This window comes from Gymnogyps californianus, chromosome 1 (assembly GCF_018139145.2).
Source record: "Gymnogyps californianus isolate 813 chromosome 1, ASM1813914v2, whole genome shotgun sequence".
Lineage (NCBI taxonomy): Eukaryota > Metazoa > Chordata > Aves > Accipitriformes > Cathartidae > Gymnogyps > Gymnogyps californianus.
The window spans coordinates 27,978,146-28,183,051 of NC_059471.1; the positions used below are offsets into that span (position 1 = coordinate 27,978,146).

General features: G+C 40.0%; 1 protein-coding gene across 1 annotated transcript; it reads left to right on the forward strand.

The window, feature by feature from the left end:
- Window positions 1-46,414: 46,414 nt before the first annotated feature.
- On the forward strand, window positions 46,415-187,822 carry FREM2 (FRAS1 related extracellular matrix 2). The gene is made up of 24 exons (XM_050913928.1): window positions 46,415-51,563; window positions 57,410-57,499; window positions 122,229-122,375; window positions 123,808-124,038; window positions 126,786-126,911; window positions 127,831-128,082; window positions 146,088-146,237; window positions 147,914-148,123; window positions 148,392-148,589; window positions 150,541-150,705; window positions 150,782-150,964; window positions 154,316-154,446; window positions 155,365-155,523; window positions 156,392-156,695; window positions 159,376-159,507; window positions 160,136-160,467; window positions 169,814-170,006; window positions 172,373-172,477; window positions 173,644-173,771; window positions 173,871-174,005; window positions 178,797-178,923; window positions 180,331-180,518; window positions 181,442-181,588; window positions 183,887-187,822. Exons 1-24 carry the CDS (start codon window positions 46,415-46,417, stop codon window positions 184,397-184,399), a joined length of 9,495 nt encoding a protein of 3,164 aa, XP_050769885.1. The 3' UTR covers window positions 184,400-187,822.
- The last annotated feature ends 17,084 nt before the right edge of the window (window positions 187,823-204,906 follow it).

The following is a 204,906-nucleotide window of genomic DNA, read 5'->3' on the forward strand; positions in this document are numbered from 1 at the left end:
ATTAGCTCAGATATGGTCTCAGTTTGAGAGAATATTTCTATTCTACATGCATATTCTATTAATTTCTGTGTTAGCTTCCACTATTACAAGGTAGTAGTAGCCACTGACTGACACCAGTAGGCTTGGATGAGCCTTTAAGCCAGTGGTGGCAAAACCTTTCATGTCACATGAAATGTCATGTTCTGCCATGCATGCCAGTTCTGACATACGTGCCACCAGTTTGCCCTCCCTTTGCTCTCTGTGATCTAAAAACTGTGACAGGTTTAAATTAGGTAGAACAGGGTAGACCAGAAGAGGGAAAACTGAATTTGTTGAGGAATGAAGGTAGGGCTTGTGTATCAATTAGGAATATTATACATACGTTTATACAGATTGTTTCCTGCTTCTGTGATGTTTTCTAACTATGTAATGCTAGTCAATGATTTTATTGTTTCAGAACCTATCCTTTCACAATTCAAAATCCAAGTTAAAAAAAAAAAGGTGCTAAACTTTGTAGGTGGAGAGAAAATCTTGACAGTGTGAGAGAATACCCTAAAGGCCTCATAAACAGTGAGCAGACAATACAAATTTAAAATGTTTTAATAAAAAGCTGTTGAGTATTAAATGTATTTTTCAGTTGAGCGCCTCCTTGAAGTGTTTTTGACTGCTTAGGGTTGCCAGTACTGGATACAGTTGCTCTTAGGCTGTTAACTGATTGCACAGCTACTACAGAATGGTTGAGGCCAAAATCTAATTGGTGTTGCAAAAGTGCCTGGATTGGCATGAGTTCCACTATCATCAAAATTATGAATTTGTCTCTCTGTATCTCATGCACTTGTAATTTAGGCAACCTAAGGCATTGTTTTGCCTTGGTTTCTAGAAATCCCATGTCCACAGGAGGCTGGGCCCTGTGTTGTATTCTGTGCTAAAAAACATGGCATAGGGAACAGACCTTGGGGTGTACCAGCACATGGCATATGGCAGGGAAAATGATCCTTTTTTTTTACCTTAGAGCATGGACACGCTCAGTCTAGTCTAGAAGGGAAAGTTCCTCTATCCCGTGAGCCTTGAGGACCCTGGGAGAGAAAGGTGCCAAGCCCACGCTCTCCAATATATAGGTGTTCCTCCAAACAGCAGCCTGGCTCTGCAGTGTTCAGACCAGCAGGGCCAAAGCAGGGCACCCCCATCCCATAAAAGCACTAAGAGTCTCTGAATTCTTGTAGGAAGCTATTTGCATACATTAGTCATGCCTCTACCCCCTGGTAAAATGGCTCCTTTGTGGATAAAGAAACAATTGATATTTTGCATTGCTTTTGTGGCTTTCCCATTCTCTTCAGAGGATGGAATAGGTGAGCAAAAGGCTATCATAGAAGGAGGCAAACAAATTAGAAAGGCAGGCCTAGGTGAAAAGGAGGAAAAAGGAAGGGAGAGCAAAGGCTGAATAGGTAAAGAATATAGCCTCATGTATTTTCTAATTGTCAGATTATTTGAGAGAAAGCAGTGGTTTTGTCCTACCCTCAAACCCTGCCTATGGAAGTTTACCATACAAAGCAAATGTTCTCTCTCTCTTCACATCCCGTCATCAATGAGGTTTTAAGCCAAGGTCCATAAACCTACAATTTCCCTAAATCAACAGGTTTTCCATGCATCCCCAGGAATCTATATTTTTCTCTCTGTTTCCATCTCTATTTCTGTATTCTACTGTGCCTGCATGAGGGAGGTGGGGGAGGATGGGGGGCAGGACCTGTGTGAGTCATGGACTCAGATACTGAGTCTACTTTCAAAGGTTTTCACGAGTCTAAAGAGCTTATATGTAAACTATGCTACATTTGATTCAGATGAATGCAGCAATGGAAAGCATGACAACCAGAGGTGGACTTGCAGCGTACGCAGACATTCTTCAGCTTGCTTTCATTCAGCTCTTATGCTAAATTAATGAAAATCTGGAATCACATAGATTTCAACTTGGACTAACTACTTAAGGAAAGGTCCAGGATACCGAGTTGGATTTTTACAGACTATGCCGCTGTGCATGTTAGCTTGAGGTAAAGCCCTCATGGTTACGATGTACTCTGACTGTCTGTAGTACAGTGGATTTCATGATTCTCTGGGAGTTTTTACCTTTTATGGAAGACTATTAAATTTAGTTTGCTCAAGTACTACTAGTAATGGGGACCAGCAGGTACCTAAGGCTCACAGTACCTTACATACATATAGCTCCTGACTGCTGTACCCACAAGTACAGTCCCATATGCCATCCCATATCCCACAGCTCAGTGCACAGCCTATGCTGTTAGGAGCTTCTTTTTTTCAAATAATAAATATTTAACACAGTTCAGTGAGCTCTGTTCAAAACGTTATCCTGACAAATGGCAGTTTGGGAAGCAGCAAAGCCATTTTTCTAGAATTTAATCTTTACATGAAGTGTCTGAAAATAGACCTAATCCAGAATGTTTACCACCTTCCTCACCTCTGTGCCTGTGTGAAGTGATAACCAAATATAAAATTTTGCCAAAACCAGAAGGATTTTATCACGTGTACTTCAGAGACTGCTTATCATGTACTTCAGAGACTGTGGTGCCTGCATAATCATAGGCAGTTTGGGTGGACAAAGGAAAAATTAAGTGTGTGAGTGGATTTCTAGAGACAGGGAGATTTTTCTTTCTTTCTCTCTGTGGATGCTGGAAAAGTAATATTTCTTAAACCCCCTTTTTTTCTGAAACACTGGAATTTTACTTGAGGAAAAAGCATGCAAAACTGAAAACAAAGAAATGAATCAGTGAGTCTGCTTCAACACATGTCTTCTCATATATTGTCTCCACTTTAAACATGCTTTTTTCTTGCAGAAGAATTTTTTCAGGAGAGATTTATCTGCAAACACAGCCCAGATACATGAATTATGTGATTAAAACTACTGATAGGTTTTGTTTGTGACTTGTCTGCGATTCTACGGAATGTAGGTATTTTACTGAATAAGGCTAATTGTTACGTTTAGGTGCCAACTCTCTGTAATGCAGTGAAAAGCTTTTCAATGTCAAACTGTAACTGAGCTGTCAGATGATAATAACAACATTAAAGTATATTGAAAACTGGGGAGGCAAAGTCTTTCCTTTCTCCTTTGACATGTTCTGAAATGTGGTTGTGGAAGTCATTCAGGTCTGAGCATTCATGCATGCACACTGAGCTCAAGATTCACAATTAATTCCCAATTCCACCTCCCCCACAGCCTGGGCTATCCGTTGTGTTTGTGCAGTTCGACATTAGTTCATAGCCTCGATATTGTTTGGTGCCCTCAGGCTACAGCTGCAGCTGCGTGGCAGATTACTTGACTTACTCAGCAGCCCTGTCTGACATGGCAGGTATGGAGAAGAGGAAAGGGGCTTCAGTGCTGCGCTAGAGCCGGCAGCTCTGAGACGTTGCTTAGCCCCGTGTTCAGAGGACCCCATCAGTTAAGGGTCTCCTGCTCTTCAAAAATGGCACCCAGCCCACAGGCCCTAATGACGACCACAAATGCAGAATGAAGCTGATTGATTGAAAGGCCTTAATGAGAGATCTGTGCCTCGCTCCGGTCAAATCTTGTTTCACAGCAACTCTAAATGACCTATTTTATCTTTATTTGTTGCAGCCTGTTGCTGTCTGTAGTCAAATGAGGAAATATGCCTGAAGTGCCCTGTATTTTCTGACCCACAACCATGCTGTCCTACTTGTCAGAAAGAAGGGACTCATCATCTGATTCACATGCTCTGACTGCTCAGATCTTTGGGAACCCATAAATGTATTAAAACACATTAATACAATCCATACAATGTTAAAAACAATGCAATTATGGCAAACATTTTAAATCAGTTTAGAGACATAAAATCCACATTTGTTTTAGCCCTTAGAAATTTTAAGGAGTTTAGATTGACTTCAAATCATAATTTTTTTCAGTAAAAACAGATCTTCATTTCCTATGATAGTAGAGCTTTTCTTAGGAAGCAAACCACGGAGCAGAGAAGTGTGTGATTTGCAAAGAAGCTATAAAGCAACTTTATTTCCACTCTGAGCTGAGTAAAGTGTTTGGAGTTATGCTATACAGGCTCAGAGTCAAATGCCCAAAGACAGAGCTGAAGCTAATGTAGTTGCACCCATACCCTACACTGTTGAATTTGACCTTCAAACTATGCACAGAAATATCAGCAAAAAATGTCCCCCACAAATAAAACCCTAGCTTTGTGGAAGATTGGAAACTGCCTGATCACGGTAATTACAGACCACACAGCATGTCTTCATTCCCATTCAAAAGCGAGATTTATTAACAAAGCGATCATGTTTCAATAAAGACAGAAAGAAATCCATTTCATGTTTTATGTCCTTCTTTTTGTTTTATGGCCAAAGGTCCTGTGGGGCAGGAATTTTTCATCCAGAAAAATAAAGCTGATGCAAGATAATTTGTCCTTCAGACAGACAGCCTCCTTCGGTCCTCTCTTAGAAACTTATCTGAGTTGCTGAGGCGACAAACACTTTGGTTTGCCATAGGTCACACGTTGTCGTGGTTTAACCCCAGTCAGCAGCCAAGAACCACGCAGCCGCTCCCTCACTTCCCCACCCTCCCCGCTCCCAGTGGGATGGGGAGGAGAATCAGGAAACAAGGTAAAACTCGTGGGTTGAGATAAGAACGGTTTAATAAGTAAAGTGAAATATAGTACTAACAATAATAATAATGAAATATAATAATAATAATAAAGAATATAACAAAAAAAGAAGAGGGGGGAAAAAAGGAAAAAAAAAAGACCAGTGATGCACAATGCAGTTGCTCACCACCTGCTGACTGATGCCAGTGCCGCAATCCACCCCTCCCAGCCAACTCCCCCCTGTTTATATACTGGGCATGACGTTCCATGGTATGGAATATCCCTTCGGCTAGCTCGAGTCAGCTGTCCTGGCTATGCTCCCTCCCAGCTTCTTGCACACCTGCTTGCTGGCAGAGCATGGGAAACTGAAAAATCCTTGACTTAAGATAAGCGCTACTTAGCAACAACTAAAACATCAGCGTGTTATCAACATCATTCTCACACTAAATCCAAAACACAGCACTGCACCAGCTACTAAGAAGAGAATTAACTCTATCCTAGCCAAAACCAGGACACACATACAAACTGGGAATCTCATCCACAGTTGTTTGAAGTTAATAGGATTTCTTCTCCGCTGGATGTTTGCTCAGGCCATGTTCTAGAAGACACTGAGTCTCCAAGAGGGAAATTTATTTCAGACTAGGGGAACTTGACTGGCCTTGCTGTTTCTCATTCTGAGAATCAAGGACACCATCCTGTGACCAGGCAAGTGTCCCCCACTCCCAAGCATGTAGTGACAGTACAACTTAATAATTTATGAATTCCACTCGAGTGAATCAGAGTAACTTCACTCAAGTCAACAAATGCGCATGAGGAGATGGAAACTTTCTGTATTTCTCTTCATATGCTTTGATTAGTGCAATACAAGTGGCTGAGATGGGATTCATGTAATATGACTTTGGCCATCTGCAAGTTAAAGCCTCTGTGGTGGTAATGAGCTCACAGAATAGGATACATAAGTGCCTGCAAGAGGTTAATGTGTCCAAGCTCCCTTACAGGTACCGGAGACCTAGTTGTTATCATCAGTGCAACCTAGAGAGTGATTCAGCTGAGCAGTCACTACTTCGGGATGAATTTACGTGTTCCCAAGGCTTCAGTGACTGTATTGACTAGATTGTCCTTGATTATGATGGGAACTTAGCCTCCTGGCACATGTGGGCAATGATATATAGACACCAAAATACAGGCATTTTGGCTCGTGAGCTGGTCCCATTCATAGTCTTAGCTAGTCTTCCTGGCTTTTTATCTAGTAAATAAAGATAGAGACATTCCTCTTGAGGTTAACTCATTTTTTTCTTAAAACCAGAAGTTTTAAGGGTTTAAAAAAAGGGTTTAAGAAGGGTTTAAAACCAAAACAGAGGTACCATTACTGGTTATAAAGGAAACATAGGCATGGCTTAGCCTAGACAACTGATTTTTGAAAAGCTACAGTTAGGTGAACTGAATCCTAACCCCAAATATTTGTGGAAGTTTTGAAAACTGGACGCTTGGGAGCATGTAGAACTAAGAAAACAATGTCCTAATGACGACAGCCCAGTAATTCCACGGGGCTGCTCTGTTACCAGCATAATATCCACTGTCAGCTGTCAACTTGTCTGCTCACATGAAGCCAAGTTTACTATGGCTCTGTCCCCTACTGTCTGGGAAGCCGCAGGGCAATACAAAATGCTCTGGCATGGGTCAGGCTGGTATGCAGGACAGCTGCCGCATTGCCCCACCCCAGAGCCTAGCAAGGCACTTCGAAGATTTTCTCGCTTTGAAAGAGCCTGGTCTCCATTGCCTCCCACTCATACCCCGCCAGCCGTCTTCTTCCACGCTGCTTTTAGCAGCAGCTGTGATTAGTGTTGTGCGGTCAGCCAAATACAGCACACACGAGCAGGGATCACCCAGGCAAAGCTGGCAGCCCTTGGCATCCAGAAGCCCAGTTACTGGCACACATTTTTTGTTACTCATTTATCAATTTGCTTTCTCTCTCTCGGAGTCTGTGGTGTTTATCTGGACTCTTTATCATGTAAAACAGAAAAAAAAAAATTCCGTATGTTATAATAGTGAAGCTTTCCTCTCTTCTGCTGCATGCTATGAAATAATGCATCTGATTCACAACATTGCTATGCTGTGCTATTTCTGGCACTTTAGGCTAAGTTTGGACAAAGTTACATGTGATCTACAAGCAATAAAGGCAAGAAATAACTTCTGGTTTATATTTGACTTCATCAGTAAATAATGTAGCAAAGATTTTATGGGACTATATAAACAACATGGTAATATTTCTGATAGCAAAGAATTGTCTGGGATTTTAAGCACTGCCAGCAGTACAGAAATATCCAGCAGGTGAATGTTAGGAATGAGTGTTATGCTTGCTCTCAAAGTCATTTTGATGATTGTTAAAAACAGTAAGCAACTTTGAAAGCAAGTACAAAAGCCAGTCCTGATATTCATCTGCTAGATATCCCTGTCATGCCAACACTGTTTAAAACCATAGTGCTCAAACTTGGTTCGTCGGAGTGGTGAAGCTACTGTTGTAAGAGAGAACAGGATTTTGGCTTGCTAAATTTTACACATCTTGGAGAGGTTCTCAGTCTCTCTTATGATAACAAGGATTTACTCATTTCCTTTGATAACTAATATCAAAGGATGTCTGATAACAAATATAAAAGAAAAAACTTTCCTTTTCATAGCATGATGGGACATTAGTAAACTTACTTTTCATAGCTGTGTGTGAAAAGGCTGACTTTACACTCGTGACAATGAAAAATAAGGACTAAGGAATTAAGACATTCAAATGTCTTTTAAAATGACTTAAGGAATGGTTCATCTGTTTAAAAGCTAGCCTTTTCTCACAAAATATACAAATCTTTTTGTCTTCTGAGTCATCCATAACTTTTGCAAGTTATCCATAGTTCTTTTGTATGGATCTTGTTAGAGATGGCTTTGTTGAATGTCAATAATGGGACAATTTAAAATAAGAAGCCAAATTCATCCCATTCCCACTCTGTGCAGCCAGGTTTTACTTGGATACTTCTGTTTCGCACTTCTGCTTTCACGCCTTCCCCTCCACAGCCAATAGTAACAGTAGGAGGACAACTGCAGGCTGGGCTCCCTCAGAGAAGTACCATGAGACACGGCTTGGGATAATGGGCTCCTAATGCCTTGTCTGTCGAAATTATTTCACAGTTGCTGCCATCTATGGAGCATGAACTGTCCTCTTGGGGCATCAGTTCTTATACCAAAACACAGCGTTAGCTGAGCACGGAAGACCTGGTGACTAGCAGGAGCGATGGTGGTTGCCACACGTTACAATGGATGACGTACGCCAGCACACCAATACATACCATGGCACACAGAAGTACAAACAAATTGTGAGCTGAACTGCTTTTGAACTGGTGGTTTGCAGGAGTCCAGCTGAGTGGTAAACAGAGTTTGTCCCTTTCCCCAGAATGGGCTTAGTGGTATGCTTCTGCACTCTCTGTCTCTCTGGGTGGAGGATAGGTGTCCAAATTTACCAGTATTTCTTCTGTCCTTCCTGTGATTTGCCATTTGTGCTTCTGCCCCAGTACTAGGAATAAAAGGTTGCGTGGAAGTGGCTTTTGTGGTGTGTGGCCAGGTCATGCTGTGTGGGTGAGCCCAGGGACCCACAGCCTTCCGAGCCTGAATAATACCCCTTCTCTCCTGGTACTTCCAAGAGCACAAGTATGATCCAACCCATCCTACCCTGAGTACAGAAAAGCCTGTGAAATACTATTTGGTGTTGTATTCCAGTGGGATACACTTCAGATGTGAATGAATCCCATCTCGCTGCTGTGTGAAAAGTACTCTTCAAGAACTTGCCAGGAATCGGCCTTTCATTGCCAAGTTTTCGTTTACACTTTTCAGGAGCAATGTGCATAAATGCCACTACCCTTCACTAGGCAACTTGCAGCTGAGCTGTTAGGAGTAGGAAAATTTAAGTGAAAGCTTGTGTTTTTCTTCAGCTCTTTTAAACAGGATGAAGGCCTGGAGCACAGGGAAAAGCAGTTTCCTATTGATGATGGTAACGATAAGCCATTATTGCTGATGAGCTCAGTGTGGAGCTGGAGCAAAAGGGCCTGGCTGCTCATCAGACTGAAGGTGCAAGGCATTAAAGGGGATTAAACCAGCACAGTCTCTGCCAGCCTAATCCACTTGGCACCAATGAGCTGTAGGGAGGCCTGGATGCTTTGTGCTTATGGCATTTATAAGGAGGCTTAAAGGAAAAGAAGTAGTCAGTTTAGTTGCCATGGAGGCTTTTGGTGGTAATTGACTTTTGTGATCCTTCCTTCCCCCCCCCTTTTTTTTTTGTAATTGTTGATTAGAAACTGTGCTCCACTCCACTTTAATGCCCACGAAACATAGGAAGCCTTTATTTCACAGTGAAAAATCAGAACTTTAGGGCACTACAAGGGCCTGTGAATATGCCATGTATGGTCAGAGCACTCCTACAGCACTACCTTTGCTCTGACTCTGCTAAGGCAGGTCCAGCTTCATTAGGCAATGGGAACACTCCATGAAATTATCTGAGACTGAGATTGGATCCCTATACCCTTTTCCAGTATCCACAATGCAGTATACTATAAACTCGGGAAGGCAGCTTTCAGTGGTGGTAGATGTTCTATAAGGAGGAGGGAGCAGCAAGAGAAAACCATGTCTTCTACAGTGAATTTGTTACTGATGGAGACAATTTCTGTTCTGAATGTGGCTGATCCACTTCAGGTGGCTCCTGATCCCAGTCACATGTTGGAGACAATAATGAAAGGCTGCTTGTGTCCAAAAAGAAAAAAAAAAACACATTATTCTTTATAATCTATGGATAGAGACAGTGTCCTCCCAGAAAAAGTCAGAGGAGGAGCCTAACTTTAGGTGTTCTTAGTTACCCGGGGAAGAACTATCCCTGTCCATTGACTCTGAAATGTGTGCAGAGTTTCTGTTGCAGCCACCAGTAAGGATAAATCCAGCAGTGTCTCCAGGGAGAAATGAAAAAGCAGATTTTTTTCATCTGCAATCAGCAGTGAAAAATACGTAATGTTCTATCTATTGAACAGCCATTGTCTGCAAACAAAAGGATTTTTTTTTTTTTTTTGAGCACTGGATATTTGGTTGTCATTTTTTTCTTTATTACTTCAATACATAAACCCGAAGGAAAACATAGTTCAGACTAACTCCAGCACATATGACATGTGTGTTATTCCCTTAATTAAGCTGTTGCAAAGTACTGAAATTGCAGTGTCCGTAGGGACAGGCCTGGAGCAGTGCAGTATTTCCTAAAAGGTAATTTTTAGGGATTAATGTAACAATGGTACTGAAGACCTTTCCTCTTTTTACTTTTACTTCTGACCTTTTCTGTCTGAACAGAGTTTTCTGATTAAGTTTTTGAAGGGTGTAACACAAAACCAGTACATTACTCCTTTGGAACAAGAAACCTGTTAAAATAAAGCACTGGAGATATTTATTTGTAAGCTGAAGAGAAAAGAGAAAGACAACATAAAAAATCCACTAAACAAACAAAAACCCAGAGGCAGTTTTTTTAGAGGCAAAGCCATTTGAAAGGCTTTCATTTTTCTTTGCTTTTGGAGTAACCACTGTGGATGTGAAGATAAGAGATCATTAGACCTACATCAGTATGTGGCATAAGGGCTGCTCTTCTGTAGCACATCAAGCATGCAATAACCCAACCGAAATTCCCACAGAGGTTAAACAATAGCCTCCTGTTTGTAGCTGCCTCCGGTTCATTTAGTAGAAAATGTATAACCCAAGTTTTATCAGATTCAGCTATAAAGACGAGGTGCTCAATATTTCCTGTGCTAAGTGGAGTTCTTTGATCCATTATCCTGCTAATTACCAACGGGGTTGGCCTCTTCCTGGATTTAACTGCCCTTGCCCATTTTTTTCTGGCTCCCTGTATTTGCTTAATTAGACACAGCCATGAATGCTCCCACAGTTCAAGCCATCTTGAAGCCCTTTGGCTTGTTTGTGTGGATCCTGCACCCTCTGAGTAGACAGTCAGACTTGCTCAAGGACTAGATTCAAAGGCTAGGGAAGTCAAGGGGAGACTCTAAGTCAAATGGCCAGACCCTAGCACGGTAAATAGAACCCAGCATGAGTCCATGGAGTGTAACTGGAGCCAGGCCAATTTGTACAAGCAGAGAATTTGACCCAAAAGTTTACTTTCTAATCTTCAATTCATAGTAGTATTGTTCATGCGATGGACATAAGAAATGCTGAATTTGGTCCTGTGCAAGCACTGTATGCACGACGTGCTAAGGAAGAAAATGTTTCACTGTCTTTGAAAATGTTTCATTGTTTTTGCATGATACATATGTGAAACTTTGTAATAAAAAGCTTATTTTTCAGAATATTTATTGTTGCTTTTTAATTATTTGTAGACTTGTAGACAGCTGATCTGGAAGAGACACTGAAAGGTGTTGTAGTCCTGGCCCCAGCCCCAAGGAACATGCCTGTGTCATTTCTGACATGCATTTATCTACCTTACTTTTAAAACCATGATAGAGACCCCCTTCTCCTTTAGCAATCTATTTCTGTGCTTCCCTGTGCTAACAGTCAGATTTTTTTTCCTCTTATGTCTGTGTCTCCACAGCTGCAATATAGGCCCATTAACTGTTATCTTCCCATTGGACAGGGAGAATGATTTATTCCTTTCTTTTTTTGCAATATACTGTTGTATGTTTGAAAATGGTTATCGTGTCTTCCTATATTCTTCTTTTCCTAGACTAAACAAACTTCTCTGTCATCTTTGTTTCTATCTACCCCGGCAGTGTGGAGGATGAATTTGTAGGATCTCAGTGGAGCAGAGCTTGGGCTAGACCTTACGTTAATGTGAAGGCTCTGTCGTCTATGGGAAGCAGAAGGAGCTGCTCCTCTTCGTAAGTGTTGAATGTCTGCTAAAACCTAGATCCCGCCTGAACAGACCGCTTCCTGGCCAGCTGAATTTCCTGATAGTTCATGGAGGAGCCACACTGCTTTCTCCTCCTAATTTCATTAGGGCCCTGGGCATCCTGAGGGGTATAGGAAGGCAGAATCCCTTGTAGAAATACCATATCAGTTTGCACACTCTTAAACAAGACACATTAATGGGGAGAACTATACAGCAGTGACCCTTTTAATGCTCACCCACACTGAAGGACCAAACAGAGATGGAATCAGGATCTTTCTTCCATGAGGGATGCACCCATGCAGGTCAGTCCCGTGACCAGGAATTGGATGGATTGTGTCATGTTTCACTTTAAAGATGGACCATGAGAAATTCTTCTCCAATTACATTCTGGAAACGAAGACTTGAGATAGACTTGTTATGGCTAAATCTAAGTTTTACAGGCAGAGAGGAGGGAAGCAGAAGGCAGGGAATGGAAGGGGAGGGTAGAAAAAGCAGGATGCCTCTTATGAAATTTTATTTTCTGCATGGTTATGTCCTAGATATGTTTAAATACAGTTGAGTATTTTCCTTTGAGAATGAGGGACAGATTACATGTTATAGAACACGTGGTCTTCCTTTCATTAAAGATGTTATTTTTTCATTATCAGTCTTTCTTGGTGCTTGCAAAATTAGGTGTGAGTATTCAGTCCACCTACAGTTTTGTGTGTGAACTTATGCTAGAGAAGAACTTTTCTGAAAGCTTGGGATGTATCAAAGGCATTGTTTGAGATAGCCACATCACTGAGGGTTAAAAATGGAGTGTTTTAACATCTTCAAAGTACTTCTCTGGTTTATTCTGTCTCAGCAATATCTCAAATGGGAAGCATGGAAACTTAATAGTTGGCCTCAGTCAGGATTTGGATTTTTTTCCTCTGACTACAGTGCAGAGATTATTTCAAATGTGTTATTCAGTTTATTCATATTTTAGGGAATCCATGTGGTTTCTCACATTATGTGGTAGCTATTTCTTTAGAAAACCACGCCTCCTTTTGTGAGCTTTCTGAAATCTGTAAAGAATTGCTGGAAAACAAAAAGCATGTGTATGGTTTTACTGTGTGACAATCAAATGCCGTGAAAGACATGCTAAAACATGGGATTCAGGGGATGACTCACTTCCACAGGCAACTCCTACATACACATCTCTTTTCATCCATAGATCCCAGTGCTTATAAATACAAGATATTCCCTTATAGTTCTTCCTGTTCATTTTTTTCTTAATTTCCACTTCAGAAATGGAGTGTGTGTCATCATCCATGTGTTACCAACAGACAGGCAAATACTAGGCAAATTCCAAAGCTACACAGTGCAAATGTGGGTACGGCCTCTGCGTTCTCCTGTCTCCAGAAACCTTCCTGTCCTGGGGAATTTTAAATCTCAGACATTGACAACCTTCAGAAGATTTCAGAGAGTGTAGCATATGCTTATCATCAAACTCTTAATTAAAGTGTGCTATGGCTCATGGAACAGCTACAGATGCCTTACTGTGGCTCTGTGGGTCACAGGCACCCCATGAAATCACTGAGCCAGATGGCGGTTTCCTCTGCTAGTCATGAGTTGATGAAAACTAGTTGCCTTTACTTCTGAAAAAAAAAAAAAAAGCTATTTTGCGCTTTCAAAGCACAGTTCACCAGAGTGTGTCATTAATGCTTCGGCCAGCTTAGGAAAGAGGTGAAATTCTTACTTTTTCATGGAACAGGAAACTAATATGGAGAGTTGAAAGGGATGGTGACTGGATCCAGGCTACTCAGAGAAATGATGGCACTGCCAAACTGGAGTTCGGGCTTCTGGTACCGTAACTCATACTTGACCAGTATGCAGCAGAGACTGCCTTCTGTCCTGCCGCTGCATTGCCTTCCTTGTGTGAAACAACTGTCAATGCCTACATTGTGCCCCTTGTTTACTGTTACTGTGGACAAACTATAAGTAAAAACATGCTGCAACTAAAATCTGCTCCTTCTAGGAGCACTATGAAGGTGCTAAAGCACACCAAACTCTAGATCGACAGTTTCTAATGAGAGAAAAAGACATTATCTGACTGTAAAATTTATTTTCTGTGTCACCTGTACAGCACACTTCTTTAAATAAGGGTCTACCAGCTGAGCCTTTCTTTGGCAGAGCACCTGTATAGTTTGCACATTAACTGCCCACACTCTCAGCATCAGAATGGTGGGAGGAACATGCAGCATACTTCTTCCTTCCTTCCTTCCGTCCTTCCGTCCTTCTGTCCTTCCTTTCCATAACGTGCTGATGAGATCTTGCATAGTTTGCAGGCAGCCATACTGTTCCTAATCAGGGAAAATCAAGTAATTTTCAACTGGCCATTCTTGAAATGTGCATCCTCCCACATTAAGCTTTTCATAAGCTTTGGCTGCAGGTTGTTAACACTTCTATCACTAAAACAAAAGTAATGTTAGCATACCGGCAAACATCTGAATGTTTTTGTTTCCCAGTTGATAGCAATTTCTTTTGAAAATGATAAATCATAGTTTACTGCTACAGAATTTTATAGAGAATGATAACAATAATGACAGATGTTAGGGACCTGTCTTATCAGGACTGACATTCCTGGCAGCACCGTTGTGTCCCTTCTATTTATCTTCTCATTTACTCTAAATTGTAATTCTCAAAATAGCATATGACAAAAAACACTCGTCAGCTTCCCTATTTAGCTGGGATCATTTGGGCAGCTGGCTCACTTTTTTTTTCCCAGATAGCATCTTTTCTCTTGTGTAGCGTTCAGCGGGGGTGTAACGTGAAAACATATCCATGGTATGAGTTGGCATTCATACGAAGAATTTATATATAGGCCTAACTATTCTTGCCCTAAGCAAGCAAATGCCTTAAAACTAACTATATTCACATGCTTCGAAGTGCTGTACTTACATAGAAAATCTCATTGCTTTACTAAAGGCATATAAGCAAAAAGGTGATTGAGTGTGCTTGCAGGTCTCCACTGGGGAAGGTGTGGGATAGGCCACTGTCATCATCCTGTTCTGATAGCAGAGACCACAGAATCTATCCAAGATTCAGAATGCAACTCTTTTTTTTTTTTTTCCAGAAGATATAATGAGAGTTTCTAATACTGGAAAAAAACTATTACAAACATCAAAATCAAAATCAAAATCAAAATGGGATTCCCTTTTCCTGCTTGCTGGGGAATCTAGGTGATGAAAAAGAAGAACTGAAGTAGCCGAGTTTTGGAAAAAAGTTAATCTTGTTAGTAATACTAGAACATAGCAAGCTTTTCTGTTTATTAGAATGTTACAGTTAGTGTCCAAGATCTGTTTAGGAAAAGATCCAGTGATTAAAATGTGGGAACAGGGATAGCACATCATGTAAAAAGGAAGAATTACCTTTCCTGAGGCAAAGATAGCTGAGGACGAAGTTACCCCAAATCGTTACAGACCACAGTTCTAACAAATGCACAGATGTCTGTAGTCCCATCACGTGCATGCAAGTCAGACAGGAGAACAATCCAACTAATTTTCTGTCGTTGTGATTTTTTTTTGTTTGTTTATTTTGTTGGGTCTTTTTAGCATCTATCTGTCATGGCATTGTGAGGGACTTCAAACTGAAAGGAAATGTTTGAAGGTCCTTATGCTGCTAATATTAAACCAGCCTTGGAATTTTCAAACTGTAGAGACAACAGTCTCCTAATTGCAAAGTCCTAGACCTGAGAAGGGCAAATGCTGAGTGAGAGCTCTTCACAACAGATAAGGAGGCACTGAGCTAACAGTCAGCCACTGCAAGTGAGCACGGCTTGGTTACTTTCAGCTGTGAAAACAATAAAGCCATAATGATTAATACTGCTTACAGAGCTAAGAATGGTCATGAACTGAATGAATGAGGTGTAGGAGTGGGGGAAAAAATAGTACTTGGAAAAAATGTTTACTTTTTATTTGATATTATAAAAACAAGATTTGGAAAAACAAGAAAAAGACAATCTTCTTATTTAAAAAAAACCCAACAGCCAGCCTCAGGGAGAAAATGGTACACAGTTAAAGAGAAGTGGAAATATGAAAATGGAGGGAAAAAGGAAGTTGATAAGCCTGAACATAAATTAGAATCTAGTCATTGTGGGAATGTGCCAAGAAAAGCAAAACCAGGTGAGTATAAAGAGTTTGTCAGTGTACTTATGAACAATGAGAAGGCTTTGAGTTATTTCTAATTATATCTAGAACAAAAGGAACCCTAATGGGGGGGGGGGGGGGCGGTCTGCAATGGAAAGGGTGAAATTATCAGTAAGAGAGAAACAGCAGTTGTGCTCAGAATACATCTGTTTATGTCATCGAAATAAAGCAATCCTGGACAGGCTTTCTTAGAGCTTTCCTTGGCCCTGAGAAGGACTATTAAAACTGATAGATTCTAATTCATCTAACTAGTATGAATTGCATTAGCTTATGAATTTTAACATCTGAAAAGTGATGTTTCAGACATATGAATTATTCTACATGATAAATCAGCTGATCTACATTTGCATGATCAAAGTATTTAAGGACATTGCCATTATTCCCAAATAAAATAGAGGTGTACAATTAACACAAAAATAGTTCAAACAAAATAAAGGCTGCAAATAAGGTAAGGTTTTTAAATTTCTTTACTGAAATTAGAATTTTCCATTTCACTCTAAGACTTGCATAAAGCAGTGTCATTTTTTTAGAATTGTGCAGTCAAGTGAAAAGACCTTTCCAGCTTTGATGGCTAAGCATTGCATGACTGAGCATTTAAGAGATAGGAAATAAAGGCAATAATGTAATGCTGCAAGTCCACACCACATAAATCGAAGGGAAATCTTTGTTCTCTCAATTCTTTCTGCAGGACTGCAGAGCTGCTTTATTTATTCTATTATTGGCATCGCACTTTCAGTTCAGGCTTAAGTGTTATGAAGAAGACTAGATACCTGGGTATGATGCAGACTCAGTAGCACACATAGAGCATACTACTATGAAGTAGCTGCATCTAATCTTCAGTCCATTTATGAAATTGTTGTTGTAGGATCAACTAATAACTGTAAATGCCACATTAAAATGAGAAGAGCTGTAATTGCATTTGATCTCACAATGTCACTCACAGCAGATGTCAAAATAAAATTGCTAAATTTATATTTATTTTCTTATTTTAGTAAAGGAACTTATCTTGCAGAATGAGGCAGCATCCTTTCTAACAAGTGGCAAAACCACAGCAAAGTTTTACCTGATATGCTTTAGGTTCATTATTTTTACCTGTTATGTCTGGAATGTTAACTTATTTGCTGAGAATTAATAGGACCAGTAGCTACACTGCACTGCTTAAAGAAGAATTCGCCCAGGGCATTTCTCTGGCCTGGGAAACATGGTTGTTCAGAGGACACAGGCTGCGATACCAGTAGTATGTCTGCCTTTTTGGCTGAGTACCTCACATTCTAGAAACAGAGTTGCCACTAGAGCAGAGAGCTCAGATGACTGAATCCATCCGTGGTTTTCATTTACTACTAGCCAGCACTGCTCGCGCAAAGCTGCATCTTTGGCATCAGTTTTGGGGAGCAATCACTGAGTGCTGGCTGAGTGGTGCAGATGTCTCATGTCTGCACCACTAAGGGCTAACCCCCTCTACAACAGATTATCCTGGGATGTGCTACACCCCCAGTTTCCTTTATGGTCCCAAGACATCTGCATTCCAATGAACAAGGTCATTGTTATTTTTCTGTTCGAAGCTTCTGCAATACCAGTGCTACACTGCCTGCAGTATGGCTGAAGGGCATGCAAAGGTGTTCACTGGAAGGGCTCCTGGTGCTGAACGACCTCCAAAACCAGGCCCAAGCTCTGCCTTGGAGACATCTACTCTGAGTAGTCCAACACAGAGCCAGAGAGAGCCAACAGCTATGTAGAAGACAAGGCACGACAGTATGCAAGTTCGTGGACCCTTTTATGTTGCTTAGAAGCATAAACTTAAACCAGACCAGTTAGTTTCAAACCATCTCAAGTCTTTTATACCGTCTTGCAGTGACTAATGTGATTGCTCTCTTTCTTTCAGCATTAGGTACTGGTTTACATCCAGTTACTTTTGACTGCCTGGCCAATGGCTAGCAGGAGCCTCTCTACATGAATTATCAATGTTGGAGTTCACTGATATCCCTGCCAAATATTTCAGCTAAGAGAACAAGGACTTACTGACCATTCAGGATGAGCTTCTCCCTTTTTCCTAAAGATGTCTTCTACATCTTCCAAATTAGCATGAAAGAGGGGTGGTAATGTAGGACCAGGTAGACTGTTCTATTCCTGATATGCCCTTCAGTAGAATAAGGTTTGGTCTTTAGAGCTGACATTTTTTTGCATCTTTCTCTGATTGTAGAAAATGCATTTTATAATGTTTTGCCAGAGAGTAATCTTATTTTATCATTCTAATTTCTTTTGAAAGATTGTGCTGGAGTTTGTTTGATTTCTGGCATCACCCTGTGGGCCTGAGAACAGACTGTGTGTGTGTGGTACATGCAGCAAGGCAGCTGAGAAAATGTTTGCTAATCATATCATGTTATGAACTTCTGAAGAGTTCTAAAGTATGCAAGGGCTGTGTTAAGGTTGGGCAGCAATATTATCTGCCCCTCCAGTCTAAAGAAAGCAATTATAAAGATCAAAATAAGAGCTCCAAGTTTCAGAACATTGCATTTTACATTTGCCTATCTCTAACTCTTGGGAATACAATCTTTTGTTCCCACTTAAGGGTATTCTGTTCTCATGCACCCATTTACTGGAAGAGGTCCCCTCCCACCAGTCAGTTCATTTTCTCTCACTTGCACTTCTATTGCATGATATTCCTCAGCATTTGTTGTAGTGCACATACTCCTTTTACCTCTAGAATGATGCTAAAATTAAACAGCAATGGATATTATTTCTAAAGCTGAATCCCTGTAGATAGCAAAAAAGTTGCTCTGAAAGGTTTACAGCAAAATTCAGACAGATTTGTACACTTATGATTGTAGATTTGAGAGTATGGTTGCAAACAAAGAGCAACTGAACAAAGGAAGAAGCCTTAAGCAGGGATTTGAGAGATGTTATGCTAGGAATGAAAGCTGTAAAGACTGCAGTGGGGACCAGAATAGTTGTAAAACATCTACAGGAGGTGCACAGGTGGTGACTTCAAAATGCCACCACATGCAAATAGGTGATAGAACAGGATTTGTGGGTGGGACACATCTCACGTAATGTTGATCATCTAGGAGTTGTACGTGCAGTCTAGGCAGGTTGTCTAGATTCACCTTATCCTAGAACAAGTGTTAAAGGAGGAAGGATAAATTACCCTCTGTGAGTGTCTCTTTCCACTGAGGAAGGCAAGGAGTTTAATATTGTCTAGGTGCTAATTTCTAAACAGCTAAAAATGGGCCAGATGTAGCCTGCCTTCTTTCTATAGATGCAGCTAAACATAGTGGGAAGCTTCCATCTTTCTCTTCCATCAATAATGTATATGTTTGCATATCCATAAAGCATTGATTCAGCAATGTCTTCTGAGAAAGAGAAAGCCCTGGGATAGCACTGCTTATGTAGGACCATGTTTTAAAGACAGCATGCATGGGATCCATCTAACTGATTATGAGTGTCTATATCTGATACATTTAAGTTCCTAATGCAGTCAGTGGAGATCTAACCATTGAAATGAGGTTCATTTACCCAAATGTAGGCTTCTGCTTTAAGAGGAGATGAATCTCACCCTCAGCTTCATTAACTGGCTTCATTTCCTCTGACCATCAAAGGAACTTGCACAACTGGCTTGGATGTGGCTATTTGTGCTGTGGAAATCCACATTTGAACAGGACAGATCAAACCCTTAATGTGTTAGTGCATTTATTTTTGCTACTTATAAAAACATCCCCAATGAAGAGGAACATTTGCTATACCATAAAAACACTTCATTTCTGAGTAGCAATTAACTGTTTCCAGATTCCCAAGTAATTTAATAATTTGTTGGTGAGAGCAGGGAAAAAACTTCTGGGAACAGATGGTTTCATTTTGGGATTAAAATAAGGAAGTCCACAAAAGTAGCCAGTAAAAATAATTTATAGTTTTATTGAAAGATAAAGATCCAGTCCCTCAAAGTGTTATTCCCACTTCTGAGAGGCTCACCACTATCTCATCAGTGAGGATTGTATATGCTGAATCTTTCCCAGAAGACATTTAACTTAAATACTTGTATTCTAGACTGAAAGCATCAAGCTGCCCACAGGCCAGTTATACCAAACTACTAAATCAAATTTGCTTCAATGACTTGGAAACTTTGGATAGGAGTAACATCCTTCTGCCCAGGAAATAGGGCCTCCCAATTTATGACTTTGTTAAATATTTAGTCACGAATTAACAACACGTAATGCCACACTAAAACATTCCATTTGAGATCAGAGACCAGAAAGTTTATCTGAGCCTGCAGTCCTGCTTGACAAGATTTGTAGCATACATTTATAAAGCCAGTTGGTATATTCACAAAGGTACAAAAAGTTCCCCCTCACACAGATATGGATCTCATCCATCTTATGATGCATTTTAACTCTGCTCTTTTCAGAAATATAGAACCTGATGCCAAAACATGCTTAACGTGATCTACTAGAAAACCAGACATAAAGAAAGTAAAAAAGAAGAGGTTTTGTTTGCCATCGCTTTCAGGAAGTGACTTTGGAAAGTGACCAGTATATTTTAAGTATTGAAACACATCTATCAAAGAGCATGGCAGTACCCTTTGGAATTATTGGATTCATCCAGGGATAATTCTGAGGAAAATGGAAGGAAAGAAGAAAAAGAGCTGAAACAGAGAGATCACTTGGGCTGTAAACATTTTATTTATTTCCCCTTGTTATCTTGGATGAATCTGTGATTGGCCTGTATGCAAGGATGTTCTGTGGGAATAAGGGCAGCCTTCCATATGGACCACAGAGGGGCTGGCCACAGCTGTTTGCCACTGGTTAGGGGAACAAGTAAGCTGTGTGCCTTTCAGTACGTGGGCAGGTGGCAAGATCAGCAGAGGTTTCTTCTCCTCTCCTGCTAAAGTAACCTTCATCTTGGCATTTACTTACTCGTGAATGTTTGACTTCGCAGATTTATTCGTCTATTAATCTAGCAGGAGAAGGAGTAAAGGGAGGAGAGAGGGAATGTTAATGGAAAATCTTGGGTTCTTTAAAAAGGAAAATGATCCCCTTCAGGAAATCCATTATGTAGCATTATAGTGACCCACATGGTTCATCATCAGAGTTTAGCTCTTTGGATCCTTTTGAGTTAATAGTAGCACATTTGTCAACTTCTGCATAAATCAAGAGGAAGGAGGAGAGGCATGTTTTGCCAGCAGTGTTTAAAGCTGACAATAGAGGAGGCTCAGGAATCCTGAATCAATTCCAGGCTCCATTTGCTAGAGACCCTTCTGACCACATCCACATTTTGCTTCATTTCCTCCCTTGTTCAGACAGGATGGAAATCTCTGCTCTTTCCACACTACAGTTTTGTTCTATCACCTTCAGGCAATACTTGCTCTCCTCTCAGTCCTCACTGCTTTCTACTTTAGTCACTTTGCTGCTTCTTTTAAGCTAGTAACAAAAGAGAGACAGTCTTTTCATGGCTCTGGTGCCACAAGGGCCCTTAGCAGCCAGGGAATGATTTGTAGAGCAAGCTTGGCTCAGTTCATGGTCTTTAAGAAGACAAATTCCCCCACTCCTTGCCATCCTGTCTCATGTAGGACAGTGCAAGTTCAATGCTTCTTCAGGCAATCTTCAGAAAAATTATCTGTCAGCTTCTGTCAGGGGCCTGAGGGCACCAACAGGTCTGACTTGCCCTGTTAGCCTCATGTGGGACCTCCATCCCTGCACCCTCTGCCCACTGCCCCAGGAGCTCCACAGAGCTCCTACACTATGTTGTAGGTGTGCCTGTCTCTGGTCTTCTCTCATGGATGAACCTTGCACCTATGCTATACATAGTTTGTCTCCTGGATGGACCCATCATATGTATGTTGTAGCTTGTCTCTGGCCCTGACTCCTGTTGCTTCAGACTGGCCTCCCTAGATAGGATCTGCCCCAGTTCGTCATTTGCTTCATACTTGCAGGTATGACAACCTGCACATATCAGAAGCATAGAACCATTTAGGTTGGAAAAGACCTTTAAGATCACCGAGTCCAACTGTTATCCTAACACTACCAAGTCCACCACTAAATCATGTCCCTAAGCACCACGTTTACACATCTTTTAAATACCTCCAGGGATGGTGACTCAACCACTTCCCTGGGCAGCCTGTTCCAGTGCTTGATAACCCTTTCAGTGAAGAAATTTTTCCTCATATCCAGTCTAAACCTCCCCTGGCACAACTTGAGGCCATTTCCTCTTGTCCTATCACTTGTTACTTGGGAGAAGAGACCAACACCCACCTCGCTACAACCTCCCTTCAGGCAGCTGTAGAGAGTGATAAGGTCTCCCCTCAGCCTCCTTTTCTCCACACTAAACAACCCCAGTTCCCTCAACTGCTCCTCATAAGACTTGTTCTCTAGACCCTTCACCAGCTTCATTGCCCTTTTTTGGACACACTCAAGCGCCTCGACGACTTTCCTGTAGTGAGGGGCCCAAAACTGAGCACAGTATTCGAGGTGTGGCCTCACCAGTGCCAAGTACAGGGGGACGATCACTTCCCTAGTCCTGCTGGCCATGCTATTTCTGATACAAGCCAGGATGCTATTGGCTGCCTTGGCCACCTGAGCACACTGCTGGCTCATATTCAGCTGGCTGTCGACCAATACCCCCAGGTCCTTTTCCACCAGGCAGCTTTCCAGCCACTCTTCCCCAAGCCTGTAGCGTTGCATGGGGTTGTTGTGACCCAAGTGCAGGACCCAGCACTTGGCCTTGTTGAACCTCATACAATTGGCCTTGGCCCATCGATCCGGCCTGTCCAGATCTCTCTGTGGAGCCTTCCTACCCTCAAGCAGGTCAACACTCCTGCCCAACTTGGTGTTGTCTGCAAACTTACTGAGGGTGCACTTGATCCCCTCGTCCAGATCATTGATACAGATGTTAAACAGAACTGGCCCCAATAGTGAGCCCTGGGGAACACCACTTGTGACCAGCTGCCAACTGGATTTAACTCCATTCACCACAACTCTTTGGGCCCGGCCACCCAGCCAGTTTTTTACCCAACGAACAGTACACAGTATACGGATGTCATGATTGTGTCACAGCAGGTAGGACGTTGGCAGTGGCCGTTGGTGACATTACCAGCCCAGAATGGGCCTAAAAAGGACTGTGTCAGCCCAGGCTGGCAGATGAGCAGCCAGCTGAGCAAGGGCAAGGAGGGGAGGGCATGGGGGCAGGGGCTGCCCATGGTGATGGAGCGTGGCTGCTTTGTACTACACTTGGATGTCTGGACAAGGAAACAACCAGACCATGGCACACTCCTGCCCTCTCCCTCCTCTGCCACTGGCCTGGAGAGTTGCCAACAGTCTACAGGACAGATAAGATAGCACCAACCCCGACCCCATGATGGTCTTACAGGGAGCTGGAAGCTCCCCAAAGCCATGGGCAAAGGGAGCCCGGTGCCCTTTTTCACTGAGTACCCTGGGGCTGAGCTCCCGGCACTAGCCTTAGTGATGCAGTGGCCATGTCACAGTGGAGAGAATGCTGGTGGTGGCCAGCATGGCTGGCCCAGAATGGATGTCTCCTGGCCATCAGGGAGGCATGGAATAGACAGCCTTGGTGTGAGACTGGGAGAGCCCCTGGCAGGGAGGCAGGGGCTGCCTGTGGCAACAGAGGGTGGCTGCTTCAGTTGGTGGTTCTCCTGTCTTTGACAGCTGCAGCCCCGCACAGGGACATGAGCAGATCATGGCACACTTCTGTCCTCTTCCTCCTCCACCACTCAGCCAAGGAGTGTTGCAACTTTCTACAAGGCTATTGACCTAAGGATAAAGAAACACTTTATCCTGTACTTCTACACCTTATCTCGTATCCTGTAATAGATAGTGCCATGGTCCTACAGGCAGCTGGAAGGTTCCCACAGCCATGGACAAAAGGAGCTCTGGAGCACCCACCTTCTTCTTGTGAAACTTATCACAGAATGAAAAAAGTTTATAAATAAAAACTTTCTGATTCATGAACCCATTGGCTGGTGGTTCTTGTTTGTGCTGTCTTTTCTGGGAAACTTTTTGAGACCTTCCTTACTGCACTTATTTCCTTCTTACATTTAACTTATATATCTTTATATGTGTGTGTGTAAATGCAGTATATACACATATATAAATATACATATCTAAAGTGTATCAATGTATAAATCCGAGAGCTGTACAGACCCACCCGGGTAGGCAGAAGGCACCAGGGCTGGGCTCTGCAGGGTTCCCTGAGAGCCAGCTGCACAGGCCAACAGACAAGCCACATATTTTATATTGGCCCAACTGTTATTTTCCCTTTTAGCAGCACGATTTCTAGCTCACAGCACTGGTGAAATAGCAGAATGGTGCTGGTATGGCTGAGAAGAAAGGTGATATCTGAGGGGGGATACGGCACACACCACTGCACAGGACAAAGGTCCTTGATTTAGCACTGTGGTTTGTATTGATACTTCTTAATTTAAGGGACTTAACACAGGCACCTAAACGGAGAGAATAAACTTAATTTGGTCTCTCCATAAGTAATTAAGAGAGGTAGGCATTTCCAAAGACCAAATCAATGCAGTTAAGATCTGAATTGCTTTCTGTATGCAGTTGTTGCTCTCCACCTTAAAAGACACTGACTCCCTGAATAGGCATGTAGAGAAATCATTGCAATGGTGAAGACAGGCACCTGTCTTATCTTACCTGTAGAAACTTGTCTGAAAATAATTTGAATTCATTTTTATCAAACTTTAGCATTCTAAAAACTTAGATTTCCCATCTAAGCTAGATTCACAGGTTCCTGCACCTATAGAGAAGGATAGATTCTTTTGATAAGCAATTAATCCCATCCTAAGATAAGTATTTAAAACAGGTGGAATGAATTGCCCTCTGGAGGTATCAATCCTCTTTCATTAAGCAGAAAGTTTTTAGGATGATTACATTCTTAATTTAATCACCTCAAGTAAATGGCTAAATTTCAGTGGCATAAATCCTGACCAGAGCATGCTGGCATATAGCACAGAGTACTGTGGACATGCTAGCTCAGCTCCACAAGCACCATTAGTGTTTTACTGTGGCAAGGCAAAATAAAGCTCGCTATCCAGCTGAGAGAATTAACTCTGCCTAATGACAGACAGGACAGTGACCATGAGGACACTACCTTGCTGTGTCAGCTCTTCATGTTGCTTTGTTGCAACGGCACGAGTAACTCTTTATCACTTGCTGCTGCATGCTTTAGATATATACTGAGAATTGTGATACCCTCCCAATTCCTTTGTGGTGCCAGGAACGGGATAAACCGAACTGATGCTGTTCTTGACAGTACATGCCATGCGTGGGCAATGGTGCCACACATCAGAAAGCATCTGCCAGTTCCCCACCTTCTCAGCATGCCCAGGGTAAAGGAAGGAAGCTCTCTACAGAGCAGTTCCACTAGATAGCACATGGTGAGTTGGATCTCTATCTTCCTTTGTGGTGCTGGTCCACTGCAGACAAAATTTGTCTCATGTTAAATGAAATGCATGTAAATTGGATTGCTCCAGGGTTAATGCTTCTGAATTTTAAAATATAATTAACATGCAAATAAGTTACAAACTATCTTATTCAGAAACACTTTGCTAACATGAAAAGACTTGGCAAATTACAAAAGATGAATATATTTGTCTAAAATAACAAGCTTCTCAAGTGCTGAAGCTATATTTTCTGAGAATAATAAATGAAGTATTTTAGAGATTATAAAAAGGCTTGTAATGCCTTTTTAATGCCTATAGGATCACAATTAGATGGCTTTCTGAAGGCTGTCCCCTCTCCAAATGGAATGAAAAACTCTGAAAGCCTATCTCAGTTCACTGTTGTCATTGTCGCTGGATATTTGTGTGTGTGCACGTGAAAACGTCAACATATTTAGGGCTGGCCGCAAGCCAACATGTGTGTGCATATGAGAAAGAACAGAGCTTCACTCTACTATAAAGGCAGTGCTAAGGTTATCAGTCCTTCCACTTGTTCTTATACCTATAAATAGACCATAACTTTTAGTTACTGTACAATCCCAACTATTAAAGAATTTCTGAAGAGGAAAGTCAAGAGTAACTGTGGGCAGGAACAGCCAAACCATTTTGCCAAATTGGTTTAAAGCACTAAACCACAACATTACTAATGCTCACTCTGTCAAATTACAAGTAAAAATAAAGCTCTGTTATCTTTGCTTGGCCTGCAAATGTAAAAGAAAATGCAAGCCCTCAGCTTTAGTGACCAACTGTAATAGCTGCAGTCACCCTTGCATTTAAAAAAAAAAACACAAAAAATCCACCCAAAACAGGCACAATGACTTACTTTTCATTGTAACTGCTATTTTTGAGCCCTCTGCTGGCAAGAGTCTTTCTAAAATATACATTTTTAACTTAACAACAAAAAATGCGGTAGAAACAATCCGAGTATACAAATGATCACTTATGATTCAAATTGTAATCTCATACTGCCAACGCTGCAACTCCTTTTCCAGGCAAAGAGCTATCTTCTCTTAGTTTCCTTGGCCGTTCTTAGCCACTGTTGGGGTTCCCCCCCCCCTTATTTAAAGAACATTCAACATTTCATAGACAAGACTAAGGGAACTGTGAGATGTTAACACTTGGGGTGCCCAACCCTGACTTCCATCCTACCCATCCACCTGCCCTGCTGTTTATCCCTCCACCTCCTGTTTGCTCTGCTCACACAGACCTCAGGCCCTCGTTCCTTGAGAGCAGCAGCAGGCAGTAGGAGAGCAGTAGCTGTCCCTACTGGGTAGCCTCTCCTCACCTCATGCTTGTCTTGCTGCAGCTCTGAAGAAATGACTTTCTTCAGACAATGCTCAGAGCTATGTTTTACAGTCCTTGTTTGGCAGCCTTCAGAAGCCCCATACATCTCCACTGAGCATGCATCTGTGTGATTTATCAAAAGACCATGATCTAGTCAAATCTAAATGAGTTATTTCAACTCTCTCCAGCTGTTTCTAACAAAGTGTCAGGTATCTTTAGTCATTCCTGGCATTATCAAACCCTAGATCCTACTGAAATTACCTACAATACCTCTCTACTATTTCTCTGATATTCATCAGGCCCAAGCAGGCTTATCCTAAAAATGCAGAGTGAATTCCATGTTATATCCTTGGGACTGTTTCCCATGTGGGAAGGGTTCCTTTGTGTCCTCCTGGCATAAGAGCTCAGGTGTCTGACCCCAGGGATCAGCGTCGAGCTGGACTGAGGGTGGAAATGCCTGTGCTGCTCCCTTCTCTGCTTCTTTCAGTTGGTAATGCTTGCAGCTCTTACTGCACTGTGCTAGAGGCATAGCAGAGTAGCTGAAGCCCGTAGTGGTGTAAGAGTGAAGGACAGAAAGAAGGGTAAGACCATGAGAGTAACAAGTACTTACAGCAAGTCAGACACCACGGAAAGGAGATGGAGCCGCAGGGCAAGGTGGCAGCTGAGCTGTTTCTTTGCTTTAACAGTGAAGGGGGTAGTCCTTAGAGTGGGGGTTTTTTAATAAACTGGGGCAGGAGGGATCTGATGATAGTAGCTGATGTTGCTGACTCCTGAATCTGATAGTAGTGAAGAAGAGGAGTTTAGTCCCTGGCCTGAGCTTTCCTAATGAATGTTTGCCACCTGAGAAGGCTGGCATGTGTGTATTTAGGAGGGGGCTGCTAACAGTTGACTTATATTTGACACAGGAAAGGAGGATCTGAGACAACGTGAAGGGTGGGATTCAGGTGCCTAAACATGCCCAGCAGCATTTTTTTACATGCCTTTGTGTATTTTATCTTGCCTCTGCTGCTCCATAAAACTGTAGCTGCTCTTCCATAGGTCCTGTGTCATATTTACTAGCCCAGTGTGATGTCTCAGATACTGTGTGGCACCTAAGATAGTGCTAGACACCTACGCTTAGGCACTTGAATCACTCTCAAGGTCTCTAACCAAAAAGTCTGGGGGAGAGGGGACATGGAGTCAAGATATGAAATGCTAAATAGCTGATTTTCCAGCATTTTTCCTTTATTCCTTTTTTAAAGTACACTAGATTTTATATCAACATTTACTGAGAGGTCATATACTATCAGCATGACATGCTACACAAGTACTATCAACATCTAACGGATAGACCCATTCCTGAGAGATAACTGAGGGTGGTCTGATCAGCCTCGGATATCACCATTCATTCTGTCTGACTGCTTGTTAGGGCAGAATTTATTGCTTGAAGTAAAAGTAGATCAAATTGGCAGAGTGGGGGATGTTACTGTGCGTGTGCCTTTGGGTGAAAGGGAAAAGAGGAAAGGAGTTTAATCAGTTCTCTCCTGAGCCCTGTAGTCTACTGATCATGCTGGCTCTAGCTTATGTGATTCTTCTAGCAACAGTATGTCCTTTTGCTCAAAATCAAGGCAAAAGGAGGAGTTGATTACCAAGTTAGGGTTCAGCAAAGAAAATATTCTTTTTCAGCCATCACCTCTTTCCTGGACACACTATTTTCTTCAACTATGGAGACAAGATGAACTGCATTAGCAATCCTCTTTTCTGAGGACACTAAAATAATCAGTCTTGTGACATGAGCATGTGCATGTTGGGGCTGGTGTGCAACCAGGCAACCCCCCCCCCCCCCCGAATTTACGCCTTTTGGCCATATATTGGGCACATTTTGGATGGTTTACAGGAAAATCAGGCAGTACAGCCCTGGAATGACTCCAGGATAGTCTATGACCCCTCCAGCCAAAAAGCAGGATGTCATTGTTTAGTTGGCATGTAATGCAAGAGTTTAGCAAGGATTGCTAAGATATGCATCTAAGAGCTTTAAACAGCACTTCTGGAATACAGCTTGAACCACATATTTGCACTGAAGCTCAGCAAGATTAGGAAACCTTTGTTTACTCTTCTATCTCTAGTGCTGTTTTTTCAGTGGGAACCACTGACACAGATAAATGTATTTAGAATTTGAAGGAAAAAATAACAAAACTCTGCTTGCTAATGAATCTAACTCCATGCGTGTAGTGGGCCCTGTATATCTACTGCTTAGAAAAGTAATGTTTCATATAAACCAGACTTCATTTCTTATGTGTTCTATTTCTTTTGCATCTTAAGATTCTGTATTTTGCCACTTTTTTTTCTGTGCAAAAGCCCTTTATTAATTCAAGAGACCTGCTTAAAACCACCCAAGGAGCACACTTCTGAACAGAAAGCCAGATTGCCAATTGTCCTGTTTGGAAAGCAATGAGAGTGGGTATGAAATGGAGCAAATGGGAGAACGTACCGATAACTAGAAACAGCAGTAAACAAAAGACAGCAAACCAGTTTAGCTAATGGTAATGCAGATGTATTCTGATTTCTGCAAAGTCCAATTAGAGGCCGACATTGATCCTTCATGCACACATACAAAGCCAGAATATTATAGAAGGAGCCACTCCCAAAGCAGCACATGTTCCATTAACTCTCTTATTTTCAGATGGATCGACTATTTTAAAAGTGAGTGATGGAAAAGAACATTCTTTTTGCCTTGGCTTTGTTTCTTATCTAAAGAAATGTCCTTTAAGAGTTTATGGTAGAAATACATGTTTTAGCATAGGCAGCCTTCTGAATCGCTGGAGTCTCTCCTGTGCCATGTCAGGTGGATCTGTTCCCATCAAAGAGAGTTTAACTGACATCTCAGCCTTTAGACTGTATCATTAAAGATCTTCCGGGATTTAGCTTGTCCTTCCTTGAGTGCACCATGTGTGCATGGTTGCTCGAAGGCAGAGTAAGAGGTTTTGATCTGCATTGTCTCTATTTATGATTGACTAGCAGAGATTGCTTGGCCTCTCCAGGCAATCATCTCCTTTGTTGGATTAGACAAATAGGTATTTGGTCTAGGTTGAGTTAATCCCACCCTGGGGCAGGAAGGTGGACTACTTGACCACCTGACATCCTTTTTAGTCCCATTTTTTCCTACAATTTTCTGATTCTTTCCTGATAAATAGGCTGCTGGGCTTTTCACAAGGTTAGGCACTGGAAAAAGACGAGGACCAAAGACTGAACCTGTAAATGTATTTAGAAGCTTAAACTTCATTTATTTCTGTGGAAGCTGAGATCCTAAATACTTCTGTAGACCACAGACCAAGCCCCAAACTATCACTTTATCCTGGGTAAAATAAAAGAGACATAAAAAGACAAAAAATAACTTAATGGTAGGGTCCTTAACTCCTCTAAGACTTGTGCAAGATTGTCCTGGTTTCAGCTGGGGTATAGTTAATTTTCTTCTTAGTAGCTGGTACAGTGTCTTTTGGATTTAGTGTGAGAATAATGTTGATAACACTCTGAGGTTTTAGTTGTTGCTGAGTAGCGCTTATCCTGTTAAGGACTTTCCAGTTTCCCATGCTCTGCCAGCAAGCAGGTGTACAAGAAGCTGGGAGGGAGCGTAGCCAGGACAGCTGACCCGAACTAGCCAAAGGGATATTCCAAGCCATAGAACGTCATGCTCAGCAGGTGGTGAGCAATTGCATTGTGCATCACTTGTATTTTCTTCAGGTTTATTTCTCTCTTTTTTGTTTTATATTCCTTTTCATTACTATTATTATTATCATTATTATTATGGTTTTTTATTACTAGTTAGTATTATATTTTATTTTACTTTAGTTATTAAACTGCTCTTATCTCAACCCACGAGTTTTACTCTTTTTTTTCATGATCCTCCTCCCCATCCCACTGGGAGAGGGGAGCAGCTGCGTAGTGCTTAGTTGCTGGCTGGGGTTAAACCACGACAAAGATCCTCTTCCTAAAGGTGTCCATCCTTTGCCATGCAATTTTATTTATTGCTTCACATCCTATCAGATCCATCAGTACATAGTCTCTATGTCATGACTGATTCACCTTTTATTGAAACAAAAAAATCAGTTACTACTGAAGTATTCATGCTGCCCAAGTTACACAAACTATCTGTCGTAGATGCCAACCTTAGCCATCGCTACCACATCTCCTGTCTGGGTGGCCCTCAACAGTGGACAGACTAAGTGACATATTACTCCCTTAAGCTTAAGTATCATAAATGCTTGCATTAAATATCTGTATCTTTTCTACTTATAGCTATTAATTCATCCCTACTATTTAGTGTTTTTTCCTTTCTGCAGGTTTAGAATCTAATCCTTTCAATAACCCAAGTAGTGGTCATCACACCCTACATATTGGTAGATTATTTCACAGGAAATATGTCATAGTTAGGACCTTTTCCTTCAGGTTTTCAAACTATATTTATTTTTAATAATTAATCCTTCTTTTTCCCTGATAAACTGCTTACACTCCTCAATGATACTATATTCTGTGTTTTAGCCCACGCTCCCAAAGGTTGTCAAGAGATAAATAATTTGTTCTTTTAGTACTTTCCTATAAATCATTTCATATATCCCATAACTCTAGCTGTCACTATCAGAATTCCCTTTATTTTGTCCTTGTCCTTCTGGTAAAATGATGCCATAACTTGCAAAAGGATGTAGAAAAGTCAATTATCTGAGGTAACGTTGGACCACAAATTGTGCGGAGGTAGACAATCTTTCCTGAATAGTACTTGCAGGCTTCGGCCTCTGAATATTACAGCTGCAGTTTAAGGTGTACATTATAATCTACAAAGCAGAGTTATGTCTGGCAGCAAGCTACCTGAATGATCATATTTCTACAGAATACTATTAAAGGAGTTACAACCCACTGGGTTTCCTTTGCTGTTGATTGAGAAATAGGGAAAGTTTCCTGAAGGACTGATTTCAGATTGAACACCATTGTGTCAAGGAACTAGCATACTTTGGACTGCTGCCAGTCCTTGCAACTGGGCTCTCCCAAGGTCACTTCACACCCACAGTCACACTGGCATGGGAAGAGACCTACCTCATAGGTTCTAAGCTCTGTAAATAAAGTCCTTACCAAAGAAGGTATAATATAAAAAAATGAAAAGTTTTTAGTATGAAGATCTGACCATTTAGAGGGATTCATGTAAATGTTCTACATAATACTTAAACTATTGAAATTCACTATGTCAGAAAGTATATTTCAAGTATTCAGAAAAGTTACAGTGCAATTTTACTGTATATTTACCAATAACTCTTAAATAATTTAACAGTGTCCAGGGCTGTCTCATGCTGAGATCTTTGAGATCTAATTTCTGAGTATTTTCTCCTGTTAAATATTCGTGTGAAATACATGTATAACAAGACTTCCACTTCTTTATTCAAAGTATATGCTTAGGGCTCAAATTTGATCTTATCTACAGGAGTACAAAGCAGACATATTTCCAACACAATAGTGTTATTGGAAAGAATCTTAAAATACTTTTTAAATCGTTTTAAGTAAAATAAGAAATGAGTGCTTTGGGTGGGCTTAAACAGAGTTGCCTTTAGGTGTCTGCAGTGCAGGTACCCACATTCCTAAGTTCTCACTGTAACTAATGAAGAAAAGTGGGTATTTTAAATTCAAAGGACATTTGACCTGTTTTAGATTCAACTCCAGGGTTAAATTAAGCGAATTCTAGGAACATTTATTGCATTGTCTCTGAAGAGAACCCAAAGTGACTCTCAAATGCAGACACCTACATTCAGTTAGATGAATTGTGTTCCTTAATTCACATTCTCAATTAGAGTAAATTATCAGGCCACCCAGATACAGGAAGATGAATAAAGTCTGAAAGAGCAGAAAAAGGGCATTCATGAACTCAGTAACAGCGAGGTTACAGCATGCTCAGTATGCTGGGATCTTACAGGTAAAGAATATGTGTGTATGCAGCACAGCTCCTAAGCCTGGATTCAGGAACTGATTAACCAGGAAGGAAGAAGTTTGCTTTAGCACGACATAACAAGTGTGGTATGTTATTGTATATCATGACATGTTATTCTGACTTTGTATCTCAGAGCCCTTCCCCTTTGTCTTGTGAGTTGGTGTAAACAGATTAAAATCATGTATCTTTTTTTTTAAGACGACGATGACCTGGCTGAAAGTCTCCCAGTGTTAGAGAATGCTGACTTGACCAGATGAAAACGTTACCTGGAGTGAATCACTGCCAGGAAATTTGCCTTTCAAAAACTGTCATCATATTTTGTTAGGCCAACGTCACTGATGAATTGAAGTATTTTAGTAAAGTGTTATTTGCGAATTCATTTTGCTTACAGAATATTCTTATAGAACATTCACATATTAGTTTTCTACAGCACTCTGATACTAAAGAACATATTTATTTCAAGTGGAAATCTTGAGATTTGGCTAGCTCTTTGGAAGGTGCTTTTTAAACTCATCTCTTTACAAACCTATGGATTTAGTTGGTCATGATCTAGCTGTACAATCTTGCAATAACTGAGCTATTTCATCTTCATTTTGACTACATTGCAGCTAGGGTATTACATTAAATTTAAGATGTTCCTTTCTGAACTAGCATCTTCACAGACCCAGACTCTTCCTGAGATTTGTCCAATAATACCAAAAAAAGGGCGGGATCATTTGTTTTCTTGCATCTGCCCCTTCAGTAGGTGTTCATAAGTTAGTCTACGATGTGGTACTTCTTATGGCATTCATGACAACTTTTGCTTTTTTATAATTCTATTGACAAAACGTACCAAAGTATGAAGAAAAGGACACAGATTTCAATAGTAACTGTAAAGATTGTACGGCGCAGTTGTAATGTCCTTTCAGTATTATTCAGTCTGGGGAAGAGGCCTCTGAGGGCTGATGTGATGCTGGGGCAGGAATGAGCAAAAAGCAGGGGTGGAAGAGAGAAAGAGTGCAGTTCACCATGGGTGAAATCATACAAATCCAGTTCACCATGGGTGAAAGACTAGCTCCCAAATGTTTTGGGAAGTGATTCTTCTTGCCTCCATTTCACAATGGTAGTGTGACGACAACTCCCTCTGACGCTTCCTTTTCCCTCCTACCTTTTCCCTCATCGGTTACTCAATTCTTGCTGCAGGGAATACACTCAGGCTACTGAGCCTCGGTGAGATGCTTTTTCTGCAGTTCCTGCTGCCTGTAACTGTGATGCTCAGTCTGTACTGTTGTCTCTGGGTATACCTACATTACTGTCAATGAGATATCATAGAGATTGCCAAACAGCCTATGGTTCCAGTAGCATTATAGCTGTAGCAGCAGGGAGAGATTATTGTCTCAATTACCCAAGAAGCAGGAAAAACTATTTTCTGTCGAGATGCATATTGCTGCATTTTCCAGTATGTAAACTAGCTCCAGTATGGTATAATGCAGATTGCAATGGAGGAATACTTAAAATTATAGAGGAAACTCAAGCTTCTAACAAGTGTCAGGATGCAACCTCGAAGTACTTTCAGTAATAGTGTAGACAAAGATTAGCTGGGGGCATTGTATTTTTATGAATGGTAAGCCAGCCTTTTCACATGTGTCCTGGTTAAACTAGATACCCAGACAGGCTTCAGCTCTGGCCTGTCAGTCATTACGCTGTTTCTGTTTATTAAGTGCATTATTTACAGTTTGTTAGATTTCTTTTCAATATGTTGTTGATCTAAGAGAGATACTATTAATCTTGAGATACTTTCTGTTTCTTTCCTAGCAGTTGAGTAGATCTGTTATGCTAGATGGCTGTGTAAATACCAGAAATCAGGTGACACAATTAACCTGTCCCACTTCCATACAGATTCTTAATTTATTTGGGTAAGCTCTAATAAAATTGTGTATGTGTGTGCATATATATATATAATCCATATGTGTATATATATCTTGGAAAAGTATTTATGACAAGATCCCTGTTGGTAGGGTAGACTGTCCCATTCCATATTAAACATAGTTTATAGGTGGTTGTGCTTTTGTGGTGTGTAATGGGCAAAATTTCAGACACAGTAGCATCTAATCATGAGTGCTGTAGAAAAACAAAATTAAGAACAACAATATGAAATGCACTGTGTTTCACTGTATTTCACCAGTTACTCTCCAAAACCATTTTTGCTTCTCTTAAGAAGTATTTGACTACTGTAATTTCAAGGCACTTCAGAATCTCTAACATATTGTCCCTCTTCAAAGATTAAGTGCTATTATTCCCACTTTGTAGCAGATAGTAGAAAAGATTAATAACCATAGACATGTAAACATTAGGCATCTGATATAAGTGCTGTTTTCAGGTTCCCCGTTGTATACAGTTAGGCACTGATAAAGGACAATTCAGTCCTCACGTCTTCAATGATCCCATCTTTAGAATGGAAACGATGCTCTTTTAGAAGTGCCTGTCTATTTTCATCCCTGTGCTGCATCTGACCTACTCACCCAGGCTTTTCTTGTAGTAAATGGAGATAGAGAGGCTTTCAGAGCATTATTCATCTTATTCTAAAGTAGATATCTAAGGTAGGTCAGATGAATTGCAAATTAAAGCACCTTTTCTTTCCACTGATAACAAAAGGAGCCTGGAGTGATGAGCACAGAAGTACCTTCACTGTAGGCATCAGAAGTCAGGTGTAATGAGATGCTTCCATTCAGTTCAGATTCAGGGCTATCCTGTAGGAGTGCGCTCACTTGAAGGGGATTGATGGTTTTTGTGAAGTACACAGTAAGAAAAGCTCCCAAGAGTATTTCTTTTTTCCTTCCTGTGACTCGTCTAATTTCCAGGGCTGAGGTCAAGGGAGCGGAGTCTTCAGTCATTAGATTGGACAGTAACAGGTTCTTCCTTTCATTGGGCTCTTTGCTAGTCTAGCTTTACTGGGAGGGACAGAAGATGTCTCAAAACTGTTCTGTAGCCTGGCAGTTGAGGTAAAAGGGAGAAACATTTTAAGTCCTCTTTGACTGTCAAAAGGCTAAAATCCACCTCCAATGCTTCCTGAGAAGGTGCTCTAACCACTAGTTTATTTGCACCTATCAAGTAGTTTACCTCTTCCTTAAAACAAACAGACCATAAAGACTCACGATCTTTACGGCATAATACTATCTGTTCCTGACACTTTTATATAAAAACAGTAACAACAATGAAATCACGGTGGATGATCTATGATCTGTGACACTTTATTTTGTAGAGAGATCTGTAGGGATTTAGTTATCTGTGTATATGCTCTGGGAGTTTTTTCAGTAGATATAATATACATATGCTTTTTCTTCATTTGTTTTCAGACTATTTATGTTATTGCTTCCATTGTTTTACAATATTCTGGACTGGCTGGTTTCAGATCTGAGAAAGAAACATACTTGCTTCTCAGCAGAAAACTTCACTGCCGAGGTTGAGAAGTCCTGGTATAGTCATAGAAAAACAGATATATAAGAAAATTCTCAGACAGTTACAGACTTAAGAAATATGATAAGTTAAAGTGATAGAAGAAATTTAACTTCCACAAATCCAAATATTTCATTAGACGAAATAATGTAAACTTTCTGGGGCATTTAAATGGGTTCTGAACTAAGAGTGACCGCTCAGGGCAACATTGTGTTGTGTTCATTACTGACCTCTTATCAGTCTGTAGTAAGGGGCAGAAAAGCAAATCTAAACCTAGACACGTAATGGAGAGTAACACATTACAGAGATTAAGGTTGTTATATAAATGAATGGCCTGGAATACCGCATGCAGAAATGGTGAGTTGCTTTGTGAAGAGTTTGCTTAATTCAAATGATTTGATAGATGAGAGACCCTAAGGAGGGAGAATTCTCCCGTAAATATATATGATGTGTTTACTGCTCATTTGGACCTTCAGTGTAGGATTTAATCCATAATAGGCTCTGAACAGACCGTTTAAAAAAGAAAAAAGTTATGTAGCTTCTTAAGGCATATAAACACATACAAAAGACCAAGGGTTTAAACAGGAACAGGGAAATCTGCCATGTCTGGAAATGGTGCAAAGACACAAAGGTGCTTGTTTGGGTACAGGGTAAGTACAGGCTGTATTTCAAGCAGCCATCCCCCGTAAGGGTCCCAGCATTGTTTAGAGAAATACAGTGAGCATAGAAGGCCCGATGGTGACCCAGCTCAAAAACCTCCGTGAGCTGTGAATCAAGCATGTATACCAACCACATACACCTCATCTTCCAGCTGAGCGTCTTTCAAATAAAGCTGCCAATTTTACTTCCCTGAATATAGTTGGAAATACCATAAATACTGCAAATACTAAGGTTATCTGACTGCAAATACTTATTTAGCTATCTAAGGCAATTGGCAAGATCTCTCTAGATGCTGTTGTGTAGCCCCGGGTGGAGATCTTGATTTACCTGCTTAGCTGCAGATTTACATGCTGTAGCAAGAGTAATCTTTATGGTGGGTCAGATACTGGTGGCCTCTGACCCCATCCCTCATTATTTGGTGAGTGTATGTTTGCTAATTGAGCTGTTAATGGCAGATAGCTTTTTTTAAGGAAAAAAAATTTTATAGCTAACTGCTTGTAAGAGTGGGGAAGGTAGCTGCACATGTTGTGTGTTCTGTCATTAAGTGGGTCCAGAAGCTCTTACTGCAAAATACTATTTGCTCTCTCTCTTTTGTGCCCATCTGGCCAAATATATTCCCATTGAAGCACCTTTGATTTCAGTGGACTTGTCAGGGATGAATTTGGCTTTCCAAGTCATGTAATACAGGGACGTCACAATGGTGGGGAACGTCCTGAAACTGATAGTTAACTATTTTTACTTTCTTGTAAACAAGCCACTCAGAAATCTCAAAGGTCGCAGCACCAGCCTTTGAACATGCTGCAACACCTGCGCTTTGGATTCCATTCCGTTCCATTCCAGAGCACTAAAGAACGCTGCATCACATGCAAGCCCGAGGATGCTTAAGAAAAGATTTGGCTTCTTCAGGAATATGAGTACATGTGAAGCGGCAGAACTTGTGGAAGTGCATTTTAAAATATTTTTTTTAAATAATTGAAAATAGAAGCCCTGGATCCAATAGGCTTAGAACTTCTGAATCTCTGATAACCTGGAGTGGCATTTATCACACCTAATTTTGCAAGTCTAGGAGTTAAGCACCTAGTCTAAGCCAGGAATTTAAGCTTCCCCATAGCAGGGATGGAAGGACACGAGCACTTCTCAAACATCCTTCACAGGATGAGATGCCTTTAACCCCCATCTCCCTTCACTGATTACAGGAGGAGTCTATGGCGTGGTGTCTGTCCAACAGTTGTCAAAATTTCTTCATTTCTAATATCAAGACAGTAATAAGTCATTCAAATCTCCTCCTACTGAGGCTGATATACCCTGGTTTAACATACTGTCAATGGAGGAAGTAAGGTGCAAGGTTTAAGTCAGACACCTAAAATAAATGGCCTGAATACAGTCTTTTTATGTCCAAAGGGGTGACGAATGACACAGAACACTGGTTTCATATCAGGTTACTGAATGAATATTTGAAAGACTGTCTCCTTACTGAAATGCCATAAACTCATTTTACTCCAAAATTTAAGTTAAAAAGGGGAATGGACCAAAGGATCTTTCAGCTTAGGCAGTCATATTCTGCCTCTCGCACTCTGCACATACATATTGAGATGGGAAATCTGAAACTGCCTTGCCCAAGTTTTGGGGTTCTGTTTAAGGGCAGCCAGTTGCCATGTCCCAACTCTGTGGTGAGTACATGGTGCCCCCTTTCTCTGAGAGACTTGTACCCCGGCGGTGCTGCAAGTATCTTTCTCCAAACACAAATCCTAGCTGTTCTCTGACTTCCAGTTAATGTCTATGCCGCTTGAAAGACAAAGTTAGGCACCAGGTACATCTGTGCCTTCAAAAATCTTCCCTCTAAAATGAGCTGTAACCTGAAATTGGGATTCTTACTTGTTAACTGCTGGGTTTTGTCTGTGATGAACACCTTCTGCATTACTGGTAAGGTAAAATCAGTTTAATCCAGAGGTTTTATAGTTGTTGCTCCAGAATAGCTCCTATTTCATAGTATATGTTGACACTAATTGATGGTTCATTTGAATGTGAATAGAAGTCTGGAGAACTGGTTTGAAACAAATTTACAGAAGTGCCTGGAGATCAACTTGTAACATTACAAATGCCTAATCTTAACAGGTATGCAGGTGAAACAGACACCTACATTCACATGACTTGCACATTAACAAAATCCTCACCTGTCATATTTTAAGCTGCCTGTGATTCTTATCTTGGCAAAATTCATTGAAGACAATATGAGGTTTCTTTGAGCGGAAGTCACAGTATCAGACCCAAAAGGTTAAGATGTCTGTGTATTCACCCCAGTTGTGTGCAAAATGGGAGTAAAGTTAACATTGGCTAATTTAGGGAAATCTCTATGAAGAAAGGAAACATAGTAAGTGGTTGACATCACTACCTGGACATGAAAAGGGAGGGGGGATGCTGGTTCTTGTCCTCTTCACAATCTTAAGGCTTAGTTCTCATTTACTTTCCAGCCTGTGGCTGTCTAACATAAAGGCCAGTAGTTTATAGTCACAGGAAAATGTGTATTTGGCAGTCATACTGTTTGAATTATAAAGCGATGAAACTGCCTGTGTGGGTGGTTTTGTTATGACAACTAAAGCTACAAAGATTAGGTAAAATTTCTCTTATAAAGCAGGAGAGAGAAAATTACAGTGAAGGGCAGCTTAAGTGCTTAAACAACAGTTTCTTCAGCCTCTGATAAGCAATTTTAATAGTTATCCAAGGTCAACACAGAGATGGCAGGATCATCCTTCAAAAGAATTTGTTTCATTTTATGATGACACATACCATAGTGTCCTGAATCATTAAAAGCATTTAATTTGGGGATACCTGACAGCTTGTTTGGCTGAAGTTCCGGACCTAGTTTAACAATCTTTGTCGTGGAACATGACTGTATACTATATAAAATGCTCAGTTTGTCATGTTTATAGTATAGGTGTGTATAAAAAATATTTAGTTGATGATAGAAGAGTTCTGTTAATAGGCAAAAATCAACATCTTGGCTCAGATAAATTCAAATAATTCTAAATATTATTACTAAATATAATTCTTTGTCAGCTGCAGAATTACTGCACTGTTATCAACAATTCAACTTACCCACAGACAAACATACTGCCTTCCATAAGACCAGCAGCCATCCAAAACACATAAAAAAGATAGTAACATACATCTAGATATTGCTGCAATTGTTTTGAGAAGAACAACATCATGCTCATGTTATAAAAGCCTCTTGACCACTGAGATCACTCCTCTAGAGAAAAATGGATTGGCTCTTTGAATGAGCTACCTTAATATGATGTAAGTACTTGGTGCGATACAGTCTCTCCCCACCACTGATCATTCAGCTAAACACGAAACGTATGCAGAAAATGATTAACCATTGTAACCCATGATGGAGGAAGATCATCCTCTGAATGAAATTTCAGCATGCACGGCTTCATTCTACAGGAACTGCCCAACTTCTCTCTCAAGTTACTTCACAGACTTATAAGAAAGTTAATTTTGGGCAAATATTCTTAATTCTCTGGTTCTATGGCAGGCCAGGAGATAAGAGAGGCTTATGTGGTCAAAGGCTTTTCTATTTTTTTCCCAGTAACTTCTATTAAATATATTAAAAGATATTACTTTTATGTACAAGTCTTCCTTTGCTTATTTAAGGGGGTAACACTTAAATCATAATAGCCAGAACACCGCCACTACCAGTCAAAGATACTAAACTGTAGTCAATAGAGAGGAATGGACTACTCCAAAAAGTTTCTCTTCAGCCACCTTTAATATCTGTGCTAGAATGAAACGAATTTGAACTCCTACTTTTTAAACTCATAGTTCTTAATATAGAAATCAAACGTGGACTCAAACAACTCTGTCATGAAAACTAGAATTTGATTCTCTCTCACTTTCTATCCAGTTGAGAACATTGCACCATCAGCTGAATAACCTTAACTCTAACACCAACCAAGTGATCCCTGCTCTTTCAGCCATCAATGTTTTCCGCAGGTTACACTAATAAAATGCTTCTGTTGCAAATGTCAAAATGCACACAAGCCACAGCGCAAAACAGCTTTACTGAGAAGCCATTATTCATCCTTTCTGAAAGTATAAGAACAGGGAGCGAGAGGAAGGGAAATAAATCTCTGTTGCAATTTTTTATAACAGGCATGTGTTACCAGAAAAAAAAAACCCTACATTGTATGTGTCCTAGCAAGAAAATATGTATTTGTAGGGCATTTGTGGGACAGAAGGAGTTAAATAACTTAGCCTGGATTTGATCTCTTATCCACTAAGTAGCTTCCATTCTGTTTTCTTTTTCAAATAAAGTGGTGTCAGGAATGTTTCCCTACTTATTTCATTAATAAATATATAAGCACTTGACTGTACTGGAATTTCAGTGATCTGTAATTAAAACATGGCAATATGAATTAGAGTAGATAACCAGGACAGACACAGTTTAAAGTTTAAAAAAAGAAAATAAAATTTAAAAATTGGCACTTCAGATAAATGTATAAACATGGAAGATTTGACTGTGTTGATCTCCACCAGCTATTAAGTATTTACCTATAAGTAATAAATGTCTTACCAATAATTCCTTGTTGATACATGATTTCAGTTACAATTATAATTTACATATAAATATAGTCTAACACAATACATACCCATACCAACGTGTACCTATTCTGGATTGCATGTTGGGATGAACTTGTCACTGTCATTCATTGGTGACAGCATTTGGCCAGTTCCTGTCAAGAACACTTCCAACCACTCACCAATTTCATCCAGGGGAAATTTGAGAAAGGACTCAAAAAGTCTAGGTCTTTATATATTTTTTGAAAACAGCTATGTTGCTTATAATGTCTTTATTGTTGCCTTCATTACACGTCAAAGAACATGTGTGTGTGTGTGTCAGTGCACATTTAAAAGTAACTGTATAAATTCCATAATCACAGTAAAAAAACTTGAAAGAGTCCAAACACAAGACATAAACCATGGGTAAGGAAGCTTGATGGAACTACTTATTTACTCTAGTAAATTACCAAGGCTTTTCTCATTGGTAATAGATCAAGAAGTTGTATTTTGGCTTTGAAACAAAAAGAGTAAGAGTGATCAAAAGGCAGAGAGAAAAAATGTCAAGGAAAACACATTGCTTATGATGAGATCTAAAGTGGGAAGGAGCTTGAAGAAGGTTGACTTGAAAAGTAGGTTTTGAAAGAGCCAAGGTTGAAGGAAAAATAGCGCCAGAGACATGGAGGGTGGGCAGGGCGCCAGTGCTAGGCAGGTGAAAACAATTACCGGGGCAGCAGCAGAAGAAACATCAGCAGGTACTAAGACAAAAGTCTAAGAAGAGCTTTAGAAAATGGAGGGTGATTTTGGATTGGGTTTTGGAGTGAATGTTGGCTGGGTCACGTGGTCACATTTACTGTAGGTACATGGAATGTAGAAACCAGCATTATAGTCATCCCAGCATCAACGGAAAACAATTCTGAGAACAGACTGTCTAAGAGTTTCTCTAGTCAAGGAATGAAACCTTATCCTGACAGAAGCCAGTGAAGTGTCTTCACGCTGCAAGGGAAACAAGTACCTGAGGCAAACGGAAATAAAACTATGGATGCAAGATTTAGTGGTGTTGGACTTTTCAGGAACACCTCTGCCTGCAGGGCAACAGATATTTGGACCGAAACAGAAGTCATGAAAGAAATGGAGAACAAGTTCAAGACAATGCCACATTTACAGAGTGTGATGGTAAAAAAGACATCTCAGGAAGAAGAGAGAGGATTCTTGAGTCAGCTATCTGTCTCTTGAGATACTTGGCGGAAAAAGGATGACTGAAAGTTACAGTTCAGCAATACTCTTGCATATACCCAGGCAAAAAACTACGCCCGATAATTTATAGCCACTTGCGTGATAATTCATTAATGAAATAAGAGAAGAAAAAGTGAGTATGGAAGCAACAGAAAGGTTGTTGGTTAAGTACAGCTACACACAGGGGACTGAGACACTCACTCATCTGCCTGATTTAACATTTTCAAATTTTTACTCTGTTTCAGCAGACCGTTTATATAGGATTCTTCTTTGGTCTTTGTACACCAAATCACCTGTCATATTGTGAATGATGAAAATTTTCTCTGTGCCACAGTAGGTACTGTACACCTTGCTTTTACATGGCCTTCAGAGCTGAATTGTAATAGCAAAACTACTTACACAACCGATAAGTGTCCAAATGCTCCCATAAATCTCATTTGCTGTTTCCATCCTCTCCCCCCGCTCTCCTAATTTCCCTGGCAAGATAGTTAATAGACATTGGCAAGAGATGGCACATCTTTTTGCACTTGTAAGTTATGAAATACTCATGCTATCTATTTGGAAAATGTTAAAAACCCTTCATATTTGTATGTCATATTTAGTCTCCTTTCCCAGTATTTAATCATCAAAATTATTTCATTTTTACTGATTTATTTGAAGAGCACCTCTGGAATTAATTCTATCATGAAGTACAAAACTCCTACAAAAAGTAATGTAATTACAAAAATCAGGCTTCACTACCGTTAAGATGTTAAGATTATACCATATCAACAGAGGGCAGTCTTTGATAACTATAAATTTATATGCAGACTTGGTGAACAGTAAACTTCTGTTTGTCTTACACAGGAACTGTAAGTTGTGTAGGTTTCAATAGGGAATATAAATCTGTGATCCATCATCAAAAGCAGAAGCCAGATGCCCTCAGAAAGGGTTGCATTTAAAATAAGAATAGACTTGCATTCATTTTTAAATAAACAAATGTCTTAAAATAGAGATTTATCCTGCTGAAACTTACAGGTAATTTATTTCAGAAGAAATATTCATCACTAGATTCCCATGAGCACACTTTTATTTATTAATAGTCTGTTAAATGAGCAGGTCTTCTTTGTCTTAAAGCTTTCTGTTTCTGTTTAGACTCAGAAATATAGTGTAGTAGTGTAGCAGAGCTGCAAGCTTTCATGCAAGGATATGTAGACTCTTTTTTCCCCTGGTCAAATACCAGTCACTTTATTCACCAAAAATTTATTTTAAAAGATCAATGGACTTGTTATTGGGCCCAATTCTGATTTGTTACACTGACTTCAGAGACAATTAGCAGGAAAATGCTTTGGATTTACAGCTATGTCATTAGATCAGAACTTAGCCAAGATGAATTTTCTTCAAGTACGATTTGAACACAAATATTGGCACAACCCAATCAGTCAGCAAGCCAAGGAAAATCCTTTCAAAATTCTTATCATCAACTCTCTAATCTGGAGCACTTTTTATTTTACGTTGTGCTGTGAAAAGGAAAAAAAAAACACGTCTTGCACTTTGTACTTGGACTGTGGCACAAGAGCTCCTTGACTTCTTTGACAAGACAGCAACTGCTAAAAATAAAGAGGACATCTGCTGTTTGTACATGGCGATTTACTACTTGATGATGGAGATAATAGAGATCAAAGAACCTGATCCTGTATCCACTGAAAATAAGAAATTTCTGTATCAGAGATGGGTCAATCCCATCCCTTCACTACTTTTCTCTTGAAATTTTTTTTTCAGTTAAGAAGCTAAATCTCTCAAGAATTTATTTGTTGGAATGACCTTCTCCATTCACTTTCAACACAAGTATTTCAAAAGCTATTCCTTCATCTGCCAGATTTCTCTAACTCTCTTTACCAATAGAAAAGAGATGTCCCAGATATGATCCCTTGACAAACATCACAACAAATATTGGACTGACTTTAACAGAGAAGAGATTGCTCTGTTACAAACATGGTTCAAAGCACATCATCATTAAAGAGAAAATATTTTAAAGATACATGTTTACCTGCTATCCCTAACAGTCCAAGAATATTAAAAACAGAAAAAAATAGATTTATTACCCTTTTTCACAAAGTCCCTCTACACACACGCATACATGCACATATACACATGGTTTGAGTGGCAAACTCTGCTACCTCAAATCTCTGTGCTGGGTCATGTGGTTTTGGTTGTTGGGGTTTTTTAAATTTATTTATTTATTTGTTTTAAAACTTGACACTAGACCATTACATTTGGGTAATTCCAATCACTCCATCCTGAATATTGTCATCTCTGATAAGAAGAGATACTAACACCATGTTTGTGAAACTATGGGAGACCCTTGGTCCTGGGAGTCAACTTTTTCTACTGAATTATCTTCCTTTGAGGCTCAGAAATAAGACATTAACTTGCTGAAATCCAGGGTGAATGCCTCATAAGGGAAGAGAAATGGTATTAGTGTTGCTTAACTTACTAGATACCTAACTACTAGAATTACTACCTGCTGCAACAGCATCCAAGTCCATAATTCAGTATAGACTTCTTTAACAAAACAGCTTTCTGCAGTTTTGCACAGGTACGTCAATAATAGAATAAAAAAGTATTTTACAAATTACAATAATCCAGTGTTGTAGAACAGATGTCCACTGATGTCCCCCTATCCCAAACCAAGCTGAATTATTTGTTGGAATGAATACTTATACGTAAACGTGGCTGACTGTGCCCACACCTGAAATTCCAAATTCAAGTTTTCCATACAGAAAATAAGATCACATGCCATAATGTTGCTCCACCACTGAAGGATAACTTCAAAGATTATTTTAAAAGAAGGCATCACAAATTTACACAAAGTCTTTTTCAAACAGCCTTGGGTCGTCTCTGCCCCTCCTTAGTATTTTTTGCTTTTCTATTGTTAGAAACCTTTTTTAAAACGGACTGTGGATCACATTTCATTAACAAGAGAATTTTAGCAGCTGTGAGAGAAGATGAATAAAAAGTCAGAGCCTGCCATTAGGAATTTTAAAAGGTAAATAACTTCTGCAAGCTCCAGCTCTTACTAATATGCTTTTAACTGCAGACACAAGATGGCAGAAATACTGTGAAGCTTTTATTCACCCACTGCTGTGACTAGTCACCTCCGAGGAACGAAACTGGATATTAACTAAGGTGTTTTGCCCCGGAGGTATTTATCCGTTTTCTTTCTGGCGCAAAGAAAGGCGGTGCCGGCAGGCAGGTCTCCACACCCCCACCCCGCAGCCGCCCGCCGCTCCGGCGGCAGCCCCGGGGCGCTTCTCCTCGCGCGATCCGCCCCGGTTTCCCTCAGGCACCGTTCTCTCCCCCCGTCCCCCGTTAACCTGGCTCGGCTCTCGGGCAGCCCCGCTCCTGCCGCCGCCGGGAACCGGGCGGCACCGCCCCGCCGCGAGGGGCGGCCGTTACCCGCCGCCGCTGCCGCCGCCCCGCGCTCACCTGTCGCCCCGTACCCTGAGGGGAAGGGAAACCCCGAGCCCTCCCCCGGCGGCGACTCGGGGACAGCCCCGCTCTAATTCTACCCCAGGGAGCCAGGATTTAAGGCTCCGTGCAGGGGAGGCGGGGAGCGGCGGTGCGCTCCCGCTGCCTCCCGGGGCTGGCAGAAGTGCGCTCCTCCGCGGTGGGCAAGCAGCGCCGGCCTCCCCCCCCGACATGAGGGCTCCGGGCGGTCCGCGGCGCCTTTTCCGCGGTGGCTGCCGGCAAGGCGACCCGCGCCGGCAGCGTGATCCGTGCTCCCCGCCTCCCCCTTCCTCCCGGTTCCCGCACGGCCAGGGCTCGGTCCGCCGCGGTCTCGGCGCCTTCTTCTCAACAACCTGTTGAGGGGCCGGGGGAGGGAGGGGGAGGCTGTCCCCCCTGTAGCTTGCAAGATTGGCAAACCGCTCTGTCCAATTGCGCCAGACGGCCTCGCCCCCCGCGGGTGTCTATTGGCCGCTCGGAGGCGCAGGGCGGGGCTTCGCAGCTCGCGGGGCTCCCCTCCGGAGCGGGGCGCGCTCCCCTCAGAGCGCAGCGTGTGCGTGGGGCGAGCGGGTCCGGACGGGCCGCGCCGGCGGCAGGAGCGGGGCCGCGACTCGGCTCCTGCGGAGCGCAGACGCCGCTGCCGGGGGCTCCCGGCGCTTCGCTCCGCCGCCAAGGACGATGCAGGCTCTCCCCGCCGCGCCGCGGCGGCTGCTGGCCGGCTTGCTGCTGCTGGCCGGCTGCGTCTGGGTGGGGGCGCCGGAGCCGCCGCCAGGCAGCGCCGCGGTCTCCTCGCCGTGGGCGCCGGAGGCGGCCCCCGTCGTGGTGGCCAACCGCGGGCTGCGGGTGCCCCTCGGCCGCTCCGCCTGGCTGGACCCCGCGCGGGACCTGGTGCTGCAGGTGCAGCCGGGGGACCGGTGCCACCTCACCGTGCTGGACGAGGACCCGCTGTGGCAGCGCCCGGGCCGCCTGAGCCCCCGGCGCTTCCCCTGCGATTTCGGGGCCCGCGAGGTGCGGTACTCCCACCTGGGCGGCCGCAGCCCCGCGCGGGACCGCGTCCGCCTGCAGCTGCGCTACGACTCCCCGAGCCGCGCCCTGGTGCTGCCCCTGGTGCTGGAGGTGGAGGTGCTCTTCACGCAGCTGGAGATCGTCACCCGCAACCTGCCCCTCACCGTGGAGCGCCTGCGGGGCACCAGCAACCCGCTGGACGCCCGCAGCCTGGAGTTCGCCTTCGAGCCGGGCCGGCAGCGCTGCCGGGTGGGCCTGCTGCCGCCGCTGGCCGGGCTGCCCCGCTACGGAGAGATCCTCAACTACCCCCCGGCGGCGGCGCTGGCGGCCGCGGGTGGGGAGGTGGCGGAAGGCGGCCCGGTGCCCGCCTCGATGTGGGACTGCGAGGAGTTCCTGCGCCTGGGGCTGCGCTACCGGCACACAGCAGCCGGCGGCTCCCCCAACCGCGACCTGGTGCCGCTGGTGGCAGAGCTGCGGGAGGCGGCGGGCAGTGGGGGGCTGCTGAAGCGCGAGTACTTCCAGGTGCTGGTGCGGATCCGGGCCGGGACTGAGAATGTGGCCCCCAAACCCAGCTTCTTGGCCATGCTCATGATGGAGGTGGACCAGTTTGTCCTCACTGCCCTCACGCCTGACATGCTGGCAGCTGAGGATGCCGAGTCACCACCAGACCTGCTGATCTTCAACATCACCTCTCCCTTTGGCCCCGGCCAGGGCCACATGGTCAGCACAGACGACCGGAGCTTGCCTGTCTCCTCCTTCAGCCAGCGGGACGTGAGGGAGCTGCGCATTGCCTACCAGCCGCCCATGGAGGACTCGGATCGGGAGCGGCTCTTTGAGCTCGAGCTGGAGGTGTTGGACCCAGAGGGTGCTGCCTCAGAGCCCTTCGCCTTCGTGATTGTGGTGAAGCCCATGAACACCCTGGCACCTGTGGTGACCCGCAACACTGGCCTCGTGCTCTATGAGGGGCAGTCGCGGCCTCTCTCAGGCCCTGGTCCCAGCCCCAACCTGGTGATCAGTGATGAGGATGATCTTGAGCAGGTGCGGGTCAGTGTGGTGGCGGGGCTGAGGCATGGCCACCTCAGTCTCCTGGAGGACACCCCAGCACCTGCTGCCCCTCGTAAACACTTCACGGTGGCTGAGCTGGCAGCAGGCCGGGTCATTTACCAGCATGACGGCAGCGAGTCTCCACTCAGTGACAACCTGGTGCTGCGGCTGGAAGATGGTGGCTCTCGCCACCGTGTTGAGTTCCTTTTCCCCATTACCCTGGTGCCCACTGATGACCAGCCGCCCCTACTCAATGCTAACACAGGGCTGGCCATGGCTGAGGGTGAAACAGTGCCCATCACCACCCGTGCTCTTAGCGCCACTGACATTGACTCGCAGGATGCCATCCTGCTCTTCACAGTGGAGTCTGGCCCCACTGCTGGGCAGCTCCTCCTCCGTCAAGCACAACCACCTCCTGGCTGGGAAGAGGAGGAAGAAGATGAGGGATTTTCTTGGAGGAGAGTGCCAGTTTTAGCGGGGAGCTCCGTAATCTATGAAAAGCCAGTGAGAGAGTGGCTGCAGCAGGACATTGTGGAAGGACGTCTCTATTACCACCACTTCGGGCCTCACAGCCCTGGCCCTGGGGTTGTGTTGGACCAGTTCGTCTTTAGAGTCCAGGATGACAATGACCCACCCAACCGCTCCGGACCACAGACTTTTGTGATCCGGGTACATCCCATAGACAGATTAGCCCCAGAGCTGCATAGTAGCAGCAGCCTGCACTTAATAGTTGCAGAACAGCAGGTGACCCCACTGCGGAGGAAGCACTTGTGTTACACAGATCAGGATTCAGGGGACCGTGAACTCCGCTACACAATAACCCAGCCCCCCACTGACACTGACACTAACCACCCTCCAGATGTATATGGAGCCCGCCTTGGATCCCTCGTGCTGACTGAGGATCACTCTGTGGAAGTTACCCACTTCACCCAAGCCCAGATCAATCATCACAAGATCTCGTACCGTCCCCCACAGGAAGAACTGGGGGTGGCTCCTCATTTGATTCAGTTTCAGTATCGAGTCCAAGATGCAGCTGGCAATGCAGCCAAAGGGACTTTCACCATCTACCTGCAGCCTGTGGATAACCAGCCTCCTGAAATCACTAATACTGGCTTCACTTTGCCTGAGGGAGGCAGCCATGTCCTTAGTCCAACTGAGCTGGATGCCAGTGACACGGACACTGAACTTGCCCACCTCAGATTTATCCTGACCCAGGCTCCTCGGTATGGCCAGTTGCAGCTTTCTGGGTACAGTTTGATTCCAGGAGGTGTCTTTGGCCTGGAGGATATCAGACAAGGGAGGGTGGTGTATGTGCACAGTGGAGCTGAGACCAACAGTGATACCTGCAGGCTTGATGTGAGTGATGGGGTTCATTTTGTGCCCATCACACTGAAAATGAACGTGCACCCAGTTGATGATGAGGTTCCTACACTACGGTTGCCCCCAGGCACTCTTGGTTCCTACCTGGATGTGCTGGAAAATGGTGCTGCTGAAATCACTGCTAATGTCATTCAGGGCACGGATGAGGATACAGATGACTTAATGTTGACCTTCATTGTAGAGGATCCTCCTCAGCATGGGAACATCCTGGTCCAAGGGGTGCCTGCAGAGAGATTTTCCCAGAGAGATCTGCTGGATGGTGCTGTGGTATATGCTCACACTGGTGGTGAAATAGGCCTTCGACCCAAAGAAGATACCTTCAACCTTACCTTGTCTGACCTGTCTGAGGAGTGGAGTGTCAGGGGCAATGTTGTTCAAGGAGTTTCAGTCTTGGTGACCATTCTTCCTGTTGACAGTCAAGCCCCAGAGATTTTTGTGGGGGAGCAGTTCGCGGTAACAGAAGGTGACAAACGGGTCATTACTCCTGCACACCTCAGGGCTGAAGATGTGGATACACCTAGTGATGATATACTCTGCACCATTGTTGCTCAGCCCACATCTGGGTATGTAGAGAACATCTCTCCAGCCCCAGGATCTGAAAAATCCAGAGCAGGTGTAGCTATAAGTGCTTTTACCTTGAAAGACCTCCGTCAAGGGCATATCTTTTATGTCCAAAGTATACATAAGGGTGTAGAGCCTGTTGAAGACAGGTTTGCTTTCCGCTGTTCTGATGGCATTAACTTTTCCCAAAGGCACTTTTTCCCCATTGTCATTATGCCGATCAACGATGAAGAGCCTGAAATCTTTATGCGAGAGTTTGTTGTGATGGAAGGCATGAGCCTGGTTATTGATACTCCTATCCTCAATGCAGTTGATGCAGACATCCCTGCTGATGAGTTAATGTTCACAATCACCAGGCTTCCCCGGCATGGCCACATTGTGAACCAGCTGGTCAATGGAACTGTCCTAGTGGAGAGCTTCACCTTGGATCAGATAACGGAGAGCTCCAACATACTCTACGAACATGATGACTCTGAGACAAAGGAGGACAGTTTTGAGGTGAAACTCACAGATGGTAAACATACTGTTAGGAAAACAGTACTCATCATGGTTGTTCCTGTAGATGATGAGACACCCAGAATGGCCATCAATGATGGTTTGGAGATTGAAATAGGGGAAACTAGAACTATTCATAACAGAATATTGAAGGCTACTGACCTGGATTCTGAAGACAAAACCTTGACATACATTATAAGATACGGGCCAGGACAAGGCCTCTTGCAGAGAATAAAGCCTTCAGGTGGAGTTGAGAATATCACCCTGGGGATGAACTTCACCCAAGATGAAGTAGATAGAAACTTAATTCGATATGTGCATTTTGGCCAAGAAGGAGTTCGTGATCTTATCAAGTTTGACGTGACAGATGGAGTAAATCCTCTCATTGACCGCTACTTTTATGTGACAATAGGTAGCATTGATATTGTCTTCCCAGATGTAATCAGCAAAGGAGTTTCTTTGAAGGAAGGAGGAAAGGTAACCCTTACTACTGATTTGCTTAGCACCAGTGACCTGAATAGTCCAGATGAGAACTTAGTTTTCACTGTTACCAGAGCACCTGTTCGTGGTCATCTTGAATGCACAGATCAGCCTGGGGTACCCATCTCCACTTTTACTCAACTCCTATTAGCTGGCAATAAAGTCTATTACATTCACACTTCAGAAGATGAGGTGAAAATGGACAGCTTTGAGTTTGAGGTGACTGATGGCTATAACCCTGTATTTCGTACTTTCAGAATTTCTATCAGTGATGTGGACAATAAGAAACCTGTCGTCACAATCCATAACCTGGTGGTGAGTGAAAATGAATACAAACTGATAACCCCATTTGAACTGACTGCAGAAGACAGAGATACACCCGATGCATTGCTGAAATTTATCATCACTCAAATACCAGTTCATGGTCAGATAATGTTCAATAACTCCAAACCAGTTACCACCTTCACTAAACAAGATCTAAATGAAAATCTAATCAGCTACAAACATGATGGCACAGAATCAGTTGAGGATAGCTTCTCTTTCACTGTTACGGATGGCACTCATACTGATTTCTATGTCTTCCCCAACACTGTGTTCGAAACGAGGAAACCTCAGACTATGAAGATTCGAATAATGGCTGTGGACAACAGTGTACCTCAAATTGTAATAAATAAGGGTGCTCAGACTCTCCGTATTCTGGCCACAGGTCACATCGGGTTTCTGATTACCAACAAGGTGCTCAAAGTGGAAGACAGGGACAGTTTACATGTTACTCTTAAGATCAGAATCACAGAGGGTCCACGCCATGGCTTCCTGATCCACCTGGGGAAAGGCAACCATAGCATCAGCCAGTTTACCCAAGGTATTACAATACTCCATGCTTTCTTTAGATCACAGGAAACATTCTTTTTCATGCTAAACTCTGTAATAATTGATGGGAGAAACTTTCCAACAACGAGCTTATTTATAATGACTTTATTATTTTTTAGTTCTGTTTATTATTTATTTAAATCTGTGACAGATTTAAACAGGAAAGGGGGTCTACTGGATAAACACTGAATAAAGGAGCATCTTCACTTTGGAGAGCTTACAGTCCAAATCACTGTGATTTGGACTTTCTATCAGTGATAGAAATTTGGATAACAGAATTGGGCTGCACGTGGTTCCAGATCTTTAGAGGTTGAGTGCCGCCTTTAAACAGTTTTATTTAGAAAACGCTATGGGAGTGGCCAAGCTATTATTAACTAATGGTCATACCATGGCTAGGGTATCAGTTGCTATACAGTCTGAGTGCACTTAACTGTAAAAGCAAAATCATTTCCCAAACATGGGGCAATCATATATTATGAGTGCATTTGTTGCCTTAATTACACAAATCTTCACAAAGTGTTTGCGGTAAATTAAAAGGTAATGTAAATGTTTTAAAATTATGTCAGTGGTACTTACTTTTTATGTGGAACTAAAATACTAGGTGGTATAAATAGGATGAAAACCACATGTGCCATATGTTCTGAAATAAAGCCTCAACACAAGGCTATGAAGTAATTTTAATTGAAAGGGGAGCATTAGCTATTCTCCAGAGAATTTTCCGTGTTACTTTGCAATGAGTTAATAGCCGATTAATTAACAAGGAAATGAGGTTTCTTGGAGCCTCCTGCAGCTGATGAGTGAGCAGACAGCACAACAGCATGGAGACTCAAAGGTAAAGGGGCCCAGACAGCCTGGGCTGTGTAGGTGGTAAGGCTAGAGATGAACGCTTGTAGTTGGCTACATTTCATTTCACAGAGCCCATATTGGTAGGTATCCCATGTTACAGCCTTGGCTGTAGTGATGTTCTTGTCAGATATACCAAATCTTGCAGACAGGCCTGATGAACTTTTGAGTGGCTGGGGTGCTATAAGTTTTGCAGTGTTAGTGCAAAAAAGAGGATGAGGAGGGACCAAACCCTGTCTAAGCTTTGGGAATCACCATAGCTCCTTAAATGTAAGGCTTCAGTAGTGGACTGTGAGTAGTATTAAGAGTATTGTTGTCAGAATAAGTGAGAAACAGAAGAGAACGGGAGTGAGCAAATAAACAGATTATCACTTTTTTAGTGGGTTTTCTCTCACATTGGAGAATGTGGAATTATTGAGTGGGTGTTCCTTGAAAGCAGACCACTGCATAGCACAGTGATATCACATATTTTGAGGAGAGGGGGCACTCAGGATAGGTAGATATTCCATTCTCTTTTGTGCCGTGTGGCCAGGTGTACATTTGTCAGATGACCAAAATGAAGTTGTTACTTGGCTTTCAATTGGCAGTCTGACCATGTGGCATGCTCATTGGTTTTCATGCAGGCTTTCTTAATATCCTGGGGCTGCCTGAGCTGGGTGAGAAGCATGCAACCTTTAGGAAAAATTGGTTTTAAAGCTAGTGAGGATCCTCAGAAAGTGATACAACTTCACAGGTTCCCTGACAGTACTGGCACAAGCACTCTAATTTGTGTTGAGTTGAAGAGTGTTTTTAAGAAATATACATTTCTTCAATAATTTTGTCCTTTGGCCTCTATGAGCAAATACCTCCTGAGCATCTGTGTTATTTCTGTGGTATCTCTATTCTCAACTTCCTTAATGATTTTTATAATGGTTTGTATTTTATGAAGCAAACACATAAAAATGTCTTAAGAATGCAGGGCCAAGCACTTGAGGGAGAAGAGGCGTCTGGAAAGGCTGCACGAAAGGCAGAAAGCATCAGGCTCACACAGGGATAATACATCTGCTGAGGACAGGGCAAGAGAACTAGCTGGAAGTCATAGAATAACCTGGGAGTGAAAGTCATGGATGAAAGGGCACTGTCTTTTCCTTTCCTTTTTCCTCAGGTGCCCTCTTGTCTGTAGCTGCTTTGGGTATGGGAGAGGTTGTGAGTGGCAGGGAGACAAAAATTCTTGGCTGAACCTAGAAGGCTACAGTTTTGAGAAGTAATGTGAGACACAGAGGTCTTATGTAGACCAAGCTGCATACTCAAAACTCTGTGTGTAGTTCACTGTTGTCCCTCACCTTGTGGCCCACTACCATTAATGTGCAAAGCACTGTCAAATCCAGAGTAGTGAATTTATGCATATTTCATGCTTATGCTATACTGAGAGAAATAATTATCTAATGTTCAGGACAGGAGTAAACAAAACCCTCTTTTGTCATATTCTTAATGATCCTAATGTAAGTGCAGATTTTGCAACCTGCCGTGAGTAATAGTTTTGACTTTGGGATGCTCCTGTATTGACTATTGGACCTGCTGCTATACATTTTCTTTTTATGTTTTGATCTCCCCCCCATTTTAGGGGTCCTATCCTGCCATGTGGGGCAACCTCTTAAAAAATACTGAATAGTTCCAGTTGCATTAACATGTGTGGGTCCTGATGGGGCTTGTAAAACATTGTTACAGTCTTCCAATTTATGTTGGAAGGGACCTCTGGAGGTCATTTGGTCCAACCCCTACTCAAAACTGGGCCAACTTTGAATTCAGATGAGGTCATATGCAGATGAGTTTTGAAAGCTGCTCAATAGTTTGTGAAGTCCATCCTAATACTCTACCACCTCACACTCCCATTCCTTGGATTTGGGTCTGTAGTTGTATGAACAGGCAGCCTGACCGCTTTGAGTGAGGTAACGTTGATGAAACAAGATTCATTGTGTGCAAGCAGCTTTAGCAGTCCGGTTTTTCAGATTGCCTGTAACTGAAAGAGAGGGCAGAGCGATTGTTTAGAAATTGCTTTAGAGATTGCTTTTCAATATCTGTCCACAAAACTTTATCAAGTGCTAGAAAGGAAATTAGCCTAGCTTGCAAGATGAGCTAAAAGCCTCCAGTCAAAATGCGGTTGTGCAGAATATAGTATGTCCAGAAGATTTGTTGTGTATTTTGTTCAGGAACAATCAGTGTGGGACTGTCTAACTAGTATACATCAAATACTTCTGCCACAAGTGCAGTAGGTAATCTTTTGCTTGTGAGGCTCATAGAGTTAATTGGGATTGCTCAAAGCGGGTATTAGAATGTGGAAGAATTAACTTCTTGATAAAAGGTCCTCAAATTCTGCAAATAGTTGTTGGTTTTTATTCTTTTCTATTTAATTGTTAAAATAATCTGAATGAGAGAGAGAGAGAGATGGGCAAGTGACAGTAACGAAATAAAATATTCTTAAAATACATTAAGCAGTTCCTAGGTTTATTCAAGTACTATCTGTTACTTCATGTTACACCTGAAAGCAGCACTTTTAATTCATGATTATTTCGTTGTGCTTTATATTTACAATTTGGTGATAGTAAATGCAGAGAAATCTTAAAGAAAAACATTTGCCACGTGCTAATTTCTAGTCTCGTGCTGTCCTAGGACAAAAATACATACAAAGAATATTGTGTATGCATAGTCGTACTGCACTTGTCTCTGCAAGTCAGGGCTGGAATTTTTTCATAGCAGATATTCATTAAGATTAGATAATTTGTTTAAAAGTGGGGAAAGTCTATTAAGGAACTGCCAAGTCTTTCACATTTAAAGAAGTTTAGTGGTTTATAACAAGTAGGTAGCTGATGTTTGGATAATGTTTTGAATGTACAAAGTGTGACGGACTGCTGAGCGCTGTTTTGGGAGTCCCCAGTCCCACATGGGTAAGTTTGTGAGCAAGGGCCAGGTCACATCCCACAGCTCTGCGGGTGTGCTGAGGAGCCAGGAAGAAGGGGAAGGAATAGTGGAGAGTAAGGATCTGCCTTGGCAATAATAGCTAGGTTGATGTCTCAGCACTCCATGTAGCCTCCTGAGGCCAAAGATATCTACAAGGCTACTCCAGCCAAATATGCAGTACTTTGCAAACAATGATTTTATTCAGCATTCACCCCGATAATGCTTTTTATCTTCTTTTTCAGGCAAGTGTTTTCAGAGAGGCGAGTGAATTATGTTGTGAAATGCATTTGTTTCTTAAAGAATATATATTAATATATGTAACCTTTAATAACCACATCAGTTTTACAGAATTTTAAATGGGAAATCAGCGCCCTGATCTAGTGGAGATGATTATATTTTCGTAATAGAAAATTATGTTGCATGGATTTCAAAATTATGTTGGAGAATTCCAATATCACATTAATATTTAGCAGGCTCTGTAGTTATACAGTAATGAATTGTGCTTACAACTAGGCAAGTTTTAATATAACTAGCATAGCCTAATCAACTGTGGAAGGAAAACATAAAATCGCTCAAGTGACTCTGAACGTGTTCTTAATGAACAGAAAACAGGTCATTCCTTTGCAATTCTTTTGACAAAATTAAGATGTTTGGATGACAAGTGACTTTTTTTGATGAGGTGGTCCTGGTCCTGCAAACGCTGTCTCAAGTGCTTATCTTCATATATGTTGGAACCATGGATTTTGATAAGGCTACCCACATGGGCAGAGCTGAGTACTTGTGTAAGTGATTGCGGGATGAAAGATTTATTTGCTCCCCTGGCATGAAGAGGTATTTGTTTGCATCCTCTTTACAGCCCCATGAATTTTTGATCTTTAACTTTCAAACATTTATGGAAGAGATTCTTCAGTGACACATATTTGCTGATAATGCTCTGAACTTGTTTGCCCTAGAAGATGTCTGGCTACTTTTGGAACTGAGGATTTTGAGGAGCTCTAACAAAAGTGCTTTTGGCTTCTTTTTACTAGTGCATATGCCCTAACTTGGGAGGAGAACTTGGGTGGTGCTTGAGCTCCACTTTAATGCTATTCATTTCTAACACTTTTTCTTAAAAAAAGTATCAGACATGGATTTTTACCAACAGCAGTCTTTCAAAGAAAGTGACAAAAATTAGTTTTTATGTTGTATTACATGTTTCTCATCACTGTTCAAGGAAACCAGAAAACACAATATTAATAAATATTTGTTTACCTTTTACATACTTTCTTTATTGCAATTGATGATTCAAAATTGTGCATTGAATTTTTTCTCACTGAAGTCCTGTCTGTCTACTTTAATTGCAACTGCTTGGGTTCTTAAAACAGTCCATCACTGTAAGTGTTTGAGCACTATTTAGGACAGTTCATATAGATTATATGCCATATCATTTGAAAACATGCTGACAGGAAGGATGGTCTGGTGGAGAGGGCATTTTTGTGGGGGACTAAACAGGTTGAGATCTCTCTATTGCAGAATGTGTAGAGATATCCTATCCTAGAGGTAGACCACATGCCAGAAGTAATCTAGTTCTAGAGGTGGGGTGAGGGGATCATGTGGACTAATTTGTCTTGCCTCTTGAATGGAGGGTAGGACTTCACATAGAAAATACCCTGGGTTTTGCTCCCGTTTCAGCCGCAGATTTTCTGTGACCTCTGCAGTACTTCTCAGGAGAAGAATGACAGAATCAATATCTTAGTGGAGATACACCTCTGTTTAAGAAAATGCACCACTAAAAATAAGAAATAGTTGAGCCCATGTTTTTACATTTCCTTTCAGTTCTTTTTGTAAATATATCTTAAAAGAAAGAGGGCACTGGGGAGGGGGAAGTAAAGGGAGGGAGAATGAATGGTATCTGTAAAACTTCAACGCTGTTAATACTGAAATTCCTGAGCTCTCCTGGAGGACCTTGACCTCTCTTTGTTGAAGCGAAACTATTTAATACATGTCAAGTTTTTCTATAAAAACAGTTTCCTATCTTCAGCATTTAAAATAAAATCTATTTTTCCTCACTCTTTCCAGCTGATATTGATGGTATGAAGATATGCTATGTTTTACGAGGGGGTGACAATGCCACCAGTGACATTTTTCATTTCATGGTTGAAGACGGTGGTGAGTACTCATAAGATCTGTGCTTTTGTTGTTCTTGACAGAGAAAGAGTTTAAGTATACTTTGGGAGTTTAAGAACGTTGAATTTAATTGAGGGAAGTCCGTGTTACCTCCTGGAATATGATTTTTGTTATGACTTCCCCATATTGTGGACTATTTCTGGTGATTACAAAGAGAGGTGTCGATAAAATGGTAATTGCATCTAATGAAAAAACACTCAACCTACTCTAGCAAGAAAGTGAAGTTCTCTAAGTCTACTTAGATACCTGGGCTTTCTGTAGTTTTACCTTTGTATTCCCTGTCCAGGCTCTTTACACATAAATTCTCATAAGCCTTTTATATTGAGAAACTTTCTAGATTTTGCTTTGCAGTTATGGTTGCCTACCTCTTTAAAGGTTCCAGCTATAAGACTATTCATATGGATGCATTGTCTCTGATATACATGTTGCGTAGAGTTCAAGTTCTGATTCTACCTACTTAACAGAATCCTCAATGGCTTGTCAAAGATCTTTGTCAGGTGACTGATGTGAATTCTTCTGACTAATATTAGTTCGTAGGATTGTGGAGGATGCAAAAGGAAAGAATAAAAACAAATTGAGAATACTGGCATATACTTGCTTGAGGAAAAAAATATGTAGTTGTTTTTTTTTGTTTTTAAAGAACAAAGAAAGAACAGTTTAAGGGGTAAACAAAACACATTAACAGGCCTTTTTTTTTTCCCATCCAAAGTCTGTACTTAATGTGGGTATTCCTAAATGTAGATATTCCTGTGTGTGGTAACAGGTGACTAGATTATGTTACTTTAATATCTTTTTTAATGTATGATATATAGCTCTATGAGTAATTGGCAATGAATTTTATTAGTTGATTTAATAATACACTTATAAAAAATGCTTCAAGTTAGCTTATTTTCAGCTCGTGTACTCAGCTTGTGTTACTGCTTCACAAGAAGCACAGCCAATTAACAGTATTAAGATCAGTGAACAGGGATTTGTCCTGTCTGTCACAGATTGAACAGTTTTGTCACCATCTACCATTGCTGGGAGTGGAATATTAAAGCATGTTCTCCTGTTCATTGTGCTGGACAAGCACAGAAGAGACAGTACCTCTAGAGACTTTTGAAAATGTCTTTGCAAATCTTTGCTACATCAGCGAACAAGTAGTGAGATAAGAGTTTGTAACACTTCACTTTTTTCCTTAAATGTTTTTACTTTTAACTGAGATATAGGTTAGAGAAACTTAAAGCTAAATAAAGATAATGGAGCATGGGGTGCTTTGTTTTCTTAGTAATACCATCATTTTCTTATGACAGGTGTCACCACATGGTGACGTTGTTCATGATTTTCAAATTGTTCTTCTAGTAGGTGAACAAATACTCAGTCTTGAGATGTTTCAATGTTTCATGTGATGGGAGTAATTAAAGCTGAAGAAAGTTTGCTCTCAGCAAGCTGATTAACATCAGTTCTTAAAACTGAGTTGCTCCTTGAGAACCCAACATTTGTGAGACTTCTCTCCATGCTATTTGAACGTTTTCTAGTGGCGAATGTATAGTTAAAGCAAATTGCACTTAATATATTCCGACTCTATACCAAGAATTTTTCTTTCATTGGAAAGCTTACCTGCCACATCTGCTTCTACTTGGCAGAGTCATAACAGCCCGAGTCTGTTATCTCAGGCAATTGCCTGGAGGCCAAGTACAAGGAGTCATCAAACTGCTCTGGTGTGAATTTTGTTGTGGATCTGGAATTTTGTTTATCCTCTTAAATGTGGCTACCATTTATGGTAAGCAAGTTGGGGCAACAGCAGACTAGGTGGGTAAGTGAGGGGAAAAGAGCCAAGTCAGCACTCTGCCAGCTCTTGGCCCCTTGCCTGCTCAGTTTCTCACAGTGGGAGTGAGTGCCATGCTGCGTACCGAATCGTGACCTAGGATCTGAAAGCATGAAATACGGTACTGGGACAAACTTGTTTACTTACTGGCCAAGGGAGAAAACTGCAGTCTAGACAAACAGAGAATAGCTCAGGGATTATGGCTGTCTCATGATAACTTTCTGATTATAACTAAAGAGAACAGAAATGGGCTCAATATGAAGAGAAAGGAAGGCCATTTAAGAATAAAAGGAAAGAAAGCCCTTAGGACTGTAATTCACAGGCGACAGCACAGGCCTGCTGTATTCAAACCAAAATTAGATGTTTCACCAGAAAGAGCTAGTTGAGGTTTTAAGCTCTGAAAGAGTCTTATTATCAGTATCAATTACCTACACAGCTATGGCTGTAGTGCTTTTCTGGCTTTAAATGGCATATTTCATACGAGTAATTTAAAAATGAAATAAATTGAACACAATTCAGCTATTTATCAGCACTGATATTTTTTAAAGGTAGAAAAGGTTTTTATTCTTCATGTTTAGGGATTCAGCCTCAAGATGATCTGCTCTAAAGTGGGTGAGCCCTTGCATTTCTGTCATACTTAGAACAAAAAGTCACTATAGTATATTGGATACTGCTGAGTTAGCTGTGTGACGTTTTGAAGGAAACTAGCGTAGTTCATATTAACAATTTGCTTTCTGTTTTGTTTTGAATTTTGATCTTAAAATGATCATGTGGAGACCTGTTGATACTGAAAAAGTTACGAGTTCCTTTTAGCAAAACCTTGAAGAAAGTGTGGAATTTTGTTTTTCATAAAGGTTGAAAAATAGTCTCAGTTGAATCTCTTTCCTCAAAGTGGCCTCCACGTTCCATGAACAAGGTGGAGAAAAAACTCTTAACAAGTGCAAGCATGTGACAGTGGTGAATCCTGATGTTTATATTATTAGATTCTTAATTCAATGATTAGTAAAGGAACCAATACTACCAGAAGGCAGGGAAAACAGGATTTTTTTTCCTGTGGGGAGGTAAAAAAAAAAAGGAAATCCAGACTGATAGTTGAACTCCTGGATGTATTTGTGGTATGTAAATTTGCACACTATTGAGAGACTCACTAGATTAAAGAAAAAGATCCAGCTGAAAATGCTTGAGCCTTTTAATTAATGCAAAACAGACTCACAGAGTAACTTAAATCTGATAATGAGAAGCTGCAGTGTATGCAGCAAGTTCATATTACTGAAAGCTTGAGGAAACTGGATGTGTATGGCACTGCCAAATATATGCATAGAGTTGGTGCTTCAGCTATGCAAAATGGCACTAATCCGTATGGAATGAAAGTTGACACAGAAATTAGCTCCAGTGTGTTGAGCTCTTGTGCCTGTTTCAGAAAACTGCACGCTACAATTTCACGCTACATCCCTTGTGAGCTGTCTGAGGCATTTTTACTTCTTATATGAGAAACTAGCACTGAAAACGCACAGTTAAAACTGAAGTCCATCGTTTACCTTCACTTTATGCTCTGCTTGTCTGAGTTTTTTTTAATATCCCTGCAGTAAGTCGTAATAATTGAATAAGAATATGGATCTAAATGCCCACCTATCCAATCTGTAGAAGGTATTTTCTCATGAAATGCATTGTTTCAAATAATATGAAACTAGTTGAACCGGTTTAAGGCAAATTTTGGGGCAGATTCTGCTGATTGTGTAGAGTAAAACAAACATACCACAAAGCTGGCACTAAACTCAAACCCCAGCACAAATCCTATGCCTCCAGAGGCGGTATCAGAGTCAAATAGATTCCCTTGCCCAGCAGTGAGTATTGGGACTGGGGTAGCAGTACTACAGCACTGTGCTGAATGCCAGTTAAAGAGCAGAGCTTCTCTGCAAAGGACTATTGTTGTCTTCATTTTTGCTTCACATAAGAAAAAATCTTTATTCTATTTAGGTGTTGTGGATAACTCTGAAATGTTCAAGTTCAGACCATGTAAAGTCAGTGAAGGAATGTTCATCTCTTCTAAATAGTGATCTGCCCCCAAATATTTTTAAAATATGACCTTGTTCTTGACCTGCTTGTTGCTTGGCTAGTGCTCTCATCACAATAGTCTGCTGTTGTGGTTTAACCCCAGCCGGCAACTAAGCACCACACAGCTGCTCACTCACTCCTTCCCCCGACCCGGTGGGATGGGGGAGAGATTCGAAAAAAAATAAAACTTGAGATGAAGACAGTTTAATAGGACAGAAAGGAAGAAAATAATAATAATGATAATAATAATAATAATAATAATAATAATAATAATAAAATTACAATAATAATACTAAAAGAATTAGAATACACAAAACAAGTGATGCACAATGCAATTGCTCACCACTCGCCGACTGATGCCCAATTAGTTCCCGAGCAGCGATCTGCCCGTCCCAGCCAACTGCCCCCAGTTTATATACTGGGCATGACATCACAGGATATGGAATATCCCTTTGGCCAGTTTGGGTCAGCTGTCCTGTCTGTGTCCCCTCCCAAACTCTTGTGCCCCTCCAGCCTTCTTGCTGGCTGGGCATGAGAAGCTGAAAAGTCCTTGATTTAGTATAAACACTACTTAGCAGCAACTAAAACCATCAGTGTGTTATCAACATTATTTTCCTACTAAATCCAAAACACAGCACTATACCAGCTACTAGGAAGAAAAATAACTATATCCCAGCTGAAACCAGGACATCTACCTTGCTTGTTCTTCCTCCTCCCCTGTCTGTCTTCAAAGCTTGGGAAACTGTCAACCAGGATTGCAGCACCCATGGAAGAAATTCATGTTATGTGCCTCAGTATTTTTTGTTGCAAGAGGCTGGTGCCATACTAATGTTTTGCATTACAGTCAGTTCCATTAAATTTTCCTGTTTTGAGGAAAAAAAAAAGAGATAACCCTGATTTGGGCCTTTTGGGCCTGGAGCATTCTAAAAAAAAAAAAGAAAAGATCGTGCAAAGGGGAAACCCATTTCCTGTTCAGCCTTAATTTGAACCATCATCTGTCCCTCCCTCACCTAACTCCCTTCTCTGCTCAGTGCTTAAGTGGAGTCCTCCAAACTGCTTCTTTAGGACTGCTAAGTGGTATCTTGCAGTACAGTGCCTCAAGGGTAGTATGGTTTCAAAGGGGAAGTAATGACAGATTCTCATGGCTGTTTTGGGAATGTGAGGATCACTAGGGAAGGAAAGAAACAAGAATTTTTTTATTTCAGGCTCTTTGGGCAGCTTTTCTGACTTAAAGCCAAAGCATTGCAAAGCCAAGGCTCACTGAAACTGGTGTTTTACATCATTAGCTAAATCTCATTTAAAATTTTCATTACAGATCCCTAAATGCCTTAACACAGCACTGCATTTTCCTGTACTAACATTTGGTTAAATCCCCATTGAAGCAAGAATCTTTCAAAAACAATTCCCTGAAGTTAGCCTTTAAACCTAATTTCTGGGAAAACTTCATAGAATTTTCCCAAATAGGTTTATGCAAGAAATCATGTTAATTAAAGAAGCACTGTTCTACTGCTTAGAAAAAACTTCCATGAAGTTTGTGAAATATAATTATTTCATCTGTCACCCTTCATTTTACTAAATAAAAAATATATTTTTAGGAATTTCACCATTCTGGTATGCTTTATCCATTTGTGAGAGAATAATATTACACTCCTGAGTATAATTATTAAACTGAAACAGTAGTCAGTGCTGCTTTTCAAAGCCATAATGTTTGGTTGATGTGTTTTCCTGGGTAAGCGATAATAGTAGTGTAGGAACGGACATTTTGGACTCAATATCTGACAGTTCTTAAAGAAGCAAACTGGTAAAATATCATTGGGAATTATATATTTGCAGCATCCTTGTTTGATATGGCATTTGGGCACACTAGTCTTGGCAAGAAACATCAACTACATTTATCTTTGGCTTAAAAATGAGGGCATCACATGTTGGTGGTACATTTGACATCATTTGCCAAGTACTGTATTGGATTCTGGTCTGTTGCCAGGCTTGTTGCTGCTGTTTTGATATACTCTAGGTTGGTGCCCAAACAATTTTCCATGTGTCACACTTCTTACTGTAAGTATTACCAGGGGATTTAAATAGTAGTTTGACACTACAGTTTATAAAAAAAAACCCAAACCAAACAAACAAACAAAAAAATAAACCTTTCTGTCAATAAAAAATTAGTTCACGGGGGCATTGTTGTGAATGTGGCTGCAAGGTCACAGCAAAATTAATATCTGTTAAAGTACACAGGAGTAAGAGATTATTATATGGGGCATATAGAAAGTCTAGTACAAGCCTTACTAATCTCAGTGGAAAGATTTTCATTGTCTTCTGTACCAGTTATATTGGTTTCTTTGTACTGGCGTTTTAGACTGACTGCTGGAAATGATCGAATTTTCCGTTTCTAACTTGTATATCACCTTATCCTCCAAATATATGTATAGAAAAGAAAGTCTGCTTTGTCCAGCTAAAACAAAATGTTTTTTGGAGAGGAAAAAAAGTAGTTGTTTGATTTGGCAAGAGAATTTTTGTTTGTTTTTAATTATTTGGGTTCAAATGGTAATTTTATCCAAAAGCAAAGCTTTCCTCTGCTCCCCATCCTGGATTATTCGTCATTTTTTAACAAAAGCAAAGTAGTGTAATTCAAGGGGTGGGTTTAGGAATTGTTCTGTATTAGGAAAGGAGAGGCAACTGTGGTTTTAATTGCCTTCTATACAGAAGTTAGGGCACTTTGTCCAAACGTGGAAGTCTCGGATGCAATTCCTTCCTTCATTTCAGAGGTTTCAAACCCATACTCCCCATAATGTGCCCTCACTTATATTCTGGCCAGTTTTGTATTTATTTTCTGTTTGCTGCCCATGTATATGAGTTCTTAATTACTCTTTGGAACATAGCCTGGACTCTGATGTTCCACTTTCCAACCAAGTACTGTTACCATGGGGCCAACAAATTCTGTCTCATTTTTTGTGTGTGTTCCTCCTCTCGTTTTTCCCCTATATTTCCCTTTTCTGCTAATACCTGCTATGTTCCACAGAATAAAATGGCTTGAACAGGCCAATTAGGAGCAGCGCATTCCAGAATAACCCTTAGGCTGCTGGTTTAGATCATGGCAGGCAGATTTTGGTTCCAGTTCTCTTTTGAGTCAGGGCCAATAGTCTTGTCTTCCATGTAGAATGAGCACCCTGACTGTTGGGTTGGTTGGATAGAAGGGAAATGTCTCCACACCATCACCTGGTGATAGATATTTTTCTAGTTTTAAGCTGAGATCACTTGCTGAATAATCACACTTTTAAAAAACAAGGTATTCGCAACAAAATTGACCAGCTCAGCTCTTGGAGCTGAGTCCTGCTTGCTTTACCGAGCTGAATAGTGCCATTGATTTCATTTGACCTGGTCAGGTGAGAGGCAAGGAAGATAATGCTCAAGATAGCCCTATAAGTACTTATCAGGCTTTTTACTTTAAAATAATCCACAATTGAGCTTTTATATCCTTATGATACAGAATAAGGCCCAGCTAGCAGCAAAAGAAGCATGACAATGAGCAGTAAAATTAGGTGAAAATGCAAGAATTAAAGGGATTAAGGAGACACACTAGGCTTAAGTGGAAGAACTGGGAACTCTCAGGAGTAACACTGATTGCCAGTGACATGAGAACCTGCACAAAGACACTAATTCCTAAAGTGAGCTATAATAAGCCTGTGAAATTATATTGGTTGTTGGTTGCAAATATTTTTGATTCAGACAGACTAAAGAGGTCTAGAGAAGAATGAAATGAGAGAAGGGACACTGGCTGCAGTCGAGGAACCCTGCTCACAGCAGCTCAGCTTGTTTGATTTCCAACCTGTTTTCTCTGAGGGATTCTAAATAGCCCTCAGGATGAGTTTAGCATTTATCACTTCACTTGCCAGTTAAGTGTGTAGAGTCCCTAGAGTTCCCATAAAGTTTCATCTGGTCAGTAGATGAAATGTATCTGGGAAGTTTCTGAATTTCTTTAAAATTAGATTACTATTTATACAAGAGGGATAAATACATCCGAAACAAACTACAGATATGTGAAAAACAGTATTCCAACAAGAAAAGTTAGTGAGTCTTAACCTATGGAAATACACCAAGAATCAAGTTAAATTAAAAATGGAGAAAATAGAATGATGGCATATATTGTCATCAAATTTTTGTAATTTGTGCATCTTAATTTACAACATTCTCGCTATTGTAAGAGTCTGTTTGCCTTGCTAAATCTTATAATATGAGGACCATTCTTGCCTCATCAACTTCTGTGTACTTTCTGGAAAAATGAAGACATTAGTTTTATTTCATAAGCCAAAATTGTTTTTGGATGCTGTTCAAATTTTCCCTGAAATTATATGGCCTGTTCTTTATAATTGGCATTGAAGTATGTTAGGGAGTGTTTTGATTGTCTAGAGCTTAATGATGGTGACGATAGCATTGAGTGTTTATGGGTAAGAATCAGGGGGAAGGCCAACAAGGCAGATATCATGGTGGGAGTCTGCTATAGACCACCCAACCAGGATGAAGAGGCAGATGAAATATTCTATAAGCAGCTGGGAGAAGTCTCACAATCACTAGCCCTTGTTCTCATGGGGGAATTCAACTTACCAGCTGTCTGCTGGAAATACAATACAGCGGACAGGAAATGGTCTAGGAGGTTCCTGGAGTGTGTAGAAGATAACTTCCTGACACAGCTGGCGAGTGAGCCGACTAGGGAAGGCGCCCCGCTGGACCTGCTGTTTGTGAACAGAGGAGGACTTGTGGGTGATGTGATGGTTGGAGGCCATCTTGGGCACAGCGATCATGAAATGATAGAGTTTTTGATTCTTGCAGAAGTAAGTCAGCGGGTCAGCAGAACTGCTACCTTGGACTTCTGGAGGGCAGACTTTGGCCTGTTTAGGGGCCTGGTTGACAGAGTCCCTTGGGAGGCAGTCCTGAAGGGCAAAGGAGTCCAGGAAGGCTGGACATTCTTCAAGAAGGAAATCTTAAAGGTGCAGGAGCAGGCCGTCCCCATGTGCTGAAAGACGAGCTGGCGGGGAAGAAGACCGGCCTGGCTGAACAGAGAGCTTTGGCTGGAACTGAGTTAAAAAAAAGAGTTTATGACCTTTGGAAGAAGAGGCAGGCAACTCAGGAGGACTACAAAGATGTCATGAGGTTGTGCAGGGAGCAAATTAGAAGGGCCAACTAGAACTTAATCTGGAGTAAAAGACAATAAAAAATGTTTCTATAAATACATTAGCAACAAAAAGAGGGCTAAGGAGAATCTCCATCCTTTATTGGATGCGGGGAGAAACATAGTGACAAAGGATGAGGAAAAGGCTGAGGTACTTAATGCCTTCTTTGCCTCAGTCTTTAATAGTAAGACCAATTGTTCTCCGGGTACCCAGCCCACTGAGCTGGAAGACAGGGACAGGGAGCAGAATGAAGCCCCCATAATCCAAGGGGAAATGGTTAGTGACCTGCTACACCACTTGGACACACACAAGTCTATGGGGCCAGATGGGATCCACCCAAGGGTACTGAGGGAGCTGGCAGAAGTGCTCACCAAGCCACTTTCAAACATTTATCAGCAGTCCTGGCTAACCAGGGAGGTCCCAGTTGACTGGAGGTTAGCAAATGCGATGCCCATCTACAAGAAGGTCCGGAAGGAGGATCCAGGGAGCTACAGGCCTGTCAGTTAGACCTCGGTGCTGGGGAAGGTTATGGAACAGATCATCCTGAGTGCCATCACACGGCACGTATAGGACAACCAGGTGATCAGGCCCAGTCAGCATGGGTTTATGAAAGGCAGGTCCTGCTTGACTAACCTGATCTCCTTCTATGACAAGGTGACCTGCTTAGTGGATGAGGGAAAGGCTGTGGATGTTGTTTACCTGGACTTTAGTAAAGCCTTTGACACCATTTCCCACAGCATTCTCCTGGAGAAGCTGGCTGCTCATGGCTTGGATGGGTGTACTCTTTGCTGGGTAAAAAACTGGCTGGGTGGCCGGGCCCAAAGAGTGGTGGTGAATGGAGTTAAATCCAGTTGGCAGCCAGTCACAAGTGGTGTTCCCCAGGGCTCAGTACTGGGGCCAGTTCTGTTTAACATCTGTATCAATGATCTGGACGAGGGGATTGAGTGCACCCTCAGTAAGTTTACAGATGACACCAAGTTGGGCAGGAGTGTTGACCTGCTTGAGGGTAAGAAAGCTCTACAGAGAGATCTGGACAGGCCGGATCGATGGGCCGAGGCCAATTGTATGAGGTTCAACAAGGCCAAGTGCCAGGTCCTGCACTTGGGTCACAACAACCCCATGCAACGCTATAAGCTTAGGGAAGAGTGGCTGGAAAGCTGCCTGGTGGAAAAGGACCTGGGGCTGTTGGTCAACAGCTGGCTGAATATGAGCCAGCAGTGTGCTCAGGTGGCCAAGGCAGCCAATAGCATCCTGGCTTGTATCAGAAATAGCATGGCCAGCAGGACTAGGGAAGTGATCGTCCCCCTGTACTTGGCACTGGTGAGGCCACACCTCGAATACTGTGTTCAGTTTTGGGCCCCTCGCTACAGGAAGGTCATTGAGGTGCTGGAGTGCATCCAAAGAAGGGCAATGAAGCTGGTGAAGGGTCTAGAGCACAAGTCTTATGAGGAGCAGTTGAGGGAACTGGGGTTGTTTAGCCTGGAGAAAAGGAGGCTCAGGGGAGACCTTATTGCTCTCTACAGCTGCCTGAAAGGAGGTTGTAGTGAGGTGGGTGTTGGTCTCTTCTCCCAAGTAACAAGTGATAGGACAAGAGGAAATGGCCTCAAGTTGTGCCAGGGGAGGTTTAGATTGGATATGAGGAAAAGTTTCTTCACTAAAAAGGTTATCAAGCACTGGAACAGGCTGCCCAGGGAAGTGGTTGAGTCACCATCCCTGGAGGTATTTAAAAGATGTGTAAACGTGGTGCTTAGGGACATGATTTAGTGGTGGACTTGGTAGTGTTAGGATAACAGTTGGACTCGATGATCTTAAAGGTCTTTTCCAACCTAAATGATTCTATGAAGTTAAGAGCCAGGAATAATACAAGCAGAGTGAAAATCCTGTTAATGCATTAATTTGACCTGTGTTGTTTTTTGGGTTTGGCTTAGATGAGAATTTGTTAAGTCAGTATATTGTGGCTTGTTTTCTCTGAGGTTTTCTTCAGTTAATCTTTCTTTTACAGATTTAACTAATTAGTTTTTGGTTTCAGTACTAGAAAGAATTTCATTTAGCAGTAGGCACTTAGGAAGCTCTTTGAAAAGACACAATTTTTCTTTTTTTCCCCTTTCTGAAGAAGGATTTTAGCTTGTTTAAGTTCAAGTCATTAGTAAAACATTAATTCATTCAGCTTGATACAGCATTGCCCTGAATGTTTGCCAGGATTCCAATCTCAGTAACTTTTAACTTAAGTACCAGCATAGCACTTCTGTCACTCTGCTGTATAACGTGCATTTTCTTCAAGACTGTAGGAATGCTCTTACCACACACCTTGCTGCCTCTTTAAAGCTTTGTAGTTAGGGTGTAACATAATAATTAGAGAGGGAATTGTAAGGATACCTTTAAAGAAACATTTGAAGCCTAATTCAAAGCCCGGTGCCTCCAGTGAGACCCTTTGTGCCTAGAAGTTTGTGGTTTGATCCTGCATTAGTGAAATCTGTGAGAATATTTTTTTCACTTACTACTGTGATGTTCAAAAGCAGGTCGTAGAAGACAGGATTCTCATAACTAATAGCATGCTATTATTTGCTGTCCCTAAAACTATTTTACTCTAAAAGTTTTTATTTTAGGGCCCTCCAAGTATTTGATTTCTTATTCTGATGTCTCCTTTTTAGGCAGAGCTTGTGAGCTCAAGAGCCCGAGACACTGTAACCAGTTAAAAAACCCACTTGAGTACTCTGCATATTATTTTAAGACTTTCCTGGGCTTTGTGCTGAATTCATTCACTGTCTTCACTGTTTAATCTCAGTCATGCCCTTTAAGCTGGCTCATCATTACGGTAGAGGATTTGTAGTACTGTGTGCTCAAATACATCCTTCCTGAGAGAACTGCACTGAGAGTCTTTTGGATAGACATATAAGATCCTAATGAAGAGGAAACTAGTCATTACCTATTTTTTTTTTTTCTGGCAGATGCATGAGTGCATCACTCAGCTTCTTCCTCAGGGACGGATGATGCAGTATTGTACATTTAAGATCCAAATGGCAGAACCTTTCTAGTGGGCATTTTTAGTGTGATTATGTCCTGGATTCATCCTAATCAAGTGGAGGTCCTTAAAGTGCTGAATTTATAGCCATAATAAATGTAGGTTCCCTGCATAAACAGTGAGAAAATGAGAGACACCTTGAGGATGAGTAGATTTAGATGTGGCACAGGAGCAATTGCTCTGAATTCTAATCCAATTTTGCCCATATTTCCCTTTTCATGTGTACTTAGAATTGCATAAATCATGTGAGCATTAAATAGGGCAGCTTTCAGCACTGGAAAGATTTACAGGTTAGTTGGTGAAGTGGACATTTTCAAGCTGGTTGACTGATTTGGGCATTATGCTAAACATATGAAAGGACATAAGATTGCCAGTGTCTCGCTTTTACTTAATAAGTCACTGCATACTGTATTCATTGCTGATACTTGAGACCTGTGCTCAATTTTCTCTGCTGCCTGAGGAAGCTTAAATACATATTTCCTACACAACTGCTGTAGCCTTTAGGCTATAGGAAATGTGAGGTGAATCCCTCTCATTGAAGCAGAGTCATTTTGTGTGGAATGAGTAACTGTTCACTGTTGAGCACAGATCAGGCTTCCTGTCCCACTGCATCAAAACCAGGCCCTTTTGGGCTGCTGCTCAGCTCTCGTGAGTTCTCTGCTCCATCCAGGATGGTGGAAAATTCTCTTCTTTTCCTTCATAATCTTCCCTCATGTGAAAGCCTAACTACCTATTTTCCCTGGCCCCTAGGAGTTTCCACTTATGCCTGTGTGTGGGATTGTCCAGTTAAGTTTTCAGCTCTCTGCCCTCCATCTCCATCCAATCAAACTTTTTTTTTCCTTCCCCTGTCCTTTTTCTGCCTCCTGCTTGCTGCCATAGCCTAGTTGTACCAAGAATCATTTAGAGCTAATCAGATGATTATCAGATGACTAGATCTGCTAGGGACAGAGGGATGCCTTTTCCTAGCAGGAACTGGGAAAAGTTGAGTTAGCCTGTGCTCCTGCAGAGTCCTGTTGTTTGTACACCAGCGGCAAGTTGGAATGAGACAAAGCAAAGCATTGCTTTTGGCACTGTTTTGCCACCAATGAAAAAACATGGGCAAAAAAAAAGGAAGAGCTGTGCTTGACCCTCCTGAATATATTCTGAGGGGACCAGATCTTTCACCCTTCAGAGTAGCTGGAATAGACAGACCTTAGGCATTAAATTGAAGCTATGTGGACTGCAGTGGTTGAAGGGGCCTAAAAATGAGGGATTGTAATCTTAGCATTGGGACCTGTCAGCCAGCCCATGAGCCCATATATTCTCATATAGCTCTCATTTTTTCCCCCCCACTTGAAGACAGGCATAAGGTCATTTAGTAGTATGTCATACAGGTATTGTAGCAATAGCATAGTGGAATCCTGTGTGTCATTTTAAGATGCACAATTACTATATGCTTTGTGCTTATTTTCAAATATACTGCTTCAGATCCCTAGAAGAGTCACAGCTGAGCTAGATTTAAATAAGCAGGAGAATTTTCACCAGCAGTGGTTCTGCCCTAAATCATATAATGCATAATTCTTGGATTTCAGATTATGAAGAATGGAGGAACAGATCACAACAGAAAAATGTTTTATTCACTTATTTATTTATTTAAGGGAAAATAACTCTTTTCAGAAAAAAAAAAATTCAGTACTACTGCACTTCCTGCCTCTAAAGTATCTCTTTGTATGTGTACCTGTTCCCCATTTAGCACACACACTCACCAACCCACATCTCTACATCAAGGTAGTGAGCCTGCAGTGATTCCTGTGTCATGTCTCCACTACCCTGAATTATGCTGCTATTTGAACTTCTTTTCTGAACTGTTAGGTTCATAGCACAAGTAAATTCAAGATGATATCATTTATTTTGATCAGCTCATGAAAATATATCTGCACTATATTCCAGTTAATGACCAGCAAACGTTTACTAACACTTTAGGAAAAAGGATGAGAAAGGGAAGGGAAACATTTTTTTATGAGGTCAGTCTTTTTTTTCCTCTTTATTGAGTCTCCTCACTACATCCCCTGAAACAGCCTAGATTTAACTCATCCCTCTTTTCTGTCATCCAAGAGCACTGTTTCTGAGAAGATGCTCTTTGCTACTCTTAGAGTGCTTGCAAATTGAAAGAAGCTTCAAAAGAATCTACAGTTGAGAAATACACAGCCATTAATTGAAATGTTCATCTTAAAGTTGTAGTAACTTCAACACATTGAGTAATAAGCAAACGTAGTTTTAGACTATTAGCCTCTATGTAGTTACTGCTATTATTTATAGTAGTTTGATAATCATCAGTCATAGGAATTCTGCTTGAAATCATATGATAAAATTATTTCCTTCTCTTGATTGCTACTATTACCGCCTATTAAAGCAAACAATTCTAAACATGCAGCTTCTGATTTTTCATGATTCTTTACACTTCCCTTAATTACACATGTAAACCAGACCTTATTCATTGTTTTGAAGTGCCAGATTCATCTAAGCATCTGAGGAGTGTAACTTATTAGCACAGCCAGCCCTGGAACAATCTCTAATTACTGGATTGTTGAGATCTCAAGTGACTGCATTACCTTCTGGAGCTGCTTATAGGGAAACCTCACTCAACTCAGGTACCTCAGAGGTTGCTCTGTGTGATGAATGTTCTTTGTTGAACAGCCTTCCCTTGGTTTCCACAACTGAAAGAGAATAAATCTAGCTCTTCTGTGGACTTGACTTACATTTTTAGTAAGAGTGTGTGCAAATGTACGTTAGCTCTTTGGGACAGAGCTGCATTTCCTAGCTGGGACATACTTTTGCAAATGCATATGTACCCTGATTTGGCCACACATGCCCTTGCTTGAAAATCCTCTCATCAATAGACAATGTATTATTTTGGTAAAAAAATAGCTTCTATGCTGTTTTTTCCTGCAGTACTTCTACTTTGTTCTTTGCATGGAATAGATGCACATTGGTGCAAAAATATGCTGTAAGACACCTATAGATTCCTTGGTTAAATCTCATGTTTTCATACCTTTTGAGTACTTTTGAAAAGTAATAATTTTAGTGTAGTTTTTCTTCATACTATTCATTTTGACTTGTGAGATTTTTACACGATGCTGTCCATGTCACTTAGTTCTTCAGATTCATTCCATGAACTGAGTTGCAAATACTTCCAGCTTAAGTCCACTTTTGCCTTTTTTTTTTTTTTGTCCTCTTTGATGACACTAGAATGAGTATAGCTATGGTGGGATTGAATATTAGGTATGAAGATGATCACAAAGAGTTAATATAGGCTTTCTTTCACAGCATTTGACATAGCAATGCATGACAAAATGGTCTTAAACATTTAGCCAACACTGAGTTTCATAAAATGACAGTTTAGACAGCTTGAAATGTTTTATTTGAAGGATCATGGATCTTGTCAACTTTCACAAAAGCTGGGAAGTGTAATTTCCTGAGAGGCCTTGTTTCATGAAACTTGACAATAATGGTGATTTTGCTAAACAAAGAGTCTAAACTGCTTCTGGTCTACTGGCAGTTTTTGAATGCTTGTTTTCTATATTTCATGCATGGTAGGAAGCAGCATAACAAGGGTCAGTGGTTGAAAGTTGAATGCATAACAATTCAGATTAGAGATGGGAATGTAGTTTTTAAGATTTTCAAGGCAAGTGGTGAATTGTCCTGATGTCTTCAAGAACAGATATCTTACTGAAAAAAACCCCACCTGTCAAACTGTATCCAACACAAAGTTACTGGATGGAATTTTATGTTCTCATAATACAGAAGATCAAGCTAAATCATTATAAATGCTTCTTTTGGCCTTGAAATCTATGGAGCAGGAATTTATAGAAACTCTCAGCTATTACTGATTTTGCATGCAACTAGATTCAGCAGCAAAGCTCACTGGGAGCTCAGTGAGGAAAAACTGGGAAGAGAATATATCATTTGCAGGAAATTCTTGTCAGTGCCATTCTTCCAAATTGTGTATTTAAGAACCAATCCTTACTCCTCCCTGACCCCCCTCCAAGATCCTTAAGGAAATTAAGAAGCACTATTGTGAAAGTCATAGAAGGACCTTTAAATCACATAGCTGAGAAGCCAAGAATTTAAAGGAGATAAAATGAAAGCTGAATGGTACAGCCCTCAAAATCTGTGGATTGTTATGTCTTTTCATATAGTCAGTAGTAACGTTATTTGCTTAGTATTTCAACATACAGTCTTATCCCGCTCCCACCCACCCACATTCTTGTAAAGTGTATCTTGTTGATCTTAATGTTATCTTAACATTTTTCACCTCAGGGAAGTTTTTACAAAAAATTCTAAAAGTAAGGAGCACTTAAAAAAAAAAAAAAAAAAAAGAACACTCAAACCTAAAAAATTTTACCAGTCTTGCTGAATTTTAAAACAACCTTTTGCATTTAACAATTAAAAAGCTGAAATTTGCCAAAATTTATTTATTTTTGATGTTTAAAACAACATCATGTGCCAGCTTTTCCTAAAGTAATAATATCTATAAATGTAGGTGCAATATTTTTTAGAATTCCATTGTTTATCCTGTTGTTCTTAGCTAGATCAGGGTTATTCTGACATAATCAAGTGAAATAACTCCATCCTTATGTAAATGAAAGTAGAACAAGACTAGCCAGCTTTCCACCCCATCCTTGGCAAAATTATTCCCACAGAGGTTATCCAACATGTGTCATGGCTGGTTAATGTGTTGATCGGAAGAGTTCAGCAGATCAGAATGAGATTTCATGTTCATCATGCTGCTGGCTTCTCTGTGGATGCGCTGTCACATGATACCAAATGTGGGGATATGGGTGACTGTCTGCTATGATTAGATCACGTAATTACCCACTCCTATAGCTCTCCAGTGGCCCACACATAGTTACTTCACTTTTGCTTACCTATGCTGACTTGAACTGATGGTCTGTAAGCTAAATGTTTTATAATCTACTATAAAAGGACCATATATATGTGCATATATATATATATAAAGGACTGTATGTAGTCCTTAAGCCAGCTAGCCTCTTCGAGTTTATATAGCAAGTACACACTCTAATGGGGTATCTCTCATTCCTGCTTCACTCCTATTTTTTCCCATATTATGTTGAGGTTGCTTTGGTGAGTAGCATGGTTCACAGTTAAGTCTTAAACTTTGAATTCCTGACATGCCTGAACTGGCTTTCTACCTGAAGAAAAGCAAGTATTCCTCTTTCAGTGCTTAGCTTTGCATAAACAGGTCTTTACCCTGACCTTTGCTTATAGATATTGTTATCCAGTCAGCTAGCTACACTGGAAGGAGGCAGAGCATACTGTTTCAAGCAGCAGCCAGTTTTAAAATATATAAAAAACGCACATTTCTTCTGCATAGGAAAGACTCCAATTTTGATGAAAAAGAACTATTTGGGGGAGAAAGATGGCCAGGAGATACTTTCACACTTCTACAGAATACTTTTTAGGTCAACTTCTGGCTCTCACTGTTCACAGTATCTGAAACTACAGCTCTCAGGCCCAACCCACCTTTCCAGTGTAGAATTGATAAGAGATCGTCAAGAAGCTGACAAACACAAGCTTAAGGATTAAGAGTAAAATGAAATATTTGGGGTGGGCTTTCAGTGCAAAGTTGTGTCCACGAATAAATTCAGAATTTTTTTGTTCCTTTTTTTTTAAGTAGCTCTTTCTCTGGGCTTCTTTTAAAATCCTTTAATTACTTATTGTGCAGTTTAGTAGTCCTTGCCTTATTCCTTGCTAAGGTAAAAAAATTCACTTCTTTTCCCCTCCATAAATACATTTCCTCTGAGAATTCCCCTTTGGGCAGTGTTGTTCAGCTCCATTCCAAAATACAAGTCTGTGTGCTAAGTGGCATTGAATAGGATACACAGGAGGAACAAAGGTATGATTAATTGTATGTGCTAACATTTTTGTTTCATTTCAAGCTAGCTGCATAACTTAGAGTAGCAGAAGCCACGGCATGAATTCTAGCATATGTTAATCCAAGCACAAACTCTCTATACGTTCTGGATATACATGTTAAATAAATAACAAGCATTGCTAAAACCCACAGTCCCTTAATTGCTAATGTTTGGGTGCTAGCTAGGTCAAGCTGGCACAGGTACACTATCATGTACTTGTACTAGTATCTTAATTTTGCTTTGTAGACATGTCTTCTATTTAATAAGATTTGGCCAAGTTTGGAGGGGGCCTGTAGCATACTTCCCTGGGCAGTTTTTTTTTTTTTAAATTGAAGATCTAAAGAGGCAATATATTGTAGCAGTCTGCTCATTTAGTACCTCATAAGAAAAAAATTCATCTCCTCAATGTACAGCCAAATTTTGCTCTTTCAAATTCAGAAAGAAAATAAAAAGGGAGTCATTTGTATTAACAAAGATGTCCAAATGTATGGTTCTAAATCTGATGGTAATTTTGGGATCCTTTTATAGTTAATAGAGTTGTTAATCTGATTAAGTAAGGGTGATTCATCTCAAGCTAAGAGACAAGCTAATAGAGTAGTTGAATGTCTCTCCTGGGGTGTTCATTTCTCCATTTACAGTAAGGGGGGCCTGGTACGACTAGAAAAAATTTAGGCATCTAAAGACGAAAAAGTTGAATCCCACTCTTCATCAATTTTATTTGTGGGTGCAGGTTGTAAAAAATAACATTTCAAAACAGTTTCTAAAATATCATCTGAATTTGGATTAAAAGATCATAGAAGGATAGGGAGTATATATAGTTGGGAGCATCTGTTCTTAAATATTGGAAGTACTTGCTCAAACCACTGTAAGCTCTCTTGTAGTGTAATAGAATCTCCTTAGTAATTTTCCTTTACCAAATATTTGTGTCTGTGCGTTTTATTGTTAAGTGTCTGATTACATTGATATCAATGTGGCCTTATCACTTTTGATTGTATCCTAGCTAGCATAACAGTATTTGTCAACTTGCCTACTAATGCATTAATGGTCGATCAGTCAGCGCTCTTGTTCAGGGACATGGTGAAAAACTAACTTTTATAATTCTGTAGTCTGGGCATATAAAGGTGTGTATCCTTGATGTGTTCTAGTTTGTACTATTTCATTGAACCTCTCAGGAATTAACTCATCTTTAACTTGCGTTGATTTAGAGTCTAGTTCCAGGCACTTGTTTTTCTTTATCAAAGATGTGACTAAATGACCCAGATCCTTTTTCCCCTCAAGTTTTTACTTCCTATGTTGCAACATTGTGTAGTTCTTAAAAATATGTACATTTGTAATTAAACAGTTAATTTGAATGGGTTTTTCTCCAACTCAAATATACATTCCTGCTGACAGTAACCACAAGAAATATACTAACTTTGCATGCATAGTTCTCTGCTTTAGATGTTCGGAGATCTAGATGCTAGCCTTCAGTTAAATTCTCATTCAGAGTGAGAAACTCTGAAGTGTTAAAAAAAAAGACGCAGAAGGCAAAGGTGAAAGGGAAGCACAGTCTGGGTGATCTTTACTCAGATTATATAAAGGAAATGTCATACTATCAAAAATCAACCCATCACAAGAAAAGTACTGAAACAAAGACATCATTGAAGAAGCAAGTCCCATGAATTGTACCGATAAATTAAAATTAATATAAAAAAAGAAATAGAAATTAAGAAAACAAGTGGCTGAGCTTTCCTGCTGTGTAGGCACTTACTTAAAGCAGCAGAAAACAACCTAGAGGTTGCTAAAAGTTAAAACTATCCTTTGGTCGTAGAAAGGCATATTGCTGTTCTTTGTGTTTGCTGGAGGACAATGACCAGTAAAGCTTGCTGTAATATGTATTATGGTTGAATCAGTACTTAAAAATAAAGTATTTAAAACATTGAGTGTTTTTATATTGTGTTAATGAGCAGGAATTCCTTAATCCACTAGGATACTGCTGATATTAGAAAAGAGTGAATCTGTTAGAAGTCCAAATCAGGTACGTCAAAATCAGTCTTCCTCAAAGCACTTCCCAAACAGTTGTTACAGTAGCTAAATAGTCATTGTACATCAGTGAGATCAGATGTTTTTGTGCTTTAGATGTGCATTAGGCAACAGTAAAGATTAGTAGAGCTTAACTTTTAATTATCTGTAGTTAACAGGATTTTTGTAATGAGGACGCTGCAGTTTCTTTCATGAGGAGTTTGTGGTAATCTGTAACTGTGAGTGAGCAGGAAGGAGCTCATCTTTGTCATCTTTACAAATGACAAAACCCAGAGTTGTTAGGCCTAGAGAAAACCAGAGAACTGCAGGAGGCCCAAAAAAACCCCAAAGTAAACACCCATGATAGCTGGTATTGTTCACTTACAACCTACCAGGTGCCTCGTGCCCATGTTCTTACACCATGTGAGTACGAGACCTTGTTGAGCATCATAGGGAGGAACCCGCAGGCATCAGGGTGCAGCTTATTCTGAATGGGTCCTTGATCAAGGATAGAGGAGGACCGTGACACCACAGTGTCCCCCGTGGAATAAGTCTACAGGATGCCTGGATGTGCAGTGGAGTTGTTCACTTGAGTTGCTGAGTTCCTGCAAAATACATAGCTCCTGAACATCGCTGTGGACTGTCATTGGGACGCTTGTTTTATAAAAGAGACAACAAAAGAATATGGTGGCTGTAAAGAACAGTGATTGTTAAGAAGGTTTACTAGGGATTCTCATATACCAGTTTTCATTATGCGAGGAGAAATAAATAAAAAAATATTTTAAATTGATGAGAACAACACTGTTTTATACATTTTACAGTGAAGTCATTAAATGTTTTTAAAAGGCTGGAATTTATAAGGAAGTTAATCCAAGACTAATGATCTAGGATACTTTTTGTTGTTGTTATTAGTAAAAAAGATGTAAACTGAGAAACCCTCTGTGATGTCATGGCACATCTTGGTCATTGGTGGAAGTTAGAAAAAAAGTTGCTTCTATGCACACAGTTCCATAGCTCCCACATAGAGTTTCCTTTGCTGAAATTAATGTTGTGGAGAAATTTAGGTGTGAAGCACATAAAAAAAAATTAAGGATTGGGCCCAATAATTGAAATTTTATTTAAAAAGAGGAATAAAATTAAATGGATCTAAAAGTAGGCATGCAGGCTTGTCTTATTTTGACACTGGGTAAATTAAAATTGCATATGCTAGGGCTTCTGTAAAATTCTATAATCTTTCCCTAGCTAAGAAAACTGCAATTCTTTTCACCTTCATCGTATTTTTATCATGGTGTGCTCTGAATTTCAGAGCATATCGGAAGTGTCTGTTTATGAAAGGCCAAGGAGCGTACAGTTAATCTAATGTGTCTTCTAAATTACTCCTACCTAATCTGTTTACACAGTAATTTCAGTGCATTTGTTTAAAGTTTAAATATGAGTTATTCATAAAACCAAAATTCAAGTTCTGCATTTCGCCTTTGCTGGTGCTTGAAGATGGTCATGGTTCTACTTTATTTCTCTATAAACTTAATTACTGCAAGACATGCAGTAGATACTGAGAACAGTTTTAATGAGTTGATGGAATTAATAGAAGTAAGATTATGTTATCTTTTTCTTCACTGTAAATTTGGCAGCCACTTTCATTTGCAGTGGCCATTCCTTTTATCTAAATAGTTGAGAAGGAATACAGAGATAATTTTTGGTGGAGTGAAATACCAAGAAGTTGTGATTCAGATAAAATAAAATGCTTAGAGATGCAAGTAAAATTTTTATCTACTATATATAATCCTTTAATACACCAAGTGATTAGAGAAAATAGGGAGTTGGGCACTGAAGATTACAAAATTGAAACCAAAATACTGCAAACACTTCTTTATAAATATTTAGCTACATTTTTCTAAATACTTGTGTGAGTATAGAGCGTCCTAATCATGTATGTTTACGAGCATGTGAATACAAGAAATGCAATGAAACTATTAGCTGTGAAGTTAAGGAAACAAAGACATTATGTTTATATTGAATATTCTCAGCTTTTAGGTACAAATAAATAATACAATTAGAAAATAATCTAGTACTTTCCCAGTCTTTTTGTGTCTCTAAGTGGAGAAAGGATGGCTTTGAGATGAAGTTGTTAAAATGGATTTTGTTCTTTATTCTTCACACTTGGTATGTGACTTCATGCAAGCCATAGAATCACAGAATAACAGTGGTTTGAAGGCACCTCTGGAGATCATATAGTCCAATACTCCTGCACAGAACAGCATCAACTAAAGCAGGTTGTCCAGGAATGAGCCCAGTCAGGTTTTGAGTATCTCCAAGGATGGAGACTCCACAACCTCTCTGGACAATCTGATCCAGTGCTTGAACACCCTTACAGTAAAGAAGTTTTTTCTCATGTTTGCATGCATCTTGTAATTCAATTTGTCCCCGTTGTTTCTTGTCCTGTCACTGGGCACCTCTGAGAAAAGTCTGTCTCCCTCTCGTTACACCCTCCCGTCAGGTATTTATACGCATTGGTAAGTTTCCCACCTGAGCCTTCTCTTCTCCAGGCTGAACAATCCCAGCTCTCTCAATCTCTCCTTGTATGTTAGATGCTCCAGTTCCTTAATCATCCTTGTGGCCCTTTGCTGGACTTGCTCCACTATGTCCATGTCTCTCTTGTATTGGGGAGCTCAGAACTGGGCCCAGCACTCCACATGTGTCTCACCAGTGCGGAGTAGAAGGGAAGAATCATCTACTTCGACCTGCTGGCAGGTCATCCTAATGCAGCCCAGGATGCTGCTGATGTTCACACTATCATGTATCAATCTAGATAAACCCAAGGCTTGTATTGTGGCAGTAAGAAAAAACTCAATTCCCTGTTACTTCATTCAGCTGTGAAGAAGCAAGACTAATATTTCAAGTGTACAAAGTATCATGAATGTGAGTGGCTTACAAATTTTATCTGCAAGAAGCATTTCCAAATTAGCTTGAATCACTGACAACTGAGTTAGGGCTACAAACTGGTTTCCATATTGAACATGGAAATGGAGCATGGTTAGTAACCACCAACTGTAAGAAGAAAGTACATCTCATTGTGGGGAAATCATATAAAAGGCTGCGTCAGCACTCACAGGATTTATTACCATTTAATACCTTGGCTCGTGATGAAGCAGCTGCAAGCTGTCGTTTTCTCTCTCCCCTCTTTGTATGAGATGAGTATTTGTCGTGGTTTAACCCCAGTCAGCAGCCAAGCACCACACAGCCGCTCCCTCACTCCCCGTCCCGTCCCCCGCCCCTGCTCCTGGTGGGATGGGGAGGAGAATCGGGAAAGAAGGCAGAGCTCGTGGGTTGAGGTAAGAACAGTTTAACTAAAGTAAAATATAATATTAGCAATAATAATAATGAAATATAATAATAATAGTAATGAAAAGGAATATAACAAAAAAAAAAAGGAGGGGGGGGAAGAAAAAACCTCAGTGATGCACAATGCAATTGCTCACCACCCACTGACCGATGCCAGAGCCACAATCCACCCCTCCTGGCCAACTCCCCCCTGCTTATATACTGGGCATGACGTTCCATGGTAGGGAATATCCCTTTGGCTAGTTCAGGTCAGCTGCCCCAGCTCTGCTCCCTCCCAGCTTCTTGCACACCTGCTTGCTGGCAGAGCATGGGAAACTGAAAAGTCTTTGGCTTAAGATAAGCGCTGCTTAACACACTGATGTTTTAGTTGTTGCTATCAACATTATTCTCACACTAAATCCAAAACACAGCACTGTACCAGCTACTAAGAAGGGAGTTAACTCTGTATTATATGCTGGAACATAGACATTCCTATCCACAATGGCTGGTAAAATTGGAAGAATCACAGACTTGGGAGGCAAACTTGAAAGTGTTAATTTTTCTTTCAATTTAACTATCTAAAATTGGGGGACATCAAAATAATCATGTAAAGGGTATGAAAGGGTATTCTGAAAGTCTGAACTATGATGAAAGTGTACTGCTTTACAGCTGGAATTAATTCTATCCCTAATTTTCAATTTAGATTAATGAATCAGATGCTGTTAGGCTGAGGGGAGTAAGAGGGGGAGAGGGAATCCATAATCCATGCCACCTAGCTCTTAACAATTATAAGTGATGCCTCCAGAGCTTTATTTATGAAATTTAGGTACCTCTAGCAGGCACTTCAGGTCCTATGCAGGCCAGGTAGCCCTCTGGAGTTACTTGATTCTCTCCACCATCTATTTACAGAGTTTAGAGCAGTTGGGTTCCTCCCTTAAAATGTGGTTCAGTGATACAGTCAAATTGACTTGATGACTTGCTGCTGCCAAAAGAGAGCCCCTCTCCCTCCCTCATCCTTTCCTATCTCATCTTACACCAGTTTATAGCATGCTAAGTTGATTCAACTAACTGTCCTGGCAGTAAGCCAGTAGCTTTTTAGGCTAAGTGAGTGGTAGGGCGTTGAATTGGTTTACCAGGCAGGCAGTGATGAGCAGCAGGGAGACCACACAGCTAGGAATGGGGGAACCGGAGGAGGTGAGAGAGAAATGGGGTTTCCCCAGTTGAGGGCTTTGGGCTGTTGGATTAGTTCAGCTCAGTTGTCTAGCTACACTGCTTCATGTTCAGTTCAGATGGGGCTTCACAGACTGCTTGAGGCAACCTGAAATTGTGCTGCCTACCAAAGGGCAAGTCCCACCTCCTCTTTGCGTCTGGCTGTACCTGTTCTCTCTGTGCTGGCACTAGTGATGATGCAGCCACGCACAAAGGCGTGGATTCCCCCTATCTACAGCATCCCACAGTTAATCAGTTTAAGACTATCTTGCAACCACACTCTTGGGCTCCTCAGGCTAAGAAGATTTAATAGTTAAATGAATAAACAGCTCTCTAGCTACTGTTATAAAAGTTTTATTACAGATTTTACTGACTGGTGGCTTAGCAGCAGAGAAAAGACAGTTTATAAAATGTTATGAGTCCATTTAGTTTGTAGAATGGCATTCCAGCATGACATCTCTGTTAGCACCTAGGTGAATTTTTCTTGGAGGTTTGAAAATGCCATAAAAGATTGTGTATTTTTGAATAATAATATAAAAATAAAAAGAAGAAAATAATGAATAAAACAGAAAAAAGTAAAAAATAAGGTGGAAAATTACATACACATCTGTGATATTTTTGAGAAAAAATCTTAATCTGTACATAGGGAAAAAATGTATGTTACATGTAGCAGTACGCACATTATAAAATAGAATAAGTTTTATGTCTTCTAATTCATAATATTCTAATCACTTTTATTAAATGTTTAAATAATTTTAATTGTTCAATAAAGGAAACTTCTGATTTTCTTTAGAATGTTGCATCAATGTTGGTGATGAATTTAGCTTGGAATTGAGGTAACAAGTAATGAAAATATAACTTAATTTCTCTTGTGGAAGGAACATTGTGCTGCAAATTGATTATCACTAGACCAAAAGTGGATTAAACATCTTAAGTACATGACACAAGATGGTGGTTTGAGTGTTGTAGGAGACATGCAGTTTGATTATTGAAATAATGGGTTGTGCACCTATATGTTTTGGCATTATAATCCTATAAAACTTGTGCAACAGAAAGATCCAGCTGGCTATATCTTGTGTTCTGCCATAATAAATGGCATCCCTTACATCAAATATTTGATTAACAGGTTGAATGTGGCACCCATGCAATGAATACATCATTGAAACAGTATCACTTTTTGAGACCTCAAAACATAAGAAAGTGATGAACCAAGTCATCAGGCAAATGCTTCAATGTTTGATTGAGTAAAGGCTAGTGGAGAACTACAAAGTCACAGGACTTTCACTGTTTTTGTTCATTGTTTTTGTTTCTTCTTTTAAAAAGAAAAAAGGTGGATCTTCTTCATTTTAAGAGAAAAGGTCTTGTGAATTCCAGAAACCATGCGTAAGTAATTATTGGTATTGTGTGTGTCAAGACTAAGTAGTCTCCCATCTAGTACTGAGTCAGTGGCTTTCCAGTGCTGGGGATGAAGTCAGGAGCCCACACTCATCGGCCTGTGCCCAGGAAAGAAGGGCTTCTTCAGAAAGCAGCTGAGAGTACTCAGCTTCTGCTCTGAGTTTGCGCTGAAGAGGCCTTTCTCTCCTTGCAGGGAAGTTAGGGAGACAGGTCTACTAACCAAGGCATCTTAACTTTGCTGCCCAAGTTAGGCTGTGCAAACAGCCCCACAGAGGGAGGGGTTTACCCCTGTCCCAGAGATCCAGGTAAACTGAATTAAGGGAATCAATGTTACTCACATTTATCAAAATATATTTTTTATTTTAAAGTGAAGAATTCAACAAGCAAGGAAAATGGTTGATACAGAAGCTCTGAGCAGTCCCATTTTGCACAAACTGCTGTTCTTGTGTGACCTCCTTTTCAGTCAGTAACTGTCCATTGCTGTCTCTGACACTACTGGGAAAAATCCGGAGATGTTGCTAAAATAAAACAAGAAATTGCAGCATGTTTGTTCAGACATGCAGCGTCTGTAGAGATGCCAACTTACTCTGACATTTTACTATCCCTTTTGTGTAACAAATAAAATGTTGCCTTTGGAGATTTCTTTCTGAAGACGTCTCTGTTTAGAGACAGTGCATGCAGGTGCATGCCAAATTTCCTGTTTGTGTTTGCGTTTGGTGTTGCAATTTTTTTAATCTAACATAATCTCATACTGTACAGTAAATCACTGTACTTTACATTTTCATACACAACAGTGATGAGGTGTTTCTAATTTCCCAAATAGTGTAGTAATGAGCTATTTTATGGCTTAATAGAGATGATTTTGATGAACAGAGTATCTGAAGACATTACGTCAGTGTTGCAGTTAACCAGGTTATTTTTGCATGGAAATAAAATGTAATATTTTTGCACTTCTAGAGAAGGTGATGTGGTAAGCTGACTTCTAAAACTATTTTGAACGTTCACGATGATTCTGGGCTGGCTGCATCAAAGGACACCTAAAGCCTCTGTTCATGATGGATGCTGTGTGTAAATCACAGCAGGCTAATTGTAAGGCAGAATAATGACAGTAGAGAGGTACCTGAACTACTTTACCATCTGGACCAGGTACTAATAACACTGTAGCCACAACAGCCTGGGATTCAGCTTGATCTGCAAAAGCAATCTGCAGTCCTAGGAGCAGTTGTTCATGCTGAATTCTGCATTACCACTGCCATATACATTTTTTAACTAAGTAGTTTAAAGCTAGGTGCCATGTATCTGTATGTGCTGCAACTGCGTATTTGGATTGCAGTGCACGATGCCAATGCATGGTACCAAAAGTTGGGAACTGTTGATGGATAGGGCCACCCTCGCTTTCTCTGTGCTCAGGGTAGGGTATCATGTAGAAACTGCTGTTCCTCTGCAGCATGGGAGCGTTCTGCTCCAGTGGACTGACTGGGACATGAGCAAGGCAAAGGAACCTTTGTGAGGGCAAGGACCTGGACATTATTTTGTCCAGGTTAACCTCTTTCTGCTTAAAAGCTAATATTTTTGCCTTTAATCAGATGTATCGAAGCTTGCTGACGCTACTTATCACAAGTTTTGTCCCTAAGCTCTTCTTGAAGATAGTGGGAGGATTGCTGGAGTAATGACCACATTTGAAAAAACAAGTTTTGACTGTCATTTGCTGAGGAAACAGGTGTGGTCGTTTAATATGTTACTAAATCGCCCTCTGCCAGAGGTAGCTGCCTTTTTACAGAGTCAGCAGAGTGGTATGCATATGTTAGTAACTCCAGTGTTAGTCCAGCTCTGTAGCAGTGCAAGCTAAGATGCTGAACTATGACTGGGTGTTTTAGGGGCAGGGACACATACTCTGCTTCACTAACGCTGCTAGAGGTCTGCCAGTAATGTAGGAAGGGGGTGAACAGCTGTGGGGGGTAGTGTCTTAAAGCTGCTACGGCAAGATTTGCCAGGGCTTGCCTGTCAGATATGGTCATGAGGTCAAGATTTGTATCAGAATGTGCAGTATCATGCAATTCATTAATAACCTTTATTCACTGCTCATTTGAAGTATATGTTGGTGCGTCTGGCATGTCCAAGTTAGTACCTACTGCCTAGAAAGCTATCCTCATTGCACACAGATTTAGAACACCACATGGATAGTCTAACTGTCATTGAATCCACCACCCTCTTAATTGTACTGTTTCTGTATTTTTCATTGCAATTATGGACATTTGTGTGTTAGTACAATACAGATCATGAATAATATGTTATGAAAAACAATCCTGTGTTTTAATAAGCATACACAGAAAAATTCAATTTTTTAAACTGGATTTAGAAAACATATAGTTGTAACAAAGTAAAATGAGTTCAGGTTCACATATGAATGAATTGTTCTCAAGTCTGCCTTATTTGATCTCTGGGCTTGATGTAGATGCAGTCAGACTTTTGTACTTACAAGAAATATTGCTTTAAAGGATAATATCATGAGCATTACAGTGCTAGAAATTCTTTTTATTACAGAAATATTTGTATTACCTATATCTGTTATATCAAATAAAGAATATATGAAAATATATTTATATTTCACATGCTAACATGTAAGCAATCATGGAATGCTTTGTTGAGAGAGAATTGAAATTTGGACATAGTGATTGCCAGGTAAAATTGTGAAGATGAAGGGGGTGTACAAGAGGGAGTTACATGTAGCATAAAATAAGAAAACCGCAAGCCATTGATTTGGAGAAAATGGGAAGATGTATTGGTGTAGATGCAACTGTACATGTGAAAAAGCTTGACTTTCCGTTTTGAACAGTTGTAGAGAAAGAACAAAGACAAAGAAGGTTATTCATAGAGAAATAAAGAGAGACTGAAAGGAAGGTGCTATACATCCAGAAACCACTTAAAAAAAAAATGGGGTTTTAAAATTGTTATGAAATTAATTTAAGTAATAGAAGGAATTTTCCCTGGAGCAACATGAAATTGCAGTGCTTTCTGTGGCACTGCAGAAAAAAGGGTGATGATTTAGGAATTCTACAGAATTACAGTAATCAAAATGGGAAGTGAATCTGAGGTGAGGATTTCTGTGTAATTTGTCTTTTTGTGCTGCTCTTTCTTTGCCAGCTGGAGCTTTAAGTTATATATACACATATCTCTTCCATAACTTACATTGTGTGCTAAACTGGGCATTCTCTTTTCTTTAAAAATAGGGGCTTATTTTGGAATATGAGGGTGAAATGTCACTCTCTATGATTTAGTTACTTTTTATATATGTCTTTTGTTTCTCCTTATGTGTTTTAATGAGAGACCTCTGAACTCAGGCAGAAATACGTTCTTGACAGTTTTACTTTAAAAGGAAAAACGTCTTTCTGTGGGGTCTTTGAAGCAAATCTATCTAATGTGTAACTGAGAACATCCTTTGCCTTCTACTTTCATCATCAGAAATATGTCACACATTGTAAGGATCTGGGAGGACCTAAATCCCTTCTATTACATGTTTGTTCGGTATATCAGGCCCTTCATTAGGTGAAACTAGTGGGGTTTCCATGAAGTTGATTGGAAGATTTGCCAAAGTATGTTACGGCTGCAGCTGTGACGTGGGTCCAAGAGCTGATCTCGGCATGCAAGTGATCCAGGTCTGCTTGTGAGTGTTCATATCGCAGGGCTGCAGTCAACTCACAGCATGCAGCCATCCACGCTGCGACTGCCAGAGCTGAGTTTGCAGATGGCTTTTCTGAAGCACAGATATAGGTTCTTACAGCCTCACTGAACTGAGCTGCTCTGGGATGGTATTTTTTTCCGAAGTTGTGAGCATCTCTGAACAAACTGGTGTTGAAGTGATGTTCTTGGCTACTTTGTCCATTCCAGCTGTGCCAGCACCCAACACACTCCAATGACTGCTTTAGCCAGAAAGGCATAGAAACTCAGTGGTACAGGAGCCTCAGAAGGTGGAGTAAGTTTTAGCAAGATGATCACATAGTTTGGGTGCAGATACAGCAAACTGGAGACAGATATTGCATGAAGCAATGACTGCAGGTTCTCTACATGGGGAACTGAGCTTCTAATGCAAATTGCAATACTGATATTCTGACCAGTCTCATATTGCTTCTGTTCTTGACTATTCCTGTTCAGCCACATACCTCTTTCTGAAGAGATTTAAGCTTTGTATATATTCAGATGAATGGCTGCTTAACCAGATCAGTTCCCTAGACTGTCCTTTTGTTCGTGCTCTCCCAAGTGATTACAGTGTTAGGCATCCCTGGAACAAATAAACCATGGTAATTAGAAATTGTACATGAGGAAGTAGATCTAACTGGAGCTTTTTGAGAATCTGCCATGAATGCTAGTTTGCACTAGTCTGCCAAGAGCTGTGGCTGATCAGATTGTTATAATCAAGTAAAACGTAGGTATTCTGTATGGAGTTGGGGTTTGGGAGGTGTTTGCTCTTTTGGGTGCTGTGTTCTTTGGCATATGCTGCAGTCACTGAGCGTGAGGCCTAGAGATTTTGTTATGCAATTGCAAGGGCAATTGCATACTGATTTCTATGGCCATTACACAGAGGGTTAGGAAAGTACTGTTGTCATCACATAGGCTGCTTCCAAGCAAGCAATGAAATTAAGGAATCCTTTGTGCTTCCACGTCTCTGCATAGCAGGAGGAAGAGAAGCTGCTGCAATGGAGATGTGTGATGCTGTTAAACACTTGGCCATTTAGGTGCTTTTGGTTTTATGGGATTAGAAGAAATTATGATAATTCATGAAAATTTAGAATAAAATCTTCTTGTTTCTTTTCCCATCTCATGTCCATATAATGAACAACTCAAGAAAAAAGAAAAAGCAAGTTTTGCTAGCAAATAAAATGTTGTTAAAATTAGAAGTGCTGCACTGAAATTATGAAATCAAGCAGGGGGAAAGTTCAATGTGAAAGTAGACATAAAACCTGGGAATAGTGCAATCCCTTGCAAGACAGGTAGAGTTCTTCATTGTCCTAGAAAGATAAATTATTTTTTTGCCTTCATGCTACTTGAATTCTGCCACTGAAGCAGTCATCTCTGATGGGCTTGTCACCTCTGTACCTCATAAAGTGGAAATGACACCTTGCTGTATAACTGGAGATCCTGGTACTGTTCTCCTAGTCTCTTTGTACTGGAGATGCATGTGAAGTTTCACCAAAAAGCAGTGGATCCTGAGTCATTCAGATGTTTTTGAAAATTTTATCTGGTACGGGAGAACTTCGGAGAGGAATTCAGGATTAATTATATAAGCAAACTCACAGTTACTTGCGGGCTGAACTAATTGCTTCCACCCTGTGCTAAACTTGACCTGTTGCCCTACAGAGTTGCTTGCCTATCTGCACATCATCCTCCCCAGCATGTCTCATAATTCCCTTGTTATTATTTTTCCATTTTCTGGGTTTTCCCAGGCCCCTTAACCTTAACCCTGGATAATACAGAGGTAAGTGTAGTTCTGTATTGCTAGAACTGCACTTCAAAATTTACAAGAGAGAATACAATGCTGGTTATACCCAGTCCTAAGTCTTAAAACTTTACGCCAGCTGATTTTTCTCCTGGTGAGAGAAATGTCAGCAGACTGGTCTTTTGTCACAAGAGTGTATACAGTTACATGTGTCCTTTGTAGGATAGGATTTTTGTAGTGACCTGATTAAGGAGGTGTTTAAAAATGCATTTTTCATTTTAATGAAAACTGATCCTAATTTAAAAAAACTGAAATCAAAATAACTTTTCTTGAGAAATTAATTTGTTCTCAAGTCCCTTCAGTGTGGTCACAGAGACACATAAACATATTTTGTTGTAAACGTCTCTTCTCATCTCCCTCTGTCTTCACTTCAAAAGATCTTTATCTACTGTGCTTGAGGAGAAAATAGGGGGTTGGAGTAAGGCACTAGACCAGGCTGAGATTGAAATCTGTTCAGTTTTTCAGTCACGTCTCAGCTGGCTGGTAATCTTGGGTATAACCCTTACTCTCTCTGTTGCAGTTCACATTGGTAGGAGCCTATCTATCTCCTTTTCGTTGTCCTTATTTAGCCTACAACATCTTTAAACTGTCTTTCAAGGAGGGGATTTATTTCATCTAATTTAGATTTATTTTAGATACCTGTTTGGGGATGAGATGAATCCTACCCATTCTCTCTGACGACTAAAGACAGACCTTTAGGGAACTGAAGCATGATGTTTATACTGCAGATTTCTGCCTTTGTTCTCACCCTTAATATATCCTAGAACATCCTGATGTATCCGAGAATAAAATTACTTGGGTTTTAGAATATGGCTAATAAATACATCACAAATAGAGACTGCTAGCATGTACTCAAACCATATTTACATGGATAAAAGATTAGCCTTTTGAGATTTTCTTGGACTTGCTGGGTGTGTGGAATTGATTATTCAATCCAATGTAATCCAATGGGGGAAAAAAACCCACCAAAAGTAATGATTGTAGAATTTAGCATAATATTCCTCAGGCTGCTTGCAGTGCCATGCTTTACATTCTGACTAGACTGCTGTACTATATCTTCAGTGTCTTGGACTTGTATTATAAATTTGTACACATAAAAATCATGGAGTTGCCAATACTGATATGGACTATAGAAAGAAAAACAGGTGAGATCTGATATGATGGGCTGCAGGCTGGAAAGCTGCAATTTGTTAGCTAGCAGAGGAAATGGGTGGCCATGAAAAACGAGCTACACAGAGGGGTTCAGAAAAGATGACCGAAATGGGGTGAGCTGTGTGTAGGAGATGTGCAGAACAGTGCTTTACTGGATCCGGAGGGGAGCACACATGGCACTGAGCCAGGGAAACCTCACCTTTGTACTTCTGCACAGGACTGCCCTGAGGAACTGCGTGGGGAATACGTGTTTGATTTGTTTAGTGGAATTCTTAAGGGCTGTGATGAACACATTTGTGCCATTTATTACTGGCAGGCCTCACAAAGGAATTCTCATTTTATTTGGAATCCAGGAGTGGTTTGGGGAACTGGCAGAGGGTTAATACCTGCAAAGCTCCAAGGTATGCGAAGCGCTCACAGTGCCTGCTCACAGCCTAATACACTGTTTGCCAATAGGCTGTGTCATGTCACTTGATGGCACATGCCGAGTCCTATCATAAAAGCTGGGCTGTGACACTAAGCTGTTGCTGGAGAACATACATTATAGCAGGGCTCTGTTGATCATGGCTCCCTTGTAGGTTGTATCCTTGTGGCTACGTAATACAACCACCTCTCTCTTGCTCTGACAAAACAAACCAAATTCAGTCCTTGATTGCCGCTCGCCTCTGGGACATGGTGCTGTGAAGCAGAAAAAGAGCCAGGGCATGGTACTGCAGGTGTTCAAGGTACAGGCTCAGCCACGGGGATCGTGGAATGGGATTTACGCTCACTTGATAAGACCTGTGCTCACAATAAACCGACACCTTCCTAAATAGCTAGGAAGCTCCCAACAGCCTCCTAAAGTGAGGCTGCACTATAAGAGATTGTGTTGTTTTTGCACCAGATCTGGCACATTAACAATATACTTTTGTATTGTCTCTCCCTCTCCCCATATTTTGTTTTCTTTGATGTGTATGGCTGTGGCCACTGGAAAAGTGAACTTTAAACTTACAGCACTGTGCTGTGTTCAGAACCTAGTACGGGATGTTTACTATATTTGGGCCAGATTTTTAGGCAGCTAGGTAAAATGAAAGAGATGATAGATAATCACCTGATTTTTAAAAACCTGAGCATTGCCACCTTTTTTCCTCAGAGTCAGAAATGTGGAATGAATCTTGTAAAGCACTGAAACAGAAATTACATGAAAGCCTTTTGGCTTTGTAATAAAAATTATACTTAAATCCTCCTAGGAGCTACATTAACATTAATACTCTTTTTTTTTCCTAGGTGATGGCATTAGCATAAGCATCCAAAATATTTGTTAGCAAACTGACAGATGTTTTGTGATTACCACCATTTCACACATTTATTGTGGTGAACGTAGGTTAAACATACAACAAGCAGTGGTTTTAATTCACTCTTTTTTTTTTTTTTTTTTCCCCCCCTGCCCTTTCTGGCATAAAGTACATAAACCTTGAAAGATAATTTTTAACCTAGGAGTTACCCATTCATTAGCAAAGTTGAAAGCAGGATACATTAAGTAGCTGTTTCCTGACCTCAGAGAGAGCTGCCTGTGTGCTTTCAGATCTGTGTCCAATAATTGGTCCTACCTAGGGGGAAGAAAAGAAGAAAGAAACTACACAAACTGACTGAATGACCACTAAAGGGTGCTTCCAGAGTAATAGCTGGCTTCTGGCAATGCTCCTGTTCATGTGACATAGTTTGAAATACCTTTTATGTTACCCAGGGATGTGTCCTACCTTAAGCCTTTAAAAAGTCATTGTTGAAAAGCAGGAATATTGATTAGTTAGTGGGCTGAATCTGTAATCTTAGTGTTTATGTTGTGATCAAAAAATGTTAAAGGACTTTCAATAAATGAAAATGGGGGCGGGGAGAGAGTTAAGTTTCTGAACTTTATTATCTACAGGTATATCAGACTGCTAATAGCAAACTTTGCCCTTTAGTTAAATTACTTAAATACTTCTCCTGCAAGTTAGGACTCTAGAGTTGTCTTTAGTTTGAGTCTTGCCTATGTACAAAATCTGCTAAATCGGGCAGGTTAGTGCTTTTACCTTGAGCTGGCGGCCTTGGCAGGGGAGTCCATTCTAACTCCTTTTAGTGGAGCTCATCAGCTACTAACACAATGCCTTTGTACTGAAGCGTCACTCTAGGGCGCCTTTGGTTTTGTCCATTTTCACTTAGCCTAAATTGACTTGAACGGAATGAACTCAACTATAATGTGAATGCTATGTCAAGGGAGAAAATAATCTTACAACTGTAAGGAATTATGCTTTTGGAATGTTTAATATGTGTATTTTAAAAGGGAAGTTTGATCAATCCTTTGAATGACATTCTTATGTTGCTCCTCTGAAGTTAATAAACTCCAAGTTAAGTAGAAATGAGAGCATTTGAAAAATCTTAGCTTTTTTCCTTTATGTAATTTGTTTGTATTTTACACTTCGCATAGCTTGATTGGTGAAACAAGACTCGGGTTTTTTCGCATCCTATCTATATAACCTTTTTCACTTCCTTACTCTCCTTGGTATTATTTCTGAATTCCTTCTGCTGTAGTGAAAATGCTAGGATGAAGGTCATGAACAACCTCTTTAGCTCATGCTACAGATAGTGAACTTAAGGGACAGTATTGAGAATTTGCATTCCACCTCCTTTGCAGTGTGTCATCCCTGCTGAATTGACCAAGAACAGGAATCAAGAGGGGCTGATATCTTACGCTCCAGCACACTCTTCAAGGGTGGTCAGCTGGCTGGAGGAGTACTGTCTTTCCGCATCCTTGTACAGTAGAGACTGAACTGAGCCAGGGGTTGCACCGTGTCTGTACCAAGACTGAGAGCAGACTGTGCTCTTTCAGTGTTGGACTGGTAAGGGAGAAGAGAGCAGGTTTACTGCAAGGCGCAAAGCTGCAAAGAACTGGGTTGTGGTGGCATGAAGCGGTTTTTGTGCTGGAGTCGCACAAGGACTGGGTATTCTGATGACACTTTGAATGAATCAGCTTTATGGGGCCTTTAGCTCACAATGCTGGTAGGAAGTGGGGGCTGTGAAACACATGCTGGGAACTAAGGTGAAAAGTTTGGAAGTGATTTGGGGGGAGGACTGGCTAGACTGTGAAAGGGGTGTCTAAATAGTTTAGCAGATGAGGACTTGGAAGAAAAAGAAACATGTAAGTGTACTTTTCTAAAACTATCAGATGAGAGGACAGTTTGGCTTGTACGCTATTTGGCAGGTTAGAGATAGAAGTTAATATGAAAGCATTCATGTAGAGGGGCAACCACAGACACTTTAGAAAGGGTTCATGCTTACAGAAGAGAAGAAGGTAGGACTGAAAAAAGCAAAGCTGGAAAACTGCTACAGTAGGGAAATCTTTACGTGCAATACATTCCAAATACAGCTCAGCACATGTATCTATGTTGCATTTCTCTTCTATGGGAGAAGGCAGATACATAATCAGAATAAGCATCATCATCATAAGTAGAGTTTCTCAATGGGCCCTTATTTTCCTTGCTGTTTTAACCTCCTCTTTCTGAGGTTAGATGCATCATGTACCTAAAATGTTCAGGAATGGAAAATGTTGGAATGAGCTTCCCTACAGGTGGGTTAGTGCCTTTCTGGTTAGCCAGCAGATGTCATCACAAGACTGAGCCTCTTTGTCCAGGAGCTGTGCAGCACCCGTCCCTAATCCTTCACACCCTTGCCAGCTCGTGACTGGCAGAAACTATATTGCAGCACTTGAGTGTGTATTTTCTGGCTGGCAGCACATGCAGGCTAACAAAGTGGTTCAAAGTATAAGTCCGTACAGAGGAAGTGCCACTTGCTGAGACACCTTTCCAATGAACTGATTCTCCTTGAGCTCTGCTGGCAGCGCATAAGAAGTGTTTGAAAGACTGTTTGCAACAGAGGAAGGTAACAGCAATGCCTGTGGGATGAGGAAATAGCAATGACAATGTACTCAGTAGCATAAGGGCTCACTAGTGTCTTATAGGCAAGGCTGCAGATACTCCATACACCTGCAGCTACAGAATCCAGCCTGTATATTGTGTACAAGAATGGAAGGGTATGATCTGCAAAAGCAACCAGTGTTAACCTAATTTTGTCCTTGCTGAATAGCAATAGGAAATTTACCATTGATCTTATCAGAGAAAAAGAAGGATTCAAAAAAAAGTAATCCTTTCCTGAATTTTTAATTTAAAAAATGCGTTTCCAGTCCTTATAATCAAGAACAGTGTTTTAAGAATGAGTTGCCTAAATGTACATGTCTTGCAATATTGCATGTAGGGTAGAACCATGAGGTAGCCTTCTGGCCTCTAGCTGCCCCTTCACAACAATGCAGGTTTTCCACAGGTCCCAAATCATACCTGCCAGCCTGCACTGACATCTAGTTTCCATAACCATCTTAAATTGCACTAGATGCCAGTGCTTAGGCATCTGAATCACATCAATACGTTTTGTTTTTTTTTTTTCTGTAAATCTGTAAGCATGCTGTAGCAGTTAGCATATGTATGACCTTTCCTGTGTATGCGTCTCAGTAAGCTAACACTGAGGCCCTCTCACGCAATCATCACAGAAGCAGCTGTGGTGGTTTAAGATATCATTGTCCTTCAGCTGTTCATTACTAAACCTCTGCTGAAGGCTGCAACATCACGGAAGAGACAACAGAACTCTATCTTTCTCTGCTTCAGCATAATGCCACCTGAGTTACCTTAACTTGCTGATGAAGGGGGTTTAAACTAAACTGGTTAATTTGGGCTGGAGTAGATGAGAAGCTTACGAGATCTATTCATTTGCATTGTTAGAGGGATGACAGCCTCTAGCAGAGGAGCAGAAACAAGCAGCCAAGGTATATTAGCTTCTAATACCATCTCATTCATTTCTTTAGTGAATGTGTGGCTGCAGCCTAAAACTAAATATAACTATTTAAATAGCTGCAGTGACATAGATAATCTCCTTCATATGCTTACTCCAGTATTTTACAGTATTGCCCCCATCCAAGACTAACTGGACACCAAAATCTCTGGCTTGCCATTTGCTCATCTCTCAGGATTCCCAGCTGCCCCTGTCTGATAAATACATGTATATTGGAGTGTTACTTTAGTGCCCGGAAATGCAGACGCAATGTTAAATACTCTGCATTTTCCATCATAGCCTTATAAAACAGGAATTGTATTGATTCTCACCAGAGTTTACTTGAACTCAAGAACCCCTTCAGATTTTTGATGCCTAGCTGCATCTGCTGTGGAAGTTCCACCTGTCTGTAGTAATTCGGGACCTGCCTACAGCATCTGAGTTTGGTTTCCCTTGGTGTGTGCAGTGTTTTGCTTACTGACATTTTTCCATGACAAGTCCCTTGGAAAGCAGCAGGGCCAATGGAGAGCTGCCAGAGAGATTCGGGCTCAGAGAAAGAGAAAAACCCCTCCGATAGCTTTCCGGCATGAATGCTTGTCTGGCCAGCTTTGCCAGCACTGCGGAGGGCAGGCACGAACCACCTTCTCTCCATGTTCATTTTGTACTCCTCTGCTCTGTAGTGCCAGTCATTCCCTTCGCAAGAGGGTAAGGACTTAAAGGCTATCCAGTCCACAGTAGTGAGATGACTGCTTGTGTACTACTTTTGTTATCTGAGGCAATCTGAGAATGGGCTAAGACTAGTGTTGCACTAAGGACAACTTAGCAAGAGGAGGCAAAGTATCCTGGTAGGAGGAAAGTATCAGCTGCAAAGGGGAACTCATTATAGTAGTAGAGAGTACTGCTTGTATAAATGCTGCAATAAAACACAAACTTACTGGTTACTTGCTATAAATTGCTTTCATGGTGCTCTTTCTTCCAGATCTTTTGAGCTGCTTGATGATAACCTATTGGTGATAATTCTTTCTCATGTATAAAAAGAAATTATATGTGTCATAATCCCTCTGTAATTTTATGCAGGGACTTCATTTTTATTACTAGAGACCAATTTTAACATCATTACTGGAGTTTTGCAAAGTCTACATTGATTTCAGTGCCTGAGTTGACTATATGGTAAGGACTTTGGTCCTAAATTTACAAATATCACCAAAAAATCTCATTAAAGTACAGGTTATTGCTATTGAAGCTGTCACTTTGAGAAATGTGGTAAGATTACAAGGTCAATCATGACAGATGCTTTGTTAAATGATAACATACGTGACACAATAAAGCATCCAGCATAAAGTTATATTGTCAGTTTGTTCCGTGTGTAAAACTGCTTCATGACCATTTTGCAGGACACACGGTATTTGCACACTGTATTTAGTTTCACTCATCAATCAAACCAACTGGTCTCTTTCCTTCCCTTATTTTATGCCTGCAGTTGGATAAAGAGTACACAGATGTTGCTTGTGGTAAAATCATGCAACTGTCGGCACAAGGCGAGTTAGAGTGGAGAATGGAGACTGCATTTTAGGATCGGTTTTCTGGCCAGGGATTAATGCAATAATCTGCTATTAAATAGGGATGAGTATCTGAAAGTTTTACAGATTACATGATTTTGAAAATCCATCAGGAGCTTTAAAAGGATTTACAGCTGAACAGATGTCCAATATGGTATTCAGCTGACTTGAAATAAGAATGGAGGAATTGATAAACCTACAGAAAAATATTCTGGACTAGGAAACAGAGCTTGAAAACCACAGATGCCTAATAGAAAGTGTGTGCAGAAATTTGTGGAACTTCATGTTTAAGACTGAGTTTATTGATGGCTCTCTGTGCTGTCAGTATTATTTTACATTCAGATTTTTTGATTATTGAGAATCAAAGTTGACATTTACAGGGTGTATTGTAATATTGTTAGGTTTAGGAAGCTGGCTTGATGGATAAACTGTCAACTTCATTTACTTAAGAGGTGAGCTTGTGGAGATGGCAAAAGAGAATGTGTTCCTGATAAAGCACAGAGCATCGCACTGGGACAGGGAAGCAGTCCTACAGAACATGTTGGGACATGAGTGATGGTGTGGCTATTTTCTGTGCTGGTTTTTACTGCACTTCCCCCGCCCCCTTCCTATAGTATCCAAACACCTTTCAGTAGTACATGAGCAAACACGATTAGCATCTGTCACAAAATGTTCTTTCTTTCATCCTCTCCTTGGGGCAAAATTGTGTGTGCAGTGTAACCTAGCACTTTTTTTTTTTAAATGTGTATGTTACATGTTTTTTAAAGAGAAATCAGAGGTGTATTCTCTGACTCAAATGGGAAGATTTGTGATAGTTCTTCATTGCCAGGGGAGTTCATTTCACAAACTCAGACTAGCTCCCAAGCAAGCTGTGTTTCCTGCACAGACAGGCTTTACCTTCAGGAGGAAAAAAATCTATTATGCCTGAGGAGTATTGACTAGCCAGTTGAACTGGAGATTTAAGCAATGTTTTAAATATGCTCAGTCCAGAATAATGAGCCCCATGAAGGAATGTGGGTTTTTTTGTTTAAACAAAACATTTTCATTTTAATGTGAAGTTTATTTTGTGTGTGTTCGTGTGTCTTGGTCATGTTACAGTAAATGTAACTAAGAGGAACAAAGAAAACTAAAGAACACATTGTTCAGATTCATCTTACTCCGAGTGCGTTTTCTTCACTGCTTTTGCCCTGGTGTCTGTCACAGTCAGGCAGATCTGTTTATTCTCTAATATGTAAGTAAACAATGAAAAAAGGATTTTCCAGCAAATATCTGTTACTGGCTCAATCATTCACATACTTGGCTATATGAATAGCTTTAACATCCGTGAGAGTACTAGACTGAAAAAAGTCACTCGTGTGTTTGCAGGGCTAGTATGTATGGAAGGGGCACTCACTTGAATCATTGCAGAAGGGAGCAGCTAATACACAGATTTCGATTTTCAGATGAGACCCATATTCTTCATGTTTTATTCTTTTGTGAGCTCAAGATGTCGAATGTTTTAGTAAATTGAATACAATTATGAATACATTCAGAAGTGACTCCCTTAACACATTTCTCAAGCTAATGAGGTCTGCAAAAACAAAGTATATTTTTTATTTCCTAATACTTATCTAGATTTTCGTATTTAGCACATTGTTACAAGTGATACACTATTAATCAGAGAAATTCCTCTTTTTTTTTTTTTTTGGTCTTCTGCAAAGCAAACAAACCAGCCTTCTGTCCATTTAGTTTCTTTTTAAAATCATACATTCACTTGAGAATTCATTCTTGTGGGTGCTTTACATGCTACATGTTTGTGTATTGTAGGTAGGTATCTGTGGGTGTGTATGCAAAGCATGAGTTTAAGGGAATTAATTTTTAGAGGGTTAGATTTTTTTTGTGTGCTTTTCCTGTTAGGACATCAAATCTCCGTTTTGAGGAGTGACTTCTTACCTTTAAAGTGGGTGGCTGGTGGGCAATTAGATGCAAGGTAATGCCTCACAAATGATCAAAAGGAGCAAGTTGCAACATTTCGGAAAGCTCTGCCCTTCAGTCACATTAGTGTCCTGGCCAATGGGTCTGATGGAAAGGAGCCTTAACAGAAAGCTTGGGTATCTGTAGGCTTTTGTATTTCTTGGGAAGCATTGTAAGGCTGGAACCTTTATGACCTCTTTAAATAGTTGCCACAACAACTCCTGGCTTCTATCAGGAATCATTTTCATGTTGTTAAAAGTGATGTGATTTGTGTCAGCATCAAAGTGTGTGTTCCTTGGTTACACTCTACATTAGGTATAAGACTCGGTGATGAAGTTGTTTCTTAGTGGAAATAACATGGAAAACTTGCTTTTCAGAATAATTGCCAGATTTACACTCTAACATACTGATTTATACCAGCAAGGAATGACAGCATAACGGCTTACTTTCAGCATCAAGGGACAGCACTGCTGCCAAGTGCAGCAGTCCTGCTCTCTCTCCACCCCTGGTATTTGCCACTGTGCTGCTGGCACAAGCATTCTTACCACTGTGCCATGAACTCTGGGTCAGGGAAATAACCCAAATTAAAATTAAACTGTTTCTTTCTGCATTTAGTTCTAGTACAGATCAGTTCCCTAGAGTGGTTCCTTAAATGGCCACACAACCACTTGTGCCAGCTCCAAGGAGGGGACAGAGCAGAAGCTGGGACTGAGAGCCCATGGGGGAACAGGGAGTTCCTGATTCCTTAGGCAGTGCTTAGTCTATACTTGCTGAATGCATACGTGAAGCCATGGCTCAGGGATGCATTTTCAGTCAGTTTAAGCCAATCTGAGACCAACACTGAAATGGATACTACCTCCTTCACTTCCCTGCTCTGTGACATGTTCCTGTCCTACCCTGTTTGCATATAGCTTCAGGCTGCCTGTTTGACGCAGGCAAACATCTACACATTCATCTCAAAGATATAGTGCCAAGAAGTAGAGCTTGCAAATCTCTCTTTTAGCAGTAGAGTCAGCTGCCATGTAACACAAGATTTGTTTTTCAATCTGCATACTCCCCTCCCTGAAAAAAAGAAGGTTTAAATGTTATGTGTGGGAGTTTGTGCTGGATTGAAGACACATGAAGTTAGATGTCTAAATGCAGGTTTCTGAATGTGTCTAGTTGTCTAAGGTCCCATTGTGATTCATGAAGGTCTAGATGTTTGTCGTGGTTTGACCCCAGCCAGCAGCTAAGCACCACACAGCCGCTTCCCCCTCCTCCCTCCTAGTTGGAAGGGGGGGAGGATCAGGAAAAAAAAGTAAAACTCATGGGTTGAGATAAGAACAGTTTAATAACTAAAGTAAAATAAAATACAATAGTAACTAATAATAATAAAAATATAATAATAATAATAGTAATGAAAAGGAATATAACAAAAAAAAAGAGAAAGAGAACCCAAGAAAAGACAAGTGATGCACAATGCAATTGCTCACCACGTGCTGACTGATGCCTGAGCAGCAATCCACCCCTCCTGGCCAACTCCCCCCCTTTTATATACGTTTATATACTGAGAGTGACATTCTATGGTATGGAATATCCCTTTGGCTAGTTTGGGTCAGCTGTCTTGGCTGTGCTCCCTCCCAGCTTCTTGCACACCTGCTTGCTGGCAGAGCATGGGAAACTGAAAAATCCTTAACTTAGGATAAGCACTACTTAGCAACAACTAAAACATCAGTGTGTTATCAACATTATTCTCACACTAAATCCAAAAGACACTGTACCAGCTACTAGGAAGAAAATTAACTCTATCCCAGCTGAAACCAGGACAATGGTACAGTCAGGAATTACAAAACTATTCAGCTGATGCAAGTGTCTTCTTTAGGATAAGCTGAATAGCTCTCAAGACACCATTGGGCAGGATTCAGTTCCCTCAGCATAGGGATGTGAGTGCACACTGAGTGCAGTGTGAGGGGCTCCAGCCAACCTGCCTGACCTCTGTCCAACCCTGCAGAGGGGCATGGATTTCCTGTCAATCCTGTGTTATATTTGCCAGCCCTCTGCAGATGTCCCAGATACCTTAAAGGATCTCAAATGGCCCTGAATACCTATCTTTAGGCAACAGAATCCTAATCCACTGACTAGACTTTCACTGGCTATAATGGATGCTTAGGATAACTATCTTAGGATAGAGACATCTACAGTGTCCAAAGTTAGGTGAAACAAATCCCAGTAAATGCTTTTCAAAAAACCCTGTCTGATGTAGAATGAGTGTAATTCAATGCAGTAATGTCTCCCTACATAGAGAGTCCTGGAGAGAAAATGGAAGAAAGCTTCCAGCTGCTGCTGCTGGCAAGAACAGTAAAGGAACTGCAGTTACTAGAACCAGCAGGTCTACAGCCTAGATCATTCATAAAAGGGCAAGGATTTGGGCTGTGGTTACAACTATGATGAGCTATGTATACTCACCCAGCAAAGCCCTCTGCGGTGAAGCATAAGTGGTGTCATTCCAGTAAAGGGTTGCATGAGTATCTAAGTTCAGTGGAGAGAATAGATGAAGGAATGTCATAGGCACCAAAAACAGTTTTCTGCTTGGGATAACCATCACATTTTTTGCCAGAATATTGCTCTCCACAATGTCTTTACTTATTGGGGTATTTGTAGTGAATCAAGCTGTGTGAAACCAGCAGCGGCTAATAGCGTCCAGCCCAAAGGCTTGACATTCTCCAGGTAAAAGTCTGATTAATGGGAGATGACAGCTCAGTGTGTTATACCAATTTAAACTGAATTATTGAAGGTAGGAGAGATTGCCTGACATTACTGTGTTGGGAAGGGAACAGTACATTTTTCACTCAAGAACAGGGTGCTCGGTCTTGATTTACTGGCAGAATGGGAAGTTTTAATTGTGTGTCTTGGGAAACTATGAACTGATTTCTCTTGTGTGTGCTGTGGGAGTCTGCTGCAGTCCTGGATAAGGTTCATGGGGAATTGCTCTTGGAATCGCTCCCTATAGGGATTGTAGTGGGCGGCGGGTAGAATGGAACTGTTAGTATGGAAAGCATGACTCTGGAGATCTGCAGGATATTTCACTTTTCTTCATACAGTGAAATATTATTATTATCCATATTATTATTATCCATAATAGTATTACTATTATCATCCATGTTATTGATTTATTTCAGGCAGCCGAAGAGAATTAATCCTCAGCCTGTTACATAGGTTCTTCCAGCTCAGAATAAAGACTTGAATTTTCTGTAAGATGAAAAATAAATCCCAATGCATAATGTGAACATTAAAAAAATGATAAATTTGTGTGGATGTGGTACTGTGAGCATATTTATTCACATTTATGTTGCTGATATGAAGAGCATCTCACTGGTGAGCACCTGGTATAGATATCTATGCTCTTCTGTGGTGGCAGAGCAGTACAAAAAATATGGACCAGGTCTTCATCTTAATGAACAGTCGTTGCTCCATTTGCTTCAGCTGAGCTGCAGAATGAAACTGATTTTGAATACGGAGTGAATGCGGTGTACTCAGTGAACTGTTTAACTGAGCATTCAGGCCCTGTGCATTCCTACATAAGTCTTTGTGTGTGTGTGTGTGTGTGTGTATCTATAGGGACTTACATATACATATGTAATTCTCTTGTTCAAGATATAAACAGAGAGAAAGAGAGAGAAGAGTGTAGGAACATATTTATGTCCCCCGTCTGTCGGATCTCATATTAAAGAGCATTCCATTAAAGTAGTGCATCTCAGTTTTCTTTAAGAATCTAACAATGTACAAAGAAAGCTGGCTTAAGTTAATCAGGTGAAATGCATGTGGCTTCTTAAAAATTTAGGGTACGTAGCTGTTGCGAAGAAATCCAGATTCTTCCCAAAACTTACATGAGAAATGTAAATCTGCATGGTCAAAAAATTTTGTGTCAAACTTTTGTACATATCAGGTGTGAAATTCTTCAGCATTAATAATGTTCTCTGTGTTCCACACACATCATCCTTAATACATCAGTGTTAACATTAGTGATCATACTGCATTGTTTGCTGATAATTGCACTTCACACTGCCTATTGGGCAGATTCAAACCATAGAAATGAATGCTGAACTTGAGTTCACTTTTGGTGTTTGAAATATTGTGCTGAAATGCTAGGAGTGGAGGCAATTGTAGAAATTATATTCTCTAAAACATAAATGTTTATAATTTTTCATCTCCTGTTAATAATAATATTCTAGCAAAGGTTAAAGCATATAAATATTATACTTACTGCAGTAAAGAGATTCATATACCTTGTTGAGTATGTCTCTGAAAGAGCTCTAAGTACTGTAAGCTGTTTGCTTGACACACCGTTTAGATTTCATAGGGAGATAAAGAAAGTTTTCACATACTGTTCTCTTATTGACCCGAATACTCTAAATTTCTTGACTGTTAAGTGTCAAAACTTTTTCTGTATTGACTCAAATATAACTTTCCTAAACATTTCTGAGATCAAATTCTGCAGCAAGGGGAAGAATACTCAAGCAAATCCCCTGACAGTATGCCTCCCGCTGCCTGTCACTCATGTTGTGTCTTTATGGTGGAGAGAGGGATTGAATGTTTGGGCATAGGTCCTAAGAGATATAAAAGGATGCAAAATATTTTTCCCATTATGAGAAGCTGATCATTTTGCCATGCTGAATTCAGTATATTTAACACATAAAACCTGCTATCTAGACTTCAAATTTCACACTGAAAGATTCTCACTTTATGGGAAGAGATGATAAAAAATCTGATGGGTACTTGAAGCTATAAAACTGAGTAATACCATCCTTTAAACATTATGCTCATTGATCATGTTTTTTCATTGATATATGATGCTTACTTAAATATACACTGTTATTTAGGTTTTGTTTCAGAGATCTTACACTGTTTTGGGAAAACTGATAATAACAGTTTTTAAAAAAAATTTATATTCATTTTGATTTCAGAAATACTTTAGGTTTGTGTATATACCTTATAAAAATATCTTTAGATGATATTAATGACATAATACTCAAAACATTGTTAAAGTATATTTCCTTTTATCTAACCATCATAACAGACTTAGTTCTCTTTCCATCATGCTACATTATGATTCTTTCCTTAAAACTTTTTTACCAAATTTCCACAGGATACTTGGTTAGTACTGACTTTATAGGTGATTATAAGGGTTCACTTGTGTGCCAACCATATACAAAAGATTCTTATCCAAAATATTAAATATGACATTGCAGAGAGCATTCCGGAATTTACAGGAAAAATTCACAGTAAGTTTTGCACTATTTGTATTACTATGAGTTGGATTCTTTTTGTTTTGCAAACAGTGCATTTGCTAGAACACTAAGTGAAGGGGCATATTTTATCATCAAATTTGATTTGGTGTAAACAGAAATTTAGATTTGGCAAAAGTGTATTAGTTACTCCTCCTTTTTTTTGATAGAAAAACTGATACAGAAAACCACTATTTTAATTCCTGTTCAAAGTTATTCTGTTTTTTCAAATGGTTTTCTTTTCACCCCTAACACTTCTTCCTTGTGTCACAATTTGTTGTGATTTACTGCTCTGAAAAAATGATCTTCTGGCGTACTGTTGAAAACTACTGAGGAAGCTGCATTTTAAATCAAGTCCAAATCAATTCTGTCAGATCAACACTAAGACAGTTAGAATTATGGAGGAAAGTAAAATTTAGAGTCAGTCTGAAAGACAGTCAAATATGTGAGATGATATAAAAAGTTCTAAAGAGAGTGAGTATTAAAACTGTAAGTATGGTACAGTATGTGCACAAAGGAGGTGAATGGTCTTAATAGTTCCTTGCAGACTAGTAGTTTTATTTTGAAAAGTGACAGGGAGGACCATTAGTGAGATGAAATTATTTTCAGAGTAACATCAAACTATGCCATCTTTGGGAAACACAGAGCAGAGAAAACATGTATTTGAGGATTTGGTTATATCTGAAATGTACAGTGATTTTCCTTTGCTAAAATGAAGTTAACCTTCCTGCTTGCCAGATGATGAATATTAAATAGCTGCCCAGTTAAAACAAACAAACAAACAAATCTATTTCAGAACTCATGAAAAATGCTTGATATGCCAAATCAGTATTATTAATGAAATTCCTTAATTATTTTGTCACTGATCTCTGATTTCACCATAGCTTCTTTTCACCATCTCTTATAGCATAAATGACTGCATAGATGGCAGAATCACCCAAGATGTAAGGACTTCCCTGCTGATATATTCCAGTCTGCCTGCTCAGGGACTTGCCCAAGCCGAGTCTGGCTTCATATGTTATGTCTGCACAATACTCTTCTCTAGATGTTCTAAGCTTTTTCTCAAAGGCAGCTTTTGCAATCAATATATTAGTACTCAGACAATGGAAAGCTGATCTTATAAAGCCAGCCTTGCTCAGCACTATAGGATTTAAGAAGAGACCATGTTTACTTCGAAGTTGAAATATAGTATAGCCATAAATGGATATGCTCAAACTTTAAATGTTATTCTGGAATATTTCCAGCATTATATATATCTGTGAGTAACACTTACGTGTACTGCAAATCAATATGTTGTTATGCAGAACTTCCATGCACTTCTATATAACATTTGTTTTATTCAGATCTTGTTGCATACTTGGTAAGGGAGCAAAGAATTAACCTAAAGGGTTATAACTTTCCCATACAGTATACTGTCCAAATCTCATTCTCCAGCAATTTTTGAGTGGCTCTGCTCCAAGATCTCTTAGGAATAAAAAGTTTAACTGTAGTCTGAATGGAATTCCAGGCCCGCTTTCATGCCATGAGGTTTGCCAGCCTGTTCTCCAATACATTTGAATAACTGCTGTTCTTCTGTTTATCAAAATATGACTCGGAGAAAGCGGCGCCCTGTGAGGACGCTGGTGTGAAAACTGGCTGTGAAATTTGTCTGACATATATTGCTGGCACACCTCCTTGTCTCTAGTTGTTGAATAACGTTAAAGGAAACCTTCAAAATAAATGTTGGGAGACTTGGCCTGTATTATATCTCTGTGTAAACATTTACTGTATTTACCACAAGAAGGGCATGTGATGACCGACCAGAGAGAAAATGGTTTCTATGGCCACACAAGGGTAGGAAAGAGAGAAACAAGTGTATCCAACAACCTGTAGAGTGCACTGTGGAAAAACACTGGGAGAACCCAAGATAAAATCTACCCTCCTCATGTATTTCCTGCTAGCCAAAAATAAATCTTTTCTGTCTACAGAGCAACACGGTCCCTTACTGAGCTACTCAAGACAGAGCTTCACGAACTATCTCGGGAATCAGCAATCAGCAGGGCTGAGTAGGCTAAGCAGAGCATCAAACTGGTAAAGCTTTGATTCTGGCAGGGCTGAGTCTTGTGGCATTGCCCTTTGTGCCATGGAGATGTACCAGCTCAACTGGAGCTTGTTTGCGTGGCTCTAGCAGGATGCACATACTGTGTCTTGCCCCCATGTTCATGTGCCAAGGCACATTAAGGTATCTTGGTGATTGTACATTGAAATATTTGTCAAGAAAAGAACAAGGAGACTACAATATAGGCCTCTTTAATGTAAGCACAGAATAGAGCAAATGTGTCTGCATTGAACAAGTAGTTTTTGAGACAGTACACTCTCAGGTTTCATTTCACTGTTCCCTCCCATGTTCTTTAGCATAAGGACTTTTATCAAACTTATCCTGAAAGTTGCTCATTAACTAGAAAGTGCAAAGAAAGTGCTTTCCCATGGTTATGTTAGACTGTATTAGGCTCACTATCCTTCCAAGAAGTTACTCAGTATGTGAAGAGGTGAAGAACAGAGCTATTGCTCATATTTCAGCAGCTAAGGAATCCTATAACATATGTGAATGTAATAACATGAAATCAGAATCATGTCCAAAGGACTAGAAATATGTTTTATGACAAAGACTTTTCAAGGTCAGAATATGTTCTCTTGAAATGTTTAAGTCAAAGTGCTTAAAAAAGACTTATTGTGAGACCTCCTCTGGACTGCAGCACCCAGTTTTAGTCAACAATTTTTGAAGGGCTCCACCATAGGAGGTGGAGAGAAGGGCAAGAAGCGTCTGCTTTGTAGGTGGAAATTAATGAGGTTTTGATGTGGAATAGCAATAAGTCTTTCTGTCACAATAGGAGACAGGAGGCAGCGATCTGGAACATCCCTTTCAGTTAGATTTCCTACAGAGTTAAACAGCAGAAGAGAGATCCCAGATCATTCCTGGTGTGAAATTTGCTGGAGAAGACTGGGTGAGTTTGAGCTAGAGAACCTTAAAAGCAAGGTGAGAGACAGTAAGATTACTCTACTACCATATTCCCCTCTCTTCTGATATGAAAGGTACCTAAAGAATAACTGGAATAATTAAAAGATAAATGGTTATACAAGAACAGGTGGAACTACTCCTGTCAATAACCTGAACTGATAAGCACTTTTAGCTGATATAACTGCACTTGCTAGCTTGGGGCAGGGAGAGGGACAGAATTGCAGTTTAAAAATAAAGGCCAGATTTTATGTATTGAGATTTAATAACATTTTTATCCGTTGGACTTTACAAACAAGGTTAGTAATATTTTCCCTCTTTGAAAAGGCAGGAGACTGAGGCCTACATAGACAAATGATTTTCTTAAATAGTAACAGAGTAGGTACTTCTTTGGAAAGCTTAAGGCTAGAGTCCACCCTTCCAAGTGGCAAGATAGGACTGACCAGTAGACCAAGGTTAAAGCAGGAAAGTTTCTCTAGCACAGAGAAGCCTATAGCAGGTAGGAAGTTGAGGATCTGATTTAGCAAGGGTGTGGGCATTTGTATGACTAAAGTTACACGTGCAAATGTTAGGATGATTAAAACTTTATTATGTATCACATAACTTTTCAGATCTATCTCTAAACAGGTAAGGAATCACTGCCGTATTTTTCTTTAATGTGTGTCCATTTATGTTGCGTAGATTGTTTTGCACAGGAGGATCAGCAGTGGATTGCTTTCAGCCTGACCAGCTGGTCGCTCAGCTTTCATAGATGGGCTCAATGTACGTCTTTCCAGAGGTGTCAAACAGTGGCCCAGCAATCAGTGACATTTTATATATTGCATAGTTATCCGTGTGAAGATTAAACTTCTGCCATCCCATCTTCTGATGTTAAATCAATTGCCATCCACACCTGTTCAGTCCTATAGAACAGAGAAAAAAAATCCAGTCAGTGTAATTTAGGCATCTAACTCTTATGCACCTCTCATTAATCAATCCTGCTAAGTAAGTCCTTAATTTTCTTCTATAATTAAGGTAAGAAAGGAAAGAAGTATCCTTGAAAGACATCCAGGGGAGAGCTCATCTTCCTAAACAATGAGGCTTTCACAGGTAGCTTGATGGCAGTCATTAGCTAGAAGGATTTCAGTAGCCATCTATACTTATCTGGCAGGAGGGCTGCCCAGGCTGATTCGATCTGGGATGTCCTATTAACCTCACTGCGCAACTGATGAGCTTTGTCATCTTGTCACCTCCGCCCTGTGCTCCCACCTCTGCTGTATCCACTGTTCTTCATGGCCTTATGGTCCCTGGGGCTTCTCTGGCGTTCCTGGAATGGGCCTCTCGAACCCATGGGCCTCAGTGTCCAGCATGTCGCTGCATCCTACAAGGAGGAGGGAGCCTAGCAGGTAGCAAGGGCACTGTCATATTTCGTGGAGGAAGGAAAATAAATACTTTGAACAGCCATGAAATCAGTTAAAAATAATGAGTTTAACACCCCCAGCCAAAAGGAGGAGGTTGGCGATGACAGCTCGGCACTGTCATCAACATCGTTCGGATTGCTGCAGGCTGAGGCGAGAGGAGTTTTCCCAGCGACTTCCCAAGCGCCCCCAGTTGTGCTGCAGCCCGGGGAACCGCTCTGGTTTGTGTGTCAGCGATGTTATCAGCTGCAGCGGGCGACACGCGGGAGGCTGAGGTCGTGTCCGGACAGGCGAGTGCTATGCAGCTCCCTTTCAAGAAAGGGTGGGATACACCTTTCTTTAAAACTAAGAAACATTTGTGCTAGGTGGCATGTTAAAACTGCTGTGGTCGCAGCTCCACACATTTCTGTACAAACTCTAAGGCAAAAAATGTAAACTTGAGACCACAGATACCCAGGCCTTCACCTGCCTGTGTGCAATAGCCAGCAGATTCGGTGGGAGCTGGACTTGATTTGACAAAAACATTGCCTCCCTGGCCCTTGGGAAAAAGCTGAAGGATTTTAATTTCTGAATACATGTGGGAGAACGGTCATGGAAATCTTGATCAAGGATTTTTCAAAAGCCCGAGTGATGCCAAATAAACTTCAGCTTGGCATGTCAAAAAACACACCTTGGTATTTGAAGGTCAATATGTAATTTTTTAAAAGAATCTTGCCAAACCTATTATAAATAAAGGGATTTTTATGTAAATATGCCTCTTCACTTATCAAGACATTGCAGTATTCTGCTAGTACGTTAAGACAGGGAATAATATCTAAAACAGTAATCTCTTTTCAAGCTGAGTATAATGTGAACTGTACATAAATAAATGAGTTGTTAAAATCTGTTGTGTGCTAAAAACACACATTTAATTTTAAAGATGCAATTTTTCTACTGAGAATTTTCATTTAATTTAACTACTTATCGCAAAGCATAAGTGAAGATTACATGCATATGCAGAGAGAAGGAGGGAGAGAGAAATAATGTGTTGGAAGCAATGTACTATCAAGAATGAGTTGTAATTTCACAGTCACTTCTGTCCCCCATCCCTCTGCTTTACATCTGTTGAACTTCTCTCTTGGGAAACTGTCCTGGTTTCGGCTAGGACAGAGTTAATTTTCTTCCTAGTAGCTGGTATAGTGCTGTGTTTTGGATTTAGTAGGAGAAGAATGTTGATAACACACTGATGTTTTTAGTTGTTGCTAAGTAGTGTTTATACTAAGTCAAGGATTTTTCAGCTTCTCGTGCCCAGCCAGCAAGAAGGCTGGAGGGGCACAAGAAGCTGGGAGGGGACACAGCCAGGACAGCTGACCCAAACTGGCCAAAGAGCTATTCCATACCATATGACATCATGCCCAGTATATAAACTGGGGGGAGTTAAGTGGGAGGGGGGATCGCGGCTCGGGAACTAACTGGGCATCGGTCAACGAGTGGTGAGCAATTGCATTGTGCACCACTTGCTTTGTATAGTTTAATTCTTTTAGTATTGCTATTGTCATATTATTATTATTATCATTATCATTGTTTTTCATTCCTTTCTGTCCTGTTAAACTGTCTTTATCTCAACTCACGAGGTTTTTTTTCCTGATTCTCTCCCCCATCCCAGGGGTGGGGGGGCAGTGAGCGAGCGGCTGCGTGGTGCTTAGCTGCCGGCTGGGGTTAAACCACGACAGAAACTCACAGTGGTACTACTATTCTGGAGTTTCAATTCTGCTTTTCATTTCAGAAGTACTTTCCTGTACTTAATTTTGATATTTAAATAGATTTCTCACATCTTGACTTGAATCTTTTAAGGAATTTTTGGCTTTTCCCAATTTATTTATTTTTTTCATCTTGCAATATACGTTGTGACTGCAGCATAGGAATTTGAGATAAAATAAGAATACAGGAATATAATATAATTGCTGCCTTAGCAGTATACAGTTCTGTTCCATAGGATAGGCCTGAAGTAACACTAAAAAACTTGTCATGATATAAAAAAATAACACATTAATGCAAAAATATTTCTTTCCTCAGCAGAACTAATATCTTTGAATACCTCTTTACAAGGCTTGTCCTAAGGCAAAGCTACAGTGATTTAAAAAGGAAGCCTTTTTTATCCTTGTCCATATCAACAATTTTGTATGTTTTCAGTTTTTTACTCTGCCCTTCCTGAGCAGGACTAAATCACCTGCAAAAGGTTATAGGTTTGGCATAGCTTAAAAAGGATCAAAGGCACCACAAAGGAGTTTCTCTGGTGAAATAATATTAAAAGTTTACCTGGTACAATTACTCTGAAATGAATTAAAAGTAAATGTTAAATGAACCTGGCTGACATTTGTCCTCCTCCAGTCAGTCGGGCATGTTATTTGTTGCATTGCCAGAACAGAAAACGAACCAGAATTCAAGTCTGTGGAAGTGAATTCTTAATAAAGAAAAACAGTTCAATCTCTTTGACATGGAGTTGAAAGAATAGTTTTCCTATCAGTGCTCAGTGAGTTACAGCAAGTTCAGTTGATAAAATGGAAACACTGTTCCATTTTGTTTAGACTAGGTTTTGCAAATAACAACAACCTCTTTAATCGCTCTTGCATACATTTTCCTCTTAAGACTGTAAAATTTGAGATTTATGAGTCTGGATTTTTATCTGAAATGGAGTGGAATTCTCTACAAAGACAGCGTTCAACAGTTAGAGTTAAAAAGTTCAACTACTTCTTCAAGGGAAATTTTCCAGTTTGACACAAATACCAATTTCAAATTCATTACAAAAAAATAGAGGCCTCAGTTTCAGATGGCAGCCACTCATGTGCCCTGGTTTTAAGCATGAGAATGATATTGCAAGCATTGAAATATTAGGCACATATGAAGGAGTTTGCAGTAGTGGGTTCTAAATTAAAATGTTACTTAAAGAAAGGGAAATTGGTATATTCTTTTCCCAGAATAAAGGAATTTCTTAAAATAGTACAATATTGAGATAATATTTTGACTGTAAGTATATTTCTTCTGGCTCCTATTCTATTGGAATGTCTTTCATTTGTGAGGTCGCAGCACACTTTTCTGTTATTACTCATTAGTTTCAAGACTGAGGGTGAGGATACCCCGTGACCGTCAAATTTAACACTTTGTCTGATTAGGCTTTAAATGACAGTAGTTTTCCTACAGGCTAATATGTGTGTAGCACTGCTTTACACAGTAAAGTGTAAGTAACTAACTAAGCTAGTGGAGCTAAACCCGTTATTCCATGAGAGAAGGAAATGAACCTTGCTTCAATTCAGCTGGAGCCTGTTTTTTGGGAGAAGTCGTCTGGCGCCACAAAACAGATTAGTGAGCAGAGACCTGAAGACTATTAAGTTTATTTTAAGAATGTGTTGCCAGAGATCTAATAAATTTACTTACTGCTGCAGGCCATGCATGCATGAGGCCTTACTAATCCAGGTGGTGGTTTTTTCCTTCAGAGGGAGGTGCAGAGTGTAGATCCTTAGGAAAAAAGATATTCTGCTTTAGGTAATATGGGCAATATTTAATGATAGACATGACAGCTTGAGTGGTATGTGTGGGTTTTCTCTGTTACTACTCACAAGGAATTTTAAATTATTTTTCTGATGCAAAGTTAGTTTGTGACTACACAAAAAACTAATTAGTTTAACGACAACATGGAAATATACTAACAGAATAATTATTCTAAACCAAATAGATTTTTTGTTGTTATTTTTAAATATTCCAAAGATTACTTTTAAAGTGTTTGAATTGACAAGTTTACTGTATTGCAGTTCAGGACTAGTCGTATCTTTGAGTTTTCTCAGGATTCTCCTTTGTGCACACATGAAAATCACATCATTGGACTTTAGTTAGCCATCTGGACTGGTGGGTTGAACACTCTCCCGTTATATTCAATGGAGCGGGCCAAATCTTTCCAGAGGGTAATCCACCTGCTCATATCAGATGTACCTGCAGTTCCTGAAGATGCAGTTCTTTCCATTCATTGTGCCTAGACAGCTAGCTTAAATTAAACATATGTCTTTTATATGATAAAATTAGATTATATGAATCCTACACTTAAGTGGCAGGTCTCTTATCTTCACGTTTTGTGGTACAGGAGCCAGTTGATTATGTTCCTGTGCACTGGGACCTCAGCAAAAACATACTGTGTTTTGCCAGTAGTGGTTATTCACTGGAACTATTGAATTTGGCTGCTCTGAATTTTTTTCTGCTGAGAAGTAGTGGTCATTATTTATCCAATATGCAATAACATAAAGCATCGTTTCAAAATAAGGATTTATCTCTACAATAAGAACAAAGACTTCTGAGAACAAAGTGCTGCTAATAGAGCAGTCTGCAGATAACCCTACCTCCTGGTACCTTCCTTTTCTGGATCTAGTGGGACATTATGTTCAGTAGCTGTCAACTGTCCCTTTTCAAATGCTTCCTCTCCTGTCCATCCCCTTGGTTTTGGTTTTGTCCTGCTTCTCTTGAATCTATTTATATGAGTCAGTTCTCCAGAAAGGAGGGTAAGCTTCCAAACTTTTTACTCTCTTCCTTGTCCTTTAGTACTTTCAAATAAAGGCTATCAGCAGTGATTGCTACCTGCTGGTTAGTTTAAAATAATCCCTGATAAGTGCCTAGCAAATAAGAAAATACCAACCAAGAGACAGGTGGCACACATTTTTTTTTACTTTTTTTTCCCTGTTCATCACCTTAGAAACAGTGACAGGGCAAAATAAAGTCTTTCTTGTGCTTCGTTATCTGTCCTCTCGTAAATTCAGTATAACACCAACTTTTGCATGTGCCTGCTGCACAGGAGTTCTTAGAGGTCTGCCTTCCAAACACTAGCCTGTTGGTGACTGCTTGACCTCAAATACTGGCCAAAATCACATGCATTCAGCATACCTTCAGGTTATTATTTGTAGTGTATCCTGATCCTTTAACATGCACACTTTCATAATTTTTAGATGTCTTTTTTTTTTTCCCCCAGTAGTGCATGCGGGCTGAGAGGGTAGAGTCTGATTAGGAATTGTTTTGAGCAGATTGTGCGATGAATGCCTCGCTCCTGTTGACATTCAGTGAGACAAAGTATTTCTGGAAAGAAAACGCTGTCAGTTCTGATTTGTAATGAGAACAAGCCTTTATTAATTAGAAAATATACTTTCTATGGAACTGATACTTGTGGCACTTCAATTTCCACAGAAATCTTTCCGTATAAACTGTATGATGATCCAATGTATCAATGGGATTTAAATCAGATCTTTTGGTCATTGTCATCACAGTAACCTGTCTGGCTGCGCTGTGAATGTTGCAAGATTTTAAAGTGCTGTAATACGTTATTGTTGGTATGTCCATAGAACAAGTATTATATATCCATTATTTTGTGAATATATTAACATAGAAATATGTATGATTAATATAAATAATATATATGTGTTTGTGTCTAATGAACTGTCATTATTTTACTTTTAGCCTACCCTTAATTTCATTTAAACTCCTTGCTCTCTTAGAGGAAAATTTAGGCTGCATCTGACATATTTTAAGTGTCTACTTTAAAATGAGATTAATCAAATTCTATAGTGTGATTGTCAGGAGAAAGTATTAGCTAAAGTGATTCTGTGAATCCTATTCTATTTATGTTCTCCACCAATAAATACTGAACAGTTGCTGAGTCTTTGAGCAGAGCAATAAGAAATTTTCTTATCCTGTGAAAATGTTTTGAGATAGTTTATTTTGAATCAGGACAAAAGATCAAAATTCTTATAAAGTTTTGCAGAATAATTGAGCATAGGCTTTTCAATTTGAAAAAAATTGAAATGTACAGTTTAGTATTTTTAGTTTTTACATTAAAAATTAGTTTAAATTTGTTACAGTATTAATATGACAAGTTATAGATACCTAAAAAACTTAAGGCAAACTGTGGAAAAAGATGAAAATTCAACATTTATTCTCTACCAGTATTTTCAGTAAAGAGATTAATCAAAGCCAGTCTTTTTGTGAACAACTTTGATTTTGATGGATTGGTATTTTGAGGGAGAAGAGGAATGAATATTTTTGCCCAGTTGTACTTTGTTCAGTCCTGCTAAGAACTTTTCAGGTAGCTCAATGTCTTTCTCTTCTGTTACAGACAATGATTCAGCAGCATATATGGGTATGTGCTTAAGCATTTCAATTAGTAGCACTTCAGTAGTACCCTGAATCCATGAAATTATTTACATGTTCACCATTGGAACTGTAGAAGTGTGAAGCATTCAGCTCCTGCAGAGTTAGTCCCTTGCTTACAGCACAGAATCCCAAACCAGCAAATGGATCTTTTGGATTCCCTTGAAATCAGTTACAAAGCTAACCACTTAATATCTATAAAGGCTTTCAAACACACATGGTGCTCCAGCATCTTTTTTTGATGATTCAAACTGGGTTTCTCTTTATCTGCTTTGCTCTTTCCTTTGAAAGCTCACAGCCTCTTGGTGCAGCCAATAGAGTGAAGGTATCCTGGCTCTTGGTGAACTAATTTGTACTGAGCTGATTTAAACTGAAATTAATTTAAAGCTATGAAATGCAGTGGCTGAAGAGCCAATGCATGTTTGCTTTCACAGTTTCTGTAAATGAAAATCTGGTTAATCTCTTAATCAGAATCTGGTTAATCTCCTGCAGAAGAACTGGGCATAGACTTGAACTGGGAATTCCTTAAATTAACCCAGCGTGAATCTCCAGACTGTGAGACATCCTTAGTTACGCTTAGTTGAATTTTACTAGGATCAAAATTTAATATGCACTAGCTAGCCTTTACATTCATGTCTCTTCTCTCACTTCCCCTTCTCTTTTTGTAACAAAGCAACTATACAGTATTCTTCAGATATTTTTTCTTCTACGTGCCTTCAAGCATTTGCTTAGTCTGAGCCCTGGCAAATGCGGCCATTCCAACTTGTTTCTTGGGGGTAGACATAAAACAGAAGCAAAAAAGAGTTACAGAAACTACTGAAAGACGGAAACTGTCTGCAGTTCATTGGATACCAGCAATTACACTCCAGGCAAGCCAAGTCCATAATGCTGGGAAGTGTGTGTTTTCTCATGAGAAGTCAGAGAAAGCATTGTTTTAGTCCCTAATCACTAGAGGCTAGTTTAGGGGGTTGGTTTTGGTTGTTCTGCAAATATATTGAGTTACAGTGGCAGACAGAGTGCAGAAGGGTGCAGAGTTCAGCAAGTTATTTTAGTGATTGGAGTCCATTATAGTACATTTGAAAAAGACTTAGAAAGGTGAAGCATTTTAATGGGTTTCTAATTGGATAAAATTATTAGATTAGCTTATGCATTGTTGAAGTCAATTCAAAACATTCTAATGGTATATTTTACGTGCTGGGTTTACGTATGCGTTTCACTTCTGCAAATAGTTTTTCTATATCAAATTAAGGCAATTTTACAGGATATGCCTTTTCTGATCATCCTAGCAGAGGGAATAGCATATGATCATAGAACCATAGAATAGTTTGGGTTGGAAGGGACCTTTAAAGGTCATCTAGTCCAATGATGTGCTGCCCCAATGCATTGAATAAAGAACATTTGTTATCTGTTTTATAGGTGGGGGGGTTTTAATACTTTGGCAGACAAAAGATTTACTTGAGACCTTTGCCTTTTTAACCTGGAGCTAGAATGTACTGGGACTATGACACAGTATGGCAAATCAGAGTTGTTGAAACTATGTGTCTTGAGCTGAACATATAATATCTTCTCTATGTTTATTCTGACTAGCAGAATCACCTAAGATTTTATGTTCCTCCTCTAGTCTGGCAAAAAACATGTTTATACAAACCACGAATAATGACTAGCAAATAGTGTGGGGATCAAAAAACTTGTGAAGTGCTAAGGTTGACAGGGAGCTTCATGGCTAAATGGGGAGTCATGATATTGGGGACTAAGATTTCTGCATTTCACATCAGATTTTATTTCTAATAAAACTGTTGAAGTAACTTTATCCTGGTATATATTAACTAAGTTGGCTTGGCACAGAAGGAGGCTAATCAGAGGTTGAAAAAATGGAACAGATGTCTAACAATGGACGATTCGCTTTTCTTTCCTCTCTCTGTGTCTTTGTTTTCTCTGCAGGTTGAACTCAAGTTCAGGAATGGGTTTCCTTTTTCAGATGCTTCATGTCCTTGCTGCAATGAGGAGATCCGTAGCAAGGAGAAGGATAGAGTAGTGCCGACTTCAGTAATCCTGTCTGAATGAGGCACCCAGTAGGGTCAAATATTTTGAACCAAAGAAGAAAGACTGCAGCTCTTGCAGACATGCAAACAAATCAGCAAGCAGTAGCAGAACCTGGAAAGAGCTGGAAGAAGAGGGAGGAAATGAGATTTGTTAAGATGTCTTGCTATGGTTTTAATTATGCCGTGCAATGGTTCCTGAACTATAGGCGGACTGTTAATATTTCACAGTTGCTCTTGTTCTCCTTATTAACATCCTTTTGCAGTCTGTTAAGGAAGTGAAATGAGAAGAGAAAGGAGAAAAGACCAATAGTAAAAAATTTAAAGAAACTCTTCTTTCTTAGTGCTTTATTTACTGGTTGTTTTTTTCCTCTATCTTTATTGTGTTTGATACATGTTCTTTGCCCTGGAAGAATTTATAGGTTGGTTTTTTTCCCCATCAAGCAACCTCACGTAATGACTAAAGAGAGCAGATATGTTGCACAATAAAGCTCTACAAGTACCAAACAGCTGTGTTTGTACAGACATATCTCGTGGACACAACGAGTCTGTGTGGCTATGGTTATACAGGTTAGGCACTCTAGCTGATTAATCTCTGATTATGCCATGGATACCATGTAGGGAAGCCAGTATCTGTATCAAGATACATCAATTTCTATTGTGTCAATAAGTGAACACTGTGGTGTAGTCGTATGCTTTTGTTTATGAATTAGGGTTCTGGGGTAGCTCCTAGGGACAGCAAAGTTACAATCAGACATTCTTTATGGAATGCCCTTCAGATTGCTGGTGCTCAAGAGACATGATTTAATGATAGAGATATACTTTATACTGTCTTCACATAGCCCAGGGATCTGTGGAGAGAACTGGAACTGGTTCTTTCTTTCTCTGAGCTCTTTGCATCATGATAGAAAGTTCTGACAATCTAATCTGTATTTCTCGTGGAGGTTTTATATCTTTTTAAAGATATCTAAGCAGCATGGTTGGAAAGATAAAAGCTTAAATGGGAATATTCATTTTAATATTTTTCCCTTTAACCAGTTTACTGACCAAGTCCTCTTCCCCGTTCTCTTTTATTCATGCTGAGTAACTGAAACTGGAGTTTCTGGATGACTTGATCTTTCTAGGAATTTCTGCTTTGATGACCTATGCAAAAATAATATATCACTGTTTTCTGACAGGTGACCAATTTGCTAACAGGACTCCTATAAAGACCGATTCTAGGTGACATCCATCTTTGACTTGTCATATTCAGGCAAACCTTTTCAGAGGATATTGACCTCAGCAGCCTCAGTCAGTCAAGAAGTCGCAATCATGAAGTCACTTTGTGACCCACCTTACTCTAGATCCTTAGCTTTAGCTCCTTACAAAGTTTTTGACTGTGTCTCACAACTCTTGCCATCTCATTTCTCATGAATGTCTCACTGCACCACGTCCTGTCTAGCATCTTCTGATTTAGCACTGCTGCACTCTGATCTCTGGCAGAATTCAAGGAACAGGTTTTCATGCATCACTATAGCAACATCTTGCCAACCGCGTCTCATTGATACATAAGCAAAGTTACTTTGGATTTACTTCGTTGTAACACAGCCCTCCTTCCTTTTGTTTAGTTTTAAAAGCACTCTAGTAATGACTTCCCTCTCCAAACTTCTGATGTGTTTGTATTACAAGCACTTGTCTGGGAGAGGAACAAAAGCAAAACTGTCATTGAGGTATAATACCTTAATTATTTGCCTAGCAGCGAAATGTTTGACTATGCCCAAGGGAAGTGCTAGTGAGCAATGCAAAATTCCTTTGCCTATGGAAATATTATTGTAGGGCAGAAAATAAATTTAACAGGGAACCAAATTAAGATGGCATGTGCAATTTTATTTCTGATATTTTATAATTTCTGAAAGCTATACTCTTAATATTCTTTACAGACCTTATGTTTGCATGGTGCTTGGCTCTACTATGTTGTAGAAATGCCCAGTTTCATCTAGTTCAGGCATGGTGGAATTCATCTTACCCAGCATTAGATGACTACAATAAAAATGTCTACAATATAACTGGTCACGACAGGCATCTTTAACAGCTGCTGAGGAAAAATGCACGTATTTCTGCATATTTTGAGGCACAGCTAATCTCATTCAAAAACAGATGCCTAAAATAAGTCATAGCCTTACAAAATGCCTCTTGCCTGGTTTTGACTATAAAGACAGTTTAGGATTTCTAGCCCAAAAATAAATACCTGAAATCAGATAAGATGTATTGTATGCTTCCTGCTCTATTCTGTCAGAGGCCTGTAATGTTAATAACAATAATAATAACAATAGTAATAACAACAACAACAATGTTGTTCTTATTCTTTGGGGACATTGGACCATGAAATGGCTTGTATAATTTAGAAAACATTTCTTCTGAGCACAAAAAGGACAAAGTGAAGAAAGCAAGATCTAAAATATCTATATTTTTTTCTTAAAATTCTAAACCTGATGGGTTTAGTACTGCACATTCTAAAAGGTGAACAATATATATTTCAGGGGCAGAAGTAGGCCTGTAGAAATGGAGGCTTGCTGGAAGCCCCCTAGAAATAATACTTTTTTGTTTGGGTTTTTTTTTGCTCTAAGAAAAAATGGAAGGAAACTGCTGAAAGCAAGAAATAGGTGGAATTAAGACAATATTAAATCTTTCATATTGCCTTTCTTGTGCTTTTTGCTTCTAAATTTCATCCTCTCATTAGGTTTCTAACTCAGTATACTTCAACACTTCCCATAGCATCACTGACAGGAATGAGCTGGTTTGGTAGTTGGCTACTGAAATTTCTCCATATGACTATTCCTTTTTAACAGCTGGGATTTTTTCTCTTGTATAGTAATTTTGATATGTCCAGTAATTATGTGCAAATATAGATTACATTTAAGGTTGAACTATTTAAGACACTAGAGATGAAACGTAAGAGACCTGTGTGTAAGTAAGCTGTAGATTGTGTGCCTGTGTGCACAACACGTTTAAACCATTAGTTCTTTGGACAGTAGAACAAATGAGGCCAGATTTCCTATTGCTTTCCATCCCCTGGCTGGAATCTCTTCTGTCTAAAAAGATACAAACTCTGCTAGAAGCTTTTCCTTCAGCTGGGGGGTTTCCAGTGTCTTGACATTCTCATTTCTAGTAAGCTCATGCAGCAGTATTTGTTCTCAGTAGTGACATTAATAGGTTATCTCTCCTCTAATTGGCGGTAAATTTTCATTCCTTTTATATCTTAGAAACTTTTATCACACTGTCAAATTATGTTTAAATTGGGCAGTGTGTTCAAGGGTGGCACACAAATGGCTTTTCTCACTAGATTAAAGAACAAGACATATTCTTTTGCATTTGTCCCAAGAAACTAATGGGAAGACATAACATATGGCTAACCTAATGTAAGTGCTGGTATAGTTAACAGTATAGTTACTGGTTTTCTTGTGGTGCTCATTACAGGTTTTGGTATGTGTGTTTGTAGCCTTCCCCTTTGTCAGTAACAATAGAGATCAAAAGAGCAGAAAGAAGCAATGCAAGGAGTGCAGAAGCAATGCAAGGAGTATCACTACTCCAGTAACCATTTCCCTCCTTTTGTTTACACAGTACCATTGCCTTCATGTGAGATTACACAAGTATGGTGGTTGTTTTTTTCTAGTAGACAGGTCAATAAAGAAATATAGAAGCTTATCTTTGAAGCAGAGTGGAAACATATGGAAAGGCTGCCTAATTTTTCAGGGAATAGAATGGAAGAAACTGGAAGGGGAAAACCAACCTCCATTTGGCTCTTTCTCCAGTAGTTAAGCCATGAGTGAACTGAAATACTTAAATATGTTTCTCTGCTGTTCAGAGAAATTACTTTATTCACTGGCTTGTGTACAGAAGTGTTAATTTCTACAGGGAATTCCTTGCACATTTCAGAGAGTCGTTACCTGAGCAAACCTTGTTCTGTAGCAGCACCTTGTGGGAAAGAAATCAGACTACAGCCTCTCACACAAGCCAACGTTCCCAGAAGACAGTTGCTAAGTGAGCATCTGCCTTCAGTGATCTGAACAGGTTATTTTATTCTTGCTATGGAAATTAGAGGATTCTCCTGAGTAATAACAAACACATCCAATAGGATGATATACAGAACTTCATTTGTCATACCCTTTTATCTGCGGCATCCAGAATCCCTACACTGACAAGAAATGCCTTTTTACTGTGGAAAATCAATGAACAGATGGAGGTAAACTGTACATTAGAAAGTAAAGCTATGCTATCTTTTATCAGAAATGTGTTAATCTAATTTGAGATATTCAGTCTGTTGTACGAATACCTGATTATTGTCAGTGAAATGGGCGCTAGCTCTTTTCAGCTATTACCTTTCCAACTGAAAAAAAGGTAGCATTTTTAACTGGACCTTAGCGTACCATCTGTTTGCATTTGTTGTTTCTGTATTGCTTTTTTAGACTAAGAAAAACTCCATGAAGCCTGCCATTTCAATAAACATTTCCTGTTGTTTTACAGTTGTACAAATCCCATTAATTGTAGATACAACAGCTTCATTTCTTCTGGGAGCGAGAGATTAGGCTGAGACATGCTCAGATTTTAGGCTGGTGCTTAGTGTTTTGCAGCTGGAGTTAAACGACTTCCATATCATCCCCTCCAAAACTTTGAGGGATGCTTCCTATATTCCTGCATTGCTTTGGCTTCAAAAAGAGAACCTAGTTCTGTTGATAAATATATGGGCATTTTTGTCTGAGGAGGATTGTGAAGGTTCTTCTGATTATTGTAAGAGGAAATACAGTCTTCAAATTAAGGACAATGCCACCAACAGCTGCCAGCCAGAGATGCTGACTTGGTCCATGTTAACTGTTCAGTTTCCCTAGCTGAGTGTACTGCTTGCTCTCCTGTGCTTTCAGTTCCCAGTGTTTGAGTGCACAGAAACCGTCTGTGTTCAGTGAGACTGCAGGGAAGCTGTCGTGCTGCTGCTACAGTAGACACCTTGGAAAGGATCCCTGGAGTCTGCTTTCTTCACCGGGAACATGTTGCTACAGTTGTGCCTCTGTAAAAAGAACTGTGAGGACATCTTTTGGTCTATTGAAAATTGACTCTCAAAACACATCTCAGCAGCTTACTCAGTTGGGGGCATTCATCATATTGTGCAAAATCGGTCATTGCAAAATAGTTTAAGAGAATTCCAATAAGCATTTGTATCTCTCTAAATCTTAAGCGGCACAGGCAATCATACTTAACCCAACAGTTACAAGCATATAAGCTTAGGAGGGCATCAGCATAGTTATAAACTGTGGCATGTATCAGGGATACTTAATCTTATTGAAACCATTTCCTAGGAAGATGTGAAAGCTGTTCCTAAAATCATACAGTGCTGATGCATAAATTCTAAACGAATAAGAGCAGAAATTGTTAGATTTAGTGAACAAAATATTGAGTTTTAGAAGCAGGCTGCATGGGTAAATGCAGTCTAAAAGATGGTAAGTATCATCTCCAGTCTCTCAGGACACTAAGGGTTTTCCAGTGCTTCTGGCAGTCTGATATGATCATATTGAGGAAGTTCCGCGTCCTACATTGTGTGTTATTTGGAAGCACCAATATGGTTCTGCAGAAACTTGGATCATCAAATAAAAAATTACAATTTTTGTAATTTCTAAAAAAGGCATCCCAAATATATTTTGATTAATTCTTGTTCTTTTTCACTTGAAAAAGAAGAAAATTAGCATACTCTGGAATGAATATGACTAGTTTGTATGCATCTAAGATAAAATTTATTCCTGTATGTACCAAATGTATCATGGTTGAGTTCTTTACTTGTTATTTCTTAGTTTAAAATCTTTAAAACCTTTGGATTGTAATGTCCAGCTAAGATACACATCTTACCCAGGATACAGGTTACATTAACCTCAAAAGACAAAGTAGTATTTAACAAAAAAGAACAATGAATAAATATATCTTTATCGTTTTGATTTGCAGGAGGCAATAAGCTGAAGAATCAACATTTTCGCCTAAACTGGGCATGGATCTCCTTAGAAAAGGAGTATTATTTAGTAAATGAAGACTCCAAATATCTTGATGTTGTTCTTAAACGGAGAGGTTACCTGGGAGAAACCTCTTTTATAAGTAAGTTCAATTTTAACCTTATCAATTGCTTCTATAAATCACTGGCCAGCTAGTTGACAAAATGTATCAATACAGCTATATCCTTTTACTGGTGTTTCATACTAAGCAAGCTAGATTCAAAGGAGTATGTTTATTTATTAAAGCAAGTAACTTTTGTTATGCTAAGTATGTGATTTCTTTAGTTATATGATGAAATTTTCACTTTTTTTGTTTTGGTCTTCTGCAATTAATTTTTGACTTAACAACTCAAGACCCAGTCCTTCTTTCTTTGATTTGACTGGTACCACTGTTGTATTTGTTTCACAGAATATAGTTCCTGTCCAGATTTTATTTTTTCCTGTAATGAGAAAATACAGTTGTAGCAATTGGAAAGACAACAATAAACATAGATCATTTTCCAGAAAGGCTATTGTGAGCTGGTCTGATTAGCAGCTACGAGCATTAGGCTTGTTTTCTTCAGTCAATGTTGGCAGTCAACTGAGGCTGATACAGGAGGTGTTGAAAGCTGTTTGCAGTGTCTGGGGAGTGAAAAGGTGAAAAAAGATTGCATTATCACATTCTGCAACCTTACACCTGTCTCTACCTTCTGGATCTGTTCCCTTCCTCTTCCTAGTGATGCATTTGGACCAGGGAGCATTATTCTTGTACAGTTTCATGTCGAAACCTATGGTGAGCTTACACTGTTTAGAAAAGGCACTCAATTTAAAGCTGGTTTTGCAGACATATGTAAGCATTTACCTGGCATGGAGCACAAGCTCATGCTTAGAAATCAGGTTTCTGTTTAAGTCTCTTTCTGAATAAGAATCTGAGTTTTCAGGTATTGAGATGTAGTTAGGACACCTATTTTGGCATAAAATTTAAGGGATATAGGCACTAACTAACTGGACCTAAGTTAAAAGGCTCTGTTTTGAACAGTAAACTAACTTTGATAATACATTTCTTTTAAAGAAAGTAAAAGAATAAAAGAGATGAATGAAATACAAAGTTAAGGATGTGTGGTTTAAATTAATTACTGGTACTGAATAACAGATATGATTTGAATTCTGATCCTTCAAACAGAGTGTTTACAGAATTTTCTACCTATGGATTCAAGTTCAGTTTCTGAATTGAGCTGACTCAAAATCCAGCAAAAGCAGTTTGAATAACTTGCCTCTGATTACCTTAATCCTGCAAAATGGAATTACAGAGTTGGAAAGAACATAAAAGATTCTAATTCTAATTCTGTCCAAACTGCCTTTCATAATGTTAATTGATGTGCTTCCACCTGTATGTGTGACACCAATATAAAATTGATCAAGAGTAACAGAGTTGGCTTAAACACTCTCAGGTTGTGATAAGCATGTTTTTCTAAAACTTCTTTTTTTAAAGATGACATAATGAGAGAAAAACTACAAGTGATGTTTTTAATGACCTGACTTTCTGATTTTGGCAGGTATTAGCACCAAAGATGGTACTGCCAAGAAAGATAAAGACTTCAGAGGAAAAGCCCAGAAGCAGGTGCAGTTTAATCCTGGCCAAACCTTAGCTACGTGGCGAGTACGGATTTTGAGTGATGGTGAACATGAACAGTCTGAGTCCTTTCAAATTGTTCTTTCTGAGCCTGTCATGGCAGTTCTGGAATTTCCTGATGTATCCACAGTGGAAATTATTGACCCAGGAGATGGTAAGAACCTTTCCAGAACTGTACTGCCTATGTGCATATACCAAAAGATAAATTGGAGGGCAAATGCTAACAGTGGATAGTAAAGCTTAGCTTTCCTCAGAGTATTTCTGAAGACAGACTTGGGCATTGGGTAGCCATTTGTCCTCTGTCACTTTAAGTGATTCATGAATATGTAACTAGGGTAGCATGCTTTGATGAAATACTTGCGTTTTTCCTATGATATATTCTTTCTAGGTTTTTTGTTTTGTTTAGTTTTGTTTTCATTTTAAGTATAATAGGTTTTCGGTTCAATGTGTTTGCAAACAGAGTGTATCTGCACAGGTGGCTGGAGGCTGACTTGATTTACTGTGCCATGATAATTCATGTGGGAGAGGATGGTACAGGAAAGTCCAGGCTGGTTGGTCCCAACAAGCTTGGGTCTTGAAGCAGACTAGTTGCATCAGTTAGGCCGTAATAGCAATCTGAGAAGCTCAGTAAGGGTGAGGTTCACTAGACCAAGTACAGCACAAACTGTGTCAAGAACAAATAAAATTATGGTTAAATGTAAATGAAGAAAGAAGCTGATTTGAAAAAAAAAAAAAAGTAGAATATGCTCTGGTTGCTTTGCTTTTCAGATGCATCCAGACACTTGAACCCATGGGCCATGGTCACACAGAACTGTCCTCAAGGAATCTTTCAAGTATTGGACAACTGTAACAGCTTATTTCATATAGTCTTCCCTAATTAACATTTGAAGAGGACTGGGCAGGAAAACTGTCAGAGGTTTCTTAGTTCCTAGTTACAAATGCAAGTTAAACCAGAGGTTATCTGACATCTGTATTTAGTCACTGAGAAAAATAGTGCTTAACTTGAAAAGCAGTATGTATGAGACACAGAAATTACTTGAAAATGTGTTAAATCTCTCTCTCTTTTTTATGATTAGTGAGATAACACAACTCAAGATAATCATCTGAGTCATCTTAATGCCAATGATAGTTTTTTCTGTTTCTTATATTAAGATAAAATTTTTACAGTCCCAGAGAATTTGTAGTAATTATACATAAAGTGAAGTTTCATAGGAGAAAATCAAATGCACAGCTGCAAATCAAGGAACATCTACAGGAAAAATATAGAGAGAACTTTGAGGAGAAGGACTGGGTTTCCTAATAATCTTTTAAAGTGCAGGGTATAACAAGTTCAGATGCTAACTGAATAGGAACTATCAGAAGTTTTATTCTGCTTCCAGTGAAAATTATTTTAAAATTCGTTGATTTGAATGGTGTAGTCTTAGCACCAAAATAGTGAGCTTGTTTGGAAAGCTGTACCAGCCCGTTGGTGTATGGGACATTAGTTAATGTTTTATTCCAAAAAGAGATTGTATAAAGATGTGTTTTCTGATACTAGCTGAGATGTTTTAGGTCATTCTCCTCTGAGCTTTTATGTTGTTCATAAGGTCTGTTAAACTTTTATAGCGTCATTTTACTCCTAGTTGGATAATTATGAGAGAGACAGGAGACAGAACAAATCAGATTCCTGCATTTTTTTTGAAGGATAGAGTTTTTCATTTTGTCAACTTAATGCTAAAGGCAGAAATAAAAGGAACAAATTGGGGTTTTTTTAGTGTTACATTTTGTTTTACTTTAAAACAAAAAGGTAGGGGTTTGGTGTTTTTCACATTGAATTTTTGACTTGCTGGAATAGTGAAAGTGTCTAGATCTTATCAAACCTGAATTACAGCATTTTTAAGGCAGACTTTTGACCTTAAGTCATGCTAGTAGTATTTTCCAGTTGGAGAAATAAAACCTGGAACATGTTTTCAAAGAAGTCACATGACAATTTTCAGAACATTGTTTGCCAAAGTACTCTGAAATAATGAAAAGATTTGCTTTGTGCAGTCAGCTGATACCACTTGATTTGATGTTATGCAGAATTACATTCTGTTTGGGTTGTAGTCATACTAATGAAACTGTAAAGGTGCTTTATAATTATATGCATAACCACCTTTTGTTCTTGAGTTTTTGAGAGAACAAGAACAAAATTGATCCTGAATCCCAGTAACAGCATAAAACTCAGCAATCTCTTTATATGAGTATAAAATAATGAAGGAGTTTAAAATGCATTTTAGTGTTTTTTTCCCTGAAAAACAGATCTGACATTCTTTGGTCTGATACATTTGAGAGTGAGATTGCTCTCCAGATTTCACTGACTGTATTGGCTAGGTCTCCTTTGAGTAAAACAGGAGTGTAGACATGTGTCCAACTCAAATCAAATGTCAAGTCAGAGTAGGATAGCAAGATGTCAATCTTGCATCCTCAATGCCAAATTATTTTCATGGTTATCCTGATGCAGTAAGTTAAGGAATGGCCTTGCAGAACCACTGCCTGTGGGTGAGCTATGCTATTGATACTTCTGTGATTAACAGTTAATAATGAAATACCATGGAAATAATAAAAATATAGACCTTGTGGACAAATTCTCCAAACGGTGTCTTGCACCATTAACCCTAGATAAGTAAATTAGTCACATTAGAGAATACTTAGTAAGGACTTGTGAATTCAGACCTAATGATCTGATTTTCTTTTCCATTTCTGAAAGACTAAGAAACTCTACTTCTCTCACCCTCCAAGTTTTTCTTAAAATTCAGCACCATTACTGATAAACAGGAGTTATTTGTTGCACTTTAGAATATGCTAAATGCTCCTAGCTATTTTATGGGTGACCATATGAGGCTATAGATCTACATAAACAAATGTGTCTGTTCTTTGCAGAATCAACTGTCTTTATTCCTCAGTCCACCTATACTATTGAAGAAGATGTTGGTGAATTATTTATTCCAGTCAGAAGAAGTGGAGATGTGAGCCAGGAACTGATGGTTATCTGCTACACACAGCAAGGTAACAGGATCTACTATGGAAAAAAAAAGGCAAAAATGGAAAAGACGCAGAAAAGCAAAAAGAATTATTCCATCTATTGCATAATAAAATTGTTTATAACTCTGTTAATTACTTTTTCATCTAAATATCTTCAGTCTCAACTGGAAATGTATTCATCTTTGCAATCTGTCTTAGAGTTTTATTGAATACAGCTGAAAAATTATCATGTTCCAAATTTCTGCCATTTGTTAGGAGGTGAAGAGGATCTGTGTTCTTTATCTTTTTGCAAGATTTTTATATGCAGCCCTGTATACCTGAAAGTGATGAGAACTGAAAGCACTGCAGTGATTACCCAGGATATCCTTTACTTTTTTGTATCTTGAAAAAATTGCTATAAAATAATAATGCTTAATTGCCACGCTTCTCCTTCTTCTATCTTTCAATCTCCTATTAATTATATCCACGCAGAGCATGGGGTCCCTACACCTGTGCTTTTATTATTATTTTTCATCTGGAAAGACGAAGCAACATTTTTGGTGAGGTGATCTAGAATCAAAATAATTTGTTTTCATCAAATTATATCTGTTATAGTTAATTTCTGGTCCACCGGTATCTTCAATGGGTAAAATATACTAAGGGAGTTAACTGGTAATCCTCACAGGGTCTTCTTTGTCAGTCTGTGTCTCTTGTGATAGACTACACTATTCCTTCTGACTGAAAAACTGCAAATGAATTTGAGGAGCCATGTGCTTGCATTGCATCATATACAGAAGTAGTTTGTCCAGGGACCTCAGAAATGTAGCCTCGGCAGAGGTTTCAGCCCATCTTGTCACCTAAAAGTAAATAAAAATTAGAAGATAATGAAAATAAAATTCAGCCTCTGTGAGGGGATCATTATAACCATGGTATGTATAGTGACTGTTTTCCTTTTATGCCACAGGAACAGCATCTGGCACTGCCCCAACCTCTGTACTTTCTTACTCTGACTACATATCCAGGCCTGAGGATCACAACAGCATTCTACGTTTTGACAAAGACGAACGAGAAAAAATGTGTCGGATCGTCATCATAGATGATTCCTTGTATGAAGAGGCTGAGACCTTTGATGTTTTGCTGAGCATGCCGATGGGCGGAAGAATTGGTGCAGAATTCCCAAACACTCGAATTACCATTGTACCTGACAAGGATGATGGTAAGACATCATGTAATAAAGTGATATTCCCAGTTCAGGACAGAAACTACAAATAGCATCACACTCAAATCAGCATGTAGAAATTGGATTTTTGCACTTCTTCCTGGTGGTTAAAACACACACTGCTTCCATCTTGAGATTTGAAAATACTATTAGAAAGCTATGTGGGTTTTTTAAAGTATTTAGTACTGATACTTTATGGTTTGAGAAAATCGCATGAGCAGTGACTGGGAGTGAGGAGATGCACCTTTCCATTCTATCACAGTAACAGGTGTGATCCAAAATGTCACCGTGCATGGGCACCCTTGTATGTGTGATTCTGAGGTTGTGTCCACAAAGCCTTCAGGTCCATTTCATTATGCTCCAAAGGGCCGTATTAGAGGCCCTGCTGGACCAGAAGCCATCTAGCAGCTGCTAAGAGGCAAGCTATACTCCTTCTAATTTGATGCTGCATTTAAATTTCTGCCTAGAAGTGTCCATATGTGCTTCCTTTCTCTTTTTAATAAAGCAAATAATCAAAAGACAGTAATGTTGCTTTAGAAATCGCCTCAGTAAGGAAGTGCTGACAGAATGATGTCCTTTATTCAAGTGGTCAATAGCTTTGATATATTGCATTGGAAGGCACATTTCTGGTGGTGATTAGAGAGAGGTCTGTGACTAAGGAAAAGTAGAATCGGCACACTGTATCACCAACTGCTTTCAAAAATACATGTAAATATTATTGTGGCCTCAAGCCTCGCCTTCAGTGTTCCTAGTATTGGTGTGGCAACTCTCTTTCTAGGGGTGGTAACAAAAAGGTTTCCTGGTACAATTGCCCTCATTTAGGCATGGAGTTTGGAGGCTGACATCTCAACTGTAAATTCTATGAAAGAAATACTGATAAGCTATTTTAGTCCTCTCTATGAGGCCATAAACCATCTATTGTGACACTGTCATATTTCCTAAAGACTAATGTGAGGAATTATATAGTACAGTACTCTCTGAAAGTCTGATGCCAAGATAGACGATTATTATCAGCACAGTGATTTCTCCCTAGTTAAGGATATAAAAGGCAGCTCTTAAAGGCAGGAAGTTGACACCCATCTAATTGCGTCGTAAATACTCAGTCTGCCTGAAATTTCTCACGTGTAATCCTGTGACAGAGGTGGCTTTGTTTTCTCTGTGGAGCATTTGGATAATCATATAGCATTAATGAATACAACAGTTTGAAATAACACTTCTTGTAAAGTAAGAGTTCATCTATCGAATCCAAGCTGAAACAGAAACATGTTTATCTGACTTTACTGTGATAGCAAATACAGGTTTATTTGTGTAGATTTTTTACAACAATTTGATTTTTTGAATAATTTTGATGAATTCATGAACTTTACAGTTTGTAGATAGCAGGGCATAGAATATTGGGAGAGTAGCTATAAAAAAAATATATCCATGAAGAAGCTGATTACCCAGCTTTTGAAGGTGTTCTGACTGCTTAAAATGTATACGGAAAGTTTGAGATGGGGAGAATGTTTCTCCAAGAGATTATTTAAAACAGAGATGAGATGAAATTAGAGCATCTAACTTCACTGGGAATCTCAGTGCCTGGGAGGGAACACTGTTATATACTGTTTTTAGCATTTAAAATAAGATATTGTCATTCATAGGCTTATACAGTCATTTTAACAGTAACCTAGAGTGACTTTGAATGAGAAATGATGAAAGTTAATCAATCACAACATAGTGTAGAACTTAACAGTTTATGAAACTCCCACAACATATTAGGGAAGTTAACAAGAAATCTCCTTTATTTTAACACTGCCATTAGAAAACATGAGAAGTAATTTGGTTTGTATACCACCATTCAGTTTTAAGTCTAATATTACCTGCATTTATGAGCACAACTTGCCTCAATGCTACAAACTTTTAAACAGGAATTATTTAACAAATAATAATAATCATATGGGATTTATTAAAAAAGCCGGGGAAGTGTTTGGGACATTAGAGTAGAACATTTTCATTATGTAACAGCTGAAACATCTACATTTATTGGTAAGAGTAAACAATATTTTGGATATTGAAAGGTAAGGGGGCTTTGAAGGACAGGTATGGATCATTTTTTACAAACATTCACTTCTCGTTTTGCACCCAAAATATTGCATATGTCATATTTGAAATAGTGTGACAGAACTGCTTTTTTGCTTTATGTATCGGTGAAAGTACTCCCACAAAAAACTCCAGAGCGTTCAAAAACTTACTAACAATTCACTTACCAGTAAAGTTTTCTACCCCAAGCTTTTAGTTTGCACAAAAAAATAATGCATGGTAACAGAAAAGTCTATATGCATTTTGTTTCATCTGAGATCCGTTGTGCTGCCTGTTCTATAAAAAGCAGAGTACAGACTACAGAGTAGATAAATTATAAGTTATACCTTACATATTTATTTCTGTATTCACACATGCATATAAATATATATATATGCTTATTTCAGATTGTGTATATACACACATATTTATGTAACGTGTGAGCAATTTAACACCCTGGCAGTCATGATTGAAATTCTGCATAAATAAGCAGGGGATTTTAAGCAGCATTGGTTATTATTGTTTGCAGTGCACAAAATTAATTTTAATAAGGTAAAACAGTATGCTATGTGAAATAAAAAGCATTTTCTTTAGCTTTTAACAATAAAACTTAATTCAGAAAATGCCTAAGATAGAGATGGATAAAAGCTTTAGCACACAGATAATAGCCTATGAGCTATAGTAATGTTATCATACTAAATTCTGTAGTCCACTTTAGTCTCTTTACTTCTCATCTACTGATATATTTTTCTCATTTTTTGTTTAAATTCATCTTCTACTTAACAAAGTTTCTTTGGACGAATGTCACAGCATGTCATTAAATTGTGATTTCTCAAAGTACTGTGACTGGATTAACGTTATGCATTGACTTCTTCAGGTCAAAAGATACAAACAGCAAAGGTCAAAGTTTAATAATACTACATGAGATCTTTCCTATGGAAGTCAAGTCAGCACTAGCAACATTACCTTATCTCCTCTGGCATTCAATGCAAGTTAATTAGGAAACATTCACCTTCAGTACCTATCATCAAAGTCTTTTCTTCTTTTATTTCTAGAGAAGGCCCTTAGGGTCTAACTAAAATAGCTGAGTTGCTTTACAATCATGACAATAAACGAAAAGTGAAAGAGGTGTGCTCAACTTTCTAGTGAACCAGAGTATATTAAAGAAATTCCTGGCAACTGAATACTTTAATTGGGGATTATACACTTGTGCTGCGCTGCCAAAGCAAAATCTGGGGGAAAAAAAAAAAAAAATCATAGTATGTATAACATGCAGAAGTATATTTATATATTGTAAAATGTGATTTTAACATTGGTGCTGCTGTTGGGAGATTTCTCAATTTGGAAGGGACTTTTCCTGATAGGTCCTGAAGTTGGAGACAGATAGAAAAGAAGAAAAGAATTAAGTTAATGAAATACACAGCAAAGTTGTGCATGGAAATCTTGGATTCAAAGTTACACATGTCACTACAGTTTAAGCACTAAAAAATAAAAACATGGATCTATTTGAGTCAGAGGTGATAGTTACTAACCATGAACCACTGGAAGAAAAGCATTCAGGGGAAAGACCTATGCAAATCATCCACTTTTGAAGTGTCAGTAATCTCACTTGATATTAACCATCTATACACTTAGACATCTCATTCCAGCAGGCTATGCCAGGATCGTTCTATAGTTAATGAAGAGAGAGATGTACTCCCAGGAACCATCCCATCCTAGGAGAAGCATCTAAACTGTTGAGATCAATCACCGTGGGTACCTGGTGCATCTGAATACATTAATTTCTGACAGTAGATATAAACCCTGCCCTTAGCAATTTAATTTGCCATTCAACCCAAAGTCATAAGCACTACTGGGCATGAAGGAAGGAATTTTTTCTAATTTTGTGTTAAAACAGCTCCTACTATGAAATGCCATTAAACAACAAACAGATATATAGCTATTCCTGCTTCATAAAATAATTATGATTTCTGAAGAAAAATCTAAAAGAATCTAGTTGAACTCTAAATAAATGAATGCTGAAGAGTGTTTCAATAGGTGTTTAGATGTTCAAGATAAAATCCAAAAACAAACAAAAAAACTCAACCATTTTCCATACAAATGTGAACTTGTGTTACTAAATCTAGCCAGAATTGATGGGCTGAACTACTTGTCTTCATGCGTCTCAAGGATTTGGGGGATGAACAGAAATCCCTGGAGAATTTGAGGCCAGTTGATTGGCTCAGGACATACCTATCCTGCATGGAGAGCACAGAGTTCAGCATAAAGCTCATTCAGAGGAGGCACTTTACACAATAGATCAATATTGTGCATCTAGGAAAAGGAAAATAAGGTTGCTGTGCACTTTTCATTCCCCGTGGAGAGAGGAGTCCTGGAGTTTAGTCTCAGACCCTGAAAACACTCAGACCCCAGTCTTCCATGGAAATGGAAGTGCCTTAACCCCCAGGCACTTAGCAACTAAGCAAGATCAGCCTGGAAGCACTCTCTGTTTTTCCAACTGAAGCTGTGACTCTGAAATCATTTTACATATATAGAGAAAAAACGAGATCAAACTCTTTTGTTAGTGTTCATCTGGGAACGAGGAGCCTGTAATCTGGTTCCAACGCTAACAGTGTTGCTGTGTTGTGTGCAACAAGTCTGATACAAAATGCTTTAGTCCTTGCAACAAGGCTTGCAGTCAAAGCTCTGCTCTCTCATAGTCAAATGTTTTGATTGCCAGGCTGCTGATTAGGACTCTTTTTTACTTACTTTGTCTTGTGTTGTGGGCAAATTTTAAACTCTTGGTTTGTAATCACATTTGGAAACCAAAGAGAAGAGGTGTGATGAATGCAGAGCTGGAAGTTTGCAGCTAAGAGGAGAATGCTTACAATTATTTTGTTTGCTTCAAGTTTTTTGTCAGTGGCTGTATTCCCATGTGATTTTAATTCCATGCTACTGTATTTAGTGTTGCCATGAGAGCACACAGCCTTACAGCCAGGCTGACAAACAGTCATCTTGCCTTGGTGGAATTGTTGAAGCCTCACGCTGTTCACAGCAGGAAGTACATTAAATACATTTGTTCCACTTCGTTCACATTAGATGGGCAAGCAGCCGTTCAAACTTCTTCTTGACATTTCTACATCAAGGCTGGGAAAGCAAAAGACTCAGGTTTATGTCAGAGGTTTGCTTACCATTTTCTTTATACCTACTCAACAGAATCGATTGCTTGTGTCATCCACATGATAGAGGATAGCACTATCTGGGAATATTTTACAGCTGAGAAAACTGGATGATGCTATGATCACGGTATGATAATGCTGAAAGCCGATGCTAGAGGTCAAACCGGACAGATTAATTCTTTAGTCTTCTGGAGATTTCTTTAAAACACTTGCTGTCACTCCCCCTACAGTTAATTAAACTTTGGAAATCCTTAGACCATGTTCTGGAAATCAGTAGCCACTAGCACTTGTCCAACTTGCTTGGAGTAGTAAAGTCCATATTGACGTTTACTATCAATAGCCTGAAAAGAGGTAGAAAGTCAGCACTGCAATGCTACATTATAAATATATGCTTTGCATTGTCTCCCAGTAGGCATACAGTATCAACTAACTTTCAGTGTGTGTGCTGAGCCAAATTTCCAGCTGATGATAATTAAATATTCTATTAGTAACATAGTTTGTCAGAGGGACATCCTTATCTCACAAGGCTATCTGGAATCTCCTTATTTCCACTGGCCTCTGAGGCAGGCAGTCAAATGTGTCTTTTTCTTTTCGACAATAGGTGTGCCATAACCTTAAACTGAATGGGTGGTTGATTGATCTTGGTAGTTAATATCTGCTAGTCTATTTGTCCAATTTTGGTTACAACCTAAACACTATAGGCAGAGCATGCCCAGTGTTGTATTACAGACTGGAGTCATGATTTGGCCAAGTATCCTTCACCATTCTCTGGAGATGACTAAAATAATGAACTACTTGTTCTTTTTTCCTCTGTACATCCATCATTGACTACTTTCTCCCTTTTCTATTTTTACAGTGCCTGTGGGTCTAATGCCTCTGGCACTTCTGTGCAGCTTTTAACTTCTTTTGTCCTCTCATTAGGCAAAATCTCTTCGTGACCCCTCCCCTTTCCCCAGTCTGTGGCAGGTGGTCAGACTGGCAACTAATCAAGGGAAAAAGTGGAAGACAGCCAATTTATGACACATTATACTCCCGGTTTTCTTTACTTACAATTTCTTACTATCACCAATTCAACAGAGTGAAAAATGTTCAATTTGTGATGATAGCCTTAAAGATTTTGGAAAGTCCCTGTTCACTGTCTATCACAGAAATAAATTCATGTCATATCTTACAGTAGGACATTCTATAGAGGCAACCAGGTGCATTTATGATTTGCTTTTCTAGCATTATCTGTTGCTGACAGTTTATGTGTGTGTCTGCAGGTACACAATCACACATTGTATATATAAATGAACTACAAATGTTGGATTAATCTCATCTTCACTTAGCAGCTTAATAACTAGGTATATAGTCCAACCGTATGATCTAGGCTCCTTTGATAGGTAAGGAGGACAGAGTATGACCTCCAAACAGTACTTTTTCACATCTATTTCAGATGGCTCCTTTACGATAGAGGACTCAGCTGGTGGAGCGGCGTATCTCTAAGCCTTCAGTACTGCAGGTTCTTAAATGGTTAGCTTACATATGCATTATTACATTTCTATGTGAATTATAGTAGTATTTCTAGGAGAGCGTTGAAATATAGAAAACAGCTTTTGAGTTTTGTACTCAAAGCACATAAAATAGTTGATAAGCAGAAGGTATGAAATTCCGTGAACTGTAGAAAATTGATACTTTCTGTTAAATCTAGAATGAGTTAAATGAAATGGTGTTCTTACGTGTACTGATGGTGTTTTCCAGAGCCTAATGGATCATTGTTTTATGACTGTTCACTCAAGAGTGCATTGAACATCTTTCTCTCTCCTGTCTTCCTGTAGCATGTTGTATTTTTTATGGCTTTGGTCTTTGTACTGTGGATCTTATCTTTATTATAGACTGTTTGGAAATGTAATGAATGCCTAGCAAACCATTCTAAATTAATCATTTGTTCTTGGTTGCTTGTGATTGTAAGGAATGAATTTAGTGACCTAGTGAGTGCTTTCTGTGTTTAAGATCTGGGTAATCAAGTTGTGTAGGACTTCTTGGTGCATTCAGTTTTCCTAAGGTTTCTTCAGATCATCTTGCTTCCTCTGAAGCTCCTTGTACTGAGACTTTGCCATTTTGCTTGTCAGTCTTTGAAGACCCAAAAGATACTGAACAACAGAGTAACCAGTGTACGCCATTGGGCTTTAATGACGTTGGTTCTACTTCTGAATGTGTAAATCCTCAAAGGATTAACTCACTTATTATCTCACATTACTGTCTGTCAGGCAACTCTTTTCTCTTCCCTCCCACACAAATGGGGTCAGAAGTCCAAAGGAGAGAATTCAAGAACTTTTAACATACAGCAGAGCATATTTTCTGTCATTAGAGCTCTGCTTTCGTCGTCAGATAAGTCTGACTGTTGCTCTATTTTCACTTCTGTTCTGTTTTCTCTGCCGAGTCTCATCCTCAACATTAGCTCCTGTAAAGGGAGTGCGGAAGATCTCTTGCATGTTTTTCTTCTCAGACCTCAGTGGGCTAAATGTGTTCTTATTGTATGTGGGCAGAAAAGCCTGTAAGAAATTGTTTCTGTCAGTTAAGCAAACTCAACATAACTAGCATTGTGACTCAGTAGTAAAAGTGCAAAAATCTAAAGTCAGAACTGGGGCAGTGTCTTTCTTAGCCTCCCTTATGATATGGTCAAAATGTCTCCAATCCAGAAACGTCTGTGTATACATATAAGCAGAAGAACAGATTTAGTAACTATCCACAAGAATGGACAGAATCATAATTTTCTTTAAAAAATGCAGTACAAGCTGTGCCAGAAATGATATACAAATACCAACAGCCACCTGGAAAACAAAATATTTTACATTTCTTGGTTACACTATTCCTCTTCCATGCACCATTTGTAGTAATGATAATTACAATAATAGTGCCTCCCTTCTTCTTTGTTTATTCTTCAATGAAACCAAACACATTTGCTGCTTTGATAAGATTCAGATTTGTAATTCATTTGGTTAAAATAAGTTTAACAGCCTCACCTCTGTACCTGTAAGATCATGGAAAAGATCCTTCTAGAAGATATGTAGAAACATATGGAAGACAGGAAAGTGATTAGAGACAGCCAACATGGCTTCACCAAGGGCAAATTGTGCCTCACTACTCTAGTGGCCTTCTATGATGGAGTGACTGCATCAGTGGACAAAGGAAGTGCTACAGATGTCATCTACCTAGACTTCTTCAAGGCCTTTGATAGAGTTCCCCCCAACATTCTTAACTCTAAATTGGAGAGATATGGATTTGATGGATGGACCATTAGAAGGATAAGAAATTAGCTGGATGACCGCATCCGAATAGTTACACTCAATGTTTCAATGTCCAAACAGAAAACACTAATACGTGGTGTTCCTCAAGGGTCCGTACTGGGACCAATACTATTTAATATCTTCATCAATGACATAGACAGTGGGATTTAGTGTACCCGCAGCAAGTTTGCAGATGACACCAAGCTGAGTGGTACAGTTGATAGGCTTGAGGGAAGGGATGCCATCCAGAGGGACCTTGTCAGGCTTGAGGAGTGGGCCCATGTGAACCTCATGAAGTTCAACAAGGCCAAGTGCAAGGTCCTGCACCTGAGTTGGGGCAATCCTCAATATCAGTACAGACTGGGGGATGAATGGTATCACCCACTGCGCGGAAGGACTTGGGGATACTGGTGAATGAAAAATTGGACATGAGCCAGCAATGCGCACTTTGCTGCCCAGAAAGCCAATCGTATCCTGGGCTGCATCAAAAGAAGCGTGGCCAGCAGGTCAAGGGAGATGATTCTCCCCCTCTTCTCTGCTCCTGTGAGCCTCGCCCTGGAGTACTGCATCCAGCTCTGGAGTCCTCAGCACAAGGCAGACATGGATCTGTTAGAGTGGGTCCAGAGGAGGACCACAAAAATGATCAGAGGGCTGGAACAGCTCTCCTATGAAGAAAGGCTGAGAGAGTTGGGGTTGTTCAGCCTGGAGAAGAGAAGGCTCCAGGGAGACCTTATTATGGCCTTTCAATACATAAAGGGGGCTTATAAGAAAGGCAAAGAGAGACTTTTTACCAGGGCCTGTAGTGACAGGACAAGGGGCAACAGTTTTAAACTGAAAGAGGGTACATTTAGATTAGATATTAGGAAGAAATTCTTTACGATGAGAGTGGTGAGGCACTGGAACAGGTTGCCCAGAGAAGTTGTGGATGCCCCATCCCTGGAAGTGTTCAAGGCCAGGGTGGATGGGGCTTTGAGCAACCTGGTCTAGTGAAAGGTGTCCCTGTCCATGGCAGGGGGTTTGGACTAGATGATCTTTAAAGGTCCCTTCTGACCCAAACCATTCTGTGATTCTATGAAAAATTAGTCTCAGAAAATGCACAATTTGGATTTATTTTGACCTTTGGAATATTGTTGTATCCTTTTTCTCAAAGTCTAATGGCTTTCATTGCTTAAGGAACTCGCCCATTTTCAGCATGCATTTACTTTTATGAAGGTCCACGATTTCTGTCTTTGCTATTGAGGCTCCACAATTTCCTCCCCATCTTCCTATCAGCTCTCATTACGAAACAACAAAATGCTTGTTTATTATTCAAAAGACTTACTAATACTACTTGCCAACCAGTGGAAATCTCAGCTGGGGAGAAAACAGAATCTTCGTCACTATGACTTTGGGCTTTAAAATCTTAGAGATCAGGGTCATGATTTAAGTGGATGATGTTACAAGATATTATAAAGAAAACATTCATAGAATGAGCTATTGTGATTTTGTGGTTGTGTTTCTTGATATGAGTGTAGGTGTGAGGAACACGATTTGGAAGAGAAAAGCTGAAAAGATTTTTCTCAGAAAACCTCTGGTTTTGTAAATATGCTTATTACACTCAGAGCCTTTCTACAGACTGCTTTTTCTGCAAGGCCCAGTAGTAAACTAATTACTCAATTAAAATGTGAAAAACATATTTAGAAATGGCTACATGCTATATCTTTATGTAGCCTGATTTCTAAAATGCTGCTCAGCTTCTCCTACCATTTCTGTTTGTAGGAGTCCTCATTTGTTATCTCATGTATGAATCACTGACTGTGAGCTCCTTCACCCTTAGCCTCCTTGTGAGGTACCTTGTGTGTGGTATATTTAAATACTACTACCAAGCCTTCCCATTTATCTGCCTGCCTCTGTTTCATCAGTTCATTGAGAATTTGTTACTGATGCCATTTCCTGGGCCTCTTAGATAAAAATAATCTCATTCTTTTTAAAAATAGAACATGTAGAAGATTCTGAGTTGGTGTCATGCTCTGTGGGAGGTCTAGCCAGTAGGAAGAAGGTATGTGAAAGTCAGATGGCTGCTGCAGGCAATACCATCATGTTTGGGTGTGTCCCCAAATTGCAAAGTGTTTGTTTCTTCAGCTATTAGTCCTTATATTTGTATTTACATTGGCAAATGAGGCAATTATCTGGATTATGGAATAGTTTGGGCAAGTGATTGGAGCTTGATGTACTTGAAGCAGGAAAAATCTTTTGGCCCTGTCCTCAGACTCCGAACATAGGAAAAGTTCCTCTGACACCTGTGATAGTTCCAGTGATATCAGGGTCTGTAGGTTATATCCTGAGGGTGTGTGCAAGGATCATAACAATACTACTTCTACTAATAAATATTTTCATGTAATTCATATTAGTTCACATATATATGAATTTGGTATTTTGGAAAGGTAACAATGTTTCTCAGCAAACCAACAAAGGTAAATGAATTGCTTCCAAGAGAAGGTCACTTACAATAGTCAACCTCACACATTAGCGTTTCTCCTGAAATGCCAGTTATAGCTGGGAGACAGCTTAAGACTGTTCATTACCATCTTGTACGTAATAGTTAACTAATTGTTGAAAAATTCATCTTCAGTTTAAAGGCACACATCTTGAACGAGTTGAGCTACAGCATGGCTTCATGCATTCAGATGTCTTTGCACTCCGTGGTTCAGGCATACTCTGTAGCTCATCTAGTTATTACTGAACCATTATGAATTGCAACCTGACATTAAGCAAAACCAGAATTAGCTCAGTTCTTCAGGCTGCAAAGTACACTGCAGGCTGTCCTTGCAGCAGGGCTAGGACTGACAAGAAGGAAAGAGCAGGTGACCAGAGATGGGGTATCACTGTAGCCATCTTACTGCCATCGTCAGTCTTGCAGCTAGGGCTGTAGTTTACTTCCTTTACTGTGCTACTTTGCTCACATTTGAGTTTTACGTATTCTTGTAGCAGAGAGGTTACGTGTGGATTCCAGGCCTGCTAGGCAGGTGCTGCTTGTGATGGTACTGTGTGTAGAGAAACTGAAGCATGGATGCACTTTAACATAAAGGGTGAGTTAAAATGTAAAAAGGTCTATACTGAATTAGTATGTAACATAAATTAATTAAAAGTGAATCATGTATAATGTTGTTCATAGCAGTTATTGATCTCAATTCACACTATGTTACTCTACTGAAATTATGGGGTTAAGCTGTGTAAAATGAGAGTAATTCAATGATGAACCAGTGCAGTCAATGTATGGCATTGCCTTTGTAGATTAAAAAAAATTGTGTGTTTTTCTTATGAAATAGAACTGGGTTTGGTGAAGGTTGCATTAATTTGAGTCTGTCCTTTTACCTGTTACAATGTTTGCAGTATCTTTTAAAAAATCCTTGTAAGTTGCTAGACAGAAATGGGCTGTTGAGACAAATGGAAATGCAGACATTATTTGCTTGAGATAATGTGTGTGGCAATTTGGCTGCAACTAGTAATTTTGATTCTGAGATGAATTTACTTTTTGATTGCAAAAGTTATGATAACAGTTCCAAGAAGATGAAAGCTGTTAAGATTACAACAATAATATGAATTTGAAAAGTAATCTGTTTTGACCACATCAAATAAAAAGCTATTGGCATTTACACAATAGGTACCTGCTCCAGAACTGAGCTCTGACGGTAATCTTGACCCCTGCTTCTACAGCATTCAGCAAAAATAAATGACTTGGCAAATTAAATTCATTGTGCTAAATGCAAACTCAGTTGCTTGCATAGCTTCAAGTATGTATAAATAGCTGTAGAATGGTGCTTCCTAGTTTCAGATGTTAAAGTCCTCTTTGATAATACCATAATATAAACTTTTGTGATGGACAGTTTTTCTGAGCTTTTCTTTTGCTCCCATTAACATTCATATATGAGAGAGATTACAGAAGTTGACCTTTACTGCTATTAAACAGTAAATGTCCATTCCTTTTCAAATTTAATGGAACTTTTGTTCTTAACTGGTCTATCTACAACTCAGCCACTTCACGGTTGGAAGCGTGGAGTCTCTTGTGTTATAGACTCAGCAGCTCAGTCATTTAATGCTAGCTGTGATACTGAAATGCAAGTAAGCATTGTGTAGGGACGTATACGTTGTCTGGGTATGAGCCAGATCAGGTCCAGAGGAAATCTGGCCATGTTTGTCTGTTGTTATGTCCAAGTTAATTAGCTATGTCAACCATCAGGGCTCATTACTTTGGACTCAGCATTGCACTAGTGTGTCTAGACTGTACCAGCACAGGCTAGTAGGCTTACAAAGCACTGTTTTGCACCTTCTGCATTACCACAACAGATTTCTGCTAGCTCTGGCAACTCATAATGTTCACATCATAGCCTCGGTTGTACTGTGCATGGAAAGAAGGAAGGCAAATGCTTTTAGGAATGAACAGTTTAGCACCACTAGAAAAGATCAACCATGAGTTCAGTTGTAATGACTGCTTCTCCTAGTTCCAATATCTAAATATGTCAGAGTGGCAGGTCTGTTTTCTTCTATTATTTCTCTCCTCCTGAGAATATATACATATATATTTATGGATGTCTCACTGGAAGCTGTATTGGGTTTGCGTGGCAAGGTTTTGGTAGCGGAGGGGCTACAGAGGTGGCTTCTTTGAGAAGCTGCTAGAAGCTTCCCCCATGTCCGATAGAGCCAATGCCAGATGGCTCCAAGATGGACCCGCTGCTGGCCAAGGCCGAGCCCATCAGGAGCAGTGGTAGCGCCTCTGGGATAACATATTTAAGAAGGGGGAAAAGTTACTGCGCAACAGCAACTGCGGCTGGAGAGAGGAGTGAGAACATGTGAGAGAAACAACTCTGCAGACACCAAGGTCAGTGAAGAAGGAGGGGGAGGAGGTGCTCCAGGCGCCAGAGCAGAGATTCCCCTGCAGCCCATGGTGAAGACCATGGTGAGGCAGGCTGTCCCCCTGCAGCCCGTGGAGGTCCACGGTGGAGCAGATATCCACCTGCAGCCCATGGAGGACTCCATGCCGGAGCAGGTGGATGCACCCAAAGGAAGCTGTGACCCTGTGGAGAGCTCACACTGGAACAGGCTCCTGGCAGGACCTGTGGCCCCGTGGAGAGAGGAGGAGCCCACGCTGGAGCAGGTTTGCTGGCAGGACTTGTGACCCCGTGGGGGACCCACGCTGGAGCAGTCTGTTCCTGAAGGACTGCACCCCGTGGAAGGGACCCATGCTGGAGCAGTTCATGAAGAACTGTAGCCCGTGGGAAGAACCCATGTTGGAGAAGTTTGTGGAGGACTGTCTCCCGTGGGAGGGACCCCACGCTGGAGCAGGGGAAGAGTGTGAGGAGTCCTCCCGCTGAGGAGGAAGGAACGGCAGAAACAACATGTGATGAACTGACTGAAACCCCCATTCCCCATCCCCCTGCACCGCTCAGGGCAGGAGGAGGTAGAAAGTTCAGGAGTAAAGTTAAGCCTGGGAAGAAGGGAGGGGTGGGGGGAAGGTGTTTTTAAGATATGCGTTTATTTCTCATTATCCTCCTCTGATTTGACTGGTAATAAATTAAATTTTTTTTTTTCCCCAAGTCAAGTCTGTTTTACCCGTGACAGTAATTGGGGAGTGATCTCCCTGTCTTTATCTTGACCCACGAGCCTTTCGTTTTATTTTCTCTCCCCTGTCCAGCTGAGGAGGGGAGTGATAGAGCGGCTTTGGTGGGCACCTGGCATCCAGCCAGGGTCAACCCACCACAGAAGCACATATCACTGAAAATCACTTTAGTATTAAGGCTTATCAAGGTGTCAGCACAGAAGAGTCTGCTCTTTTGTGTTTGTCCTAACTGTCCTGCCTTATGTATTATTTGCACTGGCAGTCCAAACTGATTGTGGCACCTTGCATATCTTACAACCAACCTACTCTTTTGCCATGTCCCTCTAAAGCAGATTGTAAGCATATCATTTTAAAAACAAAATCCTCCTTGGAAATAAATATTTTTGTGCTATCGCATTGATTTACTGATATACGTTCAAAGATAGACCTATTTCTAACAGCATGAGAAGTGTGTTTGTTTTCCTGCTTGATGGCTGACTAGTGCTGTAGTTGATATACGCTCCTGACTGTATAAGTACAAAGGCAAGACAAAGATTTCATTTCTGTGCCAAGAAACCTGGGACTAAAACTCCTAACCTTTATTCTCTGATTATTGTAACTTCATGCCAGTGAAATCTGTGGATCTGAACAAAAAAACCTCTAAAAAAACTTCCTCTTATTTCTGTAAGAGGAACCATTAAATTTGCTGTGGTCTCCCTTCAGAGTGATTGCTAGATTAAAGATCTGCTGTAAGTGAGCCCGCAGTCATTGAACTGAGTGTTTTCCAGCCGTGACCTGAGAAAGACAATGCTTTCCCTGTTAGTAGCTTAGCTTTGCTACTTCCCCTGCGGAGCTACTAACACAGCTTACAGGAAATGAACTTACAAAACATATGTAAGGATTTGTTTCCTAGGATGGGTAACCATGCAGAATGTGTCTTTCATTGAAGATACATGCCTCAAAAAGTGTGAAAAACTCACTCTGGAATACAAGGAGAGCTAACTGAGGGTTTAGGTATTTTTATGTTTGGCTGTGACTACAGGAACTGTGCATGAGGATTCTTCTTCAGCAGCAGGAAAGCAAGCGTTAGGATAACACTACAAGAAACGAACAACATTTTCTATCTTCCATCTAGTTTAAGGTAGATCATCTAAGTTCCCTGTGTAGTCAGTGAGTAGAAGGGAATGCTTCCAGATCGCCTCAGATTTTTCTCACTGCAGTGAGTGAGCCGTTCCACCTCTCCTTCTGTATGCTCATTATGCTGGGAAACCTCCTGGAATGGCCTATCTTTGTCCTTGCAAACTGAGAGTAAGCAGGCTGTGAATTTGAGTGCCTCTCACTTAAGTGCTTAAAATGAGGTGCAGCCAAGTCCAGATCTAATTCTGGAACTACTGGGATATCAGTATAGAGAGAACAGGGTTACAAGAACAAGATTAGACTTGGGAAAGTGTGCTAAACTTTAAGAATACTTGTTTAAGAAATGACATGTATTAGATCTGATAATATTTTTAACTGCCTTTATCTAACTGGTGGCACATTCATAATTATTTGGTGTTAGTAGTCATTCTGTATTTTTAACCTCTAGAGGCTAGATGAGTCTTTGTCCATCTTGAGAATTTTAGAAGATCATTGTAGGTCTGAAATGGCACATTTCTTTGCAGAACTAATATCCAGTTCTGCAGTATGCCTGTAAGTAGAACTCTCATCAAAGTTAATAGTAGTCATACAAAAAGGTCCAGACAGTGTATCCTATTCACCTATTAAAAATGTTTCCGATAAGAGCTTTGCAGTCCCAAATCTAAATGCAGCTACTGACAACCCAGTCCCTATAGGCAAATAATGTAAGATTGATGTGTGTCTGTCTGTGCATACAAACGCATGCACATTTAAATACACATAATGCTGAATAAAAAAATTTAAATTGGAACTGAAAGCCTTTTCATCTACCAAAGTTAGACATTTGCCAAGTTTGTCTTTCATCCTGCAAAGGTTAATGACCTTGATAATGCTCAAGCGGGTCTATGAATCTGCACTATTTTTCAGTAAATACATTCAGTTCTATCCATTTGTTACAACCCATGATTTTACTTTTAGCAGATAAGTAGAGAGGCAGCTGCATTTGTTTCACTGATGTGAATTATCAAGGGTTTTTGTTGTTTACTTGTTTTTTAATAATTTGTCAGTTGTGAAATACAGGAAAAATCTTGAAAGCAGAAGAGAAAATTCTTTTCTCCAAAACTTCCAATTTAACTCTTGAATGCAATTCCAAAATCCTTATTAACTGCTACCTTCTCAGATGAAGTTTTGGCTTAGTAATAACTGAGTAACTACTTTATATTACTTCTAGTTAGTTTTAATTAAATTGGTATTTTACATTGTTCAGTTTTCTATAAAAATAAATGAGCAATCTACCACAGAGGAGATTGTTGCCGTACACTGTGTAGTCAGTCAGATTGTCCTCAAGTACTTCAGAAAAACATAGGTATTTTATTTGTCTGGTTATCCTACAAGCCTCTCCAAAACCTTCAAAATACAATGTCTTCACAATATTTGGCTTTATTGAGCTCAGTTGTAGGCTGAAGCAGGTTATTCAATTCCAGAACACATGTTCCATTGTAATAGAAGTCATAGGTTTTGCAACATACATAGAATCCTAGAAAAATTTGACTGAATCATGGAAGTGATGGGCCCAACTTCCACTTACATTAAAAAGGATTTATGTCTCCTCCTTGGGGTAAGTTGTACCTTTTCTGTGTGCTAGGCATAGCTCTGTAGAACCATAAACTTTTCCAGTCATTTCCTTTGGATTTTCTCTTTTTTTCTATGCTTGATGAACTGGAAGTATTCATAGTGCCACTAATAGAGCACTGATTAATTGCTATGATCTTTGTCAACTTAATTCAAGTTGGCCATATGCTGTAAGGTATTTTCAAGCACATTTGTGATATTGTAACCTCATGATTAGAATAAATTCTCACTAGGCAACATAAGGAAATTGTGATGAAATACAAAGAGAACTTGTGTAGGTCTTCAAATGACATCCCAGCCGCTGGGGAAGGTAGGTATGATTTCTGCTGTGCGATGCGAAAAATGAGGCACTGGCTGTGTGTGCTTACCCTTATACGTTTGAAACAGGAATGGAAGGGATAGAAAAAGGAAACTTATATACATCTAGGATGAAGCTGGGCTATGTTTTTAAGCCTGTTTCCTTCGTGAAATTGCTGTGGGTAGAAAAACTGAAAAAGGGAGGAAAAAATGAGGATAGACAATATGTCTGTTAAGTGAGATAACACTTAAGCTCCTTTGCTTTTTGCTCTTCTTTCTTATAAACTGTGGAACTTAAATATTAAGATAAAAGACTATTCACATTCCAGTTTACATGAAATAAGATTGATTTTGTTTTAAATGCTAGATGCGGGGGAACTAAAATTAAGTATTTGCCCCTTTGGTTAGCTGGAAAATATTTCCAAAAGCAGCTCCAGTTACATATCATGTTCCAGTCTGGTTTTAGCAACAGGAATCTGTGAGAACATTCAAGTTAAGGTTTCATTATCTATATTCACCTTTGTCTGTTTGCACCAAAGTGAAAAATGCAAGGAATTTTCTGGCTTCTGTACAGGACTCAGCTCAAATAAGTTTAATGCAATAACATATTTGGTTTTGCACATAGAGTCATACCTGCTGACACACAAAGTTGAAGATGTAGGAGGCAAGAAAAAGAGCACAGTGCTGCTATAACAATTGCTGTCCCAAAACAGGCAAACCAATACTTGAAAAGAAGCCAAAAATACCTAGAAAAATTCCAAACCTTAAAAAAAAGCTTTATTTCACTTACTGAGAAGAGCGAAGTGCTCTCCATTGTCTAATGTGGATTTTATGCTCTCTTGTTACCTTCAACATAAGGTAAAGAAACATTTATGAACATTATTCCTCTTTCACCAGAACCAGCATTCTACTTTGGAAATGATGAATACTATGTTGATGAGAGTGCTGGCTATATTGAGGTACATGTCTGGAGGACTGGAACTGATCTGTCTAAAGCTGGCTCTGTGACAGTGAGGTCTCGCAAATCTGAACCAATAACTGCAGAGGGTAAGTTATTGTTTTGCTCTAGTTTCATAATACATCTCAACAACAAATGCTAGTACATTTGGTCTTGACATAGATTCAGCTACATAAGATGAAATTTATATGTCTCTTGCTCTTAGCAGATCTTTCTTCGTAGAACAAGTTAAGTAGTAGTAGTAGTAGTAGTAGCAGCAGTAGTAGTAGTAGTAGTAGTAGTAGTAGAGAATTTTTCTCAAAGAAACAGGAGTAGGAGCAACTGTGAAGTACAGCACTAGGAGAAATGCCTTCAGATCCTCATATAAAACACTATCCCACAAAGGCAGTTGATTACTGCCTCAACAGCATACTCTGGGCACAGTTATAATCACTGGCAGCGTGTAGAGTTTGCTCCTCTCATTTTTACTGTAGGCAATGAGAAATTATTATGTAGTATCCTGTTCAGCAAGAGGATTGCTACAGCTGTGTGGTTCGGTTGATGCTTTGACACAACCTTTGTCTACTCTATTTTTTTTTTCCACAAACCACAATGTTTGAAACTAAGACATTCATATAAAGACAGCATAAAAATTATCTTCCTTAGATGCTTATCCTGAATGTAACTGGACAGTAGAGTTTATCTTCTCAACTAATTTTCAGTGAGGCAAAATTGTGTAAAACTTTACTGTTATTTCACGAATATCTAAACATCATATATATGTATCATACATAACATATATGATAAACATATTTCTCATGAAAAAGAAAATTATGAAGTCGGAAAAAAATATATGATTACTTCATTTCTGAACTTGCTTTGTATGATCTGATATTTTTATCTCATCCTGAATATTTAAGTTATTTTATTTCTGGGGGAAAAAAAAAATATTTCCTTACAGTAAGAATCTTAATTCATTGTGCCAGGACCTCTAGGATTCAAAACTGGGAACGGCACAGCTCTTGGGCTCTCTACTCTGTTGGTCACACCCTGAAAGCTCTGACATGGCTGGCTGCCTGTAAAGCTATGAACCTGGTTCTTGCTCTTACACAGTGGCTTGTTATGAATTGGCTTGCTTTGCTTAAAACAAAACAAAACAAAACAAAACAAAACAAAATATAAATGCAAACCAAACCCAGATCAGTCTGTCTTTAAGATTAAGGTGCCAGACCTCACCTGACATGTTCTGAGCAGAATTTGATTCTTTTGGTTTCCAGTCATGCTTTTTTACACAACTCCTCTGAACAGCAGTTCTTCCTTACAGTCAGCTCACTGGCCTTTTCTCCTTCCCTTTTTACATAAGTCTCAAAACTTCCATCTTCGTTACAGAATAATATGAAATTTCTTTCCAAAAGACTTTGCTTCATCTCCACAGTCTCTCTCAAAGCTTTTTGCTTACTTTCATTTCTCACTTAAAACAAACTTTATTAGTTTTAGTGGAATAACAGTTGGTTTACAACAGAACAGAATCAGCCTCATTTTGTGACTTGAATCACTAAACAAAAAGTAGCTTAATATTGACTTGTTTTATTGTATAGTCCAACTTAGATGGTCAAAAGATATTTTTGCTTTACATGACTGCCAGAATTTGGCAAATTTTAAACCTATATTTAAAGAAAAAATAGGTTTACCTATAATTAACTGCCTAACGATAGATATTTTTATTTTTCATTACATGTAATGCTATTTATTAATTTGATATTTTTTATCTCTTTTCCATTGGTAGCTGGAGTAGATTATGTAGGCATCAGTCGTAATTTGGATTTTTCCCCCGGAGTCAATATGCAGACGTTTCGTGTGGTAATTCTGGATGACCTCGGACAGCCAGTGTTGGAAGGAACTGAGAAGTTTGAGCTTGTGCTAAGGATGCCCATGAATGCTGCCCTTGGAGAACCCAGCAAGGCCACCATCTTCATTAATGACTCAGTGTCTGACTGTGAGTAATATTTTTTTTTTACCTTTTCACATTTATGCAGGAGATGGATGACTGCAATACACAAATAGCACTTGTCCTTTTGAATCACGCCAAAGCCAGTGAATCTACACGTTTCAGCTACAGACGATGTGTTAAGTCATTTGCTGTCTAGCTGCTTATGTTATATATCTGGTGCAATGCAACATAACTAAATTTGAAATAGTGGAGGGAAGATATGATAACTTTTGCAATTATACTTTACACATGCTTTTTATGTTTTTCTGCCCAGTGCCTAAGATGCAGTTTAAAGAATCTGTATATGTAGGCAATGAAAATGATGGACAGATCTCTGCCATGATATATAGGAGTGGGGACATCCGATACACATCCACTGTGAGATGCTATACAAGGCAAGGTTCAGCTCAGGTAATGATGGACTTTGAAGAACGTCCTAATACTGACAGTTCCATCATCACGTTCCTTCCTGGTAAGCTCTTTGCTTTGCTTTGTTTGTTTGTTTGTTTTGTTTTGTTTTAATTGCATCTTCTCATAAAGTAGTGCCGAAAAGACCACTCTGGAAAACCAAGCTTTTTTCCATACACAATGGGCAGAGTGCATAGAAATGATGTTGTCTCGTTTTGCTTCACTTCTGACCTAGAGGGATAATCAGTAGGAACCAAAGGGACATATCTTCATATAGGTTCAGCCTGAGTGCCAGGATCTTTTTGATAGCAAAAGCAGGTTCAGCATAACACAATAACAGAAGCACAGACCTGCTGTCAGAAAGGAAACTTCAGAAGCTCTGCTCTTTGTTAAGCAGATTTCTGGTAAATACTTACGACTTGCACTGAAATGAGTAATAGATCTTTCAACAGGGATATAGCTCTCTAATTTCTGTTTGAATTTTTTTTCCCCACCAAGGCTTTCCTAAGGCAGTTCACCAATATCAGGTACTTAATATCTCACATCAGAGATGAAATACAAATAAATCAGATGTTACTACCTTGAAAGAATATTGCCTGATTCCTTCTATTTGTGCAGAAGACAGTTTTGTCTTTTAGTCTTTTACGTTTACACACACATAATATTTTTTACAAGCCCTAAACAAGTTCTGTCATCAGCATGAAATCCTTGGTATGCCCTTATCACAGAAATGATGACCTTCATATTTCTGTAGACATGTATCATAGTTCTCTTGTAAAGTGAGTTGTTGAAGAGCTGGCCTCAGCTTTTAGTGCTGTCATGTACTCTATACCTTTGCCGTTGCTTCTGTGCAGCAGGAAAGAGAGTCCAACTTGTTAGTATTAATGGATCTGGGCCCTTTAGGAAGTGACTTTCCTCTTTTTTTGAGTGTCACTCTACCATTTCTCCATGAAGACAAGTAGCAAAGAGGTTTGCTAGGATCATATCTTGTTTCCATAATCTTCTTAGGAGTGTTTAATATGCAGCAGTTTCAGTACAGTTTTCATATTTACCGTGTAACAATGAGCAGGATGAATATTTTGAATTTTTTTTTTTCTCCTCCTAATGGATAATTTCTTTTCTATAGGGGGAAAAAAATGACCTCAGAAAATGAACACAGTTAGCATCCAGGTCTGGTTCTTCATCTTGAAGAGCCTTGATCATATTTGCATTTATAATGATGAAAAAATACTAGAAATTGACCTCATCTCTCTCATATCCTGTGCTGTTCCTTTTGTCAGGGATGTAGGAGTCATTCTCGTGGTGATGAGCCCACTAAGTCTGACACTGGGAGCCAGACACTCTGCACACCACTCATAACTCTTGCTGCTCTTGCAGAAGGCCTAAGACAAGGCCTTTTTCCCAGAGTCTCTGAACATCTAGTAAGTCTAGACACATTGATTTGTGAGGGTTCAAATTGAGCATTTTGCAACTCCAAAGCATTTTTAAGGCAATATTCATTGTCACTTGGAATCAGTGGGAGTTTAAAAGACATTAAAATCAAATGGAATAATATAAGTGAAGGTCCACACAGTTGGAGAGTGTCCAATCAAAAGAGAGTTGAAATAAAAAACTCCAGGACAAAATTACCATTAGTATTAGTGAAGGTTTCTATTACTCTGCGTCCTTGTGCAAGTATTTATTTTTTAAATGCACCCTGTGGGAGACGTCACTGAGGAGTATTTTATTCAAAGATAAAACAAAAGGAACAATATGTGTGAAGTGGATATGCCAAATAGAAACTTGTCTTAAAGAAGTCCCAAAATGAGGGATTCCACTTTAATGAGTTTCCATAGAAAGGTAATGATTACTAATTCTGCTTTCACTATTGTCATTACTCATTAACTTATATGGTGTCAAGGTGGATGCCTTGGCCAGCAGAAGCAGCCTGTGGTTCCTTGAGCTTGGAGAGAAGTGCTGTAATAGAGCAAAGAACACCTAAGTTCTCCATGATATTACCTTCAGAATGATTGCAGGTGAAACTGAGAAGCCTTGCACACTGGTGCTTATGGATGATACTTTCCATGAAGAAGAGGAAGAACTACGTCTGGTTCTTGGCACTCCAAGAAGCGATTCTTCCTTTGGTGCCTCTATTGGCGAACAAAATGAGACGCTGATAAAGATTCAGGATGATGCAGACAGTAAGAAATTATTTTGTTGTTATTGGCTTTTGGAAGCCCATTTGTGTGCTCTAAAACATTTTTCTTCTAATTACAGAGGCTATTATTAAGTTTGGTGAGACCAAATTTAGTGTGAATGAACCAAAGGACACAAGGCAAGTAGCAGTTGTAAAAATCCCAGTGCTTCGTCTGGGAGACACTTCCAAGGTTTCTGTCGTGAGAGTTCATACAAAGGATGGATCTGCTACTTCTGGAGAAGACTATCACCCTATATCAGAAGGTAGGATCATTCAGATTATTATCATATCCTATTGGGTTTTTTTATTCATGACTATAACACAATGTTTGAAAAATGAAATAACTTTATGAATAGAATACATTGCAACCGCATCCATTAATATGTTTTGCTATTCAAATTCAGTACGGACATGATCCCATGTGGTATGCAACAGCCAAATTGCTCTTGGAATACTAGATATCAATGAAGATGTTTACAAAAGAATTGTGACTCCTTTGAAAACATCTGTAGCTCAAGTAACCGTGGAAGAAATGTGTGAGTGCCACCTTAGTAACATTTGCAAAGTGTAATACCATTACTCTGGAGAAGCATCTACTCATAGGATATGATTGTGTAGTTGTTTCTCAAGCAATTCATTAAGCTAATGGCTTTTGTTCTATGTAGGAATTAATGTCTATTTCTGTTTATTTTTCTCCTTTCTTAATAATTAAGCTTTCTTTCTATATCTCTGCAATTCACTACCCGCTGCTCCTCACTACTAATGAATGAGGAGAGAAGTTGTGCAACAGAATGAGAAATTTCTTAGCTGATAAACTTCTTTCCATTAATAGCCCACCCACATGGTTTAGTAAATGACTAATAGAGTTTGTAGCACTATGAATTTTTTTTCTTCTAAAGTTTATGATAATACATGATCCTAATCTGTGTTTTAAGATTAATCATTCATTGCTGGAGTGTTTTCATGGTTTTGGATAAACTATTTTGGTGCCCAGTCCAGTTGAAAGATAGGACTTAGTTTTGAACATCCAGCAACAACATTGGGCTATCTCCAAATTCCATAGAAGAAGAGGCATTTCCCACTAGTGATATTTGAAGAGAAAAAATGTTAGCAATAAGAAAATTATCAACCCAGAGCTTGCTAATTCCAGTCACTTTGCCTCCTGCATTTTAAAGTTTTGCTCTTTCCTCCTGAAAACCACAGGAATTTTTAGTGTCAGCTAATACTTATCCTATATGCATTACCTATACGCATTGCCTTGCTTACCCTCTCCCTGCTGTGCACTGACAGCACATGGGAGCAGAGTTTTCAAGGGAAACATGCTACTGCAGAAGAAGAGGCTCTGGGCCTTTGTCCAGAAGCCTTTGAGAAAGGTCTGTGATCTGCAGGGTTTCCCCACAGGTTTCAGAACATCTGTGGATTTAGGGAGCCTGCCTATTCAGCCATGGGTACAAACCCCACATCCTTAACTGGGTTATCTGAAGGAAGTGTGACAAACTGAAATTCAGTAAAATTCTTAGCTCTCACACAGCATGTTTATTACCATAAAGAGTATTTTCATGGCTTAATAATATTTAAGGCTGGAAGGATCATTAGATCACTTAATCAGACTCACTGTGGATTGCAAGATTCTCCCAGTGTCCCCCATTTACTTGTGTGTTGAGCTCAATAACTTTTGGTTAGAGAAAGTATATCCTTCAGAAAGGGCATCCAGTCTTGGTTTGAAGGCACTGGAGATGACGAGTGTTTCTTAGCGTTTTGCTTCACTGATCAGTCTCTATCACTTATCTGTGCCTTATTTCCCATATATACTTCAGCTCTCATCCACTACTGCTTATTGTGCCTGTCCCTTTAGAGCGCAGAACTCTTTAGCACCTGGTATTTTTTGTTTATGATGGTGTTTCAGTATACTAATCAGAACAATACTTTCTGCAAGTCTGTTTTTTTGTTCTGGTCCTCAGTTTCTGTTGGTCATTTCTGTGTCATCTTCAGTTAATTTGACATCCTTTAAAAAATAAAGATAGTAGAAATGCACCTACTATTTTAGTATCACTCTCACCTATTCCATACACAAATGTTAAATAGTTTCTGTACTTCTTCCTTTAGTAGTTAATACATCCAAGAATCACAATACTCTTCTAACTCTGTCAGCATGGTGGGTTGACCTTGGCTGGATGCCAGGTGCCCACCAAGCTGCACTATCACTCCCCCACCTCAGCTGGACAGGGGAGAGAAAATATAACGAAAGGCTCATGGGTCGAGATAAGGACAAGGCGATCACTCAGCATTTACCGTCATGGGCAAAACAGACTCGACTTGGGGCAATTAATTTATTACCAAGCAAATCAGAGTAGGGTAATGACAAATAAAATCAGATCTTAAAACACCTTCCCCCTACCCCTCTCTTCTTCCCGGGCTTAACTTTACTCCCAAATTCTCTACCTCCTCCCCCCGAGCGGCACAGGGGGACAAGGAATGGGGGTTACGGTCAGTTCATCACACGTTGTCTCTGTCGCTCCTTCCTCCTCAGCGGGAGGACTCCTCACACTCTTCCCCTGCTCCAGCGTGGGGTCTCACCCACAGGAGACAGTCCTCCATGAACTTCTCCAACATGGATTGTTCCCACGGGCTTCAGTTCTTCACAAACTGCTCCAGTGTGGGTCCCTTCCACAGGGTGTACTCCTTCAGGAACAGACTGCTCCAGCGTGGATCCCCAACAGGGTCACAAGACCTGCCAGCAAACCTGCTCCAGTGTGGGTTCCTCTCCATGGGGCCACAGGTCCTGCCAGGAGCCTGCTCCAGCACGGGCTCTCCACGGGGTCACAGCTTCCTTCGGGTGCATCCACCTGCTCCGGCATGGGGTCCTCCACAGGCTGCAGGTGGATATCTGCTCCACCATGGTCCTCCATGGGCTGCAGGGGGACAGCCTGCCTCACCATGGTCTTCACCATGGGCTGGAGGGGAATCTCTGCTCTGGTGCCTGGAGCACCTCCTCCCCCTCCTTCTTCACTGACCTTGGTGTCTGCAGAGTTGTTTCTCTCACGTATTCTCACTCCTCTCTTCCGGCTGCTGTTGTGTAGCAGTTTTTTTCTGCTTGTGCAATACAGTCAGCTAAGATTGAACTTTTTATCCGCCATGACCTCCGAAGTTTTTTCAGAGACAATGCTTTTCAAAATACAGTACTCTTTTGTGTAACTCTAGCTTTGTGCCTTGTTTTTGGTATATACCATTGTATTAAAATGCGGGTTTTTTGAGTAAGACCTGACAATACCTTTTATTTAGAATTCTTAAGTCTTTCAGTCATTCACATGTTACCAACTTTTATGTAATAATTAGTCCCAGATCATTTTCAAAATACTAAGTTCTATTAGACTAAATCTTGGTCTTTGCAAATCTCTTTTGATGAGGATAATGCCTCATTTTCAGTGATTTCCACGTGTGTCCACTGCTATTCATTATTATTATTGTTGTTAGCATCAAATAGATTAAACTAAATATATGAACATCTGTAATTTGCAAAGTGAGTATTAACTGCCATCTGTCATGGCTGGGCCTAAAATTACAGCTTGTTATGAACAACAGATTTATTTTTAAGTGTCTCATTATGTTTTTAGAAATTGAGTTTAAGGAGGGTGAGACACAGCACTTTGTGGAGATTGAAGTTCTCTTTGATGGAGTAAGGGAGATGAGAGAAGCCTTCACTGTTCACCTGAAGCCTGATGAGAACATGGTCGCAGAAATACAGGTAACAAACTCATGCAAAAAGTCCTCAACAACAAAATCTGGTAAACAGACCTTCTTGCTTTCTGGCTCATGGCTTTACTCTTCTTTTAAGGTTTATACATGCCATCTTGGCTTGTATCTTAAAAGACAAAGAGGATCATCCCAGCTGACACAGTAGCACCTACCCAAAACAGTTTGTTGCCAAGGCAATAATGTTCATGGGGTCGTAGAGACAATGAGAGACTGAAGTCTTCCAGATATCATTCCAGACACATTCTCCTCGTAGAATCAATCCTAAAAACTGATGTCCTCTTGGAAACACTCTCTGGCAATACAATATAACCTCTATGCTGTAAAAAGAGCAATCAGGTGAAATATAACTTCTGCTGTCAAAACCATTTTAATATTATTCTTGTTGTGTGAAATGAAATAGCCACACATTCTTGTTATTTAGCATTATATCATGCATACTTTTAATTTAAACAGTATATTCCTCTGATTCTGCATAAAATGTTCTTCAAACTCTTTGGCTGCTTCATCAGTATCACACTGTATATAGTCTGACTCCAGGTAGCCAGAGAGCAGAGACACAGCCTTTGCTGATGACAAACACCCCATTTCCACCAGGCATTAAAGCATACAGTGCACATTAGGGTTCTACCAGAATACTGAAGTGATTCAAGAAGTGGGACACAAGGTTAAAGGCTCTGCTATCTTCAGTGTTCTGAAAAGAAAAAATTCATTTTAGCTCTTGCTTTTGTAGTCTGCAGTATCCTTTTCAGTGCCTCAACCCTTTCTCAATATCTCATCCAGTTGAGGTTTTAGAACTTCTTTTGGGACAATATTTCAAAGGCTAGAAATATTCTGATCAAGGTCCAGCTTGAATACCCTTGTTTATTTAAACGTTCACAGAGAACTGTTTCTGCCTTTTCATTGTCAGACAGCCAAGGCCATTGTTTACATTGAAGAAATGAACAGCATGGCAGATGTCACCTTTCCCTCTGTCCCTCAAGTTGCATCCCTTTTGATATATGATGATACTTCTAGAGCCAAAGACAGAACCAGTCCCATAGCTGGCTATCCTGTCATCTGTATCACAGTGAGTATCTCTAGGGAAAGATGGAACAAAATCAGTATATGGATTTTGTTCAGTGGATTTTAGGCACTCAGTATCAATCCATATTGTTGTGAGTCACACACGAGTTCAAGCTAGAACTGTGCTAAGAGCTAATCTAATTTGTCTGGATAATGAATCAATTTTCAGGAGGACAAAAAGCATAGAAAGATGTTTCACTTGTTCATCACTAAGAATGGTTTGATACTCACACTATGTCTATGATTGCATGACTTTACTATTTCCTGCATTATCTTGCCTTAATTTGCAGAGTTAAAATCACTGGAGATAACAGATAACAGATGTTTTCAATGAGTGCCACAGACTGAAAAATGAGTACCGTTTGTTGAAGTACTACAGGCTTCTTTCATTGTAATTTTGCAACTGAAAGGTTTGCATAAATATTCATATGCATTGAGGAAGGTTTTGGTCCATCTACATCTTCAGTTTGTTTCTCACACCATTCTTTATGCAGAGGAATGGATCATATGTTGAATGGTTCTCCTAAATAAAAAAAAAAAACAAAAGAAATCTTGAAATGCAAAATATATTTGCAGAATTAGATCAAAGGGTGAAATTCAAGTTAAAGTAGCATGTGGGAGTGTAGTTTGTGCCTTCATAACTATGTTAGGTTTTCACCCATAAACTGTAATTTAAAATAATATTTTTATTTTAATAAGCATAATTAGACCTGCCTTTTACACTAAAAGCATCACTGTCAAAATAAGGTGATTTCTTAAGAGATTTACTGGGGTTGTCAGTTCCATGTTGTTGAGTTTTGTGACTCTTGATAAATTAAAATTCCTTTGCCATGAACCAAGTAAATTGTTAACACATCTGCCTTGTTCTGCAGGCTTGTAATCCTAAATATGAAGACTTTGACAAGACTGGTTCTATATGTGCCAGTGAGAACATCAATAATACCCTGACACAATACCGGTGGCTTGTAAGTGCACCCACTGGTCCTGATGGTGTGACTAGCCCCATGAAGGAGGTTGACTTTGATACCTTCTTCACTTCCTCCAAGATGATTACGCTCGACTCCATTTACTTTCAAGCTGGTTCTCGTGTCCAGTGTGCGGCTCGTGCTGTGAATTCAGATGGGAATGAGGGTCTTGAGCTTATGAGCCCTATTGTAACTATAAGCACATCAGAAGGTAAGATATCATCATCTATTGCAAAACCCCCAGACCTCTTTTGGATCCCAAATTCCATCCTAACAAAGCCTGATTACATGATCAGGTGTTTTAACATTACAGTCTCAGCTTTTCTTCTGTTGTTCATAGAGGTGGTGCAAAAACTCTCTTCTTAACACAGCAGAGAATTGTATAAAGAAAATGGTTTTCATCTTTGCTAGTTCGCCACATCTTTAAATAGTTATCCACATAGCAAACTTGTATGTTCAGGAGAACAGTATATAATGTGCATTGGAATTAGTGAAACCTGGTTTCTGTTGGCTTTTGAATTCAACTGTAGTAATGTTGCAGTACAATCTCAGCTCTTATTAGACATCGGAGAACCCACGTGGGAGTGCTATTATGAATGCCTAGCCAGAAGAAAAGCTTCATTTGGCATTCAGGCCTCACTGGACACCTGAGAATTGGTGTGTTCCTTGATTAGGGACTAAAGCAACTGGTGTCCAATAACAGGACATAGAAAAATTTTTTTCATGGTTGAGTTATTCATAATATTCATCCTTCTTCTTTCTCTGATACTCTCTCTCTCTCTCTGATTCTCTGATACCTAATCAATACTGAACTGGTGCTGCATTCTCTCAGCCAGCAGTTACTGTAGTCTACCTCCTTTGCCCAGCCAACTCTTTTCATGAAACTCGTACTGAATAACGTTATGAAACAGAGGTGAAGAACTGACATGCACACGAGTACAGTCTGATAGCATATGCTATTTTGTTGTAGAAATCACAGATACTTTTGTTTATTGTATGATATGGAGAATGAGTAATTATCAACAACCAAGGTAAATTACAAAACATTGTATTTTATTACCCTTCTGCAGCCATTTTGCATTCTTTGTGTCATCTCTGCTGCTTTTGTAGCTACATTAATTCTTCTGGGTTTTGTGAGATCTTACAGTAGATAATAAATTACATGATTGTTCATTTGCAATATCATTTTCATTTCCTTGGCCTTTCCAACTAAATATTTTAGTTAAAATATTTTGTTTTCTACTAAGTTAGGTCTTTAAGGAGCTTAATGAATGGAATTTCTATTTACCCCTGTCCTTTATTCCACATTTTGACTGTAGGCTCAAGTCACTTTTGTTTGCACTATCAGGAATCCTACACCCTAAAGAGGACTCTGTCTAAGGGTATTGTCTACAAGGTGCAGTGTAGTGCTTGTTAAAGGCAGACAACCTTGTGCTGGGTGAGCTAGTTTTGTTATGTGAAACAGACTGGCTATGTTAGGGTTATAATGCATTATTTGGATTACACTTGACAAATTAGCAGGGCTGATTAGCTCAAACTGAGGACTGAATTGTCATGCATATATTACTTCCAGTACCTGAGCTAACTTGTGGTGTGGAAGTTAACAATACCGAAGATTGTGTACAACGTAAAGGGAATTGTTAGATGCCATTTTGAAAGAAGTGCAATGATCAAAACAACCTGCCAAAATCCTGAATATTTTCAACTTTGAGGATGCTTGGCCTCCAGTGCATAGACAAATTCTCAAAAATAAGTCAGATTGTGCAAAAAATTGTATTTAGCCTCTTTAGCACATCTTACTTGCATTTGAGAAAAACAAACAAACAAACAAAAAGCCCAAAAAGCTATTACGTGCAGAAGAGAAATTTTGTTTCCTCATGCCAGAAGCTTCCAACTTGGTGCGGTTAAGCCAGATGAGGTCTACCAGAACCAATAAGTTCTCCAAGAGGAGAGCCCTACCTCCTTTTTTCTTGTAATCCCTCAGAAATGGGCAAAGAGCAGAACATGGGCAAAGGGAACTGTTTGGATTTTCCACTTCTGCTGGTTTCTTTCTTAGAGTACCTTGTGATCCTTTGGCCATCACATTGCAATGTGCTATGATTCTTGTGGCAAGAATGCAGACACTTCTGCATCGTACTATGCAACTAGAAGTTGCATGTATCTGAGATCATATGGTTACAAACCTGATCTTCTGGTTCTACAAACCAGGACTAATACTGGAACAGGTTGAACTAACCCTGGAAAGAATTGCCAAAATAAGAAAGTTCTCTCCTTTCTTGGAGAAATTCAAAATTCAACTGAACAAGGCCCTGAGCAACTGGATCTAACTTTGAAGCGGGCTCTACTTGAGCGCAGTATTTCCAGAGATCCTTTGACACAATTATTCTAACTACATTTTGGTCACTAATGGAACAGGAGGCTCATAAAGTCCTATGAAGGCATATATAGGTTCACACCCCAGTCCAGTGCAAAAAGCAACTGAACACTGATCAGGTATCTTCTGTAAAGCTATGTATGTGCTTAAGAGGGTGCGAGGAATTAAAGCGTATGCCTCTGAGGACCTCTGTAAGAAAGTATGGCACTTGACACTGACTTTGCAAGTATGGTTGATACATGCAACTGAAAATGTACAGGTGCAGTATCATCACCTGGTTTTGAAAACGCGGTCCAGTTGATCGAGTAATGATTTCTGTTTGAATCCTCTTTTGCATAAATTCCTGTTCAAACCTCTGGTAAATGCTGCTGAAAGCATTTACCTGTCATTCAAGAAAATTCTCCTTGTTTTGCAAACTTGTACAGTGGAAAAAAGTGCATCTAAAAATAGTGCAAGAGAAAGTATAGATTATTTCCTCTGGACATAAAGTAAAGTTGCTTTCTCTTTTTTCCATTAGGTCTTTGTCAACCTCGTATGTCAGGAGTAGTTGGAGCAGAACCCTTCTCTGCCAAATTGCGCTATACGGGCCCAGAAGATCCTGATTATGCCAACCTCATCAAACTGACAGTCACAATGCCACATATTGATGGTATGATAAGATCAGCTGTGGAGTTGAGTGAGCTCATACAACAAGCTGTTATTTGAGCTATTTTATTGGTCATGTTATTTTAAATAGCGAAAATAATAACATAATCTTTTAACATGTGGGACCAGAGAAAAATGTGATGAATGTACAAGTGCAGTTTGCAACAAGGTGCATAAGATACTGTATTAATACATAGTCTTTGATGTGAAAATTAAGTGTTTTCAGATTAATTGCATAGTTTACATAAGTTGGGCCAGACCTACACTTGGTAAAACTCCTTTGAAGCGCATAGAGATATACCAAAGAAGAATTTATTTATTAAAAAAATATAAAGCCATTTAATTACTATGCTCCTTCTGAAAAAATCACACAAAATCCTGACTGAAAAATATATTGGAGATTTAGAAATATTTTATTTGGCATTTCGTAGTATAAAGACGTAATTATTGTGGATAACATTCACATACACTTAGCATATCAACTTTCTTTGAATTCTAAAGTACATTAATTGCTGTAAGTACAAAATACAGAAGCACTGCATAACTTGCTTAGTGTTTGACAAACTTTCACTAAATTAAGCAGCTCTGACAACTGAAATTTAGTGATAGTGCTATAAATTAATGTTTTTTAGGCATGCTGCCTGTTATTTCTACAAGAGAGCTCTCCAACTTTGAGCTGACACTTAGCCCTGATGGAACTAGAGTTGGAAACCATAAATGCTCCAACCTGTTGGATTACACAGAAGTGAAGACCCACCATGGTTTCTTAACTGATGCTACCAAAAATCCAGATGTGATTGGAGAGACCATTCCCTATCAATACAGCCCAATAATTAGAGGCTTCAATACCTTACGCTTCTACCGCAATCTGAATCTGGAAGCCTGTTTATGGGAGTTTGTTAGCTATTATGACATGTCCGAGCTCCTCACAGATTGTGGAGGCACCATTGGGACAGATGGACAGGTACGAAACTGTAACTTGATTTTTTACTGTGTTCTTAAAATGAAAGATTTCCCTTATAATGCATCTACGCTAGTAGAAATAAGTGGGTTTAGAATTAATTTAGTTGAAAAGTGCTCTTTTTTTTCTTAACAAGAAATAGACTTCCCCTAGAGCCAGCTTATTTCTTAAAGCTATCAATATCCATTAAATGCTAATAGGCTATATGTGAAATCCTTGTCCGATTGAAATTAAGGGAATAATTTCGTTTGAAAAAATTTGCTATGATTTTCTCCCAAGACAGTTTTGAAGTATTTTAGGATAAACCAATCCCACGTTTACTGTATAGTAAGCGACTTTAGTCTTTTCTTAGAATGAAAGCCTTCTAAAGGATTGCTTTTAGTACATTTAGTACTGGGCTATTTAGTATTAGTTGTGGGGTATCTTAAAAAAGAGTTTAAAAAAATTGTGAAGAGCCTTCTTGCTGATAACAATGGACTGCAGTGTCCTATCAGCTGCTTGGCTCTGCTGATCTCTTGCTCACTGGGTAACAAGACCCGCCAGTGCAGACAGCACAGTGGTCTCGCATTACCCAGCAGAAAATTCCTTGGTCAGGAAGCAAAGAGAAGCTGCCAGTATGGAATGGCTGAAGAACAGAGCTGTGAAAGTGTTTGGGGAGTTAAAACAAAGAGCTTGGAGAGATCTTCAGGTGTCCTTTGGAAAATTATTTCTAGAAATCCATAGTAATGTGGAAGTAAAAGGATACAGGATTTCTTCTGGTGCAGTGACAGTGAAGTCAATCCCTAGGTCTTCCTTGTATAATTACTACATAAGCCTGTCTGATCCCACTCAGGCTGTGGAGTACAAAAGCTGTAGCTATGAAGATCAATCCTTTATGACACAGAAAAGTCTCTTTGGGGAATAATCCTACAGGCTGGAAGAAAGACTGGAAATGCAGTACCTCATTTCAGAAAAGTCCATCCACAGCATGACAGCTGTGTGGTAAAGCTAACTCACTTTCCTGGCTCACTAGCCTTCCTTGTTGAGCCACTGTGGAAAGGATGAGGCCACTGTGTGAAATGGCCATACTTTCTCTGCTTTTTAACAGCTGTTCATTTTGCCAGGGACCCATCTGCTTATCAGACCTCAGTAGACGTATATGCACAAATTCTTACTTTGTCAGTCTCAAATGGCATGAGGCCTTAACAGATGAGAAAAGCGTGTCGTTGCCCAAAGAAACCTATGGACATGTGCAACAACAAAGCTATTTTACTACTAAAAGCATAGGTGCCAATGGACATATAGCTACCTAATCAGATAAGCTGATTTTTCTCTTTTTTTTTTATACTTACATGCCTAAAGTCCACCTTACTCTGTGGGTGTCCTCAGGTGGTCATACAGTCAGTTTGCTGGACAAGGAATTGCACCAGGCTCTCTTTAGCCCTTGGTTAACTTCCTAACATTCTGTCCCTTTTAACTAGAGATTATATACTCTGTAAAGTATAAGACCAGAACAAAATGGAGCTTCTGCTCTTCTTAGATACAAAGTCCTTGATGGATATGTCATCTCAGTGCTCTGTTGTCAGTTCTGGTTCCTTGTCTGTTACAGAGACCAGTTCAAGGTCTCTGCCTTGATGTTGGAAGCTGACTGTTGGTGCATCTGCTTGGGGTTGCCCCTCTGCTACAAGCAGATCCTCCTATAGGTACATTCCACTGGAACTATGAACCTGTCAGAGGGAAGGGGAGGGCATGCAAGTGTGGGATGTAAACCTTACACATTCCCACAAGATAAAAATGACAGCAGTCTTCACTGTTCTTAGAATGGTTTCATTTCTTCAACTCATTCCTTTGACTATCTCCTTATGCCCATGCAATATGCAACCGTATGTTCTTATTTCCCGCACAACACTATCGTAAGCACATAAGCACACACAGCTGCCAAGCAGCTGTAACTCTGATCCTGTGACCTATGCAAGCCACTTCTCCCACAGTGAAAAGGAGGGAAGACCTGGTATGAATCCTTTCCATTTTAAATACTTTTGTGTCCTTTAGCGAAAAGGCTGAATAGCTGGTTTAGACAAATGTGTATCTAAATAAAACCTATATATGTCTATATACATATAAACAGAGGAGAAAATAAGCACCATTCCAATATTTTAGTAGATGAAAGAACCTGTATATTCAGTTGTGGAGGACATGCATAAATGGTAATGTGGCCAAGGAAGAGAGCTGTACTTGCTTTAAGCTCCAGAAGCGTTATGCACTTTAGGTAAGATCCCTCATTTAAAAGCAGAGAGAGATGAACATGAGCTATGAGAGCCATGAAACTGCAGCTGAAGTCATACTTTAGTGCCTTGTACATTATGGCTAAAAGGTTACAGTGTGTTAAGTGAAATATCAAGCTGAATTACATCTAGCAGTGAAGCATTGCCCTGCAGCCAGTATGCGCTTCACTGCCCTCCCTGTTTCCCCCACCTCCATTTAATTCTTCTCCAAGTTTGGTCTTTATCTTCACATGACCCCCTCCAGCTGAGAGGGGAGGCAGTCAGTGCCCTGTCTCTGTGGTTGTCACCATTGTTGTTTTTTTCTCCTTCGATGAACAATTAATAATCCTCCTCTGTGAGAGGAAAGCTGGCAGCTATGGTTTTCACCATGTTTTTTTAGCACACAAAGGAAGCTGAAGTTCTATTATGCAGACAGAACAGATAAATAACAAAAACACTCTTGCCACATTCTGCTACCACTGCAAATGTAATAGCTTGAATTTACCAGATATTTTGGCTAGATCTTTAAGCTCAAAATTCTGTTTCTTGATTCTAGCTCTCCAGTACCTGTATGGTCAAACAAAGATAGCACTGTTGATTCATACAGAGAGATTTCACAAAAGCAACTGGCAATATCTTGCGTGATGTGGACTATGGGAGCTCCTCCTATGGTAGGGGAAGAAGATGAGCTTCAGTCAGCAAGAAGTGAGGTGGGAGACCTGCAGCTGGTGTAGTTCTTCTGGCAGTGCTCCTAGTGTTTGCTGCAGGCTGCAGCTGTCTTAGCCAGTTCCCATGAACTCATGAACTGTCATAATACATACAGAGAAGGTCTTAGTTTTCTTTTTTTTTTTTCCTTTGAGGCCTTTTGCTTGTGACCCAGTCTCTTTCTCAATTACTCTGTGCATGAGCAAACCCTGTGTGAGTTAGATGCAGCACTCCTTTCAGTATACAGCTTGACGCTTTGTTCCTGGGGTCTGCCCATATTCACCACATCTGAAAAATCAGGCATTTATGTATCTAAATATGGATTTAGGTGTGCAGCTTAAGGAACTTATATTTAAAAATAAAGACCTACTCCTCTTTAAATCCAAATTCATTTGGATTATAGTTCTGTTCTGGTTAAAGTTAAGGTCAGCTTTGATGATTAGCAGCAATAGTTTTCTTTTGGACAACCTGCAGTTACAGCCTAAAATTCAATGTCTGTCTTTGGATATGTATAGGCCTTAAAAATGTGGAACTCACCTACCTGAGGGCTGTCTTCCTGTATTTTCAAGTAATTAATAAAGGTTGGACTTTACTTCATGGGGACGTTGTGAGAGTCAAGTACTACAGACATCTCACATTCTCAAGGCGCAGGTGCTAGAACAATGACAGATATTCATGAAAGGAAGTTAAAAAATGAAACAGTGAAAACCAAGCAAGTGACTATGCTTTAATAAAGTATACATTGAAGTGTTGGCCTAGACTTATTTGATAGAGTGTGAAATATAATTTGATCTCATTTCCTACTGTTATAACTGTTTGCTGTAGCCAGGCAGTTTGGCATCTGAAGGCTTCTGTGTGGTTCTGGCCGAGTATTTTTATGTGGATGTTGGTTTCCCTAGTTCCACTCCATTGCCAAACTTGGCACAGGGAAGCAAGGAAATTGCTATTCAAACAAATTTTATTAACAACAACTAGTTAAGCAAGTCTTTGACAGAAATAAGAAGGTGAAGAACATATATTAAAATACTTGAACGTACAGATTGATACCTTGAAGCTACTGTAATTGAGTACAGCTGAGCAGCTTGTTTTGTTCTCTAACAAAACCAGTTATTTCTGGCCAAAACTGAAAACGTCTTTCTTCCAATATGTTCAGTTCACATTTATGCTACACATGTTATTCACTGAGTGTTTGAAAATCCCATCTGAAAACAGATTTTAAAATCACTACTGTATTGCCGCAGCTTATAGGAGGCAGCTTGCAGAGGTTTTTTTTTATTACACAGAAACAGTATATTTCCAGCTTTACTAGTTCTAGTTTTACCAAAATCATACTTAAAGGGGAAAAGTCAGCTCTTGTGAAAACCTCACTAGGTGCTGTAAAATGCAAATAGACAGAAATGTCTATTTTCAGATTTTTATGTTCGGTTCAGCCACCACAGTCGTTTAAGAAAACCCTGCAACTTGTATTCCCTTGACATGGAAGCTCACTAACAGTCAAACCCTTTTTTCTCCAGCTGCAAACACACGCATTCTCCTCTCTGTTCAGACTTCTTTAAACAAACCTGCTTTGCATTTCACCTGTGACCTACCTGGCTGCATGCCTTCTTGGGGCCAAATCTTAGCTTTACCATATTGGTATTGTATAAACAGTTAATTGATAACATTGTTAAGCTTGTGTGACTCAAATTCACAGACACAGCAAGTAAATGCAGTAGAAAATGAAGCTTAGGGTAATTTGGAGGACAAAAATACAATTTTCATGAAAAAATTTGTTTCATTGGGATATACAATATAAAACATGAACTTGTGTTATTTCTAGTTTCTAATTCTGATTTTATCAGCACTAACAGTGCGCGCACACACACACACACAGAGCCAAGTTCTGCCCTCTGGAAACGTAAGCCAGATAAATAAAACACAATATAAATGTGTAACAGAGTCCATGCCCCAAAGCCTTAACTGAAAATATTTTTTGTTGTAAATATTCTCACTTGTTACATGACAGATTCTCAAACTAATTATTTTTTTTACTTAATGAAGTTTGACAGTTTGCATCAGAAAGGGGAACAAAAGAAGAACACCTATAGAAACTCCCATTAATATTTCTTAAGTCTTAAATGGGAATTGTCAGTGTTTAAAAATAGACCCTATGCTCTGTGATAATTTATCTTGCAAAGAAAAGGTATGAAACTCTACTTCTTATATCAACGTCCAGTATAAATCATGTTCTTCCCTCACAGACATGAATTTTGAGATGTGCTATTTGAATGATTTGTGATCTACATTTTTTCAGATATTAACTGTAAGAGTCTGTTCCCTACTTGGAGCAATTTTTGTCTTCTGTCTTCTCAGATTCTCCAGACCTGGCATTGTCACAGAGTATTAGACACAATTTCCCCAATTCAGCTAAGGTGTAGCTGTAGTCCGTATTTCTCTCCTGGTATCACAAGGCTAAAAGTCACACCCACTTATTATTTTTTAAAATTAATGTTAATAAATATAATTTTGTTAGTACAACTGCTAAAATCTCCAGTGCATTGGATGCATAGATACATAATGCACCTGTTCTGTCTCTCCACAGCAGTGAAGCTGATCCTACACTTACAGAGCTCTAAGTTACCATTTTGGTTTCATCAGTGTCACATTGAGATAAAATATGAACAGCTGGCTACTTTCAATAGGCTTTGCAGGCAGTGCTGGGAAATAAAGATAACTCAATGGAAAGAATGTTTTCTCATGTTCGCCTAAACGGTGTTATTAAGAGGGCTAGAGAAGTGAGACTCCTCCATCTGTGTAACACATTCCATCAATGCATTTGTTGGGGAGATCTGCTCACTTACTCTGACACAGTTTTCCCCTGCAGTTAATTTCCAGTTTTTTAAATTTTATTTTTATTATATCAAAAAGATCCTTTATATTTCATATAGCATGTCTTGAGATTTTTCTTTTCTGCCTACTGAAGAGTAGTTTTCCCCTTGTGGCATTTTCCTTTACAGCAAGAAGTGGGAGGGCCTTGTAAGTTTTAATTTACTGTTAGGAGAGAGAGAACTATTTATTCAGTAATTCTCTGGCTATCAGTATTGTAGATTTTCCTCCACACCTGCAAATCCATGAGTGCCTGAAGAAGGGTTTGTGTGCATAAAACCTCAATCAGCTGGTTTAGCAAGAACTCCTTCCTCTCCCTACATGCCATGAATCACACATAAGGGCAGCTATATTGATGGAAGCACATAGACATTCATAAATATATGAATAAATTCCCAGGCTGGGGCAAGCAGCCCTGCTGCCCAGACATCTCATGGGTTTTGCTAAAAGAGAATAACCTTCTAAATTCTAGGGTCCTCGAAATGGAGACAATTCTTTGGCACCATGGTTTCAGATTTTCCCACAGAGCAGTCGTAATGTATGGCAAAGGAGCGGTGTTTCAGGCAGACTTGCCCCAGAAGGGATCCCACTGCTAGATTTCCACCAGTACAAATGAGTTGAGCTCACTAACACTATGCTCCCATTGAATGGAAGCAAGAATACCCTAAAATGTGGCTTACAAACCCCATTAATGGATTGCTTTATGTACGGTGTACATGAAGAGCCGATGATACCATGTACTTGAAAATCAAGAAAAGCCCTTTGAAAGAAGGTTTTTTTTTTACTTGAGCTGGCATAAGATGCTGAGCTAGAAGGGGTTCTGTCCAGGCCACTGCCTTAACTCTCTATATAATGTGGTTCCAACACTAGTAAACTTAATCTAAAAACTAATAGGATTTCATGGCCTCACTATTCTTGTTGAATGCCACCACACTGACGGCTAGAAATTCTTCTGATTTCTGGGCTGTATTTGTCATGGCTATCTTATGCCCGTTTGTTCCCATGTCAGCACCATCTTTCATCATCAGTGGCCCTTCTCCGCTGTTCATCTCCTGATGTGTATAGACGGCATACTTATTCCCTCTCAGCCTTTGTTGTACTAGGCTAAACAACCTGGCTATTTTAATCTCTTCTCATCAGATAGTTTTGCCATTCCTGTGATTATGTTGATTTCTTTTTCTACAGTTTACAATGCAAATTAGGCTTTTTCAAGCATGGATGATCAAAGCTGTTCCAGATAAGCTCTCACTAGTGCTCTGTATAATGGCATGCATGCTTCTAATTTCCACCCCATTCCTCAGTTTATCTTAGGATCATATCACATGGAGAAGGTAGGAAGGTCATAGTTATGATGTGATCAACTCACATACCAAATTTTTTTTCCCCTCTATTGTTTCTAACCAATGTCTTTCATTTCTACCAGAAATCCCTGTCACTGGTTTCTATTACCTTATACTTTATGCTATAAAATTTCATCTCAATTATATTATTCTAGTCCTCAAGGTCATTAAATTCTCCCTGTGTGGTATTCCAGTCCTCCTCTACATTATCATTAAGCATTGTGTATGCTTCTTTTCAAGAGAATAATGGACATATATTAAATCTTCCATATACCTTTGTCTCTTCCTCATAAGCAAACTGAATTTCAGGTCTTTGACTTCAATGTCTAATTCTTACTGTACAACATGCAGATGTAGAACAAAAACACACAGAGAAAAGCCAACATAGTTTGTCTGGGATGACTTTTCAATAGTAACACATTTATTATACTACCAAATGTATTCAGTTCTTGATATTGTTCCAGGAAATGACAAATGTTCAAGGCTACTCCTGAATTAAAGGCAAACCATGATGCACTGTAGAGTTGCGTCATAGCTATATTTTTTTTGATAGAAGTGAGAATTCTGTGTTGTTATTTGGAACAATTTAGCAAATCCGTGTCTGAAATAATTGCTTAGATACCTATGCAGGTATCCCACAGACAAACTTGCAACTTAAACAGGACTAAAGAATAATATTTTTGTCTAACTTCAATTTGTCATCCAATACATATAGAGAAGAAAACCCTTTTTTGTTCCAAATAGAAGTTCTGTCTGCTTTACTGCATGATACTGTGTGTTTCCAGACTGTCTACTGTTTAAATGCTAGCACATTTTATGGCACGATGCAAACATAAGTGGAAAGGGTTTTGGTAGCATAGTGTGTAGATCAAGGAATGTCACACATGAGAGTGAGTTGTGGCAACTACAAACATTTGCTATAATGAACTCCTTAATTAGTTCGGAGTATTTAGTCAGTGCAGGCAGTATATTTGTGGTTTCATAGTATTACTAAAAGTTTTGTCTGGCGTTTGGAAACGTAAAGCAGCTGTAAGGTAATGGACGTTCAGCCCCCTGACATACCACTGGGTGAACCCAGAAACAGTTTGATTTTTACACAGCTTGTAAAGTTTTTTGAATGTTGGGGTTTTTTAATAGTGCAAAACACTCTTTAGAAGCTTGTAAGGTAATCGCTCCAGGGAAATGTTCAGAAGTACAAATTTGCATATGGAATTTCTATTGGAAGTAAATGAGAGTTCAACACCGTTTATGCCTTTGAAAAGTTTCCCACTGGGAGATGATCTCAATGCCTTTCCTTCCGTGTCTTTCTAAGAAAATCCAGAATGTTCTAAAAGGATCTGGACTGCACATTTCTAATCAGAGAGATGTGAAAAGTATTTGTAACAAAACGTAAATGCAAAGTCTCTTCAGAAAGGTTTGGATCCATGTATCATGTAAGAGCTATTTTAAGAGGTCACAGTTTACTGACACTGTTCTTCTTGCCTTTATTCATCAAAATATATATAAAGAATATGTAATTCTCTGACTGTTAATAATTAAATACAGTGCTATTGTTTTGTACAATATATGCAAAAAGGGTCTATTTTTAAATGTCTATCAAATTGCATATTATTTTTAGTTCTTCCAGACAGTGACAAACAGTATGATCTGTGTGTTTGCATGCAGTATGTTAGCTACTATCCATGCACAAAGGAAGAAATAGTTCCAGAGATGAATAAGTACAGCCCAAGGACTCAGTCTTGCAGTGACGTCTGAGCAAATTCAGGGTCTTCCAGAAGAGCTTCTTAGAGGATAGTAACGTAAGAATGTAAGCAAAAGAGTTGGTTAAGGCACAAGGATAGAGCAAATGCAAAAGGATATTTGAAAAATTTCTAAAGCCTTCATTTGTAGCCATGTTGTTTATGTGCTTAAAAAACCTAAACAAAAATGATGAGTCAAAATTGAGGGGTTTATATTTTATCAGCACACATATTCAGTTTGAAATATGAAAATGGAACTTGAAGGGATGTGAGCTCAGCTGAAATCCATTGAAATGTGGTGTTTTGCACTTCATCTGTAATTTGCAAAATGAGAGAATTTGATTCAGTCACCATATTTATTTCAAGTTCTGTCTTCTCTTTCTCTTGCATTCAGATTACCTGTGCAATGCTGCCTTTCATGACCATTAATGTAAATAAATAATTTCCGTTTTTATAGGTTCTCAACCTAGTACAGTCCTACGTCACGCTGAGAGTCCCCTTGTACGTCTCTTACGTTTTCCATTCCCCGGTGGGTGTAGGAGGCTGGCAGCATTTCGACCTACAGTCAGAACTCCGGCTGACTTTCGTGTATGACACTGCCATCCTGTGGAAGGATGGGATCGGTAGCCCACCTGAAGCAGAGCTCCAAGGTGGGTGTTGGATTTATTTGCCTCGAACTCATGTTCTGTTACTAAGACTATGATCTGCACACAGTAGGATGATTTTTCAATCATTCTAATACTAAAAAAAACCCCCAAAAAACCAAAAAACCATCATTTATTATCAGTTGCAAACAATCTGTCATTTCCTAGCACTCACAGTTTTCTGCTGGGATGTTTATGAAAACCATGTAAAGTTGACATCAGTTCTTTTATTGCACAGAAAGATAATTGTCTTGTTATGTTTGAAGTACACATGCAAAAATTAACACGTTTATTTCTACTCAGAACCTCAAGGTTCACTATGTGTTCATATTCTGTTACCACACAAGATGTTTGCACTTTAATGAAAAAAAATTGAAACTTTTCTGTCATATCATTTATTTCTGGCCATGAATGTACAGTTTCAGAAACTTTTGATATTTTGAAAACATTACTTGTGAAACATTCAAAAGACACAGAAATATATAATGGGTATAATAGCCTGTCCTATATGTTAGAGTAGTAAACTGTGAAACATTCTTTAAATGTGATAGATACTGTCAATAAATGTTTGTGACTATAATTAGTCAACAAATCAAACTCTATCATTACAGAATTTATCTTTGCAAAAAGTTAATTTATTTTTTAAAAATAGTGACATACAGATATCTATGAAAGATTAAAATGTATAGTTAGACCTGTATGCTGCTTTGTTCTATTTATGCAAATTTACTTAGTATTTCCCAGCATTAAGCTGCAGGTGTTCCATATCTGTCTCAGCCTAAGGTAGAATACAGGCACCAGCTATAATTATGTATGTACACTGACACAATTTCAGGACTCCAGTGAACATAAAACCATTTTTTGTTTCTGCAAACTCTGTACAAACTACAGAAGTCATTGCTGTGCAATTTCTGTTCTCATGTTAAGAGCAGGAAATGAGAAGTGGCAAGGGGAATCTACAGTGCATGAAGAATGAAGCACATGTCATGTCATGCTTAAAGAATAAGCTACATGCCACAAATTATATGGTGTACTAGTCACTGAATAACAACCAGATCTAATCCTCAGTCTCAGCAGCTATGTGGCACATCTATGCCACCATTTTCCTGTCTTTGATGCTTTAATTTTTTATTTCTCTGTTTAAGAAGCTCATGAACAGGTCTTTGGAGATGCTGAGCATTGGCAGCTCCCTTTGAAAACAGCCAGCACAAAACACATGATAAACACAGTGAGGCAGTGGAGGGTAGACCCCCAACATATCCCAATCTAATTTGGACAGTATTTTCTCACTCCACAGCCTTGCATAATAAGCAGCTGTTTTTCTGGGCAGGGAAGAGTTAACTAGTGTCCAGTTTATTTCCATACCTCTGGATACATGTAATTGTTCTACATAAATTCTATTGAAAACTGCAAAGCAGTCAAGGTCTTCTAAAGCCATAATTCATACATATATATATATTTCTAATGTACCAATAAATATGATTGGTACAGGTGATTTTGTATGGGTGGTATACATTCACATTGGTGAGTGTGTTAGGTTTCCGACACATTCATGGAGGAACATTCCTGTTTCCTTCTTGCTCCGGGCAAGCAGAATAGTGGAACATCACTGGCTCTCTGTAAGGGAGCACTGGAGGAAACGCCTGAACTCTGAAGCTTTGCAGAACTCTAGGGAAGAAGGGACTTGGCTGCAAGCTACAGCAATAAACCACTTCTGATGTATAAACAAGACCTTATAACCTGAAATTAGGAAACATTAGTCCCGTGTTTTGGGCGAGATTCATGCCAGAAATCGCCAGCAATGCAAAGCCTGTCAGAATGAGTTTCACAGATTCAAGCACCCTCAAGCAGATTGCCATGGAAGCCACAACCAACTGCTACAACTAAATGCTGGTGGGTGCTGCCTTGGGACAATAGATAGGGAGGCACTGATAAAGAGTATCTCTGAAGCAGTTTTCATTGGTAGGAGTCAGCTTGAATACCTGGTGAAAACAAAAGTATTCTTCCTTCTATAGAACCCCCTGGCAGGTGACCATGCTGTTGCCTGAACACAAGCACAGACTGTGCTGTGAACTTTCCTCAGCTTACTAGAGTGGCTGTGTGGGTCCATGATAACATGTAAAACCATGACTTTGCAGGGAAGTTCTGTATGTGCTTTGGAAAGCTGAAGCATTGTGAAAACTCTAGGCCCCACTGTGTAAATTCTTGTTGGAGAAGAATCTTGAGTCAACCCAAAAGGTAGCAGCAGGCCCCCTCCCAAACAACTGACATGACAAGGGGAAATGGAAGAGTGGGGCTGGTGTTTCATAGGAGTGTGATTTATTTGTCATCTGCAAGTGGAATAAACCTTGTGAATTGGCTTCTGCTGCCAGGTTCCCTGTACCCAACCAGCATGCGTATTAGTGAAGAGGGGCGCTTGGTTGTCAACTTCAAGACTGAAGCCCGATTTCATGGTCTGTTTGTGATGTCCCATCCTGGTAAGCTTAATCTACCCTTCAACTGTACTATAAAAACAAAGACACCCCCCCAAAAAAATTTTATACTATTCATTTTTCTTATTTCTGCTACTGATATCTGAATTTTTTATGTACCGTGCTCTTCAGATAAGGATTTTTCCTCTACTTGGGATTTCTTACTTGTCATTGATGACTGTGTTCAGATTGTCAGACTTCATGAAATATGCATGAATCTGATGGAAAGCAGATAGTTCCACTGATCAAGAGCCTGATTTATGAAAGGTGAAGATCTAGGCCATTCTGTCCACTAGGAGTCTATAAATATATGTTTTTAATCCAAAAGCTATGATTAGCTATTTACTTATGTTGCCCTAGGAACTTAGATAGCATTGAAATTTCTTTTCTAACTTGAAGCCTTTCTAGGTTATTTAGACCTTTTTCAGGGAGTAAGAAAAGGTCTTGCATGAGCATTGTATCACTCTGTTAATGAAACATTCTCACTGCCATTCAATTAGTCATTGCTGAGGACCTGATCCTGCAATTTAATCTGTTTAAACCCCACTGCCTTTATTCAGAGTAATCACAGGTGTAAGACTCTGTCTACAGACATAAATCTGAGCATGAATGCCGGCCATGGAAGAGATTATCTAACTAAATTAAATCTGCTGAACAATAATGAGAAGGGAAAAAAATAATTTTAAGAAATCTCTTTTAGTTTAACTCAGTTTTATTAACCTATAAAACTCCTTCATAGTGCTTCTACTTTTTCTCAGCTGTCCTCTAGCATGTTAGGTTTTGCCTATCAGGCAGAGCTGAAAGAGTTACATTGCTAAGAGAAATTATTTTATGTTCCCTGGGCTGACATTCCAAGTTTAAAACAGGAGGGATTAAAGATCTTTGCCATTCCACTCTCACTGTTTTGCCTGTCTGTTAAATTTAATCTTCATACAGTTCTGGTTGTGTAGCCCAAAAGCAACTGTTTAGTTAGACACTTGAACAAGAATCAAGGGGGCCCAGCTGTGTTGACTGTAATTGATTTTGTTAGTTGCGGTTAATAAAACCCAGTGCCTTGTAAAGGTATTGACATCAGCTATACGGTTTATGAATTATTGGGAATGTTTTTCAGGCTCTGAGAGTTTGCAGTGAAACACTAAAGGTGACAAATCTGTCTCTTGGCATGTTTCTAGCTTCATCGCTAACTTCCATGGTTATGTCAGCTGATCACCCAGGCCTGACATTTAGCCTCAGCCTCATCCGAAGTGAACCAACCTACAACCAGCCAGTACAGCAGTGGAGCTTTGTTTCAGATTTTGCGGTAAAACCTCAGCCTTCACTGTGTCTTCTGTTGCCCCAGCCTCTTAGTTAGGATGTTGGTGGAACAGCTCTCTCTCTCGCTCTCTCTCTCTCTCTTCAGGTTCGAGACTATTCTGGAACGTACACCGTGAAGCTGATAGCTTGTACCACCGCTCCACATCAGGAGTACAGCCTACCAGTGATCTGCAATCCTAGAGAGCCGATCACATTTGATCTGGATATCCGATTCCAGCAGGTATCACCCCAATGATACCTTCGTCATGTTTCCTTTTTAGTTTAATTCCCAAAGTGCCTTTGTTGATCTTGTAATGATAGTGCTAGAAACTGAATTTACTTGCTTATAAACAAACCAATTCCTAAATTGGTGGGACAGCACATACTCCTCTCCTGCTATTTAACCAGTTTTACCCAACTGGGAAAGGCTAATGTAGGAGCACATATGTTTTTTTGTCTTCAATGCATGGCCAATCTTTGATAGCCAATAGGAAGCTCATTGACATTGGTTTGGGGGATAGTTACTGCGATATGAACTAACCTTTGAGAATTCTTTACTTGTCTGTTGGCTTTGGTATGAAATAGTTTTATCAGATAATTAGGCAAATATAAAACTATTATCAGAAGGTTTTAATCTGACACAAAGATCAGAGCTAGGTCTCTGGTATTAAAAGTGCGACCTCCAGAGGAAGATTCATTCAGCCCTAAGGTAGGACTTCCTTCACTCCTATAGAGGAAGTGTAGATAGCCTACACTGGTAAAATGCTTAGCTTTGAGACTCACAAAAGTGAGTGAGAAAATCCCACCCATAGCAATATGGCTCATATAGTAACACGGGAACAGGCAAACAGCGTACCTTTCACAAAGCCCAGCTGTAAAGCTCTGTAGCTGGGAATAAAATATGGAGAAATTGACTCTGCTGTAGAAAGCACTGACTGAAAAAAATCTAGGGGTCATGTTGGATAGTTAACAGAACATAAACTGCCAGCGTACAGTGTTATCGAATTGGCTAGCATGACCTTGGGATGTGTAAGGAGGAAGTTATATCATTTTTGTTATTTGGAGCCAATACAACTAATACTGGAACAGTGTGGCTGTGGTTTCATGCTCATTAATAGTACAGATGTATGCTATTAAATCATCTTACAGTATAAATCCGATCCGGATCAGTCAGGGATACACAATCACTTTTCTGTTGAATTAGCCAGAGTACACAAGGGAATGTATGCAGTCTTTATGCTTTCATTTGGCGTTATGCCAGCTATGGGAGAGCAGATTCCTGATATGGCATTAAGTCCTGGTGAAGCAGAGAGATGATACATGATCTGACACGAAACCTGCCTTCTCAGAGTTAACCAGCAAAACATTTTGAAAAAGCTTGAATGGAAGGGGTGAGGGGAATTTATACTAGTTCAGCACTTCAGCTTTTGTCTGGCATTTCTAATCTCCTTCTAGGAACTCTAAAGCAATTTGCAGCAATGCTTAAACCACAGCTTGTGTCTGGTCCTAGTATAAACAAGAAGATGTTGATAATTCAAAGAAAATTCAAAAGAGCTGCAAAAATCATTGCAAAATGGGCAAAGTAGCCTAGGGAGAGACCTAACTCTTACCTGGAAGAAGCCTATGACTAAGAACTAAGAACTATGACTAAGACTAAGAACTGCCTTGGAATAAATAAATGGATACTATAGGGGTCATTATATCAGATAAAGCTTTAATAATACAGTATATGGAAGTTTCAGCTACATCAATTCAAAATAGTGATAAGGTGCAAAATTGCAACAGTGTCATAATGACCAAGGACTGTGGCCAGTTAGTCCCCCATCACCAGCAATTTTCAAACCAAGACCAGCTCTTTTTCTTGAGATACTCATAGTAAAAGGGATTCTGGAAATTCTGTGGCCCATGATATTGTTCCCTTTGATCATAGATTGAAAGACTATGTGGACTTAAAGCAGGTCCCAAAAAAGCAGCAATTAGCAGCAGTACAGTAGCACAAATTCAGTAGGCAGTATCTAGCACTTTACCTCTAAGATTTTCTAGTCATTCTGCAAAACTGAATAAGCATTGGTATCCACTGTTTTAGAAATAAGAAACAAAAGACAGAGAAGTGAGCATGAAAGGTCAGGCTGTGACGCTGGTCCTTAGACTAGGAAACACTTGATACCTTGCATAGGCCCACTGCATCCAGTCCTGGGGTCCCCAGTGCAAGAAAGGCATGGACCTGTTGGAGCAGGTCCAGAGGAGAGCCACAAAATGGTCAGAGGGCTGGAACACCTCTCCTATGAAGAAAAGCTGAGAGAGTTGGGGTTGTTCAGCCTGAAGAAGAGAATGAGCCAAGGCGACCTTATTGCAGCCTCCCAATATATAAAGGGGGCTTATAAGAAAGACAGAGACTTTTTACCAAGGGCTGTAGTGACAGGACAAGGGGCAACTGAAAGAGGGTAGATTTACATTGGACATAAGGAAGAAATGTTTTACAATGAGGGTGGTGAGACACTAGAACAAGTTGCCCAGAGAAGTTGTGGATGCCCCCTCCCTGGAAGTGTTCAAGGCCAGGCTGGATGGGGCTTTGAGCAACCTGGTCTAGTGGAAGGTGTCCCTGCCCATGGCAGGGGGGTTGGGCTAGATGACCTTTAAAGGTGCGCTCCAAACCATTCTATGATTCTATGAAGTCAGTGAGTGCAGGTGTCACAACTGGACCAAAATGAGTTTGTCTGTAAAGGCTAATGATGAAATGATGGGGCAGGACAGGAGTTGTTTCTCCCAATTCTTAGTCTAGTGCTCCAGCTACTGTGCTGAATTATCTTCTTGGGCTTTTTAATACGAGGCTTTTCATTTTCTTGGAAACTTTTTGTTCTGATTTCCTTCACAATTGTTTTCACTGTTCATGAGTGAGGGACCATTTTAAGAATCAAACATCAAGAAGATGATATATTTGGTGTCTCCCCCCTGGAGATTTTGGTTCAACATTTCCTTCTTTAACATGTATCTGCCCATCTCCTTTTTCCTCTCTCTGTGGCCCCTGAAGAGGGAAGCAGGTAGCCTGGAACACTAGGGAGAATTATATTGCCACTATCTCACTCTGGGATTTCCTGAACATGAGCAGCATTCAGCCTCCAAGCTCTGCTTTATCCCAGTCCTTTCAGCGTCTCCTTTCTTTAAATATGCATGACTATTTCCTGACAGAAGCACTTCCATAATCAGGATACTTGCTGCTGTGGGATGGACCGATCTCAAGAGCTCTCTGCTTCTTGAGGTACCAAGTATCTAATGGGTTTTGGTCCCGTGGAGGTGGGGATGTCTATCATGAGTGATCTGCATTGTCCCCAAATCATCCATATGCAGAGTTGATGGGCATGGCAAATAGGCAGAATAAACTGACAGTACTCTTCTCACCCAGCAGATCCTCACAGTTTATTTTTTTATGAACTCTTGTTTAAAATGCCTCAAATGCACATGAAAATAATTACATTTAAACTACTGTCATAAATAACAGCTATGTGTCAGCCACTGGCAGCACTGAGACTTACACGTAAAACTGAAATAAAAATAGTAACTTAAAATAGGATGCCTAAGAGATGTATTCATAACTACATGGATAGTATTTACCCAGGCCATTGCTCTTACCATAGTTGTAAACTGTGTGGCTGAAGTCCAGTACCTTTAGCTGAATACACACTTCTTGTTTCCTATTCAATGGACATTTAGTCTGCCGAGGAAGAGCTTGATGAGGCCATGCTTGATTCAGTTTCAGAGCCACAGCTGGAAACCAGTTGTGCCAGTCAGGTGTTTGAAGCTGTGGGACTGCAATCCAATAGCCTGAATCCCAGGCATTTAGACGGAAGCATTCCAAGAGAATGGAAATGATTTTTTAAATTATTATTTCTGTGAAAAGGCTATGGGGGTAGGGTTCCTCTTTCTGAAGAGTAGCAGTGGGTTTATAAAAATATTTCAGCTATACATTCTTCTTGCCAAATCCTGTTGCTTTGGTAGTTTTGGGACTCTATTGTGAAAAAGGGATTTGAAGAATAAATGTCAGCTGTATAACTTGCAGCAGTAGTTTCTGTTGATATTTTTATATCGCGTTCCATCAGCTCCTTGTTCATGAGCCATCAAGACTGTTTTCTTTTCTGTTTTCCTTCCTTCACTTCCACACACATATACATATATATACATAAATATACATATATATGTTAGCATTTTTTTATTTGTTTAGTGGCCTCTTGTTCTTTTTTTTTTTTTTAATGTGTGTGTCTTCCACATTGCTTCCTCAAGTACGTTGCATCTTTTTGAACTTTGGGCTCTCCCCAATTCTTCTGTTCACTATATTCTTTCCCTTTTGTTATGTCATGTCCCTGTATAGTTTGCCTTCTAACTTACCTTATATGGCCCAATGAGAACCTGCTGCTGATAGTATTGATTTATTTCATTCTTGTAAGGTAATCAAGGAAGAACCATACATAACTGTGTCAAATATATAAAGATAAATATTATCCTAAAAAGATGTTCAAATGGTTTGGTGCATTTTCACATGCATGATCTGATTTCCTGCAGCACATCAGAAGAACTGATACTTGTAAATAAATCCTCAGCAATGTGTACTTTCAAATAATTGGCAGAGGGTCAGAAGCAGAGGTGGGACTTGGGTGTAAGAATGCAAATGAGAGGGAGAAAACAGGCTGTGATGAATCAGAGGGAGACAAGTTCTTGAGGGAAATATTTTCCCAATGTTACCCCCCACACATAAGTTGCCCTGGGCACCTCCATGGCTGGGATTTGGCAAAATGTGGTGGGAAGAAACTAACCTAGAGTCCTATCGAATATCACAGGGGCAGATAACCCAAAGGTTGTATGCATGTAAAATATATAGCAATATATGTCTAGTACAAACAAATCTTTTTGGTTAAACTGTATTATTGCATGTAGATGTGCGGAGCTGATAAATAATGTACATTGGGAGAAGATCATGCTGTGTTTTAAGAGTCATTAAAGAATACTTGTTGAAGAGCTGTATGCTGTTGTGTTTTAGGTCAGTGACCCAGTGGCTGCTGAGTTCAGCTTGAACACCCAGATGTTCCTCCTCTCCAAAAAGACACTGTGGCTATCTGATGGCTCAATGGGCTTTGGGCAAGAAAGTGATGTTGCTTTCTCAGAAGGTATAATTGTGCACAGATCATGCACATTTAATATGTGTTCCACACTATCAGGATCTTGTTTCAGTCAAAACAAGATAGGAGTAAAGGTTTGGGCTTGCTGCTTGTGTTCTTTTGCATTTGCCTTTCCTACCTGGTAGTTTACATCAGAGCTGTTGGCCGATCTGCACTGAAACTGTTATGTCTGAGGGTTACAGTACTGGTGCCATTTCTCATAAGCTGAGCACTTTATAAACACTGGCTGATACGAAGAACATTCCTAGTAGATAACTGAATATTATACAGTCTTTTTGTTGTGGGTGAGTGTACTGGGTCTGGCTGGGATGGAGTTAACTTTCTTAATAGCAGCCACTATGGTCCCGTGTTTTGCATCTGTGGCTAAAACAGTGTTGATAACATGCCAGCGTTTTGGCTACTACTGAACAGTGCTTGCACAGCATCAAGGCTTTCTCCCTTCCCCCTGTCCTCCACTGAGTAGACTGGGGATGAGAAGACTGATTCAACTGATACATCTGTCAGTGGACCTAAGCAGTCGCTTCATTCCTCTGCTTTCCTCATGTGCCTCTTTTGCTTATTTATTAGAGTGCCAGAACCTTGAATACATGACTGTCTTTTGCGATGTCTTTGTGATTTGCACAGTCTCTTGAACAGCAGGTACCTGGTCTCTCTCTCTCAAAGTCTACCGTTGCTCCAAATTGTTGTAAAAGCAACACATTTCTCCTTTCCTTCTCCAGATTCTCAACCTTCCTAACCGCTTTCTGTCATATATATCTGACCACTGCACACAGTATACTTTTCTTGCCTGCGTAGTAATGGCCCAGGTCATTGGTACAGGCCTGGCAAGCATGTCTTGTCTTAAACATTATCAGACAGCTGAAATGCAATTACACAGTAGGGAGCCAAGTCTCAGAAAAAGTCTCTGTGACTTTTCATAATGTTCATTTCACTTGTACAGTATGCCAGTCTGACCAAGTATATGTAAACTCTTATGCGGCCTGAACAGGATTCTACTGACATAAAAAAGAACATCTCTTCAACAAAGTGCATTGTCAGGAGGCCAAAACCTACACCCTGGTGTGGTGCAGGGGAGTACATAATGTTTCTTTAAGTCACTTTTTGAATGAAGAGCCCAGTATAGCCCAGAATTAAAGCAGCCCCTGAACTGGTTCAGGTTATAGTAACAGCAAACGGCCTCCTACTGCTATTATGTGGCCCAGAGTGCATGGAAGAGTGTGCACTCTGATCACGGCCATTGACAACCCCCTACAGAGGAAGCTGGGTAGCAAGGTGTCTTTGGATATAGTCACATTACACTGCACTGAGCTTCTTGACTAGGCTTATTAACTTAGCCTTAGTACTGTGCTAAATGTTGCAGTGTAATAGGATGTGAACTGTGTGCACTGTTTATAGGTGATATCATATATGGTCGGGTGATGGTGGATCCAGTGCAGAATTTGGGTGATTCCTTCTACTGCAGCATCGAGAAGGTTTTCCTATGCACAGGAGCTGATGGATATGTACCCAAATATAATCCATCCAACACTGAATATGGGTGCCTTGCTGATTCTCCATCCCTTCTGTACAGGTTTAAGATTGTGGTAAGTGTTCTAATTCTGGGAGGATGCACATATATTTTTTTAATTTTTTTTTTTAACTTCTTTTTTATCCAAAACCAACTGTTCTTTAAAATGTTCTTGACAGCACCAAATTTTTGTCTCAAGCTCCAGGCTAACATGAACTGATGAAGGCAGTATCTTACCTTTCTCCCTCCCGATTCTATTCTTAATCTTTCTGGGAACTCTCATCATTTAGAGTTTGACCTAAGTTAGAATCCCAAGATAGGCTTTTTCTCTGCATTGTCTATATCCATTGACCATAGAGGGAGCCTTAGGAGACATGCAAGTTAAGGATTGGAATTTGTTTCATCTTTGGCCATCCAAAATTTAGTGTATAATGTAAAGTTAGTCATCCAGGTTGCCTCTGTAGTCAATAGGGAAAGAGAGATACCTCTAAAGCTGGCTTAGAATATCTGAGATGATTTCGCTTCTGAAAAAAATTATAGAGTAAGCCTAGATGACTACAGACCTGATGCCCAACTTTTAGAGAGTTAACTTTAAGTAAGATGATTATCTAATTATCTAAACTAATTTATATGAATGTCTGTTAATAGCAATGAATGGTAGCTTCTTTAAACTAGGAAATAGACTTCTTACTTTTATTTCAGACCACATTTATGTATCTTTTTTATTTTAGAAATGTAGCTATGGTTGTTCTCTAGTGTTTCCCCCTTGTATTTCAACAAAAAAAGTCTTCAAGCAAGAGATTAAATAGAAGTTAGTACAAGTCAGATGTTACCACAACTGCTTCTCATGTCTTTTCTCTTGATATTACACTGGATTGCATAAAATAGCATGTGTAAATTACACGATTTATACATTGCATATAAATATTAGAACTGTTTTTCCTAGAAGAAATGAATCTGTGTTTTACAAACTTTTTTTTTCCCTCCATGACCATGTAGGACAAAGCTCAGCCAGAGACGCAAGCCACAAGCTTTGGAAATGTGCTTTTTAATGCAAAACTTGCAATAGATGATCCTGAAGCAATTCCGTTAGTTAAACAGCCAGGCTCTGATGGATTTAAAGTAGACTCAACTCCTCTATTTCAGGTATGGTTACTGTAGTTTATTAGCAAGAGTACTGAACCAAGGAAGAAACACTTGCACAAGAAGTGTTGTTAACAGTAAGTCATATTGAAGCCGATGATAGAAAGATTTATTCTGATTCCAGTGACAGTCAAACAGGATTATGAATGCTTAAAAATTTCTACATATAAAATTTGGAGCACTTATTAAAGGATTTCTGTGGGGATACTATGCTTTTCTCTTGCTTAATTCCACAGTCTAATCAGAAATTATACAAATTATTCTTATGCATTTCTTCTAAGAACTTGATAAGTTTCTTGTTACACAGCATTGTTTTATTGCTTCCCATCTCACTTGCCAAAGAAAAAAAAAAAAAGAATCATAAGCATTTATAGCGAACTTCATCAAAATCTAGTTGATACTCAGCATTCTCTGTGCAATTCTTTCCTTGCAAACTTGCACATTTTGAAACATCTAAGCACTGGAAAGCCTTGAAATTGACAACTAAAGGGTGCAACTGCTTCTTAATTGAATATAATCCTTCAGCTGTGTGCATTCATCCCTTTGATCTATATAACCCAGCCAGGAGTTGTCTCTTCATTATTTGTCTCTTTAGTATTTGCAAAACTACATGCAAAACTCGACTGTATAAATTAGTAGAAAAAATAGTGAGGAGACTTTAATCCTACTCCTGGCCACTTCGGTATTAAAGGTCCCATTGTAAGCAATGGAATATTTAGGGGAACAGCCTACTTACCAGTATAAAAAGGGTTTCATGATCTGCCCCCATGAAAATAAAATCTCATTTTTTATGTGAAGAATCCATTTCCAATAATGCAGTGATTTTTGGTCCTCATTCTGTCAAAAGAATGAGAATATGAAGAAACAACAGTATATCCTGAGAAAGACTTGGAAAAACAAGAGTAAAATAGAAAATGTGTTCTTTCTCACAATAACAGAACTTGGCTGCAACCATTGAAATTATCAGCCAGTAGCTTTAAGACAGTATTCAGACAATCCTACTGGATCTTGTAGAGGCCAAATTGATTATGTATCCAGAAAAGACAAGACAAATTCAAGAAAGATAGCATCATCTCACACAAACTGCAGGGAATCATGCAATCACAGAATGGATGAGGTTGTCGGGGACCTCTGGAGACTGTCTGTTCCAACAGATATGCTCAAAGCAGGGTCACGTAGAGCAGGTTGCCCAGGACCATGTCCAGCTGGATTTTGAATATCTCCAAGGATGGAGACTCCACAGCCTCCCTGTTCCAATGTTCAACCATCCTCACAGTAAAAAATTGTTTTCTTATGTTAAGATGGAAATAGAGCCACAGCCGGGGCCCAGTCAGCTGGCAGGCTGGGCCTGGAAGGTCCTCTTCTGCGGTCTGTCTACAGCTGAGGTTCTTTGTATGGCCATTGGTACTAACAGTACCAAAAAAATGCGAAGGCTATGCTTCTTCATCTGCACCTGATAGCCATAGAGTCTGGCCATGGAGAGGAATGGAGACTACCCCTTCTTAAAATTTTGGCAGAAAACGTCACTACTTTGGTGCACATTGGCACAGAGTGGGGGGTTATCTGTGCATGATTTTGAAAGTACTTGTCCAGGCAATCAGTTCAGAACAGTGATTTATTTCCTCTGTGTATAGTTGTTGTGGTTTAATCCCAGTCAGCAAGTAAGCACCACGCAGCCACTTCCCCCTTCCCCCTCCCAGTGGGACGGGGAGGAGGGGAAAAAAAAAAAAGTAAAACTCATGGGTTGAGATAAGAACAGTTTAATAACTAAAGTAAAATAAAATATACTACTAACTAAGAATAAGAATAATAATATTATAATAATAATTGTAATGAAAAGGAATATAACAAAAAAAAAAAGAGAAATAAAACCCAAGAAAAGACAAGTCATACACAGTGCAATTACTCACCACCCGCTGGCCGATGCCCAAGCAGCGATCGATCCACCCCTCCCGGCCAACTCCCCCCTGCTTATGTACTGGGCATGACATTCTATGGTATGGAATACCCCTTTGGCTAGTTCAGGTCAGCTGTCCTGGCTGTGCTCCCTCCCAGCTTCTTGCACACCTGCTTGCTGGCAGAGCATGGGAAACTGAAAAATCCTTAACTTAGGATAAGCGCTACTTAGCAACAACTAAAACATCAGTGTGTTATCAACATTATTCTCACACTAAATCCAAAACACAGCACTGTACCAGCTACTAAGAGGAAAATTAACTCTATCTATGCTGAAACCAGGACAATAGTGCTGTCCAGATTGTGTATGTCTCTGTTTAAATACAAAAAATTGTGTCTTTCTAGGTGTCTTTGGGTAGGGAGTGGTATGTCCATACAATCTACACTGTACGTTCAAAAGAGAACACTAACCGTGGAATCGGCAAAAGAAGCGTGGAGCACCAGTACCACTCGCTCTTTAGTGGTGGGAGCCCAGGAGCATCCACACAGAGACGTCAGAAGAGGGGAGCTGAGCAGGACCCAGAACTTGCAAAACACATTGGAGCAGAAAACAACCGAGGAACAAACATACAGCACATAGCACTAGATCGCACCAGCAAGAAACAGGTTCCTCAAAGGGAGGTTGCGGTCAACGGCGTTCTCCCCAGGGAACTGAATAACCAAAGTGCAGGGATCAGCATAGTCACAATCATTGGTGGAGCTGCTGCCATTTTCCTTGCCATCTGCTTAATTGGAACCACCATTTTGCTGCTAAAATGGAAACAAAATTCTGAGAAAAAGGAAGCCACAAAGGAGTCAGGCAGCAATGAACCAATGATGCTACCATATAATTACACCAGCGACAGCTCAGAGGTTTGATTCCAAGACCGCAGGATTCAAGCCAGAGTCTCCAGAGTGCCTCAAAAAAAACTTGAACTGCACTTTGTTAGCAGCAGATCATGGTGACTCATGAGGAATAAAGAGTTCATATGCTTCTAGGTGTACTTGAAATTTTTTATCATGAACTCTTGCTGCCATTACCAACAATAGAAGAATCCATACCAAATCTCCCACTTTGCACGAAAGGTAATCCTGACATCCCTATATCATGCACTAATCTTAAGCAGCAATTCAAGGAACTGCATTGTAAGGGAGAGATTTTTGTTTTGGTTTTGTATTTTCTGACATTTTTAAAAAAGTAGAAGAAACTATCCAAAGGTGCTATATATCCTTTCTGCAATAAGAGAGGAAATCGGTTTCTTCGGAAACAAGAATACTTGAGAGGAGGAATCCTTACACTCTTCAGTTAAATTTTGTACTGTTTCTCACAAAGAACTCAATGTCTACAATTAGTCTGAAAGGTGATGAAATGCCTTAGGCATGAATCCTCCCTCCTATAAGCTTTTGACTTCACTTAAGCTATACCAGTGATTTTTTTGTTTTTTTTACTTATGTGTAACTGAACTTTTTCAAAAGACAGCTAGATTAGACAGCATAACATTATAAACAGTTGCATGTCACAGGATGCAATACATACTCTTTTCTGCAAATTCTTATTCAGCTATTTAATCTGAGAATTTTTTTTCCTTATTTATGTTTATGTAAAGCCAAAGAATGCAACAAATCCAGAAAGAATTTTGTTTTTCACAGAAACTGGACGCTTATGTCCTCTTAAGTTTATAATGGATCATGGAAGTGTTGTAAGGTAAATCGTATTTGTTTGTTAGTGCATATCCACTGCTGGGAAATGCAAGCATTAGTATTTCAGTACCTAGAGAAGATGATAGAGTTAGATTCAAAATGCAGAGGACAAGGTTCTGCCTGAACTGAGCCTAGTAATCATGATACTGAATCCAGCATGTGATTGTCAGTTGCCGTATTAAATGGCAACAAAGTGAAGAAAAAATTAACATTTGATTGAATCAAGTAGTATTTATTACTGTATAATCATAGCATGTCTTGACAAACGTGCTGGGTCATTGTTGGGCATTTTTTAACAAGTGACTACTTTTGCAAGAGTAATTCTAATTTTCTCTCAGCGTTCTTGATTTAGGTAACATGACAGCATGATGTTCCACAGAAGTTTGGATCAGCAGTGTCACGTGTCAGTTCTTATCCAGACAGGACCTGTTCTGTCCCAAAGATATCCTGCCAAATGCTTGGCTATGAAAGCTATGTAACCTTCAGGACAGATTGTCCCATTTGTCACACCAGCGTTATATACGAGTAAATCCTTTCAAGTCAATGGAGTTAAAGTATATAAACTACATAAAATCTGAATCAGGCTGTTGAGACTGTTGCTAAAATACCTGTTCCCTTCCACCATCTTGTGGTGGTGGGTGCAGGCAGCCCCCAAACCAGCTGCAACACACTTGGCATTTGGTATTCTGGGGACCATGCTGCAGAGATCTGAGTTAGCTGAGCAGGATCCAACTTGAAAGCAGCCTGGCTGCAAGCACACAATGCTGCCTCTGAACTAAAAAATCCATCCAAAAGGCTTCCTGGCCTGGCTGTGGTGCTCTGTCAACACAGACAGACCTGACCTAGTAATTCTGCGCAATCGTCCTCTGAGCCATAAAAACTCAGAGACGTTGTTAGGTCTACTAGCCTAGGAATATCTGTGCTATGATTCATGGTACAGTGTGAATATGCCCACAGAGGGACTCATGCTGATATCTCTTGCTCTGGATTTATGTTGTTATGACTTCACTCATTTAATGAGATTTCATCAGTTCTTCACCAAATGAATCAGGTCAGAATCTGTCCTACCTTTTCTAGGTTTTCTGAAGACTGTGATTCAGACTGCTTAATTGAAGGATGTTTGCAGCAACCTAAGGGTCAAACTCCATTACTAAAATCATGCAGTCATCTTTTATTTTAATTAATCTGAGTTCTAGCCTGAAACAATTATCCGCAAGACGTGCCCAGTGCATTAGACCTTTTCCCTAGTCACCTGACATTAATTTACTCTTCTAGTGAAGTTTCTGGTTTTGTGATCCATGTATTATGTGTGCAAGATTGATCAAAGACTTAACCCACAGATACTTTTTATATTTAGTTTAAGTTCACAACTAAGTTGCGAATGTAATCTAAGATCAATTTGCCTTTGTGCCTATACATGAAATCCCTATGATAATGACAAATGCAGAATTTGTCTCCTAGAACCTGCATGTTTGGATAATAGCAGTCAATGATTCTACAGTAACATGGGACACATGTAAATAATAGAACATTTTAATATTTATAAAACGCCTGTTTTGTATAAGCAGAGAAGATCTTTTTAAAAAAATATATATAAAATACAGAAATTAGGTGTTTATCAGTAGAGCTATTTTTCTGCTTTTGAATTTTAAGAGACTGAAATATCATTACAGTTGCTTTCAGGCAAAATCTTTTTTTAATTATTATTTGTTTTTATAAAATCACATCAAAAACCATGTGTTCTACAAGCCAAATATTTAGTCCGGTAAACAACTTGATCACTGCTTTGAATAGCGTCTGATTACAACTCTGTAAAATGTTTAGGTTGATGGGGATTATCAGACTAATGTTTTTCTAACAATATATAAAATAATAGTGCAAACTGGTGATAAAAAAGAAAAACACAAAGCAAACACTGAAAAGCTGGAGAAGCATGAGTAAGATTCATGAGTCAGATATCAAAGTCCTCTGCCTGGGAAAAAAATCCCAATGTTTTCAGTAAGGCCTGCCAGATTTGTCTCATTCTTAAGAAATTGAATTTCTTACAATTCAGTGAACTATAAATACATCTGTAACAGCATGCCTTTTCTGTTATGGCTTCAAGGTTTTAGAATTCAGCAAGATGTTTTGGAGGCTTATTAACATTTTCCCTTGTACTTAACAAGCGGCCTTGTTTATACTAACCTGAATAAGTGCCTCGTTCCCAGTTATGTGCACAAATATGTTAATATTTATCTATCCATGCAATAAACTGAGTATATTATATATATATATTTAATCTATTTCCAGATTATGTATTCAGTCCTCTTTTCCCTGGAGATGCTTATTCTGCTAGCAGTAATACCATTTGTTAAACCATTTATACAGTAATTACTGTGTTTAAATTTGTTATCAAGCTGTCAAAAATCTTTCCATGCATATTTATTTGGAACAATTTTTTGCTTATGTCTATGGCTGTGATATTTGGCGTTTGTATCAGGAAAAAAATAAAACTACTTCTGTTTTGGTTACTGATCTAAAATTTGTGTATGAATATCACACTGTGGAGAGGGGTCAGTAATGCAGTGTTAAGAAAAACTAATTTGTCACATCGATGGAAGAAAATAAACTTACTACTGTGTTTGCAATAAATCTCACTGCTTTGTTCCTGAACTAATTGTTTTCTGGTCATGAAGTGTTCAGTACAGGGGTTGTTTTTTAATCATTATGGTTGCACTCATGGCTCAGAGAAGGATTTTTCTTTCAATTCCAGAACATCAGAAATCTCTACATATCTTCAAGTCCTTTGTAGGTTGGATTGCCATGTTCCTGTGTGCTGGCAGGATTTATTGTACTAGACTCATTGACAAGTGAAGGTCAGTCTGCAGGAGTAGTTCTCTTGTTCCTGCAGCGCTGATGTTGCTGTCAGTTGTTTCTTGTGCCAGCTCATTAGATTTTTTTCCCAGTGGCAAATGTATCAGGTTAGAAATATATGAGATGTAGACACTTACGGTGAAACTGGTGTGTGTGTATATATATATATACACACACATACTATGATACAGATAGAAAAAGCGACTCTGAACCTTTCCGCTCTCACCCCACCCTTTGTAAACTGACCAGCACTGGCCTCTGATTTCTGTGTGAACTTAAGCAAGCACCCACCTCCTTCGCTGCCAGAAAGGCTATACTTCATGGCTAGTTACACGAGTGACACAGTGTATTTACCAACTGCTGTAAGGAAGGATAAACGAGCAGGCAGTGATTCCTGCTTTGCTATGCCTGTTCCCTTCTACTACCTAAATTTGCTCATGCAGATTACACTCTTCGCAGTTGTTTAGACTGAGCTGAGCCATCTGGTGTCATATCTGTGAGCTCAGTGTTGTGATTTCTGCCAGGGCAAATCAGATAGGAAGTGTTTCTGTCCTGCTCCAATATAAATAGCTATATATGATGTAAATGAATAAAGAATCTGGTCACAGGACTATAGCACTATCAATAAATCAAAGGGCATTTATTTCCCACTCCGAGATCATCCACAGCGATCAAGTCATGTCCATGTTCATTTTGGCACTTAGTGGAATTCTGATACTGCTAAAGTGTCCAAGCATGTTCCAGCAGGTCCAGGGTGACTTTCTCTTCACAGCCCAAGCATGGTTACATTTCAGCATTTATAGGAGTCAGGGTTTTTTAATGCATCCTCACTGTCTTTTGAAAGAATGACTCAGCTCCTACCCCGAAAGAATTCAGCTCCTACCACTAAACGCTTTAGCTTTGAAAGCTGTTGGGTAAATTACTCTCAAGTGATTGGCTGTTTGAGTTTTGGTTTTCTTATTATTTATCTCAAGAGATAATCCATTCAGAATTTACCTTGCACTACTGTTGCTTTGGTAAGTAACCATTGACTTCCAGTAAAAAGGAAGGGAACAGCTGGAAGATTCTTAAATGATGCATCTTCTTTCATTTCATGGCCAATGCTCAAGCATGCGCTGGATTTTGCAGCGCTGCATTTTCATGGTACAAGTTTTCCTGAGTGTAAGTTTATGTGTAAAGCATGAATCTGTAGCTGCACAAGTTAACGTGCTCCAGTTAAACTAGTGCAACTGGAAGATCAGGTATAACAATTGTCATCTCTAGCATCTTTCTGACCATTTTTGTAGCAAAAGCTCTAACTCAGTTACTGTGGAAGACAAGAGGAGGCATTCTGGATGAGTGCATGATGTACCCACCTCTTTAATAATATATGAATTTTTGCTTTTCTCCCTCTTGCATCCCCTTCCAAAAAAACATATAGTGAAACTAAATGAGACAGCAAATGACAAAAAGAATGATAAAAGGTAAGGAATGTCTTCCCCATAAGGAGAGATTAAATAGATAAGACTCTTCCACTCTTCAGCCTCAGAAAGAAATATCCAAGGGAGAGTATTACAGAGGTGCATTAAATCCTGAATATTGCAGAGACAGGGAGTAGGGAACGAAGATTCACTGTTTCTTGTAATATTGTAGAGAGGTTCCACCCAACAAAATTTGCTGGCTACAAGGATGAAACAAAGTAGGCAATACCTAATCATCTGATGTAAAATTAAAATTGCAAGACACATTACTGAAGGATGATGTGTATGCTAAACTAAAAAGAAGTGAAATTCATGGAAGAAAAGTCCATTACAATCAGCTATTTATTTCAACAGCTAGTAGAGAAAGCCCAGACTAAAAAAAGCTGCAAGGATTCAGGAGAAAGCTCAAGCTGTTCATCTTTTCTTTCCTTTCTCTTCCCTACAACTCCACTGCTGGGCACTGTCAGAGGCAGATCACCCAGCCCAGAAGAGCTGCTCTCATGCCCTAACAGTTGTACAAAGAGCCGCCAGTCCCAGGCTTGGAATTGATAACATAAAGCACAAAAAATGCAACTTTTTTTTTTTTTCTTGGGGTAAGAGGGAATGAAAGTTTCCATTTGTCAGCACCCTAGGTCTCTAACAGCTGGCTTACCTGCACCTCACATCTGCCTAGACCTCCTGCTGAGGACCGCTTGAAATGGTAGCATGAGTCAATAGCCTTTTCCTGGCGCATATCCTGTGAAGGCATATGATCTGGACAGAATGACGTAAAGCATCTGGAAAGAGGAAAGTGGGGGCAGAGGTAAAAGATACTGTTGATGATTTTATTTACCTTAGAAACGTGCTCCATTTCTTCTCTGCTGTTTGTAACTGTCCTGGTTTCGGCTGGGACAGAGTTAATTTTCTTCTTAGTAGCTGCTACAGTGCTGTGTTTTGGATTTAGAGTGAGAATGATGTTGATAACACTCCGATGTTTTAGTTGTTGCTAAGTAGCACTTATCTTCAGCCAAGGACTTTCCAGTTTCCCGTGCTCTGCCAGTAAGCAGGTGTGCAAGAAGCTGGGAGGCAGCAAAGCCGGGGCAGCTGACTTGAACTAGCCAAAGGGGTATTCCATACCATGGAACATCATGCCCAGTATATAAACAGGGGGGAGTTGGCCGGGAGGGGCGGATCGCGGCTCGGGAACTAACTGGGCATCGGTCAACGAGTGGTGAGCAATTGCATTGTGCACCACTTGCTTTGTATAGTTTAATTCTTTTAGTATTGCTATTGTCATATTATTATTATTATCATTATCATTGTTTTTCATTCCTTTCTGTCCTATTAAACTGTCTTTATCTCAACTCACGAGTTTTTTTTCCTGATTCTCTCCCCCATCCCAGGGGTGGGGGGGGCAGTGAGCGAGCGGCTGCGTGGTGCTTAGCTGCCGGCTGGGGTTAAACCACGACAGTAACAAAAGGTTAAAAGAATATTTCTTGGGCTATCAAGTGTCTCTTTCACTGATGTATTATTTTCTTATGTTTCTAATGGCACCAAAATGATCCTGGCAAGAAAGAAACATAAATACCAAATTCTTTAAAAGTAGTAGTTCATGGGGCTGTGGCTGGGCTTCTCTTCCATTTCTTGGCAAGAGACTTGGATTTCAATACAGCAAGCTACACGGTGCCCCACAGGGCCTGGTCCCCAGTGTTGTCAAGTCTGTGAAACAGAGGCTGGAGTAGGATCCGGCTGATCGTTCAGAACAACAAAAGCCTCTGTCTTTGGGAACAAAATGATGTTGATATGTCAGGAGGCTGGCTTCATAGGAGGTGTCCTCCTATGCCCACATCTCATAGCAGCATCACACAACAGTGCCACAGACCACCTCATCAACGGTGTGCCTTACACAGTCTCCTGGAGACAGGATTCCTGGCCTCCCGTTGTCAGGATCTTGAAACACTCTCTCCCAGTAGGAGGAAGGGAAAGATTTGTATCCACCCTTAAAGAGCATCAGCTGGAGAGGGATTTGTAATGGCTTTATGGGCATCAGCAGCTGCCCATGCATCACACATACAGCAACTTCCATGTGCCTAGGACTTAGCGGAAGTGCCACGCGATGCCCTCGATATCCCATGCAACCCTAACGCATCAGGGTGTGCAGTACAGCACAGGCACTCTCGGGGCTCTGCTGCACTCCGGGAGACTTCTTCCGTCTCAGGTTGTGATGTCAACCACTAACTTGCCATGCTGCACAGGCAATGTGCTCATTTATGTCACGTCTTCCAAGACTTTGCACAGAGGCAAAAGTCTCAGCAGACCATGTTCACTTCACCTAAACTCCCCTCAGATCCTAATTTAGGTGAACTTTAGTAACAAGGTCCAAAAAAACCCCATTTATGGCCTGTATCATGATGGGCACAGACACCTAAAAGTTGCTGAACGGAAGTGCAACAGAGGAGTGCAACTGTCACTGCTAATTAAGGGTCTACATGCCACATTTGGTTATGGGAAAAGCTTGGTTCATCAGCAGTGATTCTCAACCCAGCAGGCCGTGCTCTGGGACCTAAACCCGCCTGCAGGAAGTACCCACAGTGGTGTGTGGCTGCAACTGTTTTGTTGCTAACAACTTACATGTTTTTAACCAGACTGGCATCTCAAAAAAGATGAGTTTCAGAGGCAGGACCCACTTCTTGCTATTATGTAGCCAGGCTAAATGTCAGCAATACAATAACTGCTTTCTCTTGCTGATGGGTTTTTTTCTGAACTAGTTGTGTAGTTAGACAGCTTGTCCAGGAAATTCAGATTCTGTTATCAGACATCAGCCTGAAGAGGTTTGCATGCACACCTTCTGCAACAGTTGCTGCACGCATTTATTACTATTTCCTCAGCTGTGGTGATTTTCCTACCCTGCAACACTGCGCTCAGGACCACCAATAACAGCTTCTGTCTGAGCTCTTTTGGCTTGGTGCACTGCAGCTTGGATTTTCCTTTCCAATTTGGCTCTTAAAACGAAGGTGCCAGGGAGATATTTCTCCCCCAGGAAATTTCAGTTTCCTCAGGAACTGTGCATTTGACATCTGTAACATCATTATGAATGGTAAGCATGATGCCAACAACTCAAAAAAATTCTTGCGGCATTTAGGCATTGCCTGTAGTTTCCATCTGGAACTGTCAGCTGTGGCAATATGCGTTATTCCAGTCTCCTCATGAAGTGGCTGAGAAGTTTTATTCTCCAACAAAATGATTGGTTTCAAAGCATGACTGCAACAAGGGCACATGTGTGCACACAAAAACACACACAGAGAGAATATGTTTTCATTATCATATGAATTTTATATAGATTTTATTATGTAATATGTATTTTAAACTTTACATATATATAATATGTTTGTGCATTTTATATAGTATGTAATAGACATCAATATATGTAAATAGTACATATTTTATGTGTGTGTTTATATTTTTGTATTATATAATATCATTTTTTATTTATATGTAATTCCTCAGATAAGATCACAAGGATGAAGTGTTACAAGCTGGGAAGCAGAATTCAAGGTGTATTTGCCTGGAAGGAATCGCAGCAGCCAGACCCACAGCCAAAACCTGAGAATGCACCTCCCAGCGCTTGGGGTCAGGAAGACAGATTTGATACACTCTGCTGGAGTCCAAAATAGGCGAACTGGTGGCATTCAGGACTGTCTCCCAGATGGTGACTTCAGCGGTCACAGCTCCTGGGACCAGCAGCTGCAATCTCTGCTTCCAGCTTGAGCTTTTCAGTCCTAGTCTGCTGCAGGATGCCAGGGAGCAGCGCAACCATTCCTCCAAAATACCTTGTGTTTGGAGAGCAGCAAGTAAATGCATTAGGAAAAAGAGAAGTTAAATGACAGAAGTTCTCCAAAAGTCCATGTTTCAGTGCCTCTTCTATTTATTTTATGTCAAGATGCTGCAGTAGCAGGATTTCCCCCTCCCAAGTGCCTGCAGCCTGGGGGCTGGAAAACGATAGCCATGGCAGCAGCTTCTCCTTGCGCTCCTCTCCTGGACTGCTGGTCTCTCGGCTCCCCTTCTGCAACTGCTGTGAGCTGGTTTTGGTCACTCATTAGCAGAGTGGCCTGGAAATGCCCCCAAACAGGGGGAAGGCAGCAGGCTCAGTCAGTGAGCATGTGCCTCCAAGGGCCAGTGACAGGGGATGCTGCCAGCGTCTGGGCCACGTGAGGCCTCTCTGCCTGGTCCCCAGACATTTTAAGAGAGTCTTTTTCATTTAGTGAAGGTATGAAGTTAAAAGCTAATCAGCTGCCCAGGGAATGAGGGAATTTGGCTGCTAAACAAAGAAAAGCCGTCCGCTGTGTCGGACACAGTTCAAGATTTCTCGAAGGGGCAGCAAAGGTGCCTCTTTATTCCCATGTGAGTGCCCGTGGACGTGGACCTTAACTCCTCAGTGGCTCGGCCAGGGCGGGAGAGGTTGCTTTGGTCCAGCTCAGGCCAGCCCTCGCCGTCCCTCTGGAGCACTCAAACCTAACTTTCAGTCTGCTTCTCATTAAACAAGCTGTGCCAATTAGTCGTGGAATAAAGTGAAAAGGAGAGCTCAAGACGCAAGGAGCATCCTACCTGGTGAGTCACCAACACTGGCTGCAAATGGGTCTTTTTTGTGCCGCTGTCACACAGTGTGAGGTGAACCTGTTGCTTAAAATAGATGGGGGGGTTGGAAAAAAGAGGTAAATGTGTGCTTTAAAGAAAAATAGGCAGGCCAAGAGGGTGCCTGCAGGTTAAAAGGCACCTGTTTGTGGTAACAGTTTCATAAAGCCAGGTTGAATGACTTGAGAAAAAACAGTTCTGTCATCTTCTCTAATTTATTTCTTTTGGATTTTTGCTTCATAATTTTCTGGCAAATGTAAATTCATTCTCCTTTTTGCCTGGTGCTAGCTCCCACATACCTGCTTTTTAAAGGGAAACTGTCAGGGCCACGTTTAGCTTCCTGACAGAGATCTTGATAAACTGGTCACACTGTGTAAATTTTATCATTAAGGAAAAAAAAACCCAACAACAACCAAAAAAAAACCAGAAAAAATGCACACCTGCATTTTACAATTTTCATAAAATATTAAAGTACTGAAAATGAAATGCATCACAACTGACCAGGCATTTGTCAGAGTCTAGTAAAATCAGCCCTTATGGCATCAGTGAATTACATTGCAAAAACGGGGAAAATAAATAGCCTTCAGTGTTAATACAATCATTACAGCAGAGATATATCAAATTGGATATGGTCTGGGCTTAGCTGTCTTCTTCCTTCTGTATCCTTTTACTTTATTACCTTTTTGTTTTCCTTTTACTGTAGCTCCTTCCTGCATTTCCTTTACTGTACATTTTTGCTGCATGAAAATGTTGAAAACATGCCACCTTCTGTTCTTTTCAGCTATTGCATAGTCCCAAGAAAACTAACTTCTGGAAACCTCCATAAAATGAGTGCACATCTGCGCACAGATACATGCGGGCACACGCGCATGCATGTAAACCTACATATGCACACATCTCTTAAATCCCTCTGAACTATCAAAATCTTTTTATTCACAGGCTTTTGTTTAGTTAGACTATTTGCACTCCAGCTGTTACAATAAACATGCTTACTAAAGGGTTTCCAAGGAAACCAGAAATTAGGCCAATTCTGACCACTGTCACTGGAAAGTAAAGGGGGAGAAGGAAGGTGATACTTCATCCAGTCTCTAATGACTGCACTGGACGAAGATAAGTATCTGCTTTTTTTCCTTCTTATCCTCAGCTCCTTCACCTCCACGCGTACACCCACACGTATACACTTCCCTGCAAAGCTGCTCTGGGAAAATCTCCCTCGTCTCCTTTCACAGATGCAGGGATGCTGAAGAGCTTCTGCCAGGGCACCCTGGGCATCCCTACCTGCACACTACCACAAAAAACAGTGGGATGGGGAGATCGAAACACAGCTCCAGCCCCAAAGTTTTGCCTTTGTGTTTTGTGACTTTTAACCTGAGTTTTTGTATTGCTGATGATTTCTTTTCCCCCAAAAAACACAAGGGGCATTTCTTACGCCACTACCCCTCCACAAGTTTATCCCAATATCTTAGTCTTCTGTTATCCCAAATAAAGCCCAACATTATGGGTACGAGCAGATTCCTCTGCACAGATTTTCCTGCCTATATTTCTTCTATTGCCATTTAAGGAGTCTCCATAACTATAGGTAAACTTGGACTTTGGCAAGGCCTGGCTGGCTCTCCAGACTCCAAGGTATGAGAAATGCTTTATTTTTTCTCTAACCACTAATGACTAGCACGCTTCTTTCTAAGAAGCTGGGGCTGTGTTCAGGGCTCTTAGCTTCTTTTCACTGAGGACTTTGCAGTGGAAGACCATGTAGGCAGGAGATGATAGTTCTGTGTTAGGTGATAGAGGTGAAGAGTAGCACCCATGAGTGAGGGTAGGGGGATGTACATAGCCACCGAAATGGTGTCTGTGGGTCGCCTTTGCAGGCAGATAGGGAGGCGTTCAAGGTACATCTCTCAGGGCTGCAGAAAAGGAAGGAATGTCTTTTTCTTTATCTGCATTTGCATGAGGAGTGTTTTCCTAAGCTCATAGCTGCATTCTTCTGTATCTTATACACATTATCTTGCTTTTATATGGTCTTGGACTGCTCTGTGTAGGGGATCCTGCCAGTCTGACTCCTTAGAGAGGGCACTTTCAGATATCTGAGTTGAAGATAGGTTTATTTATTCCTTAAGAGCACTGTAAATACAATTAAGCCAGCCTTTATTTCTACTATAACCCCCATGGCAGAAGGGAATAAGTAATGAGAGTAAAATAAATATCCTTAGAAGGTGTATTTTTTCTCTGTGTTCTTTTAACCTCAGAGAGACATGTTATGACAGAGAAGCCAAAGACCCTCTCTGCCTATTCCTGTGTGCCAGAAAGGTGTTAGCATTCCCAAATAGCTGGCCTTATATCACAATACCTTAAGGCGCTTTAATTCCTATTAGAAGTGAAGCTATCCCTTTGCCTACTGTGAAATATGGGGAGCTTAAAGATGATTTAAAACAATCTTTCCCCCTCCCTACTAGTCATAAGTGGAATTTAGCTGGAACAGAGAATAGGGGCCCCACATTTTCAAGGCATCTGTTCTCCCAGATAAGCTCTTGACTCGTACGGAGCGGGAAGAGAAGAGTGTGTTGCAGTAAATCAGAAAGTCCATAAGGCGTGGAGTGGGGTCAGGCTTCTGACTGCAATAATCACTTCAGAAAGGACACAAATGAGATAAGCCTTGCTCTTGGAAAAAAGCTGTGGTGGTCAGCACAAAACATTTCTTCTTGCCTTCCAGGATCTAATGCCATAAGGCTGATGGAGCTGGGTAGAGCAAGGTGTTCATGACTAGCTCTGAACTGTTCTGCCAACTGAGAACACACTGCCTTTATAAAAACTTACTTACCCTTAACATACGGCTTGAACAGCACTGCTTTTGCTGGTGCATTTTCTTGCAAAATGATAGGCTAGGCAGTAGGTTAAAAAGCTGGATAGAAACCTGGACTTTTATCCAGACAAGTTGGTTTGGAGACAGTTGAGTAAAGGCTGTGATGTCAAGAGGTGAGCGGCTCTCAGCATCCCAAAGCTAATCCCACCAGAGGTGTCTCAGAAGATAATGCGTGTTTGATTCTGAACTGCCAGTGGGTCACCTGGGACATGTTTGGGGGGCTATTATTCTTTTTTCCTCTTCTTTTTTACATGCAAGTGTTTAAGCACTCCTTAGAGCAGACCCTCCACTAGGATAACCCAAACAGCTTTTTAAAACCCACTAGCTGTATTGACTGTCGTGCAGCCCAGACACACATCTCACATACGAGCAGCCTGCACTGTGGAGAACCACCCGTGCGCGTGTGAATCCGGAGCTGACTCCCCGTTACTCCTAGTACCTGTCCGGGAGGTAGAAGGGGGTCTCAGAAAGCAGGACTGGCAATTTCACAGTTCTTCATGAAATCTTGCTTCTGTGGTGGAGAGCACAGCTGCCCACTGGACGGCACCAGGACTGTACGTATGCCGCTGCCGGAGGCGTCCACGCTTCCCTTCAACGTCCCTGACTCTATCCCATCACTAGGCTAAAAGTGGTTCTTTACAGACAGACACAGCAAGACCCTAGAAGCACAAAGACAGGTAGAAATTACAGGTGGGAAAACTGTCACTGAAGATGCAGAATGCTGGCATGGGTAATGTTTTCAAGGGGGCACGTGATCTTTTATGCACATGCAGGGGTGTGTTACCGAGATGGGAATATTCTGCAGAGTACTTTGTGTTCCTTTCCATACGGGCTGCTATTTCTGAATAATAACATAGGGGATAACCACAGATGTGGAATACACCTTTTCTAACCATAGGATAGCGAGAAAAACTTTTTTTTTTTCCCCCAAACTGTGTTGTTCCAAAGCTTCCTTGATGCTGATTCAAGCTACAGCAACAGCAGTATATAGGTGCTGGAGGTTTAGCAGATTCTAGCTGCAAGAGTCTGTGTCTTAGAGTATATTAACATTCCACATGTGACCCAGGTCAGAGGCATTGATGCTGCCACAGTGAGTCAACACTTTTTGGTATATCTCAGTGGAGAATGCATGCAGCAAACCTAAGGCAGATATTTATAGAATAATGTACAAGTAAATGCTGTTAATACTCTTCTCCACAGAAACTGAAGAGGGGCTTGCTGCCTAAATGTACACCTGCAGTGTACTTACTGAAGCCAACAAGCTTTACTGAAGTCACCAAAGAAAGGGGAGGTGTTTGGAAATTTAGTGTTCCATTACGTTATGTTGTAATTCTTAATGATCTCTGATGACTATTTATTTATTTGTCACTGCTCAGGCAGAAATGTAAAAGCCTGTGAAATGGGAGCCAGCCCCAAATTTACTTAAGAAACTGCTGCTGGTGGCAGCATAGGGGCCAGCCTTGGCATCCCCATGCTGTGTATAACCTTGAGGAGGAGCTTGCCTCACCGTTTGGATGACAGAGGCCGGTGGGCTCCAGGTGCAGGACTAGATGGTGTCCAAGCCCAGGAACAGCATGAGCTGGCAGGGAATTAGATCTCAGACCTGGGCTTCTATATGAGGCTTAGAGTGCCATGGGCTCTTTCAAGCCTGCTATTTATTTCTTCTACCTCACCAAGCCAGAGACAGACACAACAGGCATGTCCAGTGCATGTAGAAGAAGGAAAGCTAAGAGAGGTGCCCAAACGTGGATGGCACCAGCTGCCAAAGCTCTCTGCCCCACCACCCTGAAGACAGGAGAGCAGAGCTACAGCCCCAGCCTTGGCTTTCACAGCAGAGTTGCAGGCTGGGCTGCCGTCAGAGGTGGCAGCAAGATCACTGCGGGGATCGCATGCTGAACCAGAACAGTGCAGAGGTGTTTTTAAACCACATCCTTAAACCACATCCCAATATGACTGAAAATTCACCTTCCTCATTGAGAAGTCAAGTCAAAATTGAGCATGAATGGCCTGGAAATGTGACCCATATCATAAAAATACATATGTAGTGGTTTAATCCCAGCTGGCAACTAAGCACCACACAGCCGCTTGCTCATTCCCCCTGTGTCGGGATCAGGGAGAGAATCAAAAGAGTAAAAGTGAGAAAACTCATGGGTTGAGATAAAGACAATTTAATAGGTAAAGCAAAAGCCACACATGCAACCAAAGCAAAACAAGGAATTCATTCACCACTTCCCATTGGCAGGCAGGCGTTCAGCCATCTCCAGGGAAGCAGGGCTCCATCACGCGTAAAGGTTACTTGGGAAGACAAACGCCATCATTCTGAATGTCCCCCCCTTCCTTCTTCTTCCCCCAGCTTTATATGCTGAGCCTGATGTCATATGGTATGGAATATCCCTTTGGTCAGCTGGGGTCAGCTGTCCCGGCTGTGTTCCTTCTCAGCTTCTTGTGCACCCCCAGCCTCCTCACTGGTGGGGTGGTGTGAGAAGCAGAAAAGGCCCTGACTCTGTGTAAGCACTGCTCAGCAATAACGAAAAACATCCCTGTGCTGTCATCAACACTGTTTTCAGCACAAATCCAGAACATAGCCCCATACTAGCTACTGTGAAGAAAATTAACTCTATCCCAGCCAAAACCAGCACAACATAGCAGGACACGTGCTCACATATTAGCAAGGGCAGATCCACGCTCCTTCGAAGGTGTGTTGACTAAATAAATGAAAACATCCTTTGTGTTCACATTTTGTTATAGTTTCACTTTTTTTCTGTAGGTACAATGTGTAAACCATACCATTTGGGCAGGGTGTTTCTGACCCAAGTACCATCAGCAAGGCTTTGGGGACTTCCAGCCAGTCCCCTTCTGAAGGCATCAATATTCCCCTCTGCACCTAAGCCACTGGGAGGGTGGCTGAGCTGTCTTCTTTCATATCATTTTGCTGGAGGCAGTTTTCTGCAGAATTGGGTTAGTGAGAGGGAAGATTCCTGCTACAACCGCTGTGTCCAGGCTGGGTACGGTACCTATGCCTGACAGTACAAAGAGGCACATTGTTCATCCAAATAGCTGTCCAAAAAGCTGATGGCTGCAAAGGGTCAAAGCTCCATGGCTAAATTTCTGCAGAAAGAAGAGATCAGCATACATTACCTGAATAACTGTCCCACTGAGCTGCTACAAAAGTCATCCAGATTTTACTCCTCTATAATAGGACAGCAGATGCCCTGCCTGCCGCCTGGGGAGGTACTGCAGCTCCTGACACTGAAACATGGTGTAACTGAGCAGCTTCTCCTTTACAATAAAAACAAAACTCTCCTGACACTCATATGCTGTCTCCTTTCCCCCCTTTCTCTTTGAATTTCATCCTTGAACATTAAAACGAAGGGATCACAAAAAGTAGGACAGCTTCTGATCTGCCAGTGGAGCTGACCTCAACTTGCTTGAGTGCAATGGAGGTTGGAGCAGAGCCTTCTCCCAGGCTTGGGAGAGGAGAATTTTTCTTGTGTCTCATGTTTCTCTGAGTTACTGGGTGAAGTGAATGCTTTAGATTTAATTTGCAGATCAGAACAAGGAAAGCTGCCAGTGGCAGATAGGCACATGGCTAGCTGTGGTTGTACATGGTATGTGATTTTTTTCTCCTTTTGTTTGTGAAACATTTTTTAGTATAATTCTGCAATCATCTGAAACATTAATCTCCATTAAACAAGTCAGGAAATGCAAGGAATGAAGGTCAGTAATAGTTATAAATTACTTCTCTAAATCTTGCCTGCAAAAAAGGCTGGTTTTCCTTGATTTCATGATATGCTCCCAAATCCACAGAACTGGATGTGTAACCTTTATTCTTATTCTTGTCAGCTAGTTAAAATTTTAGCTTTTACCACTGGTAAGTTCAAGATGCGTTTTGCCTTTTTAACTTATTATCTTTTGCTCCCATGAGAAGGAGAAGAAAAGAATGCCCTAAAGAGACAATTATGTTCACTACAGTCCAGAAGAATGGAGAAGTTGGGAAAGATCAAAATATTTGAAATACGTTATTTTTTGTAGGTAATGTGTATTTGTTACAGTTGGTAGCGAGGAAAAATTGCATTGTCTTTGGTTTTTATAATGAAATTGAAAGAAAATTAAAAAAAAAAAACCACAAAGGATGGATTTGAGAATGACTCTAGACAGGTGTCAGGATGTTTGGGTACAATGACAGTACTCCAAATATTCTGTATGATTTAGGCCAAGTTGTTTTCTTTCTCATTTCCAGCAGTTCTTTGCTTTCACCAGGAGTGAGAGAGCCACCTGCATGCTCAGCCATCTCCTCCCCTCCTGGCCATGACCTGTCCAATGGCTTTTTCTCTCAGCAAGGTTCTAGTTGGTATATTTATTAAGTCTGACCTACATTTCTTAAAGGTGCCAAAAGCTCTGAGATTCTGAAAAAGGTAGTTGACCAAAAAACCAGGATGCATTATTACAGTAGGATGAAATATTATGTCAGTAGTATAATGCAATTATTGCTTGATCTAAAACACCATACTGTCTTATATAGGTCACTTTTGCAACATATTAAATTCCCAGAAGCAGTGCTGGTTTTGTACATTTTTCACAAATCCTAAACTCTTTTTCTAAGAAAATCACAGAATTGAGCCTACCCATTGGGAAAATGAAGGAGGAACCAATGAGAAAAAACTAAGGCTGGTTGCTTAATCCCCCCAAAATCCAGGCTCCTCAATGAGAGCAGAAAAACCCATGGATAGATTGGTTTTCGTCTTTTAAATAGATGTTTTTTTCCCCCAGCAGATACACTTAGGAGCACTAAATGCAGAACATTTAAAGAAAATATAGACAAAAAGGAAAATTTTTCATGGCAAAAGCAACTAGAACCTAGATTAACTTTTTAATTCATGACCTACATTATGGTAAAGAAAAAAAGCATAGTTTAAATTTACATTTTCAATTTGCATTGATGCTAAAGAGAAGTTATCCTGCTGTTAAGAGGAACTTTTTAAATTAGACCCACGCTTCATGGTCTGCTATTGAAAAAGGATTTCAAAATCTAATTTTCTGAAGTGTCAGAAGTGAAATATTGCCTTTTGTGTTTGTCACAATTCCCTGTAACTTGGCAAAGAGGATATCACTGCGGTGCTTATTTGTAAATGTGCTTTGTGAAGCTGTCCTTTGTACCCTTCTGCCAGGCGGAGGTGAAAGAGTGCAGGAGGAAAGTGAAAGAAGAGTTTGGTCTTGTTAGTACGTAGGCAGATTAAGGGGAAAAAGCCTTCTGCAAGCACTTCAAGCCAAAGAACAAAAACTACTGCTAGTGCTCAAAACACTGTGAAAGCCTACAAAGTTCAAATTAAGCTACTGAAAGGAGAGAAAGCATATATTCAAAATAAAGCAAGTCTGTCTCCCTGAGTTCAGGGTTCGCTAGTTCCTTCTTACACATACATCAATCCCAGACTGTGCTTTCCACACGCTGTACTGGACTGTGGGTCAACTGAAAGATCAATAGCATACCTGGTGAAAAGTGACTGATGAGTAAATAGGAAAGGACTTTGCCTTTAGAAAAAGAACAGACACATAAGTTATTTTAGGGTGAGTTTTCTGTGTTCTCTCTTTCATGCATGTGTGGGAGACTTTCAACCATGAGAATTTTATTTTATTTTATTTTATTTCATTTCATTTCATTATGTTACATTTTAATGTAATGTATTTTTACATTGTAAAATTACATTTTAATGTAATGTAATTTTAATGGCTTTGTACTGGAATATTTTGCATTATGCTAGAAATCACAATCCCAGCCAATGTGAAGAATCTGTGATACTAGAGAACTGGTGCCACGATCATTTTATACAAACCCAGAGACAGACAAATAAAGCATAAGGAATTTTAAGTCTAGTTATATAAATGGTTATGTATACACTTCCTCTTTTGTGTTTGTGAGAGACAGTGAGAAAAATCCCTATTTAATTACAGTTACTGGTTTATATTTTGGACAAAAAATGCCTTTATTAAGAGTCAGAACATCTCCTTAAATTCAAGTATAAAATGGTTATGCAACATACTGCTATGGATAGCCGTTATGTACACACATATATATGTTCATACTTCACAAGGAAGCAAAAGTGTGCAAATCCAATTAAAAACAAGTGAAAGCAAAAAATGGCTTTTGCAAGGTCCCCTTTAAAAAGCGATCTGTGAAAATGTCTTCCTGTGAGTTCATACCTGGCTATTTGTATAGCTGTACAAACAGACCTCGGTCCCCTGACAAACAAACCAGCCCGGACAATGGAAAGGCCCTCTCTTCCCCTCTGATAAAGACTGGCACAACAGCAAGGTTTTGGTGTGACCTCACAGTGCAAAGTTGCCTTTCCTTTGACTTCAGGAGTAGGAAATCCATGCTGCTTGTGTTACAGTCTTCTGCAAATTGTTGACTTTTCAGCTGGGAGAACTCTGTATGTGTTTCTCAAAGAAAGGGCATTGACCTTGCAGATGTTGATTTTTTTTTTCCTTATTTTTTATTTGTCTGGAGCAAAAATAAAGGACCCATTCATAGTCATTTCTTGTTCTGTTTTAGTGACTGAGACATTGCTCAGTGATTGCATCAACCCCGACCTTGGACGGCAGCCATGTAAGACCTAGCAGTGGAACTGTCTCTGAAAATGGCAGGAGCCTTAGCATGCTCCACAGCTACTGCTGCTTTTAATTAACTTCCCCCATTATCTTCTCTTTGCTCATGAAAGACTGAGAAGTCCTTATTTTACTAGCTCAAGTTTAACAAGCCTTTTCTGCTTCCCGGGGAGAGCATGAGCCCTGTTCCCAAGAGAACTACTTCTTCCACAAAACCTTTGTCTTTGTCCTCAGCACAGACCAGCTTTGTGGTGGAAACCTCTACTCTTCCTCACCACCTAGCTTGGGTTTGGGGGGCCAGAGGCCCTGAGGAAAATGATGTGATTTTGGCATGGAAATAAATCAGTTTTGTCAGTGCATAAGTGCAGAGGGAATGAGAGGGTGGGGAGGGAGAGCAGAGTGAAAATAATTTTGGTCTTAACAGTTCCCATTTCTGATATCCTGTAAGCATCTCCCAAAGAGCGTGGATTTGGATGCTGAGGATCCACAGGTACCTTTCCTCACCTTCTCCCTCCTGACTGACAGCTGAAGTGAGAGTGGAATCCAGAAGAGGAAGGGTGAAGGCAGCTGACTCTCACTTGGAAGAAACCTATGCCTAGAGCAGGCAAAACTTAGCTTTTGCTGATGCAAGTTTGAAGCCAGAAACATTCTTGTTGCTACTGCTGCTGGTACTTTCTGTGACCACCAATGGACAGAAAGTACTTGCCATCCATCTGCTTTTGTCTCGGAGGGAGCTGCCACACTTGTAGCACACTCCGTGTAAAATAGCGAACTGGTTTGTTGACACCTTACACCTTCTTCTCTTCCCCTACCTCCTTGTCTTGAAGCAGCTCTTGCTGGAGCTGCTTATGTCTGAAGAGCAAGGCAAGGGATGTCTCTTAGGCAAGGGATGGGGTGAGGTGGAGGTCCCTTCACCCTCACGGTGCAACATGACTGTGGGCAGTGAGCCCTTGCTGTGAGCATGAATTCACCTTACAAATAATGGAGTGCTGATTTAAGGCATCCATTGCTAATAATTAAAGACACAAACTTAAATGTGGTGTATTAAAGGGCAGTTTATCCCCAGAACTTGTGGGCAGCCACGTGATCATTTCTGGGATTTGACCTGCCTGTAAATCAGATGGGCATTTTTCCATTCTCATGAGTCAACAAAATTATATTTGGGAGACAACGATCCAGTAAAGGCTTGCAAAAATGAGACCTGATGAAAGTTTCAGTTTGTTCTTTCATCTGCCTTTGATCAAAACTGGTTCCTGCACAGTTCTTCCTCAGATATATTTTTTTTTCCCTGTTTTTGTGTA

Bases quoted from the DNA above. Each gene is read 5' to 3' on its own strand.
- FREM2 (XM_050913928.1), top strand. From the start codon at position 46,415: ATGCAGGCTCTCCCCGCCGCGCCGCGGCGGCTGCTGGCCGGCTTGCTG. The intron at 51,564-57,409 runs GTATTACAATAC...CACTCTTTCCAG, and splicing joins CATCAGCCAGTTTACCCAAG to CTGATATTGATGGTATGAAG. The intron at 57,500-122,228 runs GTGAGTACTCAT...TTTGATTTGCAG, and splicing joins TTTCATGGTTGAAGACGGTG to GAGGCAATAAGCTGAAGAAT.